Raw genomic sequence first — 288358 nt, 5'->3', positions numbered from 1 at the left:
TGGAGACACACGTAGGCCGACCATGAAAACTACATTAAACTAATGCTGAAAATAACTTCCAATGGAAAATAAAATTATTTTGGTTCTGTTTTTACACCAGCTATGATGGAACTGGGATATTTGTTAAGCCATACAAGTTTAAGTGCCGAAAACATATCTGAATCCGGTGTATTCTCAAGTAAATTTAGGTTACACAAAATAATTTGATTTGGTGGGTTTGGCGCATGCAATGAAGGTAGGTCAGTCTTATTGGGGTGTGCTTGCCTTTCGGCGAGCACAAACCATTGTTATCTCACATATATATTATTATTTATTATTATTGTTTATTTTCGCGCCCCTAAGGCTCAGTCAATATTTGGACTACATAGACAACGTCGATGTCAAAAGGTTCGTCTTGGTTGCAATTCGGAGGTTCTATTGGGATTTATGTTCCGTTGCACGGTTTAGGTTTTAATTAAGTTTTTGTGGCAAAAGTGAAGCTAACGGTGGCTAACTTGCTAGCCACAGTCACTGACGCTACTGACGTCACTCACGAAATATCGCGTGACTACCTCTAGCAGAACATTAGTTAACTTCTGGGAGATAGCTAGGCTAACTGCTTTACTGCAAGGGAGCTGCAGAAACGCCTCAAGCAAATAGGCCAGGGTGATAACTATTTACTCATTTTACTTTGAGATACTGTTGGAGGCTCAAAAGTGGTTCTTAGTGGTGTAAGAATTAACAGGCTTAGGAGTCGAGAAGTAGATTACAAAGGCTTTCGTCTTTATTGCATAGGCTCTTGGGAACACACGTGGAACTTCTCTAGCCAGAGAAGTCGTGCCATGTAATCACTAGACAAGTACTTTTATACAGTCCTACCTACGTCACACAAATATCTTGGCACCATTCAGAAAACACATGCTTGTTCAAGATAAACAGATGTATCCGCTCTATTTGTTGGGTTCCTATGATACCAGTGGTTCTAACTAAAGGGAACACGCTATTAGGTCATCCTGACCTGACTTCCTGCTGGAAAGAACATTCTAACGGGAGGGGAGAGTGACTCACACAGAGGTTCTTGCCCCATAAGTGAATATGGGACAACAACACTGTCTCCACTTTAACCTATTTCCTTACTAGGGGCTGTTTCTCCTCCTCAGCTGACCTCTGTCCTGGGCTACTCCCTGCACATACCACCTCACCCTACATAGGCCCAAAAAATACCCCAACATACCTCCCTTTGTGAACTAAACGTTCACATACTACGTAAACAATCTATTTTTTGGGTGACCATTAAAACATTTAAACATTGAAAAAAACAAACCTTACAGAAGAAACAATTTCTTTTTATTTTTGACTTATAGGTGAGTATATGGTTAAATAATAAGCTAGTGTTTGTCTGTAATGGAGCTGTCTAGATTGATGTTGTGTAAACAAGGTGCCCAGTCTTAAGGAAACCTTGGTTCAGTCTACTCATATGGTTGTAAGCCTGCAATATGTGTACCTTCCATTTGGCGTGATAAGTACCCCTGATCCTTAAACACAGTTTCACAAAAACACGATGGTATACGAACAAACGTTAAGTCCACATATAAAGTTTACAACAACATATGCAGTGCCCAAATATCTGTTCAGAATTGCCTTTGTTCCTCTGTATTATTAGATCCTGGAGTAAAACTCCCCCTGGCTTGCTAGGCCATGTTCTTTTTGGGGAGAAACCATGGATGATTCAACATAAATGGGTTTGGGAGGGCAGTCCTCCTCAAACCTACACTGATTAATACACAGATCACTGAGTCACATATACATCACTCAATTATACACAATAAAACAGAAATTTAACTCATAAAACAAACAAAATTATGTGCTTGGTATACTCATTGAGTGATGTTCCACAACCTCGAAGCGGCTCGATTGATTTGGCAACGCCTGGTGTGGCCTGGTTTGGAACATCATTCAGCCACTTTGACCCTCCGCTCCCTGACCTCCCTTGCTCCACGCTGGGACAGAGTACAAGTCCGGGGCGGAAAGCCTGTTTATAAGAGGAAAAAGAGTATGTGAGTCATCCGACTCCTGCTTCTTAGCTACAATGGGGAAGGCATAGTGGGTTTTGACACGAGACCGGAAAATGGGTATTCAACAGCAGAGAATCAATACAATGGCCAACAAGGTTAGCAGCACAGCTATCCCTATCCTTACCCAGCTAAACCCCCAATCTCCCAAGTTCTGTCTCATCATCTCAAACCATTCAGTTTTGTGTCCAGCATTATCCTTCACCTCCTGTCTCAGTGCCTTTAAATCAGTCATGGCTTGTGCAAATCTTCCTGTAGGTGCAGTGTTGTTCGGTATGAATGTGCAACATACCTGTCCAATCAGAGTGCAAACCCCCCCACGCTCTGCCAGCAGCCAGTCCAATACCTGTCGATTCTGCCAGGTCATTGCTGATGTTGCTGACAGCTGCTGGTCCAGGGCGGTGAGAGCCTCGTCTGTATAGTTAATGAAGCGCTGCTGGTTATAGTAAAGGTAATTGATCCATTCAGTGTTCTTATTTACCGTTATCCAGGGTAAGATGGACTCAAACCCTGACGCCACCTCATTTCTAGCTTTAAAATCATTGGGCACCCCCCTTGGCTGACCTATGGCATCGATTGTTACATCAGACTTGAAAGCCCGCCTCTTGCGAGGAGTCTCCTCGAGGTTCTCTGTGGTTTGGTTTAGTTTGAAGTGGATCACATGGGTGACTGCTTGTGCTATACATATTGCAATGAACTCTGCTTTGCTCCCCCCTTCTCCTAAAACATCTTGTGTCAGCCCACTTACCTCTCCCTCACCGAGCGGCTTGCTCGGGAAGGGGACTCTGCGGTGTGGGTGTGGGGTCTATGGGGTCTGCCAGGATCGTCCCCTGCTCGCTCAGCTGCACGTCTTTTAGCGGCTGCACGAGTAGGGCTGTTGGAGGTCGATGGCCTCTGGTGCCGGCCCTCTTTGGTGAACCTTCCCTGGCTCGACCCCTGGATCTGGTTTTACCTTCTCCTGGAATTAGATACAGTCCAGGAACAGGATACTTCTGTGGTCAGGGGAGAGTCTTATTGACTCTGTTATCATACTGGAGGTGAGTTTTATAGAAACCGGGACAGAGAGATGGATATATAGCCATAACAGCTTAAAACTTAGTGTGTTTAGTTTAGTCATAGCTTTTGTGAAACTCCATCAGAAACAATGTGGATGTAGGCATACATCACCAATCCCTATTTTCCTCTGCTACTCACCAGTTGTTCTCCATGCACGGGCAGTGGACTCTGGTAGGTGTTAACTCAGAGCCAACAAACATCGTTAATGTTATCAATAAACCCTGGTTCTATCAACCTAAACCACCTAGGCATTTGTTAACAATTACTTTAGTTTCACATTTCAAATGACAATATTGCTGTTGCATCCACCTCATGTGTCCCCGTTTCACTCACCCCCCTTCTTCCCAGTTGGAACGCAACCAGGAAGGGTTTGTTGTTATTCGGCGGTTGAGTTTCATTGTCTGATCCCTCAACAGGGAGCAGGGGTTGAGTGACTGTTCGCCGTTGTCCAGGGTGGCTTTCTAACTTCGAGCCCTGGATTTGGTCCTTGGTCTTAAGTACAACCTTGACTTCTGAGGCACGAGCAGGAAGCTCTCAATCCTCAGTCTCAGGCCCAGTTGGAGGGCTGAGAGTTAACCAACGTCATTCGTGTGCTTTGCCTTTAGGACAGCACTGTCCTGTACTGTATCAGGGAAATCAGAGTCAATAGTTGTTATAGGTGTGACCAAGTTTGATGTGGGATTTATAACGGTGCTTCCAGATGGACCACATGGTTGACCCTTCAAACTGTGTTGTGGTCATCGTTGCTCGTGACCCTGTGTTCAGGCAGTGTCTCTACACGGGGGTGTTGACTTTTCCCCCGGTCGCCTTTACTGGAGACTCGACCACCAGGCTGGATACTGGTTGGTTTCTCCAAGGCTCGTTCTCTCCTCCTTCTCCTCCCCTACTTCCTACAAAACATCTTCAACAAAAAAGCTTCACCATAGTCTAAAGGTTAGACTATCAAAATTATAGATGTTACTACTTAGGGTGTGCTTTGCTTGTCTATCAAATAAGTTATCAACTTAAAATTGCCTCTGTCTCTAAGACCATAGTCCAAATTTTTCCTATCCCCCCTTCCCCCCATCGCATAGTTCATATCTATGCGATTCCTAAGGGATAGAAAAAATATGTTAGTCAGTGACAACCCAAATTCTTCATATTCCTTCACATATTTATAGTATTTTTACCTCTTCTTTAAATCTCCTAAAACCGTGCCTCCGTCAACCGAAATTTACCCTGTTCAACAAGATTCGCAATTTTGTGGTGTGTGTAAATTGTGATTGGATAACCCATGGTGAGTGATGATGCCTTCTCATACATGTGGTGTATTACGGCTTAATCCTTGATACCATGGCGGCAAGGCTGCCTCAACTGGTGTTAGTTCACATGAATAGTACGCAAGGGGTTGCTTCTGCCCTCCGCTAGAGGACTGTGTCAACATTGCATGGGCGTGGTGTGTGCGGTTGGATACATACAGGAAGATGGGTTTCTTGTAGTTCGGGAGGGCCAGAGCTGGTGCCTGTTGTAGACTCAGTTTGATATCCGTGAATGCCTTCTCCCTGCCCTCAGTCCATTTCAGTTTGGCCTGTAGAGAGGTGACTCCTGCTTCTTACGTGCTTCTTACATCTCTCGAAGGGCAACGGCTACTGGAAAACTAGGCCCAGCGCCAGCCCTTCTGGCTCGCTCCCCCACTGTCTATTTTGACTGTAGGCAGCAGGGGGAGCGACGAGTACTGCTTGTAGGCCGGACCTGAGTTGGAGTTTGTTCAGCTTCCGCGCATCCTCTCGGTCACTCTGCAGCCTTTTGTTTTCATTGTTCCTTTCTCTTAACACGGCATGGGTGATGTGTTCGCAAAACTGGGCAAAAGGCATGGAATAGAGACCCACTACATCTGCCAACCGCCCCTGAACAGTCTCTGTCAGGCCTCGGACGACCCCTTGTCGAAACATGGCTTGTTGCAGGACCTCGTCTTCTGGATTTTTTCCCAGTTCAGCTCTCCATTTTCCCAAGGTTTTGTGGATGAACGCCATTGGTGGCTCAGATAACTCAATTGTCTCCCCAGTGAGCATGTCCAGCCTCACCCGATCCGGAAAGAAGGTTCTCAGACTTTCCCAGACATCTGTGTGGATTGCATTAAAGAGATCTCCGTCTCCTGCATGTGAATCTAGGATGTCGGCCAGATGCTGTGAATGCATGACGTCACTCAAGCCTTCAGCTCCTAAGGTGCGCCCTAGTATCATTTTGATGTCTCCGATAGCTATATTGTGGCCCAGTGTTTCTTGCTCGAATGCCTTAATCCACCTACTCGCTCCCTCATATGGATTGGGGAGACGAGCAATTAAACCAGTCATGTCCATTGTTGTCCAGGGCACATAATACATCTAAGTTCCTCTGACCAGGATGGGTGCTTGATAGTATGAAGGAGGCCTTCTGTCGTGGACTGGCCTTCCCTGGCCCGCTTCTCTGCTTGGGAGGGGTTGGACGGGGCTCTGGGCAAGGGGAGGGTCTGGGGTCGTGGACTGGGCCATGAAGATGGATGAAGACCTTGGGTTCTCTGCCTCACCCGCAAACAAGATCTTACTGGGTGGGGTAGTGCTGCTCTTCTCTTTATTGTATGGGGGAGGGGAGGCTCTATCTAGAGTCCCGTGATCAGTTTTGGCTGCTAGCAGGCAAGCCTTAACTGTGTCACAATAGTTCTGTCCTTGATCTTTGTACAGCTTCAGAACTCCAGCTTCCTCTTTGCGTTTCCTGAGTTTTTTCTTGACCGAACCAGAATGGCTGTGGTTGGCGATCAGGACCCTCATGTCGTTGCAGAGGCTTAGATCGAAAGTCCCGTGCTCTGGCCATGCCGGTGTCATCTTGGCAGTGCGCTTGGCCCATTTCCTGTTCATCTCGAAGAGGCGTTCTCGGAGAAGAGGGAATTGGAGGCTGAGCACCTCCTTTGAATTTTTTTTCATGACAACAGTTTCCTATTTCTACTCCTCCCTGAGGAGTTTTTTCACACAACAGGGGTCCAAATGCCCGGATCAGCGTCTGTAATGTTCAGAGAACAGCATGTAAAACACTTTCACCACATTTGATCTTGCTTGTTGTATTTTTTAATTACTTTAATTATTTCTCAAATTGAACATTTTTACTAATTAATTTCATAAATTTACATTCGGTAATTTCATCAATTAGTTAAATTATTGTTCTCATACTCTCCTATATGTTCATTCTTCTCATCTATTGCTGATTTACGATATTCACACATTGTTCAGGGCGACGCCTTTATTTTGAAAAAACCCTTGCTCACCCCCTCCCTTACAACTCACTTTTCTGAAGTGAGCCTGGAACGATTGCGCAACAGCCGTAATCTCATGTTTCAGACTCAACTTTGCTGATTTTGTCAGGGTTTTACGTGTTAATATCAAAACAGTCAATAGATTTACTTCTTCGTTTTTACCTTCGTTTATACATTATATACGGATATCCATCTACTAAGTTTTTTTCAGCACGTCTTAAGTTGAATTATTCGGATAGCTATTCCTAACTCACTTTCGACTAAGATATAGTGGCCAGTACTCTCTTCGCTGTCACTTGTTGTTAATAGTGTAACTTTAGACAGGACGGATATTACAATAATTATTTGTTTGAGGTCTGTTGAAAACGTTAGTCACGCAGATGCTCGTCGAATTTTCAACATCTTTGGCTCACATGATTTTCCCAACAGCCTTGTTTTGAAGCGTAACGCAATTACAGTCAACACACACGTATTGATAACCATTTGTTGGTCAATTGACGATTTGTCCAGACTTTTTTGATTTTTACCCTTTTGTTAGATTCAAAAAAGTCCTAAAAAGTTATGTCCTCAGTTTACTCGAATTTTGTTTTAAAGAGGCCCATAGCATTTTTGTACCTAAACCACGAGTTATAATAGAGATCGCCGGAAAAATCCTTGCCCGAGTTTACAGGGTACGACAGTAGAAAAGCTTTTAGCAAGAAACATTTAACATTCAATCTTCCTTACATTCAGGGAAACATACATCCTAGCAATTAAAAGCATTTGTAACCACTCCTCTCCTCCAAAGCCTTTTCACTTTCTCTAGTTCAAAATTCGTATCTAGGCATTCATAAGGTTTCACTGGTTTTTTCATTGCCTACCTTATCCAAATGTAGATGTAGCGAATCACGTCGGCGTCATCAATTGTTGGAGGCTCAAAAGTGGTTCTTAGTGGTGTAAGAATTAACAGGCTTAGGAGTCGAGAAGTAGATTACAAAGCCTTTCGTCTTTATTGCATAGGCTCTTGGAAACACACGCGGAACTTCTCTAGCCAGAGAAGTCGTGCCATGTAATCACTAGACAAGTACTTTTATACAGTCCTACCTACGTCACACAAATATCTTGGCACCATTCAGACAACACATGCTTGTTCAAGATAAACAGATGTATCCGCTCTATTTGTTGGGTTCTTATGATACCAGTGGTTCTAACTAAAGGGAACACGCTATTAGGTCATCCTGACCTGACTTCCTGCTGGAAAGAACCTTCTAACAGGAGGGGAGAGTGACTCACACAGAGGTTCTTGCCCCATAAGTAGAGAGGACAGACCAAAAATTTTCTATCAGTTTTGCTCCGTTTTTCTTTCAATTCCGTATGTAACCTAACGTAACTTAAACTTATCCGAAGTCAGATTTCAGTTACCTCTATTAGTTTTCTCACAAATCCCGTTTTTAGGCGTGATTTTAGGTAATTTTTTTAAACGTTCCACCGCTTTAAGCCTTGAGTTTTGTGGCACCGAGAAGCTGTCAAGCTCCCTTTAAGAACGCCATTGTTGTACGTCACAGAGCTCTGCTTCTAGCCAGGGCGGGAAATGTGACTTACATTTGTCATTTAGCAGATGCTCTTATCAGATTCTCTGCTCTTATCCAGACTTACATTCTTTGTACATTGCGAGCTAATGCGGTGTCCAGTACTTCGCTATAAATAATTATGTTAAATCGAGACCACAAAAATGCAAATGTTTGTCCCGTTTAGCATTACTGCTGTAATGTAAATTTTTGGCCACTTGGGGGTGTATTTACATTTACATTTACATTTATTCATTTAGCAGACGCTTTTGTCCAAAGCGACTTCCAAGAGAGAGCTTCACAAAGTGCATAGGTCACTGATAATAACAACAAGATAGCCCCACAGCATTGCGGGTAGTCAAAGACAAGAAGTACATATTGTGAACAACCAAAAAATAGTGCTAAAGGGAAGAGACCATAAGAGCATGTAGTTAAACAAGTTAAAATTACACAACATTGATCTCTAAGTGCAGGTGTACCTGTAGGAAAGCAATAAAAATAGGATTAACTAAAAAAGAAGAATACAACAGTTTAAATCAGCTACCACTAACCAACAAGAGCAACAGTCTAAGCAAGAGTCATTGTGAACCTTGAGGAAACTAGCGTTGGATTCAGCAAAGCATTCCTAAGTACCATTGTACTCCTGGAACAAGTGCGTCTTGAGCCTTCTCTTGAAGGTGGAGAGACAGTCCGTGTCTCTGATGGAGGTGGGGAGTTGATTCCACCACTGGGGTGCCAGGCAGGAGAAGAGCTTGTGCTGGGACCGGGCGGTCTTGAGAGGTGGGACCACCAGGCGGTTGTCTGAAGAAGACCGTAGGTGGCGGGTGGGGGTGTAAGGCTGCAGGAGAGACTTGATGTAGTCGGGCGCAGTTCCATTCACTGCTCGGAAGGTCAGTAACAGGGTCTTGAATCTGATGCGGGCCGTTATGGGTAGCCAGTGGAGGGAGATGAGGAGCGGGGTAACGTGGGAGCGTCTGGGTAGATTGTAGACCAGACGGGCCGCTGCGTTCTGAATTCTCTGAAGAGGGCGGGTTGCGCATGATGGGAGACCGGCGAGCAGCGAGTTGCAGTAGTCCAACTTGGAGAGGACAAGTGCTTGGACAAGCAGCTGGGTGGAGTGCTCAGACAGGTATCTCCTGATCTTCCGGATGTTGTAGAGGGTGAATCTACACGACCGGGAGACCGCAGCAATGTGGGCCGTGAGGGAGAGCTCGTCGTCCATGGTCACCCCAAGGTTCCTGGCAGAGGATGAGGGGGTCACCGTCGCAGATCCCAGGGTGATTGAGAAGTCATGGGAGATGGAGGGTTTGGCCGGGATGATGAGAAGTTCTGTTTTGGCAAGGTTCAGCTGGAGATGGTGCTCAGTCATCCAGGCGGAGATGTCTGCGAGGCAGGCCTCAATCCTAGCTGAGATCCCCGGATCGGTCGGAGGGAATGACAGGTACAGCTGCGTGTCGTCAGCGTAGCAGTGGTAGGAGAAGCCATGGGAGGTGATGATTGGTCCAAGTGAGGTGGTGTACAGAGAGAAGAGGAGGGGACCAAGGACGGAGCCCTGTGGGACACCAGTGGAGAGCTGGCGTGGGCCTGACAGTTTGCCTCCCCAGGAGACCTGGTAGGATCTTCCCGACAGGTAGGATGAGATCCACTGGAGTGCAGTGCCAGTGATGCCCATCTCAGAAAGTGTGGAGAGCAGGATCTGGTGGTTAACCGTATCAAACGCCGCAGAAAGGTCCAGCAGAATGATGACGGATGACCTGGAAGCCGCTCTGGCAGACTGGAGGGCAGTGGTGACTGAAAGGAGGGCAGTCTCTGTGGAGTGGCCGGTCTTGAAGCCCGATTGGTTGGGGTCGAGCAGTTTGTTCTGAGAAAGGAAGTTAGACAGTTGGTTAGATACAGCACGTTCAATTGTTTTAGAAAAGAAGGGCAACAATGATACCGGTCTGTAGTTCTGGAGGACGGCAGGGTTAAGGGAGGGTTTTTTGAGTAAAGGGGTAACTCTGGCCTGTTTGAAGGCAGAGGGGAAGGTGCCAGAGGTAAGAGAGGAGTTTAGAACATGGAGCAGAAAAGTTATGATAGAGGGGGAGATGGTTTGAAAGAGAGGGGAGGGGACAGGATCAAGGGGACAGGAGGTGGGGCGATGAGAGAGAATGAGGTCAGAGAGCTCTGCCTCGGACAGGGGAGAGAAGGAGTTTAGACATTTAGTTGGGTCAGAAATGGAGGGTGAGGGGGTAGGAAGGGTGGGTTTAGGGAACCGACTGCTAATGTCGGCGACTTTTTTCTCAAAGAAAGAGGAGAAGTCGTCTGCTGTCAGGGTGGAGGGAGGGGGTGGGGGAGGTGGGTTAAGAAGGGTGGAGAAGGTAGAGAAAAGTTTGTGGGGGTTTGAAGCGGAGTTAATTTTGTTAAGAAAGTAGAGGGTTTTGGCACCAGTTATGTGAGAAGAGAAGGATTTGAGGAGGGAGTGATACTTATCAAGGTCCAGACCGTCTTTGGACTTGCGCCATCTCCTCTCAGCTGCTCGAAGGGTGGACCGTTCTTCACGAATAACATCCGTAAGCCACGGGCAGGGGGGAGAAGATCGTGCAGGCCTGGTAGACAGGGGACAGAGAGAGTCAAGTGATGCAGTTAAAGTGGTTAGCAAGGTGTCGGTGGCAGAGTTAGTGGGGTGGGACGAGAACACGTCAATGGGAGGGAGGGAGGATGTTACAATAGAGGAGAAGTGGGAGGGGGATAGCGAGCGGAGGTTGCGCCGGAAAGTTACAAGGGGAGGGGAGGTAGGACGGGTTGGAGGGAGAGAGACAGTGAATTGGATAAAGTAGTGATCAGAGATGTTCAGTGGGGTTACAGAGGTTAAGTCAGTGATACAGTTGCGTGTCAGGACGAGGTCTAGCTGTTTGCCTGCCTTGTGGGTCGCCGGTGTGCTCAGCAGCGTCAGGTCGAAGGAGGTCAGGAGAGACAAGAAGTCGACAGCCTGCGTTCCTTGGAGGTGGATGTTGAAGTCCCCAAGGACTATCAGGGGGGTTCCATCATCCGGAAGGACGCTGAGGAGCATGTTTAACGTTGAACAGGGTGTTTGTGTCCTTGTGACATTGCCCATTATTTTCAAATACCTTGATTTGAACACGTCTGTTTGTTTATGATGGATAAAAAGTATACACTAATCGTATTATAAATAATATACTTTATTTATAGGGATATGAAACTTATGGTCCAAAATTTAGTCATTGCCTGTGAAAAAAACTACAGGTTGATAGCTCTCAGTTCAGTAGGCGCCCATATATGGGAAAACTTTCTGGGGCCGTGGTGGGGCCCAGCCGCGATGCCAGCAATAATCATGTTTCTTCCTAAATATTTTAAGAAATGATAACTAATTTTTATTTTGAACTGATATACTCACAATTAGGGCCTACTTAAAAAAAGCAAACATAAACATTGTATTGTTGGCTTAACCGGTGAAGACCTCATCCTTTGTAACGAGTGGTGCGAACGCAGGGTTGGACCAAGTGTTGATTATTAAACAGAGTCAGGGTACAGGACAGACTACACAACATAACGCTAGACCAAGTTAGCCGGTGACAATGCTAGATAATGGTTGTTGTTGCTTGCTTTCCAGTCAACTTCGAAAGATGCTCCCAGCCAGGCTGCAGAGACCATCGATACATCTATGGCAGAGACGAGCAGCAGTAGCCACGATGCTAGCCAAGAGGAAGCTAGTTTGAGGAAAGCTGACACTGAGAAAGCGCATGTTCTGCATTGCTCATTGCTCTGAGGATATTCTGCACTTTACCTTAACCACTTAACTGTGGCAGGAGGAGAAAGGTCCTTAAGTAAACTCAAAATCATAAAAATGACTTGCGCTCCACAATGAGCCAGGAGAGGCTCAATCACAATACTTGCCATTGCGTGTGAAATGGCTAAACAAATTGACTTCAAATACATTATAAAAGACTTTGCATCCTGAAAGACAAGGAAGATAGCTGTATAACAGGCAAAGATGAAGGCAGGTAAATTGCATTTTATACTAGAAAATGTGGTGTGAGTGTAGCAGATCTCAGTGTGTCAAATTGTTATTTTTATGTGTGTGTGTGTCTGGCGCGGTGCCACACAAGTTGTTAAGGCCTCAGTTATATTTATTAAACTTTATGTTTAACCTTTGTGCTACCTTCGGGTCATTGTGACCCACCGTCGTGTAGGTAAATAATTTGACCTAACCCTTGTGCTACCTTCGGGTCATTGTGACCCACCGTCGTGTAGGTAAATAATTTTACCTAACCCTTGTGCTACCTTCGGGTCATTGTGACCCACCGTCGTGTAGGTTAATAATTTTACCTAACCCTTGTGCTACCTTCGGGTCATTGTGACCCCCAAAGTGAATATACCACGTTATATCACTAGTTAACACTAGGTGGCTAGAGAGAGAGAGAGAGAGAGAGAGAGAGAGAGAGAGAGAGAGAGAGAGAGAGAGAGAGAGAGAGAGAGAGAGAGAGAGAGAGAGAGATACCACGCGGAGTGTAAAGAAAATGTTTCAATTTATTTATTTATTTTATCATGAAAAGTTGAGTCAAATGAATTGCTTTCTTGGATTCGAATGAAACACTTTGCATCGTTACTCTCGGCCGGAGAATATATATATAAATATATATAAACATCCCTCTCTCCCACTCCATTTAGTCCAACCACGGCCTTCACGATCGTCGATCCCTCTAGGCGGGAGAATTGGCTGGGCGTCCCTCCGGCCGGCCCGGAGGCGCGTTAGGCCTGTGAGGTCAGGTCGAGCGTCAGGGGAAACCGCGACGGGACATGCCTGCCCGCCCGTCCGCCGGCCGGCCCGGAAGCGCGTTAGGTCTGTGACGTCAGGTCGAGCGTCAGGGGAAACCGCGGCGGGACATGCATGCCCGCCCGGACGCCGGCCCAGAGGCGCCTTAGGCCTGTGACCTCAGGTCGAGGTCAGGGGTCACCGCGGCGGGACATGCCTGCCCGCCCGGACGCCGGCCGGCCCGGAGGCGCGTCAGGCCCGTGAGGTCAGGTCGAGCGTCAGGGGAAACCGCGACGGGACATGCCTGCCCGCCGGTCCGCCGGCCGGCCGGCCGGCCCGGAGGCGCTTTAGGCCTGTGACGTCAGGTCGAGCGTCAGGGGAAACCGCGACGGGACATGCCTGCCCGCACGCGAGCCTGGCGTGGCCTGACCTGGCCTGGCCTGGCCTGGCCTGGCATGGCAGGCCTCGCGGAGTGGAATAATATCACGCTATTGTGATTATGAAGAACGATCGTGGGTCACGTGATAGACGAACTTACCTGTTGGTCACTTTTATAATTTCATACTCTTACGCCTGCCTTTATATACATTTATATAAATACATAAACATCCCACTCTCCCACTCCATTTAGTCCAACCACGGCCTTCACGATCGTCGATCCCTCTGGGCGGGAGAATTGGCCGGGCGTCCGTCCCGCCCGCACGCTCGCTCGCTCGCCCAGAGGCGTGTCACCCCTCGGAATTCGAGGCCTGTGAGACGTCAGGTCGAGCGTCAGGGGAAACCGCGACGGGACATGCCTGCCCGCCCGTCCGCCGGCCGGCCCGGAGGCGCGTCAGGCCCGTGAGGTCAGGTCGAGCCTCAGGGGAAACCGCGACGGGACATGCCTGCCCGCACGCGCGCCTGACATGGCCTGGCCTGGCAGGCCTCGCCGAGTGGAATAATATCACGCTATTGTGATTATGAAGAACGATCGTGGGTCACGTGATAGACGAACTTACCTGTTGGTCACTTTTATAATTTCATACTCTTACGCCTGCCTTTATATACATTTATATAAATACATAAACATCCAACTCTCCCACTCCATTTAGTCCAACCACGGCCTTCACGATCGTCGATCCCTGTAGGCGGGACATGCCTGCCCGCACGCGCGCCTGGCATGGCCTGACCAAGTCCAACCACGGCCTTCACGATCGTCGATCCCTCTAGGTGGGAGAATTGGCCGGGCGTCCCTCCCGCCCGCTCGCTCGCTCATCCGCCGGCCGGCCCGGAGGCGCTTTAGGCCTGTGACGTCAGGTCGAGCGTCAGGGGAAACCGCGACGGGACATGCCTGCCCGCCCGCCCGCGCGCTGGTCCGCCGGCCTTCCGGTCCGGAGGCGCTTTAGGCCTGTGAGGTCAGGTCGAGCGTCAGGGGAAACCGCGACGGGACATGCCTGCCCGCCCGCCCGCGCGCTGGCATGGCATGGCATGGCCTGACCTGGCCTGGCCTGGCCTGGCAGTTCTCGTGGAGTGGAATAATATCACGCTATTGTGATTATGAAGAACGATCGTTGGTCACGTGATAGACGAACTTACCTGTTGGTCACTTTTATAATTTCATACTTTTACGTAAATACATAAACATCCCACTCTCCCACTCCATTTAGTCCAACCACGGCCTTCACGATCGTCGACCCCTCTAGGTGGGAGAATTGGCCGGGCGTCCGTCCCGCCCGCACGCTCGCTCGCCCAGAGGCGTGTCACCCCTCGGAATTCGAGGCCTGTGAGACGTCAGGTCGAGCGTCAGGGGAAACCGCGGCGGGACATGCCTGCCCGCCCGGACGCCGGCCGGCCCTGAGGCGCGTCAGGCCCGTGAGGTCAGGTCGAGCGTCAGGGGAAACCGCGACGGGACATGCCTGCCCGCACGCGCGCCTGGCATGGCATGGCCTGGCCTGGCAGGCCTCGCCGAGTGGAATAATATCACACTATTGTGATTATGAAGAACGATCGTGGGTCACGTGATAGACGAACTTACCTGTTGGTCACTTTTATAATTTCATACTCTTACGCCTGCCTTTATATACATTTATATAAATACATAAACATCCAACTCTCCCACTCCATTTAGTCCAACCACGGCCTTCACGATCGTCGATCCCTGTAGGCGGGACATGCCTGCCCGCACGCGCGCCTGGCATGGCCTGACCAAGTCCAACCACGGCCTTCACGATCGTCGATCCCTCTAGGTGGGAGAATTGGCCGGGCGTCCCTCCCGCCCGCTCGCTCGCTCATCCGCCGGCCGGCCCGGAGGCGCTTTAGGCCTGTGACGTCAGGTCGAGCGTCAGGGGAAACCGCGACGGGACATGCCTGCCCGCCCGCCCGCGCGCTGGTCCGCCGGCCTTCCGGTCCGGAGGCGCTTTAGGCCTGTGAGGTCAGGTCGAGCGTCAGGGGAAACCGCGACGGGACATGCCTGCCCGCCCGCCCGCGCGCTGGCATGGCATGGCATGGCATGGCATGGCCTGACCTGGCCTGGCCTGGCAGTTCTCGTGGAGTGGAATAATATCACGCTATTGTGATTATGAAGAACGATCGTTGGTCACGTGATAGACGAACTTACCTGTTGGTCACTTTTATAATTTCATACTTTTACGTAAATACATAAACATCCCACTCTCCCACTCCATTTAGTCCAACCACGGCCTTCACGATCGTCGATCCCTCTAGGTGGGAGAATTGGCCGGGCGTCCCTCCCGCCCGCTCGCTCGCTCGCCCAGAGGCGTGTCACCCCTCGGAATTCGAGGCCGGGGCGGGACATGCCTGCCCGCCCATCCGCCGGCCCGTGCGCCCGGAGGGGTTTTAGGCCTGTGACGTCAGGTCGAGCGTCAGGGGAAACCGCGACGGGACATGCCTGCCGGGCCGGCGGGCCGGAGGCGCTTTAGGCCTGTGAGGTCAGGTCGAGCGTCAGGGGAAACCGCGGTGGGACATGCCTGCCCGCATGCGCGCCTGGCATGGCCTGGCCTGGCAGGCCTCGCCGAGTGGAATAATATCACGCTATTGTGATTATGAAGAACGATCGTGGGTCACTTGATAGACAAACTTACCTATTGGTTACTTTTATAATTTCATACTTTTAAGCCTGCCTTTATATACCTTTATATAAATATATAAACATCCCACCCTCCAACTCCATTTAGTCCAACCACGGCCTTCACGATCGTCGATCCCTCTAGGCGGGGAGGCGGGACATGCTTGCCCGCACGCGCACCTGGCATGGCCTGACCTGGCCTGGCCTGGCATGGCAGTCCTCGCGGAGTGGGAATAATATCACGCTATTGTGATTATGAAGAACGATCGTGGGTCACGTGATAGACGAACTTACCTGTTGGTCACTTTTATAATTTCATACTTTTAAGCCTGCCTTTATATACCTTTATATAAATATATAAACATCCCACCCTCCAACTCCATTTAGTCCAACCACGGCCTTCACGATCGTCGATCCCTCTAGGCGGGGAGGCGGGACATGCTTGCCCGCACGCGCGCCTGGCATGGCCTGACCTGGCCTGGCAGGCCTCGTGGAGTGGAATAATATCACGCTATTGTGATCATGAAGAACGATCGTGGGTCACGTGATAGACGAACTTACCTGTTGGTCGCTTTTATAATTTCATACTTTTACGTAAATACATAAACATCCCACTCTCCCACTCCATTTAGTCCAACCATGGCCTTCACGATCGTCGATCCCTCTAGGCGGGAGAATTGGCCGGGTGTCCGTCCCTCCCGCCCGCACGCTCGCTCGCCCAGAGGCGTGTCACCCCCCGGAATTCGAGGCCGCGGCGGGACATGCCTGCCCGCCCGGACGCCGGCCGGCCCGCCCGGAGGCGCGTTAGGCCTGTGAGGTCAGGTCGAGCGTCAGGGGAAACCGCGACGGGACATGCCTGCCCGCCCGCCCGCTGGTCCGCCGGCCGGCCGGCCCGGAGGCGCGTTAGGCCTGTGAGGTCAGGTCGAGCGACCAAAAGTTGGTCACTTTTATAATTTCATACTTTTATGCCTGCCTTTATATACCTTTATATAAATATATAAACATCCCACCCTCCCACTCCATTTAGTCCAACCACGGCCTTTACGATCGTCGATCATATCATCAATCATCTGTCCATGTAATCACGTGAGCTGTAGGCAAGTGCTACTAACACACATTCGTTGGGGGTCAGGACAGCCGTTGTCTAGGGTCACGCAGCTATGGCTCGGGATTTCAGTGCCCTGCAAGTTCTACAACAGATGTTTGCAAACATCGAGCAAAGTGAGTCCGAAGAGGAGACAGAGGATGTGTCAGAAATAGAAGACGGCGAAGAGTGCGTGGAGCATGTGGCAGAAGAGCAGGAAGAAGAAGAAGAAGAAGAAGAAGAAGAAGAAAAAGACGACGGGCAAGAGTACGCGGAGCATGTGTCGGAACAAGCAGACGGGCAAGAGTATAATGCGGTCGACGACAACTCAGCAGCGGCCGCCGCCGCCCGAGCCCCTGAAATCGACAGAGATACTTTCTTGTCGAAAGATGGCAAAATTGAATGGCGTTCGGTTGCGTATCTGAGGAATCCGAGGCTGCTGTCGCAACGTGACAGCCGTGAGAGGACCCCCAGAGGACCCACAGCGTACGCCGTTTCCCACGCTCTCGACATCGTCTCTGCGTTTTTACTCTTTGTCACGCCACAAATCGAAACAGTGATCTTGGACGAGACAAATCGGGAAGGCTATCTGAAACGCGGAGAGGAGTGGAAAGCAATGGACGCCTCTGACCTACGTGCCTACATAGGGCTGCTAATCCTGGCAGGGGTGTACAAGTCCCGAGGCGAAGCGGCCGCCAGTCTGTGGGACGCGCAGAGCGGCAGAGCGATTTTCCGCGCTACCATGCAGCTGAAAGTCTTCTACACCTATTCGACGTCGATACGATTTGACGACCGTGGGACGCGAGCGGCGAGACGCGCCACGGACAAGTTGGCGGCGATACGAGAGGTCTGGGATATGTGGGTAGAGAGATTACCCCGCCTCTACGACCCAGGGCCCGAAGTGACCGTGGATGAACAACTGATCGCGTTCAGAGGACGGTGTCCTTTCAGGCAGTACATGCCGAGCAAACCGGCAAAGTATGGGATCAAGTCGTGGGTCACGTGCGACGCAAAATCCAGCTACGCTTGGAAGATGCAAGTTTACACCGGGAAGTCGAGCGACGGAGCCCCGGAGAGGAGCCAGGGGATGCGCGTCGTGCTCGATATGACAGACGGCCTGAAGGATCGCAATGTCACGTGTGACAATTTCTTCACATCCTACGACCTCGGACGAGAGCTCATGGCGACGAGAAACATGACCATGGTTGGCACCGTGCGAAAGAACAGGTCCGAGCTCCCGTCCGAGCTGCTGACGACGACGAACAGGCGACGGGTGCTGTCGTCGCTGTTCGCCTTCACTCCCACCACCACTCTGGTTTCCTTCCTCGCAAAGAAAAATAAGAACGTTTTACTCATGAGCACACGCCACACAAACGACGAAATCAGCGACAGAAACGACGGCAAACCGACCGTCGTCTTAGACTACAACCGCAACAAAGGAGGTGTAGACAATCTGGACAAGGTCATCGCGGCCTACAGCTGTAAAAGGAAGACGGCCCGGTGGCCCCTCGTCATCTTCAGCAACATCGTTGACGTTTCCTCCTACAACGCCTTTGTGATATGGAGAGAGGTCAACCCCAACTGGATGCCGCGTAAGCGCAACAAGAGGAGGTTTTTCCTCGAGCAGCTCGGAAGGGCCCTCGTGACTCCGCTGATCGAGAGGAGACGATGTCTGCCCCGCGCGGAAGCTGCTGCCGCGGTTGTGAAAGATCTACGGATGGCCAGCTGTCGCGATCCACCTCCTCGACGACAACCCGAAGAGGATGGCGCAGCAGCAGCCGCCGCCTCCTCATCGGCAGGACCGACCTCGCCGGTCCCTGCCAGTAAGAGGAAGAGATGTCAAGTCTGCCCGGTGAAGAAGGACCGTAAAACGTTCACTGTTTGTCGCGGTTGTAAGAGGCATGTCTGCAAATCCTGTTCGCGTGTATACTGCCCCACATGCCCCACCGAGCTGGGCTTCGGCCAAGGAGAGGTTCCCGTTGACCCCGGACGACCTGCGGGAGTGTGTGCAGGAGACTGAACAACTCAGTCGAGTGCAGAAGATGGGCTTTGCTCAAGTCAAAGCACAGTGCTGCTGCTGCTGCTGCTGCTGCCGCTGCCGCTGCCGCCGCCACCACCACCACAACCACCAGCGGCACCACCACCACCACCACTACATGCATGGGATGAATAGATGATGTATCAGGACGGCAGGCTGGAGGTCTATCCATAGTGCTGTCTGAGGGTCATTGTGATGCACGGTGTCATGCACGGTGTGACAACTTTTCATGGTACAAAAATAAATAAAGTGAAACATTTGATTTTATTCCTCGCGTTGTCTGCCTAGTCTATGACGCCACTCTCGTGCCGTTTCGGGGTCGTGGTGAGTCAAACTGACATTGTGACAACTTTTTCACAGCCAAAAATAAATAAATAAAGTGAAACTTTTTATTTCTAGCCTTGTCTACATGCCTATTATTACACTCTCGCGCTGTATCCTAGTCTGCGCTGTGACTCACCATACCTAGTCTGTTACGCCACACTCGTGTTGACGACCTTTCGTAATACAAAAATAAAAGTGAAACGTTATCTGTCTACATAAAAAAATTATTCATACTTTCCATGGCCGGGGAGCAATCCAGGGCTGTGGAGTTGACAGCCTCGCAGCCTTGCCACTAGACCACAAGGGGAGTTGCTTGTTCTTTGTGCTGTCTCTGCCTCTTTATATATATATATTTTTCTTTTACACTGCAACGTCTGTGTCGTCTATTACGCGACCCCGCACTGTCTCCGGTTCCTTGTGACCCACAGCGGTCTTCTGACAACTTCTCATAATACAAAAAAAAATAAAAATAAAGTGAAACCTTTATATTCCCCCAGTGTGGGTCACAATGACCCCGAGACAGCGCGAAGGTGGCGTAATAGACGGAGCTGTGGGTCACAACGACCCGGAGACAGCGCGAGGGATAAATGGAAGCTGCATAGACAATGAGGAGAGCGTGAGGGTTAAGTTTTATGTATAAAGAGTTTATATTTGTTTTTGAATTTGTTTTTCTATAATGTAGCTCCCATTACTGAGTAAGTCTCAGTAATGGGAGTTTACATAGTCTTATGTAGAGAGAGAGAGCACACGTACATGCGTTAATATAAGTAGCCTAAAGACCTATTAGGGGGGGGCCCATTCACTGGACTTTTTCAGGGGCCCAGCCATTTCTATGGGCGGCCCTGCCAGTAGGCCTACAGTATTTGGTCATTTAAATTGGTCATTTTGTCCGGTAAAGTTACATCGTTCCTCTTGTGGGTTTTGCTTTTATCTTTTACCCTAAAACAAACATTTGGAATTGCAAGCTGTCAATATTCTGCTCTAATCTCTCTCTGTTTTGAGCTCTGCATTTACCTGCTCAAACAATTGCAAATTCCCTTTACATCGAACTTCAAGGTGATCTGTGATTGTCTTTCCTCTTAATTTTTCTATGTATGTTACGTAGGCTACGTTGACCAGACTTTTCTTTCTTTCTCAGCCTGGTATATTTAAAGCCACATATATTTACGTTCCTTAGTTGATTTATCTACTTCTACTATTTGGTACTCTATATTAGTGGCGTTAAAAATGCTAACGGGTTCCTGTAAACCAATTACTAAATCATTAGCTTCTCTAACATAAAAAATGTCATTTTGACTTGTCTCATTGGCATCATGAGACGCTTGGGCGGAGTTTCTACAACTTCACGCTGATATTATGGAGGCAGTAGCTCAAACACCACACACTAACTCTGACTAAATTATCAAATCGTTTCATCAGTTTACTTACAACAGTATGTACTCTGTTCCATATTTTATCATTAAAGTCATGTTCGTGGAGTTTAAAGTTATTTTTAATTATATTAAACGTTACAAGGTGCGCTGGCATTTGAAATACTAATTTGTGACTACGCGTGATAATGTCGATCATGATCCCATTTGTTAAGGTTTCTAATGGTAATTTACCACAAACCTTAAGACTATTTGGATCTAAAATGATACCTAAACTTTTGCAAGTGGCTATGTGTTGCTCCCCCTCACCTATGAATGCAATTTCAGTAGTTCTTGTTTTTTTTATCTGCCATAGAATTTCTTTTCTTGCAAAATTGATTGCCAGAAAGAAAGAATATTCACGCTTTTTTTTTTAAGTTTTGCATTTCCTGACAGACAAAAAATGTTATGATTGGTTCCGATTTGTGCTACGTGACAAGAACATTTGCATATCACTACCATGAATCATTTCAGTAGAAACATTTATTTAAAAGTCACCAAGAGAGTGGGTTTTATATTACCAACCTTTGTTTTTTGTTCTGCACACTGTAAATATACATGTCAAATATTTATCTTTCAAACCAGTAACCATGACCGATACTTGCATACACATACGCGTATATATAATAAGGCTAGTAGCATCCACATGATATCAATCAGTTGATGTGAGCATCGGAAGCAGCCTAGCATGAGTCAAGCGCGGGAGTTACAGAAGCTCAAAACGTCTGACGTCACAGGCTTCTGAAGGACTTATTCAGGGAGCCAAAACACAGAATGTCTTACGATTTTCTTTAAAATTTGACTGATGACGTCTTTCTACGTAACCTTGCTTTCCAGGAAGTATCAGGGTGGTGCCGACATGTGGGAAAAAGTTACAAGGGAAAACCCAACCTTTTTCTCAATAGAACGTTCAGATTTCAATGCATTCCTATGGGATTTTCAGCAACATGTCTTCAACTTGATTTTTCTCAAAATGTATAAGTTTTAAAATTGACTAAATATACCTTATTTTGAAGAAAACAACCTACTCTTTCATTTAAGATATGTCTCCCGGTGGTGCCGACCCTCTATGAAAGGTAGCCAAAGCAGCAAAAACTATAAACATTATTTTCACACACTTCCTCAATATGTATTGCAACCAACATTTGATAGCATTAAGGGGTAAGTGTCTACATGTTAACTGGCATGTTAGTTTTTAATATCTCGATAGTAGTCGATAGTTATAAAGCTAAGAAAAGGACGTGGACCTTAAAATTCCGGTGCCAGATTTCTCAGTGGCGTTCTTAGCTACATTCAGGCTAACTTAGCATTCGATTTAATGCGTTTGCTACCGGCGTTCCACAGTATTTGACAGTTGGTTAGCCTAGGCCAAAAACGACGCGTTCTATTGTCCTCCCTACCATAAGTGAATATGGGACAACAACACTGTCTCCACTTTAACCTATTTCCTTACTAGGGGCTGGTTCTCCTCCTCAGCTGACCTCTGTCCTGGGCTACTCCCTGCACGTACCACCTCACCCTACATAGGCCCAAAAAAGACCCCAACAATACTTTTACTTTGTGATATGAAACACAATTGTGAAGTGTAATGTATAATATAAGCTGATATAAGGAAGTAGTTACGTCTACTTTCGGAAACAGTAGTCTACTATTTCACTGAAACATTAGCATCATGATATTAGCCTCTGTTGCCCGGGCAACACATACTACAGCGGTCTATGATGCATCTGTTTTCAATCGTTAAAATAAACATTCTTCTAAAATACATTTTCGTTGTAGGATTTATTATGACATTATATTACAAGTAAACAATTTTTGGGTGAAATTATCATTACCTGTGGTTTCAAACCAGTGTAGCTCACTGCAACACTGTACAGTAGGCTACTGTAGCTAACAAAAACATCTCCACAGCTGTTTACAGTACTTTAAACTATCTGACTAGTGACTACTAACCTGAACTCCATTGCCACAGCCTAAACTTTGTCAATCTGTTCATGAATCTGTTCAATAATTCATTTCAGCCTAGACCGTACAATGGAAGTAACGTTAAATTGAATTCAACCAACGCAATCGCTACCAAGACAGTCTAGTAGTAGTTGTAGCCTACAATCTACCGGGGCACCTTCTCCACACAGCAGGGCTATATCGCATTTGGCCTTGTTACTGACAAATGATCGCTACCACTGACATTCTTACGAATGAGTGATTTTCCCCTAAATAAATGTCAAGCTTATTTACGTTTTTTGGGGCATATTTTCAGTTAGCAGATGATACTATTTGAATCGCGATTCCATCTGAGATAGCTAGCTACTGCTGGTAACGTTGTTGTTAAAATACATTTCATGTCACGACGTGAGGTGGGGTTGGACCCAAATGCAGGGGAGTACCGAGGCATAGCGAGGAACACAGGTTTAATTCTCAAAACGGGAAACAGACAGGGTACACGCAGTGACAAAGGGTAATGCTAAGACCAAGACTGGACACAAAGCAGGAACCTAAATACACAGAAACAAACAAGACACAGGTGAACACAATGAAACTAACGACAACTGAACGAGACAGGTGACGACAATGACAGGGAAACACTAGGGCAGGGCAAAACCAAAAACAATAGGGGGGCACGGCTGTGGCCGTGACAGTACCCCCCTCTCAAGGGACGTCACCCGACGACCCACAAGGCAGGGCAGGGGGTCAGGGCAGGTCCGGGGGACGACCTGGAGGCAGGGCAGAGGGTCGGGGCAGGTCCGGGGGGCGGCCCGGAGGCAGGGCAGAGGGTCGGGGCAGGTCCGGGGGGCGGCCCGGAGGCAGGGCAGAGGGTCGGGGAAGGTCCGGGGGGCGACCCGGAGGCAGGGCAGAGGGTAGAGGCAGGTCCGGGGGGCGGCCCGGACGCCGGAGCACGGGCACGGGGGCGCCTGGGAGCGCGGACGAGGAGGCGCCTGGGAGCGCGGACGAGGAGGCGCCTGGGAGCGCGGACGAGGAGGCGCCTGGGAGCGCGGACGAGGGGGCGCCTGGGAGCGCGGACGAGGGCGGACGAGGAGGCGCCTGGGAGCGCGGACGAGGGCGGACGAGGAGGCGCCTGGGAGCGCGGACGAGGGCGGACGAGGGGGCGCCTGGGAGCGCGGACGAGGGGGCGCCTGGGAGCGCGGACGAGGGCGGACGAGGAGGCGCCTGGGAGCGCGGACGAGGAGGCGCCTGGGAGCGCGGACGAGGAGGCGCCTGGGAGCGCGGACGAGAAGGCGCATGGGAGCGCGGGCACCGGGGCGCATGGGAGCGCGGGCACCGGGGCGCATGGGAGCGCGGGCACCGGGGCGCATGGGAGCGCGGGCACCGCGGCAGGCAGAGGCCAGAAGTCATCGGGCGGAGGAGGCGGCGACCAGGAGTCCTCGGGCGGAGGAGGAGGCGGCCAGGAGTCCTCGGGCGGAGGAGGAGGCGGCCAGGAGTCCTCGGGCGGAGGAGGAGAAGGCCAGGAGTCCTCGGGCGGGGAGGAGAAGGCCAGGAGTCCTCGGGCGGAGGAGGAGGCGACCAGGAGTCCTCGGGCGGAGGAGGAGGCGGCCAGGAGTCCTCGGATGGCCTGGCACTGGGCGGCACAACCTCGGGGCGAGGCAGGGGCTCAGGGCAGGAACGAGGCTGGGGCACAGGGCAGGAACGAGGCTGGGGCACAGGGCAGGAACGAGGCTGGGGCACGGGCAGGAACGAGGCTGGGGTACAGGGTAGGAACGAGGCTGGGGCACCGGGCAGGAACGAGGCTGGGGTACAGGGCAGGAACGAGGCTGGGGTACTGGGCAGGAACGAGGCTGGGGTACTGGGCAGGAACGAGGCTGGGCTACAGGACAGGAATGAGGCTGGGCTACAGGACAGGAACGAGGCTGGGGCACAGGGCAGGAACGGGGCAGGGGTACAGGGCAGGAACGGGGCTGGGTTCTGGCGGCAGGCGGCCGACTCTCCCTGGCAGGAACAGCCTTGGTGGTCTGGGTGCTGGGCGGCGCAACCTTCTTCGTCCGGGCGCAGGGCGGCACAACTTCAGGATGAGGCAGGGGCACAGGGCAGGATCGAGGCAGGGGCCCAGGGCAGGACCGAGGCTGGAGTCGGGGTTCCGGCTGGGGCTGGAACCAGGACTTGGGGTGGGCCTTGAGCTGCAGGCTTCGGGGTCCACCAAAGGCCAGGCGGGTCCCTAGGAAAGGGTTGGGTGAACTCCCTGCTGGGTCCCATCTTGGTCTTAGCATTCTGTCACGACGTGTGGAGGGGTAGGACCCAAACGCAGGAGAGTCAGCAGGCATGGTCCAAAAACAAAAGGGTTTAATGCTCAAAACGGGAAACAGACAGGGTACACGCAGGGACAAAGGGTAATGCTAAGACAAAGACTGGACACAAAGCAGGAACCTAAATACACAGAAACAAACAAGACACAGGTGAACACAATGAAACTAACGACAACTGAACGAGACAGGTGACGACAATGACAGGGAAACACTAGGGCAGGGCAAAACCAAAAACAATAGGGGGGCACGGCTGTGGCCGTGACAGTACCCCCCTCTCAAGGGACGTCACCCGACGACCCACAAGGCAGGGCAGGGGGTCGGGGCAGGTCCGGGGGACGACCCGGAGGCAGGGCAGAGGGTCGAGGCAGGTCCGGGGGGCGGCCCGGAGGCAGGGCAGAGGTACGGGGCAGGTCCGGGGGGCGGCCCGGAGGCAGGGCAGAGGGTCGGGGCAGGTCCGGGGGGCGACCCGGACGCCGGAGCACGGGCACGGGGGCGCCTGGGAGCACGGGCACGGGGGCGCCTGGGAGCGCGGACGAGGAGGCGCCTGGGAGCGCGGACGAGGGGGCGCATGGGAGCGCGGACGAGGGGGCGCATGGGAGCGCGGACGAGGTGGCGCATGGAAGTGCGGACGAGGGGGCGCGGGCACATGGGAGCGCGGGCACCGCGGCAGGCAGCAGCCAGAAGTCCTCGGGCGGAGGAGGAGGCCAGAAGTCCTCGGGCGGAGGAGGCGGCGACCAGGAGTCCTCGGGCGGAGGAGGCGGCGACCAGGAGTCCTCGGGCGGAGGAGGAGGCGGCCAGGAGTCCTCGGGCGGAGGAGGAGGCGGCCAGGAGTCCTCGGATGGCCTGGCACTGGGCGGCACAACCTCGGGGCGAGGCAGGGGCTCAGGGCAGGAACGAGGCTGGGGCACAGGGCAGGAACGAGGCTGGGGCACAGGGCAGGATCGAGGCAGGGGCCCAGGGCAGGACCAAGGCTGGGGTCGGGGTTCGGGCTGGGGCTGGAGCCAAGGCAGGAACCAGGGCCTAGGGTGGGCCCTCCGCTGTAGGCTTCGTGGACCACCCAAGGCAAGCCTGGTCCCAAGGAAAGGGTTTGGGTGACTCTCCGCTGGGTCCTTATGTGGTCTTAGCATTCTGTCACGACGTGAGGTGGGGTTGGACCCAAATGCAGGGGAGTACCGACGCATAGCGAGGAACACAGGTTTAATTCTCAAAACGGGAAACAGACAGGGTACACGCAATGACAAAGGGTAATGCTAAGACCAAGACTGGACACAAAGCAGGAACCTAAATACACAGAAACAAACAAGACACAGGTGAACACAATGAAACTAACGACAACTGAACGAGACAGGTGACGACAATGACAGGGAAACACTAGGGCAGGGCAAAACCAAAAACAATAGGGGGGCACGGCTGTGGCCGTGACATTTCAAAGGGGGTTCTTTATTCATGAATGAATGCAATATGAGTAGGCTAAATGCCTGAAAATATCACGAGAATGGAAAAACTTACAATGACGTTTAAGTCATAGAGATTAGGTCCATTTTTACACCGGTCTGTCAAATGTATTTTTTTTTATTCAACTATGAGGTTGCTGATCACCATTCCCTCTTGCAGGGGAAATGAGAAGACAACTATTTCATTCTACTCTTCACTCTTAGTATTTTGAGTTGTAAATGAGCAGAAAAAAATACGCTTTTAAATCTGTGTAATCTTTATAAATAATAAGTAGGCTATGCATTTTAATATAAAATATACAGAAATGTCATTTAAATACGGACCCCTGCAACCAACACAAGTAAGCAAGCACACCCTACAATATCCCCAGAAATTGTACCATCTCTAGTTCAAAATACTATAAAATTGATATATAGCTGTTGTAATGTGGAATAGTAACTAGAAATACATTAACGTAACGCTTTTACCAGTACAATAACACAACAACAATTGAACATTGAAGATGTTTATTAGAATTATAGGGCTGGTAGCACGCCAAGCCCGGTGGATGAAGAGGCTGGTGGCAGAGCCGAGCCTGATGTCGGGAGATGGTGGCGCCCAGGAAATGGAAAGACTCCACAGGGTTGACTGGGAAGTCACACAGGGTGAAGGGGCCAGGAGGGAGTGAAAACTACAACTAATACAAAAATCATAAAAGCCATTGAAGGTAGCATAAGTCCTCTCTGGTTGTGGGGTATTGGATGTGGTCTGGGATGTGGCAAAGTAATGCAGTTGTGACAGCCTGCACAGATCTTGAAACTGAGGCCTTGAGAGCCCATGTCCATCTCCAATAACCTCCAGAAAACTGCCAGTGGCATAGAACCTTAACACTTCCAGTAGTTGGGTTGCAGGAGTCACTGCAAAGGACCTCCTTGTTAGCCTCTGCAGGTCTGCTTTTATGTGGTTCAGGAGCATCATGATATCATGATGTCATCTGACATGTCTTACACTCATAATGAGTATAATTGATCAACCATCAATTGAAGTAGAGTTGATTATTCATGTCAGAAACAATGATTCCATGTTGAAGACATGGGGTATTCATTACTTATGTGTTTGTCATTTGTCACAATGTCATTTGTGGCCAATATGTGAGAATTATGAGATTGCAAACATGGTCTTGGAAAGCTGTTGGCCGATGCACGATTGTAGATATAGTCAGCACTAGAAAATAAGACAGTAAATATGTTGGATTGAGAGGCTTGTATTTGTACATTGAATTATTTAGGCCACTAGCTGGGACATGCCATGTGTAATACCATTTATATGCATGGTTTTTAACCTTGTGGTTCAATCAAGTAGTAAATATAGGACTCTTATATATGTATTTGCCTATGGAAAGTGTAGTACCAAGAAGAGTTAAAAACCAAGGCACAAGTAATTTGAGAAATAGTTGTTTTATGGGAGTTTGTTCTCCCTGCTCCTGCCCCTCACATGGATCAAAAGGTAAACATGTAAGGATTGGACAGGCAACACTTAATATATGATACAATACACAATTCAGCCTTTACTTCATTTAAATAAACATTGTATGCTTAGGCTATAAGGTAACCTAAATTTAACACTATCTTTTTGATTGGGCAGAAGAATAGGCACAGAAATGGAGGGCCTTATGAACTTCTTTTTTTCAAACAAGAGCTTCCTCACCTCAATTTGGAGACAAGCCCACTTAATTTCCAAGACCTCCTATTGGTATTTAGCATCCTGTGTCGCTGATTGCAGGGTCTTAACACCGGTGTAAAACTCAGATGCATAGTTTGCATGTTCACCTTATTGTCTTTGCCTTCATGTAGCATCATACAATGTACATTGAAAAGTACTCAAACAAGTAGCCTATAATAAATGTTAAGTTTTCTGTAGCAACAGAAAATATTTTTTGTGTACCGTAATTCGTCAAATATTTTGGTTTAACATTTTAATTTTAAAGTCCTAAAGTTGCGTCAGAAGAATAACATTTCAGTACAATGGACAGCGTCTTGTTAAGTGCAACTTAAGAGACACGTACGATGGTTTTCCTTACGAGCATGTTCGGGAAACGCACGTAAGAAACGATGCATCGTTATTTTGATTGTAGAGAACCCTCGTAACAGCTACGATCCATCGTTATCGGGAAACGCAGCCCTGGGGTAGCTGTTACGAGGGTTCTCTACGATGAAAATAACGATCCATCGTTATTTCTTACGTGCGTTTCCCGAACATGCTCGTAAGGAGAACCATCGTACGAATCTCTTAAGTTGCACTTAACAAGACGCTGTCCATTGTACTGAAATGTGATTCTTCTGACGCAACTTGAAGACTTCAAAATTAAAACGTTAACCAAAATGAATGACGAATACGGAATATTGACGGCACACAAAACAAATTTTCTGTCGCTACAGAAAACTTTACATTTATTATAGGCTACTTATTTTAGCACTTTTCGATGTAGCTACATTGTATGATGCTACATGAAGGCAAAGACATGAAGGTGATCGTGCAAACTGTGCTGCATCTGAGTTTTACACCGGTGTCAGTTCCCTGCAATCACCGCGACGAGTATAAAAATGCTCAGGCAACGCCCAAACCATTTGATGAAAGACCAATGGCGTCCGAAAAGAAAAGGAAGGCTGGCTTCAAGGCTGATGAAATGGCGATTTTAATAGAGGAAGTCGACAAGCAAAAGGTTGTACTGTTTTCAAGGTTTAAAGGTGCCCACACCAATAAACAGAAGACCAAGGTGTGGGAGGACATCGGCCAAAAACTGACGGCAGTCAGTGGGGTCAGGAGAGGGGGAAGCGACACACGCAAGAAGTGGCAAGACTTCTCCAGCCTCTCCAAACGAAAGGCAGCTGCAGTGAGGGCTTCCCTGAGCCAAACTGGCGGTGGGCCAAGCTCTGCTTCATCCCTGACACCCGAGGAGGAGAGGGCAATTCATATCATGGGTGTCACGTCCACGGACGGAATCACTGGGGGGGTGGATATCCGCGGGGGTGTTTTGCCCACAGCCAGCACCTCACAAACACATGACCCTGGTCCCCCGGTCTCCCCTGGTCCCCCGGTCTCCCCGGTCTCCCCTGGTCTCCCCTGGTCCCCCGGTCTCCCCTGGTCCCCCGGTCTCCCCTGGTCCCCCGGTCTCCCCTGGTCCCCTGGTCTCCGGTGTGCTGCAGGCGGCTTCGATCACACCTAGGTTTGAGAACACCTGTGCCGGCAGCCAGGATCTGGTCGAGCTGGAAAGGGAAAAGGTCACCATCCTCGAATCCATTCATAAAACTCTTCAGGACTCAGCGGCCAGGGATGCACGTCACCAGGAGGAGGTCTTGGCCATCAAAAGGGCTCGCCTCCAAATTGAGGAAAAGAAGCTTTTGCTGAAGCAAATGATATTTGAGAGGCCCTCCATTTCTGTGCCAATTATTATGCCCAACCAACAAGGTATTGTATAAGTTAACTTACAGCCTAAGCATACAATGTTCATTTTAATGACGTAAAAGCTAAATTGTGTATTGTAGTCTATCATATATTCAGTGTTGCCTGTCCCATCCTTACATGCTTTTGTTTTTTCATCTTATAGATCCAGGTGAGGAGCAGGAGCAGGGAGAACCAACTCTCCAATAAAACAAATATTTCTTTGATATCTTGTGCCTTGGTTTCTAACTCTTCTTGATACTCCACTTTCCATGGGCAAATCTATAGGATTCCTATATTTACTACTTGATTGAGCAATAAAGTAAACAACCATGCATATAAATGGTATCACACATGCCATGCAGTTAGAAGCCTAAATAATACAATGTACAAATACAAGCATCTCAATCTACAACTTATTTACTGTCTTATTTTCTAGTGTTGACTATATCTACAATGTTGCTATAATAGGCCAACAGCTTTCCAAGACCATGTTTGCAATCTCATGATTCCCACATTGGCCACAAATGACAATGTGACAAACACATACGTATTGAATACCCCATGTCTCCAACATGGAACCATTGTTTCCAACATGAATAATCAACTCTACTTTAATTGATGGTTGATCAATTATACTCATTATGAGTGTTAGATGTGTCAGATGACTAATCAGTTTAATTGACATACAGACCCATCCATTACATTCTCATGGTATATAAAGGAGAGGTATAGCCTACTTCTCAAGCGGAACATGGCTGCAATACAGCGAATAATCCAATTGAGAGAGAGAGAGCGGCGGCGGCGGCGGCCCAGAAGTAGGCTAGTGACACTCAACGCCTTTGTGAGGACAACGATGAGTCCACTGGACATCCTTGAGGATTCAGCCATCCAACACAAATACCGTCTCAGAAGGGCTGACATCATGATGCTCCTGAACCTGGTTGAGGCAGACCTGCAGAGGCCAACACAGAGGTCCTATGCACTGACCCCTGCAACCCAGCTACTGGCAGCGCTACGGTTCTATGCCACTGGCAGTTTCTTAGAGGTGCTTGGCGATGGATATGGGCTCTCCAAGGCCTCAGTATCGAGATCCGTGCAGGCAGTAACATCAGCCTTGCTTCGCCACATCCCGGACCACATCCAATTCCCCACAACTAGAGGGGACAAGTCTGCGGTGCAGGATTTTCTTTGGGGGAAACATAACATCCCCCAAGTCATTGGGGTAATTGATGGCACCCTCATTCCCATCCTCACCCCTTCCAATGATGGCCATGTTTTCTTTTGTAGGAAAGGCTTTGCTGCCATCAACTGCCAGGTTATCTGTGACCATCGGGGTCTCATCACCGATCTTGTGGCAAGATGGCCTGGCAGCAGCCACGACTCCTATGTCTTTTCAAACTCCTCTGTTGGCCAGGAGGCACAAGCTTCCAGGGATGGATGGCTGCTTCTCGGGGACAGTGGGTATCCCCTGAGGCCATACCTTTTGACTCCTGTCGCCAACCCCCACAACGAGGCTGAGGAGAGGTACAACGAAGCTCACCGTGTGGCCAGGAGTATCGTTGAGAGGACTCTTGGCACATGGAAGATGAGATTCCGATGTCTCCGCAAGTCGGCTGGAGGTCTTCTTTTCCATCCAACGAAATGCTGTGCAGTTATTGCAGTAACTGCAATGCTGCACAACTTAGCTGTGAGAGCTGGAACACCCTTGGGTCCTCAAGAAGACCAGCTGGAGGAAGATGGTGAGGAAGAAGATGGCCCTCCCCTGCAGGCCCACGATCCCCGGCATGTCCAGTACCTGGCTGACTTTGAAGCACGGCAACGTGTCATCAATGAGTTTTTCGTGTAGGCCCTGAATGGCTTATGATTTTTGTATGAGTTTTCACACCCTCCCAGCCCCTTCACCCTGTGACTTCCCAGTCAACACTGTGGAATCCTTCCATTTCCTGGGCACTACCATCTCCCAGCACTTTTTGTAAATCTCTCTCTTAGAGGCGCTTTGGATAAAAGCGTCTGCTAAATGAATACATGTAAACGTAGCATCAGCTCCCTCACCAAGAAGGCACAACAGGATGTACTTCCTGTGTCAACTGAAGAAGTTGATCTGTCAAAGACAATGATGGTGCAGTATTGGGTGCTGACAATGATGGGTACCATATTTGAGTGCATCCTCACCTCCTTCATCACCATCTGGTACCCTGCCTTGGACACACTGTTCCAGCCACTCACCTCTGGCAGGAGGCTACGGTCAACCCGGACAAGAACCTCTCGCCCAAGGAACAGTTTCTTCCAACTGCTGACTGACTCATGTCTAAATGGAATTAGGCACTTGAAATTAACTTAAATCCAGGAGAAGAATACCACATCAGAACAAATGAAGTATGGGAGAATTAGACTGCACCTCCCTCTTCCCAGGTAGGCCATTGTTTCCGCATATACACTCTATTCCTCCTGTCTGCATGCTCGCATGTTTTGTTGCCCTCCCACCATCTGCTTCTCTCAGGCACACCAGGGGGATCTGCTTGTGCTTCTGCTCAGTCGTGACCCTTAAGGACTCTTCCACCACACCCGAGATCCAGCCCGGTGACTACTATCCCATCCTTACCCACTTTATTCAGTCTTGATCATATTCTAGAGAATGACACTCTTGTCTTTACAGGATGCTAGGCTCGGCCTCGCTACCAGCCTCCCCAACATCAGGCTCGGCTCTGCCACCAGCCTCTCCATCCACCGGGCTTGGCGTGCTACCAGCCCTATAATTCTAATAAACATATTCAATGTTCAATTGTTGTTGTGTTATTGCACTCCTAAAAGCGTTACGTTTATGCATTTCTAGTTACTATTGCACATTACAACAGCCATATTTCAATATTATAGTATTTTGAATAAGACTGACATTTGTTTTTTAAATACCTTCATTGCATGCGCCAAACCCACTAAATCAAATTATTTTGTGTAACCTAAATTTACTTGAGAATAAACCGGATTCTGATATTTTTTCGGCAGTTAAACTTGTATGGTTCACTAAGAAATATCCCAGTTCCAGCGTAACTGGTGTAAAAAGAGGACCAAAATAATCTTATTTTCCATCGGAAGTAACTTTCAGCATGAGTTTAATGTAGTTTTCATGGTCGGCCTACGCGTGTCTCCACTGAGTCTCTGTGCTACGATGCACTTAGCGATCTACGACTGGTCTGGAGCTCTCGTTAATCTACGACGATTTTCAAGTGCCTCTTTAGCTACGATGGTTTCGGGAAACAGCCCGTACAACTAAGATCCATCGTACGATGGACTCTACGATCAACTTAGGTTTACGATGCTTTCGGGAAACGCACCCCTGGTCTGTTCACACGGACAAAGTGGTCAAAGCGGCCCGTAAACGCCTCTTCTTCCTGAGGAGACTGAAGAAGTTCAGCATGGACTCAGTCATCCTCACTAACTTTTATAGATGCACTATAGAGAGCATACTGACGGGTTGATCACAGTGTGGTATGGGAGCTGCACAGACAGGGACTGCAAGGCCTTAAGTAGTGTTGTCCGTTCTCCTGAGTTCATCATCGGCAACACAATTCATGATGAATTTTCTTAGCCTTCATATATAGCATCATCAAGAAATAGCTATTAAATCGAAACGTACTCAAAACAGAAAATGTCATTGATAATCATCCAGCTTGTTGTAGTGCTGATTCTTCTGACTAGTACATTTTGCCATTGAACCACAACTTCCACCAGTTATTCTTGGACAAAATACATATGAGATATATTAATTATACAGGGATGATACCACACTGGTCCCATGGGAAAATACAAATGACCGTTAAGATTTATTGTCTTCTTTCTCTGGTGTCTCCTCCGCACCGACAGATCACACGTCAGACGTCATGCAGCCCGTTTATGAGATGATTTAATGTCTTAGTGTAAAATACAGAAGGCATCTAACAAATGATCGTCAGATATAAAACTACTCATGAACTATAATAACTGGTGAGCAAAGGGTATCGATAGTGTTCCCCCCAATGTAAGGGTGGATGAACTACTGTACAGCCCTTAAACCATCAATGCTTAATACAAGGTATTATCATGTCGAAGCTAACTCGAGCTCAGGCCTTTTTCATTTATCAAAAACGTAAAAAGAATATAGCACGCAGCGTGTGAAGAACGCGTTCAGCATCCCGCGAACATTGTTTAATTTTGAGGCTTGTCGCCTGCAGGCTATATAATTCTGACCGCGATGAGAAAAAAACAGCTTCCATTGCGAGTGGGCCGGACAAGGAAAGCATGTGGTTTTCTGCCTCATGTTTATTCATTAGTGCATTTGAATGAAGCTATCTCCAAATTTAGGATATCTCCAAACAGATTCTTACTAGTAACTACTGGATTAGTTACTGGTATATATTCCAGTTTTACAAGTAACGGCTGGTGAAAATTATTCTAGGTGGGGCTGTGAAATATTCAGTCAGTTCGGTAACCATCCTAATACAATTGAACACAAACTGCATGAGATGAGTTCTCTGTGAAATAGTAATTATGTAATTAATGCACATAGCGATAGGCAAATGTCCACATTTGTGGACTAAAAATATCATTACACTCAGTTCAGAAATATTGAAAACCACGGACATCGGGGCACTTGAGCCACTCTCCCTGGTATTATTAGGAAACACAACACAACTATTACTGTAAAACTAAATGAAAAATAGTAAACTATCTGGTGAATGGGTTAGTTTAAAACACTGTGGGGAGTCCGGTCAGAACTCCGTAATATCATGCAGGGTACCAGTGATCAGACGTTGTATCCAGAAAAGTATTCTTTATTTCTCAACTGACAGGATTGGAGCTGGGATAGTAGTTTCTCTCATATCATTTAGTATGTAGGTGTGTGTGTGTGTGGTTTCTGAAGATACAAACATAGACATATATATTTAAGTAACGCAGAATAAAATATAGCTGCAAGCAGCGATGCAGGTTCCTCCGCAAAATGGCAAAATATTATAAAAATGTACATTGTAGAAGGTCAAGAGTTGGACAACAAGAGAGCAAAACGACTTTATGTTGGGCCAACTACAATAGGCTGAATGGGGATTTGAACTCATGAGCATGAGGTTACAAGGCAGCTTCTCTATCCTCTCTGCTAAACACCAACTGTTGAGAATAGATTAGTAAAAAGGGGATAGTATTAGCTTTGGTCAGCTTTGGGACAAAGGTTAAGAAACGGTTGACATTTCAAAGTGGAATTGCATGAAATTAAGCATGGTATTTCATAATTATGTCATCCTGTTTAACTAAACAGATATTCAAATTTAAGACAGGCTTAAAGACTGCGGCTGGATTCAAACCTACAACCTTATACTTTGCAGGTCACTGTCCCAGTCCATTGAGCTATTCTCAGTGTGGAATATTGTCATGTTCAGTTACTGTATAAAAAAGTAAGCTGTTTCTTATGTGGTAAGAGTTGTTAGATTCAGTCAAACTACTCAAATTCAATCATATTTTGACATACCAAGGTGAAATTGTTGATGGTACTTCAGAGTGATGTAATCTCGAACCCAATAAGATTTGAAAACCATCAGTCAAAATTATATTGTATTTATTGACACAAAGATATTGAGGCAATGAGGACATTTACATAAATACAACCCTTTCAGCCATTTTGTATTGCATTTCATATTCCATTTCATCCTATACAAAGATACATCCGCCCACACACAACTTCCATCCATGCTGTTTCACTCTTTCCCAGCATAGGTCATGCCAAAGGAGAAATGCTGCGGAGGCCACATGAGGTTTAGGGGTAGTCCAAAAACATACCTCCCACAATTGACACATTTTTCCCATGATGGCTGAAAACCAGCAGATTTTGTAACTCTTTTTGAGTGTTTCTCTTTCCAGAATCTCAGTCAATGCACAATTAACAACAGTCATGTGAGCAATCGGGCTATGTCAAAGCGCATGCTCAACTCCTTGTGAGAATAGCCTACAATAGTATAGTGGCCGACTCTCTGGTCCGATTAAAATACACAACATGCACAATCAGGGTGATAAACAAGATTATATTAACTGATAAACAATAATATTACAAACATCTAACTGAACAAACACAACAACTGAAATCCCTCGTACGGCTGTTGTAACCGCACTATTTTCCACAAGTCTTTGCCTATTTGACATACCGCACTGCATGCTGGGTACCCAAGGGGCGCTGACGCTGTTTATCTAGCTGTGCTCCAACTGTGATTTGAGTATTAGCTTTGGTCAGCTTTGGGACAAAGGTTAAGAAACAGTTGACATTTCAAGGTGAAATTGAACATAGTATATCAGAATGATGTCATCCTGTTTAACTAAACAGATAATCAAAATTATGACTGGCCAAAAGACTGCGGCTGGGTTTGAACCCGTGACCTTGCAGGTCACTGTCTTAGCTTACTGAGCTATTCTCAATGTTGAGAATCATTGTGGTCAGTTACTGTATAGAAAAGTAAGCTATTTGTTCTGTGGCAAGCTTAATAAGAATATGTGGCTGAAGTTTAAACAGCTGTAATTCTGTGATCTTCTGAGACATAAAGGCAGGGGCAGGCAGGCAGGGCAGGCCAGCTGGATGAAGCTGTCTTGGGGGCTTGCTGAAGAGAAGCTGTCCAGGTAGAGAGGGGTAAGTCCAGCAAGAGGTCTGTGTTGCCCTCAGCATTCTCTATTGCATCCTCTGTTACACTCAGCATCCTCTCTTGTTGCTCATTATGTTCTGTTGCACTCTGTTGAGCAGGCCTCTGCATGACCTGTAAAGTGAAAAAAGGGTCCATGTCAGTGGTGAAAAATAAAGCTTTTCCCATCTACACTTGACACAGACTTCAGTTTTGACTGTGAAATGCAGTGGCAATACTTGAACTTGAATCCAAATGTGTTGGAAACCCATGCAAAGTCACTCAAAACACAGGCTCTAGCAAGAGTATTTAGCTCTAAACTGGTCAATATATACACATCTGACAAAAGACCAGCTCGACCTTTGCCTGTAAACAGTGATTCTGACTGTCAGAGACCTTTAAATAGGCTGACCGAGTGAAACTAGCCTGGCTAACGTAGGTCGCTTTCTCAGGCAAATGACGAATGAAAAAGGCTTGTTTTGAAATATCCTATATACTGGCTATCTTCAGCAGGCTCTTGTCTACAAAAAGCAGCCCTTCCTGACATTTTAGGAGTTGAACTGAGTGAAAGACAATATTGTTTACACACTGCCAGTGAGCGAGCCGAGTCTGTCTCTGAGTAAGTCAAAACAATGTACCGCCGGGACGCAGTCTCACTCCACTTGCAAGTTTTCCACAAATCACAAAAATAATCGGAGCATCTGGCTAGAAGCACAATTCCTACATCTCCTAAAGGCTTCCCTCCTCGAGGTTTGGTAACAAACACATTTTTGGTGTCGACCGAACTGTGAAATGGTGAACTTATGAACATGACGCGACCAAAACATGGCTGCCACCTAAGCCTATGCCGTCTCCCTGGCGAATAGGCTTATTACAAAGACTTTCTCGACCAAAATCAAAATTCTGAGCCGACAGGTCTGTGGGGATATGCTTGTTCTCCTAAAAGCTGCCCTCCTCTACCTTTTTGATGAATTCGCCGAGATGCTACATGAGTCAGTAATTACACAGAGGGAAAAAGCTAGCTACTTTTCGAGTTCGGTTTTCCGAACTCGAAAAGTACGATCTAAAGGTCTCAGAGTGCTTAAACCTTCACCATAATTCAAGAGTAGTGTACTTTCACGAACCTATTCATTGATTCTAGCTTAAAATGTGTAAAAATAGGACTTACCGAACGTGGCTGCCTCCAACACGGCTTTCAGGTGATTCCAGTTGAAAACAACAATGGCCGCCAAAAAAGAATTTATATTCATAATGGCGATCTGCGATTGGAAGCGAAATGAGGGTGAGGGTGGGGCTTGGTCAGCACACCATTTCCAGAAAGGATATGTGTGCGTCTCGCCAAGCTTGCGCGTGTGTCAGTAGGTTGACCACCTGTTCCTCTTTGCGCTGTATAGCACAGCATTTTCAATATGCGACGTGCGGAACAAGGGGTGAAAATGCTGTGCGACACAACAATTCGAACACCTAAAAGAGAGAAAAGGCATTGATCACACCTCTTCAGGAAAAGCAGGGAGACTGATAAGTCTCGCAACTGGCCGGGTGTATGTCCGATCCTTGACCAGTACTTCAGCTGACCGGACTCGACCATCAGTCCCGGGGAAGACTTGAACCACTTTCCCAACAGGCCAGATGGCCCGAGACAACTGCTGGTCTACAATCATGACAACATCATCCACCTGCAGGTCCGCTGCTTCAGTCTGCCATTTTTGCCGGGCCTGGAGTCCTGGAAGGTAGTACCTAAGGAAATGTTTCCAGAAGTGATCAGCTAGTATCTGACTATGTCGCCATCTTTTCTGACCCAACATCTCAGAGCTGTCGTAAACGACCTGTGTATGGAGGCGTCCCGCCGCCCCATGAGGAGACAATTGGGGGTGATCGGGTCAAGGTCCGCCACATCTGACGAGGTGTACCCAAGAGGCTTGGAATTGAGGATCCCCTCAATCTTGATAAGGACAGTGTGTAGCACCTCGGTGACTGTTCGGGCCCCTATGGTAACTTTCAGTTTTGAGAGAGCGGATCTCTCTTTCCCAACATCCTCCGAAGTGTGGCGATCCTGGCGGGTTGAAGCTGAACCTAATCTGTTGACCGGCCAGTTGATTTTGAAGCTTGGGATGTAGGGCCTCAAAGGATTGCTGGAGCTCTCTCTCTCCTCCTCTGAAGTTTGTGCTTTGGTCGCACAGGATCTCGTGAGGCCTTCCGCGTCGGGCTATAAAGCGTCTCAGAGCCAATAAGAACGCATCTGTGTCTATACGGGTTAAAAGGTCAAAATGCACTGCTCGGGTGGTCATAAAATTGAACAGTATTCCCCATCTTTTCTCATTCCAACGGCCGATCTTGATGACATATGGCCCAAAACAATCAACACCCGTAGAGTAGAATGCAGGCTTGAAGATACGAGGTCTCGCTGGGGGAAGGTCAGCCATCTTGGGTGGATCTGGGCGGCCTCTCCACTTCTTGCAACCTACACATTTCCTCTGATGGCGTTGTACCTCTTCACGCCCGCGTAGAACCCAATATCGTCTCCTGATGTCCGCAAACACCCTCTCTAGCCCAGGATGATGTAGCTTGATATCGTAATCCTGTATGGTCAACCGGGTAAGTGGATGCTGAGGGTCAAGGACAATAGGGTGCATCGTGGCCGATGTGAGGTCACTGCTGCGACGGAGACGCCCACCAACTCTGATAAGTCCCGTTGCCTTGTCGATCTCTGGAGCAAGTGACATAAGACGGATAGATTTTGTCACCGGTTTACTAGCCATCAACTGGGCTACTTCATTAGGAAAGGAGTCTCTTTGTGCCTGTAGCAGGGCTTCCCTTTCAGCAACAATATAGTCATCAGCTGTCAGGGGGGCTGCAGGATCCGTTGCCCCCTTAAGTTGGCGTGCAGTGGCTTCTAAGTAGTCTTGCAGAGTCAGGTGTTGCTGTATGTCGGACAGGGACGGACTTGAGATTGTCAGAACAGTAACAGCAGGTTGCTTCGCCTCACTTTCAGACTCGTTACATGATAAGCTTGATTGTTTAGGCCACCCCGTTAACGGCAACTTCATGAACGCTGGGCCCTGGGTCCAACGGCTATCACCACCCAGTTCCTGTACAGCAAGCCCTCGAGTTAGGTCATCGGCCGGGTTGTCTCTGGATGGGACATAGCGCCATGTCGCAGAACCTGTCAGCTCCTGGATTTCCGCTATTCGAGTGCCAACAAAAACTTGTAGCGGCATGAGTCCGACAGCAACCATGTAAGAACAGTCGTGGAGTCCGACCACAAGATGCAGCTACGGATGGGGAGGGTCAACTCAGTAGCGATAACCTTAAACCGTTAATTTGTTGCGTCACATGTATGTGATCGTTCGAAAGCGGGCCCCACAGTGTACCGTCACTCGTGTGATTCGTGATTTGAGATGTTTCCCTCAGGGAGAAGGTATCGTTCTGCCAAATGTTCTACTGATCGCCATTTACACATTTTCTTTCTACAAGCTGTGATTTGAACAAAGCATCTTAAACTAGGCACTTTAAATATATTTATGTATGGATTCATTGTACAGAATTTTTTATATTGAGCATTTTTAATATTGAGGCTTCATGTGGCTTTGTTTGTCTGTTTTTATGTTGTGTCCTCTGATGTGTTGACTTTGAACGTTGAGCTACTTGCACATTTTTCCAATGCAGGTTACACTGCAAATGGCTAATAAAGTGAATCTGAATCTGATTCTGAACATTCCAACCGACTATTTTTGCGATAGACAAAAACTATATGACAAACGCTATAGTAATGCTTCAAAATGTACAATTAGGAGGCTAAGGCCGAATCCCAATACTCCCCCTTACCCCTTCCCCTTACCCCTTCCCCTTAGTTTTCCGCGTTCCCGTGAGAACTAGTGGTGTCCCGATACTCTTTTGGAGCTAGGGGAAGGGCTAAGACTAAGGGGTATACACCCCTTAAAACCAAGTAAGATCGGGAGCTTACTTGAAACCTAGGGCTATGTGAAAAGTGCGCGACCGGCAACAATGGCGACCAAATCCTCCAGAGAGTCCGATAAATGTTATATTATCGGCTTAATTAATTGATAAAAAAATTATGACAGTCTTGTTTTGTGTTATATACAGTCATGAACGTATATATTTGCAACCATTTTCCTAATTGAAACGTTTCTAAAAATCGCTAGTTTGGTACGTTAATGTTACAGTTCTGAATTGCACAACAGTCCCGCATTTCTTTGAGTAGCATGTCTACAGTTCTAAAGTAAACTCCATTAGCAGCAAATTTCATTTAATATCAGTGCATTACACTGCTTGTTTTGGAGATATCGATACGTGCTAGATGACGTCCCTGTAACCAAGTGGTGTCCCATTTCCTAGGGCTATGTAGCCCTTACCCCTTACTTTCGAGGGCCAAGGGGAAGGGGTAAGTTAAGGGGAAAGGGGAAGGGGTAAGGGGGGGTATTGGGATTCGGCCTAACAAGTAACACTAGCAGGTAGTAGCATTGCTACGAGTATTATGCTAGGTTGCTAGGTAACGGAAGCTAACTAACGCTAGCAAGCTTTCGTTTTGAAAAAATAACTCACTCTGGTGGAAGCGTCGGTAATATTTAGAAGTCACTCATCTAAAGGTTAAAGAGCTGAGCACCGGTGAAGGCTCCACACAGCTCAAGACGAAGGATGGATTGTTGTTTCTTGGGAGCTACTCGGGCAGCAAGGAAAGAGACCTCCACCTTACCCCTTATATTCTCAGTCCTGAGATAGGCCACAGATCCATATGCTTGCTCTGAAGCATCACAAAACACATGGATATCTCGTACACTGCTGAAGTGGTCCATCTCTGGGCTGGTGTAACACCTGGGTAGCTTTATCTTTGGCAGGTGTTCCAGCTCTGATTCCCATGAGCGCCAAGAACTTAGTAACTCTTGTGGTAGCTGTGGGTCATCCCACTCTTGTTGCTTGTCCCATAAGCGTTGCACAAGGACCTTTGCTCAGGTTGTGTATGGCACAATGTAACCGAGAGGATCATATTGGCTGGCTAGGACTTTATATATGTTCCTCATTGTGGCTACAGAATACTCGACTGTACGATGCTTGTAGGCAAGGGTGTCGGACTGAAAGTGCCAGTGCAAGCCAAGGGCAGGCTCCTGGACATCTGGTTGACCGTGACTGAGCCATAGCTCAGAGCTGTCCGATCTAACTTCGGAGGGAAGGTGAGCAATGATGGATGGGTCATTACTCACCCACTGTTTCAACTTGTAGATTCACCCTCTACAACATCTGGAAGATCAGGAGATACCTGTCTAAGCACTCCACCCAGCTGCTAGTCCAAGCACTGGTCCTCTCCAAGTTGGACTACTGCAACTCGCTGCTCGCTGGTCTCCCAGCATGTGCAACCCGCCCTCTTCAGAGGATTCAGAACGCAGCGGCCCGCCTGGTCTACAATCTACCCAGACGCTCCCATGTTACCCCGCTCCTCATCTCTCTCCACTGGCTACCCTTCAACCCCCGTATCAGATTCAAGACCCTGGTACTGACCTTCCGAGCAGTGAACGGGACTGCACCCGTCTACATCAAGTCTCTCCTGCAGCCTTACACCCCCACCCGTCTCCTACGGTCTTCTTCAGACAACCGCCTGGTGGTCCCACCGCTCAAGACTGCCCGGTCCCAACACAAGCTCTTCTCCTGCCTGGCCCCCAAATGGTGGAACCAGCTCCCCACCTCCATCAGGGACACTGACTGTCTCCCCACCTTCAAGAAAAGGCTCAAGACGCACTTGTTCCGGGAGTACAACGGCACTTAAGAATGCTTGGCTGGACTTGTTAGTTAGTTTCCTCCAGGATCACAATGACTCTTATTGAGTGACTTGTTGCTCTTTTAGGTTAGATATAACGAAGTTAAGTCTTGTACTCGCTGTGAAATATTTTACTGTTGATTGTTCTTCTACAGGTACAGTCCTGCACTTTTGTGGTTCATGTTGTTTAATTTGTAACTTGTATAACTGCATGCTCTTATGAGGTCTTCCCTTTGGCACTTGTTTAGCTTTTCACAATGTATGCTTCATGTTTTGGCTACTTGCAATGTTTGGGACTATCACGTTGTTATGATCAGTGACCCATGCTCTTTTGTAAGCTCTCTCTTGGAAGTCGCTTTGGATAAAAGCGTCTGCTAAATGAATAAATGTAAATGTAACTCAAATCCCCCTTCGGCCAGGAGATAGCGCATTTTGTCTACCAAACCCCTGGCAGCTTCTTGTGAGCTGAGGCTGTGCAGACAATTATCCACGTAGAATGACTTCTCGATGGCAGCTCAAACATCCGTCATCTGGCTGGGTATGGTCAAACACGTGCTTCTGTAATGCGAACGTTGCACAACAGGGACTGCAGATTGTTCCGAAGGGAAGGACTTGCCACTCATACACCCTTGGCGGACTGTCTCGCTGTAGGTCTCTCCACAGGAACCGCAGCAAGGGTCTATCCTTCTGGAGCAGGCGCACCTGGTGAAACATCCCACGTATGCCACTGCTGAAGGCGATGGAGTGCTCTCGGAAGCGTAGCAGCACAGACAGTAACGAGGAACCTAAGGCAGGCCCTGGAAGTAGGAGCTCATTCAGATTGTGTCCTTGGTACTGAAATGAGCAGTTATACACAACCCGGTTCTTTCCGTTGTGCTGGACTATATGATGCGGTATATACCCTGCCTCCTCAGTTTCGTTCACTTGATGTGCCTCCAACTTCACCATGTAACCTGCATCTTCTAACTTGTGAATCTCTGCTTCGTAGGCGGCAGCTTGTTCTGGGGCCTTCGCCTTGATGCCTCTTAGTTGCGGCAGCACAGACTACGTGAGGCGTGTAGCTGAGGCATGTGTTTGACTCGAAGGAGAGGTGTGGCATAGCGCTGTATGCCGTCAACTTTCACTCTCACTGTCTGCTCTTGAAGCAGGTGTATGGCTTCCTGGTCTTGACGTGACCTTACGACCACCTTCTCACTATGATACGGAAGCACATCCATCTGCCATAGCTTCTCCACATGGGAACACAACTCTGTCGGGGATGATATAGATGTGAAGAGACACTGAGGTGCCTCGAGGTTGAGCTTGATGTCTTGAGCTGGACCCTGCAGAGTCCATCCCAGACGTGTCCTCACCGTGGCTGGCCCACCGGGTGGACCCAATCGAACAGGCTCTATGGGAGTGATGAGGTGTATGCAGTCAGAGCCAATCATTAGCACCGGGTGCACTCTATTCAGCTGCTGGAGGGGCTACCCGGTTAAGTGTCTGTACTTCCGCTGCAGTGCGCTGACAGGATGAGTGTGCTCTGCCAGCCTTAGCTGCTCCGCGGAAAATGCACTCTGAAACTTATACCTCTTCTTTGGCTCAGCAACAGGGGATATAGAGAACGACACGGCCGCCCCGTGCAGCGTCAGCAGCTCTTGTCTGACGGTGCGAAGAGCCAGCTCCTCTGGCTTGCCCTTTAGACCTAGCTTCTTTGATGCTGCATGGAGAAGGATGGTTCGCTCTGAACCATCATCTAGAATCGCATATGCATCCAGGGACTTGTCACCATTTCTTAGGAAGACTTTACTTATTTTCAAGAGCACTTTACAGTTGTATGCTGGACGATTGACGTACAGAATTTTACCGGCCGTGTTTACGAGACAGTTCTCCGTTGCTGGCTCTTTCCCTTCTACTCTCTCGTTCACCTCGTGCAGCACAAGCAGATGTCTTCTGTTACATGTCTTGCAAGGGGCCTTTAGTGTGCACTTAGATGTTTGATGACGGCGACCACAACACCAGCATCTGTTGTTACCCTTGATCCATGCTACCTTTTGTTCCTTGTTCAGCTGCTTGAAGCTAGCACAGCTGTTCAGATAGTGGTCATTGTCTCAGTAAGGACAGTAGGCTCTCCCCTTCTCTGGTTTACTGGGAAGGCTGGCTGCATGTTCCGACATGGGTAAGGCTGCCGGAGTACTTGTTTCTGTAGCTTTATTTGTTCCCAAGAAAATAGTGGTGACCTTGCTGGGTTGCTTTGGATCTCTCCTGTTCTCTTTCTTCCTGGTGGAGGAGTCTTCTTTCTTGTTGCTGAAGCACAACATGCTATCTTCTTGCACGTCCAGCTCATATTCCAGCCACTCAGCGAAGTCGATGAGCGTGGGGATAGCTATTCTCATTGGGTGGATGAACCTCTTGAAGCTGGCAGTGAGGTCATAGGGTAGCTTAACCAGCAATCTAGCTACATGAGAACCACATTGTAGCTCCACACGGCCCCTCACCCCTAGCTGTTCTAGCATACCCACTAGTGAACATACGTTGAGGGCAAACATGCGAAAGGTCTTCACATCTCCACCGCGGACATCTGGGCCGTCCATCAAATCTGCCATACGTTGGACAGCCAGCTTGTGAGGTTGCCCATACATTTTTGTGAGAGACGTAATCTTGTCGGTGTAAGGCTGCTTGGAGTTGCTATATGAATCTGCCATGAGCGAGGCTTCCTCACATTTCAGGTGATCTGTGAGGATCTGAAACTTGTATCGCTCCGTGGCATCAACTAGGAGGAGATTCTCCAGTGCAATCTTCATCCTTGAGAACTGTCTTGTATCTGGTGAGATCAGATGTGGGATTGATGGCTTAGGCCCTCTGTAGATACGCTCTTGGGTGATTGGCGGGTCTGCGTAGTTGAGATGATGCGGCGTGTATCCTCTATCTGGTCCGTCTGTTCTATACCAACGCGTGCACTAAAGGTTTGATGCGGCTGGGTTTTCTGACCATACTGTACTGCACAAGGGTAACTTACTTGGGGAGGGGCAGAATAATATGGTGTTCCAGAGGGGTCTTCTTTCTTCTGGTGTGTGACTCTAAGGCGGAGGAGATCCTTAGCTAGCTCATCACCGGAGCCAGGAGGGGGGGGGGATAGGCCTCTCTACGATCAGCTGGATGCACTATGTCTTACATCCAAGCCGGTGCTGGTTGATGTCTCTCTTGCCCTCCATCATTCAGGCCTGGTGACAAGCAGGAACGTGGAGGTGGTTGTGGTGTAGCAGCTACAGGTGGGGCTCTCATCTCTGTTACCAGTCTCTGGAATTGTTGCCGAAGCTCAATGTTCTGTTGCTTCATTTCCTGCAGGGCAGCCACAAGTTCTGGTACCTGGCTAGACTGCTGCCTCAGGACCGCATTCTCTTGCCGCCACCTGGTAGTCAAATCTGGTACCGGACTCATTTGCTGGCGCAGATCTTCCTGATCATCTCTCATGTTCTCCAGCATCTGTCTCCATTCTTCTGTCAGCATGCATTGGTACACCGCTTTGACTGTTAGGTGATATATCCCTGGAGGGAGCCCCTGACTCCTGTAGCAGCTGGTCATCTTGTGTGATCTGGAGATCCTGGGTACGGAACCGTCTCTGGGACCCTGGTCCACTTAGGTCGTAGTCTGACAGGTAGGAGGGTACTGGTCCCTGTCTTTTGTTTCTAACGTCCGTCTCGTTTGGCTCCGGATGTTGCATCTTTCCACAGCAATTTGCTTATCCGGCTCGAAGGACCATTGACAAATAGTAAACTATCTGGTGGATGGGTTAGTTCAAAACACTGTGCGGAGTCTGGTCAGAACTCCGTTATGTCATGCAGGATTCCAGTGATCAGACGTTGTATCCAGAAAAAACATTCTTTATTTCTCAACTGACAGGATTGGAGCTGGGATAGTAGTTTCTCTCATATTATTTAGTATGTAGGTGTGTGTGTGTGGTTTCTGAAAATACAAACATATATATATATATATTAGAGCTGTCAAACGATTAAAATATTTAATCGCGATTGATCGCATTAATGTCATAGTTAACTCGCGATTAATCGCAATTAATCGCACATTTTTATCTATTGTAAATGTCCCTTGATTTCTTTTTCATCCATTCTTTTTTCAAATGTTAATGCTCTTCTCGACATGGAAAAGTGGTTAGGATTTCGTGCAAATGTTTTTTTTAATTTGAAAACAACATTGCAATCGCCTGGCTTTGACGACCGGGCGGAGAATTCGCATCGGCTGTGTGCTGCGATGATAGCTCACCACGACGTGCTGCGATGATAGCTCAGTTCACAACGACAGAACACACTGATCACTTTGGTCTTGTCAATGGAACCATTTGGAAACCTTTTAAAAGTAAACTTTCCATTCAGAATCTTATTGGCATCCATTTTGGTGTCTGGCGCTGGCAATCAACTCAAAACGTAACGTTAGCCTACTACCAGAGAATGTCTAATCCGTATAGGGGCTTTGCTACTACTCTTTAGCCGGCTCGCAAGCCCAAACAAGTGTGTGGCGTGCCTGTTGTTTTGATTCCGGTCTAGCTAGATCCGGTGTGGTATTGTCGTTTTTCTAACGTCAGTAGTTGTTGCAACAGAATGTGAAAAAAACGACAAAGTTTGCTCGGTCAAAAAGAGCGTTAATCGCGCGATAAAAAAATTTACGCCGTTAATTTGGGTTTGCGTTAACGCTGTTAATAACGCGTTTAACTGACAGCACTAATATATATATATATATATAAGTAATGCAGAATAAACTAGAGATGGTACAATTTCTGGGGAAATTGTAGGGTGTGCTTGCTTACTTGTGTTGGTTGCAGGGGTCTGTATTTAAATTACATTTCTGTATATTTTATATTAAAATGCATAGCCTACTTATTATTTATAAAGATTACATAGATTTAAAAGCATATTTTTTTCTGCTCATTTACAACTCAAAATACTAAGAGTGAAGAGTAGAATGAAATAGTTGTCTTCTCATTTCCCCTGCAAGAGGGAATGGTGATCAGCAACCTCATAGTTGAATCCAAACGAGTACATTTGGCAGACCGGTGTAAAAATTGACCTAATCTCTATGACTTAAACGTCATTGTAAGTTTTTCCATTCTCGTGATATTTTCAGGCATTTAGCCTACTCATATTGCATTCATTCATTAATAAAGAACCCCCTTTGAAATGTATTTTAACAACAACGTTACCAGCAGTAGCTAGCTATCTCAGATGGAATCGCGATTCAAATAGTATCATCTGCTAACTGAAAGTATGCCCCAAAAACGTAAATAAGCTTGACATTTATTTAGGGGAAAATCACTCATTCATAAGAATGTCAGTGGTAGCGATCTTTGTCAGTAACAAGGCAAAATGCGATATAGCCCTGCTGTGTGGAGAAGCTGCCCCGGTAGATTGTAGGCTACAACTACTACTAGACTGTCTTGGTAGCGATTGCGTTGGTTGAATTCGATTTAACGTTACTTCCATTGTACGGTCTAGGCTGAAATGAATTATTTTCATGAACAGATTGACAAAGTTTAGGCTGTGGCAATGGAGTTCAGGTTAGTAGTCACTAGTCAGATAGTTTTACCAAAAACATGTGCCGCCGTTTGACTTCCTACAGTACTGTAAACAGCTGTGGAGATGTTTTTGTTGGCTACAGTAGCCTACTAGGCTACCTAGCCGCTAGCACTGTTCTGTTAGTAGTCTTTACCTAGCCGCTAGCGCTGTTCTGTTAGTACTAGTCTTTATCTAGCCGCTAACGCTGTTTTGTAAGTAGCCTATGTATTGGAGAAGAATGTTTATTTTAACGATTGAAAACAGATGCATCATAGACCGCTGTAGTATGTGTTTTCCCGGGCAACAGAGGCTAATGTCATGATGCTAATGCTTCAGTGAAATAGTAGACTACTGTTTCCGAAAGTAGACGTAACTGCTTCCTTATATCATCTTATATTGTACATTACACTCCACAATGTGTTTCATATCACAAAGTAAAAGTATCTCAAAGTAAAATGAGTAAATAGTTATCACCCTGGCCTCTTTGCTTGTGGCGTTTCTGCTCCTCCCTTGCAGTAAAGCAGTTAGCCTAGCTATCTCCCAGAAGTTAACGAGCTGCTAAACTAATGTTCTGCTAGAGGTAGTCACGCGATATTTCTTGACGTTAGTGACGTCAGTAGCGTCAGTGACTGTGGCTAGCAAGTTAGCCACCGTTAGCTTCACTTTTGCCACAAAAACTTAGTTAAAACCTAAACCGTGCAACGGAACATAAATCCCAATAGAACCAACGCAATCGCGACCAAGACGAACCTTTTGACATCGACGTTGTCTATGTAGTACAAATATTGACTGAGCCTTAGGGGCGCGAAAATAAACAATAATAATAATAATAATAATATATATGTGAGATAACAATGGTTTGTGCTTGCCAAAAGGCAAGCACACCCCAAATTTGCACGTTCTCCTAAACCAAAACTAAACGGCGCTAAGCTCCGTTAGAAGGCTAGCATTGAACTGTAAACCATACATTACATACAATTTACTTTACTTAGGCTAACACGTTTTGATAAATGGACAACACAAAGTCAACTTACATTTAGGTGGACGCACACAATTCAACGTATCCTACTAAATCACTTAAACTCGAACTCTTTCTGACTTACTGCGGGCTCTAGTATAATAACCGTCACTAATCTAGTTGAATGCTCGCGCAGTCCTTCTTCTTAAAGGGGCAGGCACCCTTTTCAACACTAAATATTAAGGATTTATAAATGAATTCAACACAATCAATTATCTTTGATAGAACGTGCCTGTTCTTATCCACTTTGTTGTTTCTCCTCACCTCAATCCGGTGACCTTCGTCCAGTTGCATAGCGATTGTCTCTGCCTAGCATGGCTAGCTTGATTGTATTCTCCATGTGTGCCTTTGTGCACTTGTTTTGTTTTCTCAGATAAATGTTTAATGTCCTTAACTCCTGTAACAGTCCATGCTGTATCTGTTCCGAATGTTATAAAAAGCAAGCACGGGAAGCAAAATAAGGCATTGACATGACTGTATCCAGCTAGCCAGGCCTTTCTGTTGTAGTTTACATTTACATTACATTTACATTTATGCATTTAGCAGACGCTTTTATCCAAAGCGACTTCCAAGAGAGAGCTCTACAAAAGAGCATAGGTCACTGATCATAACAACGAGGTAGTCCCAAACATTGCAAGCAGCCAAAACATGAAGCATACATTGTGGAAAACTAAACAAGTGCCAAAAGGGAAGACCCATAAGAGCATGCAGTTATACAAGTTTACAAATAAAAAAAACATGAACCACAAAAAGTGCAGGACTGTACCTGTGGAAGAACAATCAATAGTAAAATATCTCACAGTGAGTACAAGACTTAACTTCGTTATAACTAACCTACAAGAGCAACAAGTCACTCAATAAGAGTCATTGTGATCCTGGAGGAAACTAGCAACAGGTCTAGCCAAGCATTTCTAAGTGCCGTTGTACTCCCGGAACAAGTGTGTCTTGAGCCTTTTCTTGAAGGTGGGGAGACAGTCGGTGTCCCTGATGGAGGTGGGGAGCTGGTTCCACCATTGGGGGGCCAGGCAGGAGAAGAGCTTGTGTTGGGACCTGGCAGTCTTGAGCGGTGGGACCACCAGGTGGTTGTCTGAGGAAGACCGTAGGTGACGGGTGGGGGTGTAAGGTTGCAGGTGAGACTTGATGTAGTCGGGTGCAGTCCCGTTCACTGCTCGGAAGGTCAGTACCACTACTATAGTCACTCCAACAAATTTGTTAGTGTTAAAATCAAAATGTTAATGTTAACATCTGAAAAATTGCAAGCTGAGCTATCAACGAACGCCAGCAAGTTGCCAGGAGCTTAAAATACTGTATCAATGTTAAACAAAACGTCCCAACAAGCCATTATAAATGTATTTTAATCTTTGTAGAATTTTGTGAGTGGGCGACCTATTCCTGAGTATCCCAACCCTGTGTGCTTGCTGTTCAAGTGCCTGGCCAGACAAGGCTACTTCCCAGCTAGCAGAGCTGAGTTGTCTCAAGGCCATATTAACCACGATATCACAGACTCTTAGGCTAATGACACCACATATTGCGAAGTAATACTTAAATCGTCGCTGCATGATATAGAAACGTGGGCACAGACATGATCATACTTCTGATAATCATGGCAAAGTAACCCTAACAGGTAACCAGCTGTTTTGGGTGAACTCCAGTAGCCTAACCCCAAAAGATAGGTGGTTAATATGGCTACTGCCTTGAGACAACTCCAAGTACGTGATGAGTAGCCTACATTCGGGTGGTGTCTACGGTAACTAGTTGATTCAGAAAAACCAAAACAACATGTTGCCTGAAGGCCAACGTTCTTAATAATTTCGTGACCACTGCATGCATGTGCTTCAGTGGCTCACAGTATAATGCAGTGGTTTGTAATAATGCAGGTGTTTTTGCTCGTGGTATCGAATCCAACTCGAATCTTTTTTATTTTCTTAGCTTCCATTTATTATGGTGTGCCTGGCTGTAATGTAGCGCTCAGTACATTTGTTCAGAATATTCAATTATGAAATGAATTGATTTCAAATGATATGCAAAGAAACACTGAGCCATAGGCTACACAAATCGCATAGGAAACGAATGTTTCCATGTTGTGTTACGCGTATTTTGATCGTATTGTCTGGGTTAGCAGCGACGTTCTTCATATGAATTTTTAATATGTGGTGTCAGAAGGAGCTTTTATGTCGTGGTAAATACGGCTATTGCCTCTGAACAACCCCAAATACGTGATTAGTAGCCTACATTCGGGTAGTGTGTATGGGAACCAGTTGATTCAGAAGAAGCCAATTCAAAATGTTACCTGAAGGCCAACGTAGTTAACAAGTACGTAATCATATTAACTACTTTTCAGAGCTGGTATGGCACCGCTTTTTTAAGTCAACGGACTTGCGTGTGAACGTATTTTTGCTAGTGGGATCGAATCCCACTTCATGCGAGCCTGCAAATGTTTTATTTTGTGTCCATTTATTTTGGCGCAAATGGTAGCCTAATGTAGTGCGCACGTAGGCTATTGGCCTACTTTCATATTTGCCGCAGCAAATATGAGATCCGACTTGAAAATCGCCAGTAATATGTTTGCGAATTTGTGACAAATCTGGTGATTGAGGCGGACTGATAGGTGCACGCACAGCAGGGGAACCAGTTGAATTGGGAACCAATTGGGACGTAACACCGGTACCTAATGAATCGGCCCAGAATCGGCTGTCGGACTCGGGCCGGAATCAAAATGAATGACTGCCCAGAATCGGCCCGTGTAATTAACTACATTTAAATTACCCAAATGTGGATTTTTTAAATAAAATATTACGCTATTATTCATTTTACACACAGGCCTACAAATTCATCCCAATCCACAATGTATTTAACGCTGATCAATTGCCTTTCACAAAGTATCGATAATACTAGGCTACTTAAAAAGGAAAAACTCTTAGGCGTAGCCTAAGTGAATAATATTTTTATTTTTGGATTTACAATCTATTTTGTAAAGCTGTGCCAGGTATTCTGGGATATGCATCACTCTTCGGTCTGGTCACTTCTCCCTTGCTCTCTCCTTTTTCTTCCTCCATCTCTGTCTGGGGCTAGCTGCATCCATCGCTTGATGTACTTTTCTATTTCCGCATCAGGAACTCCAGAATGGTTACGACGCACAGAACCTTATTAAAAAGAGAGAAAATTTAACATGTATTCAAATAGTTTATATGAATAAATGTAGTCCTTTAAATATTACTCATGGTTAATGGATTTTAATTTTAATCAAGGGCTTTTTGTAAAATATATCCCATTCATTATATTCTTTCTTTCACAAAACGGTGTTGTCATATAAACTGTGTTGTTATGAATTTCCTTTTCTGAAAATCAAAACAACAGCCTGTTCGATTCAAATAATGATTTCTGTGACGTTGTGCCTCTGCTCTGTACCAGCCAGTGGTCATGAAACTTCAAAAGCCTGTTCCCCATTGGCCCCTCTCCAATTAATTTTAATGGCCAGGGCATTTGTAAGGAGCTTTGAGAATATTCTCCACACATTCTCCTTGGTGGTCATCCCTCCAGATGGTCCCAAATATGCGGTCAGAAAAACAAAAAATGTATATGACGATTATATAACCAATTTGAATACAGCTTATGAATTGTAGCCTACGCGGTCAGATTGTGGCTTGGTTGATTACTTTTCATCAATAGTGACAGTTTAGAATGTTTTGCTCCATACCAAGTTCTTTTTTATGCCTTGGTCTGAAAGTTGTCCCTCAACTCTCTTCAAATCTTCCAGCGAAGACATTGGAAGTCGAAGGTCGGTCATATCTGGAACTTAATCCAATGATGAATTTGATGTATTTGCCTGCAACTTTTGCAGCTGCAGCAAAATCTGCCTTTGCTGCTGTTGAAGGATCTTCATTGAGGTTAATATCTCACGAAGAATAGCTGCAAAAATAGTAAAACAGAATGTAACAATGTTGATGTAAAAGTTGAGCTGTATGTAGCCGGGTGGTGAATTTGTTGTAACACCCCCATCACTTTTATTTCTGGGTAAATACAGTGTATGTGGATATATATTTTGTTATAAACCTGAAAGCTACATTTTGAGTTCTTTTTTTCGGCCACTAGGTGGCGGTGTCACAAGACAAGTGTTAACGCGGTGCATCTTGGTCATTCACTCTTTTCTTTTCTGGCCGAGCATGGAATCAATCAGAAAACATCACCAGCGGTAATCTAAAGACCACCCAGTGGTAATCTAAAGCCAAACTTTTTATAAAATGTAAGACCCCTGAATTATGTTCCAGTGGGTCAGTGGAATACAATTTTCGCACTACCAGTTTCAGACCTTTTCAAATGGAAAAGCAGAGATAGTGTCCAAACAACCATGCACATCTGCATCTGCAGACAGGTGGACCAACGAATGGACATTATACACTAAGGCATCTCTGCCGTACAGCTCCCCAAAATGACTAACAAATGTGGTGAGCAGCGTGTTTGCATATGTACTATACATAGAACAGAGCTGTGGACTGACAAGGATGGAAATACCTGTAGATAACAACATAAAGTTGTTATATAAATGACTGTCTAAATATGGTTCCAGAACAACAGGGCCTGTATACAAGAGAAATTGTCTGAACTCTGTAGCTTTCCAACGATCTAATTCTCGAAGGGATTGTAGTTTCCTTGCAAACTCTGCTGGTATATACCTACGCATCTGAGTTAGACTTTCTGAAATCCTGTAAACAAGACTAGAGGACAAACGAAACATCAGAGGGCCCCTCAGCCAAATGTTTAGCAATCGTCGCATTACACCTAAACATGCAAGGTGCATGTAATCAAGGGGAAACCGAGTTACCATACCAACTAGAAAATCCATGAGGTCCTTCATGGTGATGATCCTCATCAGCTCTCTCTGAAAATGATGAGTCAGTCCGTAACATGTAATTATTTAAAGGGTAAGTAGTTCGTCTGTTAATGTAAACACCTGGCTGGGAACATTTATCACATCCGTGATATCCATTGTGAGCCTTTGTGTTTTATACAAATGCCCTAGCAGGTGTATCACACACAACAGAAACCAGTTCAAGGAACACTTTTTTCCCACTGAAATCAAAACCTCTCTGTAGCTGTTGTAACTCACATGTGAAGTCTCGCAAAAATTCTTCAGCTGGATAAGGTTTTTTACTGCCACAAAAAATGCCTATGACAACAGGTTCCTTCATTGGAACACTTAACAGAAGTCCTAAAATATATGGAGCTAGAAAGCTGACAAAAGTATCTGAATTTGAATGTGAAAGATCAGAATTATTTGTATGTTGAATTTCATAAAACTGAAATATTTTACTGTTGAATATATAATATCAGAATTATTTGTATGCCGAATTAAACAAAACTGATTTATTTTGATCCAGAAATACACATTTCTAAAATTCAGATTGCAGGAATTCAGATTGCTGAAATTCAGATTGCTGAAATTCAGATTGCGGAAATTCAGATTCAGATTTTGTCTGAACTAGTCCAAAACTGAAACAGCTTGCCTTCACAGGGAAAAGTAGACGATTTCAGAACGACCAAACTTTACCTCAGAACAAACTGAGTTGCTAGTTGGAGGAAGACCCAGATCAGACATAGCACTACGTATCTGGGATAGCACACATACGTCCCGATGTGTAGAAGATACGTCGGCAAGATCTAGTATGGCATTTGATCGAAACTGACTTCTAGACGATGTGTGGACGATAAATCAAATCATACCCAGCCGCACTACAGATATATCCTGTTAACCATAGATAACTCCTTATATCTATGCTGTTAAATACTATGTCCGATCTCTCAGACAGCAAATATTTCACTATCCATAACCGATCTGAAATGTCACTCAGGAAATGAACAGTTTCATAAGCACTTGTTCCATACTCTTCCTCCAACGAGCAACTCAAATTCGGTCAGAGAACGTCTAGATTCGGTCGTTCTGAAATTGTCTTCTTTTCCCTGTGAAGGCAAACTGTTTCACCTTTGGCCTAGTTCAGACAAAATCTGAATCTGAATTTCCGCAATCTGAATTTCCGCAATCTGAATTTCAGCAATCTGAATTTCAAGATTCTGAATTTCAGCAATCTGAATTTCAAGAATCTGAATTCACGCAATCTGAATTTCAAGAATCTGAATTCCTGCAATCTGAATTTTAGAAATGTGTATTTCTGGATCAAAATAATTCAGTTTTGTTAAATTCGGCATACAAATAATTCAGATATTATATATTCAACAGTAAAATATTTCAGTTTTATGAAATTCGACATACAAATAATTCAGATCTTTCACATTCAAATGCAGATACTTTTGTCAGCTTTCTAGCTCCATACAAATAGGCCAAAACTGAATATTTGTGCTTTTAAACAGTGGTAACTACGGTGGTCCTGAAGTGCAAACCACACCCCCTAATATGAGTACATCCCCCAAATGAAAATACTCCCCCCCAATACGAGTCAACTCCCCCCAAAACGGATGACTTGTTCACCTCCCCCCAATACAAAAACCTGCTCTCCCCCCCAATACGAGTCAACTCCCCCCAAAACGGATGACTTGTTCACCTCCCCCCAATACAAAAACCTGCTCCCCCCCAATACGAGTCAACTCCCCCCAAATCAAATGACTTGTTCACCTCCCCCCAATACAAAAATGCGCTCCCCCAAATGGAAAACGACATTACATTAACTCAAAAACACATTACATTAACTCTGAACGAAAAGGGTAGGTACTACACTTTAGCGCTGATTGGATGCAGTAGGCTAACGAACAAGAAATAAGAAATTGATCGACAGAAGTACAAAATGCAATAGCCTGGCAGAGTTACGTGCACCAGAACATTTGTTTGGCTATCGAAGAATGTAGCAAATAGTAGGCTACTTAGGCAAAAGTATTTCGAGTTAAATGTAAAAATCGATAGCCAAACAACTATCCTGGTCCACGTTACTCTGTCATTGTGGCATTTCATTCTTCTGTAGTGGACTATTAGTTTTTTCTTCTGAAAAGTCCTGCTTCCTTCAACTGCGTTTTTAGCGTGCGCATAAGCTACATATTGTGAAACGTTGACAGCAGATATGAAGCATAGCGCAAGTTCAGTCAGGCAAGACCGATCCCTGCACTCGGGCGCATTCATAGTATGCACTACTCACTCCCCCCGCTAAGAACGCCCTACCTTCCCCCGTTCCCGGGTCGGGCGGTCACTGGGGTTCAGGTTGATTAGCGCTCCCGCCTACAATACATGGCGTCATATGATCTGTGCCTTCAAATACGATTCTCTCCCTGTGTAGTTCGTTCATGCCATCAAGTGCGCGACGGCTATTCGGTGTCGTGTTGGCTCGACCTGTTCCTTGTTTTGTTTTTGGAGGCAATGTCGGTATACGAGTTGGATTTGTTCGAGGAGGTCGTCCCGGTTCCGGGTTCCGCCTCCCCTGCAGCTAGACGGAGCTCCCGGATCGCTGCTCGTCAGGGCTCTGATGGGTTTGCGGTGGAGGCAAGGCTGCGCGCTGCGGGCGTCCTTCCTGCGTGTGGGTTGGAGCTGTCCCAACTCCACGCCCTGGCCGACGGGGTTGACCGTTCGTCTCCTGTCCGAGACCCGTCTCCCGTGGCTCTCCCCTCCGCTGCCGCCCAAGGTCGGAAGCGCACTAAGAAGTCACGCCATCAGGAGGTCCTGGATTCTGAAGCCGGCCCTTCTGCCGGCCCCTCCTTCGCTCCTCCGCATGTCCCCGTTTCAGATGTTCGTGGGGATGCCCTCACTTCGACCCTCAGCGTCCTGGCATCATCCCTCCAATCCATCGACGCTCGCCTGCGGTCTCTTGAGAACGCCGGGGCTTCCGCTCCCGTGGCTGCTCCTCTCCCCGCTTCTGCGCCCCTCTGTCTGCCTATGGAGGAGCCGCTGCACACCCTGGCTTCCGCAGTGGCTGTGCCTGCAGCAGGTAGGCCGTACATCCCTTCGGGGGCTGACATTTCCCCTCGCTTGAGGTCCCACATCCTTCAGGGCAGGAACATCAATTTGATTAGGTTGATCCTTCCTTCGCCCGAGTGTGACGCTAGCGTCTCCACCGGCGACCAATACAGTACGGTGCTCCGTTCTGCGGACCCCAGGTTGGCCAGGGATTTGTCAATCGGGGAGTTCCTTGTAGCGTTTGGGATTTTCCGCGACGTGGTGTGCTCAGTGTTTCCCCATAGACGGCAGGAACTGGACGGGTACATGGCCATTATCGGAGACTTAAATTTACGATATGGAAAGAACCTGTTCTATCACTATCATAAGGAGTTTTCTAGCAAGGCTGCTCGTTACATCTCCCGCTCTAATGCGTTACTGGATTGGTCAGTTCTCGACACCGAGCTGCTGATCTTGTTGGTTGGGGGCTCCCAGGCGGTGTCGTGCGGCACGTGCGGCGGGTTAGGGCATCCTGCACCCCTCTGTCCATTGGTACCGTTTCTCCCGGGAGTTCCCGGGCTCCAGCCTCGCGCTCACGGAAATAGCGCTCCCAGCGGCAAAGCTAACATGGACGTTCGTGGCCGGAAGGTGCTTGTCGCTTCCAGGAGGGCTATTTGCAATAATTTTAATGAGAGTGTGTGCACCTTCGGCAATTGCAATTTCCTCCATGTCTGCAGCGGCTGTCAGGAAGCCCATCCATGGTCTGTGTGCCCACGTCGGGCCCGCCCTCAGCGAGGGCGTCGTGGTGGCCCGAACTAACGGCTGAGCACCCTTCTACTCCAATAAATGTTTCTGCACTGGCTTTCGAACTCTCCTCTCATCCTGATTCAGTGTTCGTTGATCACCTGCTCACTGGGCTGACTCAAGGGTTCAGGGTGGGGGTTTCTTGTCCTTTGTCCTCTTCTCTCGTTTTAGGCAACCTCCAGTCAGCACTGCGGGAGCCAGACATCGTTACTCAGCTGCTGGCCAGGGAGTGCAGTAAGCGCTATGTGATAGGCCCGTTCGACTCGTCCCCTTTCCACCTGTTTCGTAGCAGTCCCCTCGGTGTCGCTACGCGGAAGTATTCTGGAAAAAAACGTCTGATCCTGGACCTTTCTGCTCTGCGCTCCGGTCCGGTTCCCGGCGTAAACGGGCTCATTCCCCTCGAGCCTTTCTCGCTTCACTATGCCACCGTCGATCATGCCATCAAGCTCGTAAAGCTGGCGGGGCCCGGTGCCTGGCTTTCCAAAGCCGATATCACGGACGCGTTCAAGATCGTCCCCGTTCATCCGTCTCAGTGGCACTTGCTCGGGATGAAATGGGAGAATCTGTTTTATTTCGCCGTACGCCTCCCGTTCGGAAGCAGGAGCAGCCCTTCCATCTTTAATCGGGTGTCCGAGGCCCTTTGTTGGATCCTGTTAAACCGGGTCCGGGTCCCTGCGTTGCTCCACCTCTTGGACGACTTTCTGTTGGTAGATCCTCCGTCTGATGCGTCCGGCTCTTCCCTGCGGTCGTTAAAAATCCTGTTCCGCGGACTGGACGTCCCCCTTTCCGACGAGAAAACTCTCGGGCCGGCCACTCGCCTTGAGTTCCTGGGCGTCATGCTGGACACGGTTAAGATGAAGGCTTCCCTGCCGGTCGAGAAGCTCGAGCGCGCTTGCAGCATGGCCCGGTCGCTCGTGGCGTCTTCCGTCATGACAAAGCGGCAGGTGCTGTCTCTCCTCGGGCATTTGAATTTCGCTATGCGCGTAATTCCACAGGGCCGCTCGTTCATCTCCCGGTTGCTCGTCTTGGCTTCTTCGGTGTCTGGTTTGCTTGATCATGTTCGCTTGGACGATGGTTGCCGGTCCGACCTATCATTCTGGTTGCAGTTGCTCGAGGGTTGGAACGGCGTTTCGTTCTTTTATGACGACGTAGTTCGGTCTTCGGACTCTCTGCGTTTTTTTACCGACGCCGCTCCGTCCGTTGGTTTTGGGGGGTTCTATCAGGAGCAGTGTTTCGCCAGCTCCTGGCCCCACGACTTCGCTGCGCCCGGTGCTTCCTCAGCCCTGTACGAGATCTATCCTGTCGCTGTTGCTTGTTACCTATGGGGCCAGTCGTGGCGTCGTAAGCGGATAGCTGTCTTATGCGACAATCAGGCCGTGGTGAGCATTATAAACAAGGGCCGCTCTCACTGCCCGCTCATCATGTCATTCATGAGACGCATCACTTGGCTCTCCGTCACTCACAATTTCATCCTCACCGCACGTCACGTACCGGGCCACGATAACGTGATAGCTGATTCCCTGTCCCGTTTCAAGTTTCAGGTGTTCCGGGATCTGTGCCCTTACGCCAGCAAAAGGCCCTTGGCCGTCCCCCCCCTCGCGTCTCTGGTCCTAGATTAGACGATCACTCCCTGCAGGCATACTTAGAGGCAGCTAAGGGTTACATGAGGAGGGGATTGGCTGCTTCCACCCTTAGATCTTATGATTTTGCCTGGAGAACGTACGCCATGTTCTGTCTGTCCTTGTCTGTCCCCCTGGTACCTGTTTGTGTTAATGTGGTATGTGCTTTCGTGTGTCACTGCACTGATGTTCGCCACTTCCAGCCACGTTATATTAAAGGTTTGGTCTCGGGTATTCAATTCAATGCCAGATGCCTTGATCCTTCGTTCCCCAGCCTTTTCTCCAACCCATCAGTCAAACTACTGTTCAAGGGCATAGTGAAAGTTTTCCCCGCTAAAGCGGACGATAGACTTCCTTTTACTCTGTCGATTTTGCACGCTATGGTCTCCGTGCTCAGACGCGGCTGTTTTTCCCCCTATATCGATTCCCTCTTGGAATGTACGTTTTTAACGGCTTTCTATGGGTTTTTACGGTGCGGTGAATTCACGACTCGGTCTAACGTGTTCAATCCTGCCACTGATGTGTGTTTTTCTGACTTAACATTTCACCCTGACTTCTTCAATCTTCTTCTCAAACATTCCAAAACCGGAGGCACCTGCACTATTATCATTGCTAAAACGGGTGGTTCTTTCTGTCCTTTCCTATCCATGCTGAGATACGTAAAGAAGAGGTCCCATTTCTGTCCACTCTCCCCCCTCTTCATTACCCCTACCAATAATTCCATGTCACAATCCTGGTTCGGATACCATCTAGCTCAGGTCGTAGCCAAATGCAACCTTCCCCCTGGACGGTATTCTGGCCATTCATTCCGAATAGGCGCGGCGACGTCCGCTGCCGTGCAAGGTGTGTCCACTGCGTCTTTGCAGCAGCTGGGGCGCTGGTCTTCATCAGTGTACTCTTCCTATGTCCGTCCTGACTCAGCTGCCATCCTCGAGGCCCAAAGATCTCTACAGCCCTAAACGGCTCTCGGTGAGTAACTTGCAAATAACTGGTGGTCGGTGTTGTTACCGTATCTCGTGTTATACTGTCTCTTAGTTACGGGCTCGATGCAATCGTTGCCTGCGAATACAGCGACTTGGTTCTGTATGTAAACAGATGGTCCCTGGTCCCTGCTCTCTGGTTATCACAAGTCACGAGGACGTCGGTCCTCCAGCCAACAACGGCTCATATGCACCTCAGCCGGCAAAGGCTACTCACACACTCATGGGCGTCTCCCGTTAGCCTACATAGGTCATTTGTACACGGGGACGTCGGTCCTCCAGCCGGCTCAGCTGTGCACATAGACTCAAGGGCGTCAGCCCTATAGCACACCTAGACATACGTACGCGCCCGGTCCCCCAGTGTACAGGCTGTCACATAGACACAGGGGCATCGGCCCCCTAGCCTACCTAGGTCACGTACGCGGGGACGTCGGTCCTCCAACCGGCACAGGCTGTTCACATAGACTCAAGGGCGTCGGCCCTCTAGCCTACATAGGTCATGTACACGGGGACGCCGGTCCTCCAGCCGGCACAGGCTGTTCACATAGTCACAAGGGCGTGCGCCCTCTAGCCGACCAAAGCCGGCAAAGGCTTTCACCTACAAATCTGAGGGCGTCGGGCCTCAGCCAGCCAAGGCAAACTCCGATAGCATGAGGGGGTCGGCCCTTTAGCACATTCTCATAATGCACTAGGGTCCTGGCTTTGGCCGGAGGATACAGCGATATCATCGCTTCTCTTTCCTTCGGCGTCTCTGTATAGGTACAGGTCTACGGATCTGTCAGTTCTTTGCCATCTCCTGAAGGATCCGCCCGGGTATGTATGCTCTAGCCTAGGTCATTCTGTATAGATACCTTCTTATTGATCGCGGACGCTCCGATCGGTGCTACGCACCCAGGTCGGCAGCTCTCCGTGTCGTGTTTGTGTGCTTATTCCCCAGCGGTTTCACGATTCCTCCTGTTGGTGAGTATGTTTTCGTTTGGTCTCTACCTTCCTACCCTTTTACTTTTGGGGGATTCTCTTCGGGCGTTGGGCAGGCGCCCGTTGATTTATATAATTCCCCGCGGGGTCCAAGCTCCAAACATTGTAGTACATTTATTATGCTGTAATAAATATCTTTCACTATCCAGGTCTCTCCTGATTGAAATGAAGCATAGCGCAAGTTCAGTCAGGCAAGACCGATCCCTGCACTCGGGCGCATTCATAGTATGCACTACTCACTCCCCCCGCTAAGAACGCCCTACCTTCCCCCGTTCCCGGGTCGGGCGGTCACTGGGGTTCAGGTTGATTAGCGCTCCCGCCTACAATACATGGCGTCATATGATCCGTGCCTTTAAATACGATTCTCTCCCTGTGTAGTTCGTTCATGCCATCAAGTGCGCGACCCTCCACCACCCCGTCGCCACCCGGTTCCTGTCTCCTTCTTCGACTCGATTGGTCGTCGGATGTGCCACCGCCACCAGTGTCTGGTCTCCGCGGGGGATTGTCTTCGGGCGTTGGGCAGGCGCCCGTTGATTTATATAATTCCCCGCGAGGTCCAAGCTCCAAACATTGTAGTACATTTATTATGCTGTAATAAATATCTTTCACTATCCAGGTCTCTCCTGATTGAACTAAGATTATTTCATAGGAATGACCCTGATTAAAATAAAGAGTAGTGTAATGACTCTGAATTGTAAACATTAATGTTTCCTCTTTCCTTCCAATCAAAACGATTAATTTCATGATAATGACAGAGTTACGTGGACTAGTTGTTTGGCTATCGATGTTTACGTTTAACACTGCAGTTTATGCTTTTGCATACATAGCCTATGCTACATGCTTCGATACCCAAATAAATGTTCTGGTGCACGTAACTCTGTCAGGCTATTGCATTTTGTACTTCTGTCAATCAATTTCTTATTTCTTGTCAGTTGGCCTACTGCATCCAATCAGCGCTAAAGTGTAGTACCTACCCTTTCCGTTCAGAGTTAATGTAATGTGTTTTTGAGTTAATGTAATGTTGTTTTCCATTTGGGGGAGCGCGTTTTTGTATTGGGGGGAGGTGAACAAGTCATCCGATTTGGGGGGAGTTGACTCGTATTGGGGGGGGAGCGCGTTTTTGTATTGGGGGAGGTGAACAAGTCATCCGATTTGGGGGGAGTTGACTTTTATTGGGGGGGAGTATTTTCATTTGGGGGATGTACTCATATTAGGGGGTGTCATTTGCACTTCAGGGCCACCGTAGGTAACCCATCAATATTAATCTGCAGCTTGAATTTAAAGCCATCAGCAACATTGCGTATATGTTGAGATAAGGTGTTCCGAAGCGCTGCCAAGATACCTGTATATTGATACAACCCACCACATTTTTCTTGTATTTTGTAATTAATTTCAGTTGAGGACAGTCCTAGCATCTTTTGGCAGTTCTGGGTGGTACACCCTCAACAGGGTAAGGAGTGCTGTGAGCGCGACCAAAGAAATACTGAACTGTACAGCCCAATTGGCTAAGCTGTCCAAAAGGCTCACATGCTCTTCATCAGTGTTAGCATCTGACTCTGAAACCATTTCTTCTCCCCCCCATTCTATGTCTGTGTGATGGTCATCTGAATTGTCATCCTCCACTTGAGGAGTAACCCTAGAGTTACAATCATGGTTGCCATCGCTGTCATTGGTGTTGTCACATGGGTCTGCCCTGTTTTCTACCGCCTGTTCTGTTAACTGAGAGTCGTCTGCTATGTCATGGAGTCGTTTTTCTAATGCAAAGCGTGCCCTCCGCCTGACTCCGGAGTCTGTTAATGGAGGTTGCCTCCTTTTCATTTTCTCTCTAAAATAGATTCTGACAGAAATACATGTTTTAGGGTCCATCTGGGGTTTAACCCCAGCCCTCTACTGATCTTTATTTATTTGTTTCCACTGTATGTGTGTGTATCAGACATTTATCTGAATAACAACAAAGTTAATACAAAAAAACTAAACAAGTCAACACTTTTTACTCATTGTTTCCAAGGGGTGCCGTAAATATTGTAACACATTGTATGTTTGTGTGTTTGACTCACCTTCCTGTTGTGCTGAAGACGTGATGTGTGACTCCTTTCTGTAACAGTATTCCAGGTAAACCTCAAACTGAAAGAATTATTTTTACAAGATCATGTTTTAACAAATGAATACAATCACATATTTTTTCTCAGAACAGAATCAACTAATTAAGTGCCGTTTCAAATTATATGATGAAATAATAAAATACAATGGAAAGTGCATGATTTTTGATTGGCCGATTGACTCTCGAACTAGCTATTCACAAACGACAACTTGCTTCTGAATGGTCATTTCAAGTAATTGACATTTGCCGTTGCCAATGCTCATCCATATTCTGTCTGGTTAAAGATACTAGCTAGTACCAGAGAATGCTCTGCCATTACTGTACTGTAGAACTACACATGAGCAACCGACAGCGACGTTGAAGAGAACTGTTCAACATCGAGGTAAGCGTGATAATATAATAATATAAATAACATTACTATGTGCAACAAGTCATATTTAATTACAATTATGGAACACAGTGTGTTTGTTACGTTAGTGTCGTAGCTCGAAAACGATGGCAAATCTGGCTAATGTTCCGTTAGTAGTACTGAGCTACAGTAGACAAAGCTAGAGCTAACTTGTACAGTACGTACAGTAGTAGCTCGAGCTAGTACTATAGCTACTCGTTTATTTTATAGCAGTTCTCCCAGTCGTGGTTTTACAATAGCTTTTAAAATTGTAGAATGGACCGACCAATCGGTTACTATAAATATAACAAGTTAGTAGCTACAGGTCTATCCATAAAGAGGCATGCCCGGCCAGTAGAAGTTAGCCTGGTCCTAACCAGACCCTCGTACATTTCATTTGTACAGAGGGTCTGGGATCTCTCGATCAAAATAACGGCTTTTGTCCAAATGTTTAGCCACAAATTCACGAGACAGCCATCTTGTGCGATCAGCTTGCCGCTTGTTGATTATAACTGGACAAAAAGATTTACAGTACTTGTTTGTACCGAGTTAGTTCAAAGGTTATTCCAACTGTCACATTAGCATAGGGAACCTGACCTTACCAAATGGTTATAATAAGAAAAATGTAATTCCTAACTTAAGTTAATTCCTACATTAACCGTAAATACTTCACGTAATAACATTGCATACACCCGTGTAGGCTAGCTGTACTCACCTGGCAATTGTTGTTGATTGGTGTGTCAGTTGGTCACTGTACTGGTAGCTACTGTACAGAAATTGCTAGGTAGGCCGTAGCAACTAACTTGGACTAGCTAAAACATTGAGTATACGCAACTAACGCTAAACCTAAATACAAAACCTACAATGAAACTACACAACACTGATACTATAAAACAATTGATTAGTCTACGCTAAATATACAAAACCCTACTGTAAACTTCACTATTATAAGCTACGCTAAAGATTACACAACAAACCTACAGTAGAGCTACACTGAAAAAAAAAACTTGTAAGATATACTTGATAAAATCCTCGTAACAATTTGCACTAGTACTTTTCAAGTAAATTGTACTGCTCTTATATCAAGTAGAACTCATTAGCCTGAACCTAGTAAAACGTACTTACCACTAAACTTCACATTCGTAGGGATACAGTAAAGCTTACTTAATTATATGTATTGTATGAGTTATATTTATTTAAAACAATTAAGTAAAGTCAATAAAAAAATTCTGACAGGAAATCTGCTGTGCTCAACGTAATAAGTAAATCTTATGACAGTAATATTTACTGTTATGAAATAATTAAGAGGATATTATTATATTTTTGTTTGTAAATAAGTCAGTAATAAAGTTATATTATTGACAATATGGACATTTTCATCAAATTATCTTTTGATAAATATTACCAAATTAATGTTATCATTACCTATGCATTCAATATACTTGCATCACAAATCACACACAAAATACAATTATTCAGTTTTTCTTTTGTCCAAATTTATTTTTTTATAAATGTTATCAAATCACTGCTCTATCAATTCACAAGGTACAAGCCAAAAACTCTTAAATCAGAAGTCTGTGAAACACTCAGGTGTCTAGCATGACCATTTTAACAACTGCAAGGCTTACATGACTAAAGAAAATGCATGTATTTGGGTTAGGAATGCAAGTAATAAATTCTGCCAACAGGCTTTGTGAATGCATTCAAACAGTAAGGAGTGGTTCAACAGATTGTTACTTCATCAAAAAGCCAACACATGTCCTGATGAACTCTAAAGCTGCATGTGTTTATAAAAAATAAAGTGTTTCATGACAGTGCGTGGTAAAATAAAAAAAGAAACGTAGATTTCCTTTTTAAATCATGTCTGTGTGTAACTGACATATTGGATTTCAAACTAATAAATTCTTAACTTTGTGGTAGAGTATAATATGTTAACTAAACTGTCATAAGCTCTAACAAGATTGACTGCACCTGCCATGGTGGTAGCATTTAAGACAGCAACTTACATTTGAAAGCTTGTATTTTTGGGGACAGCTTAATCCCATCCAGTTCTAGGAAAAGTTTTTGAAAAACTTCAAAAGTGTAGCGCAGTGTTGGGGGGTATGCCAGGTTGAGGGCATAAATCAGCCCCATGACCAGCGCGCAAGCTTTAGCAGAACTCCCGCATCCTGGCAACATCTCCTTGCCTTCAAGAAGGATGGACACATCCACTGGATCCTCTCCATCAGCACCATGAACAACAAGGATCTTCAGGATGTGTTGAGTGGCATCACTGCGGCTGTCCTCCTGCATACGTTCACACAAAAAATTCAGACAATTCTGTTAAGAGTATTTTACATTGAGCAGAGCGGAATATCTTGATCCCTAAATTGGCTTACATCTTTTACTTTAGGGTTACCTTGGACTTGAAATGACAACACATTCAATTTCAAACCATGTCATAAAATATGTATTTAGAAAATCAGGCTTTACTTGGCAATCTTCAAAAAGGTCCTCTTCTTTCTCTGCAAGGTACAGTATAAGGCTGCGGATAACAGCTTCACGTTTCGTTTCAATGCTTTGGTGCTGTGAATAGATTAATGTTGTGTTAGTCTGAATCACAGGATGTAGGTTTTTGGAGTTAGAACACAAGCAGAGATTTAAGCTCAAGCTATGTGTGGATAGAGCATATAGGGGCATCTAAAAATCTATAGTGTGAGGATTTGTGCTATGTGTACGCATTCGGCAAAGTGCTTGTGTATGTGTGAGTCTCCCCTGCCAAAAAGTGAACAAGCACACCTGACTCAGTTTGTCCAGGAGCGGCCTCAGCTTGGTCCCCACGACACCTCCCTTGGCCTTCATCAGGGAAATAAGTCTTGGTGTGTAGTGATCCAGTTTGTGCATGAATCTCTGCTCCAGGGAAATTGTAGTAATTCTCCTGAATTCCTCTTTGATCTGAATGGACAAAAGATTCACAAGTACAACATCAGGAATCAGGCCAACCAGTCTCATGCAAGAGGACGAGGAAATTCTGCACTTTAAGAGGAACACTAATTTGGCTTCCAATCTTAACATTGAGAAGTATTTAAAGTTACATTTTAAAAGGGGTAAATAAAGGGGTTTGTATGTTCACCTACCTCTGCTTCACAAAACAAAGCTGGCCATCTCTCTTGGAAGTCATCGGCAGCTGGACTACCACTCACAACCTCAAGCCTTCGATAGGAGAATGTTTTGGCCATTTTTTCTGCTATCACCTTAGTGTTGTTCTTCTTCTTTACCTCATTAAGAAGCTGCAGTCTCTCCATCTCCAGAGTGTTGCTAGTTTCTCCACTTGGATGTGGAGGAAGGTAGTTTACCTCTGCTCTCTTTGGTCTCTTACAGTTTTTGGCTGGATTTTTCTCCCCAGGAGATTTCCTTTTCAATGAGTTGATGTCAAGTTCAGGACAATGTACTTCACGCCTTCGCAGTTTAGAACGGAAATTTGCCATCTTGTATTTAAGACGCTGCTGCCACCCGTACATGCCTGAATATGAAGTTCCAGGCTCCCTTAGGCAAGGATGCTTTGCCAACAGGGCTTCTACAACTGCCTGTATTTGACGTCCAGTGGGATAGGCAGTGTACTGAAATATAGCTTCAGCAAGTTTCTCAAGTACGTCAGAGTTCATGCTTGGATTTTGAAGGAGTGAGCCATCACTTTCATAAGCCTTATTTCCTGCTTGAAGGGGGATTTCGACATTATATGAAAAAGTGGGTATCACAAAAGTAGTTGGCCACGGTTCTGATCTGTAGTCTGGGGACAGTGGTAACATCAAGGTATCGGATGAACTAACTGAGGAACTGTCATCCTGGAAAGAAAGTGGCACTGGAGAAGAAGAAGCAGCAGGCTCATTGATGGGACTCAATGTGAGAATAATAGAAGGATCTGTTTTCACTAGTTTTATAGTGTCTTTGTCGTTGACCACATCTGTAGATGTTAACGTAAAGAATTGGTTATCAAAATCTTTGTCCATATGCATTACTGCATAACTCCCTTCAAGATCAAAATTATGCTTCGCAGCTGCCAAAAGTTCGTCTAAGGTACTAGGAATTCCATCTGGTAGGATTAATTTGTGAATTTCAGTCTCTTCAATAATGACACGTAGTTGACTGGGGTTAGACATCACAGCCTTGGGAAAGCAGAACTGCAAGAGGAAAAAAAGACATGGCTAGAGCATATGATTGCAGTATTCATGAAAACTTTTGTTTATAGTGAAACTTTACCTAGTTTGACAAGCAGATGTAGTGTTTCAAAGAAACCATTCGACAGCCTTTGATTGTATATGTAGCAAGTGGGTACATGTCAGTGAGTTGTGATTGATGAATTACTTTCACAATGCTCGTGGACTCCACCTTGAAACATCTAAAATGCTCAGTGTACCATGTACTTTGCATTTTCACTACAAACACGACACTGTTACAAACTATCATGATTTGTAGTATTTCAGCAAAGTCTGGTAACCCACCAGTGTTGCCATAGACCAACATCATGCCAATACTGTAACTGATGCCCTGAGATTCTACCTTGTTTGTCAAATGAACAACTGTCTCTTCAGGAAATTTCTGTGATAGAAATTCTTGTATGTTCTCATTTACAATCTCTAATGGAACCCTTGACATCTTTGATACAGAGACAGCAGGTTTATTGACATTTGAACCATGGAGATGGTATGCAATCATGGACTGGTGTTTTTTTGCCATAGACTTTAAAATGTTACGGAAACAGCTTGTCTGTCTCACTATCTTCTTAAAGAAGCGGTGTTTGGCTTCGAACCTCATCGTCCATAAGGACACTATTGGGCCGAATGCTTTAATGAGCTGCGGGTAATGCTCTACAAAATGGTGTTTTGGAATCAATTTTCTTTGTGGAAAAACACTGCTAAATCTACGCCGATGCTCAGCAATAAGGCTATCTAGGTGACCAATGCTTTCATCTGTGTGGGTAGGTGACATAACCAACTCAACAACATCTTTGAGTGTCATCAACAACTGCCATGTCTGTTCCTCTTCCTGTACTTTAGAGCCAATCATAAGTGGAAGCAACCTCAGTAAGCACCAATTTTCATGTGCGTTACCACCAATGGTGTTACGAGAGGAAAAGGTTGGTGGTATACGTATCGGACAATTTGTTCTGTCTTTCCACTTATATGGGAACTTCTTGATGATACTATTGAGCTCTTCAAGAGAGAAATATTTTTTTTTGATCAAGATATCTAAACACAATGCCAATTCTACAGGTACAATACCCTCAAGTAAATCATGTAATACATCCGGTGGGTAACCTGTTGTCACATGAAAATGCTTTAACCTTTGAGTAATTGCACAATGCCTTTTAACTCCATGGCTATGGGTGTTACTAGCCAATGCTGCTTCAACATCCAACTGGTGTTGCTGTTTTGTTCTACCAAGGAATGCTCCTGTCCTGACTTCAAGTTCCTGAAACTGGGACCGCTGTCCGACACAAAATCTGCAATTGTATGACCCACTGAAACTTTCAACAAACCCCCCGACTGAGTGGGCACCAAGGTTATCGGCAATCACAGAAAATACAGTGCCCTTTATGATTTTTCCCAAACAGGGTACAAAAAGACCATCCTCTTCTAAGCTTTTCAAATCACTTAATAATGGCTCTAGCACTTGAGGATAGCCAAATTTCTTTACGTCGTCTGCCTTGCACAAAACAGCTAAGTAAATGGAAGATAATGTTGACCTTAATACAGATGGAATATCAGCCAACACCCAGTAGACACCTGTTACCTTGTGCTTCTTACGAGAGGTTCCTAATGGATTACATATTTCAAAATCATCACAGTAGAGTAAAATTGAAAGTCTTAACTCCTCTCCAGATAGAAAGCTGTTTTCTTTGAAGTGGGAACCATCATGAAAACTTGTATACTGACATGAAGAACCACAACGTCTTGCAGTCTTTAACAGCTTCTCCTGAATGTCAACATTTTTCAGAACTTGTGACAAGGATTGCAAAATTGGTACATATTGAAAAGTCCTTCCCTCTTTTGCATCTAATATATACTCTTAACGGTTCAACAATAGAGAAACGTTCCTTCAAGTACTTGTTTCTCTGGTATGCTGTGCCAAGAGGACCTTCTTCACTAAAGGCTGCACTTACAGGATTCAATTGGCAAATGCTATTCACCAATTCTGTGATCACCAATTCTTCAACAGCGCAGTTATGGTTTTCAAATGTAGTATGGACAATGTTTTTGATAATGGGTGAGGATGCTGAACAAGTAATAAATTGAAGCTCCTCTGCAATGTCATCTATACATCTACTAGGCACATTGAAGATGCATTCTAATTTAAGCAACAAGGAACCAAGCTTATCAACAATGACTTTAACTAAATCGTCATGCTCTCTGACAAGCGTTTCATTTGAAGTAACTTCACGCTCTTCTACCAACACACTACTATCCTCTGTAGCCTGACTTGAATATGTCGAAAGTACAGTATGTTTAAAATCATCAAGGCAGTGAGGATTGTGCTTTCTACTTTTATGTGAAGCAAAAGTTGAATATATATTAGTACTGTAGTCACAATCTTTAAAGACACAATGAAGAGTTTCGTGCTTTTTCAGGTGAGCTCCGAGATGTTCAAAATATTGCCTCTCTGTGTGAAAACTAGATAAATGGCATACAAGACATGAAAATGAAACTATCTGCTCAAACTGTTCAGTTGGTGTATGATCTCTAGACAAATGTGTGCGAAGTGCACCCCATCCTTTAAATGAACAAGGACAATCAGAGTACAAGCAGGGTAGTGACCGGCCCTGACCGGTGTGTAGATGTTTCAATCTATAATGCTTTAAAAGCTCTAAACGTTTTGATGCCCTAAATTCGCAATTTTTGCATGACCATCTCATAGTATGCCTACGGTTTCTCACTGATGACATCCATCTAATGGACTTCCTCCCTGGACCCGTCCTAACCGTAAGGTCACCCTGTAAAAGAACACACAATTTGTGATATTAAAAAAATTATCATTTCATTGAAGATAAACAGTAATATTGTTTCATAAATACAGATTTCTACTTGCCTACTAATGTTACAGCCAATCACTCCTCTGACCTATCCCTTCCAACTCACTGATTACTGTTGATAGAAACATGTTAAATTACTGTCAGTCTCCTTATCAAGTGCTCTTAAAGAATAGCCAATGTACGAAAAAAGAGAGAATAGCAGAAAATAAGGAAAATATTAATCCACCAGTTATTTTTACATTATAATTTTTGGGGATAAATGTTTAACTTGTACACTTGTACACCCAAAAATTAATGGGCTAGTTTTCAGGCATTTTGGGCTGGTTTTGAGCACTCTTTGGGCTGGAAATGTTTGCTGGAACTGGCAATCCTGCTGCTGACTGGTAGCACAAGGAACTGGCAATCATGCTGCTGACACGTGCTACCGAGTGCAGAAAGGTTAGATGAACTAGTTAGCTATATTCCAGTATATACCCTGGTTTGGTCAGCATGTTGTAAATTCATTCAAGTGACATTTACATAACTCATCCACTAAAGTAGGCATCTTGAAATACTAAATTAGAGATACATTGATGGCTAAATTTAAGTTAACCTGACATGATTATTTTTTCCAGAACGTTGATAGCGATGGTTTGCCATGTGCAGCTAGCTAGTTAAAGCTAGCAACAATTGCTTTTTTCTGCTTGTGAATAATCTCCCTCTACACTTTTGTGCCTTACGTTTTTATAGAAGTTAAATATATAGCGGAGCTTTCCTGCATTGTTAGCTACGTATGTTAGCTAGCTAACTACTGTAGCTACTGTAGCTATCTAGAACTAACAATTACAGCTAGCACAGATAAATCACTTATGTCTAGCCTAATTTCGCTGTGAATAGTATACAAGCAAACAAGAAGCTAACAAAATGACCCATATATTATTACACATTTTAAAAAGAAAGGTAAAACTCACCAGAGATAACATATGGATGCTGTTCAACCCAACCAGAGCACTTCTACATTCTCTGAACCAACCGTCTCTGACCGAAGTAAAATCGCGCGTATCTTCTCAAGTCCAAGGGCGCAAGCGCAGATGAAAGGGCTAGTTTTTGATTAAAATTTACTTAGTATTTTTTGGTGTATTTATAGTGACTCTAAATCATTTAAATTGTATTAATAAATATGTGCTAAAACGTAATCTTCCCACACATTTAGTTTATTACATGAATTAAATGCGTATATATTGAAATACTTACTCAAAACATTGTAGTACACACTGAAACTTAATATAATAATGTACAATTTATGACAATTGAGTTAATATATTTTACTCTACCATAAAGTTCATTTTATCAGTGTATGTCGGAACACTAGCTAAACAAGAACTATCAAAAACTTAAGAGCTATTTAAATTATTAAACGACTATACTACAGTAAAACTACAATTCTAACAATGCATTAATCTTTCTGTCTTATATCGATGAAAACCACCAACAACTGCAAAGAAAGACGTTAGCATTTGAATTTGTTGGTAAACCATATACCATAACCAACATTATCAGATAAGATAAAACAGCACTGAGTAGGATGAATCAGTCAATTAAGATTGTAAGAGTAGCCTACAACTGTTCAGGATTTACAAAATATGTTCAGGATTTACAAGATGTATAACACTTGTTTTGTAACTAAGAGGGATTATGATGTGCCCATTGCTGTTATGATGATTTTATTTACATGATGGCACTGCAGTGTATTTTACTTTGGGAAAATCTATATTTTAGGCCTGTATTTTAATGCCATACGTGTTATATAATCCAGTACTGTGTCACAAGTAGCACAGGGGATATTTTACAAATACATTTACAAATGCACAAGTATTGGTTTTCCACTCATGGACTCTGTCACTAATAGCCTATAACGTTTACATGTATTCTCAAGTACTTTGGACCACAATAATTCTTAATGTAGAGATATTGATCTACTGTAAAACTAGCATTAGCCTAATAAAATGTACATTTATGTTACCAGTTTCAAGTTTCTGGGTGTCCACATCTCTGAGGAGCTCTCCTGGTCTTCCTGAGGAGAGCCTGCAGAGGACCTTAACCACTGACTGGTTGCCACCGAATCTTGGGAGGCAGTACAGGACTCTTTGCTCCTTCACGAACAGTCACAGACCACAGACCACACAAAATTACACCCAAACCACATCCTTAGTCACTTTTTATTTACATGTAAATTATATTCATATTCTGCACTGCACATGGTTGTGTACTTACAGTATATGTATATTGGTATGCAAACTAGGGGTGGAACGGTACACTGAAGTCACGGTTCGGTTCATACCGAAGGCCGACGGGTCCTCTATCTCTCGTGGGTCGCCACCACTCGCCATACTCGTCCTTAGTGCTGCTAGCTAGAGTATCTCTGACTCGCAGCGGCGCCAATTGGAGCTTCAGAGCTACAGATTAGATGTCCCTAAAGAACACGAGTATCTTACAGTAGTTTTGCATTACATTAATTACTTTGCACGCAAGTTTTATTTATTTTTATACCATGTACCGTACTCTCTGTGTAATTTCATGCACCAAACCGTGACGCCCGTACCGTACGGTTCGGTACGTATACATGTACCGTTCCACCCCTAATGCAAACCATATGTATAATACTGCACATACCGTAGCATCTATGCAATTCTGGTCTGATTTACTTAATTAGTTATTTAATGTTTTGGTACTTTATTAATGGAGCAAGCTATCATAATTACTCACTTGTTCATATACTCTCTCCTTCAGTCAAGTTGTAGAAACCTGATGCCATGGTTGTAGAAAGCAAGCCTATGACAAATGATCTTGTATTAGAATTCACAAAATTCACATATGTAAAATTGGCTGCAAATGATCATTTGTGTGGTTCATGCTTTTACCTGGTCTCTGAGCAGTAAGGGGAGAGCACCAAGCTCCTTGAAAGAGATGGTATGGACAGGAAAGAACCCACTGGTCCAGAATGTAAAACTGGATGATGTAAGCTAGCAGGGAATGTTCATGGCCAGGAGTCTGAAGTCCTAGATGTGTCCACTGCCAGCTGTGACGCTTCAGTGGGGGGCTATCATAGATCATGTTGAAACCATATCTGCACATACTTTCTTACGTGTTTGTTTATGGACAGAACTTTGAGCTGCAAACTCTGCATGAAAATGTACTCAGCAATTTCTATAGTTGCTTTATATGAGGATTCTGATGTATTCTTTGTCAAAATGACAATTGGCTTCATTAAGAAAGAACTGAGATTATTTGATGAATTGTCTTAGTAAATGCAACACATTTGGATCATATTAACACTTAACAAAATAATTAAAACACACATTTGCATTGTGTGTGATTACACAGCGTTGGTCTGCTATACAAAGAATGCCTGCTAAAAATTACACATCACCTATGATTGTTTCTGTTCTTGTTGATAGTAAATAAAGAAATATATTTCCAGTTCAGTGTCTCATTTATTAAATCTACACATTTTTCTGCAGATGAGAACATTGATGGCTATGACATGCTGGGGCAGAGTTGGAAATAGCAATGGCATTCAACCACAATTCCAAAAAAGTTGGAACGTTGTGTAAAATAAAGTAAACAGAATACAATGATTAGCAAATGTAATAAACCTATATGTTATTTACAGAACATAGAATGTTTAAACTGATTACATGTATCATTTTAAGTAAATAAGGTAGTTTTGAATGTGATGGCAGCAACACGTACGCCTCAAAAAGTTTTGACAAATTTACCACTGCAGCACATGTGCATCATGACGCATCCCCTCTTATTTGAACAGTCGGGCCAGTTAACTCTCACCGAAATTGGCCCGAGCTCAATACCCGCATCTTCGCCAGAACTCATACCACCGAAATCGGGCCAGACTCGGGCCAATGCCGTCGGCCAAGTCCGATTCTCAGCCGTTTGTCCCGACATTCTGCCGGAATCGGCCCGATTCCACCCTGCTAGCTGGGTTGAGACCTGTATGCCTTGGCTTCGTTGTTGTTGTTTCCTCTTCGTTGCTAATTTTAATATTTTTAATATATCCTTCCACTGCATATTGCCGTCCCTTCTGCCTGGATCTGGAAGATACCGCAGTGGTATTACTCCAAAAATACTCACTCCCACTGACAGCTATCGCTTATCCCCGTACTTGCCATGGCTTTTTGGGTTGACAATTTCGGGAATTGTGTCAGACGTAGCAACAGTAACTAAGGGGGCGTGGCCCTGGGGAACGGTCAATTATTAGGTGAGTTCGACATGACCCGACTTCATGCGGCGCCGCAGCCGGCTGCAGGCGGCTGACTTGAAAAAGTGCATTCTGGTTAGACTATTTGTCCGACTTGAGACGGCGCCGAGGACACGTCACTGTGACGTCGCCATCAAAGTACCGTGAGATCGATTCGAGAACTGCCGGCTGTGTAGCCGAGCGCATTTTCTCAAGAGCAACTGCACGGTTCAAGCATAGAGTTAATATAACTAGAGTAAGCTACTTTTGTCTTCCAAAATGGCGTCCCCATTCATTTCTATGAAAAGTGCTCAGTGGCGCAGTGAGGCAAGCGAGAGCGCGAGACTGGGCGCGGCCATATTTCCACTTCCGTGTCTTTCGGTCTAGCTTTAAACAGTGGCTCTTTTTTCCCCTAGCTCCGAGACCTCGGGCACGCTTGCAACTAGCTGTACACGTCATACTTTGCGACAACCAGTCGCGAGCACAGATTTATATGGTTCCGAGCGTGTGAGCTAAGGCAGAATCTATGGGCAGAAAGTCCGATAAGAATCAAAGACATGATGCAAACTTAACGGAAATGTATTCTGTCACTGTATAGTATTCCTTCTACTTGTTTTTTAGAAATAGGCTATAGGGCTAAATATAGGGCTATTCTAGATGGAACACATCTCATACATATTTTGCTTTTTTTCTTCGTGATATGAGTATGATTTCCAATGCATTGTATCGGATGAAATAAACTGTTAACATGAACAGCTCCGTCGTTGTTCTCTCCAGGCAAAGAAAGCTTAATAGTTATTTAAGTAACCGAAATCTTCCATAATGCAGACTTACCATAGCTTACTGTCAACTTTATATTCAAACGAAATGCCACGAAATTCACACTGCCTTCAATTTATCATCGGTGTGGAAATGTGGCCTGTGTTTTATATGTTCAACCTAGAAAACCAAACGTCTATTAATGGATATAACGTGTTCTAACAAGACATGTTAATAATGTAATAAATAAAAGCTCGAGAAGTGTGTCTAAAATATACTTTATTGAACATTTGCCTTTGAAAGGGGCATATTCATAGAACCATATAGGCTACAAGACGTTACCATCAGATGTAAGTGGGGGTGGAACATAGTCACTGAGGACCTTCATTGTCCCACAAAAGCAGTCTGGCACGATCAAAAAAAGAATAATGGGTGTGTTTAACAAAAGCTTCTGAAGGCAAGACTAATATTATTTAAATATATATCATTTCCTATTGTGGTTAACAGTTACAGTATTAATCTTCGTCTTTGCTCCAGATAGACATGTCAACAATCTATGCTCGCGCTTAACATAATATCTTTGCCATCATGTCATGAACGTTTTTATGAAAAATCCAATCCGTTTTAAAATAACGGGAATAAACTATATTAACAACATTTCATGTATGTGTGACAACGATGTGCTAAACTTGCCACAACAAGGCAGGCAATTCAAGCCATTTCTCCCTATGCTCATTCAATATAAGTCTATGGCTCATTCAGCTCAATGTAAATCGGCTATCGGCCAATGTGAACTTTTGTGCTCGTGCCCTGTTAGTATCCGCCAGCACATTTGCAGGCAACTTTTAATGACGTAAGCAAATAAATGGGCTGCTTGTTTACCCATTTCGGATTGGTCTCAAATTTAGCAAAAATCGGGAAAAATTATTCTATGAAAAAGCTAGTAGTATGAGCCAGGTTCGAGAATCGAACAAAAATTATTGGGGGAGATAGTTTGTAAATGTTGACTGGAGTTAATAGAATAAAAACGACCGGAAGAGTCGGAAACCTAACCGTAATGCAATACCACCTACATCCACCGGGGCCGTTGCTTCAAGCCGAGCAGGCGCGCCCCCAGACATTTTTCATAGGGGTGGCCAGATGGGGCAAGGGAAAATCTTGGGGTGGCACACCAAAACCAAAACACATTTCAGGAATTACAGTGCCCTCCAAAAGTATTGGAACAGTGAGGCCAATTCCTTTATTTTTGCTGTAGACTGAAAACATTTGGGCTTGACATCAAACGATGAATGTGAAACCAGAGATCAACGTTTCAGCTTTTATTTCCAGGTATTTACATCAGGATCTGATGCACAAATTAGAAAATATCACCTTTTTGTTCGAACCCACCCATTTGTCACGTGAGCAAAAGTATTGGAACATGTGACTGACAGGTGTGTTTTGTTGCCCAGGTGTGTCCTATTACATACATTATTCAATCAATAAATACCACTGAATGTCTACACTCAGGTTCAGATTGGGTAAGATAGGTTTTGTCTATGCAGACTGTATTCAGAGGTGAAAACAACATGAAAACCAGAGCGCTGTCTTTGGGTGAAAAACAAGCAATTGTGAGTCTTAGAGAAGATGGAAAATCAATCAGAGCCATTGCAGAAACATTGGCCATAGCCAGTACAACCAATTGGAATGTCCTGAAGAAGAAGAAAACTACTGGTGTACTAAGTAACAGACGTCGAACAGGTAGACCAAGGAAAACATCAGCAGTTGATGACAGAAACATTGTGAGAGCTGTAAAGAAAGACCCTAAAACAACTGTTAGTGAGATCAGCAACAACCTCCAGATGGCAGGAGTGAAGGTATCACTATCTACTGTTCGCAGAAGACTTCATGAACAAAAGTACAAGGGCTACACCAGAAGATGCAAACCACTCATTAGCAAGAAGAATAGGAAGGCCAGGCTGGAATTTGCCAAAAAGTACAGAGATGAACCTCAAAAATTCTGGGACAAAGTTTTATGGACTGATGAGACAAAGATTAACTTTTACCAAAGTGATGGAAAGGCTAAAGTTTGGAGAAAGAAAGGAACTGCTCATGATCCCAAACACACAAGCTCATCTGTGAAACACGGTGGAGGTAATGTCATGGCTTGGGCTTGCATGGCTTCTTCTGGGACGGGCTCATTAATCTTCATTGAGGATGTAACACATGATGGCAGCAGCAAAATGAACTCGGAAGTCTACAGAAACATTTTGTCTGCCAATTTAAGGAAAGATGCAACCAAACTGATTGGCAGAGCCTTCATCATGCAGCAAGATAACGACCCAAAACACACTGCCAAAACAACAAAGGAGTTCATCAGGGGCAAGAAATGGAAGGTATTAGACTGGCCAAGTCAATCTCCAGACTTAAACCCTATAGAGCATGCATTTTACCTGCTTAAGAGGAGACTGAAGGGAGGAACCCCACAAAACAAACAACAACTGAAAGAGGCTGCAGTGAAAGCCTGGGAAAGCATCAAAAAGGAAGAATGCAAAAGTTTGGTGAAGTCAATGGGTCACAGACTTGCTGCAGTTATTGAAAGCAAAGGATTTGCAACTAAATATTAAGTCTTATTCACTTAAATATGTTTTAAGTATATCTGTTCCAATACGTTTGATCACATGACAAATGGGTGGATTCAAACAAAATGTGATATTTTCTTAGTTGTGCATCAGATCCTGATGTAAATACCTGGAAATAAAAGCTGAAACGTTGACCTCTGGTCTCACGTTCATTATTTGATGTCAAGCCCAAATGTTTTCAGTCTACAGCAAAAATAAAGGAATTCGCCTCACTGTTCCAATACTTTTGGAGGGCACTGTATATTTTGCTCTTGTACTTAATAGGTTAGATGTCAATGTGAGCATTAATAATAACATACTGATATACTATGGTCTTTTACTGGTAGGCTACCGTATTTTTCAGAAAACATGCCACATGTTCTTTAACCCCATCCCACCAGCTTTGTGTTTGTAAATCGGATAGCCTACCGAACTTGAATTATCCATTAGCGATGTTAGCTAACGTTGGTTTGGTAGCTGTATTTAACTGTGACTGGGTCTTGCATTTGTTTGATTTACTGAAATATTTATGAAATGTTATGTTTCTATTAACCATTTGCCTACTTTAGCAAGTCACTGTAACTGAGACAATGTCTCAAACTATCTAGTTTAGTTTTCACAACAATCCTCTTTGTTGTATGTATCTGTATCCAGGCAATTCAGTTCTTCAAATAGGCTAGTTGTCATTTTCTTTAAAAAGTATATAAACAGCTTTAACTTGAAGGAGTACATTGATTGTAATAAACAGCAAATGTTTACTCCTCAACAGGTCTGCAAACGCCTTTGTAAACCGAGATTTGTTAAAACGTTTGTTAACCGAGACCGTAGGTCAAACCAATCGTTTTAACAAATCGAGGCGACAAAGCGTTTGCTGACCGGTCGAAGAGTAAACATTTGGTTTCTTATATACTACAACAATACGTAGAAAGATCCCAATCAAACATGTCGAATCTGGAGCAGCTGCACTTGCACTCACTGGTGACGTCACTACATCTCCAAGGCAACATATCAACAACTGTGGAGTTTCAATAACAAATACTTTCTTTCGTGAACAGAACAACTATGGCTGAGATATCACAGAAATTAACTTTTGTTGTTAGTCGCTGTGTTCGTATTTGAGCTATTTCTTTCAACCAGAATTGTTGAAAGACGTCCAAAAGAGACGTTCTCAAAAGTCAATAAACTGATTTATTTATTGACTTTTGAGAACGTCTCTGGACCAATAGGAATTAGTATTAGTCAAATTATTACACTAGTATATAAGAAACACATTAACTGGAAACAAACAAGCCTTCTACAGTTAAAATATTACCCGATGGCCTTTAATTTCAATACAGTTCAAAAACAAACAATTTTTCAATGCAGCTTTATTTGGCCCTTGCTGTGCCTTTTTATAAACATAAACAATATATAAGTAAAAAGATATGTTCAAAAGACCCCAAATGAAAAAAATAAAACCTTTATTATCATGGACTACTGACGCGTTTACATTCTTTTCAAAACAGCTTTATTCGCCTGTTTTTGTGTCTTTGGGCAAACACATTTACAAAATCCTCTAGATTTATGGCCTTAGCCCTTCTTGACTCTACACTTAACACCCCCAAATTACTCAACCGCTCGTCACTCATTGTATTCCTTAAGGCTGTCTTAATTAACTTAAGCACTGAAAAACTGCGCTCACAGGCTGCAGTACTCACAGGTAACACAAGTGCTATTTTGCATAGTTTAAACATTTCATTGAACATCTCCCTATATGGCTCAAGAAATACAGTAAGCTCTAATAAACTGGTTGGTGTTTTCAAACCACTAGATTTCTTCCCATTTAGAGTCCGTTTTAGCTGAGGAATCTCATACTCTAGATCCTCAGTGCTGCATTTATATTGTAAGGCAAATGGTAACACTACATTCTTCTCACAAAATGTGGAACTGCAGGGATTCAAAGCTTGTATCCCTTCCAGTATTACAATATTTTCTTTTGAAAATCTTCTCTTCACCTCAGAGAGAAGCACATCAATAATGGGAATAAAAGAATCTGCCCGAAATGATTCCTTATCAGTGTTGACCTGTCTTTGAGCTATTGGAGTGGAAATGTAGTAACCTTCAAGCCTAGAGCTTGGTGTGACCTGACGCCCTGGAGGTCCAATACCGATGTTGCATTGCTCGGTAAGGGTCACAGTACTGTCCCAAATATCATTAAAGTGAGAGCCCTCTATAACTATTCAAAGTTTCAGCAAGAGAGTCGATAAGGGTAACAGCTGTGCCCAAATTGAGTTGTGGGGACTGTAAAACATCTGATAGATGATTTATTTCACCAAAGACATTGGTTAATGTAACAAGGAGTCCAACAAACTTCAGATCTATTTGGGCCAATAAACCTCTTGCCTCTACAGCTCTGTCACCATTTCTTTCTTCAGAAATTTTTTTTAGTAGACGCATGATAGCTGGCAGTCTGTCCTTCACTGTCTAGCAAGCTTTATACCTATATGCCCACCGTATCTCTATCAGCCTTTGCAACCTTTCGGGGGCCCCTGAAACATCTCCCTCTGTACCTCTAACCACCTTTGGTGCACATATGACCCAGACACAAAAACATACAGTTTCTGCAAAAGAGAAAAGAAACAATAGGCTTCAGGGATGCATTTCACACTGTCAACTAATACTACATTCAAGCAGTGTGCATTGCAGTGAACATAAAAAGCTAAGGGGGCATCTGACTTGATGCGTGCTTGCACACCTCTGTTCTTCCCACTCATAACAGAGGCACCGTCATATGCTTGCCCAACTAGATGGTTTCTGTAGTCAAGGCCATACTTCTGTAGTATTTCTATAATTTGCTGTGAAAGTGCTGCAGCATTGAGGCGTTCTGCTGCCTCAAAGGTGAGAAAACTTTCACATATTGACCCATTGTAATAATAACGCACTAAAAAAGACATCTGTTCCTTTTTGCTAATGTCTTTGGTCTCATCAACCATAATACTGAAAACCTGACTTTGTTTAACTTCAGTAATTATTGCGGAACGGACCATTTCAGCTAGGCAATCAATAATTTTGCTTTGTGTATTATGACCAAGGCATGTAGCATTTCTTTGACATGTCATTTTTCTTTTGACTGTTTGATCATGCTTTGCTAGCAGTTCCATGATAGAAAGAAAGTTTCCTTTGTTCTGACCTTCTGTTTCATTATGTGCTCTCTGTCCAATGTTTTGCGTGGCTGTGAGGAGCAAGGTTTCTCCAACAGTTTTTATGTATTCTCTATTTTCCCTCACTCATTTATTATACTCTGCATTTAATGAGGCTGAGAGAGAGCATTCGCCTGCAGTCACCTTGTTATATTCTGCCCATGCTAACATAGCATTACAGTGTGATTCAGATTTTGCATGGCCAACAAAACCCCCATCTTTGTAAGTTGCTTTTTTCCGATTTCTGAACCCCTCTTCAGATGTGAACACTGAATTACCTGAAGAAGGGAGACTAAAGTGCCGACAAGCATAGCAGTACGCAGAGTCTTTACTTTGCGAGTATTCTATCCATTTCTGCTTACTGTACCACTCTTTCATGAAGCTCCGTCTTCTATTTCCCTGGAGGGTCAGAGGGAAAAGCTTCAGTTGTGGCTGTTTAGGCCCTTCATCTCTTGACTGGGATATATCTACGATGAAACAAGACGGAAAGTCAGTCACTTTAATTTTAAAATAACAACATTAATAAGAGTTGCTACTCCCTCTTTAAAGTAATTACCGATTACATTTGTAATATCAACAAGTAAACAATTATACTAAGACTATTCAAACTCAACTACCAATAAACATGAATCAGAAGGCTTTATGTAATAATGTTATGCTCCCAAGCAATTCATATGTTGAGGGGCTCTGTCACGTTCATAGCTTTACCTGTTGGTCCAGGAACGGATAGAACAGCGTTAGCTAAGTCCTGCCTCGCTTGGTTGTCAACCTCTTTTTCTGTTACCTGTTCCACACTATCCTGCAAAACTGCTGACTCTGATGCTGCCAGTGTCTGGGCGTCGCTGTCATGTTCTGCCTCTGTTTTGTCGTGCTCCCTCTCTGACTCTACCTGTGATGCTTGCTCACTGACGCCAATGGTATCCTCACTTTCGACAACAACATTGGGTTCGGAGCTAACGCTCTGCTGCGTCTCCCCAGAACCACTTTTCTTTATAAAAAAATAAGCAATATCCGACGTGGACTTTCTTTTCATTGTCTGCAAATTGACATACAGTTACTGATTGTAGCTACCTTAGCTAACGTTATACAGTACCATCCCACAACGCCAGCTATCCAGATACTCTAACAGTCCCAAGTTCAACTTCAGTTACAGGCCGAAACCACTAGCATAAGGGGTCCCATTATCGTCCACTTAGCTCTCGACGCTCGTTAGAAATGTTACCAAAATGTCGTTATATTACTAATTTAAAAAGTTATGTCACAGCTTTGTACTTTAATATGTAGACACACACCTAACATTCCGGTTTTGAAATCCAATCAGGATATACCTAGAAATGTTACTTTCCTGATTTTAGCAGTTAGCCAGGGGGTCCCATTATTGTCCACCCAACCACTTTCAATGGAGAAATGTCAGTTTGACGCTGCGGAAGACAGATGCTACACATACGGTTTGAGAACGTATTTACATACTCAAATCTCAAAGTAAGAAGCTGTAATTGGTGTGCAGCAATATAAGATGTGTACATATCGATGAGTTACTTTCTTTCGTTGCTGCTGCATATCTTATTTAAGAAATTAACGGAAGAAACGGTTGTGGACGATAATGGGGCCCCGAACGTTGGAGATTTAGAGTGGACGATAGGGCCCTTTACACTAACACTCAAGAGTGTATTTAGAAAAGCGTCTGCCTCAAAAACGACAAAAAGCGCATATGTAATTTAACAGAGCTGTACTGACGTACCATAGCAAACAATGGGGTTTTAAGTGCAATGTCTTAAAATACACTCTCGGTGTGATCGGCCCAAAATTGCTCAAGTTGGTACAGGCTACTCTCTAGACTGAAGTAACCTTGTCTGAACTAACTAGCACTAGCTAGCAAGGTAAGACAGCCCTCCTAAAATACCGATTTATATAACTACTGTAGCTTACCAACGTGAGGTTGCCTACTGTAAATAGGTCATTTAAAATTAAAAAACAGTTTATTCAATATTTGTACTCACTTGTTCCTTGAACTTGGTCGACGATCAACGATAAACTCCCGCTTCTAGGCTGCACTCTAACCTGGCCCAGTGCAACCTCTTGTGGGGGGAGGGATGACAGGCTCTGAGTGTGAAGATACGTGAAAGGATCTGAGTGGGGAGACACTTGGATTTCTATGACGAAGTGTTTCAATCGTAGATTGTGGTTAAAATATGTTTAAAATGTGTTACGTTGATTTGTCCTACAGTGAAGTTGAAATCCCATTTTCCATTAAAAAAAAAATCTTGATGACAGACAATATGCGACTCGCGATGGGGGGGCCAGTGGGGGGCCAGCAAATTTGTCGTGGCCCCCCCGGCCCCCCCGCTGATGGCGCCACTGAAGCCGAGGGGCGAGGGGTGGGGGCTTGGGTTCAAGTGACGACACAGCTATTTCATGATTGGCCAGATTCACACACGACAACTTTGACGCGTGTTTTGGAATATTTGGACACCTTCAGTTTCGCCAACGCTCAAAAAAGTTAAATTGAATAAAAAATGTGTTGAAGAAAGGGTTTTAGTCAGCCTCTTCACTAATGGAAAGACTAAGTTAAATTATAAATAAAGTAAAGTAAGCAAACAGCGCTTGATCGGCCATGACTGACATCAACGCAGCAAACCACGAGAAGCTGGAATGTCCGACTTCACACAGCCGTTTTCAACTCCTCCCCGACTGCAATCGGCTACTCTCGCCGGTCGTTTCATGCAGCCGCAGTCCATGTCGAACGCACCTATTCTTACTAACAATTGCGTTTTTACTCGTCATTGCTTATGACGAATAAAAATGGTTACTTGATTGTAGAATTTAAAATGTTACTAGTAAAACGGGAATAGATACTAGTAAGATTTGGATTAGTTAATAGTAGCCTACCCAAAAAATAGGTAGCCTACTATCTAATGAAAAGTTACTAGTAAAACGGGAATAGATACTAGTAACTATTGGATTAGTTACTAGTAACTAAAGAATAAGAACTAGTAACTTTAAAAGTGACTAGTAGGCCTTGTTTATAAAAAGAAATGTTAAAACGGCTTGCCCTATTGTTTCACTGCGGAGCATATTTCTGTTGCAACATCCTGCTTACACAGACAACAAACATACGGCTCTATGCGGGACCAAGCCGTTGATCCTACTGTATAAACTTTCCTTTTTGTCTTATGGTTTTTGAAAAGTTATATGATGGAAAAGGAAACTACGCTTGTAGCTTCTTTTTTTTTGTTGACAAAGCCTACATCCGTTTGTAGGAAGTTCCCTTCTATGGAAGCTTGAGAATTCTATGGCACGCACATCGACTTCCGTTTGGGTGTGTAGTGGTAGCTCTATCTACAAAATAATTAGCTAAAGTCGTACCTTTTTAGAGCAATTTTTACCCATTATCCATTGCAGACTAAAAGGTAGGATTTTCTGTTAAAAGATACAATACGATTGCTTCTCTGAAAAGACTTTGAAGTGTGTTGCTTTCCTTAACTTTCACATCTCACTGCACTTAAACTCGTCCTAGCCGATCCGTGGAGTCGATTTTCACTACTCACATTCTTTGTATATGTTACATTTACATGTAATTTAGCAGACGCTTTTATCCAGACCGACTTACAGTAAGTACAGGGACATTCCCCCGTGGCAAATAGGGTGAAGTGCCTTGCCCAAGGACACGACGTAATTTGTCTGGCCTGGAATCGAATCGGCAACCTTATGATTACTAGCCCGATTCTCTAACCTCTCAGCCATCTGACTCCCTATGTGTGATGTTTAATTGTAGAAGATGTCAAAGTCTTTGAAGAAAATTGTGGAGGAGAGTCGGGATAAGAATATACCTGAGGTGGACATGTGTGACAGAGGGATATCCAACATGCTGGACATCCCAGGACTATGTAAGGACATTAAGGCTAGTCTGTTCCAGCCCGCTGGAATACTGTTAAAAAATAAATCTATATTTTAATTATTTTCTTTACTATGGCAAATATTGCGCATTAATGATATAAATCAGCAATAGAACACACCTGGATAGCTACAAGTGTCAGTCTTTTACAAACAGTTCACAAATAGGCCTAACATTTAGAATTTGAGATGAATGGTAGAATATAAATGCAGAAAATATTGAAGTATGACTTGTTGATAGTGGGCTGATTGTATATGTCTTTTATGTTTCAGTCACCTTGTCCAACATCACGCAGCTGGTTCTTAGTCACAACAAGCTCACAAGTAAGTCCTGATTATTCTCTGTCTTTCTCTCTTTTCATCCTCTGTGGTTACTCTCAAGTATTTTACTATGTATTTGTATGATGATTTGACACAACCCGACAGTATGTGGCCTTCGGTACTACTAACCAAGACCACTAGAGAGCACACTTATTCTATCTTGTCCGTTTCAATCAGAATCATAATTGTGTTTAATCGCCAAGTAAGTGGTCACAAACAAGGAATTTACTTTGGTGGGCAGGTGCATACAGTGAACATTTAAACATAATGAACAAAAGGCAAATGTAGAAAATGTACAACAAAATAAACTACTGGCAGAGCTATACAATATAATATAAAATACAAATACAGTATAATATAAAATAATATAGAATACAAATAATACTGAATATGTTAAATTGACAGAGTTTATGAGTTAAAGTGACAGTGTCATTGTCAGTTTGGGGCCATTTTAAGAAGGCTAGAAGCGGAAGGAAATAAACTGTTCTTGTGGCGTGAGGTTTTGGTCCTGATGGACTGCAGCCTTCTGCTGGGGGGGAGTGGTTGAAACAGAGTGTGTCCAGGGTGGGAGGAATCGTCCACAATCTTCCTCACTCGCCTCAGGGTCCTCGAGGTGTGCAGGTCCTCGAGGGTAGGCAGATTGCAGCCAATCACCTTCTCAGCAGTGCAGATGATACGCTGCAGTCTGCTCTTGTCCTTGGCAGTGGCAGCAGCGTACCAGATGGTGATGGAGGAGGTGAGGATGGACTCAATGATGGCTGTGTAGAAGTGCACCATCATTGTCCTTGGCAGGTTGAATTTCTTCAGACACATTTGTGTCTGGTGTAAAAGATTTAGGTTTCGTTTTGCAACACTGAGATTTGCAACACATAGATTTTGTTCAAATACCTAGATTAGAAGATTTCCAGGGATGGAAATGTGTCTTTGGGGCGGTTGCCTTGCTCCATACCAAAGTCTAGCCTACCTTTTTCACTGTGTATTCACTCAATGCGTTTACATGGATTTGAATTACTGGCTTATTTCGACTGAAATAGAATAATCCGTTTCTTGTAAACACCTTTGTTCGAATAATTGCGTCCCGACTACGATCAGATCGACACCCCGAGATTACTCGATCCGCGTCGGTTGATAATTTGGACATTGCATGCTTGTGAACGGTGAATTGGACTATAAACTGGACTCTGCGTCTTTGCGCATGCTTGAGATCCAGCCGCCCTCCCTCCCAGACGATAAGTTGTCGCTGCCGGGAGCCGGCCCGCCAGAAACAAACAAACAACGCGAGCCAATAGCGCCAATAGCGCCGTTTGGATTCGCAGTACTCCTATTTTCATCATGCACAAAATGTAGAGGGACGTAGCTTCACCTTGCTCTCCGTTCGCCGTCTTTCTCGAAATGTTGATGTTGTTGTTGGTAGTGGTGAAAAGGTCAAACGGAAAGGGCTGTATCACCACTAGTTGTAATGAAAACAGCGCCACGTATCGTACTGGGATATGACATGCTTTCGGCAAATTATTCGGTTTATTCACTGCCATATATATTCGGATAATAGCAGTTGCCCCAAAAATTCGCATTATCCGAATGAAGCTAGATTCGAATTGATACTATCATGTAAACGCAGCGACTGTCTCCAAAATGCAAATTAAGTTGCTGTGTCTAAATTCAACGATAGTCAACTTCAACTACAGCCAAGAGCCAACTGAGGTGCTTTACTAAGTATTTCTAGTCAAGTGAGGCAAATGTTTTTTCCTGAAAGGACCATTTCCAATCACACAAATCTGACCCAGATCGTCATGATGCACATGGCCCAAATACACATATATCTACTTACTAAACTACTGAAGTAGACTTTCACTACGGGATCTGACTATACCTTATGTTTCTTGAGGGTTCTTAAAGAAGCTGTCCTCTTATTTTCAGTGAAGGACTAGGCTTCTAATCTGTGTCCAGAAAACTAATTATTTGGCTCCTTGTTTACCTGTGTGCATCTCCCTGTCCCTGTCTCTACTAATTGTCTGTGACCATCACAGCCAAGGAGATTACACATTTATCCCCTCTATTTATAGAAAAGATCAAAGACATTTTAGGTGAGCTAATTAGGATCATTATCATCCATTCCCGCATACCTACGGGTGGAAAAGGTGTGTTGCGATATGTATGTGGGTAAAACAGAATTTTAGTCATTGATGGTATTAATTTGTCCTATGAAGGTGGATGCATTGTGTTGTGAGTCTTATTCTTTAGTCCATGACTATTCTTTTTCATAACACTGCATTTGTTTTTGTGCTCTGAAATTCTCTGATCTTGCCCTACTTGCTATAAAAAGCCCCATTTATAAAAGATAGTGTCGTCTTTTTGAACTTTTAAAGGCAGTCAGGAATTATGGTGACATTTGGACAGTCTTTCATTAGTGAGGTAAAAGTACAGGGGGATTGTACTTGCAAAAAGAGAGAGTAGGTGGATGGAAAGTGAGGAATGAAGAGAGATGGGATACAAGTCAGAGGGAGAAAGTGATATGCTAATCAGAGCTTGGGTGTGGACCCTTTCCCTGCTAATTGATAACATGGCTCTTCGTTATTACTATCAATCTCTCTCACCATTATCTACAGTGGAGTGTCAGATCAGTTCCACCAACCTACGCACACACAGCAAAATGTAACTGATCCCAATTAATTTTAAGATACACACACTTAGGAAAAATGCACTTTAAACTCATGCTATTCTGCAAACATGCAACCTTAATAAACCCCACTCCTACCATCGGTTGCGCATGAACTACTGTGATCTTTGGAAATCAATAGAATGAACCTTATTGTGGACTGATTTGGTCTGTTAGTTCTTCATCTTTGGAAGAAGTGATGTGTACTATGGTCATCTGACTCTGGACTATATTTGCATCGATTCACCACAGTCACATGACCCATGGAGACCGTCACAGAAGAAATGCAATAGATTTTTTAATTCCAAGGTCAACCTTTGTGAAAGACATACAAGTGTGGTCTTAAAGCGATAGACTACAAAGACATCCTTTTAATAACATTCCGGTTGGTTGCACCGTTAAAATTAAGAACACTTTTTAAAACTTACTTTCGAGTGCCGTGTTCTCAGACTATAATTACAAAATGTTCTTGGCCCCAATGTTTTACTTTACTTTTGTCATATCCTATAGCCTACCAACCATTTTGGTAAACCCAATTGCACACTGAAACATGAGTAAACCCCTGTGGCCTATATATATAGGTTGCATACGCACAAAAAAATGTGTAAACCAGTTCCTACGCCAACTTTGGGATGATGAAAAAACAAACTTTAAGCGAGAATGTGTGGTCCTCCGTACACACTTCGACTCATGCATGCGCACAAAAAATGGGAAACTGCTACTCCGATGGCAGAAAGATGAAAATCCTTCAAATTTATAACATTGTGGAAAATATTTTTTTATATAACCTCTCACGTATTACATATGAAGAGTTCCCTGGAGTGTACACTCAAAAAACAGGATTTCCAATAAAAACAGAGAAATCTGTTCATGCAAAAGAACCCCCCTAATATTTGTCCAGTATAATGGGGAATATTTGATTGGATCGTAAATGTACTACAAGTGTTTGGAGCTTAGACCCCATGGGGAATACAATTATCAAAGGGCGTCTGCCCTGTATCCCAAGAGGAATCCCCCACGGAGTCCAGACACTGGTGGTGGCGGCAGCCGACAACGGGGAGGGTCACGCACTTTGGTAGCATGGACACACTAAACGGGGAGAAACGGGAAAGAAATTGATTGCCCATTGAAACCCAGATGACAGCCCGACATGAGAAAGAGGGAAAGGAGAGAGCATTCTAAGCGGAGGGAGTGAATAGTGGAACATTATCGAGTGCGGGGTTCGGTCTTGCCTGACTGAACTTGCGCTAAGCTTCATATGTTATCACATGTTCGTTGCACATGACTGTCAATGTAATCATGCCCACACTGTGTCCACCAAACCCAGTGGGATGGGCGTGCACGCTGTTTTATAAATCGAAATATTTTTGTGCGTCTTTCTGTGTTTCAATTGTACACAACATTTTCACATGAATTCTACACACAGTTTTATAACTGAGCCTCCTGGTCAGATGTGGTCCAACTATGTTAAAATAATCCTAAAATAAATGAATAAAGGTAATTGGAGAGTTTACAAAGTTAAAGGCTCTGTCATAAATTCCCTCTGAAGTCAGGTCAGAAATGTAAACCTTTGTTTGAAGGGCAAATGGGTTCAAAAGAGGTTGTTGAAAGCACACCTAATAGTCTGAAAATAAAACACAACAGTTAATTTCCATTAACCAGTTTGAAAATGACAATTTTCTGTACTTCCTTGGGTTGTGCGGGAATTGAAAAGTGTTTTTGAAGTTTCACTTCACACACCCACACCCTTTCTGATACATTATCAGTATGCCAGAACAACGCTCGGCCATCCTGATCTCCCCAGGTCCATTCGTGTCATGTTCACCTGGTCTGTTTGTGTACGCCTCCCACTCCATCCCTCCTTCCATCCCCCCCTCCTGTCTCTTACGCATAAATCTTTGTCCTCTCTAGATTGACCTGATCAGGGAGGAGGAGTAAGGGTGGTGGGGGAGGTGTGGGTTGCAGGGTAGGTGATGTGTGACTTATCAGTTATGCTAAATGACTCATCATTAAGATGGCAAACCCTTGGCCTCGGTCATATAGGCAACTAAGTCAACCATTAAAGACATCCAGTCAGTGAACCTAACGATTATTAGATTGTTTAGTCAAGCCATGTCGCACTGATGTTTTTAACAGGGTGGTGTATCACTGTTTAGCCGCTGTGTTCATTTGTGTTTGATGTTTGAAGTGATGGAGTTTGCAACATTGATGTGCTCAGATGAATGGGAGGCTTGAAATTGAGACTTGTAGTTTGATCTATTTCACTCTCATTTTCACTCTTTTGTTTCTTGAATTCTCATTCTTTCACAAATGTCACATTTTCCATTTCACATTTTCCTCAGTCGTTCCTCCCAACATTGCAGACCTGAAGAACCTGGAGGTTTTGAATGTTTTCAACAACCAGATTGAAGAGCTGCCCACCCAGATCAGCAGCCTACAGAAGCTGAAGCACCTCAACCTGGGGTGAGTGTGTGTTTATATTGTCGCATCTGTGAAAATAGCCAGTGAGTTTCTTATGCTTTGTCAAACTCTTAAAGCTTGACGGAGAATATCTTCTTTTTATTTTTCTGTCTGGTTTATTTGCACGTCTTCACCATCCCTCGGGTGAACTATGTCTTTTATTAACTGGAGAGAAGTCAATCCTCCTGATTTTTCTCAATTTGTACCTCAATTCTAACCTGTTTTACTATATTTAAGTCCCAGAGCCCTCAAACCATTTAAGAGGACAGGGGAGGACTATAAACCAGAACATACATTTTGTAGATTAAAGATTAGGTCAGTTTCTTGGATTTTAACAACGTTCTCTCCTAAATGGTAAACACAACGGCCTGAGCCGGAGTATATCACACTTTAGGTATGTGGAGTCTGTGCTATTGGCCAAGTGCAACCACATTGTCCCAAACCCTTATGCTTTTGCTCAGAACGAGGTTCTGAAAGGAGGAGCAATCATTAGTCTACAGTGTCTTTGATCCCAGGTTGAAGAAGTAGTATATTAGCTTGTGTTGCTCCAAGACCCTCATTTTTTCAGACCCATTGTTCTGACCACTTTGTGTTGTGGTCTGACTATGCTGTGTTGACAATATCTATGAAAGTGAAATTTAGGGAGAAGGGGACACTGGGATTTACAGTGGGATTTCTGGCGGTGTTGTCTGCAGTAGACATTAGACAAATGTAAATGTTAATGAACAGAATAAGGCCTTGCCTTATTTTTATGATAATCTATCAGTCCATATTGGTGTATTTTTATAAATATAATCAGCACAACTTCATTACTGAAAATATTCACATTGACAAGCTGTGACAACTTGCAGCATCGCAGGAGTCACACAGTGAGCTAACTTGGTAAAGTAATTAAAACTATGGGTAGGGTAACATTTCTGGGGAAATTGTGGGGTGTGCTTACGTCTGTTGCAGATGGGTCCGTTTTTTTACTGACATTTACAAATGATATTTCTGTATATTTTCCATAAAAATGCATACTCATTGTTTATGAAGATTTAAAACCCTACATTTGTTGCTGCTCATTCATTCAAAATACTAACAGTGAAGTGTAAAAGGAAACAGTTGTTATCTCATTTCCCCTGCAAGAGGGAATGGTGATAGGCTATAATAATATAGCAGCCTCAGTTGAATATTGCATTCATTCATTAATAAAGAACCCCCTTTGAAACATGCTTATTTCAACAACGTTGTCACCGGTAGTAGCTCTATCTCATATGGAATCGCGAATCAAATAGTACCATCTGTTACCTGAAAATATGCCTCCAAAAACATGAATAAGCTTGAATTTTTTTTAGGGGGAAATGGCTAATTCAAAAGAAGTTAGCTGGAAGCGATCATTGTCCAGTGTTTCCCACAGATTAGAAATCTAGTTGTGGCGGGTGGGTGGTCCGACCGGGGGGGGGGGGGTCGTAATAATTCCTTTGTTAATAATTCGTTACACAGTTAATTTGTTAATAATTTGTTACATTAAATATTAATCCAAAATGATTCACACCTTCACAAAATTAACAACAACTAGCTAACATATCATTTCTGCATTATGCATGTAGCAACGCTAGTGCTAAACAGCTATTTAACTGGTCGGCTCCATGACGCCGGGTAAGTAGCTAGCTCCTGACCTTCTCACCAAAAGAACGAAGGGGAACCTTCGAGTAAGGTACCTAGCGAAAAGTAGCCTCAACTTTCCTCGACTTTTAGCTACGGCACTAATGCTGAAGGCTCGCTGATATAGCTGTCGGTCTTACTAGAACGGCGTATGTATGCATTGTTGCTAACGTGTGTTGACTTTGTGACTGTGTGCATATGTGAGAGTGAGAGAAACGGAGGGAGAGCAGGGGAAAGGAGATGCATCTGAACGAATACGCTGCGTGTTTTAACCTAAATAGCGATAAAAAAAAAAGTTTTACGAAGCGCAATATTTGGCGGCCGGTGTTGATTGTGTGGCGCACCGCCACACATTAGTCTATGTGTGGGAAACACTGTTGTCAGTAACAAAGCCAAATGCGACCATTTGGTCTCAGTCTAGAGCCCTGCGTGGAGAAGCTGACCCCAGTAAATTGTGCTACGAGCAAGCTAGCCTAGCTGCCGTTGCTAGCCAAACTTCACTGAGGGGATTGTTTGAATGCGCCAGAAATGAAAAATGTTTCTTTTGACAAAATTTAGGCTGTGGCATTGAAAGCTTGAGTTTAAATACATTCTTTTATGTGACATTACTTACTCTACATGCAAGTCTTGATTTGCATAAATGTATGATGCTGCTAGTACACCACGGCAGGATACGATACTTGCGGTGCCAAAGTCTTTCTAGCGCATCTATGCACGTCGTATCTATGCATCGTTGCTAACGTGAGCTGACGTTGTGACGTTAGGCTAGCACTGAGGTCCCTTGGTGCACAAAAGGCATTTTTTGCCACAAAAACGTTGTAACCTCCTAAACCGTGAAACGGAACGAAAATAAAAATACAAGCAACACAATTGGGACCAAGACAAACCTTTTGACACCGGCGTTGTCTGACACCGGCGTTGTCTTGTACCTGTTGCTTCAGCTGGCATCTATGCACGTCATATCTATGCATCCTTGCTAACGTGAACTGACGTTGTGACGTTAGGCTAGCACTGAGGTCCCTTGGTGCACAAAATGCATTTTTTGCCACAAAAACGTTGTAACCTCCTAAACCGTGAAACGGAACGAAAATAAAAATACAAGCAACACAATCGGGACCAAGCCAAACCTTTTGACACCGGCGTTGTCTATGTAGTCCAAATATTGATGGATCCTTAGGGGTGGGAAAATAATAATGATAACTACAGAGGGTGTGCTTTGGGTGTCATTTGCAGAAGTCATATTTGGGTAATTTACATAAGTATGCAAACTTATAATTTATGAAGATTACATAGATTCAAAAGTTTACGTTTGTTGCTGCTCATTTACAGTAAAAAAAAATAATGAAAGTGTGTAATATAACAGTGTTCTCTATAGGGATGGGTATCGAGAACCGGTTCTTGTTTAGAACCGGATCCCAGTGAACCGATTCCTTGGAATCGTCAAATTCTTTAACGATTCTGCTAACGGTTCTCTGTGCCGTTGCATCGCCCCGTGTCTGCCCGGGGGGGGGGGGGGGGTTGTTCCATGTCAGACTGGGGGGGGGGGGTGCTTCAAAATAATTCCTTTGTTAATAATTAGTTACACAGAAGTTTATTATGTTAAATAATATGAATCAAAAATGAATCACACGCCCAACCCAAAATACACACATTTAACAGCCTATACAAAATTCACACCCCGTTCAAGTCCTATCTGCCAGAAACGGAAGAATAGAAATGAGTTCCCTTATCCTGAGACCTGCTTTCTTACCTGCCTGTTTCTACATCTGTTTGTCCACCTGTTGCTTCAGCTGGCTCTCTATGCACGTCATATCTATGCATCAGCTGGCATCTATGCACGTTGCTTCAACGTGCATATGCTGAGGGCTTGCTGATATCGCTGACTGTCGAGACTCGTGAGTGACCGAGAGACGGAGGGAGAGCAGGGAAAGGAAATGCAGCTGAACGAATACGCTGCGTGTTTTAAATAGCGTAAACAACATTTTTAAAATAATAACGAAACGCAATATGTAGCACACAAGCTTGAGTTTAAATACGTTATTTAATGTGACATTACTTACTGTACATGCAAGTCTTGAACTGCTTAAATGTATGACGCTGCTAGTACACCACGGCACGATAGTCCTACTAGCACGTCGTTTCTATGCATCGTTGCTCACCTGTGCTGACCTTGTGACGTTTTAAGGCTAGCACTGAGTTCCCTTGTGCGACAAAAACGTAATTCAAGCTTAAACCGTGCAACGGAACGTAAATCCCAATACTAGCAACGCAATCGCTAACAAGATGAACCAAATGACACCAGTGTTGTCTATGTAGTCAAAATATTGAGGGATCCTTAGGGGTGGGAAAATAAATAATAAATAATAACTAGAAAAGGCTGTTCCTGCGAAACAGCAGTGAGAATGCTGAAAACCTGAATGGGGATAGCTGACCATGCTAAAAAATCTGAACATTTTGTAGAAAGTTATAAGCTGAAGCTTCAAAGCGCCCGAAAGGTATTTTAAATAGGGGCTGGAGCTGGACGAAGGCTTAAAACTACATAAAAGAGAAGAAAAATGCAAAACAAAAAGTGAAAAAAATCAGAAAGAAGAGGAACAATGCATAAAAATTTGAAAATTTTGCAGAAGATTATCTGCTTGAGTTTCAAAAGGCCTGAAATGTATGTTATAAAGGACCTGCAGCAAGATGAAGGCAGAAAAGTACAGAAAAGATAAGAAAAATGCAAAAGTACTGGCAGTTGGAAGGTACTGCTGTGAAAGGTATTTTTGAAAAGACCTGGAACAAGATGAAGGCAGAAAATAGAAGAAAAGAAGAAGAACAATGCAAAACAAAAAGGGGAACATTTCTGAAAGATGAGCTGCAGGAAAATGTGAAAATTGAGCATAAAACCAGTTGCTGAAGTCTGGGTTGAACGAATTTCAAGGTAAAAGAAAACACTGGAATGACTTGAACTTGCTGGAAAAAGGTAGCAACCGTTGGTCATTGGCAACAGACTGGCAACATTTCTAACCTAGAAACTAGGTTTCAGGTTCAAGACGGAGGAGAAACTAATCATGCGTAACTGCACACCCAGTCCTGTTCAGACACTTTAAGATGACATCAAAATAATAATTCATAGTGCAGGTTTGCCGATGTTGTCGTTGTCCCTGGTGAGTTTTTTATACGTAAATAACAAGATCATGATACATCTAAGCAGCGGATCATTTCTTGCAAGTGTGTCAAAGTGGTATGTATTAACACCGTAGGCTTGAATAAAAACCGGAGGCGTGAAGCTAAAGAGGATGCAATAGAAGATTTCCTACATAAGCTAGATGTACAACTTCTAATTGAAAACGGAGAAGATATTTAGAGTAAAGACAAGTTACTTTACATATGTGTTCAATATCATCAAATAACAGTAAAAATCTTCCAGTTACTTAGTGTTTGTTCGTAGGATTAACGCCAGCTGCAGCAAACGCTTACCCAAGGCCTGGTTTGGCTGTTCATGACAGTGAGCCTCGATTTTTGCAGATTTCTGTAAAACTTGCTAAAATAAAAACGATCTAGCTAGATTATGTACACTTTAAGCTCAATGTACATATCTTGTTTGGTCGTTTGTGGAAAAAAAGTCGAACCGTTTTTAGTTATGGAGAGCCAACGCGCTAGCTCGATTATGAGAAATGTAGCTAGAATCCACACCTCAAACAAGTTAACGCAAAACTGTACATCCAATCCCAAAAATAAGGATATTTTCCGAGACCAAAGACTCTGCTGAAACCATTGATATCCTTTATGTGTCTGTGCGGTCAGAAATACAACTCTTTTGGCAGTTCATGGTGCGTGTCTGTTTGGTTGCTACGGTGATGGCGCAGCTGTGATCGCTAACGAGCTGGGCAGAGAGAATCACAAATTTAGCTGGAACCCACACCTCAAACAAGTTAACCTAGACGCAAAACTATACGTCCAATCCAAAAAATTAAAATTACACAGTTCTCAAATACACATGTATGGTTTTAATGAATGAACACGAAAATTAGACCATCACGTAGCCTTACAAAAATGAACGACATTGAAAAATTATCGAGGCTAAGTACCGCCAGAAACTACTGGTACATCGCATTCAGTTGGTTTAAACGGCTGCTATAATTTTAGCTGACCACTAGATGTCACTGTTCTCCAATTTCAATGAGTAGAACAAAACAGTAGCCTACCATTAGCATAGTAGTTAGTAAAAGAGATATTAGCAGCATCTGCAGAATTAATAGTTGTAGTAGTGGCATAAGATATAGCAGTATCAATAGTGGTAGTAGTTGTGTTGTGGTGCTCTTATTCTTTGAATGAGACGAGTTGACTGAATAGCTTGTCTAGGAATAGCTAGGAATTTGTTTAACAATTTAGTTGAATATCAGAAAAAGAGCAGCCAGCAGAGTGTGCTGCTCAATCATAAAAATAAAGAAGGAGCTAAATTTTTCATGTATTTCGAACTGTCACAATTCAAAATTGGTTGAATATATTTGAAAGAGCTGAATCATTTGGGAATAGCTGAATGTCTTGTGAACATTTTAAAGGCTGAATGGTGTCTCTAGCTGAAAGTATGCTGAAGTAGTTAAGTTTAAAAGAGGAGGAAGCTTTTTTACGATTTGAAAGGATTTACCATTACTTTCAATGGGAGAATAATTTGCACAAAAGCCTTAATTCTTTAAAAAGTATAAAAGTGAGAAATACCAGAAGTCATAGCCACCATCTCCTGAAGGAGCTGGACGTTTTGATACCAAAATTGTAGGAATCGGTGAAAATATGCAGGACTAGTTAAAGGCCAAAAAACGGCGGAAGAACTAAGAAGTTGGAATAATAATAATAAAGAGAAACAGAAAAACAATAGTGAGAATGCTTAACAGCATTCTCACAATAATATATGTGTGAGATAACAATGGTTTGTGCTCGCTGAAGGCAAGCACACCCCAATAAAGAGAAACAGAAAAACAATAAATATATATGAGAGAGAACAATGGTTTGTGCTCGTCGAAGGCAAGCACACCCCAATAATATATATGAGAGAGAGAACAATGGCTATGCTCTCCGAAGGCTTGAGCTCACCCAATTTTTGCAAATGCGTTTATATTTTGATTCAGTGTGTTAAATCAGTCCAAACACTGTGATGTTAATTATGAATACAATTCATTATTTAAATTCAGAATCTTCCCATAAGAGAGTGTTGCACAGTTGTGTGGTGTATAATGAGTATAAGTAAATTAGTGTCTGCTGGTGCAGTTGATAACGACAGTAACTCATTATATTAGGGTTGTGGGTTAAAGAATCGCATGCATTTTCAATGGAATGTGACAGCTCAACCCCAAATAAGTGTAAGAATGCCTCTACCCTGAGCACAAATCCAAAAACCAAAAAAACCCCACCTTATTGGGATAAATTGTGGAATTGCTGTGGTTCATTGTTGACCAAACATATTTTATAATCAACGTCTCACAGTGATTTGCCTTAAGACTGTTGCTGTAGTGGCCCATGGCCATAAAAACTAGTGTGGTGGACACTGGCTCCAGCTCCTGAATTGCTAGTCATGCCCAGTTTTGAAAATGACGGTGGTGATATTGGGTGGGTCAAAAAGGCATTATTCTGTACTAGGGATGGGCATAATTAATCGATGATCGATTATCGATCATTAAGAATTTAGTCGATGACATTATTTGTTCATCGATAAAACTAATGCGTGTTCTGTTGCGTAGTGTGAGTCTTGAAGGAATGCAATGGATTTCGCTATGTGGCAGCAATTAAACATTTTACCAAATGAAGCCAATGTTTGGAAAAAAACGCCACAGGCCTACTCAGTTACCGGCGAGTTTCCATTTATTTCAAAAGTAAACATGAAGAGGTCACGGCGAAGTGTAGCGTGACACCATATTGACTAAAAAATTACTTTGTTCACTGCCAACACTGCAAAGCTGAGTATAAATACAACTCCTCCACGACTCAAATGATGTACCACTTGAAGAACGTAGGCTACATCCGACACTGGTTAGTGGCGGTGCATCCTGCTCTCGGTGCTAGCACGGAGGAGCTGCGATGCACAACGAGCAGAGAAAATTACCCAACGAATCTGCAAGTCCATCGAGATGGATATGCTACCCTAAAGTATTGTTGAGGGCGAAAGTTTTTATGAAGCTGTTAATTAGCCGGAAAAAAACGAGGGTCAGTTGTGTTTGAGCACAGGCTTCTAGCTGTCGTCTCCGCTTCTAGGAGTTACAGAAATAGTTGTTTTTCTTGTAATAGCTACAGATCTCAATGTGGAAGCACGCTGTGTTTCTTCTATTTTCACTGCATTTTAATATAGCCTATAAATAGCTAATTTTAATATAAAAATGTTAATGATTAATCGAAAATCGATCCGTTAATTCTCCCAACGATCGATTAAGACAATTTAGTCGAATGCCCATCCCTATTCTGTACATTAATCAATAGTTAACAACTTGTTGTCTCTTTATAGTGATGCAACGGCCCTTCTGATGTTGACAGGCAAGGTTACCTTTACCTTAATAGCTTTACGCTATTTCCAATATGACTTGTGTTGCATTTTTCCTTGTTGGGTCCAAGCCATGTCTTCTCCAAAAAGCAACCATGGGAAACACAAAATTGTATTCTTAGCTAAACTTGCTGTCAGGCAGTCTATATCAATATCAATCAATATTATTCGCCAAATATCTATCATAAATATGATTTGGCTTTATATCAACTATGAAACGAACATTATATAGCATGCTGCCATGAAAGAAAGTTTAACTGAAACTTGAGAGAAAAAGGCTAACACAATTACCATACATAGGTTGGAAAACACATTTGGACCCTGACTAACCTCAAGCTGACGTAGTTAGCTAGATAGAAAACATGAGCACCACTTAATAGATGGATGGGTTGCTGTAGCTTATTTGATGATGGCAAATAAATGCATTTCAACATTGTTTTCTAGAATCAACTGAAGTAAAATAGTACATTAAACTAGAGAGGGTACAATTTCTGTGGAAATTGTGCTTGCTTGCGTCGGTTGCACAGGGGTCCGTTTTCTTTACAACTGATATTTCTGTAGGCTATATTTTATATAAAAAATGCATAGCCTACTTATTATTTATAAATATTACATAGATTTAAAAGCATAATTTTTTCTGCTCATTTACAACTCAAAATACTAAGAGTGAAGAGTAGAAAGAATTTAGCCTACTCATATTGCATTCATTCATTAATAAAGAACCCCCTTTGAAGCTTATTCTAACAACGACGTTACCGGGCATATAGCTATCTCAGATGGGATCGCAATTCAAATAGAACCATCTGCTAACTGAAAAATATGCCATAAACGTAAATAAGCTTGACATTTATTTAGGGGAAAATCCCTCATTCATAAAAATGTCAGTGGTAGCAATCATTGTCAGTAACAACGCAAAATAGCCCTGTGTGGAGAAACTGCCCCGGTAAATTGTACTTCTACAGTACACAGGGTTTTTCCTGGGTCAAAATGGGTCTTCGATGCTCCAAAAAATAAATAAATAAATATATATATATATCTATATATATATATATATATATATTATTTTTTCTAATCAATGTATTTATTCCCAAGTGTTTTGCACCCCCCCCCCCCCACCACACACACACACATATTTTCGTCCTATTTCCCCTAAAGCAATAAAGTTATAAAGTAGGTTTTAAATGGCATAAATGCTGCCAATTAATAATTGACGTAACAACTTATTGTAAATGGTCAGTAGCCTAGCCTATCGATTAAGGTAGGCCACTCTGAAGCATGTACACTGCCTGCTTCATTTGATCTTGATAGGCTAAGCATTCTGTAGCAAATATTAACAATATACCCACTTTTTATTAATTAAAACTACTTCAGCATAATAATGCACCTAAAATACAAACCTGAGAAAGGGCAGCAATCGCTATCAAATCAACAGACATGTGCAATTTAGCTAGCAGGGGAAGAATACAAACAACGAAAATCACCAGTTAACTTGATTTAAATTTGCAAGAACTATAGACTTATACAATAACGATCTTAAGAACTGACAACATTATACGTTCTCAAGGACGCACACGCGCAATCTCAACTGCGGTGTGAAGCGCGTGTCCGTGCTATTCTCCGACATGCACTCACTGCTGATATACGGACTAAACTTTTGTACAGCCTGATTTCTAATACCGTGACGGCAGAAATGTAGCCATAGAGGAAACACTGCACTATATGTTATCATTCCAGGTTAAGAATACCAATGGAGGCTGCGTTTGAAATCGTAAATCAAACTTTTGTCATCATTTTGAGTGGAAATGTAATTAGCATTTGTAGGCTATAGGTGTACTATTCGTGCACGTCGGGCTGGTCCTCGCAGCGGAACGACAGTTTAGTGGCCGCTCTGTCCATTCGCGCACCTCACAGTTACGTATTGATCAGACAAGAACACACGCTTATCAACTTGATTATTATTGATCAAAACAGAACGAGGGTTCGGCTGTAGCCTACTTGAAACATACTATTGAGAACATATTCGCTGACATGCATTGCACGCGTGATGAACACAGGTTTTTTTTCCTTTGGCGCTGGGAATTTGTCATTGGCGCTTGGGAAAACGGCGTTGGCGCGCGCCAAAATGTTCTCTATGTAGGAAAAACTCTGGTACAGTACTAGACTGTGTTTGTCTCGGTAGCGATTGCGTTGGTTGAATTTGATTTAACGTTCCGTTGTACGGAAGGCTGAAATGAATTATTTTCATGAACAGATTGACAAATTTAGACTGTGGCAATGGAGTTTAGGTTAGAAGTCATTAGTCAGATAGTTTCACCTATTGAAAGACTTTTGATTTAAGTAAGGGTAGTGCCGATTATGTGCCGCCGTTTGACTTCCTCTAAACAGCTCTGCCTGTACTGTAGAGATGTTTTTGTTAGCTACTAGACTAGGCTACAGCGTTGCAGTGAGCTACACTGGTTTGAAACCACAGGTAATGATAATTTCACCCACAAATCGTTTACTTGTAATCATGTCATGTCATTATAAATCCTACAATGAAAATGTATTTGTGAGTAATGTTTATTTTAACGATTGAAAACAGATGCATCATAGACCGCTGTAGTATGTGTTGCCCGGGCAACAGAGGCTAATGTCATGATGCTAATTCTTCAGTGGAATAGTAGACTACTGTTTCCGAAAGTAGATGTACTTCCTTAACCTCTTTTGAAACCTGTTAAATGTGCCTGAAAACGCCTAAACAGCATACCCAAAGTAAATTGACTGCTGTTCTTTAACCATTTGGAGTAGATGCATGTAAATTGACTCTTTTGAAAGCTGACACTCTGAAGTTATGTTCCTTGTTGTCAGGACCCCTGTCAGTCCTACTGGTGTTGAGAAATAGAAGCTTGAACACAAGGAAAGTGAAAGTTTCTATTTCCGCCTAGATTTTGTTTTGAAAACACAGGCCTTAAGAGGCCAAGAGGTGGTAGGTATTAGTTGGAAGACAGAATTGGACCACAGGTTGAAGCCTTACCCAATTCAGATCAAAAGTCAAACATAATACCACAATATATTCATATTTGACACATGTTTTTATGCTTTTTGGAGACTCCAGAATGACCCTTCTCACCAAGGTCAAATTCTTAGGATAAAAAGGTATAATTGTTATCTCTAATGAAAGGTGGTACTTAGAACTATCATATATAACAGCTAAATCCCTCATTAGTATTACTGAAACACAAAAACTGAAGCATGAACACATTGGAGTGCTTTATCTGATTCCCAGGATTGGCACACAAAGAACACTGACATATTGCGCAATCAACTTTTATTTTGAAGGCTCCACAAAACCTGGCATATGGGGTATCGCCATTTACAGCTAGCGCTAAGCTACAAGGATAACTAGCTCATTTCAGAGCCAGTCGAAGCCAGTTAGAAAAAATCGTGTAGAGGGGCGGGGGGTGGGGGCAGGGGGGCGGCGGGACGCACAGACCTGGTTGGCTTTAGAGGGCTGTCACCGTGGAATGGAAGCTCCTATTGGTCAAAGACTTGGTGTCAATCGAAACCTCTGAGTGTAGCGGCCATTTTAAGACTATCCCCGCCTTTGAACTCGACCCAGATCTCTTCCTATAAGCGATAGTAAGTTTGACAGAGACTGTAGAAAAAAAAAATTGACGAAGGAAGAATGAAGCAACAAGATCGTGGCTATGTGTGGATATAATTCATTGTTTGGACAACTACTCGACATGGTTTGATACTTTGGACCCTTGGGAATGTAAGCAGATGAGGTTTTGATGAGTTGTGTGCATACCTGGAACATTCCTAAGTAATCGTAGGTAAGTAAAACTTTTTTCTCTGGCATTGTTGAAGGAACGGTCACCGGACAAAGACGTTCACGGTACTTTCTGTTGCGAGTTGAGCTTGAACTGGTTTATTTCAATGGAAGCACAAGAATCGTAGCTTTCCAACGAGGTATCATATGTGTAGCAGTCTAAAAAATATATTTTTTCAATTGAGTACATTCTCACTGAGGGAGGGGGGCGCAGCATTTCTGGCTCGCCGGCGAGCCAAGGTTCAGAAGAGGTTTTAATAATATCAGCTTATATTGTACATGACACATCACAAAGTAAAATGAGCAAATAGTTATCACCCAGGCCTCTTTGCTTGTGGCGTTTCTGCAGCTGCCTTGCAGTAAAGCAGTTAGCCTAGCTATCTCCCAAAAGTTAAGAAACTGCTAAACTAATGTTCTGCTAGAGACACACGCAAGTTTTCGTGACGTTAGTGACGTTAGTAGCGTCAGTGACTGTGGCTAGCAAATTAGCCACCGTCAGCTTCACTTTTGCCTCAAAAACTTAATTAAAGGAGACATGACATGAAAACTTCATTTTATGAGGTTATTTAACATTAATATGAGTTCCCTTAGCCTGCCTTTGGTCCCCCAGTGGCTAGAATTTTCGATAAGTGTAAACCAAGCCCTGCGTGTTCTTCTCCGCCTTTGACAAAATGAAGGCTCAATTGCTCTGTTTGAAAATCTCCTCCTAGTGACGTAGATAGGAGCAAGGTTACCTCCCCTCTCTCTGCTTTGCCCGCCCAGATCATCTGGCCCGCCCATGAGAAACTGAGCTACCACCGTGCAAGGGCGAGTGCGATATCGGTTTTTCCTGGAGAGACATCATGGCGAGCAAACAAACGAAGCATAACAGTTGCTCAGTGCTTGGATGTACAAATCAAAACAAGTATTTTTTTAGTTCCTTCATCCAAGCTTCTGCACAACCAGTATCTTAATTTGATTCCAGCTGGAATTGCGCTGACACAACGTCACAAAGTTTTGTATGTCTGCGCCAAACATTTCAGCCTCTACTGTTTCCTAACCGTTATGCTGTTGGTGTTATGGCACGGGCGATATCCGCCTTTCTCCTCATCAAAATTATTTATGAGTGTGCGCCTCTGCAAACCAGGGTGATCAGATGAGAATGGGCAAATTTGAGGCATCTTACAGCAACGGGGCTACGAGCTAGCTGAGTTACTGTAGCTAATGTAAAGGTAGATGGCACCAAGTGTGTGTGTGAATACAAACGCTGCAACGCGAGTGTTGTACACTTCTTTGTTATTTGGATAACCGTTCTGCTGTTGGTGTTATGGCGCGCGATATCCGCCTCTCTCTTCATTGAAATGACTATGTGTGCACCTCTGCAAACCAGGGTGATCAGATAGGAATGGCTAAATTCGAGGCATCTTACAGCAACGGGGGCTACGAGCCATTGCGATACATCCGTTGTAAACAACCTTATTTTGCCGCCCCTCTCCTCCTCATTAGCATTTAAAGCTACAGACACCAAAACAGCACGTTCTGAGGAAAGCCCATTGTGGGACTTCTCGTAGTGGCTATAATTCTGCACCATGGCAGAATTTCGGGAAAGAGACTTCAGATACAGTATTAGGGGACCACTAAGGCCTATATAAAAGCATCCAAAAACAGCATTTCATGTTTCATTTCATAATAATAATATATATGCCGAAGGCAAGCACACCCAATAATATGTATGTGATAGAACAATGGTTGTGCTCCTGCCAAAGGCAAGTACACCCAATTAGTAGCTAAAAGTTGGACTTGAGAAATCTCTGTTACAAGTTACAAATGTTTCTCATGCTAAAATACAAATTCTAAAGCAACAAAAGTTTATAATGCTAAAAATAAAAGTTTTGCACACCACTACAAAATATTTGGTGCAAAATCTTTTCTTTGCTTTGAAGCCTCGATTTTGGTTGCAGAACATGTATTTTTGATTGCAAAGAAAAATGTATTGCTCTCAACATAAAGACAGAAATGTACCTCCATAAGGGCTTAGCCCTGTCATTTAAATCATTAATACATTATTTAAGTTGAATAATACTATATTGAAGAATTGGCAGTACATACTAGCTAGCAGCCTACATAATGCCACTGAAGAGAATCTTTTTTAATTTCTTATAGAAAGTTCACAAAAATAGCCTTTTGCCTTTGCCCTTTCTTAAAGATGCTGTTAAGCAAATTCCATGATTTGCTTCTCAGTACATTATATACTTGTGAAATTAGTTGTTGAAAGCATGTGCAAAGCTTTAAAATGTTGTCGCGCTGAAATGTGGAGTTGGACTGTTGAACAGTTTCTCACTCTTTTTCAGCTCAGGTTTTTTATAGGCGGGGTAAAACCCAACCTATCTACGTCACAGCCACCTATCAATAGGTGTGTTCTACATGGACTGCGGCTGCATGAATCAACCGGCGAGAGTAGCCGCTTGCAGTCGGGTAGGAGTTAAAAACAGCTCTGTGAAGTCGAACATTCCAGCTTCTCGTGGTTTGCTGCGTTGACTTCAGTCATGGCCGATCAAGCGCTGTTTGCTTACTTTATTTATAATTAAATTGAGTCTTTCCGTTTGTGAAGAGGCGGACTAAAACCCTTTCCTCTACACATTTTTTATTCAATTAAACAGTTTGGTCCGTATTTGAGCATTGGCGAAACTGAAGGTGTACAAAACACGCGTCAAAGTTGTCATGACTGGCCAATCATGAAATAGCTTGTGCTGTTGCTCTTGAGAAAATGCGCTCGGCTACACAGCCGACAGTCCTCAAATCGATCTCACGGTACTTTGATGGCTACGTCACAGTGACCTAGCCTCGGCGCCGTCTCGGGTGGAACCAGAATTCACTGTTTCAAGTCAGCCGCTTGCAGCCGGTAGCGGCTCTGCATGAAGTCAGTCCATGTCGAACGCACTTTATGTCAGATCACAGACGGCTGCATTCTGTTACTCAGCTGGTACGATGCAAAGACAAAGTAATTAACACATAAAACCCTCAGAGACTGCGGGTAGGTCTGTTCTCAGTGTTTCCCACAAATCCAACCTCAATGTGTGGGGGCCGACCGGGGGGGGGGGGGGGGTGCGGGCGAAGGAATCATTCGTTCAGTATTAATTAGCACAGAACTTTATTGGCGTTCATTTAAAACAAGGCCTCGTAAAGTCATATAAAAAAACACATCACTAGATGGAACTATATTATTCACACTATATACAACTTCCCTAAACTGTAGTACAGTACACATGTCACACCCTATACTACTTCTTGTTACATGAGCAAAGTCTGCAACTTTTGTTAGACCAACGTATTTTGCGGGGCTTGCTAAAAACAAGTTTCTAATGCCCTATTATACGGGAAGGCTTCAGGAGATGGTCCATTGATGGAGATCCTCAGGCAAGCTGCCAGGTGTTCTCTCTGTAGTTGGTTCCTGAGGTCTGTTTTCACCTGAAGATAAAGCAAAATGCTAATTATTATCAATACAAACTGCAACAATATAAAGAAGTTGGGAATTTCAATGTATTGCTATTACTCTGTTCATTGTGGAGAAATCCCGTTCGCAGTTGACTGAGGAAACAGGGATAACCAGAGCAATGCTCGCAAGAAGGTTCAGGCAAGGGTAGAGGTTGGCCCACTCATCAAATTCACTTGCCAGTAAACTCAAGAGCTCCTCCTGGTTCTTGTTCTTGAAAGATAAGGGTTTGTCATGGCATTAGTGTGTGTGTGTGTTGTGAGTGAAGAGTCAGGTCAATTCATTCACTCACCTTGAATATCCCAGTAAGGACATGGTTCTTGAACGAGAGCTACTCCTGAATTACTTCCTTCTCATGTTGAGGGCAACATTTCCTTGAAAGAGTTTGCAGATGAGCGATATTCACTGTGTCATATTTTAGAGCAGCTGACTGTGGCCCCAAGACATGGAAGGCTCCAAGGATGTCCAGATTATGGAATCCCTTCTCCAGATTTTTTTCCAGGCCAGTTATGTACGGGTGAATGATCTACAATTACACGATTGGCATCTTTTTAGGAAGAGCCTACACTCAGTTTTGATAATAGGCATCAATGGCCAAACCAGACAGTATGTTCAGTTCAGGACTAATAATTATCTTTTAACCTGTTCTGGAGACTGTTAAATGTGCCTAAAAATGCCTAAACAGCATGCCCAAAGTAAATTGAAAGCTGTTCTTGAACCATTTGGAGTACATGCATGTAAATGGTCTCTTTTGAAAGCTGACACTCTGAAGTTATTTCCCCTGTTGTCAGGACCCCTGTCAGTCCTACTGGTGTTGAGTAATAGAGGCTTGAACACAAGGAAATTGAAAGTTTCTAATTCCGCCTAGATTTTGTTTTGTAAACAGAGGCCTGTAGAGGCCTAGAGGTGGTAGGTATTAGCTGGAAGACAACTTTGGACCACAGCTTGAAGCCTTACCCAATTCAACTCAAAAGTTGAATATAATACCATGTAAAAATGAATGTTATACACATGTTTTTCTAAGGGTACATCCAGGCGTTTTCTATAAGTGCCCTTTGGAGACTCCAAGGACCCTGGGTAACCATGGCCACATACCTAGCATAAAAAAGCTACAACTTTTGAACTATTTCACCTACAGTCATAGGTTTGGGCTCTAATGAAAGGTGACACTTAGGGCTATCATATCACATATTCAGATTCACCATTAGTGTTGCTGAAACAGAGTAACTGAAGCATTAGAGTGCTTTTTACCTTCTTGAAACAAAACTTTGTGCATATAAAAGACTCAAAACAAGTGCTATTGTGGAAAAGCAGTTTATATAAGACACACCAAACTATTTACATACAGTGAATTGTGACACTAATTATTTACAAACAATTTTACAGAATGTTTTGGGCAACATGCCAGTCATTGTAGCAGTCACGTTTGGGGACAAAGCACAAGGCCACATCACAGGTTGAGCACTTCACTGGTGTCTTTACACCACAGTGCCTGCACTTCAGCCGACCAGCGGTGCTGTCTCCACTGATATGCACTGGCCTGTGACTAGCTGTGGGTTGAGGCACGATGGAAGATGAGGGACCGGGTGAGAGGTCAGACCCCAACTTTGCCAGCTCAACAACAAGGGTCTCTCTGAAGGCCTTCTGGGTCAGAGGTACCTGTCCTTTTCCTTTTGCAATGTCTTTGTGAAGGAGGGATGTCTTTCAGTACCCAGTGCTGATCTGCATCTTTGACCCTCCTCTGCACTGTGTCCTGTGCATGTGCTGTGTGGAGTGTTGAACACAGGAAGACGTCCCTTGTGTCTCGCCACTGGAGGAGGGAGTCTTTCCTTATCCAGCGAATGCTGCCGCGGGGAGATTTAGAGTCCAGACTGTTTTCTTTTGTTTTCGGGAATCCAATTCTGTTTGTCCGGATGGTTCTGCATGCCCAGATCCTCTTCTGAAGGAGGTCTCGGAAAAGGGTGGGACTAAAAATTGTCAACAAAGAGCTTGTACCCGGTGCCCAGTAACTGTGTGTCCATTAGCTCCATCACTGACTCATAGCTGAGTCCCTTGCCAGTGTTTCCCTGGAGCTTTCCTTCATACACAAAAAAGTCCCATGTGTATCCGTTTTTCGAGTCTGCCAGAACAAACAGTTTGTATCCCCAGCGAACAGGCTTATTTTTCATGTATTGTTTTAGGCCGGTGCGTGCTTTGGAGGCAACCATCCTCTCGTCAATGGCAATATCCTGGCCTGGGTGATAGTTCCTTTTGCAGGCTTCTCTTATCTCCTGGTAAAGTGGATTGATCTTGCAAAGGCGGTTGAAGGCTGCTGTGCCTCTCCTCTGCTCATTAGCAGCATCGTCCGCCATGCTACTGAGATGAAGGGATCGGATGATTCGGAGGAACTTCATCCCGGTCATCACCTTTTTTGGGAAAGGGAAGCTGTGCAGATTGTCCTTTCGCCAGTAATCAGCAAGTGCAGAGCATTTCACTAGACCCATGTAGATGACCATGGACATGAAGGTAAACATGTCCTGCAATGTCAGGTCAATCCAGAGGTGAGTGGGTGTGGAGTGGTGAATCGAGCCAAACTCATTGGTGTTTTGAAGGATTGTCTGTAAAACGGAGTTTGTCCAAAAAAGTTGGAAAAGCTGCAGGGCTGTGTAAGTTGCTGTCCGAATTAGCTGGGGTCCAGGTGGGTTTGTTGGCCTGAAAGTAGGTTGAGCTGGAGTTATGTCAGGAATGTCAACATCATTCCATCTCTCTCCAGATGGGCTCGTTGACGCTCCAGCCTTGGTTCTGCTGCTGCCTCTCCCCCTTCCTCTTCCTCTTCCCCTTCCTCTTCCCCTTCCTCTTGGCCTTCTCCTGCTGGCAGACCCTCTCTGGACAGTTTGAGGCTCATCGCTGGATGAGCTGCTGCTGTCCTCCTGTCCTGCTGCTGTACGAGACCGCTTGCTGACTTAAGCAGGAATGTCCGGCTCGTAGTCCTCATCAGATGTTTTCCTATAATGACAAAATAAACAAACCAAATCAGTTACAAACCATTCCCATATTTGCTGTATTCTACTTCTCACAGGTTACTGCCTCAAACATCAGCAGTTCACACAAAGACACCCCCACCCCCACAGACTCAGTTCACACCTTGAAAACAAAGGGACACACACACCTCCCCAAGATTCAGTTCACACTTTGAAACAGAGAGACACACATACATTTAGTCATTTAGCCACTAAATGTAACACATACTATACTATATATACACACAGTTTTTCTGGTGCTAGAAAAAATAATGTGGGCTTTGGCTATGTAAAACAATGTTATACCATGACACATTGAGCTATCTGATCTGATTCAGTGAAACAACAGCACGCATGCATACAAAGTTACAAAAAAAATGTTGCCGTGTGTTTGTTGTTTCTTAGTTCCATGTTTCACTAAACAAGATATACCAATGGAGTCACCGATTATTATGGTATAAAACGTTGTTTTTACAACTCCAAAGTAGCTCTATTAGTATCTCACTCAGCGACAAAGAAACAACAACAAATGATTACAAACACACGGCAACATTTTATCTTTGGATTTCAAACTAAAGCTTATTTGTGAGGAATATACAGTAAAATATGTTTTATAATATAAAACGAAACTTACTTATCAAGTATAATATCTCCTCCTTCCAGAAAAAAATCTTCGGCCTCTGAATCATAGTCCGATTGATCAGTATTGACCTCGGATAAATTATCTGATAAATCACTTTCAAGTTCTTCCAGAACTTCTGTGAGAGAATACTTGGATTTCTGCTCTTCTTTGCCATTATATCCAACTGCGTCAATTCGCTCTATGACCTACTTGCTTCAGGACGCACAGACCATATGAACTTCTTTACGCAAGAAACTTTAGCTTATACCTGTTTTCACTTCCCTGGAAACCCCCATATCATTGTTTTCAGAATTCGATTGGCTAAAAGACGTGTCAGTCATTTCCACAATTGGTTTTGATTGGGCTGAGCTTCAAAAAAAGAAAGAGAAGGTGGGTTGTGATTGGCCAACAATTCAGATGAGGCACTGGTTGGCTGTTGAAGGCCTTGGCCAGACAATGGAAGCTCTGAATTGGTCAATCGTGGTGTCAATCGAAAGGGGAGGGTTCAGCGGACATTTTGGTGCCTTCATATCGTAAATACTCCGTTGCTAACCGGAGAAAATAACACTTTTATGTGAACAAGTTGTTTCTTCCGTCGGCAGCTTGCATAATGAAACAAAAGATAATGGCTATTCATGAATGTAAAACATTGTATTTGGACGAATTAGTTTACATGGTTAGATACTTTGGACCCTTGGGAATGTAAGCAGATCGAGTTTTGACGATGTGTTTGCATACCTGGACGACACTGAACCTTTGAGGGTAAGTAGAGACGTTTGGCTTTGGTGTTATTTACAAAGTGATGACTGGACTAAGACGTTGACTGAACTTGTTGTTGTGACTCGATCTTGAAATGGTTTACATATCTAAAAGCACAAGAATCGTAACTTTCCAACGATGTATAACATGTGTACTAGTCGAAAAAAAATGTTTATGAATTTTTAATGCGTAGTAACTGGGGAAGGAGGGGTCAGTGTTTCGGGCCCGCGGGCGGGCCCGCACGGAAAACAGGTTAAAAAGTTTTAAAATGTGGCATTTAGGCCTGCACTAATCAATTTTTAATCTTGTCATGTGAAGACAGTGAAGCTCACCTAACAAGAGTGCTGTACTCATGCACTAAGCAAATGATCATTTACCTCTCGCTGGAATCTGGCCCATTTCCCCACCCGTGACTCATCTTGGACCTCTCGCCCTCTCCTATCCCTCTCCTCCTCGTGCTGAATGTTAAAGGCTCCAAGTCCTTGCGGATAATCAAGGTCCTCATGGAGGCGAGACAAGAAGGATCCAGGGAGTGGAGTTTGTCCAGCCTCATTTCCTGCCATTTAGTGCATGCAAACAATAATTTCAATGCATCACATCAAGCAGATTTGAATTAGATTGTGCACATTTATCATACCTGCTCTTTGATATGTAAGAAATGTACATGTGCTTTCTGAAAGATTTTAGAGAGGCAGGCGAGGTGGGGCAAAACATCGGCCTGGAGGTACAAATCTGTACGTAGCACAGAATGTGTAGAGTCCCTTTGCCCCAGGACATTTGCGCACCTCTGCCTCCTCTGCCAAGGCTCCAAGGACGGCACTCAGGTTCCTCTGTAGGGTCTCCAGTGTTTCCCACAGATTAGAAATGTAATTGTGGCGGGGAGGGGTGGGAGTTGTCAGACCGGGGGGGGGGGGGGGGGGGGGGGGGGGGGGGGGCGTAATAATTCCTTCGTTAATAATTCGTTACACAGTTAATTTGTTAATAATTTGTTACATTACATATTAATCCAAAATGATTCACACCTTCACAAAATTAACAACAACTAACATATCATTTCTGCATTATGCATGTAGCAACGCTAGTGCTAAACAACTATCTAACTGGTCGGCTCCATGACGCCGGCTAGCTAGCTCTTGAGACTTCTCACCAAAAGAACGAAGGGCAAACTTCGAGTACTGTAAGTCGCTCTGGATAAGAGCGTCTGCTAAATGACTAAATGTAAATGTGAGTAAGGTACCTAGCGAAAAGTAGCCTCAACTTTCCTCGACTTTTAGCTAAGGCACTAATGCTGAAGGCTCGCTGATATAGCTGTCGGTCTTCCTAGAACAGCATATGTATGCATTGTTGCTAACGTGTGCTGACGTTGTGACTGTGCATATGTGGGAAAGACGCATGAGTGACAGAGAGACGGAGGGAGAGCAGGGGAAAGGAAATGCAGCTGATACGCTGCGTGTTTTAACCTAAATAGCGATAAATAAAATGTTTTACGAAACGCAATGTGTGGCGGCCGGTGTTGATTCTGTGGCGCACCGCCACAAATTAGTCTATGTGTGGGAAACACTGGTCTCAATGGCCTTGTGCTGTGAGAGCCAGTGTGTGTCCTTCACTTCCTGTAGATGTCATATGCAATAATGATTAGTTATGAATAGACAGAAGATAACTATTAGTATCAGAATCAGAATAATATTACCTTTAGCTTCAAGTCACTGACACCCAGGGTTATGGATGCAGCCTTGAGAGTGGCAGTACGATTTGCACTGTTACAAAAAAAATCTAAAATACAGGTGAAGGTCCTGCAAGTGGTTTCTGAAAGTGGCCATGTATTTCACATCATTTGATGCATCTTTGCAGGCAAGGGCCAGTCTGTGGGCAGCACAGGCCATGGTCACAAGTTTGGGGAAGCTGTCAGTTAGCTGCTTTGCAACCCCATTCAAACGCCCTAGATTTAAAAAACAACATTTAGTCACAATATTTAGGGATTCAACCGCCAAGATACTCTCACATGGTTTAAAATAATTACCTGTCATTACGGCTGCCCCATCAGTCCCGAGCCCATACAGCCTCTCTGTTGGGATACCTTTCTCTAGTAGCACTTTTTTAACAGCTGACACAATGGTGTCAGCTTTTCCATCCGGAACAGTGACAAGATCCAGAAATTGGTTCACTACTTCTCCCTGTGTATCCATGTATCTGTGAGAAAAGCATTTAGTATCCACAGTTCTTCAACAGGGACCAACATGTAAATCTGACAAAGAAAATAAATGCATACCTGACATGCAGATCGAGCTGCTTGGACGCAGACACATCTGTGCTTTCATCTATTTCCAGGCTAATTGCCTGTGATGCTCTTATGGCCATCAGAATAGGCTCCTCAATTTCCTGAGATAAAATCTCAAGCATCTCATAAATTATTCGATGAGACCTGTAATTGTTCCTATGGTCAATCTAGACATTGGGAAAGGGAAAACATGTATAGTCATTAAAGTAAAGATTAAATGTATGTTTAAATAATAGGTGACATTTCTCTTACGGTTTAGCTGTGTTACCTTTAACTTCTTAAAGTAATCACACCCCAAAAGCTCTGCAAGGCTCAGAGGCTTTGAGTAGTGGTGGGCCTTTTCATTTTTTACCAGCCAGTAGAGACACTTGAAGCCACCAATGATGGCCTTGTGCTCTACCACAATAGTATGCTCGAAAGAGTCCATTACAGAGACACCTGCTAATGCCAAAATTGTTAGAAAATAATTTGGGCGTATACTAAATGAAGTTATATTATTATTATTATTATATATGATCTGCTATTGGACTCAGAAATTACCGGATGCAAGTGATGCCTGGCATCTGATGCTCTCCTGGTGGTGCTCTTTGGTGATGTGCCGCTCCAAATAGTCTTTCCTGTAGGTATTGGCCCCGACCTCAACAAAAACCCTCTTTGTGGCACCTTTCTTGGGTGCAGGCTTGTGCTGCCTGCACAGTCTACAAAACCTCCCTTAAAAGTACATGGTACATGGTAAAAGAGGGTACAATTTCTGGGGAAATTGTAGGGTGTGCTTGCTTGCAGGTGGATCCGTTTTCCCATCTAGTGATATTTTCAAGCATTTAGCCTACTCTTATTGCATAATTCATTAAGAACACCTATAATGACAATTTATCCTGAGTGTCCCTTTGTTTGTCACGGTGGCGGCGTTGACTGGGGGTTCTTTGACGCTTGTGTTGTGAAAATAAATTAAATCCAAAGCGGTCCAAGTAAAGTTCCAAGTGGTTGGTTTATTAACAAAATGGATGGTACAACTTGTGGGTAGTAAATAAAGTTTCAGAGCACAAAAAAAACAGCGAGGCCTATCCTCCAGCAAACTAATCAATCAGCAAGGTCAAAAGCTGTGTGCTCCTAGTCAGCCGCACCTCCCACAGGTCACTCTCCTATTTATTTGCCTTTTGACCTGTAGAGGGCACAAATTCTCAGACAATAGAAATAAATGCAAGCATTAAAATAACGTATACAATAAATACAGAAATGGCTCCTACATAACCGGCCCCTAATTGTATTTGGTAAGCAAAACAATTACGAAATTAAATAAAAATGGGAGCCTTGAAATCATTACTTTTCTATGTGTCCGAATGTATTAAAGACAAAATAGAGTGTACTAGACCATCGTCATCTGGAGTCGTCAAGCTTTATCTTCATCACCCTCTAGTATCAAACAGAGCTTTGTGATGGGTCTTTTCATGATGCTGCTTTGGGTCTTGATGCTCACAGTTCGCACAAGTCCTTTCTGGTCAGGGAAAACTTCAATTATTCTTCCTACAACCCAGAAGCCTCTTGGTGCAGTTGGATCCACCACTAAAGCAACTAAAGCAATCTCCGCACTGGAAGTTCCTTCTTTTAGTGTTCCACTTTTGGCGCTCTTGGAGTAGTGGTAAATATTCTAGTGTCCAACGTCTCCAGAAGAGGTTGGCCAAGTATTGAATCTGCCTCCAGCGTCGTCTGGTGTAAAGGTCAGTCTTATCAAATGTTCCTGGTGGGAGAGTTGGCTCTGCCTTGAGCAGTAAGAGATCGTTTGGTGAGAGGGGATGCAAGTCTTGAGGGTCAGTGGTGACTGTTGTGAGGGGCCGACTGTTCAAGATTGCTTCCACTTCACACAATACGGTCTGGAGTCCCTCCTCATCGATGTTCTGCTATTTAAGAACAGAACAGAGGACTTGTCTGATTGATCTTATCAGCCTTTCCCATATGCCTCCATGATGGGATGCGCCTGGTGGGTTAAATGTCCACTCTATGCCTTGTTCTCTGAGTGTTTTTTGTATCTTGTCCTGGTTTGCTGTGGTCAATGCTCTCTGCAGCTCTTTCTTTGCACCAACAAAGTTGGTTCCATTGTCTGAGCGTATGTGTTTCACTTGGCCCCTCCTACAAATGAAACGTCTCAGAGCATTGATACAGGCATTTGTGTCTAAGGAGCTGGCCACTTCAATGTGAACTGCCCTGCTGGTCATGCAAGTGAATAACACCCCATATCTCTTCACCAGTGTTCTCCCTCTCTTTACTTCGAAAGGACCAAAATAGTCCACTCCGGTGTTCGTAAACGGAGGTAAATCAGGCTGAAGTCTTTCCTTCAAGTTTTTTTTCCTGCAAGTCAGACATTTGTTGTTCTCCAACTCGAGCTCTGTGTCGTCTGCACACCACGCACCTAGTCAGAATCTTTCTGGCTGCTGAATTTGCATTGACAATCCAATATTTTCTCCGCAGTTCAGACAGCATATGATTTCTTCCACCATGTCCTGTTATCTTATGCATGTACTGTAAAATCAGTGTGGATACGTGTGAGTTTTTTGGGATTATGGCAGGACATTTTCTTTCTTCTCCTGTGGTTATTTTGTTCAACCTGCCTCCCACTCTTAGTATTCCATCCTTCACATATGGGTCAAGTTTGTACAGTACACTTTTCCTCTTTAATTCAGGAGTCTTTGTGGTAAGCATTTCTATTTCATTTGGAAAGAACTGAGATTGGGTAAATTGAACAATGGCGATTTCAGCTTTCTTTAAATCTTCAAGACTCATCTGCTGGCCACTCAGTGGGTAATTAGGCATGTCCTTTGTCTTACTCCTGGTAATCACTTTGTTCTCACCCAGTTTTCTTTTTTGCACCAGTCCTTTTAAGGTTTCCTTTAGCTTCAGATACCATGCAACTGCAAGCTGAAGTTTTGTCCAGTCAGAAAAGTGTGACATCAGTCTTTGTGTTGCATTTTCTTCCTTTGCCCAGATTGCATTCACTGTGTGTGTTCTTTTAAGCTCTAGGTCATCCAGTGCAAGTGAACTGGTTTCTTTGAAGCTGACAGGCCCTTGCTGTTGCTCCTGTTTCTCTTTCCATAACATTTCTGGACCATGAAGCCATCTTTTGTTGTTCGTAAGTTTGTCTGCATTTTGGCTTCTTGTTGCATCATCAGCGGGGTTGGATTTTGACTCAATGTATTTCCACTGTGATAACTCTGTTGCATCTCTTATTGCTGCAACTCGATTGGCCACAAATGTTTTGTATCTGGAGTGTTCGTTTGCTATGTACTTTAGTACAGATTGGCTGTCTGTCCAGAACATGGAATGGTCTAAATGCAGCTGCAAACTAGATCTCAGCAGCTTGTCCACTTTTACGGCTAAAACTGCTGCAGCAAGCTCCAACCTGGGGATTGTCATTCCTTTGAGAGGAGTAACACGTCCTTTTCCCATGACAAAGGCGACGTGGACAATGTTGTGGTCATTCACAAGCCTTACATAACTTACAGTTCCATAGCCTTGGTCACTTGCATCTGCAAAGTGATGTAACTGTGCATTTTTGACTGATCCAAATCCTTCAGGTTTAAAGCAGCGTGGCACCTTGAAGTCTGAGATTCTAGTCAACTCAGCTGCCCATTTCGACCACTGCTGACGGATGCCAAGGGGTACTTCTGCATCCCAACCTAGATTCATCTTACAGAGCTCCTGTAGCAGGAATTTGGCTGTTAGTGTAAAGGGTGTCAGGAAGCCAAGGGGGTCGTAGATTGAACAGACCATTGACAACATTCCTCTTTTGGTGAGTGGCTGTTGTTTTGGCTGAACATTGAAAGTAAAGTTGTCACTCTCGATACACCATTGCAGACCTAAGGCCCTTTCAGTTGGAAGTTTGTCTTTGTCAAGGTCGAGATCCATCATCTCTTTGGCTCTGTCCTCCACGTGAATGAAAGACAACACCTCCCTGCTGTTTGTAGCCCACTTCGAAAGGTGAAAGCCTCCTCTTTGGCAGACGGCTGTGATGTCGGTGATGAGTTGCATTGCCTCCTGGGCTGTGGGCACTGATTTCAACAGATCATCAACATAAAAGTTTTGCAGAACTGTATCTGTTACCTCGGGCCTGAAGTGCTCTCTATTGTCCTTAGCTGTTCTCCTCAGTGCATAGCTTGCACAGCTGGGGGAAGATGTTGCCCCAAAGAGGTGGACAGTCATTCTGTGTTCCAAAGGAGGTTGTGATATGTCTCCGTCTGGCCACCACAGAAACCTGAGGAAGTCAGCATCACTGTCTGCTACTTTCACTTGATGGAACATGGCAGTGATATCCGCCATCAGTCCTATTGGCTCCTGACGGAATCTGTTGAGCACATCTATAAGACTGTTGGTTAAGCCAGGCCCTTTGAGTAATTCTGCATTCAATGCTTTTCCACAGAAGGATGCTCCACAATCAAACACAACTCTTAATTTTCCTTTCTTTGGGTGGTAAACTCCATGGTGGGGCAGGTACCACACCTTTCTATCCATTCTAGTCAGCTGCCCCTCTGGCACAATTTCTGCATATCCTTTGCTGATCGTGTCAGTCATGAATGAGGTGTATTCTGCTTTGAATGACTGGTTCCTATTGAATTTCCTTTTCAGGCTTTGGAGCCGTTGCGCCGCAAGGCTACGGTTATTAGGCAATGTGGCGTGATCCTTTCTAAATGGTAGCTTGAGACTGTAATGTCCATCCACAATTTTGGCAGATTCATCTGCGATTTTCAGAAACTGTTTGTCTTCAATGGACATTTCCTTCACCTCTTCGCACAAATTCTCACTGAAATCAGTATTGTACTGAGCAATCAGCATCTCCTGCAGGTTATGTACTGAAATGCGGTTGACTGTATGAGACTGAATTTCATTGTTAGATCCTGTTCCTACTGGGCCACTCACTACCCATCCAAGAAGTGTTTTCATTGCGTATGGGCCGTCTCCTTCACTGTTTATGATTTGCCAGGGCTCTATTGCTTTGGGTGCATTTGTGCCTATCAGCAATTCAATGCCTGCATCAATAGTGGAAATTTTGACATCTTTAAGATAAGGCCACTTTGATAGAGACTTCTGGTTGGGTATGTTACTCTTTGTTACAGGAATCTTTGTTTGCGTGTATGTCTCTGGCAGAGTTATGAACCCGTTGTCATCATGAAGTCCACTTACTTCCAGTCCAGTGATGATATTAGTAGACATAGTTTTCTCCTGGCCCATTGTGCGCAGCATGATGCTTGTTCTTTTCCCTTGTACATTTAGTTGGCGCATTAATCTATCAGTACAAAAGGTGGCAGAGCTGCCGGGGTCAAGAAACGCATAAGCTTGTATAACTGTGCTGCCCTTGTTTGATTTTACCTTTACAGGTACGATGGACATCAGACACTGTTCTTCACCGGCCCCAGTTTGACTGCATGTTTCGAGGGACACAAGGCCTGTGTTCTTCACCCTGTTGGGTTCCTTGGCTGCCTCCTTATTTGTTTCCTGTTTTTCTGCTCCTTTGTTCTGCTCCACTTGTCCTATGTGCAGTACAGTAGGATGCGGCCTCTGGCAAATGGTGCATGACTGACGCTGGTTGCAGTCCTTGCTCATATGACCTGTTAAGAGACATGCAAAACAGATACCTCTTTCTTTCAAGAATGTAATCTTGTCAGTGTGACGTTTCTTTTTAAACCAAGAACAGCTTGCCAGTAGATGTCCTCCTGAGCAAAACAGACAGAATGGCCTATGTTGGACTGGTGACGCGCTATTCCTCTGTTTGGGATAAGTGGAGATAACATCAATGGTTGCTGCATTGGTTGTGAAGCCCTTGTCACTGAATTTGGATTTCACAGAACTTGAGTGTATGGGCCTTAGACCTTGTGCTTTTGGTGAAGGATCTTGTATATCACCAAAGACAGGATCTGTCAAGATTTTGACTTGTCTTTCGATAAACTCCACTAAGGTTCCGAATGTGGCTCTGCTGTTTGTAGTTTCTTGAAACTTGCATACTTCAACTCTCCATCCCCCTCTCAACTTGTAGGGCAATTTGCTGACTAACAATTTCAAATTAGAAGCCAGATTTAATTCATCCATGTAGGCAATTTCATTCATCCCATTCAAGCAACCTCTGAGGTACAGAGCATATGATTTCAGGGTTTGTGAATCCTCAGATCGAATGGAGGGCCATGTCAATGCCTTTTTAATGTAAGCATTGGAGACTTGGTACTCATTTCCAAAGTGCTCTTGGAGCAATTCTTTGGCCCTTGCAAAGCCTATATCTGCATCTAAGAAGAGACATGTCTTAACCAGCTCTCTGGCCTGACCAGATGTATATTGCTCCAGATAGTACAATTTGTCCTTTGCATGCTCAATTTTGCTCTCTATCATGTGTTCGAATGAACTGATAAATGATCTGTAGTCAATTGGATCATTAGTAAATACCTTCATCTCCTTTCGTGGCAAAAATGATTTGTCCTGTTGCCTTATCAAAGATGCTGTGATGTCGTTTTGCCTCTGCAGAATGTCATAGAGAACAGTGTCTTGTTCTCCAGGAGAGGCCCTAGGTGCATCACCTTGGGACTGTTGCCCTGAGTGGGGCTGTGATGGACCCTGGGGTTGCAGAGTGGTTTGAGAGGGCTGTGATTGATGAGAGGATCTACTGTCTCTGTTTGGGCCCTTCAGGGCAAAACAAAACCCCTCGGCTTCGCGTCGGGGTACTGTTCGCCCTGTCGGGGCTTAATTTCCCGATAATGACCGGCGTTCTATACATTATCTCTCACAAAATAAACATTCTCTCCTGCTTATTACACGGCTACTTGCCAACAAAAGTAACTTAACACATACTTAACTTAACACTTGTCTTTTTACAATGTATTTGTTACCATTCGTATTGTTGATCAGTAGAAAAATTGCTCGCCAAAGACGCTGAACTTCATAGACTTTGAACATTCTTTAGGCTTCAAATCAGCTGACGTCGCTAAGCAACAGAGTACACTGCGGTTGAAAAGTTAGATTAGATGCAATTTCCCGCATTCTGGTGCATTTACCACAACTATTTACCGTAGTTGTTATACACATACTCAGGGGCTGGACATAAAAATATTTTGAAAACTGAACTTCCCAATAAGCAATGGGACATCTTCAACTACCTGTCACCTTTCAACACTCACCTCAGCAACAGAGCTGTCTCCACTGCCCCTGCATGCTGCCCCTGCCTCTGACTCACTCTCTACCACCTATATCAGGAGACATGGAGATGCATTGAGCATTCTTTCATAATTGATAATAATAAGCTTAATGTAGATTTTTCATATGAAGACTTCTGAGATGTAAATCATGTTATCAGCATATGAAATTCACAATTGGTATAGGTTTAGTAGCCTAATAATTATGTAGGCTACATAAAAAAATTGCATCTCCCTAAAGCATGACTGGACAGTTCAGAAATGATCAAATTTGTGTCCAAACCTGTAGTCTTTTCCACAGATCACATCCTTAGGATGTAAGCTTTCAGAAAAAACATATAGCCTACTCCATTTACCAATACCGAATTTAATATGCATGGGCAGCATACTAATATGGAGAGATGGACGTGTCTCTTGTCTCATTAGATAACATCCTGAGGGTATAAACTTTCAGATGATATATGGTTTTAATGGTTGAAACAGTTTTGCCTTCATGTTACAGACTAACATGTAGCAATAACATTTTGCAAATTGCCAAAATTACAAGTGGAGCAACCTTATTTAAATTGGAAGACAATTCTGAAATAAAGGTTTTTTTCTTCTTTTTTTCAGTCGTTAGAAAAACTAGCATGTTAGCTAAGGTTAACTCCAGATTAGCTCACAGTTGTTATGGCACACCATAATACCATAGAACACCAGCAATTTCTTTTGTAGCTACTTGGAAAAAATATCCTTGTCATCTCTTTCTGCCTGAAACAGACGCCTAGGTCTGAACACGGCCAAAAGCACAACATATTCAGACCCAGATTAAGAAATCAACAAATGCTGTTCCACTTGTAATGGGTAAATAAAGTATGGTATTGCCTAGTGCTAGATGTTGGTAAAAAGCTTGCTTATCTAGCTAGCAATAATCATAATGTTTGCAGAAGGATCTTTGTGACTTAACTAATGCTATTATAGTCAGAGAATGTCTTATAAGGGTGCTTTGGCCCCTAAAGGGAAAACTGGCAACTTTGACTTACTTTCCTTTTCCTCGAAAAAACCCTCCTCATGTCCATCTCGTCTGTGGAACAGTCATGTCTGAAGTGCTACTAGCTACAAGCGCGATGCGTCGATCAGAGTATGGGAGTTGAATCTGCGTGCTTGATGCTGTTTTTCTAGAAAACAGTGGAATTCTATTGCTATGGGTATTCTCCCTACTTATAAAGTGGAACGGATTTGATTGTGAAGCAATGGAAAGATCGCTGGACTAGTAGACCAGTCATGCACTAATATTTTTATCGCAAATGTGGGGGGGTCCAAACGACTTTTATTGGGGGACCCCCCCAAGTCACATTGCGGCGACGCCTATGACTGTAGCCTACTAGTAGTAGTAGGCTATGCCAGTGGGCGAGCAGAGTCTGTGACTCTTAGGCTAACGTCTAAACAAGACGCGGTCTCACTCAAATTCCAAGTTTTACACAAATCACAAAAATATGCTGACCCGCTGGCTGTCTTAACAATCGCCATATCTTTAAAACAATGCTCTCCATTTGGATGTAGAATTGACACTGGTACAAAATTAAGGAAAGACTCATCAGACGCAGATCGACAACACTGTTGTCGACGAGTGTCAACACTCATTGACAACACTCACTGTTGTTGCTGCCGCAATCGTCAATGGAGGCTGACGGGGCTCTCACGTAGCAAACAAATCAAAGTTTTTACAGCAACCTACATTAAAATCTCACCACCTGGATGTCTTCACAATAGTCATATCGTCATACCATTTCCCTCTTTCTGTTTTTTCGTGTAAAATTGAACTACAAAATTAGCTACGAAAATACTACTTTGACTCTTTCTAGCATGGCTGCCGCCTAAAAGACTAGGCGGTTTCACGGGCGACCCGCACTCGCTCAATTTACAAAAACTTTGGCGAATTAAATCAAAAATCTGTGATTGCAGTTCCACTCTAAATCGCTTTCTCAACAAAGCCAAATGGTTGGGATTTTTTTGGGGTGGGATTTTTCACTCGTAATCCAAGCTCCAATTTGCGTGCTAGAACGTCTCTATCACGTTGTATCCATGCGATGTTGCTAACGTGTGTTGACGTGGTGATGTAGCTAGCAGAGATTACCCTTCGTCGACTTAAGGCACTTTGGCGCCACAAAAACGTTGTAACCTCCTAAACTGTGCAACGGAACGTAAATCCCAATACAAGCAACTCAATCGCTAGCAAGACGAAACTTTTGACACCTATGTTGTCTATGTAGTCCAAATATTGCCGGATCCTTAGGGGGGCAATAATAAATAAAAATAATAAATATATATGTGAGATAACAATGGTTTGTGCTCGCCGGAGGCAAGCACACCCCAATTAATGAAATTAGTTAAATAGACATTCCACAGTCACACGTTGTGTTTTTTTATTATCATAATACATTTATTACATAAATAATAATCATATAAAAAGAATAATCAATACAAATATATTTCAGAATATTTGTAAAGGATAGAATAGTATCCAGCCATTAAGTTTACCATGCTGTGTGTGGTACAACCATGGCTTAAACTGAAGCATGTTCAACCACTCGGTTGAATCCAGTGCCCCTATGTTTGGTGCCTTTGGATGTTGCCAAAGTCCTGTCTGCTAGAAACAGAAGAATATAAATGATTTCCCTTGTCCTGGAACCTGCTTTCTTACTTGCCTGTTTCCACATCTGTTTGTACACCTTACCTGTTGTTTCAGCTGTCTCTCTCACAGCAGCATGGATGCTGTCATCCTCTCCTTCTCTTTCTTCAAGGCCTAAAGAAACGATTTCTTTCTCTCCCTGACCCTGTCTTTTTGCCTGAGCAGCACTGGTTGAAGCCTGAAAATATTGTAAACAAATTAATAACAAAACTAATTACTATACTGGTCGGACTGTTCAGCGCTGTTTCAGACTGATACCTCCGGTTCTGGCTGGTCCTCATCCTCAATACATGCCTTTTTCAGAAAGTACTTTTCTATACTCATCTGGATTGATACAGCAAACATTGTGTTAAAGTGAAAACATTACATAATATTATTTATAATACGTTCATTGGATTCACAGCTGCTACATATAACCTAGCATAATGTTTTTACCTCGACAACCCAACTGCATTTTACCGGCAACTGAACGAGTACGCTGCGTGTTCGTAATAGCGTTAAAAAAAAAGAAACTCAATGTGTGGCGGCCGGTGTTTAACCTGTGGCGCACCACCACGAAATAGTCTATGTGTGGGAAACACTGCTGTTCTGATATCTGCAATTGATTTAGCTAGTGTTGCTGTTGTTGCTAAATTCACTAAATTCAAGGGGGCGGAGCTTCAGCTCCTTCAGGCGACAAACCCCCCCATTCTCAAGCAGAGAAGAAAAATTTTCTCACAATGTCAAAGCCTAATTTAACATACTTGTCAGTGTTTTTTTTTCATTCGAATTTGGATGGGTAATTAACAACACAATCTTATGTGGTGTGATGAACTTATTTTTAATTTCACTTTCCAGTATCTTTAACTGTAACATTAAAGGGGTCATTGACTGATTTTATAGGGTATTTTACACTGTTCCTTAAGGTCTCCGAATAGGGTAGGTGACATTGGTTGGGCTGAAAATGGCCGGGGTGTTGTTCTTTGCGCCCTAATGCAACTCTATGAAGTAGCCCTAGAATGAAACGAGAGGTTTTCTCCCTTTTATGGTATTTTCATGAATATTTAGATGAGCTGCGCGCTGATTGGTTGGTTTACAACGAGCGAAGCTGCGGACCAAAGATGCAACATAGCCAAACATGCATCGTCAATTGTAGTTTTACATGACAACCCAGGTTATATATTCAAATGAAACAGTCATGAAATTGAAAAAAAACATTCACCCCATTGCCAGTAAACTAAATCACACATTCTACCTATCTACCGGTCATCATCACAAACAGAAAATGGCATGGTAAAATGCATGGTTACAAACCTGAAACTAGTGTTATAAGTCACAGAACTATCCATATTCTTCAAACTGATTCATCAACCCCTGTTTTATCTGTTAATACCCCACAGATGAAACTGGCCCTTCTAAATGTTAGATCACTAAATAACAAAACATTTCTAGTTAATAATCTGGTCAAAGAAAACAAATTAGACTGCATCTGTTTAACAGAAACCTGGCTAAACAACGACACGGCAACAACAACCTTGATAGAAGCGTGTCCGCCAGATTACAGCTTCCACCAAGTTTCTAGGAAATCCAAAAAAGGTGGAGGAGTCGCAGCTATTTTCTCCTCTGAACTATTGTTCAAAATCACTGAGCTAGGTGAATTCACCTCATATGAATATCTTGCTATAGAGCTTAAAACCGAATCAATACTTTTTGTCATTATATATCGGCCACCCAAGCACTCGCCAATATTCATACAAGAATTCTCTGAGCTATTATCACTATGTGTCACTAGATATGACAAAGTAGTTTTAAACGGAGACTTAAATATCCAAGTAAATAAAAAAGCCGACCCAAGAACTATTGAGCTCTTAAATCTCCTAGACAGTCTCAATCTAACTCAACACATAACAGACCCAACACACCGGCACGGAAACACACTAGATCTAGTGATAACAACTGAACTAAATATAAAAAATATCTCAATAACTGATCTACCCCTCTCAGACCATCATTGTATACTTTTTAATGTGGAAATTATCCTAACAAAAACCACAAAATAATTCTTAGTCCAAAGAAGATATTTAGACGATACAGCTATGATGACATTTTCTGAACAATTTGCTCTATATGAACCAACTAATCATGATTGCTCTCTGAATGAAATGGTAGAGAACCTCAATGATGCACTATTATCTGTGTTAGGTTCTGTTGCACGACTGAAAACCAAAAAGAAGTCCACAAGCAGAACCTCCCCATGGCTGAGAAATAAAAATGTTGTGAAACTAAAAGAAAATGCCGTGCAGCAGAGAGAAAATGGAGGAAAACAAAGATCACTATTCACTACAATATCTATAAAGATACACTAACCACCTACAACAAAACCATCCGTCTAGCGAGGAGAGAATATTTCTCCAACATTATTACAGAAAATGCCAGAAGCTCCAGAGTTCTTTTCTCCACCATTGACCAGCTGCTAAACACTGTCCCTGCCCCCCGCCATCCTCAGCAGTTAAATGTGAAGAGCTTGCTTTGTTCTTCAAGAACAAAATAACTTTGATCAGAGCTAGCACTAGTAATAGTGGGGTTGAAACTGACATCAGTAGATTCTGCAACATAAACATGAGCACATTTACCTGTATCACACTTAGTGAACTTTCAAAAATTGTCAGTTAATCTAACTCCACAACCTCAGATATTGATCCTATACCCACAACATTCTTTAAGCGATTGTTTGATAGTGTCTCATGTCCGGTGCTAGAGATTATAAACACATCCCTTAGAACTGACGTCTTCCCAGATGCCTTCAAAACAGCTGTTGTAAAGCCCCTATTAAAGAAACCCAAATTGGATAACAGTCGACTTGCAAATTACAGACCAATATCAAACCTTCCATTTATTAGTAAAGTACTGGAAAAGATAGTTTCAGTGCAACTAAATTCTTTTCTTGAAGAAAATAACATTCTGGAAGTCTCGCAGTCAGGTTTCAGGAAATATCACAGTACTGAAACTGCTCTCACCAAAATAATTAGCGACCTCAGACTAAACTCTGATGCAAATAAAGTCTCTATCCTTATCCTTTTAGATCTCAGTGCAGCATTTGATACCATTGATCACAACATCCTAATCAATAGACTGGAAAAGCTTATTGGGTTCACGGATAGTGTATTGAACTAGATGAAATCATATATCACAGGAAGGAAGTTTTATGGTTTTATGGTATAGTTTATTAGTTTAGGAGACCATAGGTCTAAGAAACATGAGAACTGCTACGGGGTTGCTCAAGGAAGCTGCCTAGGTCCATAACTTTTTTCTCTTTATATGTTACCACTCGGTGACATAATCAGAGACCATAACATGAATTTCCATAGCTATGCGGACGACACACAACTATATATATCCACTGAACCCAACGATACAACGGCCATCAATTCCATTACCAGCTGCCTGTTGGCAATAAACAAATGGATGAATGATAACTTTCTTAAATTAAATGAAGACAAAACTGAAGTCCTACTATGTGGCCCCAAATCCAAAAGAGAGATGCTTACTAAGAATCTAGGAAGTTTAACCCCCTGGCTTAAACCAGAGGTGACAAGTCTCGGTGTAATCCTGGTTTCAGATTTGAATTTCAACTCTCACATTAATAAAGTGACCAAAACTGCTTTCTTTCACCTGAGGAATATAGCAAAGGTACGGCCATTCATAAACCAAAATGATGCAGAGAATTTAATTCATGCTTTTATATCCAGCCGGCTGGACTACTGTAACGCACTTTTCGCTGGTCTTCCCAAAAAAAACACTGAAAGACTACAGCTCAGCTCGGATCCAAGACGGATTCGAGAGACCGCAGATAGAGTGCGGCTTGTCTGGGTTGTTATATGTTTGGAAACTGCACGAGGCAGCTCGGATCCAAGACGGATTCGAGAGACCGCAGAAAGAGTGCGGCTTGTCTGGGTTGTTATATGTGTGGAAACTGCACGAGGCAGCTCGGATCCAAGACGGATTCGAGAGACCGCAGATAGAGTGCGGCTAGTCTGGTTTGTTATATGTTTTAGATCTATTACTTTTATCACTTGTATTATTGATTTTGTTTATTTTATGTAAAGCACCTTGAGCTGCAATTCCTGTATGAAATGTGCTATATAAATAAAGTCTTACTTACTTACTTACCTATGCTAGATACAGGATATGTTAGCATTGCTAATAACTGTTAGCGAAAAAATCATACTTACAGCTTGCGGTTGTGATGAGCATACGGTCGGATGTGTATGTACATTTTGGGGCGTGACAAAGGTACAGACCAGAGCCAAAAAAGGTGGAGCCACCGATCTGACATCAATTTGGTGGCTTCTTGGAAATCGCCCGTTTTACAGCGGCTGTTTTAAATTGTGAGATTTACATAGGAAAGAGGTGTCAATGGACTTTGAGGTTCAATTTTACCCACCAAACTGTCGTTATTGAACTATGACAAGGTAAACTCGGTTTTGCAGTCAATGACCCCCTTTAGGTCCAAGCTGCTTAATTAGTAGTAGTTGGTACTTCATTTATCCCTAAGGGGAGATTGGAGCAGACAAGTGGAGGAAAGAGGAAATGGGGAAAAATGCAAGGTTCAAATTTACAAAATACCCAGTACCAAAAAAACAACGGGCGGGGTGGAATTTCTGGGCCATACACATATGTCCAAAACGCTGTTGCACGCAGGAGTAATGCACATACACACAAAACAATTTAATTCAGGTGAGTCAGGGGTAAAACACATTTGTACAAAACAATTGACAAAAACATTTGTCTCAGGTGACAGACTTGTCAGTGACGCAGGTAAAACTGACAACTGTGAATAGCATGAGCCGTTGAACAACCTGTAACTGAATGCCGAATCCCAATACTCTGGCTTAGCCCTAGCCCTTACCCCTACCCCTTAGTTTTGCGCGTTTGCGTGAGAGTAAGTGGTGTCCCAATACTCTTTTTGGGGTAGGGCTAAGACAAAGGGGTACACACCCCTTAAAACCAAGTGTTTTTTGGGAGCTTACTTGAAACCAAGGGGTATGTGAATACTGCGCAACCTGCAACAATGCCGGACAGATCAGTCAGAGAGTCCCATAAATGTAATATTTTCAGCTTAAATTTAAATTCATTCAATAATTACGACAGTCTTGTTTTGTGCTTGACACAGTCCTGTACATATGTATTTGCAACCATGTTCTTAATTGACACGTTTTTAAAAAATCGCTAGTGTGCTACGCTAACGTTACATTGCTGATTTTCTCAACAGTCCCGCATTTCTCTGATTAGCCTTGAATCGACTCCTTGCTTGTCTACAGTTTTAACTGTAGCAGCGAATTTTGTTTGATATCAGTGCATAACACTACTTGCTTTGGAGACATCGATATACGTAACCGTAACACTACCTGACCCTTTCAAGTGCTAGTGGTGGGATGGTACACATCCTCCCTGTGAGAGAGAGAGAAGGGCAGATCAGGGGCCGGTATCAATGTCACAGGGGATTACAGAACTTTGTACAATCTCCCCAACGTTCTGACATTCTCTGTGTTATTGATTGGATGTCAGATGCACCATTTGCCAACCATAATCTTGTAAACATAAGCCACAGAGTTGTATTCAGGACTGGGTTTTCTCGCATGTGTGTGTATGTGCTTGTTTTCAGTGTGTAAGGGGGACGAACCTAAACTCATTTGTCAAAAACAATCTGTCCCTTCAACCCGTAAATTGCTCCTTGCAAACAAAACCTCATCTCACACACACACACTCACTGTCTCGGATTCTCCCCTCAAAAATTATCCTCTGACCACGACATTACCTTTGAGCTGCTCTGTGGCATTTAACAAACAATCAGTATTGAAATTGATAATTATGTTGTCCTGGATGACGAAGAGGATAGGGGTGAAACAGATATGGACTCACCAGGCAGAGAGGAGCTTAAATAGGTAATGACAAGGTCATGATTCCCAAAGCATTGTCTTTGTACATCTGTTGGCATTGTTCTATCACAGAGCAGTCCTGTCTTTGTACTAACATTTATTATTGGCCTCTGCCTGTCTGACTAATTGCTTCGCTGTAGGCAGTAGTTAAATATTTTGGTCAGTACACATAGTGTATCAAGTGCTGTGTTGGTAGGTATTTGAGGTATGTTTGGTAAAATAATTACTTTTTGTGTCCTATAAACATGTTATTCAAGCTAATAACACCATCTGAGAGTTGCAACACACACAACAATGCCAGTGGAGAGTCAATTCCACATTTTTGAGTGGTCCTCTACCTTCCATCCACCCGCCTTTGGCAAGGCGGGCCCTTTTCCGTGGCTCAATATGGAAGAAAGCTTGGAAGTTTTGGGTGCATTGTTTCTCATATTATATATATTTTTCTTATGTTACCTATTGCAGTTTTAAGACACAGCATACTGTATGCTGTTCAGTTGGTGCTGTGTAATCACTCTGTATGTTTCTGCTCTCCACAGAAAGTAATGACAAAAAGTATATTCAGCCTTTCTGGTGGTATTTAAAAAATAAAATAAACTGTTGCAATGCAGTGTGGGAATGAAGCCTTAGTGCAGTCAACAAGCCATTCCTATTTTTCATATTTCAGACATGTAGCATACAATAAAACATTTGCCATCACGTTACGTTAAGGTTACATTAACGTACCAACTACCATGGAACTACTTAGCAATACCTATAATAAAACATTTTAGGTATTCAGGAATGTTCTTAAATGGGATGTTGTATTATAGGTTATTACAAATTCTAAGAAGGCACAGTATGGAATAGGGGGTAGGGGCTAAGTGGATTTTGGAAAGGGTCAGTTGAAAGTTGTACCAAAAGGTTAACATTGTTACCAAAATTGTAACATCCGCTTTCACCTGAAACTGGAACACCTCAGTTGGGTAACAACTTACACCGCTAATCCATAGTGAAATGTAGCTGCATAGCAGTTCCTTACTAATATCCTATCTAACCACAATGTTGCTACTTGTAGTTACATGGTAGCAAATGTAATCTTAAAATAAAGTGTTGCCAAACATTCTATTCTTGCCTACAGACAATGCCTAGTACATTAGATATTTTATGAAGAATTCAAATATACTCACACACACCGATCAGTGGATGGGGTATATTAGACATGAAAGTGAAATGTTGTCCTCAAAGTTGATGTGTTATAAACAGGAAATAGGGCATGAGGATGTGAGCGACTTTAAGAAGGACCAAATTGTGATGGCTAAATGACTGGATCAGAGCATATCCAAAACTGCAGCTCTTATTAGGCAGTGTTTCCCCTATGTTGATTTTACCGTGGCGGGCCGCCACGGTTAAATTTCTGCCGCCACGGTATCAGAATTAGAGCTGTACAAAATTTTACGCCGTCTATCAGCCGTGATTGTTAGAGCGCATGTCGGAGAATAGCACAGACGCGCTTCACAGCGCAGGTGAGATTGCGCGTGTGCGTCCTTGAGAAGTCGTATAACTTATGTTGTCAGTTCATTTAAGCCTGTTATTGTATTAGTCTATAGTTCTTGCTAATTTAAATTAAGTTAACTGGTGATTTTCGTTGTTAATATTCTTCCCCTGCTTGCGAAATTGCACGTCTGTTGATTCGATAGCGATTGCTGCCCTTGCTCACGTTTGTATTTTAGGTGCATTATTATGCTTAAGTAGCCTAGTTTTAATGAATAAATAGTGTGTATATTTATTATTTGCTACAGAATGCTTATCCTATCAAGATCAAATGAAGCAGACAGTGTACATGCTTCCGAGTGGCCTACCTTAATGTGTAGGCTAGGCCACTGCATTTACAATAAGTTGTACGTCAATTATTAACTGGCAGCATTTATGCCATTTAGAACATACTGTAAGGTATCTTTAAGTATGCTAATATTATTTCTTTAGGGGAAATAGGACGAAAATATGTGCAATATTACATTAGCTATTAGACTAGTACATTAAGCTGCTCCGAAATATAGGGTTAGCACTTTGTTTTGGCCGGGGGGGGGGGGGGGTAGACCTGACCTGCCCCCACTGCTAAAAAAAATCCTAGGGGAAACACTGTTAGGTGTTCCTGGTCTGCAGTGGTCAGTACCTATCCAAAGTTGTCCAAGGAAAGAAAAGCGGTGAATCGATGACAGGGTCATGCACGTGGGAAGCAAAGGGTGGCCCGTGTGGTCTGATCCAACAGACGAGCTACTGTAGCTCAAATAGCTGAAAACGCTAACCCTAACCCTAGTAAAGTGTCAGAACACAGTGCATCGCAGTTTATTGTGTTTGGTGTTGCGTAGCCGCAGACCAGTCAGGGTGCCCATGCAGACCCCTGTCCACTGCCAAAAGTGCCTATAATAGGCAAATGAACATCAAAACTGGACCAGCAGGGCTCCAGACTAACTTTTTCCCTTGGTTGCACTGGTGCGCCTAACTTTTTTATTTAGGTGCACCCAAATTTTTCTTTGCATCGGCACAATTTCAAGGTCACCTTTTTATCACGCTCCATATCGTTCATATACATTATGTAAATGACCTTAAACAAGAATAAGGTGTAGGTAAATATTGGTTTTATTTGAAACACAATTAAACAGTATATAAAAATCTAAATCTTTTAAGTGTTTCACTGAGCTGCCAAACTAAAACATTGCAAGCAAAACAAACAATTAAAAATAGGAAGTGCTACTGTTTAAAAGTGCTTCCCTGAACTGAGACCTAACATTTCATGGCTAAAAGTCTTATAGCGGGTCCCCCCTTGCTGTCGCATGCCCTTCAGATGGCCAATACCTGTAATTTGGCTTTCTTGCCCTTTGATCTTGGCTAAACCAGCTTGCCACACTCCCTAGCATCAAAATCCTAGCTCCATGGGTTAGCTCCATGGCCCAGCTCCGTAACTCAGGGGTGGGCAATTAATTTTGCCACATGAGAAACCTGAAATGTGTTGGAGGGCCGCATCAACAATAACTTGAACTTAATTCTGCTTACTATTCATTTTCCCCCATTGTAAAAAGCAGTAAAGTATATATTTTGATTAGCTGCTACTGGCTATCAGAAGAATAAGGATATTCTGTAAATATTTATATAAATCTTTTACATGTTGGTCAACTAGGAAAAGACTATCGAAGTAACAGTAAAAACTGAAATAATCATTACATCAGTGTTTCATTTTATTTGTAATTATTTGATCTTCACAAACACTAAAAAGTTGTTTTGCAGTATGTTAAAGATATGCAATTGATCAACTTTATACAAAAAGCAATACTTTTTTTCCAATTAATTTTGTTCTGTGAGAGGAATCCAGTGGGCTTGAACAAGTGCATCGAAATCTGGCTGAATGTCTGAGGTGGATATGCCAAGGACAGCTGACAGGTGATGATCCGGGTCTGTAATTTAACTAGCAAACCATTAACCATCAGCCGGCGCCCACTGAATCAGTCAAGTTCTTATGATGTCCGCGTTAGTTTTTTTCTTTAGTCCCTTAGTACGATTCAAATTATAATCCTTCAACACAGCGACCTGTTCTCCAAAACTAAGAACACAGCTTTGACTTTGACCTCAGTAAACAGATACTTGGAAGTCCATGTCTTGTTAAAAACTCTACATTCTGTATCAACATTTCGTTTTTCATTTTCCAGGGCTAACTCTCCTGTCGGTGACGCTCCGCAAGCGCACATTTGTAAATCGCCTGATCACTAGTCTTTCAGGACTACATATTTACTACAGCTTTTACAACATTTTTTTTTTTTTTTTTTTACTTCACACGGGCCGGATTGGGACAGCCTGTGGGCCTGTTGTGGCCCGTGGGCCATACAATGCCCAGGTCTGCCATAACTGATTCTCTGGTGCTCAGGTCGTAATTTCAATTACGTAGCACGGAGCAGTGTAGGTCTACAGGAATATCTGAGAGTCAGATGGCTGAGCGGTGAGGGAGTCGGGCTAGTAATCAGAAGGTTGCCGGATTGATTCCCTGCTGTGCCAAATGATGTTGTGTCTTTGGGCAAGGTACTTCACCCTACTTGCCTCAGGGGGAATGTCCCTGTACTTACTGTAAGTCGCTCTGGATAAGAGCGTCTGCTAAATGACTAAATGTTAATGTAAATCTGGACCACAGCCAATCAGAGGCAAAGACCCGCCCCATCTCTGTCTTTGATTTGTTTAGAGTCTAGACCACGATATGATCCAACCATGAGTGTGAGTTCCGTTAAAGAAGAAACAAATGCTTCATTCCTGGAGAGGCAGCGGAGGTTAGATGCACCGGTGCGACCTAGGATTTTTACCTAGGCACTCTAGAGTCCTGGGAGGTGATGATTGGTCCAAGTGAGGTGGTGTACAGACAGAAGAGGAGGGATCCAAGGACGGAGCCCTGTGGGACACCAGTGGAGAGCTGGCGAGGGCTGACAGTTCGCCTCCCCAGGAGACCGGGTAGGATCTTTCCGATAGGTAGGATGAGATCCACTGGAATGCAGTGCCAGTGATACCCATCTCAGAAAGTCTGGAGCAGTGGCGGTTCTAAACAAATTTTACTGGTGGGGCCATGAGGGTGCCAGTGTTTAATCAGAGGGGCACATACAAAACGGAAACAAATGATATTTAAACATTAATTAATGTAAAGCATTTTGCTTTACACTAAAATCTTACAAACTGCTCTGGCTCTCCCTATTCCAGCTCCTCAGGTTTCTCAATAACTTGATGTTTTCTCACTTTTTTATTTACTGGGGCAAAAAAGGTTGCAATGTCCATTCCTCGTTTCATGATGACTACTAGAAGAATAAAAATAATGTGTAAAAAAACCAAAAAAAACATTGTCAGCTCAGGCGGGCCACAGGGGGGGGGCAGGGACATTTTTACTGGGGCACTGGCCCCTGTCGGCCCCCGTGTAGTACCACCCCTGGTCTGGAGAGCACTGTGTTGGACATTTGCAGAATCCCCACTGAACTCCGTGAATGGCTACCCACTCTAAGACAGAACATATCCGGTAGACGAATGCGGAAGGCAGACAAACTTGAAACTCCATTTTGCCGGACTGCAAGATACAAAAATTCACCTATACCGTACCTCACCGAACTGTTGAATACCAGTTAATCATTACATTACCATTTCCCAGCTTCATTTATCAGTTATTTCTATCCTATATTGTACGTGATGTGCTTGTTAATGTTTATGAATGTTTCTTAATCGTGTTAAGGATGGATTTTTTAATATTTGTAAACTTTTAATGATTCACACGAGTATTAAGTGCTTAGGACTTTTAATAATGGAGATGAGTATTAAGCACTTCAGAGAAATGTCAGAACTACGCAATTCAGACATCAGTCTGCGATGTTGGTTTAATAAAGATTGAATTGAATTGTCACTGATCATAACACCGAGCCCCAAACATTGCGGGTAGCCAAACATGAAGCATACATTGTGAAAAACCTAAATAAGTGCCAAAGGGAACAACCATAAGAAGTCTCTAAGTAAGAGTCATTGTGATCCTGGAGGAAACTAACATCAGGTCCAGCAAATCATTCCTAGGTACCGTTGTATTACCGGAACAAGTGTGTCTTGAGACTTTTCTTGAAGGTGGGGAGACAGTCAGTGGGCCCTATTTTGAAGATCTGAAACGCAAGTATCAAAACGCAAAGCGCAAGTAACTTTGTGGGCGTGACTCCAGCTTGGTTGTTTATTTGCCGGCGGGATAAATGACTTTGCGCCTGGCGTAAATATAAAAAGGGTTGGTCTGAAGTAGCTACATTACTAATGGTTATGGTTTGGGCGTAACATGCAATAAACCAATCAGAGCGTCATTTCACATTCCCTTTAAGAGCAGCGCTTGTTCCATGGCGGATTGCTAATACAACGGCGGATTTGCCAGGCGCACGCCAGGAGCGGTTCACAGCCGAGGAGACCGACGTTATAGCCAGGGCCGTAAAAGATAGAGAAATGACAATGTATGGGAAAGGCAGAGCAGTTTTCTCTCTCCACTAAATTTCCCTTTCTTCCCAAATTCTTATTTGTATATATATTTTATTTTTTAAATTGTTAAATGTTTTAATTGTTTTGTTCTTAGAATTTGTTGAACTATTGTACTTTTTTACTTAACTTAAGAAACGAATTGCGCCTTCCTGCCACAGTAAATTCCGTGTTTGTGTAACATAGGCTACATGGCGAATAAACCGAATTCTGATCCTGATGGAGATGGGAGAAGAAACCTACCCAAATTAGCTTTGGTTAAACAGGTGTAGGAGGAAATTTCCACAATTGTTACAAATCAAGTTCACATACAAAGAGATTTCTCATGAAAAACGTTTTATAATCATTAAAGAAATGTAACACGCCATAAATCAAAACAATGTAAAGTAGCTTTGCAGAAAGAAGACCCTGGCTTCGCCAGCAGTGCGCACGGACCAAGCTTGCGCCCTAAAAATAGCATCTGAATAATACGCCATTGACTTGACATTGGCGGAATTGTTTTTCGGAAACTGCAAAATAGCACCAGGGGACGTTTGTGCCGGAACACGCCTCCTTTTTCGCTGAACCGCCCACGGGAGCTCAAAGTCATTTCGATGTGCGTCTGTGGAGGGAAAAGTCGGCTTTGCGTCGAGTGCAAACTAGGAATGACTGCGTCGGGTGCAAGATCGGGCCCAGTGTCTCTGATGGAGGTGGGGAGTTGGTTCCACCACTGGGGGGCCAGACAGGAGAAGAGCTTGTGTTGGGACCGGCTGGTCTTGAGCGGTGGGAACACCAAACAGTTGTATTTGTTTGTAAACATTCGGGATGCGCGCGCAGCATGGTGGCAGAAAACCGGGAAAATATAGCCTTTATAACGGCTCGAGAATTACACGGATTATACAAATAGTTTGCTTTAAAAAGACCAAAAATGTTGAGGAGGACAGCCTGTAGGAAAGAAAGCGATTCCCCGAAGCGATTAATTTAAATTAGCAAGAACTATAGACTAATACAACAACAGGCTTAAATGAACTGACAACGTAAGTTATACGATTTACGCTACAGTTCTCAAGGACACACACACGCAATCTCAACTGCGGTGTGAAGCGCATGTCTGTGCTATTCTCCGACATGCACTCTAACAATCACTGCTGATAGACGGCCAAAAATGTTGTACAGCCCTATTTCGTGGCGGGCCGCCACGGCTAAATCAACATAGAGGAAACACTGATCTGGATATATGTACCCCATAAATCAGTCCCCCCAGGATTTTGCGGGCCTTTTTTGTGATAGTTGCGGGCAAAAAATTCTGATTTTGAGGGAGCTTTCCAAAAAGTTGCGATGAAAGTTGCAGTGTATTTTAGGTGTTTGTTGCGATGAAATTGTGGGAGCAAGTGAAAGTTGCGATAAAAAGTAGCAAATTTCCCTCTTTGTAATTATAATTGAGTTATTTGTTGAAAAAAAAGATGCTTTACTTATCCACAACATGAAACAGATACCTATGGATCAACAAAATTCAAAGTCCATATAGAACCGCAGACAGTAATTTTTGTATTAGTTTAACGCTGAAAGTATGTGTCAGATTTCATGTTCATATCACATATTTTTATCCTTATCCAACCAGGATTTACATTCGCATTGAAGGGAGGAATCTCCCTTTTTTTTACCAAAAACATTGAAATCTCTGTCTGCCATACCGCTCTCTGCCTCTACGCAACTTTAGCGCTCTCACGCTTGCCAGGCATAGACAGTAGAAGAATGCACACCCAGGGATTGACTGGTTGGGTAACCCTGGATACAGGACTGTTAACGGTGTGTTTTTCACCTGGAAGTCTTTAGAAATCTGGCACCTTATTGAACGAAATTAAAAAGAGTTAACGTGCCGTGCACAGACACCAGAATGAACGCGTTCACAGTATCGGTCTTCAGGCAGTAATACAGTATGTTCAGTTCACGTTCACCAAAATTATGAACAAGTTCATGAACTTTCAATGATTCAATGAAGTTGCGGGAAAATTGCGGTGATTGGTTAAAATTGCAACGTCGCGCTGAATTAGCGGGGAATTGTTGAATTGGAATAAGTTGGTGCGATCGCAACATTGCGAATTCCTGGAGGGTCTGATAAATATATTTGTATGTATACACACTCACATATATCATAAATAGGGCTGTGAAAAATAACAGGATAAAATTACAGGATGAAATCATTATTTTTGTTTAACGCACTTAACATAATATACCCACAATTCCACCATCCAATAAAACCAAAGTGAAATGCACACTCAGTGGGAAGACGTTATCGCTCTGAATAAGAGCGTCTGCTAAATGACTGAATGCCTAATGACTGAATGTTATCGTTTCACCAAAGCAATACCAGTCTAAAGTAACCTATACCACCTCAACGCGAAGCATGCGTTGGTCAGCGTGTGGAGTTCAAGTAGAATGCGCTAAACCACCCTCACTGAACAGCATAGGGCCCTCATTAAGTCTGCCTGTGACAAGGTGACTAGCACAGTTGCCAAATGTATTGCAAAAAGCTCGACCCGAGCATCAAGGTACGGCGAAATCAAAGACGCACAATAATGACAAAAATTCTGAAAATCCGGTAATAAGTAATTAATCATGGTTAATCCACAGAAACCTGTGATTAATTTGATTTAAACATTTGATCATTTCACAGCCCTAATCATAAAGGATGTAAAGAACATTTGGACATGTCAATGTAAATAACATTTAAATCTAATATATACTGGCCACCAAAAGTCAGTGTATGATGACACGTTTATTTAGTTATTTAGTTTCTATACTAACAACAAATTGCACTTTAAGGGAATTTGTATGCAAATCATTATACATTTTTTGCCATATCACAAAAAAAAAAAAAATCTGATTGAATAATAAAAAATATTTAACCGGTGTAGAGTGGCTAAACTCACTCCTCAGGTATGTATACAGGCCACCGGGGTAAGAATCTCTAACTTCGGTGGCGTGTTCAATCCCCGGTGCGGGCAAACATTGGCCATGTGTTGCTCCGACAGGGTCGTGGCCACATTTGTTACAACTACCTAGGCTACAGAATTATATGTTTTTATTTACAGTGCCCAATCGGCGCCCCCCTGCAGATTAGCCCCCTTGTCAACTGCCTAGGTTGCCTATGTCTAAAAATGCCCCTGCAAACAGCGCTCCAGTTTTGACTGACACTTTGACATTTGTGTATGCAGGCGACACAGTGTAAGCCTACGAACCTTTCAAAATGAAAAGCACAGCATCGGATGTTTGGTAACTTATATATAACTAGAGAGGGTAACATTTCTGGAGAAATTGTAGGGTGTGCTTGCTTGCGTTGGTTGCAGGGGTCCGTATTTAAATTACATTTTACAGCTGATATTTGTGTATATTTGATCAAAAAATGCATAGTCTGCTTATTATTTGTAAAGATTACATAGATTTAAAAGCATATTTTTTTCTGCACATTTACAACTCAACATGGGCGTATCTAGCCCTATTTGGCTTGAGCCCCCCCAAAATTTTCATTAGCCCTCCCAAATGTTTTATATATATTTTTTAAATCCTTCATATTTTAAATCTAAGTGTGTTCATTTCTTCTCATTTCCTAAAACCCACTAGAGGACACTATTTAAAAGGATATTTTCAAAAATGTCTTCTGGGGGCCCTAGTTCTGCTGGGTCACAGGAAAAATAATTGGTTTTATCTAGGGCCTTAGCCCCCCCCAAAAGTGGGAACGTAGATTCGCCCTTGCAACTCAAAATACTAAGAGTAAAGAATGGAATGAAATAGTTATCTTCTCATTTCCACTGCAAGAGGGAAAGGTGATCAGCAACCTCATAGTTGAATCAAAACGATAACATTTGGCAGACCGTTGTAAAAATTGACCTAATCTCTATGACTTAAATGTCATTGTAAGTTTTTCCCTTCTCGTGATATTTTCAGGCATATAGCCTACTCATATTGCATTCATTCATTAATAAAGAACCCCCTTTGAAGCTTATTTTAACAACAACGTTACCAGCAGTAGCTATCTCGGATGGAATCGTGATTCAAATAGTACCACCTGCTAACTGAAAATATGCCCCCAAAAACGTAAATAAGCTTGACATTTATTTAGGGGAAAATCACTCATTCATAAAAATGTCAGTGGTAGCGATAATTGTCAGTAACAAGGCTAAATGCGATATAGCCCTGCTGTGTGGAGAAGCTCAAATCAAATTTATTTGTATAGCCCTTTTTACACGCAAGCATGTCACAGAGGGCTTCACATGCGCCCATAGAACTGCCCCTCAACCAACCTAAACCCTCAAGGAAGACAAGGAAAAGCTGCCTCGGTAAATTGTAGGCTACTACTACTACTAGACTGTCTTGGTAGCGATTGCGTTGGTTGAATTCGATTTAACGTTACTTCCGTTGTACGCATGGGCGTCAGCAGCATTTTAAAAGTGGGGGGGACATATTTTGCCGGAGAGTTTAAAGATGTAGATGCAATTTCCCACATTCTGGTGCATTTGCCAAAACTGTTACTACCATAGTTGTTATACATATACTGAGGGGCTGGACATTTAAATATTTTGAAAACTAAACTTCCCAATAAGCAATGGGACATTTTCAACTACCTGTCACCTTTCAGCACTCAACTCAGCAACAGAGCTGTCTCCACTGCCCCTGCATACTGCCCCTGCCTCTGACTCATTCTCAATATCAACCACCTAGGCTATATCAGGAGACATGGAGATGCATTGAGCATTCTTTCATATTGATAATTGACATGAGCTTAATGTAGATTGTTCATGTGAAGATTTCTGAGATGTAAATCATATTATCAGCGTATCAAATTCACAATTGGTGTAGGTTTAGAAGCCTAATAATTATGTAGGCTACATAAAAAATGTGCATCTCCCAAAAGCATGACTGGACAGTTTAGAAATTGTCAAATGTGTGTTCAAACCTGTACTAGTCTTTTTCACAGATCACATCCTTAACATTTAGTCATTTTTTTCCAGAGCGACTTACAGTAAGTACAGGGACATTCCCCCCGAGGCAAGTAGGGTGAAGTGCCTTGCCCAAGGACACAACGTCATTTTGGCACAGCGGGGAATCGATCCGGCAACCTTCTGATTACTAGCCCGACTCCCTCACCGCTCAGCCATCTGACTCCCCTCCCTCTTTCCCCCCCCTCTTTCCCACTCCCCTCCTTAGGATGTAAGCTTTCAGAAAATACATGGGTTAGGTGGTTGACTACGTTTCCGTAAATGGCACAGCCCAAAAAAGTATCAGCCATATACTCCATTTACCAATAACAAATGTATTATGTATGGGTAGCATACTAATATGTAGATAAGGACGAGTCTCCTGTCTCATTAGATAACATCCTGAGGGTATAACCTTTCAGAGGATAAATGCTTTTAATGGTTGAATCAGATTTGCCTTCATTTTACAGACTAACATGTAGTAATGAAATGCTACGAATTGCCAAAATTACAAGTCGAGCAACCTTGTTAAATTTGGAAGACAATTCTGAAATAAAGGGTTTTTTGTTCTTCTTTTTTCCCAGTTGTTAGAAAAACTAGCATGTTAGCTAAGGTTAACTCTAGATTAGCTCACGGTTGTTATGTATGGAGCTAGAAAGCTGACAAAAGTATCTGAATTTGAATATGAAAAATCTAAAATATTTGTGTGTCGAATTTCATAAAATTGAAATATTGTGCTGTTGAATATATAATATCTGAATTATTTGTATGCCGAATTTAATAAAACTGAATTATTTTGATCCAAAAAACAAATTTCTAAAATTCAGATTGCAGGAATTCAGATTCTTGAAATTCAGATTGCTGAAATTCAGATTCTTGAAATTCAGATTGCTGAAATTCAGATTGCGGAAATTCAGATTCAGATTTTGTCTGAACTAGGCCAAAGGTGAAACAGCTTGCTTTCACAGGAAAAAGTAGACAATTTCAGAACGACCGAACTTTACCTCAGAACAAACTGAGTTGCTAGTTGGAGGAATACCCAGATCACACATACGTAGGCTATCTGGGATAGCACACATACGTCCCGATGTGTAGAAGATACGTCGGCAAGATCTAGTATGGAGATCGTTGGCATTTGATCGAAACTGACTTCCAGACGACGTGTGGACGATGAATCCAATCACACCCGGCCGCACTACAGATATATCCTGTTAACCATAGATAACTTATATCTATGCTGTTAAATACTATGTCCGATCTCTCAGACAGCAAATATTTCACTGTCCATAACCGATCTGAAATGTCACTTAGGAAATGAACATATCCTATAGGCTGAACATTGACTTTGATAGGAATAAGGAGACAATGAAAAATATGCTTGACCATCCAAAATTGGCTATTAGTAATACAGTAGCTAGCTAGCGTGACTTGATTCAACCTGGATTTTCTGTGTGGGTAATATAGTTAAGAGACGCAATTGAAGTTCATGATTTTATATCAGGCTGGATGTTGATGCCATCAAGCTCTTAAAAGAACTCCAACACAGAAAAGAGAACAACGGAACATAAATATATAGGCTATAGCTTTGCCAGTTGTTCCGCGTCTTCCATCGGTCTCCGCCGCCCTCTGACTCTATCTCGACTCACTTGGTAACAGTAACTGCCGATTTTGGCAGAGAAGAAGTTTTTACAAGTTTCATAAGCACTTGCTCCATACTCTTCCTCCAACGAGCAACTCTTAGCTTTTGTTCTGGGGTAAAATTCGGTCAGAGAATGTCTAGATTTGTTCTGAAATCGTCTACTTTTCCCTGTGAAGGCAAGCTGTTTCACCTTTGGCCTAGTTCTGACAAAATCTGAATCTGAATTTCCGCAATCTGAATTTCAGCAATCTGAATTTCAAGAATCTGAATTCCTGCAATCTGAATTTTAGAAATTTGTATTTTTGGATCAAAATAATTCAGTTTTATTAAATTCGGCATACAAATAATTCAGATATTATATATTAAACAGCACAATATTTCAGTTTTATGAAATTCGACACACAAATATTTCAGATTTTTCATATTCAAATTCAGATACTTTTGTCAGCTTTCTAGCTCCATAGTTATGGCAATAAAAAAAACACCAGCAATTTCTTTTGTAGCTACTTGGAAAAAACATCCTTGTCATCTCTTTCTGCCTGAAACAGATGCCTAGGTCTGAACACGGCCAAAAGCACAACATATTCAGACCCAGATTAAGAAATCAACAAATGCTGTTCCACTGTAATGGGTAAATAAAGTATGCTATTGCCTAGTGCTAGATGTTGGTAAAAAACTTGCTTATCTAGCTAGCTATAATCCTAATGTTTGCAGAAGGATCTTTTCGACTTAACGCTAACTTATGCTATTATAGTCAAGTTCAAGTCTTTTATTTGTCAGATGCACAGAACAACACAAGGTTAGACTGGGCACTGAAATTCTTAAGACAAGACAACGCAAGCACCTGACATAACATAACATATAAGTACACAGAACAAATTTACATCTATGCTGAGCTTAGATAAGTGAACTTCCTAAATATACAGATAGCAATAAATAGTACGCTATACTAACCCTAATGCACAAAAAAAACCTGTTTCAACCCTATAACCTATCTAACCTAAGTGGAGTACAGTGCAATAGTGCAAATTTGCAGATCAGTGACTATGTCAATGACCAAACAGGAGCCTGGTGGCGAGGTACAGTGAGGTACAGTAGTGCAATGTTACTGAAAGAGCAACCAGTAGCTGAAAGTGACAGTGTATAAGTGACTAGTGTGCAGAAAAACAATGTCCATATCAGTGTCCATTCAGAAGCCTGATGGCCCTTGGGTAGAAACTGTTGTCCAGTCTGCGTGTGCGCGACCGGATGCTGCGGTAACGCCTGCCAGAAGGCAACGGGGTAAAGAGACTGAAGGATGGGTGGGAACAGTCTCTTAGAATCCTGCTGGCTTTCCTTAGGCAACGTGTGTGGTAGGTGTCCTGTAGGGCTGGGAGCTTCCTGCCGATGATGAACTCAGCAGAACGGACCACACTTCGTAGGGCCTTGCGGTCCCGGTCTGTGCAGCTCCCATACCACACTGTGATACAACCAGTCAGAATGCTCTCTATAGTGCATCTGTAAAAGTTAGTGAGGATGACTGAGTCCATACCAAACTTCTTCAGTCTCCTCAGGAAGAAGAGGCGCTTACGGACCGCTTTGACCACCTTGTCCGTGTGAACAGACCAGGTGAGGTCATTGCTGATGTTCACCCCGAGGAACCTGAAGCAGCTGACCTTCTCCACTTCCGATCCATTGATGAATAGGGGTGCATGCTCCTCCTCCTGCCGCCTCCTATAGTCCACAATCATCTCCTTGGTCTTGCTGATGTTAATAGAGAGGTTGTTGTCCTGACACCATGATGTCAGGGTGTCAACCTCCTCTCTGTAGGCTGACTCGTCACTGTCAGAGATGAGGCCCACGATTGTTGTGTCGTCAGCAAACTTAACGAGGATGTTGGAGCTGTGCGTTGCCGCACAGTCGTGGGTGAACAAGGAGAACAGGAATGGCTTTAAGTCCACTCCACATGCGCCTGGGGTCAGAGCCATGGTAGCTGGACTCCACCTTGGTCCTGTAAGCCCTTTTCGCTGCTTTGATGGCCTTCAGAAGGTCGTATCTGGCCTTCCTGTACTCATCAGGGTCCCCAGAATTAAAGGCGACAGTACAGGAGAATAGTCAGAGAATGTCTCATAAGGGTGCTTTGGCCACTGAAGGGAAAACTTGGGCAACTCTGACTTTCCTCTTCTCGAAAAAAACCTCCTTATGTCCATCTCGTCTGTGGAACAGTCATGTCTGAAGTGCTAGCTGCAAGCGCGATTCGTCGATCAAAGAGTATGGGAGTTGAATCTGCGTGCGTGATGCTGTTTGTCTAGAAAACGCGGAATGGAGTTCTATTGCTATGGGCATTCTCCCTACTGATAAAGTGGAACGGATTTGATTGTGAAGCAATGGAAAGACTGCTGGACTAGTAGACCAAGGGGGTATTCCAAGGAGCAGGTTTAATGAAAACTTTGAGTTGTTTAACCCTGAAAAGAGGCATACTCCAAGTTCCACGTTCCAGAAAGAAAGGTAACGAAACCTTTTGTTAAGTTTCCATGGTAACTTACTCCTTGAAACGAACCTGCTCGCAAGCAGGTTTTCCATGCCAAACTCAGCGTTTCTACCGATCCCCTCCCACTTTCTTAGCCTGATAGCGTTGGCAGACAAGGCATATCATTTCCTGGTTCAGCCGAGCGATCTCTAACAAAAATGTATTTGCTTAGTTATACGTCGGGAGACGATTTTAAAACTGCGGTTTGATGTACTTTAATTCCCTGATGAATACCTAAGTTAACGTTACCGTTTCCTGTCACAATCTGTAATTTATTTTAGCAACATTCTCAGCCCTTGGGTCTTCATCGATGGTGTAACTCGCCGTGGATTTGCACTCAGAATTGACCAAATGCCTTTTGGCACTGAAATAAAGACAAATAATTGAAATTATATTTGGTCTTCTTTATTGCCTACAAATAGAAATCCAACAATGAGTAGCCTATTTCTATTGGCTATTGTTCCTACAATTTACATGATTCATATGATTCCTACAATTTACATGATGTAGGCTACCGTCCTGTAACTGTTATTTCAGCAAATCTATTTCAACATTGTTGGGGGTCAATATATTGGCCAAACAACCGAAACTAATTCCCCTATGGTTTGAAGGAAGATGGGAAACTGAACAGTGTATTAACATCAACCAAATAATGCCAATACCAATGGAATTACAGTTATTTGACTCTTCGGGTTAAATCAGAGCAAGAATGGTCAAATTTAGGTTAAATAGTATAATCATTTTATCATATTGCAAATTAATGCAATTAATTAAGTTAACTCTTATGCCTATACTCTACCATGATTATTGTAAACCAGAGATAGAAAGCATGAGGTGAGGAAGAAGGAGTAGGCCTAGGCCAAGCCAGAGCTGAAGAGAAGGTCTCAGGAGATCAAGAATCCACAGAACAATGCTTCACAATTCCTTTTATACCCAAGAACAACTACAATCACACCAGAATCTTGACCCTTACTTATCAACATGTCTAGCAATGCTATAGTAAGTTACAAAGATGTGAGAGCCATCAAGTTGAGACTCCATCCACTCAGTAACTCCATATTTTACCATATGAGAGGTGGGGGCAGGTGGATAGCCTTACAAGATCAGCCTTTATTCTTCTGCCCTATGTACAACATCTCTTGGTCAAAATAAAATTTCAGCAAATTCAACAATTAATATTAATGTAGGTTATTGTTCCTACAATTAACATCACCTGTGACCATGCATCCTCCCGTAATCTTTTTGGAGATTAGTCTTTATTCTTCTACCTTAAGTAGGCCTACACCATCTCTTGGTCAGTTTTTGGCACTTTCTTCACGAGGTGCAATTTGTACAACTCATTTACTTGTAACTGGGTATACATGAGATTACATTAGCTCCATTTCACAGTTCCACATGTAAAATTCACTTGCCATTAAATGAACATCTCACTGTATACAGCATCCATGCTCTGTTCAACAGGATCAGAATGTGCAAATCTTTTTTTAATATTAATTATTCTCACAATGTCAGTGTAACTGACAATTCCGTACAAGCCTGTAAATAAAAGTAGATGTTGAGAGAACTACCAGTAGCTACATACATAATTCTCTGCATCCATTTCTGCGGCAGCAGTCAATGTCTCTTCGTCATCTTAATCATCATCATCATCATCTTTTGATGAAAAACATTCTGTTGGGGGAAACTGCTACTACAAATTGAAATAGGCACCAATTGATATTTACCTAGTATCATGTTGAATATGATTAAAACTAAGGTGACGTCGAGGCTACAATCACAAGCGTATAGCCTAAGCAAAATATGCGTTATCGGTTCGTAGTATGTTTTTACATTTAATAAAACATTGAACACTTTTTCTCCTGTAATATTGACAAACAGTGGGGTTAAATGTTAAATTTATGGACTGGCTATTGCCTTCAAATGTATGCATTGACTCGTCAGCAATTGTCTCCCACGCCACTTGTATACGCTGCTACAGCCGTGTTGCTTTTTTCCTGGAAAATGTGCTCGACCATAAACATGAAATAAAACTTGTATCTGAAGTATGGTGGAGTATGCAACGTTTTTTTTCGCCGGGTGCCATGGTGGATCCTAGAATCGGAGCTCCATTGATGTTGGCTTTTAATAGTTCTCATGCCCGCGCTTAACTCTGAGTTGACGTACTCCGAGTTGAGTTAACAAATTCATATCAGCTTTTCTGGAACCGAATTTTCAGAGTTTCCCATGTTAGAGTAACTCAACTCAGAGTTCAGGGTTAATCTCTACCTGGAATACCCCCCAGTCATGCACGGTCTAGGCTGAAATGAATTATTTTCATGAACAGATTGACAAAGTTTAGGCTGTGGCAATGGAGGTTCAGGTTAGTAGTCACTAGTCAGATAGTTTCACCTATTGAAAGACTTTTGATTGAAGTAAGGGTAGTGCCGAACATGTGCCGCCGTTTGACATCCTACGAACTGTAAACAGCTATGGAGATGTTTTTTTTAGCTACTAGACTAGTCTACAGTACAGCGTTGCAGTGAGCTACACTGGTTTGAAACCACAGGTAATGATAATTTCACCAACAAATCGTTTACTTGTAATCTAATGTCATAATAAATCCTACAACGAAAATGTATTTGTGAGGAATGTTTATTTTAACGATTGAAAACAGATGCATCATAGACCGCTGTAGTATGTGTTGCCCGGGCAACAGAGGCTAATGTCATGATGCTAATGCTTCAGTGAAATAGTAGACTACTGTTTCTGAAAGTAGATGTACTTCCTTAATAATATTACCTTATATTGTACATTACACATCACAATTGTGTATCATATCACAAAGTAAAATGAGCAAATAGTTATCACCCAGACCAAAGAAGTTAGCCTAGCCATCTCCCAGAAGTTAACGAGCTGCTAAACTAATGTTCTGCTAGAGATAGTCACGCGAGTTTTCGTGACGTTAGTGACGTTAGTGGCGTCAGTGACTGTGGCTAGCAAGTTAGCCACCGTTAGCTTAACTTTTCGCTACAAAAACTTGATTTCTACTAAACCGTGCAATCGAACGTAAATCCCAATACAAGCAACTCAATTGCTACCAAGACTAAAGTTTTGACACCTAGGTTGTCTATGTAGTCCAAATATTGATAAAGTTTTAGGGGTGGGAAAATAAATAAATAATAATATATATGTGAGATAAAAATGGTTGTGCCCTTGCCGAAGGCAAAGCACAGCCAACTAGAGAGAGTACAATTTCTCGGGAAATTGTAGGGTGTGCTTGCGTTGGTTGCAGGGTTCCGTATTTAAATTACATTTTACAAATGATATTTCTGTATATTATATATAAAAATGCATAGCCTACTTATTTATAAAGATTACATGTATTTAAAAGCATATTTTTTTCTGCTCATTTACAACTCAAAATACTAAGAGTGAAGAGTAGAATGAAATAGTTGTCTTCTCATTTCCCCTGCAAGAGGGAATGGTGATCAGCAACCTCACCCTTACAAAAAAGAATATACTATTATCATGTTACTTAAAGTATACTAGCAGTGTATTTAAAACTAAAAAGCTTATATAAACACTTTTTTTGTACTAAGTAAACTGAATATGCCCATTTTTTAGGTCATTTATTAGACTTTAAATTACTTATAGTGTATTTCAAGGTTTACTTTTGAATACTGCAAAGTAGCCTGTGTAGTGCACTTTCAGTTCATCAAGTATACTTCCTAAAAAGCCTCCAAGTATACTTTGCAATACTTGCAAGTGCACTTTCAATTAATGTAAGTACCTCAAGAAGTAAACTTAATAAATTAAATGTTACTATGACTTACTAATAAATTAAAATGTTTAGGGGCCCCTGTGGAAGTTTTTGAGAGAATCTATGTTTCAAGCTGAAGTCGGGTGAAGTATAGAGTTAATGTTTATTTGACGTAGATGTAAACATAATAACGTTACGAACATAACATCATCAGCACACAAACATAAGACAATAACACAAAGACAATTCCATACAGCTCCATCTAGCATTCTAGAATGGAACCGGGAAAATCCAGCCCACCAGCACTACTCAGCTGATGGCCCTGAACCCCCCAGAACATTCTTCAACAGACCATTTTATAGATACGACAGTTCTCAAAAGTCATTGGTCCATCCTACAGACCTGAAACTATACCAAATCTCTTCTGTCATTGGTTAAATCCTTAGAACAATACAGTTGAATCCACATTTTCTTCAGAAAAACATTCTCTTCTCCCCAGGTGACAAGAACTCTTTCAGGTCACCCAAACTTCCCGTCTCCTAGACTTCATGTCTCCTAGTTAGGTGTTATAAAACTACAGGTGGCGTCTCTACCAAATGAGTTGAATCAACATACATTGTATCAAGCTTCTTATCCAACTGTAAACTTCTCATAAAACACATTAATTGTACATAGGCCCAACATTTCTTTCACACCCCTCAGACGCCTCAGATCTAGCGTCACATGGCGAGAACGGGGGCCCTCACAATGTCACACCGCAGATTCTGAAAGAAGCTACTTACTGCATAGAAATCAACATTTCCGAATCCAGCTCTTCTTCTGAAATGTAACAGTCATTTAACACATGGTTACAATGGTAAACCAGCACAACAATGACAATTATCATGCAACAAAACACTACATTCTAAGCAGACACATTTAAAAACGAAATTCATGAAGTTACATTTGTATTTCGTCAAACTTATCAGCATATTTTTACACTATTTACCGCCTTACATCATGGGAATTGACTAGCCAATGAGCCACACTATCTTAATTATTTCACGTCGTTATTTCGTTCATCAGTCAGTTTGATAGTATAACCTTCAAATTCTCAAGCAGCTTTTTTCCATTAATACTCCAATTGATAATATGTATAAGAGTATAGGGCTTCAGAATGTTTTGGCAGTAATTAAGGTTACAGCTTCAGTAACAAAAAAAGATTAAATGTGCAATGCATAGTAGATTTTCATAGACATGAATAATTAGAATGAGGTGGATTTAAAAAATGTAACCTGTAATGAACTCTAAACTTATTTTGACTGCTTTTGCTGTATAATAATAGAAAACGTACATCTTACTCCAGAAGACAGTGTATACCATTTTCTGTTTATAAGCATACTTCTTAAAAGTATATCAAAAGTGAACTATTTTCAAAGTATACTTCTTAAAAGTATATCAAAAGTGAACAAAAAGTGTACTATCCATATTTTAGTGTACTTATAGTATACTTGAATATACTTCTTTTTTGTAAGGGCATAGTTGAATCAAATGAATATATTTGGCAGACCGGTGTAAAGATTGACCTAATCTCTATGACTTAAACGTCATTGTAAGTTTTGCCCTTCTCGTGATATTTTCAGGCATTTAGCTTACTCATATTGCATTCATTCATTAATAAAGATCCCCCTTTGAAGCTTATTTTAACAACAACGTTACCAGCAGTAGCTATCTCAGATGGAATCGCGATTCAAATAGTACCATAGGCTAACTGAAAATATGCCCCCAAAAACGTAAATAAGATTGACATTTATTTAGGGGAAAATCACTCATTCATAAAAATGTCAGTGGTAGCGATAATGATCGCTACCATTGTCAGTTACAAGGCAAAATGCGATATAGCCCTGCTGTGTGGAGAAGCTGCCCCGGTAAACTGTAGGCTACTACTACTACTAGACTGTCTTGGTAGCGATTGCGTTGGTTGAATTCGATTTAACATTAATTCCGTTGTACGGTCTAGGCTGAAATTAATTATTTTCATTAACAGATTGACAAAGTTTAGGCTGTGGCAATGGAGTTCAAGTTAGTAGTCACTAGTCAGATAGTTTCACCTATTGAAATACTTTTTATTTAAGTAAGGGTCCAGTAGTGCCGAACATGTGCCGCCGTTTGACTTCCTAGTACTGTAAACAGCAGTGGAGATGTTTTTGTTAGCTAGACTAGGCTACAGCAATGCAGTGAGCTACACTGGTTTGAAACCACAGGTAATGATAATTTCACCCACAAATCGTTTACTTGTAATGTAATGTCATAATAAATCCTACAACAAAAATGTATTTGTGAGGAATGTTTATTTTAACGATTGAAAACAGATGCATCATAGACCGCTGTAGTATGTGTTGCCCGGGCAACAGAGGCTAATGTCATGATGCTAATGATTCAGTGAAATAGTAGACTACTGTTTCCAAATGTAGATGTACTTCCTTAATGATATTAGCTTGTATTGTACAATACACAATACAATTGTGTGTCATATCACAAAGTAAAATGAGCAAATAGTTATCACGCAGGCCTCTTTGCTTGTGGCGTTTCTGCAGCTGCCTTGCAGTAAAGCAGTTAGCCTAGCCATCTCCCAGAAGTTAACGAGCTGCTAAACTAATGTTCTGCTAGAGATAGTCACGCGAGTTTTCGTGACGTTGGTGACGTTAGTGGCGTCAGTGACTGTGGCTAGCAAGTTAGCCACCGTTAGCTTCACTTTTCGCCACAAAAACGTAATTTCTACTTAAACCGTGCAACGGAACGTAAATCCCAATACAAGCAACTCAATTCCTACCAAAACGAAACGTTTGACACTGAGGTTGTCTATGTAGTCCAAATATTAACAAAGTTTTAGGGGGGCAAAAAGAAATAATAATAATAATATTAATATATATGTGAGATAACAATGGTTTGTGCCCTTGCCGAAGGCAAAGCACACCCAATAAAGGTTTGACATTTTGATGGAGCCGAAGCACACGTCCGCAACCATTTACCCACCAGTTGAGAAACACGGGTATAAATGATTGATCTGAAAAACATGAAACCAACAATGAAAAATTTGTTTTGTGTGTGCTTTTAATCTATGCTTTTTCTGTTTTAGTTTATCTTGTGTGGACAATATATTGTTTTTGACTTATGTTAATGTGAATAAGTCACAGATTTACAAATAGTGCCATAAAACAGATTTCTGTCTTGACATTCTTCAATTGTTTGTTTTATATGTGTGATTGTGTTTGTGTGTCCAGTATGAACAGGATGAGTAGTCTGCCACGTGGTTTTGGGTCACTGCCTGCTCTTGAGGTACTGGACCTCACCTATAACAACCTGAATGAGAGCTCCCTGCCTGGGAACTTTTTCTACCTTAGTGAGTCGTTCTATGTCTGTCACACACACCAACACACCATACACAGCATTATCATCTTTGTTGATTTTGGAGATTAAGACAATAACTCCATTCATGCATTTAACACTGTTCTTTCTCTCTTTCACACTCTTGCATGGGGGGGGGGGAGTTTGTGTGATAGACTAATGTGTTCTGCAGAGAAGGGAGACTGGCTTAGGTCACGGTTTGGAATGGAAGGAAGAAAACACGTCAGAGTAACACGGCGGATATCGCCATGTAAAAAAACATTGTAGTTAAGGCGGCAAGCGTGTGTTGCTTAGGCGGCCGCCTTAAGTGAAAAGTGCTGTTGGAAACCCTGGGTCCTTTCTTCACAACAGCAGAGTCACTGGCTTTTTGGCTAAATAAAAAATTTGATTCATAAATGATTTCAATATGTAATCAGTGGTAGTAGATGGTGTGTCAGATGGCTGAGCAGTTAGGGAATCGGGCTAGTAATCAGAAGGTCGCTGCTAAGAGCGTCTGCTAAATGACTAAATGTAATGTAAATGTGTCTGTGTTACATTTAGTAATTTAGCAGACGTTCTTATCCAGAGCAACTTACAGTAGTACAGGGACATTCCCCCGATGCAAGTAGGGTGAAGTGCCTTGTCCAAGGGCACAACGTAATTTGTCACGGCTGGGAATCAAACTGGCAACCTTCTGATTACAAGCCCTATTCCCTAACAGCTCAGCCACCTGATTCCCTTGTGTTACTGTGAACGTGGATTTGATTAAGACATCTTTTTGTCCTTCCTTGACCAGACGAGCTGACGTAAATCTTTTCTTGACTTGTGTGTGTGTGTACATCAGCTGCTCCTCCATACAGAGATTGCAAGGCGTGATGAATCAGCCGTGACTGGTCTTATTGATTAGTCTTTGGCTTGGTTTGGATAGGATCTCCAGCACGCACGTGCATGCACATACAACCATAAGAAAACATAGGCCAACCAGACACACATCCACACAGACACGCACAACTCACAACACTAACCCACTCCTGTGTGAATTACAGCCACCCTGCGTGCACTCTATCTCAGTGACAACGACTTTGAGATGCTGCCCCCAGACATCAGCAAGCTGACCAAGCTGCAGATAGTGAGTAATTTATCTAAATATCCCTCAAAATCAATGCCTTCTCTCCCATTTTTGGTGTATGTTTCGATTGGGGTTATCTTTGGGGTTTCTCTCAGTCTACCATCTCGGGTCTTATGAACTGAATCTTAGGCTCGTTTTAAAAGGCGTTTTTTTGGGCTGATGTTAAATTATGGTCTTTCAATGTAATGGTTTTATCTGAAAAACTGTGTGTGCAAAACGTAAATCAAGTCTGTATAATTGTATATCCCCCCTACTGCTTGTCTGCCCCAACCCCCCTCCCATCTGCCCTTCATATCTCGCATCTGCTCCATGTTTCCCCCCTTCTCTATTTGCCCCCTGTTTCCCCTCCCTCCCTCTCTTAGTATCTGTCCCTCACTCTCTCCATCTCTTTCTCTATCCCGCCTCTCTCCATTTCTCATCCCCCTTGCCCTCTCTATGTCCCTGTCACTGCTCTTTTTCTACCCCTTTCCCTCTCTCCCCCTATCCATCCTTCCATCCTCCTCTCAATGTATTTTAATTCTTCCTCCCTTCCTCCATTCTGTAGCTTAGTCTGAGAGATAATGACCTGATATCGCTGCCCAAGGAGATTGGAGATCTGGCCCAGCTCAAAGAGTTGCATATTCAGGGCAACAGGCTCACCGTGTTGCCCCCAGAATTAGGTAAGACTGACACTCAAATCTGACATTTTTTATGCTTACCACATGCATTCTCACTATGCGTTGTATATGTGCACAAACACACTGACACTAGGGCTGGGCGATAAATCGATAAAAATAACTATTGAAGTAATGACTTTCCTCGATAAAGATATCGTAACATTAATTAATTTTCAATAATATCGATAATGTCGATAGAGAATAATTAGGAACAGCAGTCCATTTAATTTCTGTGATGCAGCAGGAAGTGGCAGAGAAATGGTAGCCTACGCTCACTAAAATATACTGAGCACCTCGAGTGGAGTAGGTAATGTTAAGTACGGAAAATTAGTCTTATTGCCTAAAACAGTGGCAGCGATAGCCATGGCGAGGGAGCAACTTCCAATGAAGAAATTATTGATAAAAAGGGTTCCGCTTCTTCAGTTATTTGGAAGTTGTTTGGCTTTTTCAAATCCGACAAAGAGCAGAGCAATGTTCGGTGCAAATTGGTGTAGTAAACACGACAAACTGCAAATGTGGACTTCTTGTTGACCTCGACCTACGGTCTCGGTTAACAAACGTTTTAACAAATCTTTGCTTACAAAGGTGTTGGTAGATCTGTCAAAGTCCATATTTGTTTTTTTATATAATATAACAACACGTAGGAAATTCCCAAATCAAACACGACTAATCTGGAGCCGACGCCATGTTGTCAACATCTCCAAGGCAACCGCTTGCTAGGTCCGTAAAACGGTTTTGCGGATTTCTTAGAGCGTCTCTGGACCAATAAGAACAGCGTATTGGTCCAATCATAATACTAATATATAAGAAACCTTTTTTACCACCTGAAGCAAAATCACTCGTTGAAACATGCAGAAAGTGTGAGTTTGCGCCAAGGTATTGATAGGTAGGTTATTGATAAAAAGCAAGTTACTTGACCTGCAGGTACGTGCTCCCTGGCCCCAAACATTTCTCTCTTTGCCTAAACTTTATGCCGAGTGTAGGGAAAAAGTTGAGACTTATTTAGCTACTACTACAGACCTGTGGTCTATCGTTTAATTATCGTTATCGAATGTAAATATAATTTTATATTTTAAATATAAAATTTTTACCCATATCGCCCAGCCCTAACTGACACACAGAAAAATTATTTGTCTTTTCTACGAAGTAAAACTAATAAAACTAACTGCACACAAACACTTACTATTTTGGATTCACACACACACCTACTCGGAGCAGAAAGTGTTTGTGATGGAGAAAGAGTCTGCGGGAGAGTAGGGGGGGACCATCTCATGCCCCAGACTGAATGCTTGGCTGAACCAGAGGCATCCCCACAGGGGTCACACCTTCCCTGACAGGATGTCCCCCTCTTTCTCACACACATGCACATACACTCCTGTCGCCCTCATACGGCCACATACATGCATTTGCTGTTCCATTTCTGTCTTTCTCCCACTGTGTTTTACTCTTTTTTCCCTGCCAGAGCCTCCTGTAATATAGCTTAGATGGTCCTAAAGCAGAGAGAACACAATGAGGAGAGGCAGAGAGATGGTTGTGACTTAAATTTCCCCATTAAGTTTTCCCCTTCTACTGAAATGTTTAAGGGCCCGCTTTCTGTGCCTATTGTCACCTCGTATTTATGGGGTAGTCAATCCAGTGTAAGAAATCGTTTGGATACTTTCCATCCCAAGTTCCGTAACAGATACTTGTTAACTGTTGGATGTCATTGATTGCTCTCCGGGGCTTATGATCATCACTTATGACTTATGATCATAGCTAACAAAAGCTCAGAAACAGCTGCAGAACCAACAGGGCGAAGTCATGGATATAGCCTATGTTTACTGCGATAACACCGGTCTGTCGTAGCTGTAAGCTATGCAGCTAGTAAAATGACTGAAGACTTATTGTTCACTGTGTTGGTCTCCTCTGATCCTGACTTGTACTGTACAAGCATTGTGTTCAAGTTCAAGTCTTTTATTTGTCAGGTGCACAGAACAACACAAGGTTAGACTGGGCACTGAAATTCTTCAGACAAGACAACGCAAGCACCTGGCATAACATAACATATAAGTACACAGAACAAATTTACATCTATGCTGAGCTTAGATAAGTGAACTTCCTAAATATACAGATAGCAATAAATAAACGACTATACTAACCCTAACACTAAAACTTCCTAAACTTCCTTTGTGGGGTGACATTGTGATGTTTGTGACTGTGTTTAGCTACCTAGCATAAGGGTCACCTTTCACCCAAAAAACTATAATATTTCCTTACCTAAATCTAACCTTCCAGAAATTAACAGCACTGCTTTTGGGAATGAGACGCACATTTTTACAGTGCAAAAACTGAGTGAAAGTATGATATAATGATAAATTATAAATAACATTTATACATGAGATAATAATAGTGTGCCTTGCTGAAAGCAAGCACACCTAATTAAAGGGGAAAAGATGCATAGAGGGGGGAAAGGGGTGAAAGAGGGACATGTAGAAGCAGAGATAGGGGAAATGGGTAGAAAGGGAAATAGAGAGGACGATAGGATTGCTGTGTTTGAGCTTATTCCCTTATGAGAATTCCCCTGTCACGGCTCCCTAATCCCTGTCTCTGCCCTGGGCTCGTTAGGCCTGACGCTACACTCTGATAGCTGTGGGAAAGGGAGTAGAGTGTACTGAGAGGGGTAAGGGGGAAGCAGAAAGAGAGATAGGAAAAGGAAAAGTGGTACAGGGGGGGATCGTGGAAATTGTTTTGAGGTTGAGAGAGATGAGGAACGGTAGAGAGCGGGTTAGAGAGTTAAAGGGAAGGAGACAGGAATTTAGAGGACCGAGACCAAGCGATAACAGGAAGGTGACGAAGATGCTAAATCCAGTTTTGACACTCAAATAAAAAAATAAAAAAACATCTGAAAACATAAAGACGGTCGGCAAGTATGTTTGGCCTCAAGTAAAAATAAAAAATTGAAGCCATTAGATGATTCAACTGCTGAACTGTTTGTGTGCTGGAGGTACGCTTTTACATTGTGTGCAGAGTGAATTTAGCTACATTCTACACACTGTACCTTTTAAGATAGCTAGCAAGAGTGTACATCGCTATCAAAAAGTCTCAAGAGGACAGTTAACAGCAAAAATAGAGCGTTCAAAGAAAAACCTGCTTTCCTCCTACATGTTTTTATTAATGCACTGCCGGGATGTAAGGTGTAGGTTTGTTTTCAGCTTTGGTAGGGACATGAATAGATAATGCAAGCACGCCAGAGTTTGTATCAAATAATATATATTTGCATTCATTTTGTACAGTTTTACAAGCTTTTTGTAATTTGAATAGCCATGTTTCACTCAGCAATTTTTTATAGGGAAATCATGTTTCCGTGGCTTTGGTAGTGGCTTTTCCCCCTAGCATCCCTGCTAAATTCTACGCCCTTGCTGGTGTGTATTATCTGCAATGATGTTATCGCTGTTTGCAAGGAATATACTACGGCACAAGAGACAAAGCATGGCACCTTCAAATGCCCTGTCTGCTCCAATTCGGTCAGGGGCTGGTCGCACAAAACACCTTACAATGTTCCTTAAAGGGGCGATTGATTGCAAAACCGATTTTACCTTGTCATAGTTGAATAACGACAGTTCGGTGGGTAAAATGAACATACAGTGAACCTCAAAGTCCATTGACACCTCTTTCCTTTGCAAATCTCAAAATGATTTTTTTTTGCTGTAAAACGCTAGCTTTTCAACAAAGCCAGGGAACCGTCTTTTTTGGCTCTGGAGCGGGTTGCACCAACTAGTCTTTGCTAAGACTGTCTTAAGTCCTAAGTCAGTCTTAGTTAAGAACGGTCTTAGGCCCATAATTAACGCCTGTTGCACCAACTGAATTTACGACCAGTCTTAACTAAGACTGGTGGTAACATGCGCGTTCATGAAACTGCCCGTGGAATTCGAGAATGGAACGTGCGTTGCCATGATACCCATACATTTTTACCATGATGATACCAGGGATGCCAGACGCCTGGCGGAAACGCTGCTTGACAGCGATTGCCTCGGCCTCGTTTGGCAAGTTGACATAATGCGGTAGGCGGCGACTCAGTGCCAGCGAGACCCTACAAATAACTCTACGAGCTGTAGATTTATGCACGCCAATCATGTCCCCCACGGTGTTTTGAAATGCACCGTTTGCATAAAACCTCAGTGCAATTAAAAGCTGTAACGTTGGCGTCAGGGCAGCATTTCGGTCTGCCTGAAAGCGCAAATCGTCGGACAGTTTGTCCACTAGAGAAAAAATCTCAACCCTACTGAAATGAAACCTCTGAAATAACTCCTCATCATTGTACATATCCAGCGGGTTAGTTCTGTCTCGCACTACTCTCTCACGTCTTAGAGAGCGTTCATTATTCAATCTATAAATTAGACGCGCCATTGTTATAGTCTACTTGTTGTTTTAGCTGCACTCAACGGTTTTGTGAAAATTAGCCTACTATAGAAACCAACACAGAAAACGTTCTGTTTTAACATAAGACTCCTCTCCACAGGGCGTAACATAAGGACTAGACTTAGGGAAAAAGCAACTTAAGTCAGCGGGGTGGTGCAACAGGCGCAACATCATTTTAGACATAGAACGTTGAGTTACGCCAGTCTTAGCTTAAGACTGGTCCTAAATCCTGTTGGTGCAACCCGCTCCAGGTCTGTATCTTTGTCACGCCCCAAAATGTACATCCAGACCAGCCTAAGGTACCGTGTATCTCCGATACTAATTTAGCTGCGCACTGCTATGTGTAGGCTACTTCTAAGGAATTACAAAGAAGAACGTTTTGAATTATAACAAGGATATTGAAAATGGACCACAGTCGTAAATACTGTGTTCCACGCTGTACAGGGAAAGTTAACACTCATAGTCTTCCCAAGGAGCCAAACATTCGACAGGCATGGCTGCTGTTTGTCTATGAGAACATCCCGGCGAAGTTCGACACTCAATTATTCATTTGCTCTGAAGATTTCACCCAAGACAGTTTTGACGACAATTTCGAGCAGGATTTGTTAAGAAGCTGAACCTGAAAAGAGGTGCCGTTCCGACCGTATGCTCATAGCAACCGCAAGCTGTAAGTACAGTATGATTTTGTCGCTACCGGTTATTAGCAATGCTAACATCTCCTGTATCTAGCACAAGTACAATGCTAAATACGTTTCTAAACACATCAAATGACTAGCTAGACTAGCTGTAGTCGGCATTAGAAGGGAAGCTTCCGAAAAAATAGCCAGAAAACGAATAACAGTCTGGTCTAATGCTAACGCCTGTCTAGATTATCTATTTGAAAGAACTGGAAAAAGGCAGGTGCTAGATACAGGATACGTTAGCATTGCTAATAATTGTTAGCAACAAAATCAGGTGGAGTCAGGTGGCTGAGCGGTTAGGGAATCGGTGTAGTAATCAGAAGGTTACCGGGTCAATTCTGGCTGTGCCAAATGACGTTGTGTCCTTGGGCAAGGCACTTCACCCTACTTGCCTCGGGGGAATGTCCCTGTACTCACTGTAAGTCGCTCTGGATAAGAGCGTCTGCTAAATGACTTAATGTAATTGTAATGTTACCGACAAACTCATACTACAGTTTGCGGTTGTGATGGACATAAGGTCGGAACGCACCTCTTTTCAGCAACAGCTTCATAGCAAATCCTGCTTTACATTGTCCCAGGTTTTCAAAACCGTCCTTGGTGAAATGGTTCGCACAAATGTGTTGAGGGTCGAACTGCACAGGGATCTTCTACGCTACGGTATAGACAAACATCAGCCATGCCCTTCTAGTCAATGTTAGCTAGACTGTTGCTCATCTGCTTTTTATTAACGCTGATTTGCAAGGAATGCAAGAACAGCTAGGTAGCGAAAACACCTTGACTGTAGGCATGTAAACTAGTTTAGCTTGCAAACGCAAGGGCATAGGTAGAATGTGTGATGATTTAGCCTCGTTTATTGGCAATGAGGCTAACGTTGTTTCATGTTCCTGACTGTGTTTCATTCAAATAAATAACCTGTGTTATGTAAATCTATAATTCACGATGCATGTTTGTCCAGATCTTTGTCAGGTTATTTTTCAGCAAGATATCTAGAGGTAGCTAACTGAAGCTGAGTTGAATAACAATACTGTATAGTTTGGTTGCTAAGCTGTTACCCAACGTTCTACCCACCTAAGTCAATCCAGTTTGCTTTGACAACAGAAGTGGAAACAACTAATGTTATCATTTCAAATGATTTGTAGTCAATCTGTTGAAAACAGTGTTGTCTAGACACAATAGATTTATTTGCGTTTTTATTTTAAGTTTCCACCTTCGGTGTTTCAGTGATTGCTGCTGTTAGCCATGTTGCGTTTTTGCTCCCCAGCCTCACTCCCCAGCGTCACAACCAATCAGCGCGCAGCTCATCTTAATATTAATGAGCATACCATAAAAGGAGAAAAGCTAGTGTTTTTTTTCCCGGGAACATTTCAGAGGATCTATCAGGGGGCATAGAACAGCACCCGGGTCATTTTCAACCCAACCAATGTTACATACCCTATTCGGAGACCTTAAGGAACAGTGTGAAAGTGTGAAATACCCCAAAAACCCAATCAATCGCCCCTTTAAAGTCAGAGTTAAGGTTTCCTTAAAAAATAATCGGTTGCACAAAGCACCCTTAAGGGTTCTCTTTAAGGTTTCCTTTAAATGTTCCCTGAAGTATTTAAGGTTTTCTCCTTATCTTGGTCGTATACTTAGGATTCCCTTTAAGTTTGTTAAAGCGTTGCAAGAAAGACCTTAGCAAACAAAATAAGGAAGAAAACTTGAGGTGCCTCTGACGTATTCTTTACCGCAACGTGGCCGAGTTTATGGAGATAAATGAACCCATCCCACACCTACAGCACTCTGCTAGGTTACTGTGCTGCAGTCTAAACATGAAGGCTATTTATGCGTCGGCTACCGCTGTAAATAAAGAAACTAGCCTACACTCACGGCGGTAAATGCATTATAACTGTTCATCTCATTTTGATCTAGAGCTACCTAAGAAGCAGGCTAGCTCTCACTTAAAAGTTACTGTGTAGCAACAAAACCTACAAGTCAAGTTGATATCACCAGTTTTATTGTACTCTCCTGAAATTGGTTATCTCTTTTTTGGACATAAGTCAAGTTATCATATAGCTAGCTTAGCTATAATTTGTATTTCTTGAATTGACCGCTTCACCACACTTCTTGAGTTTATTTTTGATGCGATTTCATCCTACATTTGTTGTTTTTTGTTTGCAGTTATTTGTGGATCAAATTTACGTTTTAGTATGTACTTTCTTTTTTTGTATTCCTGTAGAAGCACAATATTTTCCTCCTCTGACCAATTCTTGCCTTCTTTTCATAGGTCTATAAGCTAGCTAGAGCTAACTAGCTCTAGCTACTAGTGATGCACTAGCAATAAAACTGAACAAACGTGGTCTCCGTGGAAACTGTCGAATTTTACTGCTGTGAAATCATGTTCAATGTAAAGGGCGTAGAAAATCCCTTAACGTTTCACCTTAGCTAAGGAAACCATTTAAGGGATTCTGTGCAACCCCCTTAGGTAAATCCCTTAGCTAAGGAGAAATTTATGCTTAAGTGTCATAATTAAGGAAAAAACTTAAGGTGTTTTGTGCAACCGGCCCCAAGACTTTATTAGAATAAAACCGCTCAATACAACTCTTTTTTCAAAAACATTGAAAAAAAAATCAAATTTCTTGCACTTGAATATTGTAAGCAAAAGAAATGATTTTCTAAATAATCTGGCGGACCGAATATTAAGGCCGGACAGTTTTGTCCTGCTGGCCGCCTGTGGCCGACCGCTGGCATACACAGATAAATTGTTAAGGATTTTAAGAATAAAAGGTGTAGTATAAGGTTGGTTAGGAGTTTGGGGCAAGGTCTATGGTTTAATGTTAGGGCCTCATGTGCGGTGATTGGAAAGACTGCAAGTCAGGGCAATCTGTGAAACTAGGGCTTTAGCTTGTCTTTAGTGCTAGGGTCTGGCTTCACTAGCTGTGAGGTGTTAGCTATCGGCAGTACTGTTATCACTATATGCTTAATTTAGCCTCTCACTCTGACAGTATGTCTCAACACTGGCTAATAAGGAGCTAGCTAATTAGCCCCTAAGGTGCTAGCATAAACCACATTAGCACGCTGACCCGTGCCAACCCTGCCTTGGCAGAATGCTAGTTCAAGAGGCCTTCTCTCTTTCCCTCACTCTTCTGTTCTTTTCATCCCTTCATCACTATACCCCCATGACCATTTCATTGAAATCCACAGATTTCTCTTACTCTTTGTTTTGCAAGCTGTCTCTCGTCACCTGCTTCCTGCCTTATTTCCTTGTTCACACCCCCTCTTTATATTTTCATTAATTTCCCCCCTGAACTTTATTCTCCCCCTGGCCTTCTCTACTAGGTAACCTGGACCTGACTGGCCCTAAGCAGGTGTTCAAGGCGGAGAACAATCCCTGGGTGACACCTATTGCAGATCAATTCCAGCTGGGAGTCTCACATGTTTTTGAGTATGTCCGTTCGGAGACATACAAATAGTAAGTAGATATTTCTAAGACACTCCACACAGGGCTCACAATTTACTCCCAACTTTAAAAAGTAAGGAGCACCAGCAAAGAATTTGGAGCACCCACCCAAAAATGTCACATCTTTTAAGCTCTTCAAATTCTGCATGCTAGTTTTTTTTTTTTTTTTTTATTTAACCTTTATTTACCCAGGCAAAGATCATTAAGAACAAGTTATTATTTACAGTGATGGCCTGACAAAAAGCACAAGCTTTTTGAGGGAGAGGGGAAGGGGGCTAAGGAAAAAATAATCTAATTAAAAAGCACAACGACACACAACCACAGCAATACAGTCATACAGAAAAAAGCACAAAAGCAACAACACAAAACAAGCAGGTTAAACAAAGCAGGACATTAATAACATAGGTCAGGGGGATACATTTTTTTAAAGCACACAGCAAGACAGAGATTATTTACAACAACCGCAATCAAGACATAGACTGACACTGGCTGGTATGAACAAAGTTCTCCCTGTCACATGACACAACGGAGCGCAGTGACAAGGAATGATTGACAGCTAATATTAACCAATCGGAAATCTGCAGATTCGTTTTTATTGGTAATGTAACATTGGATAGAATGGTGGACTATCAGCTCACAGCAGGCACACACTGTGCAGTAGGTTAATTAGCGAGCGTTGCACTCACACAAATGCTCCCAAATATATTTTGAGGTTGCACATATCATTTTGGGAGCATATGCAACCAAGATGTTCGCAATTTCAAGCCCTGTTCTGTAAAGCAAGTGCATCGGTGCATCAGTGCAATTAAACCCATATTCATCTAAAGCAAACTTCACCGCATCAAAGGGACGATGGACGGGGCCATGTACCGTCAAATCTTGGGTGAGAACCTCCTTCCCTCAGCCAGGGCATTGAAAATGGGTCATGGATAGGATACCAGCATGACAGTGACCCAAAACATACGGTCAGTACTCGCGGCAGCTCTTGAGACCAAGAGGAGTGCAACCCATTAATTATCTTCAAAAACAAGCAATCCTGTTAAAACAACAACATTCATCCGGGAGGGACAGAAAAGGCACAAGCATCCTCCTACGAAGCCAGAAACTGGACACCTAGCCATGGCCCGAGACTGGAAGATGCTTGTCGATATTGGCCAGCAACTCAATTTTCCACCTGAGATTACTTCTACCAACCTTAGGCCAGACATGGTACTCTGGTCCCCTTCACGAAAGGCTGTGTACATCATAGAGCTCACAGTCCCGTGGGAAAACTCTGTTGAAGAGGCCTACGAGCGTAAGAAACTGCGGTACACAGAGTTGGCAGCAGATGCAACTCAGCGTGGCTGGAATGCAAAAGTCTGGCCAGTTGAAGTGGGATGCATAGGATTCGTGGCTTCTTCCACCATCAGGTTGCTGAAAGAACTTGGAATCCATGGACAGGTTCTGCGGCAGACCGTCAGAGCAATTTCCCAAGCAGCTGAAAGATGCAGCCAGTGGATCTGGATCAAACGGAAGGACCCTTGCTGGGCTATAACTTCATGACCCCCCACCCCCACCTAAGAACCCAGGTCAGATCCCTCCAACTTGAGGAGGGCATATGAGGTATGCGGTCAGCTGTAAGGCTGGCTCAGGGAAGAGGACGCCCCTGCCTTGCATAGTCCTGTGGGAAATCTAGTCCTGTGTGTGTGATCTGGCTTGATCACACACATGACCTTTCAGGTCACCGGATTGAGGTGAGGAGAAACAACAAAGTGGATAAGAACAGGCACGTTCTATCAAAGATAATTGATTGTGTTAAATTCATTTATAAATCCTTAATTTTTTGTTTTACAGTAATAGTTGTGTTGTGTTTCCTAATAATACCAGGGAGAGTGGCTCAAGTGCCCAGATGTCCGTGGTTTTCAATAATTCTGAACTGAGTGTAATGATATTTATAATCCACAAATGTGGACATTTACCTATAACTGTGTGCATTAATTACATAATTACTATTTCACAGAGAACTCGTATCATGCAGTTTGTGTTCAATTGTATTAGGATGGTTACCGTATTGACTGAATATTTCACAGCCCCACCTAGAATAATTTTCACCAGCCGCCACTGATGAGCCCGGATCTCCTTTTTAACATCTGTGGAAGGAGCTGAAACATGCAGTCTGGAGAAGGCACCCTTCAAACAGCTGGAGACAGCTGGAGCAGTTTGCTCACGAGGACTGGGCCAAAATACCTGTCGACAAGTGCAGAAGTCTCATTAAGAGTTACAGAAATCACTTGATTGCAGTGATTGCCTCAAAAGGTTGTGACACAAATATTAAGTTATGTTGTAGAAGTAGATTCTGTTGTAGTAGTAGTAGTTTATTTGAACATGTAAAATAAAATAAAAAATATATATATATATATACAGACATGCATACATGCATGCATACATACAGACATCGAACCACACTTCAAAAGCAATGTCTGATTTTCATTTGTTAATTTTCAGTACATTTTTTTTTATTATTACTTTTGTCGGTTTCAAGTTATCTTAGTGACCATTGTGGGTTTTTCATTCTTTAAAGGTCCCATGGCATGAACATTTAACTTTATGAGGTTGTTTAACATTAATGATTTCCCCTAGCCTGCCTTTGGTCCCCCAGTGGCTAGAAATGTTGATAGGTGTAAACCAAGCCCTGGGTATTCTTCTCCGCCTTTAAGAAAATTAAAGCTCAAATGCTCCGATCTGAAAATGTTCCTCTTATGTTGTCATAAGAGGAAAGGTTACCTCCGCTTTCTCTGCTTTGCCCAAACAGAGAATTTGAGAAAATGAGCTACGACCTGGGAGCACGATATTGGTTGATCCTCGAGACTCATTGCTTGCAAACGACCAAAGCATGGTAGTTAGCCCCGCCTCTCTTGAAGACATTAGATAATACCCAATTGCTTTGAAAGTGCCAAGCTAATGAAAGGAATATTTAAGATAAGTTCAAGGCAAAATCAATGTATTTATTATTGTATTTTTAATGCGTGGTGCAGGTGTCTGTTACACTCAAGTTGAGTATCTCAGAAGACTGGACAATGAATACAGGAAATGAAGACAGTATATGATATCACAAAATGGGAGGATTCAAGGCAATTAACATAGCCTTTGCAGGCACTGAAAAAGGAAACAGAATGCCAGATAGATTTTATTTAGGTCTTCAGACAGGGCTCCTAGAAATGGCCTTGTCACTCCTTCTATTTTCCTCATTCAAAGTTGTCATGGCATTATACACTTTGGTAAAATTGTGACCTCTGATCTACCCTAGTGTCACAGGAATTTCCGAGTCGCTTCTTACAAGGACCCAACTTATGGCTATACAGGCATAACAAAACAGTATGATGAAAGTTTATCAATGATACAAGAAACATAATTAATGGATAGGCTTCTTTCTCTCCCGGACATAACCAAGGGTTATGTGCTCATGAGCTTAGGGTACAAGGTATAGATCAAACATTGTTTATTATATTCAGAACATTTCAAACAGTATGAAAGTAATAAAATAATAATTATCTTTAATTGTTGTTAACTGATCAATGATTTAAGGACAGACCTTTTCACTCTCCTCCTTATAGCATTTAAAGCTACACACACAGAAACAGCACATCCTAAGGAAAGCTCATTGTGGTACTGCTCGTAGTGGCTGTAATTCTCCACCAAGGCGGAATTTCGGGAAAGAGACTTAAGATACAGTTTTAGGGGACCACGAAGACCTATATAAAAGCATCCAAAAACAGCATACCATGGGACCTTTAACGGAAGGGTACCAACAATTTTGTTCACGTGTGTATATGGCTACTCTATACTGCTCTGGAGAAAAATTGACCACTGCACATTTTTCTTTCCTTTCCAAAAAAATAGATGAGGAAAGTTTCGAGTGACAAACGGAAGGTTTCAACTTGCAGTGGCCTCCTGAACTCTTCTCTTCCTCAAAAAAAAATCCTTTACATTGTTTGAAAGGAAATAAAAAGGTGCAGTGGTCTCTTGTTTTTTTTTCAGAGCTGTACATACGAGTATGAGAAGGCTATACGATAGACATCAATAGAATAGAATAATAGGTTCAGAGATGTTTTCCAGGCGGTTCTCCCCTAGGGAGAGTGCAGAATCCTTCTTAGAATGCTTTTTACTAGGTGTAGTCCCAAAAGACTTGACCAGACTGAAAAATAGTATGAGTGATTTCTTCCTCAGGTTTCTGTTGCAAGAGACACACCCTCTGAGTTTGACGGTCATTCGCTGGGACGGCTCCTTTTCTATTTGGCCAATGCAAGGTTTTATCACTAGTCTTTGCTAGCAATGGCGCTAATTGCATCCTGTCAATAGGAAACAACCCTGCATGATGCATTACCCTTCAGTCAAGCCAGGCCCCTGGTTCCCTCTGCTCACCCTTTCCATTCTTCTCATAAGTCATCTGCCCCTATTGATTGGTCGATTCATCAAAATCAACACACCATTGAATATTCTGTCTCAACCATTAGTATTTCGGATTGATATAAAGTAATTTTATTTTGGGATCAGAGTAGTGCAAACTGTGGTGGCAGTTTTGAGCATTGGGTCGTTTTGTAAAAGTACCACTTCATTGTCACGCAGTCAGTATTGCCTCATACAACTTTCTACTGTTCATACACTAGTGCAACATTTTCAAATGCAAGACTTGAGAGTGTGCACTGGAATTAGTTTACCCTCCAAAAAGAGCCTCAGTTGAACCTTGAATCTATTCTAGAAGTCTATAAGATGTATATTAGTAGTTTTTTCTCTCTCACCAAAGTGTTTTTGTATTATCTGACATTTGCCAGTTATTGGGACTACTTGAAATTCTTAGGAATAAAATGTGACTGTAAAGTATTTGGGTCAATGACAAATTAGGTCCTCAAAGTATTTTCTAAATGAATATTTTTACATCTGGAAAAATGTGTTTAAACAAGTCTCGTTATTTAAGTGTTTACATATAAATATATTTATATATTTTTTCACAATATTTTTTTTACTTAATTTATTTATAATAATTTGACATTGCATTTCAGTGTAGAGGTGTTTTTACCATCCGATTTAACATGTAAAGAATCATTTTACCGTTACATTCATAGCCATGGTTACATTGTTTACGTTTTGTAGCCTTGGTGATCGATCGGAGAAAATGGCTGTAGCTAATTTTGAGCGGCATTATAAAGGTGTGGATATGTTCTAACTTGCTCTGCCAATCTCTCCTTTATTCCTTCCATCTTAAACAGCTGTTGAGCGTTCACTGAAAATTCAAAACAATGCAGTCAACGACGCGTGGCCGTCTATCTTGCCAATCACACTTGCGCGACACTATGTGACGACATCAGTGCCAGTATAGATTTCTCCTGGTAGGCGACAGTTTCAAGCAACGGTTAAAAGTGTCGACCGTGACGCCATTTCTGTCGGCTACCTTTTCAAAAGTGTCTGCGACCGAAGTATAAATTGGGCTTTTGGGGTAGATTTCTCCTTAGCTAAGGGAGGCTTAGCTAAGGCTATTTACTTACGGGGTTTGCACAGAATCCCTTAAATGGTTTCCTTAGCTAAGGTGAAATGTTTAGGGATTTACTACATTGAACGTGATTACACAGCAGTAAAATTCGACTATTTCCATAGAGACCGCGTCTGTTCAGTTGTATCGCTAGTGCATCACTAATAGCTATAGCTAGTTTGCTCTAGCTAGCTTATAGACCTATGCAAACAAAGCAAGAAAACCAAATTGCTCAGAGGAGGAAAATATTGTGCTTCTACAGGAATTCCAAAAAAATAAAGCGCATACTAAAACGTACATTTGATCCACAAATAACTGCAAACAAAAAACAACAAATGTAGGACGAAATTGCATCAAAAATACACTCAAGAAGTTTGGTGACGCGGTCAATTCAAGAAATAAAAAATATAGCTAAGTTAGCTTTATGATAACTTGACTGTTATGTCCAAAAAAGAGATAACCAACGTATTCCAGGTAGCGGATTTAACAAACTCTGAGATTAACCCTGAACTCTGAGTTGAGTTACTCTAACATGGGAAACTCCGAAAATGTGGTTCCAGAAAAGCTGATATGAATTTTGTTAACTCAACTCGGAGTACGTCAACTCAGAGTTAAGCGCGGGCATGAGAACTATTAAAAGCCAACATCAATGGAACTCCGATACTAGGATCCACCATGGCACCCGGCGACAAAAAACGTTGTCCTACTCCACTAAACTTCATATACAAGTTTTATTTAGTGTTTATGGTCGAGCAAATATTCCGGGAAAAAAGCAACACGGCTGTAGCAGCGTATACAAGTGGCGTGGGAGACAATTGCTGCCGAGTCAATGCATACATTTGAAGGCAATAGCCAGTCCATATATTGAAATATTTAACCCCACTGTCTGTTAATATTACAGGAGGAAAAGTGTTCAATGTTTTATTAAATGTAAAAACATACTACGAACAGGTAACGCATATTTTGCTTAGGCTATACTCTTGTGATTGTAGCCTCGACGTCACCGACACGATACTAGGTAAATATCAATTGGTGCCTATTTCAATTTGTAGTAGCAGTTTCTCCAAACAGAATGCTTTTCATCAAAAGATGATGATGATGATTAAGATGACGAAGAGACATTGACTACTGCCGCAGAAATGGATTAAGAGAATTATGTATGGTAGCTACTTGTAGTTCTCTTCCCATTTACTTTTATTTACAGGCTTGTGCGGAATTGTCAGTTACACTGACATTGTGAGAATAATTAATATTAAAAAAACGATTTGCACATTCTGATCCTGTTGAACAAAGCATGGATGCTGTATACAGTGAGATGTTCATTTAATGGCAGGTGAATTTTGCATGTGGAACTGTAAAATGTAGCTAATGTAATCTCATGTATACCCAGTTACAAGTAGATGAGTTGTACAAATTGCACCTCATAAAGAAAGTGCCAAAAACTGACCAAGAGATGGTGTAGGCCTACTTAAGGTAGAAGAGTAAAGGTTAATCTCGAAAAAAAGATTTACCGGAACACCAGTTACGGAAGGATGCATGGTCACAGGTGATGTTAATTGTAGAAACAATAACCCACATTAATAATAATTGTTGAATTTGCTGAATTTCTATTTTGACCAAGAGTTGTTGTACTTAGGGCAGAATAATAAAGGCTGATCTTGTAAGGCTAACAACCTGCCCCCACCTCTCTTATGGTAAAATATGGAGTTTAATGGATGGAGTCTCAACTTGATGGCTCTCACATCTGTGTAAGTTACTGTAGCATTGCTAGACATGTTGATAAGTAAGGGTCAAGATTCTGGTGTGATTGTAGTTGTTCTTAGGTATAAAATGAGTTGTGAAGCATTGTTCTGTGGATTCTTGATCTCCTGAGACCTTCCCCTCAGCTCTGGCTTGTCCTACTTCTTCTTCCTCACCTCATGCTTTCTATCTCTGGTTTACAATAATCATGGTAGAGTAGGCATAAGAGTTAACTTCATTGATTGCATTCATTTGCCGTATGATAAAATGATAATATTATTTAACCTTAATTTGACCATTCTTGCTTTGATTTAACCCAATGAATTAAATAACTGTAATTGCATTGGTATTGGCATTATTTGGTTAATTTTAATACACTGTTCAGTTTCCCATCTTCCTTCAAATCGAAGGGGAATTAGTTTCGGTTGTTTGGCCAATATATTGACCCACAACAATGGGAAATAGATTTGCTGAAACAACAGTTACAGGACGGTACATCAATTGTAGGAATCGTATGAATCTTGTAAATTGTAGGAACAATAGCCGATAGAAATAGGCTACTCATTGTTAGATTTTATTTGTAGGCAATAAAGAAGACCAAATACAATTTCAATTATTTGTCTTTATTTCAGTGCCAAAAGGCATTTGGTCAAATCTGAGTGCAAGTCCACGGCTAGTAACACTAGCGATGAAGACCCAAGGGCTGAGAATGTTGCTCAAATAAATTACGGATTGTGACAGGAAACGGTAACGTTAACTTAGGTATTTATCAGGGAATTAAAGTAACGTCACTGTGGTTTTTAGCTAACATTCTGATAAAATGCCACTTCAAATATTGATAAAAATGATTGTATCACGTAGTCAGCTGATTTACTGATTTCACGTTAAGCTTTAACTTCTTACCTTTCGAGCTAAATATTGTAAAACAATTAGAGTTAGCTTATCCTTTACTAGAGCCGGTAAAAAGACGCTGGCGCCGGTAAATCAGCCGTGCGCTACCCTTGTCCAAACCCGTCCGCACTTATCCTCGTAGTAAACACTCGCCGTTGGTGTTTTTCCGGGGATATTAACTTGATCCAAGGTCACCAAACTGACCATAATGCTGTCAATATATCCAGGGACAATAAGATATCACGCTTCAACATCTCCAAACTATGCGATAAAATCTCAATTTGACTGTTTACCACCACCTGCTGGATGTTTTGTTGAACTCTTCTCATGTCAGAGTAGAGATCGTCGCCCGAGTGAAATCAGCTGAAAACGTGATACAATCATTTTTATCAATATTTGAAGTGGCATTTTATCAGAATGTTAGCTAAAAACCGGTCGGGATTGGACACAGTGACGTTAGTTTACAGCGGTCGGGATTGGACACAGTGACGCTACATCAAACCGCAGCCTAAAATCTTCTCCCGGCGTATAACTAAGCGGCTTACATTTTTTTTAGATCGCTCGGCTGAATCAGGAAATGATATGCCATGTCTGCCAACGCTATCAGGCTAAGAAAGTGGGAGGGGATCGGTAGAAACGCAGAGTTTGGCATGGAAAACCTGCTAGGTTAGTTTCACAAAAGGCCTTGGAGTAAGCCTCTTTTCAGGGTTAAACAACTCAAAGTTTTCACTAAACCCGCTACCCGGAATACCCCCTAGGAGCGTCCAATAAAACTGGTGATATCAACTTTGATTGTAGGTTTTGTTGCTACACAGTAACGTTTAAGTGAGAGCTAGCCTACTTCTTAGGTAGCTCTAGATCAAAATAAGATCAACAGTTACACTGCATTTACCGCCTTGAGTGTAGGCTAGCTACTTTATTTACAGCGGTACCCGACGCATAAATGGCCTACATGTTTAGACAGCAGCACAGTACATTTAGTCATTTTGTAGACGCTCTTATCCAGTAACCTAGCACAGTGCTATAGGTGTGGGATGGGTTCATTTATCTCCATAAACTCGGCCATGTTGCGGTAACGAATAAGTTTCCTATCAGTGACCTGGCTGTAGCCTTGCTCTATGGTTAGTTGGTTATGAATTTTGGAGTTAAAACAAACCCTGTGCTCATAGGTAATACAGTAGACATGATTTTACCTTTTGTGTTCACAACCTTAAAATGTAGCTACACAATGGAAGCACTTGCAATTCACATGGCATATAGCTGTATTAATACATTTACTTGATTGACTGATTGATGGCCTATTTTCAAATTGTCGCTTTGGAAAGAAATTACAAAAGCTGATGAAGAGGCATGTATGAAGGAAGAGCAGGTCTACTGTAATGCGCTATTCTTCCTCCAGACATGTCCTCCCAACTTCAAACTTTCATTGACTACTTTGTGGTACATTTAGCTAAATCTATGTAAATTACCCTTCGGCGCATGACTAATTTGACAACTGCAATAGATTAAAGTGGCGAAAAAAAAAAGGTTGCCCTCCGTGCTGTTTTATTAAAGGGATGTTGTACAAATTATTAAATGCAGTGGTGGCAATAATTGTGGCAAATGTGGTTTTGTAATAAAAAACATTAGTTTAACTGATTGTTTATATAGATTTTTATAGACTGACTTAAACTTACATTTTCATGTAGCAGACACTTATCCAGAGCGACTTACAGTAAGTACAGGACATTCTTGCTCAAGGACACTACGTCATTTGGCACGAACGGGAATCGAACCAACAACCTTCTGATTAAAAGCCCGACTCCCTAACTGCTCAGCCATCTGACCCTTATAGCTGAACCTTTTTTACAAATATTTACCATGAGTGCCAATTATTCCAGAGTTGACTGCACATACTTTTCAGTTAAAGGATGGTGAAGTTTTTTGACAGATTTTGTTATTTTAATTTGAAGGTGCTTGTGTGTGTGATGAGTGAGATTGGAACAGCATGAGGTTGATGTTTCGATCACACAGTGTGATCCTTTTTCTCTCCCTGTGTGAACTAGCCAGAACCGGGTGCTGCTGAACTTTCAGTTGGTCCACAACTCTTTAATTCTGTCTTTGTCTCAGTGTCATTTCCTTCCAGTGAATATGGACTATGGAATTGTCTGTGACCTTGCCAACATACAGCTCAGGAATAAAATAAGAGACTATTGCACCTTTTTCTTTCATATGAAAAGAAAAGTTGAGAAGGACAATTTTTGTGTGAGCAACAGAAGGGTAAAATGTAAGAGGCCACTGCAAATATTACCCTTCTGCTCACTCAAAATTGTTCTTCTCATCTTTTTTTCAAGGAAAGAAAAAGGTGCTGTCTTTTTTGGGGGGTTTCCAGTGCTGTATGTGTGTGCTTGTTTGTGTGTGTACTGTCGACAGTTATGTCACTAGAGACAGGTGATAACAGGCCCCAGGGATTTGCCACACAGAAGAATACCTCTAAGGCCCAACAATTTAATTCACACCTGCAGTAATGTCCTTCAGCTTCCAGAAACGAAACTCTCCATCTCTCCAAATGCCCTCTCTCTTTCCTATTCTGTCACACATTTCCGCAGACTCACACATTTTCTCTTTCCTTATCCCAATTCCTCTTTTTCCTTATACAAAGACCAACATAATGTATATTGGTAAAGTGTACTTTTATTCTGTACTCAGTATGTATCAGATCATATTAACAAGGTATACAATGCATTGGAAATACAGAACTGTGTGTAGTGTCCATATCACTTTCACAATTATTGCAATCAGCTACTGTCAGTTTATCTGACAATTGAGCAGTCTGAGGTGAACTTGATGATGGTGATATCCCTTGTTAAGTCTAGAGTATGTAACTGCATTGATAGGGCTTTCAAAACAAAGCAAGTGTACATGCACAGATAAAATGTGCAATTTTTGTGTCTTGCATCTACTTCTGCATGTACATACACACAAGTTTGGATTCTGGGGAGTATACTGTATATAACTGTCATGCATATTTCATAGGGCAGCTCGTTAACCTGACAGAGAAAATTGGCGGACTGACAGCATCGAAGAGCTCGCAACAGCGTGCTCATAGTTCATTAACATACCGTAAACTCTGTTTCTCCTCTGCCCCTCAGATCTTTTATTCATGCCTCTCTATTCCTTATTCTCTCTCTCTTTCTTTTTTATCAAATCCTGCGTTTATATTCCACCCTTTTACCCTCTCATAGACAGGCATGGAATTTATTTTCATATCCACTCTGGAGAGTAGGTGCTTAGGGGATTGTTTATGGACATGGCCTTAGATAGTGGAATAAGCTCTGAGGGATTTCCTTTTAAGTAATAGGGTATGGAGATGGTGTACATTTAGAAAGCTATTTAAGGTCCCCTTATTACTAAGAGAGCAGATGTGTCATTAGTAACCTATTAGAATCCCATTAGCGAGGCGGTGTAGCTGCTCAGCATTTTCTTAACATGCTGAGTCGTGTAGCACCACTCCTAGAGCTTACTATGATCACCTGTTGCACCTCGAGAGTGTATGCTGTTAGAACATACTGGAATGCATGGGCTCTGTAGTTTAGTCCTTTTGCCTCAATGTTTTGTTCATGTACTTGAGTGCTTATTATTGTACTGAACTCTCAGTTGACCTCTTTGTCTAGCAATATACAACTCTGATGTAATTGAGAAATGTGTTACATACATAAATTATATTATATTGGTTTGTTAACAGTGGAGGGCATGAAAGCAGTTTCCTTCATTTGAATGCGTGGTTTTGCCAAATGCAGTGTTTGTTGTTCTAACCCTAATCTTAACCCCAACCAATAGGAGTTACATGCTGCACTTCTTAAGTCAGTAACAACAGAGTCAGGTGACTGTAAGGCTGGGTGTCAACCTGCCCCCACCTCTCATATGCTAAAGTATGGAGTTCCTGGACAGTCTCAACTTGATAGCTCTCACACCCCATTCAAGATTTGGTCTGATTGGTTGGTCTTGTGTATAAAGGGAATTGTAATTCATTGTTCTGTGGATTCTTCATCTCCTGAGACCTTCTCCTCAGTTCTCCGTTGTCCTACTGTCCTACTCCTTGCTCACCTCTTGCTTTCTCTCTGATTTACAATGATCATGGTAGAGTAGGTAAGATTTAAAGCTTTTATGTTGTAACATGTTTTCCTTATAATTGATTTCATTCATTTGCAAAGTTATTAAATGCATATTTCATTTAGACTTTGAACATTCTTGCTCTGATTTAACCCGTAGAGTCAAATACCTGGAATTCTATTGGTATTGGCATTATTTGGTTCATACTAATACACTGTTCAGTTTCCCATCTTCCTTTAAACCATAGGGGAATTCGTTTTGGTTGTTTGGACAATATTTAACCCCCTACATGACCAAGTGGAGATCTTTGTGTCGGAAGCTGTCTGGTCTGCAATTCATCACCCTTAACGAACACATTTTGCTATAGCATATTTTATCAGTGTCTCTCTTTCTCTGCATTTCTGCATGGCTGGCCCTCATTCGCTAATTCTGCTGAATATGCTCCTGAGTTCTCAAGAGTTTCTGCCCTAATTATATTCATGCATTGATGCGCCCCTGAGATGACTCTATGGGGTCTCCCACTGGCAATTGGATGGGTCTGAACAGAAGGTATCTTTCTTGGGCTACTCTGTCGAGACAACTTCATGCAAACCGTGGCACATGGAGCTATAAATAGTATTTGAAATGACCCGAAGTTGCTGGGAATATGAGTGAAACATTTTAAGTCAAGTTGTTCCAACTTTATTAGTCTAAATTAGCCACCCTCTATACATTGGCAGAATAGGAATTAATCCATGAATAGGTCAGAGCTTGTTGTTGATTATCTTTTGTAATTAATATGGAAAATTAAAAATTATGGCACTGCAAAAACCATACTGTTGAAGGCCTGTAGATGATGTTAAGGTGTAGTTAAATGGGAGCCCTCGTGAATATTTTAGCACTCGGGATAGTATACATATATATGTGTGTATAGTTTGGGTGGTAAAGCAATATAGAGAAGTGTCATGGGAGGTGGTAGGGTCAGATGAGTTCCATCATTCTTCATTAGCCAAGACAAGACATCTCTTAACATTGGTCCCCAGCACAGCCAGGGGCCTCCTATTGGTTATCAGTCTGACACCTCATTAGGGACCTCCTACACATGCCAGGCCAGGACCTTCCTGTATTCACTTTAAACTTCATCAATCCTTCTCTCTCCTTTTAACATCCTCTCTTACTGCATCCCTTTTGCCCTCCTCCAACTTCATGGTCTTGTTTCTTCTGCGTCTCTCTCTCTCTTCCTCATTTACTCTGTCATCCTCTTTTCTCACTCCCCATGACTTGATTCCAACATTTGCTGAACAATACTGTGTAAACAAACGAAAAACAGCATACAACAAAAGATTTTGACTAATAGACATTTATTATATTTTTTACTTCGGCATGGCCCTTATTATGAACATATAGATCTTTATGGCATAAAAAAAATTATGTATGGACAAAACCTGATTTTAGATTGTTTCACATGACCCTCACATTTATCAAGAAAATGATGCACACACTAAACTGTAGTGCCTGTGTGTGTGTGCATGCATGACACTGTGGCTTGATTAATTAAGCCGTGTGGAATAGTAGTGTCTCACAAAGTCCATAAGACCATTTCAGGATTCAGATTCCATTACCTTGCTACCCCCCTCCCCACTCCCGTTTTAATTGGCCTTAACAGTCCACCAGGGCCTTCTTCAAGTCACCCCCACACTCAAGCATGGGAAATCTTTGTGAGGCTCCACAGATATAACTGCTGCTCCGGCAGCCTATGGACAAGAGTAATAAGCCTGGACGGTTTTCATTGATTTGTGTGTGGTATGGTTGTGTCTTTGTGTCTGTGGCTTTGAGGAAAGTGAGTGTGCATCATAGAGTGGGAGAGAATCAGAGACGGAGGCGGAATGGTCACAATCAGGGACTGGAACAAAGGAAAGACAAGACCTACTCAACATAGTCTTACTCATGAGGGGAAAAGTAGATTTTTTAAAAATTTGTTTAGCACGGAGCACAGCAGGATCAGGGATTTAAGGGATTTTTCAGAAGCTTATTAGAGCAGCTGCAATTTCTTTGATATACCATTTTTTGCATAAGATTTGTTTTGTTTTTATTAACTGGTTAATTTGTAGGGAAAGTCCATAGTCCTCTTAACATGCTTAACATGCTTTAATAAAGATAAAACATTTCTTGAAACATTTTTCTCAGCTGAAGTATTATTCAGCTAAAATCTGTGTTGATGCTGAATCCTATTCACCAATAATATTTCCCTTTTTTTATTCACCTAGGTGTTTTGTGTCTCTCTTTCTTTCTCTCTCTCACTCAGTATTCCAAACGTTTCTTTGGCATGTCAGTCCAAACAAGCTGTCAGAGAGAGGGAGGGGTTGTGAAAAGAGGAGATGGAGAATGGGAGAGGGATGTGTGGGTAGAAAAGGGGAAAGATGGAGAGACAGGGTGGGATAGTGATCCCCATCCCGCCTCATCAGATGGTTGTAAAACAAGGCCAATTTAGCCATTGACACCAGCAGGTGTCTATGTGATGCTGTGAGCCCTGATCCTTCCTGACAAGCCCTAGTCACATCAGCTTAGCCTCTCAGACTGAACCAACTTCACTATGCAAACCTGACAAATACACTCCAGTCCACTGGCTATCAGAAACACCCCCAGCCTCCCCAAGTTTATCAAATACTATGCTTTGAGGTGCTGGTGGTTAGTTTGGTTGGCACACTGACCTTTATTGCGTGGTGAACATGTTTTTTCTTTTTTATACCCACCACGCATGGACTGATGTCACCCTTGCACTTGTTTTCAACTACATGGTTGACCTTGAAATTTAATCTAATTGACTACATCCCACCTGCTACATTGTGTATAATTGTATACCTGTACCAGAATTCCCCTTGAATATGTCCTATACAAGCAATATCCTATATTCCACCATAATTAATTAGCATTATACTCCCTTGTCTGAGCATGGATTTTGTGTCACATTGGATTTGTCTTCAAACTCTCCCTCTTCCTCCTCCTCCCCCGGCCCTTTTCAGTTTTTGAGGCATCTATCAGGAAGACGAGGCAACAATGTAAACATTGCACCTTGTTATGACACCACTGAGCACACCAACTCAGCCACTTATTTACATTTAGTCATTTAGCAGATGCTCTTATCCATAGCGTAGCATCTTATCCACAGCATAACTTATTGTCTCTGAGTAATCGTGTTTCATTTTAAAGGAGATAGCGCTATCAATCACATGTCTAATCCACTTGTATTTCTCCTTTTCTTTCAGGGTATGTGTACTGATTTTTTTATATTTTAGGCTGACGTTGAACTTGCCCCTCATCAGACGCGTAATTTACAACACAAACTGACAAAACAGACAAACTTTTTATAATCTAAATAAAAACAAAGGCAAAATACCAGTCAAGCCAAATGGTCGAATCCACACAATGCAATGTGAGTTAAATAAAATTTAATGTGAGAAAATATATTTGACTGGGCTGGTCTTTCTCTTTGTTTATATTTATTATTCTTTCTTAGACATTAAAATAAGAGATGGAGAAGGGCAATGAGCAAAAGAGTAGGGATGAATGGCAAAGAGGGAGGCTATATTCTAGGGAGGCTACACGTCCATCCAGTACAAAAAATTCACTTTTCATCAAGCAGTGAAGGGTTTTAGTATCAGAGTGAGAAGACTTGGATCACATCTCTTAGGACTTCTGTTCTTCCATCTCAGACACTTAAGGTCCCGGGGGTGGGCGGGATGTTTGGAGTGCTTCCCCCCCCCCCCCCCCCACCCCCCCCCCCCCCCTCAGACAACTCTCTCCTCCTGGGATACATTGGAACGGCTGGCTAGGAATCTCTGAAGGAACCAGCGCTATGGTGGTAGTTTTGAAGGTGGGGAGAAAGGGAAGGATAGTCTCCCACCCCTCACCCTACACTTGTAGGCAGTGTTGTTCAATCCCACAGACAGACAGACCCTGGCAGGGTTCTTTCATGTTTGATTTTCACTCTAGCTGCTGTAAGGAATTAGTATGAATTCAAGAAATTACGTATCATTGTCGGGAAATGTTTGTAAGAGAATGATCAGTCTTCGTATGTCAGTTTGTCTAGGCAGGGTGTGTATTTTTCCACCATCGAGATCAGTGGCGGTTCTGGCACATTGTGCGCCCAGGGCGAGTTTAGCATTTGCATCCCCCCCCCCCCCCCGGGAGGAAGAAATCGTGTGCCGCCCCCTACCATGTCAGCCGTTACGGCCCTGACAGCGCCCCCAGAACGAGCACCGCTACTACCTGGCTGCGACAAACGAAAACGAATCTGCTGCACGGCAAGCAGGGGTGCCTGCAGCTGCCTGTAGGGGGCGCCAATATGCCAATTCCCCACACACTGAAATGATCGATAAGAGAAAACCGCGCAGAGATTTCTTTTTTATGCTCGTGCGCCCCCCACGTGACATGAAAAAAGCCCGGTCTGCCCGTGCCTAAAACCGCCCCTGATCGAGATGGCCCAGGCTTTGGCCTTCTCAGAAGGGTTGGGAGAGCTAAAGGTTATGTTGATAAAATGTAACAATATTGCTCTGTCGAATGCAATATTAGCTGACCAATAATGAAAAATACTTGATGTCACCTGTGTGTGTTCAAATAATTTACTGACTTTGCACATATGTCTCAATGGTAAATATTGGAAATTACTTATTCCCTTCAAGTCAAGCAGGCTTGTGACATTTTACTTCTGCAATTAGACCCACTTCTCAAATTGCACTCTTAAATGATCACTAGTGGCCTGGTCAGATGCTGCCACACACAACACACACATACAGAGACAAATCATTAGGCATTTTGTCAACATTCAGTCTTGCCTGCTCATTACTGTCAGTTACTACAGACCACCATGGACAGTGTGTTACTGTGTCTCTTCATCGCTGTCCTTATTTCCCTCCTTTCTCCTCTTATTCCCCCCCACCATATCTCTCTCTCTGTCACTTTGTTCGGCCCCATGGGTGGCTCTCTACCACACAGAGAGAGCTCAGTGGACTGGAAAGAACTCTTTCTCAGTCTTTGTCTCCCCTTTTCCTTGCTCTCCCTCTCTCCAAGCCAGAGAGCGGCCCTGTTCAGAGATAATTGTGTCTTTGTGTATTTCCTTTTCCTCTCCTGGATAATCCCCAGCTGCGGCTCTTTAGACCTCTGTGGAGGAGAGTGGGGAAAAAGAGGAGAGGATGTATGTGTGGTTGTGAGAGAAAGAAACTCTTGATTCCAGCCTATTTATTCCAGCCTGTTTATAGTTCTTAATCAAAAGTTGTAAATTAGGTACAGTGATGCTTACTTGCTTGAGTAACCTTGCTGATAATCAGGCCAAAGAGATTTAATGAGAGGATGCAGGAATGATACTGTTTCATAATTGACATTGGAGGACAATAGGTTGAATCATTGGAATGTCTAAGGGGATCTGGTAACAGATTTGAAGTTAATGATCGATCATTGATAGCAAACAAAACCTCCTAAACGTTTTAAGATAAAGACAATGTTCTGGACAAGTTGTTTGATCATCTGGATGATCAACGAAACATACTTAAAAATATTTTTTCTTTATTTACACTTCTCCACAGTCTCTACGGGCGCCACATGCAAGCAAATCCTGAGCCGCCAAAGAAGAGCAATGACAAAACCAAAAAGATCAGCCGCAAGCCTCTGGCTGCCAAGAACAAGTGAGGAAAAACATGTGGAAGAGAAGAGTTGACCGCTTGTCTGGCAGGCTGGACCTCACTGCATGTGCCTTCATCCCTTTTTTTTATTTTATTTTATCAACAAGGAATTATAATTTTTTATACAGCATGTATGTTTGTATGCTAACAATGTCACACATGAATCTCAACCAAGGTTGGGGTTCATTGAGTTTAAATACAGGAAGTAAGCAGGAAGTTGATCAAAATTATAATGTATTCTATTAATTCAACCAATCCTTTAATTAACTTTGGTTAACATATTTTTTTTTATATTTCTGAACTGTTGAAACTGAATCATTACTGACCCCAATCCAAGTTTGCAACTTGGGGCTAACTATGTAGCTTTATTCACCTCGAGTCTCATTTATAAAACCTGACATTACATACATTTCATACTATACAGTGGCATACGTAGTACATACATAAACTCTACAAAAAGTTGTGATTTACAAACATGACGTACATTGTTTTTATTTTTTTAAACTATGCACACGTGGACAAGATTTGTTACCGCTTTCACACTTAAAATCTACCAACAATGGATGTAATTTACACCAAAGCCACATGACTCATTTGTGAAACATAGCTGTATTCACAAGCAGAAAAAAACAATGCAATTTCACAGAATGTGAAATCAAAGTGTAAGCGGTATATTGAAGTTTATAAAAGGAAAACTGCAGTATGTTTAGAATACAAAAAAAAATAATTGCCATGTGATAATGTATGCTCAAAAGCTTGCATGGAAATGTAGAGTGTAGTCTCACGCCAAGTTCTATCTTCATAAATGCCACTGTATCCGTAAAGTTGCGTACATTTGGTCTATAAGGCCCTTTGTGCTTGTATTCTCTTCCATTAGACAAAGAATTAAAAAAATTCAATCTCTGTGGGATGTGGTCAGAAACTTTGTGTCACAAAATGAAGGTTCAGTCAACCTGTTGAATGTACCCTTCCCTCAAACATTTCAACTTAAGTCATGGTTTTAGTTAAGTTTTTTGAGAAACCGAATTCTGATTCTGATAATATCTGTTTAATATTTTACTTGACTGTGTTTGTGTCACACCTGCTATTGTGGTAATTGTACAACAGTGCCTTGTTGAGACCCCACAAGTGAGATTATATTAGCCAACCCCTATGTTAGACATGATAAGAGCACAGAAAATGGAGGAGAGAACTGTTGTATCCAACCCCCTCAAGGGTTCTGTCAGTGCCCCCTTTTGTAAGACCAGGCTGAGTAACCAGCATTTGGCCAGGATGAGTTCAGTGTGGGATTTGGGAGGGTTTAAGGGGTCTTAACTCTGGACTGAGGAATCGTGCCCTTGAGGGGAGGGTTCTAAAGTCGATGTCTGTTACCTCAACACTTGTTTGCTCTTTTTTTTTCCTTGTTTTTCAATAGAAAGGGATGAATCTGAAATGTCTCTTGTGGTCAATTGTACAGGCTACTCTGTCTCTTGGCTGCATCAAGCAGCAGTGCCCAAACCCCTGGATAAGGGCCAACATTTGATGAGGGACAACAAGTGGCCTAGAACAATAGTAGGGTCATGTTTTTAAGTAAATCTTTCACAGAGGAGACCATTTTGAGACAATGTAGCATCCTGATATGCAATCCATTGTTTGTAAGTTCTGTCCTCAACTAAATTGTGATTCGAATTTCTTTCCCTCTCTCAATGATACTGGTAAATTGGTGTGTCAGAATGATTTTTATTGTTTCAATTTTCCAGTGACTGCACTATTGCTAATATCTGAATGAACCCCAGTAAGGTACAATGGTAGCATCAATTCTTCTTGAAAGTGTTTTTTTTTTTACTTACCAAGGAAAACATTCAGCTATCATTTAAAATAAAATGTAATGTTTTTTTCTTGCTTTTTATCAATCCACATGCAACAATATCTATACTCTGTTACAATTGTTCTGCTATTGAGCTTTTTAAATAAATATATTATATTCTGTTTAAGTTTTGACGAGTTGAGACCAACACAGACTCTGCCCTGAACGGTGACACCAAACCATGCCTGAAAAGGATGAGTGCTGGACTCAGTGGCGCAGTGAAACTCCTTCACACACACACACAACATGCAACATCTAGAGTAGATTCACAAACTATCCCTCACTCTGCAAGAGTGAGAAAGAGGTGTGTGTTAGCTGCCATGGGGCTACCTGTCCTGCTCATTCACACACTACGCTCACGGGCACAGCATGTACATCTGTTTTAGAGCAGGAGCAGGTACACTCTACAGGAGGCCTGACATGTATCCAAACACACTCCACACTAACCTAATCTACGCCTCATCCTCCTATCCACCCTTTCTCAGTACTTACTTTGATCCCAACCTTTCCTAAACCCCTTATATATTCACTGTCTTCCTACATAATCCTTCTGTAAACCTCTCCCTACAGTATGTCTCACTTCTCTTCTTCCCCTCTGCCTTGTGTTCAATGTGTTCAAACTCCTTTCTCTCATTGCTCAATCAATCTCCCTCTTCCTCCACAAACCCCTACTCACCCGTGTCACCTTTTAATTAGTGTTATTCACACCATGTTACATTTACAACATATACAGAAAGCATGCCATTTTCCAAGCAAAGTCCTCCAATTTGACCTGCTGCTGTTCATCTGTAGGAGGTGTGTTATAACTCATGTGTATTAACTCATAAAACAACCAAATTAACCAAATATAAACATGTAAAGCTGCAATAGGCAATGTTATAAAATAAGAACAGTGCCCCCAATTTTTGTCTGAACTTCTACGCTTTCCTCCAGCTCCAGTTTCAATGACAGTGGTTTCACAAGGAGGAAGGGCTGCCTCGTCGATGGAGATTGGCTGGAACAGGATTTCTGGGGAGTAGAGGGCCGTTCCAAAGTTGACATTCAACCGGCACCAAGCTGTCTGTGTTGCTAACCAACTCCCTCCAAAACTTGTATATTTTTACTGAAAATGTTTTACCTATTTGTACCTTTAAGAAACGCTGCATTTCAAAACCCTAAATATTACATGTACAAGACCGCAGAACTAATTCACAACACAACTACGATAATAAATAGTACAACATAAACAAAATTTAAACAATTGCTTTTGAGAACTTAGAGATAGGTACCCCAAATGGCACATTCTCTTTGTATACAAACTATATTAGTTCATTAATTCAGTCATCATAGCCTAAAGAAAAAAAAACTTATCTGTCCTTGTAGGCCTGTAGAATAAGGACAATTTTAACTATTCTATATCTGTTCAGTTGTGTTGGATTCAGCTTGGAGGAGAAAGTTGCAGTGACATGTTTTATCCTGTCTCGAAAATGCATAATTACCGCAAAGCTTCATCTGTCAGAAAACCTTAATGGATTTCTGACCTTTTCATACTTAATTCTATTCAGCAGTTGACTTTTGTCAATAATCATGATCCCAGTGCTTTCTTGTTTAACATTTTTTGTTGATATTGTGTTGTTGTTCCGTCCCTACCCCTCCCCTTAGCAGATGTTGTTGCTCCTTGCTGCTTCTCGATTCATCTCTTGGCACCAAGGACACAATGAGTCCCTAGCTAACCAACGCCATTGATTTTTTACTGTGTGATTTATAGGAGAGAGTGTGTTAGGGCAGTTCTGATCAACCCAGGTGCTGGCTCCATGCCACTTTAATGAGGGGGAAGGTAGGGGGGCAATCGGTATACATGAGTTATGCCAACCAGTTGATGACATTTAGGTTTACATTAAAATAAGAGTGACCACAGTAATCTGTGCTGTGTTATGATTGTCTTTTTATTGAATGTATTGTCCCATGTAATAGTGAACAAAACAGTGCTGCATTTACAGAGGTTTGAGATTGGGTTGAAGATAACATTACAATTAAAATATACAGAAGGCATACCCTTGAAGGTTTAGGTTGGTTGAGGGCAGTTCTATGGACATAAGTGAAGCCCTCTGTGACATTGCTTGTAAAAAGGGCTATACAAATACATTTTTATTTTATTTGATAGATTTTATCATTTTATGACTTGCCCATTGCACATTTCCAAGCACTTTACTTGACCCAGTCTTAGTGGGGAGGCCTAACCTGTTGATTAAGGTGTGTGTAATATAATGGTATGTGTTCTAGGAAAATGGCCAGACTAAATGTATACTCATTTGTGCTTACCATATTGCTCTTCAGGGCAATTCATCATCTGCATGGAAGGCTATTGATTGAAGTGTCTCAATGATCGCTTGTTACCTTCTGAGCTCATTTCAGGGACATGTACGATACATCAACAAAGTCCTCTCAATAGTTGCATTTACTGCCTTGGATTGATACGGAAACCTTTGATGGATCAATCCATAAGTAGTTAATATGCTATAGGCAGTTGATTCTACGCCCTGAGGTTTTTTCTCTGTGTGACAAATTTGGGGAAATGTTGAAAAACAACATTTAAAATATGAATTTGTCACATTGGGATATAAATGTTGTGTGTAAGTATACGTGTGATATGACTGCTATAAATGGATTTCAGCCCTATGCTAACTAGCTAATAATTGCAAATGTTTCTGCAAGTGCACACGCTAACTGCTCTCCCACTGTGTGTCGGACTGGGAGAAATATCAAGATAACGGAATGGGTGGTGTCACATCACGCTACATTCTCATCTTTCATAAGACTGTGCGCTTTTCTGCCCTCCCTCTTATCTATTCTCTCGTCCCTAGACTGTTCGTGAGCTGAGGCTGCGCCCTAACCATAGGGCTTGATATCTTTCAACAGTTGACATCAGACTGCCTTTTCTTTGGTATTCCCTGGACTGCGTACACAGTGGCAGGTTTTAAATGCAAAGGCAACTGTTCACTTTTGGACATAAACCTCTGCACTTTTGTGGATAAAGGTTGTTCTTTCATCGAAGTGTTTTTGTGCCGGGTGCCCACACGTGATAGCGAGCTTAAAGTGTACCAACTAAGAGAGATGCTGAACGCAGTGGTTTTGAAATCACTGACGACTAAAGCGCCATCCTGAAAAACGCTTAACTTTCTTTTTTGGTGAGACTTAAATAAGCAAACATCAGCAAACGTGAACGGAAAAGAAAAAACGCGTTGAGGGCTTGGCCCCAGAAAGTTAATTATCAGTGAGGGCGAGCCACAAAAGTTGGCTCTATATTTTTTTCATTCTGTAAGTGTGCCCACCAACCACCAAGATTTCACCCAAAAGCAGACAAGAGGATCGCCCTGCGCTGACTAGACTGGTCGGCAGGAAGCGGCTAATAGCGGCCGGGGTCCTTGGTGTCGTCATGGTGTTAGTGTTGGTGATTCTGATCCCGGTTCTGGTCAACTCCGCTGGTACCTCCGCACATTATGAGATGCTCGGAACCTGCCGAATGGTGTGCGATCCATACGGTACCAAATCTCCGACCAGTACCGCAACAGCAGACACTGTGCGAGACAACAACCTTATGCAGTCTTTACCAACTTTTATACAAGGACAGAAAGGAGAACCTGGCCGCCCGGGAAAGGCTGGCCCCAGGGGCCCGCCAGGTGAACCAGGTCCACCCGGTCCATCAGGGCCACCAGGGGAAAAAGGGGAACCTGGTCGGCCTGGACTTCCCGGACCCCCGGGATCAAATGCCGCCGCCGGGGCCATCAGCGCAGCCACATACAGCACCGTCCCCAAAATTGCGTTTTACGCAGGCCTTAAGAAGCAGCACGAGGGGTACGAGGTGCTGAAATTTGACGACGTTGTGACAAATCTAGGTAATCATTACGATCCAGCCACGGGGAAGTTCACTTGCTCTATACCTGGAATTTACTTCTTCACCTACCACGTCCTAATGCGCGGCGGAGACGGCACCAGCATGTGGGCTGATCTGTGCAAAAACAACCAGGTAAGCTAAAAAGCGGACACACGGCGGCATCATTTACATTTACATTTATTCATTTAGCAGACGCTTTTATCCAAAGCAACTTCCAAGAGAGAGCTTTACAAAGTGCATAGGTTACTGATAATAACAACAATATAGCCCTAAAACATTGCGGGTAGCCAAAACATGAAGCACATATTGTGAACAACCAAAAATAAGTGCCAAAGGGAAGAACCTTAAGAGCATGTAGTTAAGCAAGTTACAATCAAACAACATGATTCGCTATAAGTGCAAGTGCACCTGTAGAAAAGCAAGCAACAGTAAAAAATAAGATAAAATAAAATATTTCATCAAGGGGAGATGGGCTGAGAATCACGTATGTACAAGTACAAGTATTTTCAACCTGCTCCAATCAATTTATTGTGACAAGAAGCAGCTATAATAGGACAATATTTTGATGATTGTCTAATTCTGTGACCCTCGAAGGACGCAATCACTGTGCGTAAATACGCGCGTACATTTTCATGGTGTAGCAACGAGTGTGGATCTCTGATGCTTATGGAAAATAAAGGCTTGTGTGCTCAGTTACAATATTTATAATTTAAGATACGCCTCGAAGAGTATGTTTATGCAATATTATAGTAGTAGGAGTAGGTATAGTGTTATTTTCAATTATTACTACAATAGTAACAATGCAATAATGATTTGGTAACACATTATACTTAAACGTTTTTTTACTGGAACTACAGACATTCAAAATGATTTAAACCCATATTTCCACGTGTTTTATTTATAAAAATGTTCAGCCGCTTAGAGACCCTGCCAGTAAGCAAATGTAATCCCTATCCCCGGGGCATCCCAGTGTCACTGTGGCACTGTTAGTCTCCACGATTCACAGAGCCTGTGCATGCTTCGCCAAGCATATCGCCCTGTCAACGGCGACCGCAATATATGCACGGCGACCAGTGATCAGCACGCCTTGAGTCAAATGCCTCCCATAGAATAACTCCCAACACAGTCCCTGATCCATTGGTTTTCATCTCACTGAGTTGAAAAGCAAAACGGAGGCAAACCTGACGTTTTGGTGCAAAACAAAAGAGAAATTATCTAAATAGGGCAAATAGAAAGAGTGCTCAGGCATTCGTTTTTATTGATTCCATACCTGAAAGTACAACTTCTTAAGTGATCCTTATTCTTGTGATGTCCTTATCTGAATATAGACCCAAGTTAAAGAAAGGCACCAGGGGACATTTGGGATGGAAATGGTTCAGATCCACTTCTTTAAATTCTGTAAGGAACAAACTATTCCCCCTGCAGCTTTGAACAGAGAAGATTCACAGTTCCAAGGCGGGTCTTACAGAAAGTCCATCTCGAGCAGATAGTCAAATATTATGATTCTTTGAAGTTAAAGTGGATTTATCTAGCATCAACCCAGTGACAAAATAGCTTGTTACATAAACTTGCCAACAATATATTTAAAGCTAAATAGATGCAGATTTCTGTCCTTAACACTCTTTCTACTGTTTCTATTTTGTTCTCCACTTTCTCCACTGGTTTTTGCCAATTCATCTGAATTTCAAAGAGTAAGGTGCTGAGACCATACCAGGTTTCAGCACACAATCAGTAGAATCACTAGAACCGTCCACGGTGCTAAAATGTTATCACATCTCATTTAAAAAGCAAGAGGGTCACAACAATGACAATGGCATGATTACATCATCACACAATAGCCAGAATTGTATTTCTGTTTCTGAGCATTTTTGCTCGTAAGTTTAGCCCAAAAGGTATTGTTACAGTACCCTAACCCTAACCCTGTTGTTTATTTGTTTTAGAATGTTCACCATGAAATAGGTCACCTGAATAAAGGCTTTTATCGTTTTGGGAAGATAAGCTTTTGACCTTTTACTTTTGTGAACTTTTGTGTTCCTTACCAGAGAAGGATTGTGTTCCCTTCTTTTGTGTTCCGTACTTTGTTCTCTAGTGTTTGCCTACTTGTTATAAACTTCTGAGAACTCCAGGGGCCTCATGCATAAACCTTGCGTACGCACAAAAAGCTTGCGTCCGCTGGATTTAACGCACACTTTGTGATGTATAAAGATTTACTTGACGTGAGAATGTGCGCACCGTCCGCAAAGTCTTATCTGGCTCTGTAACATGGCGAATTCTAACTGAAAAGTGCAGAAACTTACCAAACATTACAAAATAAAGTTTCCACTACTATGTTTATGACGTTGACTATTCAAAAAACATAAAAATAAAAGTTTGATCATTAATGTGGATGATCACATACAAATGCCAAAACCCAAAACTGGAAATGCTATATAGCCTTCTGTTTAATCCGCCACCACTTAATAACTTCTGTTAAACTTGAGGGTGTCAAATGAACTCACTCAGGAAATGCATGTCACACTAACCCTATAGCTGCCATGCTGTAACGATACGCCCCCACCACTCGTTTCTTCATTTAAAGTTTTACATCGGACCATTTCTTCTTAATATCTGCCATGGTCCGGTTCTCTGAACCCACAGCATTTATTGCCCTTTAATAATAATAATGATTTTATTTGTAATGCACTTTACATTTAGCAAAATCTCAAAGTACTACAGGTTAAAAACAAGAAAGGGTGCAAAAAGTGACAGTTTTCCACTCCCCGTCGCTTATACCTGATGACAGTCTGCCAACCAGGACACATTTTCTCGCCTCCACCTCTGTTGTCAGAATCTCGATCTCACAGTTACCGTATTTCTTCGAATAAACGCTGCAGCGTTTATTAAATAACGTTCATTTTTGGTGCGGCGTTTGTTCGAGGGCAGTATTTATTCAAAGAAATATGGTAATTCAGACAAAGAAATGACCTCAGGAGCGCATTTATAGTCCATCTGCATATTCATTTATGGGAGGAGGCAAAGCGGGGTCAGTGGCTCGTTCACGTGCGGTCAATCTCACGTTGATTGTGATTTATAAAAGAAAGGTGTGCAGGACCTGGCGTACAACCGTTTTTATACATGTAAATATTTATGTGCGTAGGTACTTTTCGAGTTTTGACCGTACGCCATCTTCTGGTATGAAAGCTGCGCAATCCTTTATACATGAGGCCCCAGACCTTTTCTTTATGTCTTCTTACTGTTTTTTTTAAGTTGTACATTTTCGATAGTCTTAGTACAAAGATCCAAACTGATCACACTTGTAACGCAGCTAGTCGTTCTTTCAAAACCTGATGGAATGCTTTCAGTCCACATAATCGTTGTTTCAAACACAAGATTATTGTAATATGTCATGGGAACATTTGGTTTACATTACATTTGGTCACCGAAACACAACAGTATGATCTTCTTTCAGTTTAGTACTTTTGACAATCAGTTCATCCAACAGCAAACAATGCAAGATACATGTTTCAAATCGGCCTTAGAAGTGCTGAAATGAATATGCTACAGTACTATGTAAAAGACAGATTACACAGTTTCACACTAGGTAATACACTTACATTACTCACATTACTGTAACATAATCTATAATTTCCAAAATATCCATCCTACTGTATGTGTAATCAAGTGAAGGATCAATGATGACATCGTCTACAATCATTTGGGCAAATTCGTTTGTACTATTTTTCAGATATAATTGTAACATAGGTATACTTTCTATTATGTAACTAAATGAGAACAAAACATAACATTTAGAGGCCCCATGCCCACCTCTCTGACCCCTCTGTTGGGGTCCAAGCCCACCTCTCTGACCTCTCTGTTGGTGCCCATGCCCACCTCTCTGACCTCTCTGTTGGTAACCATGCCCACCTCTCTGACCTCTCTGTTGGTGCCCATGCCCACCTCTTTGACCTCTCTGTTGGTGCCCATGCCCACCTCTCTGACCTCTCTGTTGGTGCCCATGCCCACCTCTCTGTTGGAGCCCATGCCCACCTCTCTGACGTCTCTGTTTGAGCCCATGCCCACCCCTCTGACGGATCCCTTGTCCACAAGCTCTTCCTATTCCTTGCTGTCTATCCTGCATGTTGAAATAAATTGCCAGTGTTTACACCCCCACTTTTACGTATATCTAATGACCAATTGTGGTTACCCCAATCTGAAATCAAGTGTCAACAACGAGTATTCATCATGTGTGGTTCATTTATCTGTTCGTACAAAAACATTTTATTTCTGTAGTTCTCAAAATCGATATACTGTTTATTGCTGAAATTAAAATAAATAGGTTTACCAAACGGTTCAGTGATTAACCATTAAGATCAGTTTGATTAAGTGTTGGTCAAATGTATTTACGCAAATTAGATGAGAAGCATATCAAAAGTATTGTGAGCATTGCATTGTGAAAGACAATTACTTCATATGAAAAGTTTTTCTTTGATGACACACTGATTAGGTGTGCTGAAAAAGTGTATTTTGTGCATTGTACTTTGTCAATTGAACATGTGATTACATGTTTGACTTTTTGATGATCTGATTTGAGTTTTGTACTAACAGTTATGAGGTTTTACCACATACTTGTGAAAATAGTACCAAAGCGAATAAAAAAAACTGTAAGGTACTTTTTTATTTCTGGGGGGTTTTAAGGTCCACTACATGGTGGATCACCTAAACAATAAAATATGAAACAATATAGCAGTGGAACATTTAAATCCCTCCACAGACAAAATTCTACCAGCAGAAATGGTAGTTAAGATGTACCAATTCTACCTGCATCAGGAATAAAAAAAGCTAATTAAACATTACAATTTCACATACACAGGTTAAATCTGAGGTTTAGATATAAGCAACACAAAACCCATTTGAGGTTTAGATGCATTCCAATAATTTGTTTATATGTGATAATGATGCCATTCAGACAAGGTGTTTGTTACAATACCAGGTGTGCATCTTGTTCATATCCACGATATAAATATGTGCCTTTCACCTCAGGTTCGTGCCAGTGCCATTGCCCAGGATGCTGACCAGAATTATGACTACGCCAGCAACAGTGCTGTCTTGCACCTAGAGCCGGGCGATGAGGTCTACATCAAGCTGGATGGGGGCAAGGCCCACGGTGGCAACAACAACAAGTACAGCACTTTTTCTGGATTCATCATCTATGCCGACTAGGAACTATGGCACCTCTAAATCCTCTCCCCACCACCTACCCCAAATGTACAAACCCAACTCCTACCGATCCTTCACATCCGCCTTGCCACCACCCCCAACCCATGGTTTGAAGCCATGGTATGAAGCTTCCCCTCGCTCTAATTCTGATTGTTAGAAGGTTGACATGCTGGCCAGAGAGATTAATTGTACTTATTAGCTGCGGGATGTGAGTGTCACCTGATCCTGTATTGGATCGCTTTTTGGATCTGCTAGTGAACAAATAAACAACATGAATGAGTAAGAGGAGAAGAAAAAAATATAGCCAAAACTATTGAATTGTAAATCAAACACAATGTGTTGACATTCTGTGCCACCAAAGCAGTATGTGGTGTATATCTTTCCTTGTGTAGCAATGAAACAAAGCTTAAACATATGTAACGTTTACAAAACCTGACAAATATATGTGCAATAATGTCTATAACAAAAACAACTATGGTTTAAACATCCTTGCTGTGCATTATGTTACACCTCTGACCTCTGAGACAGCCATTCAAGTCAATGCTGCCTGAGGGTAACCTGGAAACTCTTATGAATAATTGTTAAACAAAGTAGTATGAGGTGGATTCATCATAGATTTTGCAGGGCGCATCTTGATTCTAAGAGGGTTCCTCTCCTTTCTTGCATGCTCTGCTGTGACAGCAGGAAGGAGCACTCAACTGGCAGCTGACATCTTGCAATCCTCTTACTCATCCTTTGTGATTATTACATACTTTTTTTCCTAACCACATAGGGCTTAGAGAACATAAAACGTGGTGTTGCTAATGGTCAGAGGTAGACACAAACACATTTTGATATTAACCTGTCTGTTGAGATTGTTTTTATTCTCCATCTTTCACTTGCATTGTCCAGATGTGACAAGTCAGACTGCTTTGTGGGATTATCTACTCCCCATATTCCCCAGTTAAAGTGTATAGTATTGGAATGCTACCAAGAGCACTATGCATAAATAGATAATTGCAATGTAAATGTAATCTATGTACCTTCAAGAATGTTTAAAGAGTGTTGATTGCACTCATCAATTCCTTTGTAAATATTGCAGTGAATATATTATTTTATTTTTTCCTCCCTCAATGTCCTAAGTTGAGCAAGTACAGCTCAACCATTTCATATTAGAACAATATTCAAGTAATTAATGGAAATGTATTCATTGATTGTCAGAGTTATATCTTTAACAGTGTGTTTATGTGTGTGTGTGTGTGTGTGTACACTGACAAAAATATGACTCGGACACGTGTGTGTGTGTGTTTGCAAACGTGTGTTTATGTGTATATATGTATTGAGTGTGTATGTGTTTACGTGTGTGTGTGAGTGCGCGAGAGTGCGTGCATGTACTTACTTGAAACTTGCTTCTTTTGTCTTCCCAGAATACATGTCACCTGTATACTGTTTACTCAAAGAATGTTTCCATTAAACAGACAAATCTGACCTGATACTGGGTGATTGTTGGAGATCAAGTTTTAGTGTTACCAGGAGAAGTTGTGAGTGTAATTATTAGTGGTAATAAGGGATTCTTTTTCATCCTCTCTCTAAAAAAGATTTTTTTTATTTGAGCCACACTCTTTCTCTCTCTTAATCGCTTTCTGACTGCTCAGGAGGTAATATGGTTATGTACCGAGTCATTTGTGTGAATTATGAAACTGGACAGTCTCAGAAAATAAAAAGATAAGGAAGGTGAAATGGGCAAAAGGATGTGCGGGAGGTGACATGATGATGAGGATAAAGAGGATGAAGAATGACAGAAGGGGAGATTGGGTGGAAAGAAGGAATACATGAATTGGAGAGACGTTAGAAAGGGAGCAGTGTCTGTGATGACAAAGACAATTGGATGGGTTCACACCTCTGTTGGCATTCCAGATGGAGTGCCAGTCTGGCTAGCAGCACAGGGGGCTACCAAGGATGGTGCAGGACACAAGCACGTGGATAGGGACAGACCTCGTACCTCATAAATACACAGACTTGCTTGCTCACACAAAGTTTTCTGCCTCCCAACTACTTGAATTCTCCTCAATATTATATATATATATATATAGATTATTATTAGTAATTATAACAAATCTCTCCAAGGTCAATAGGTCCATAGGTCCAATAATAATAATAATAATAAATAAACGAATCTTTAAATGAAAACATCTTTCAATAATTATATCTTCAAAGCCACATTGGCAAGGAAAATCTATGACACAACTCTACACCATCCACACTAATCACTTTGCACTTCTGCCTCCAAATTCTGAGCTCCTCCAATCACAATACAATTATTTTCTCTCTCATCCAATAAGAACCAAGGGCATATCTGCTCTGGTCAAAAAACTCCACCCAATTTCCCCTCTTTGTGTCTTCCCTTGACGGAAGACTTTAATAATAATCATGTCATCTTCCAGGTTGTGATTGCTCTTGCGTCGACATCATTCATCACCCAGAATCCTCTGTGCTGGGCCACCTGTTCAGGAGGTTGACTCCCAGCACCCTTTGTGACAATCTGTCCCAACAGGTATTAATCACCTAGCCATGATTGTGGGAACTGAGACCTGATACGAAACTTCTTAGTTTGCCCTCTGAGACAATGGATCAAGTTTGACTTAGAAACAAATCACTATTTGAGTCTAAAATAAGAATTCAAATCAGCCATATAAGAATCAGTTGCCATTAAAGTTGTAGTCTTTAAAGGGGTCATAGAATGCAAAACCGAGTTTACCTTGTCATAGTTGAATAACGAGAGTTCGGTGGGTAAAATGGACATACAGAGAACCTCAAGTCCCATTGACACCTCTTTCCTATGCAAATCTCACAATTTTAAACTGCCTCTGTAAAACGAGCGATTCCTAAATAAGCACCGAGTTGATGTCAACTCGGTGGCTGTACCTTATTTGGCTCTGGTCTGTACCTTTGTCACACCCCAAAATGTACATACAGCGTAATGTACATATATTAATAACTTATGTTGCTTACAATGCTAAAAACAAACCTAATACAAAGTTATGCTTAGGCTACGACACTGAAGTGCGAGTATTAAACTAGTATTACAGCTAATGGGTGCTGTTGGCCATGTTTCGTCTTTGCTCTGCAGCTTTGCTCATTGTAAACCAACCAATCAGTGCACAGCTCATCTAAATATTCATGAGCATACCATAAAAGGGAGAAAACCTCTCGTATGTAGGGCTATTTCACAGGGTTGCATTAGGGCACATAGAACAGCACCCGGGCCATTTTCAGCCCAACCAATGTTTACATACCCTATTCGGAGACCTTAAGGAACAGTGTGAAATACCCTATAAAATCATTCTATGACCGCTTTAAAGCTTTTAATTCATTCATTTTTAATTCACCAATGTAATTGAGATCACAGATCTACACTAAAAGCACAAACCCACCATGTTCATGCTACTCCACCTTGTCTGGTTGTCCCAGAAAATACCTGCCTCTTTTTTAATATTCCCTTTTTTAGTTTCTATAGTTGGCCAATATGTGTCAAATATAAAAATAACCCTATCTGCAAAGTTTGGGGGAAGACAATGTTGATAGTCTTTCTTCATGGTTGGCATCTGTTTACAGTCAGTATTAAGTGGGAATAGCTGGATTTTTGCCTCTGGGATAAACAATTTGTATGGCGGATTGTGTAATTTACTTAAACAAAACATGCCCTAACACGGGTGGTACTTTGATGGGAATGTTGAATCTCTAATGACATGACAATCTATCTTGCTATTCACACTACACACTCATACACACACTCAAAGGACAATTCAATGACCAGAAGGACAACTCATACTGTACACAGATAATGACATCTCTCAAACAAACACACACACAGATATAAGGAGATAGACAGATTGAGAAACAGACAGGAAGAGAGAGAGAACGAGAATGAGAACAAGAGAGATCACTGAAAAGAGACCCTTAGGTGCCATTACTGAAGAGAGAAGAGGTACAGTACAAAAACCAATATAAATTGATATAAATGCCAAGAGAATATGTTGTGTGTCCTATCTATAGAGGGGTGAGGCACTCAAAGATTGTATGACTAAAGTCTGGGAGGCGAGGAGCAAAATCAATTTGTATGGTTATTTCTGAGCGCCATTATACCAGAAGGGCATCTATAACATTGACACATCACCTCACTTTCATTATGTGTGGATGAACAATCGTTGCTACAAATAGCAAAAGACCACTGCGCTGCTAAGATCCTAAGACACTGTCTTGGAGATACTGATACCGAGGGGCATACTGTGTGTGGATAAACAATTGTTGTCAAAGCCAAAAGCGGTGGGATTTAGACTAGCCAGACAACCTTCGGCCAACTCCCTTAGGCAGAAGATTTCGGAACCCCATTTATGGAAGCGCACATATGGAACAGTCTAATGTACCGGGGTACCGTCTAACGCACCAGGGTATTGTCTAACACTTTTGTCTAACGCACGCATAATAGAATCGTATTTTGCTTATGCAATTTATCCAGACGTTGTGAGACCGGCTCCACCATGTGGCGGTAATAATTACATACCATAATTTTCGGACTATCAGGTGCACCCTTATATAAGCCGCAGCAGCTAAATTGAATGATGTGTACATATATAAGCCGCACTGGACTATAAACCGCAGGTGCTTTAATGTTTAATTACCATATGTAAGGGTTTGTGCGCACAGGGGATTGTCGGGAAAGAGATGGCTGCTTGAGGAAGCTCCCATTTATTAACCGTTAGCCGTTAGATGTAAAAATCCATAGATTAGCCGCACCGTTATATAAGCCGCAGGGTCGAAAAATGGGACAAAAGGCGCGGCTTATAGTCCGAAAATTACGGTAATTGAGTACTTTGACTGGTCCCTACAAGTAATTAGGTACCCAACGCTACATATGATGGTTGTGTGAAAAGAAGTGAGTATGCAGAGATTAAGATAACCTAAATTCTCGAGACTGATATTAGCTCACCATCAAAGAAAAAAACGATAATACATTTTTTTTCGATGCTCAATGTTCTCTTTTTTGTTGTTTGTTGTGACATGAGCGAGTCAGAGAAATTAGCAGTGAGCAATGCAAAGCTAGGATGAATGACCTTAGATGGAGTTTGGATGTATAGAGGTAAGGATGTGTATTACCTCAGAAATGTAGGCTACTGTACACACGTTTCCTATATTGAAAAACTTATTTTGTTGGGAAACCTATAGTCGATCATACAAAGCCACCAATAATTGTTTACAAAGTGTTTAACTGATTATATTTACGTAATTCATGTGCCTGAATCAATAATACTTCAAATCTAACCATTTTTTAAATAATTTTAATAACCGTCCCATAGGCGGAGTCCATCTCCTCTCTTACATCCTTAGGATAATACACCAACGTTAATTTTAAGACTGTCTTATAATTGATTTATGTTATAAATAGGGCTGTCAAGCTTTTCAAAATGTATCTAATTAACAATATGCTTTGTAAACAATTAATCTAGATAAATTGCATACAGTGCCCTCCAAAAGTATTGGAAGAGTGAGGCCAATTCCTTTATTTTTGCTGTAGACTGAAAACATTTGGGCTTGACATCAAACGATGAATGTGAAACCAGAGATCAACATTTCAGCTTTTATTTCCAGGTATTTACATCAGGATCTGATGCACAAATTAGAAAATATCACCTTTTTGTTCGAACCCACCCATTTGTCACGTGAGCAAAAGTATTGGAACATGTGACTGACAGGTGTGTTTTGTTGCCCAGGTGTGTCCTATTACATACATTATTCAATCAATAAATACCACTGAATGTCTACACTCAGGTTCAGATTGGGTAAGATAGGTTTTGTCTATGCAGACTGTATTCAGAGGTGAAAACAACATCAAAACCAGAGCGCTGTCTTTGGGTGAAAAACAAGCAATTGTGAGTCTTAGAGAAGATGGAAAATCAATCAGAGCCATTGCAGAAACATTGGCCATAGCCAGTACAACCATTTGGAATGTCCTGAAGAAGAAGAAAACTACTGGAGTACTAAGTAACAGACGTCGAACAGGTAGACCAAGGAAAACATCAGCAGTTGATGACAGAAACATTGTAAGAGCTGTAAAGAAAGACCCTAAAACAACTGTTAGTGAGATCAGCAACAACCTCCAGATGGCAGGAGTGAAGGTATCACTATCTACTGTTCGCAGAAGACTTCATGAACAAAAGTACAAGGGCTACACCAGAAGATGCAAACCACTCATTAGCAAGAAGAATAGGAAGGCCAGGCTGGAATTTGCCAAAAAGTACAGAGATGAACCTCAAAAATTCTGGGACAAAGTTTTATGGACTGATGAGACAAAGATTAACTTTTACCAAAGTGATGGAAAGGCTAAAGTTTGGAGAAAGAAAGGAACTGCTCATGATCCCAAACACACAAGCTCATCTGTGAAACACGGTGGAGGTAATGTCATGGCTTGGGCTTGCATGGCTTCTTCTGGGACGGGCGCATTAATCTTCATTGAGGATGTAACACATGATGGCAGCAGCAAAATGAACTCGGAAGTCTACAGAAACATTTTGTCTGCCAATTTAAGGAAAGATGCAACCAAACTGATTGGCAGAGCCTTCATCATGCAGCAAGATAACGACCCAAAACACACTGCCAAAACAACAAAGGAGTTCATCAGGGGCAAGAAATGGAAGGTATTAGACTGGCCAAGTCAATCTCCAGACTTAAACCCTATAGAGCATGCATTTTACCTGCTTAAGATGAGACTGAAGGGAGGAACCCCACAAAACAAACAACAACTGAAAGAGGCTGCAGTGAAAGCCTGGGAAAGCATCAAAAAGGAAGAATGCAAAAGTTTGGTGACGTCAATGGGTCACAGACTTGCTGCAGTTATTGAAAGCAAAGGATTTGCAACTAAATATTAAGTCTTATTCACTTAAATATGTTTTAAGTATATCTGTTCCAATACTTTTGATCACATAACAAATGGGTGGATTCAAACAAAATGTGATATTTTCTTAGTTGTGCATCAGATCCTGATGTAAATACCTGGAAATAAAAGCTGAAACGTTGATCTCTGGTCTCACGTTCATTATTTGATGTCAAGCCCAAATGTTTTCAGTCTACAGCAAAAATAAAGGAATTCGCCTCACTGTTCCAATACTTTTGGAGGGCACTGTATATCCGTATATTTGCTTTGAGAAGTAGGCTATTTAAAAGTATTTAAAATCCAATACTTAGACATGATAAACTTTAAAGGTCAACATCTCTTTTATTTCCTATTCAGAATATTTTTAATTCACTGTCATTTGCAGACTTGCCACAACAATCAAAAATATGACCGAATCCATTTTAGCAATTTGATCAAGTTGTTTAATCTGTCACAGGTAGACATGACTCAAGTCTACGTTTCCTGTTCTGGGTGGGGCTTGACGAGACTTGGGGCTATGCTTGCACGTTTTCTGCTTTCACGTTTACAAAACTACTGTGGACGGTTGTGGTGTCGAGGGGTATAGATATCAATAAATCTGTGTCATTGTTTCTACAATTAATTTATTGAAATGTACACATTAATTAGCCCTGAAAATTATGTTTTTACACATAGCTCCCCATAATGTTGCCTACAGCCCTTTTGTGGCATTCACTATGGCAATATTGTGCAAAACAAAACATTCCACTGTTTCTTTTGTAGACTGCATTGTAATGCAAAGCATTTTTGTGCGCCCAAATATTCTTTCTAATTATTCATCATCTTTATTTGACTTGTGGGTTTTGAAAATATATTGCGTTGCGTAAGAAGTTGTTGAAGATGCCATTTGGAAAGGTTTAACACTTAATCACTTTATTGCAACACTCCTCTTATGAGCCCCTCCTCTCCCAACACTTCCTCCTGTGTGGCATGATGGTTAATACTGTTGCCGCACAGCAAGAAGGTCCTTGGTTTGATTCCCACTTGAGGCCTTTTGGTGCTCAGGTAAATTAACTCCTGGGTCTTTCTGTGTGGAGATTGCATGTACTCCCTGTGCTCACCTGGGGTTCCTCTGCAAATAACCCCAAAACAGAAAAAACATGCACAACAGATGCTCTCCTGGCCAAGACATGGGTGAGGGCTTGGGCCTGGCCCCTGGGTGCTGCTGATGAGGCTGCCTGCTGCCCTTGGAGAAAGGACCAAAAGGATGGGAAAAAGCAGAAGATATCATTTCAACCGTGGACATGACTAATAAAGATTCCATGCGATGGAATCTGTTCTTCTTCCGTGGAAGACTACTGTGTGTCACCCATTAGTCAACTGCGTTACACAAGAGTGAGAGCATGGTCTGGCCCCTAATGTCTACATACAAATTGTGCATACAAAGACAAAAACGTATGGGCAATGCGTTTTGTGAATAGCTAAAGAAGACTCTAAACCACTGTACTCCAAAGATATTGTCCTGTCACACATAAACATTCACCAATCGAAGAATGCGAGAGATGGAGAGAGAGAAAGAGGAAAGATGACAAATGAGGCCAGGATAGCTTAATCAGAGGCGCGAATGAGGAAGAGTCGCATTCACAACGAACAGATGCACACACTTATACACACAGGCACACACACCCACACCTCTGCAATGTTTTAATCAGTAAAGGTCAGAGAAAGTGGATGGGCGGGGTGGGAGGGGGGGTTGGGTGTGGACGTGTTTCAATAAGAGGGAAATTTAACAATGAGGTTTGGAGAACATATTAACAGCAGCCCAAGGGAAGGAAATTAATGTTGAGACTTTGAACGGCGTAAAATGTCACCATCCAAGTGGACCTTTTTATTTTGGGCAAATGCAGCACTTTCATTAAGAAAATAAATTTGTATCCTAGGCCCCACTGTAAACAGCCTTGCAAACCATGACAATAATTCTGAAGGCTACAATAAAAAACGGTATCCTGTTAAAATATTATTTCTAGTCGAAGACAACACTAGTTCAATACGACATTCCCATTTAATTTCTTCATTCAACAAACCTCTCAATCACCCTGGGATCTGCGACGGTGACCCCCTCATCCTCTGCCAGGAACCTTGGGGTTACCATGGATGACGAGCTCTCCCTCACGGCCCACATTGCTGCGGTCTCCCGGTCGTGTAGATTCACCCTCTACAACATCCGGAAGATCAGGAGATACCTGTCTGAGCACTCCACCCAGCTGCTTGTCCAAGCAATGGTCCTCTCCAAGTTGGACTACTGCAACTCGCTGCTCGCCGGTCTCCCAGCATGCGCAACCCGCCCTCTTCAGAGGATTCAGAACGCAGCGGCCCGCCTGGTCTACAATCTACCCAGACGCTCCCACGTTACCCCGCTCCTCATCTCCCTCCACTGGCTACCCATAACGGCCCGCATCAGATTCAAGACCCTGGTACTGACCTTCCGAGCAATGAACGGGACTGCGCCCGACTACATCAAGTCTCTCCTGCAGCCTTACACCCCCACCCGCCACCTACGGTCTTCTTCAGACAACCGCCTGGTGGTCCCACCTCTCAAGACCGCCCGATCCCAGCACAAGCTCTTCTCCTGCCTGGCACCCCAGTGGTGGAATCAACTCCCCACCTTTATCAGAGACACGGACTGTCTCTCCACCTTCAAGAGAAGGCTCAAGACGCACTTGTTCCGGGAGTACAATGGTACTTAGGAATGGTTTGCTGAACCCAACGCTAGTTTCCTCAAGGATCACAATGACTCTTGCTTAGACTGTTGCTCTTGTTGGTTAGTGGTAGCTGATTTAAACTGTTGTATTCTATTTTAGTTAATCCTATTTTTATTGCTTTCCTACAGGTACACCTGCACTTAGAGATTAATGTTGTGTAATTTTAACTTGTTTAACTACATGGTCTTATGGTTTCTTCCCTTTAGCACTATTTTTTGGTTGTTCACAATATGTACTTCTTGTTTTTGACTACCCGCAATGCTGTGGGGCTATCTTGTTGTTATTATCAGTGACCTATGCACTTTGTAAAGTTCTCTCTTGGAAGTCGCTTTGGATAAAAGCGTCTGCTAAATGAATAAATGTAAATGTAATGTAAATTTAAACCCTACGATCACACCTACAGTATGCTAATATGAAACTATAGAAGTAAAAATAAATTGACGATAAAAATTTGAATAAAAATATGCTAAACTAGACAGAATTAAACTTCAGCAACTAGCAAGTGACAGCAGCAGTGACTGACCTTCAGTGACAGGTGGGGGGAGGTGCACAAAGGGCACCCTTATTAGTGGTACCTTGCTTCCAGCTTTTGACAACCCAGTCATTAGAGCAGATAAACATAAAAACATTCAGGGCTACAGTAGGCGCAAGGACCAGGATTGAGAGAGGCTGATACAGATGGAGTATAAGAGAAGCTGACAAAGTTGAATGCGGCTTACAATGCAGATAGCCGGTCACATGACCCCCCAAGTCTTCATACAGGGACGTTGTTACTGACACATAATGATCACTTCTAATAAACTTGTTATGTAAATATACATAACATATAAATTAGGCAGTTTTCCAGAAATACATTTCAAGCTTATTTACGTTTTTGAGGACATATTTTCAGTTTGCAGATGGTACTGTTTGATTCACAATTCCAGCTATGATACTGCCAATGACAACGTTGTTAGAAACAGCTCATTTCAAAGGATATTGCATATTGCATTTTAATCAAAGCAATATGGGTAAATGTTAAAAAATGTCGCAGCTGTTTTAACTATGTCAGGCTGCCACAAAGCCTATCACCATTCCCTCTTGCACTAAGGGAAATTTGACTAGAACCCTGCTTAATTCTACACACTTCACTCTTAGTATTTTGAAGTGTAAATGAGCAGCATGCTTTTTAATCTATGCAATTTTCATAAATAATAAGTATTTATACTTATTTAAAATATACAAAAATATAATACACAATTTAAGTACACGTGTACATTTTCTGAGTGTTTGGATGTTTTGGATATTAGTTTAAAAAATAGGTTTGGAGGTGAAATAGAATGCCCCAGCTGCAACGGGCACAAGCACACCTCACAATTTGTACCCTCTCTAGTATTAAATGTTGTTTTACGTAGATAAAGGTCCTCATCCAGTCTGTTTCACTCTCTACCCCCATGGCCTGTTCATTTCCCTCTTGCCCCTTAACATGGCTGGAGGTGAGTGATTTGTACAGGGTTTAATTTAATCAGATAGAGTGAGAATCAGTCTAGCTTGCGCACACTTATGCCAACCTTCTGAGGGTGGCAATTGACTTAAGCTGGAGCAACAGAAGTACTTTTAGTTTGTAGTATCTTGGATATTAATGTGCAAACCATGACAGGTCAATTAATATCTATTTTTTATATTTTATTTTGACAGGTCCCTTCTAGTCCCTTCTAGTCTGTATAGGCTCAAAAAACGACTGTATATTAAATCAATTATCCACTTCTAACCATTTTATTCTATATGACAAATTGCAGAATGTGTAGTTGTTTCATGCTAGGGAAATATGCATGTGAATGCACGTTTACACCACCCACACATACACACAATCTTCCCTCATCACCCCCACTGTATCCCTTTCCATGTCTCTACCCCTCCATTTGTAAATTAGCTTGGTAGCAAGAGTGTTGATGTGATCAGAAGAGACAACTCCTGTGGAACAATTTGGACAGGCATGTGATTCACTTCGCTCCATGCTGATCCAATCTCCGGGAGAAAAGACTATTAACTTGAAACAAATTGTGCCAAGTAGCTTAAAGGACCCCTTGTCTGTTTTAATATCATTGATATCTTCATTTGTTGTCAAGGTGTAAAATACTCTGTTCTGCTTGGTTAGGAAGATTTGATAGCAAAAGTACTTTTGTCATGACCTCTCCTACAGACATACAGGTATACACAGACACAGATTTGTACACAGAGGCTCAAACATACGTCTGCCATCTCACAAACTCTCATTTGCTGAAACTGGAATCCTTTGCCCATTTTAAGGACACATTTGGTCTGCAGCATCCTTGCTGAAAGTGTGTGAACAGACTATGCTCTTGTGCATAGTATATTACAACAATATCAATGGTCCTGAAATAAGATTGATCCTAAAATGCACATCACTTTTTGTTTAACTAAAAATGTCAAAAGAACATGTATTTTCTCATAGATTGCCTGAAGAGAATGTATTTCAAGTCTCAAGTGGTTCAATTATATTTCTCAACTGTCACATGCTGGTAAATTGTCTCTATGTCCAAACTAACTAAATGAATGTACTATATCATTCTTCTTCTGCCAAAGACTGTCAGTGTGTGTGTGTTAACATCTGTATATGTACGTGTTTTTGTATGCGTGTGTGTGTGCAACACTTGCCAACAAAGCCTTGTCTTTTTCCTTTGCTTGTCAGTAGGCCCTTTGGGACAAACTTGTGTCCTCGCTGTCACACACAAACGCCAAGCACGTCCATCACCACGGAAACAGTACAAGCCAGACAAGAAATGAAACAACAGAGAACTCTGACTCCTCAAGCTCAACTAACCCTGACAGCAACAACATGGATTTGAGAGGTGAAAATGTATAGGGGTTTTGTACCTTTCACCTGGTAAACCAAAGACCGTTTGACTAATCCTAGACCAGGGGCCTCATGCATAAACGTTGCGTACGCACAAAAAGCTTGCGTACGCTGGATTTAACGCACACTTTGTGATGTATAAAGATTTACTTGACGTGAGAATGTGCGGGCCGTCACGGAAAGTTTTGAGCAGACGTGAGAATGTGTGGACCGTCCGCAAAGTCTTGTCTGGCTCTGTAACATGGCGAATTCTAACTGAAAAGTGCCGAAACTCACCAAACATTACAAAATAAAGTTTTCACTACTACGTTTATGACGTTGACTATTCAAAAAACATAAAAATAAAAGTTTGATCATTAATGTGGACGATCACATCGAAATGCCAAAACCCAAAACTGGAAATGCTATATACCCTTCTGTTTAATCCGCCACCACTTAATAACTTCTGTTAAACTTGAGGGTGTCAAACAAACTCACTCAGGAAATGCATGTCACACTAACCCTATAGCTGCCATGCTGTAACGATACGCCCCCACCACTCGTTTCTTCAATTAAAGTTTTACATCGGACCATTTCTTCTTAATTTCTGCCATGGTCCGGTTCTCTGAACCCACAGCATTTATGGCCCTTTAATAATTATTATTTTATTTGTAATGCACTTTACATTTCGCTAAATCTCAAAGTGCTACAGGTTAAAAACAAGAAAGGGCGCAAATAGTAACAGTTGTTCACTACCCCGTTGCTTATACCTGATGACAGGCTGCCAAACAGGACACATTTTCTCGCCTCCACCTCTGTTGTCAGAATCTCGATCTCACAGTCACCGTATTTCTTTGAATAAACGCTGCAGCGTTTATTAAATAACGTTCATTTTTGGTGCAGCGTTTGTTCGAGGGCAGCGTTTATTCAAAGAAATAAGGTAATTCAGACAAAGAAATGACCTAAGGAGCGCATTTATAGTCCATCTGCATATTCATTTATGGGAGGAGGCAAGGCGGGGTCAGTGGCTCGTTCGCGTGCGGTCAATCTCACGTTGATTGTGATTTATAAAGGAAAGGTGCGCAGGACCTGGGGCCTCATGTATAAAGGATTGCGCAGCTTTCATACCACAAGATGGCGTACGGCCAAAACTCGAAAAGTACCTACGCACAGAAATATTCACATGTATAAAACCGGTCTTACGCCAGGTCCTGCGCACCTTTCCTTTATAAATCACAATCAACGTGAGATTAACCGCACATGAATGAGCCACTGACCCCGCCTTGCCTCCTCCCATAAATGAATATGCAGATGGAGTGTAAATGCGCTCCTGAGGTAATTTCTTTGTCGGAATTACCGTATTTCTTCGAATAAACGCCGCCCTCGAATAAACGCTGCACCAAAATTGAACGTTAAACTCCTTTGCGTTTAATCAAAGAAATACGGTGACTGTGACATCGAGGTTCTGACAACCGAGTGGAGGCGAGAAAATGTGTAGTGTTTGGCGGCCTGTCATCAGGTATTATCAACAAAAGAAAGTCGGCGGAGTGAGTGGAAAACTGTCACTATTTGTGCCCTTTCTTGCACTTTTTAACCTGTATCACCTTGAGATTTAGCTAAATGTAAAGTGCATTACAAATACAATTATTATTATTATTATTATAGGGCCATAAATGCTGTGGGTTCAGTGAACCGGACCATGGCAGAAATCAAGAAGAAATGGTCCGATGTAAAACTTTACTGTAAATGAAGAAACCAGTGGTGGCGCATCGTAACAGCATGGCAACTATAGGGTTAGCATGACATGCATTTCCTGAGTGATTTTGTTGTTTGTTTGACACCTTCAAGTTTAACAGAAGTTATCACTGTAAGTGGTGGCGGATTAAACAGAAGGCTATATAGCATTTCCCGTTTTTGGCATTTTGATGTGATCATCCACATTAATGATCAAACTTTTATTTTTATGTTTTTTGAATAGTCAACGTCATAAACGTAGCAGTGGGAACTTTATTCTGAAATTTTTTGTGAGTTTCAGCACTTTTCAGTTCGAATTTGCCACGTTACAGAGCCAGACAACACTTTCCGGACGGTCCGCACATTCTCACGTCTGCTCAAAAGTTTCCATGACGGCCCGCACATTCTCAGGTTAAGTACATTTTTATACATCACAAAGTGTGCGTGAAAACCAGCGTACGCAAGCTTTTTGTGCGTACGCAACGTTTATACATGAGGTCCCTGGCGGATGACCGGTTTTATACATGTGAATATTTCTGTGCGTAGGTACTTTTCGAGTTTTGGCCGTACGCCATCTTCTGGTATGAAAGCTGCACAATCCTTTATACCTGAGGCCCCAGGTTTAGATTGCATCTGATTAGAACTACGTACTCCAGTGGGCTAACCCCCCTTCATCTTGTAACCATGACAACTTTCTAACAAGGTTAAAATAATAAAAATGGCAGTAACGTGTTTTTTCCTCTCCATCAGACCTTTTATTGTCAAAGATAAGTGGGAAGGGGGGTAAAAACCAAAAGAGAGAGATAAGAGTCTGGCTTGGACAAACTAAACAAGTGTCTTCAATGGTCTTGTTATTGGGTGTGTTTGCCTTTGGCAAGGGTCAAACTATTTCTCTGTCATACATATTATTATTTAACCACCCTTAAAAAATGATGATCATAAGTCCTGTAGAGCAATCAATGCCATTCCGAACGATTGGAGTGGATAAACGTGAGGCAGTTTTACCTACTTATACCGCGGATAGCTAGTAACATCACATCAACCCCTAGTCTTCGGACAGGGACGTTGATACTGACACATAATGATCACTTCTAGTAAACTTGTTATATTACCCAGTTTTCCAGAAATACATTTCAAGCTTATTTACGTTTTGGGGGGCATTTTGTAAGTTTGCAGAGGGTATTCTTTGAATCATGATTCCAGCTAAGATACTGCCGTTGTTAGAGGATTGCCCAATATTTATATTTGTATGCATCTGTTTCAACTACGTGAGGCTGCAACATAGCCTATCACCATTCCTTCTTGCACTAAGGGAAATGACAAGAGAACCCTCTTTCATTCTACACTTCACTAATTTACACTTGAACATACTAATCTATGCCATCTTCATAAATAATAAGTATGCATACTTATTTAAAATATACAGAAATATCAGTTGTAACATTTCATTAACATAAAGGGCCCATGCACACCTCACAATTTCTCCAGAAATGTTACCCTCTAGTTCTAAATGTTTTAATTTTTTTATACTCAAGCTACCAGGCTGTCTTGGAGTTAGGCCTGTTAGCATATTGTTTGCATTGACAAGGTGTTACAGGATAATGTAGTGAACCATAACCATTGCAGTTGTTAGTTTGTTCAATCCTTAAATTCTCCACTGTGTAAAGTAGACTGGCAGAGTAGATGGATCACCTCAATTGCTTAGTACAACATAGGCCTATTACACAGAAAGGAAACAAATAAACTGATGCAAACACACAACTACTTCCAAATATCAGGTTGGTCATATCAAAATGTATGTTGCAAAAACAACATGGTGAGTTCAATAAAAATATATGTCTGTCAGTGTTCACTTGTTCCCTACTTTTCAAGGTCTGAAATAAAAATCGTTGCTTGCTGGTGGAAGACAAATCAATTGTGACATTTCTGGACGGAGCACGAAACATTTAATTAGCACAAGACACACTGGCAAAAGCTGAATTAGCCAATAAATCAGCAGCAGACGATACTTCCTCAGACTGGGCTAGAACGGGATATCTATTGAGATGAGGTCAGTGTGCGATAGGCCTGCACTATTCATTTATGTGGCACTTTCCAGTAATTTCTCACAGCTGCCAGTGATACTTGACAACAGTTAGCAGCTAATTGCAGATAGCACCGTGAAGTAGTAGTCGTCTCAATCCCTGCACCTCTAAAAAGCTACTAATTTCATCAAGTGAATTGCCCTTCTTTATCCCCTATTGTTGCAGTTTCTCATTAAACTGACATACACTTTTTATGTAAGTTTATCAAGAAACTGACCATTGAGAATGTCAATTGGACTAAATAAATGGAATGTCAATGTCTAATTTTGGGTCGGCCCCCTACTGATGGCTGAGCGGTTAGGGAATCGGGCTATTAATCAGAAGGTTGCCAGTTTGATTCCAGCAGTGCAAATGACGTGTCCTTGGGCAAGGCACTTCAACCTACTTGCCTTGGGGGAATGTCCCTGTACTTACTGTAAGTCGCTCTGGATAAGAGCGTCTGCTAAATGTAAATTATAAATGTATTTACAACATGAAAGAGGGTAGGAAGATAGTGGGCATGAGTGCCTACTGTTGTTTTGTTATATTCACTGATGATTTATAGATGTTTTATCTTAGGTAGGCCTACCTGTAAGATTTTTTAACTTCCCTATAAACATGTTGTTTAAGCGAATTAGCCCCTCTGACAGATCAGTTCCATGGAATGTCAATTTCATATTTTGGAGTGGCCCACAATTTTTCCAGCCAATTATGTTTACATTTACATTTATTCATTTACATTTAGTAGACGCTCTTATCCAGAGCGACTTACAGTAAGTACAGGGACATTCCCCCCGAAGCAAGTAGGGTGAAGTGCATTGCCCAAGAGACAACGTCATTTGGCACAGCGGGGAATCGATCCGGCAACCTTTTGATTACTAGCCCGACTCCCTCACCGCTCATTCATCTGACTCCCTTTTAGCAGACACTTGTATCCGAAGCAACTAACAAGAAAGAGCTTTACAAAAAGTGCATAGGTCAATGATCATAAAAAATGAGATAGCCCCAAAAACATTGCAGGTAGCCAAAACATGAAGCATACATTGTGAAAAGCAAATAAGTGCCAATGGGTAGAACCAGAAGAGCATGTAGTTAAACAAATTACAATTCAACAACATGATCCTTGAAAGTGCCAGTGTACCTGGAGGAAAGCAAGCAACAATAATATAATTCACAGCGAGTACAAGTAGTTAAATCAGTTACAACTAACCAACAAGTGCAACAAGTCCCTCAATAAGTGTCGTTGTGTTCCTGGAGGAAATAAACTAACATCTGATCCAACAAATCTTTCTTAGGTACCTTTGTACTCCCGGAAAAACAAGTGCGTCTTTAGCCTTCTGTTGAAGTTGGAGAGACAGTCAGTATCTCTGATGGAGGTGGGGAGATGATTCCACCATTGGGGGGCCAGACAGGAGAACAGCTCGGGTTGGGGGCGGGCGCTCTTGAGAGGTGGGACCACCAGACGGTTGTCAGAAGAAGACAGTAGGTGGTGGGTGGGGTTGTAAGGCTGGACGAGAGACTGGATGTAGTCGGGTGCAGGCCCGCTCACCGCTCGGAAGGTCACTACCAGGGTTTTGAATCTGATGCGGGCCGTAATGGGTAGCAATCCTGTTCCAGCCAATAACCTTCGGCAAGGCCAGGCATACCTTTCCCCTTGGCTCATTTTGTGAAACCACTGTCAATCAAACTCGAGCTTGAGGACAGCACAAAAGTTCAGACAAGAATTGGGGGGCCGTTTCTCATATTTTATTTTATTTTACAACATTGATCTATAAAAAACTGGAATTTCATCAAGGAATGCTTGATCTGTCCGTTACTCATATTTTGTTCCTCCACTATTCACACTCATCCAGAAAAAAAGTAATTCAAACACAAAAGAGTTATGAAAATATCAAGACAGGAGAGAGATGGTTGTTCAATGCCTGAGATTTATTCTGCTCACTCTCACTTACTCTCTCTCTCTCTCTTAGTTGCGAACAGCCCTGTCCCAATCTCTGTATCGCAACTGCTCTATATCTCGTGTGCCAGTGTCTTGTCCCAATAGGTAGGTGACCACTGTCAGAAAAATAAATTACTCTTGGACAATTTGTTAGCTGTGCATGTCTGACCACAATGACTATACAACAGTGCAAACAAGAGACTTCCTAACTTGTGTATTTTGCCCACACACAAAAAATACCAATAGTGTACATTTGTGTGAATGTACTCTCATAGCTTGAATCAACAGATGGTAATCAGTTGGGTGTATCCTGATTTGAGAGGACATCTAGACTACCATGTCAAACTAAACATGACATGACCCTGGGTCTCTTACTATTTGTCCTTCCTGTCTGCAGTCATAAGAACATTTTGAGAAATATAGTATATTTGAAAAGTATAGGACAGAGAAAGAAAATGAACAAATGAATCACAGAAAAAGCAAGTAATACCTAGCATTATGGCAGGATACTTTGGGTGTTGTGTATAAGTCCGGGGGTTCCAGCTAAAGTTTCCAGAGCTGAGCAGATCGCAGACGTGCCTGAATAGCAGAAACATGCACTTCTTCCACTGACCTTAAGGGTTCCGTATCGGAATAGATAGAAAAGTATGCTGGTTAGCATACTGCAAGACGCAACCAAATGTAGAATGAAATCTTCCTATTTATGGTGTATTGTACTACATGTACTGTGAAACTGGACCTCCAAAATCTTTGTTTTATTATACTATGTAGAATGGTAACAAACCATTTGAGACGCAGGGGTTATGTGGTCTTCCACCTGAACCTTATTTATATGGTATAACTCCAATAAGAGTGGACAGTTTGGTGGCAGATGCTAATGATTCACAACCACAGAATTGTTTTCAATTGTAAGACACAGTATTGAGCAGTAATAAAACATGATGTTAGTTACCCTTACATGTACCTAACAAGCCTAAGTGCAATCATTCAGATCCAAAAATAGTATAGCCTACCAATAATCCCATTATCAAGCATTGATTTAAACAATGATTTCCCCCATCACTCCTTACATTTCATTATGCCACTCCACACTTCTGATTACAGAACCAGCACTGTCCAAACTGCTCAGTCCAGCTCAAATGCCGCCAGATTGATCCAGCGCTTGGGGAGCACTTACCAATGTCTGTATCTACCATTATTCACCAGCAATTTTCCCTCTAAACTGCGCGACCGCGCAGACCAGTTGAAAGAAAATCAGAAACGTTATTTTTACAGGCTAAGGGCGTAGGTTTGCATAGGGTCCATAGGGACAAGTCACGACCAAAGTTTGGGAAAGATAGAATCGTCCCCACCAATGTTTTGTTAATTTTCGAAAAAAATATTTTGCACAATATATTTGCAAAACTCATTTGTATTATTATCTTTACTATATTTGTCGCCCAGAAATTTGAAAAATACATTTCCAAGTTTCGCTCTCGAGCCTGAGAGACAAGATAATGTCATTTAATTGGCTGAAATGGTGGGAAGAGTCAGAAACCCTTAGTGAATTGTGACTTGCAGAAATAGAGCTGGCAGTACGCCAGGAAATAATAAAGCCTCATGTTAGTATTTCGTTTGGTCTCAGCATTGATATTTTTGACCCTTGTGTGCTTTTTTCACCACCCAGAGAGTAAGTAGTTATCAAGAAGGTCGTTGTTAGTTAACGCTGGCTAGTAGGAAAACTACACATACAGTGCAAATCTGCTAGCCTTACATCGACACCCATTCTATAATGGAAACATGTTTTGAAAGTTGTTAGTGTAGTAGAGCATGTAACTTTTGCTTGAATAAAATCTATCCCTAGCATCTGCAATCTTTCGACCAGTGTGTTAGCAGCAGCTTGTCTTGTTGAAGCCAGAAGGATAAAGCTAACCCACATAATGGGACCATGCTAGTTTAGCCTAGTACCAGCAGGCTAGCAACTCAAAAGTGATACTTACTGGTAATATGTAGGCCTATATGATCCCTTGGATAGTAATATGCCTATCCCTGTAATCTCGACCAATGTCAGCAGTCAACTAAGCATGGTTAGCGTCTGTATTAAATTGATGAATTACTGTGCAGGAAAAACAGCACTCTGAAGCTACAGATGTAGAGCAGGTTGGAGATGAATCAGCATCAGGGGTTCAAGTGAGAAGTTGAATTGTCCATTTTGGTAAGGGATGTTTAGACAATGTTACCCATGAATGTTATCATTTACACTTATACTTGTAGATAGTAAAAAGGTGCTAAAAATTCGGATGCCCAAATGTATGCATCATATATGATTTCATTGCTCAGGAGTCCAGTACAGATGATGTAGGCCTAGTACAGCTCCATAAAACCTGAACCAATTACCTACTTATAAAAAAAAATAACTTCTGAACAAACAAGTGTCCCTACCAAAGCTGAGACCAAACCTACGCCCTTGTTACAGGTGCCCAAAAAAGGGGCAATTTTACATTTAAACACAAATGGCTTGATTAAATTGTTCAACTGGTCCACAGCGATGGTCCAGGTAGGCTGGTGAAGCTTTCTTATATATTTAGCTACAAAGAAGTACTCTTCAAACTTCTCAGCAAACTTTGCTCAGATTACTGAGGTTTGCGATCAGACAGATTTCTATTTGCTCAGTGCGGAAGAAAAAAATTGAGGGAACATTGGTATACACCCTAGGGATGGGAAGATTCACCGATTCACATCGGTGCATCGGCATAAAACCTTCACGATGCGATGGCCCGGATCAAAAAGGTGTGCACCGGATACAATGTGGGATGAAATCGTTTCTAACATCTTTGCATCGGTATAATCCGATGTATTTATATAGAATTATGTGTATGCGAACACCTTAAGTATTTACAAATTTGACCAATGATTTGTGACCAATAATTTTATATTTAGATTTTGACGCTCTTATCTCCACTGCTGTCAGTGGCCGATTCTCGTGAAGTCTCTCGGCAAAGTTTCGCGCGAGTTGGAGGCGTGTTCGGGCGAGTGTTATCATGGCGGAGAAAGAGTTCATACAAATTGCAATAAATCCAAGGTTTGGCAACACTTCGGATTTTACAAGTAAGATAGGCAATTTGACAAGACCCATGCAATTGGCAAGATATATCGTACTTCTATAAAGTACACAGGCAGCACGGCTAATTTAGGTAGTCACCTGAAGAGGCTACATGGTGTTTGTGTGGAGACGTCTGCCTCCCCCTCGGATTCAGCTATGGCTACAGTCAGTGGCTAGCTCCACCGGTGCCCCTAGCAAGAATAGGAAGCTATTCTCCGACAAATCAAATCCCTGTTGTGTACGACAAAGTAAGACGAGAGATAGCTGAGTCATTGAGAAAAATCTTAAGTAGGACGTATGAGTAGGAAAAGTAGGACGTATGAGTTCAATTGTGTGTGGTGTTAAATGACAGTGTTTACAGCAGCTTGTGACTGCCAGTAATAGTTTACCCATTTTCACATCCAGAGAACACATACAACAGGAAAGAAGAACTGGTTTAAGGCAAGGTCCAGGCCTGATGTTATTTTATCTTCTTTTGTCAGAGACTATGTTTAATATGTGAAATAAAACTTTCACTCGTTTAGTTAATTGATGATTTGCAGTCTGACAAAGAAATAAATCATAGCATAATATTCAATCATTATGTACCATATTAAATTGCATAGCATAATATTCCCTTTGCATTGCATCTCATTGAATCGCATCGTGTCGAATTGCACTGCATCGCAATAGTACGGTGTTCATTTTAGGAAATCCTCAGATCTCAGACTCAATTGTCAGACTCAAACGAAAACGCGTCAGGTCTCAGACCAAAAGTCGTCAGACTCAGGCGAAACGGCTTCCTTCTCAGAAAAACCTCTGTCATTCTCAGACAAAACGCTCTCAAACCAAATGCCATCATTCTCAGACAAAACGCCAGAATATTTAGACAAAACGCTCTCAAACCAAACGCCATCATTCTCAGACAAAACGCTCTCAAAACAAACGCTGTCATTCTCAAACAAAACGCTCTCAAACCAAACGCTGTCATTCTCAAACAAAACGCTCTCAAACCAAACGCCATCATTCTCAGACAAAACGCCCTCAAACTAAACGCCATCATTTTTAGGCAAAACGCCCTCAAACTAAACTTTGTCAGACTTTTTTTGTCAAAGTTAGCTAGATGGGGGAGCTGCTGACTAGCTTTCTGAATTAGCTTTTAAAGTGAATACCATGGTGTTGTTTCTGTTAACTGGTACAGCCAGAAAACTTAGTTTCGATATAGAGTAGTGATGTCGTTCGTGAATGATTCGTTCATTTTGAACGAATCCTTACAAGGACTCGGGAGTAACGAGTCCTCTCAAAGAGTGATTTGTTCAATTTCTCGTTGCCGCGGATCGGGACTATTGCATAGGCTCGTCCAAGTAAACAGAAATGATTCGTTCATTTCCCAAATCGGTCTTCGGGCACGAGTCTTTGGATCGTTTTTCACGTGACCTGTATAGGCTCTGTACTGGTAGCTAGAGGAAATGAATGATTCGTTCATTTCCCAACTCGGTCTTTCTACGAGTCTTTGGATCATTTTTCACGTGACCTGCTCTGTAGCTGGAGGAAACGAACGATTCGTTCATTTCCCTACTCGGTCTTTCTACGAGTCTTTGGATCATTTTTCACGTGACCTGCATAGGCTCTGTAGATTCAGATCAAAGAACCGAATCAGTAAAATGATCTGAACTTCCCATAACTAGTTTGAGGGCGTTTTGTCTGAGAATGATGGCGTTTAGTTTGAGGGTGTTTTGTTTGAGAATAATGGCGTTTAGTTTGAGGGCGTTTTGTCTAAGAATGAAGGCGTTTGGTTTGAGAGCGTTTTGTTTGAGAATGACGGCGTTTGGTTTGAGAGCGTTTTGTTTGAGGATGAGAGCGTTTGGTTTGAGAGCGTTTTGTCTGAGAATTATGGCGTTTAGTTTGAGGGCGTTTTGTCTGAGAATGACAGAGGTTTTTCTGAGACTGAAGCCGTTTCGCCTGAGTCTGACGACTTTTGGTCTGACACTTGACGCCTTTTCATTTGAGTCTGACAATTGAGTCTGAGATCTGAGGATGTCCTAAAATGAACACCGTACAATAGGGGTGAATCGTATCGCATTAGTAGTTGCTTTTATGTATCTTTAATGTATCGGATCGTTGGCAGTGCATCGAGATGTGTATCGCATCGTCCTCAGTGATGGAGATGCACATCCCTAATACACCCCTTAAAACCAAGTGTTTTCGGGAGCTTACTTGAAACCTAGGGGTATGTGAATCCTGCTCAACCTGCAACAATGGCAGACAGATCATCAGTCCCATAAATGTAATATTTTCGGCTTAAATAAATGTAATTGATAAAATTATGACAATCTTTGTCAATCCTGTACATATGTATTTGCAACCATATTTGGGGTGTGCTTGCCTTCGGCGAGCACAAACCATTGTTATCTCACATATATATATTATTATTATTATTGTTTCTCTTCACACCCCTAAAACTCAGTCAATATTTGGACTACATAGACAACCTAGGTGTCAAAAGTTTCGTTTTGGTAGCGATTGAGTTGCTTGTATTGGGATTTACGTTCCGTTGCACGGTTTAAGTAGACATTAAGAATTTGTGGCGAAAGGTGAAGCTAATGGTGGCTAACTTGCTAGCCACAGTCACTGACGTCACTAACGTCACTAACGTCGCGAAAGCTCGCGTGACTATCTCTAGCAGAACATTAGTTTTAGCAGCTTGTTAACTTATGGGAATTGGCTAGGCTAACTGCTTTACTGCAAAGCAGCTGCAGAAACGCCACAAGCAAAGAGGCTTGGGTGATAACTATTTGCTAATTTTACTTTGTGATATGACACACAGTTGTAATGTGTAATGTACAATATAATCTAATATTATTAAGGAAGTACATCTACTTTCGGAAACAGTGTATTTCACTGAAGCATTAGCATCATGACATTAGCCTCTGTTGCCCGGGAAACACATACTACAGCTGTCTATGATGCATCTGTTTTCAATCGTTAAAATAAACATTCCTCACACGGATATATTATGACATTAGATTACAAGTAAACGATTTGTGGGTGAAATTATCATTACCAGTGGTTTCAAACCAGTATTGCTCACGACACTGCAACGCTGTAGCCTAGTCTACTAACGCTAGCTAACAAAAACATCTCCACAGCTGTTTACAGTAGGAATTCAAACAGCGGCACATCCATTGCCACAACCTAAACTTTGTCAATCGGTTCATGAAAATAATTCATTTCAGCCTAGACCGTACAACGGATGTAACGTTAAATCGAATTCAACCAACGCAATCGCTACAGTACCAAGACGAACAGTCTAGTATGTAGTACAATCTACCGGGGCAGCTTCTCCACACAGGGCTTATCGCATTCTGCCTTGTTACTGACAATGATCGCTACCACTGACATTTTTATGAATGAGGGATTTCCCCCTAAATAAATGTCAAGCTTATTTACGTTTTGGGGGGCATATTTTCAGTTAACAGATGGTACTATTTGAATCGCGATTCCATCTGAGATAGCTACTGCTGGTACAGTACAGTAACGTTTTTTAAAAGAAGCTTATGAATCAATGCAATGCGTAGGCTACTAATGCCTGAAAATATCACGAGAAGGGAAAAACTTACAATGATGTTAAAATCATAGAGATTAGGTCATTTTTTACACCGGTATATTTAGCCAATTTAAAACCTGCATGTAAGTAGCCTAATGTGTCACATTAAAGAGTTGTCTTAATAACAAATAGCCAGCTAGACCATATACTAGACGCCCAGCAGAAGTTTGTAGCCATATAAGGCCTATCTATATATATAGGCTACTCGATTTGGCTGCAAGATTCGCTGATTTTGCGTGTCCAAGATATGAAGGATTCTGATCTGTAGCAACAGTCTAGCCATGTAGCTAAGTCTTCTCCGGGAAGAGTGGATTTTCGAAGTCTGGAATAGAAATTTAGGCTAGTGCTACTTGCCCCACTGCACTGGACAAGTTATTAAAACTCAAATAAAATGAAATGCAATGTTAGGCCTACTTCACGTTATGTGCCACCCATTAGGCTACGTCTATCGATTTTCTTTGACCGAATTCTGCATCAGTAAAACACCAAAAAAGTGGCTGCTAGACCCAGTGAAATGTATTGCCTAGCTAGGGATTTAGGCTGAAATTAAGTATTTTCAAGAACAGACAAAGTTTTGACATTGACAAAGTTGAGGCTGTGGCAATGAAGTTAAGTAACAACTTTGTTGCAGGAGCATTCTTTGTCTACGTTGCGAGCTAACAGTGTCCGGTAGGCTTCTTCGCTATAAATAATGATGTCGCTATAAATAATGATGTTAAACCGAGACCATAAGCCCTCAAAGAAAATGTAAGGTCAAAGAAACAAAAGAAAGGTTTGAGGTTACTCTGAAAATTATCAATACAATAGGCTAATGTAATAATACAATTTCTAAATCCTTTTCTTACTAGACTCCTCTATCTTGCATAATGAAACATAACGTTTTTTAAGTAGTCTAATCAATAAGCCTGCGGTTGCCATCATTATTCAAATGATGCCATTCAGGGCGGTAAAATTACAAAATAGGACGCAAGTGTCTCAGAAATAATAGAGAGCTATTTGTCTTCAAGGCCAACCAATGGGAATATTGTGAATAAAAACAACACAGACACAGGGAGCAAATAAACAGGCAGATGTTAGCCTTGCATTGTTTGAAAAAGAAGAAGCAGGAAGCCAGCTAGTATATAATAGGCAGATGTTGGATGTTGGATCATATCACACCATGGAAAACCAAAATCGTCCCCACGTCTGGATCGTTGGCAGCTCGTTGATCTACTGGCTTGCGCGGCACTCGGAGGAGGTCGGACTGTACCCCGACCTTGCACTGGAGTGCCATATTGAATGGGTAGGGGTGAGGGGCATGAGGTGGGCAGACCTTGTGCCTAAGCTCCGTGAGAAGCGTGGCATGCTTCCCAGCCCGAACATAATGGTGCTCCACGTCGGGGGAAACGATCTCAGCCAAGTGACCGGGCTGGACCTGACGAGGTGGATGAAGCGAGACCTGGGGACCATCATGGAGATGTTCCCTAACACTCTGCTGGTGTTTTCGGATATCCTGGAACGCTGCATCTGGAGGTATCAGAGGAGCACCAGCGCTTCTGGTATCGACAGGGCAAGACGTCGAGTCAACGCAGCTGTGTCTAGCTTCCTGGCCGACCGTGGGATGGGGAGCATTCAACACCCCCAAATACGATACAGTTTCGTGGGGATGTACCGACCCGACGGTGTCCACCTTGATCACGTTGGAAACAATGTGTTCTTGGGAAACATCCAAGACTGTCTCCGACGACTCCTGTGCTAGCCACAACACACACAACAACGGCTCTTTTAAGAGCCACCCATAATGTAAAAAAAAAAAGAGCAATTAGACCGTTCAAAGTGCCGTTGTAATTTCACAACCATGGGGTCTTACAGGGTTAAATGGTACCATCTTTACATCTTTGAAGTGTGTCATAAAAAGCGGCGTCACGTAGGCTAGGCATTGCGAGCTCAGCTCACGGTGTAGGCTATACGGTAGGCTACTCCATATAGCGACCAACTCTACATTCATACGTCTCTGAACTTGCTTTAAAATAACAGAAAACATTAATATATTGACGTTGATAGGCTACATTTAGATGCTCTTATGAATCAAAACGTCCTACCACTTGAAAAATACGGTCCTACACATAATTAGACACCAATATTAGATGTCCCATAGCCTACAACCTCATAAACAGGTGCAACAGTTGCCTCGAGAGGATTAAGGAGTTGAAGAAGCAGATGCTGTGTCTTCCTCTTGTTGGGCAACCAACAAGTTGTTCATATCTGATTACAATTTAATAAGTTACCTAGCGCTGCATCTTCATGAGCTACATTTGGCCTCCTCCTTACCAGTATCACCTCTCCTCCATCTGAGTGATACATGTAATTTTAACAAAATTATCATCAAGGGAACACAATGGTCAGAACTGCAGTCATACATTTAAATGCTTTTTTAAATATTTACATTTACATTTATTCATTTACATTTATTCATTTAGCAGACGCTTTTGTCCAAAGCGACTTCCAAGAGAGAGCTTCACAAAGTGCATAGGTCACTGATAATAACAACAAGATAGCCCCACAGCATTGCGGGTAGTCAAAGACAAGAAGTACATATTGTGAACAACCAAAAAATAGTGCTAAAGGGAAGAGACCATAAGAGCATGTAGTTAAACAAGTTAAAATTACACAACATTGATCTCTAAGTGCAGGTGTACCTGTAGGAAAGCAATAAAAATAGGATTAACTAAAAAATAAGAATACAACAGTTTAAATCAGCTACCACTAACCAACAAGAGCAACAGTCTAAGCAAGAGTCATTGTGAACCTTGAGGAAACTAGCGTTGGATTCAGCAAACCATTCCTAAGTACCATTGTACTCCCGGAACAAGTGCGTCTTGAGCCTTCTCTTGAAGGTGGAGAGACAGTCCGTGTCTCTGATGGAGGTGGGGAGTTGATTCCACCACTGGGGTGCCAGGCAGGAGAAGAGCTTGTGCTGGGACCGGGCGGTCTTGAGAGGTGGGACCACCAGGCGGTTGTCTGAAGAAGACCGTAGGTGGCGGGTGGGGGTGTAAGGCTGCAGGAGAGACTTGATGTAGTCGGGCGCAGTTCCATTCACTGCTCGGAAGGTCAGTACCAGGGTCTTGAATCTGATGCGGGCCGTTATGGGTAGCCAGTGGAGGGAGATGAGGAGCGGGGTAACGTGGGAGCGTCTGGGTAGATTGTAGACCAGACGGGCCGCTGCGTTCTGAATTCTCTGAAGAGGGCGGGTTGCGCATGATGGGAGACCGGCGAGCAGCGAGTTGCAGTAGTCCAACTTGGAGAGGACAAGTGCTTGGACAAGCAGCTGGGTGGAGTGCTCAGACAGGTATCTCCTGATCTTCCGGATGTTGTAGAGGGTGAATCTACACGACCGGGAGACCGCAGCAATGTGGGCCGTGAGGGAGAGCTCGTCGTCCATGGTCACCCCAAGGTTCCTGGCAGAGGATGAGGGGGTCACCGTCGCAGATCCCAGGGTGATTGAGAAGTCATGGGAGATGGAGGGTTTGGCCGGGATGATGAGAAGTTCTGTTTTGGCAAGGTTCAGCTGGAGATGGTGCTCAGTCATCCAGGCGGAGATGTCTGCGAGGCAGGCCTCAATCCTAGCTGAGATCCCCGGATCGGTCGGAGGGAATGACAGGTACAGCTGCGTGTCGTCAGCGTAGCAGTGGTAGGAGAAGCCATGGGAGGTGATGATTGGTCCAAGTGAGGTGGTGTACAGAGAGAAGAGGAGGGGACCAAGGACGGAGCCCTGTGGGACACCAGTGGAGAGCTGGCGTGGGCCTGACAGTTTGCCTCCCCAGGAGACCTGGTAGGATCTTCCCGACAGGTAGGATGAGATCCACTGGAGTGCAGTGCCAGTGACGCCCATCTCAGAAAGTGTGGAGAGCAGGATCTGGTGGTTAACCGTATCAAACGCCGCAGAAAGGTCCAGCAGAATGATGACGGATGACCTGGAAGCCGCTCTGGCAGACTGGAGGGCAGTGGTGACTGAAAGGAGGGCAGTCTCTGTGGAGTGGCCGGTCTTGAAGCCCGATTGGTTGGGGTCGAGCAGTTTGTTCTGAGAAAGGAAGTTAGACAGTTCGTTAGATACAGCACGTTCAATTGTTTTAGAAAAGAAGGGCAACAATGATACCGGTCTGTAGTTCTGGAGGACGGCAGGGTTAAGGGAGGGTTTTTTGAGTAAAGGGGTAACTCTGGCCTGTTTGAAGGCAGAGGGGAAGGTGCCAGAGGTAAGAGAGGAGTTTAGAACATGGAGCAGAAAAGTTATGATAGAGGGGGAGATGGTTTGAAAGAGAGGGGAGGGGACAGGATCAAGGGGACAGGAGGTGGGGCGATGAGAGAGAATGAGGTCAGAGAGCTCTGCCTCGGACAGGGGAGAGAAGGAGTTTAGACATTTAGTTGGGTCAGAAATGGAGGGTGAGGGGGTAGGAAGGGTGGGTTTAGGGAACCGACTACTAATGTCGGCGACTTTTTTCTCAAAGAAAGAGGAGAAGTCGTCTGCTGTCAGGGTGGAGGGAGGGGGTGGGGGAGGTGGGTTAAGAAGGGTGGAGAAGGTAGAGAAAAGTTTGTGGGGGTTTGAAGCGGAGTTAATTTTGTTAAGAAAGTAGAGGGTTTTGGCACCAGTTATGTGAGAAGAGAAGGATTTGAGGAGGGAGTGATACTTATCAAGGTCCAGACCGTCTTTATATTATATATTATATATATTATATTATATATTATATTTAAACACCAGGAGACTATGGGCAGCTGGGGCAGCCGCAAGCACACCCTCACAATTTACCCAGAAATTGTACGCTCTCTAGTCTTAATTGAAATCGCTAGTTTGCTACGCTAACGTTACATTGCTGATTTGTCCCGCATTTCTCTGATTAGCGTTGAATGGACTCCATGCATGTCTACATTTCTAACTAAACTCCATTAGCAGAGAATTTCGTTTGATATCAGTGCATAACACTACTTGCATTGGAGACATCGATATACGTAACCGTAACCAAGTGGTGTCTCATTTCATAGGGCTATGTAGCCCTTATCCCTCGGTTTTGAGGGCTAGGGGTAAACTAAGAGCTAGGGGTAGGGGTAAGACAGAGTATTGGGATTTGGCCTTAGGCTCTTGGGTTTGCGAGAGAAGGCAAAAGTTTTGCGAGGGAACACAAAATATTTGAAAATTATACTAATTATTTGTACATTAAAGTACTTTTTATTCAATATTATTATTATTATTATTGACATCATTCAAATTACATTGTTATAATAATTTATGGTGGCATCTGGTCACACACTCTCTCCACGCTGCCACCACCACAACTACCTATTGCCACCCCCTTGCCATCCCAGGTAAAAATGTCTAGATCCACCCCTGCAACCAAAATAACATTACTACTGTTTTTCTTCTGATACGGTGTTATATTGAAAAAACATCAAGACTGTCATGTTACATGTCGTTTTATCAATGTTGATAAAATTCGGAAATGTCTAACTCAAGACGTATGTCACATCTATTATAATTATTCAAATAATCAAAACATTTTTCTATGTGATGGGAGGACTACACAAAACATTCTAATCAATTAATCACCGACTACAACACAAAAGTGAAAGACAGATTGACACATTTTCATTTTACTTTTAGCCACCAAAATAATCAACATAACTAACAAAAACGTAAACTTTTTTACATAAATATTTTATTGTTGTTGTGAACCCACTCATCTGCCAGTCGAAACTGCAGCAGCCTCAGTATCCCTACTAACCTACTATGAAGGACCATATTCACTCTGGGCCTATTTTCCATCATGGCATCATTCTATATCCAGTACATCAATGCTAAGTAGACATTCAGTGGGGACTATTGGCGACTGACCTACCCTAAATCTAATACCCCTCCTGCTGCTGCCTAAATGGCACATGCATTCGTCCCTGGATGAAAACGACCTCCATACACATTCTTATCATTAGATTCATCTTTATTCATTTTTTTTTATCAATTGCACAGAAATAAACATTTTATATATGTGCTCAATTGCATGCCTTGTGTGTTTTATGTGTTGGGTGGGTATATTCATGACTGTAACCACTTTAGCATGGAATACTCTGCCTTTGCATCATTTGCACCTTTAATAATATTTGCTAACAAGGGTTCCTCCCTTCCCCATTGGAAAGATCAACCTTTTCATATCAGTAAGATGACTATTTGACTAGATTATAAATAACTTATTTTCCTATTTATATGGCTTGCATTTAAAGTAACTGATTCTCCTCTTACATATATTCATCACACTCAGGTAAAATTACACTGAGATAGTCTGTTACCGAAGGCTATTAACTGTGTCAGGGTGAGTGGAGGGGTAGGACCAAAATGCAAGGGAGTACGCAGCCATGTCGCAAACAAAGGGTTTATTACCGAAAAAGCCAGGGACGTAGAAAAGGTACTCACACGACACAGGTAGTAGGACAAGACAAGGACTGGACACAAAACAGAAACCTAAATACACAGAACCAAACGAGACACAATGACGCTAAAGAGAACGAAACAGGTGAAGACAATGACAGGGAAAAACCAGTGCAGGGCAAAACCAAAATCAACACGGGGGCATGGCTGTGGCTGTGACAAACTGAACATACACATGTCCTTTGAACTAGGAAATAAACTGTAGCCTCTAATTCAGTGGTTCTCAAACCTGTCCTCAGGGACCACCTGAGGACCACGCATGTTTTAGATGTTTCCCTGCTCCAACACACCTGATTCAAATGAATGGTCATTACCAGGCTTCTACAGAGCTAGATAACAACCCATTCATTTGAATCAGGTGTGTTGGAGCAGAGAAACATCTAAAACATGCAGGACAGGTGGTCCCTGAGGACAGGTTTGAGAACCACTGCTCTAATTCATTATTGTGAGAATGCTGTTAAACATGTTTCTCTTTATTGTTGGAATACTGCTTCAGCAGTCCAAGTATTGTTCTTTGAATCTTTATTCAGCATCTTCTTCTTCTTCTATTTCTTCCATGACACTGACTAGCTAGCCTACTTCTTCTGTTTAACAGTTCAGCTTTCAGCTTCTCCCGCATTGTAGGCTATTTAATCTCTTAGCTTTGTTGATGCAGTTCAGCTTCCATACTGCCTCTTCAAATTGAACTATTTCTTCGATTGCATCACAACGTTCAAACGTATTCTCCCGCATTGTATTTAAGCACTTAGCTTTGTTAGATGATGCAGTTCAGCTTCCACACTCCCTCTTTTGTGTGAATCATACATTTATAAAATCAATTACAGCTTTCAGCTTGCGGGTATTTTCTCATTTCTGTATTTTCAGCCATTTAAAAATGTTCAGATTTCAACATTCCAACGCATTTTCAGCAGGAAATGCATATTCTAGTTATCAGACCTGCAAACTTGACGCTTTTCGGCGACAATCGCCGTTTTCTTGGTCAATTGGGTCATTTACGTGAATCGTGTAGAACCGGAGAGTTTTTTTTTTGGGGGGGGGGGGGGGGGGGGGAGGCTGCCATGCTGGCTTAGAATTGCGAAACATTATTGGATAATTCTTAATTCTTATAATTGACATTTCTCTGGGCCAATTGGAATCTTAGCACTTGCGTCAGAATCTTTGAGCACACAGCGTCAACTGTTACTTGCACTGGCCAGCTTGCACTGAGGATAGCCTACCGAAGTTGAGTCAGCCAATGTCGTTAGCGATGCTAGCTAACGTTAGTTTGCTAGCTGTATATAACATTTCACTGGGTATTGCAGCTGTGTGTTTAGCAAGTCGCAGCATTTCCAAGCCCTGACAGTTTAACTGAGACGACGCAGTACATACGACATGCATATATGTGCTAGGCTGAATAGAACTAGAACTATATGGGATAGACTGTTGCACAGTACTAGCGTTAGTAGCTGTGATAATGTGGTTTAGGCAAATTATTATCTACAGGAGCCACTAGGTGGCGCGAATAGGAATGATGTTAGGTTATCGAGCTTGCTTTGGCAGGTGTTTTTTTGGGTACAAAAACGACACATGGAAACTGGAATGAGCAGTCAACAAATCACCCGTGTTCTAGACCTTCCCTGATAATCATTGCATCTCACAAGTGTTCTTTGGAATTATTACATTGGCGACGAGGTGAACAGCTGACGGGAGACGTCAACGTTTTTGCGTTTGTGAGTGCACACGTCGAAGGAGCTCGTTTCTGGAAGGCTAACGCTGGCTAGCTGCTAGCAGAGTCATGGCTGCCACGGTAGGATCACTATTGACCTTTGATCATCAGACACAGTCTTGGGAAGAATACTGCGAAGTGCTGAGCCATTTTTTCGAGGCGAACGCCATTGATGATGAGGGCAAGAAAAATGCAATTTTGTTGAGTTCAGTTGGAAGTCAAACCTACAGTCTGATGAGGAATCTGCTTAGTCCTGTGAGGTCGGTAGTGAAGCCATTCGCTGAGCTAGTGGACTTGCTAAAGGCGCATTTCAACCCGAAGCCGAGCGAAATCGTGCAACGGTTTAAGTTCAATTTCAAGGAACAGAAGCGGGGATGAAAGTGTGAGCGTCTATGTAGCGGCACTGCGTAGATTGGCACAGGATTGCAATTATGGGGACAACTTAAAGGAGATGCTGAGAGATAGGTTGGTCTGCGGTATAAATAATGACCGTATGCAACTGAAGTTGTTATCCGAGACTGGACTTACATTTGAAAGGGCATTGGTCCTTGCTCAAGCAATGGAGACTGCTACCAAGGATGTGAGAGAAATACAAGGTAAAAGTGAAGACAGTGCCAATATGACGGGGAAGGCAGAGACGGGTCAAGGAAGTGTGTTCCAGTTTGGCACGCGCCAGAGTGATACACCAGCACAACAGGGGTCCATAAGGCGGTGTTACTGATGTGCAGGAATTCACATGGCAAATGAGTGTCGTTTTCGGGAGGAAAGGTGCCATCAATGTGGTAAACAAGGTCACATAAAAAGGGTGTGTAGGGCAAGATAATCTACAGGAGTATCTAAACCAAGAGAGGAAGGACGGCAAAACCAAGGAAAAGTGCCCCATACTTGGTTTTCACATCACATCAGCAGGGAAGCTGAACAGAGCGATGTGGAAGAAGTAGAAATGTTTACAATGTATAGCATGTCAGAGGACATCCCGAAAGTAGCACCCATCAAAATAACCTTGAATGGGTCGGATGTGAAGTTTGAGGTAGATACAGGATGCAGTGTTACTAGGGCTGGGCGGTGTGACGGTATATACCGTGCGACGGTAGAAATGTGTCTACCGGGAGAGATTTGGCTATACCGTTTCAACCGCGGTGTACTTTATACTATATTTTTGTATTACACGTGTCAATTAAACGTCTGGTTGTTGTATTGTATATAAGCCATCATATAAATCGCATTCTTGCGATATTTAGAATTGCAGTTTAACTTCTATTTGATTTGCTATTTTGTTTGACCTGAAGCAAATTTGCGTCGGACTGACGGAATTTTCGATGTGGAGTGTATTTTGACCACATTCATGCCGATGCTAGTTTTATTATTATTATTAATATTATTATTATACTTAGGACTAGGAGTCTATGGCAGCCCATAGAACCGATTGGTGCGAAGTTTTAAAATTTGGCACACTGATTTGGAACGGTCTCCTGATTATCGTCACCAAGTTTCATGTTGATCCCTGAAGCTCTATAGCGCCACCTAGGCGTCAAAGTTGGAGGTGCGTTTACGCCCACAACTTTTGAACTGTGTGACCGTTTTTCTTAATTGAGGTATCATTGGATTCCTTGGATGCAGACGATTCGATTGAACCCTGTGACGTCATTGTCGTCATGATGGTTTTTACGTCATTTGTATTTTAAGAAATTGCTACCTTTCCGAACTCCACCTAGGCCGTTCTCCGATTTTCATGGAAATTGCAACAGATCATCTTCAGACCATGCCGACAAAAAGTTATCAAAATGTTATCGATGAGTCAAACCGTTCACGAATAACGCACAAACAATTTTGACAAAGAGGACCCCAAAGCGGACATGAGGCCTTGACTCTGCGACGGTTTACCGTATGGAGTCGAAACTTTGGAAATGTCATCACGAGCATGCAATCTAATCATCTTCTTACCACAATAACCTTGATATGTCAAAATATGACTGAATTACAGCTGTTTATACTTGGGTCAAATCTGACAAAGCTCGCCACAGGAGAAACGGCTTCCTTTTTTTTATAAATTAACCGAACACAGCATTTTCCAGCAGCGAGAATAGCTTACTGGGATAAGACGGGCTGCTTTGGAACACAAGGTCGTAGGATCGAATCCAGCCACAGTCATCACTGTCATGATACTTGTTTATCTGTTTAGTAAAGCCTGGGGGGTATTCCAAGTAGCGGGTTTAATGAAAACTTTGAGTTGTTTAACCCTGAAAAGACGCATACTCCGAGTTCCAGAAAGAGAGGTAACGAAACCTTTTGGTAAGTTTCCATGGTAACTTACTCCTTGAAACTAACCTGCTCGATAGCAGGTTTTCCATGCCGAACTCTGCTTTCAACCGATCCGCCCCCACTTTCTTAGCCTGATAGCAGACACGGCTTATCATTTCCTGGTTCAGCCGAGCGATCTCGAACACAATTTAATTCGCTTAGTTATACGCCGGGAGACGATTTTAAGACTGCGGTTTGATGTACTTTAATTCCACCATCTCTTGGTCAGTTTTTGGCACTTTCTTCACGAGGTGCAATTTGTACAACTAATTTACTTGTAACTGGGTATACATGTGATTACATTAGCTACATTTCACAGTTCCACATGCAAAATTCACTTGCCATTAAATGAACATCTCACTGTATACAGCATCCATGCTCTGTTCAACAGGATCAGAATGTGCAAATCGTTTTTTTAATATTAATTATTCTCGCAATGTCAGTGTAACTGACAATTCCGTACAAGCCTTTAAATAAAAGTAGATGTTGAGAGAACTACCAGTAGCTACATACATAATTCTCTGCATCCATTTCTGCGGCAGCAGTTAATGTCTCTTCGTCATCTTAATTATCATCATCATCATCTTTTGATGAAAAACATTCTGTTGGGGGAAACTGCTACTACAAATTGAAATAGGCACCAATTGATATTTACTTAGTATCATGTCGAATATGATTAAAACTAAGGTGACGTCGAGGCTACAATCACAAGCGTATAGCCTAAGCAAAATATGCGTTACCGGTTCGTAGTATGTTTTTACATTTAATAAAACATTGAACACTTTTTCTCCTGTAATATTAACAAACAGTGGGGTTAAATGTTCAATTTATGGACTGGTAATTGCCTTCAAATGTATGCATTGACTCGTCAGAAATTGTCTCCCACGCCACTTGTATACGCTGCTACAGCCGTGTTGCTTTTTTCCTGGAATATGTGCTCGACCATAAACACGAAATAAAACTTGTATCTGAAGTATGGTGGAGTATGCAACGTTTTTTTTCGCCGTGTGCCATGGTGGATCCTAGAATCGGAGCTCCATTGATGTTGGCTTTTAATAGTTTTCATGCCCGCGCTTAACTCTGAGTTGACGTACTCCGAGTTGAGTTAACAAATTCATATCAGCTTTTCTGGAACCGAATTTTCAGAGTTTCCCATGTTAGAGTAACTCAACTCAGAGTTCAGGGTTAATCTCAGAGTTTGTTAAACCCGCTACCTGGAATACCCCCCAGGTATGCCACAGTAGCTGTCTAACAGTATAATGGTAATGATAATGTTTCAATCTCGGGATCTATACTCAAGAAGAGTCAGATTTATTGTGCTTTACAGATATGTGTCCTCTAACCTCTAGGGGGGGCGATCCCATGGCTGTTTATCAATCCGAAAAACGCTGAGAACGCAAGTACATTCTTTTGAAGAACGTTCTGGCAAGCCTCCTTGCGAGAATGGTCTTGCAAGGACGCAAGTACGGAGAATGAATTGAGATGGTTAGGGTTTTCCTGGACTCGCAGCATTATGATAACACTGACTAACTACAAAAACTAGATAACAAAGCTAAAAAATGGTCCGTCTACCTGTAATTTTACATTTTCTGTAGCCCTTGCTAACTTACAGTACCTGTTAACTAGTGTCTGCACTGCACTGAGATGCTACTAGCTAGGTTATCGACAAGTCGGAGCAAATTTAAAAATTAGCCGTTTCATCAATAAAATAAGAACATTTTCAGCGACTGAACTGCCCATTTCTCGTCACATTTTAATTCAGATGATGATTTACACGTACCGTTTAGCTGAAATATGAAAAGTAAAAATTACAGTTGTGAGGTTTGTCCGCCTCGCTTGACATCTTGCAATGACCTCTGGGAAATCAGAAGGGTTCTCGCTGGTCAAGTCACCATCCGATGCATCCTCGATAAAAGGGGCGGATCAGGAACATTTCCGGGTATTTTTGGCGTTCTTGGTGACTTGTGTTCTTTGGATTGGAACCGTACTTGGGCAATAAAAGATGACGTCAAACGAGTTTGCAAGAACACCAGAACGGAAAAAAACGTGGATTGATAAACAGCCCATGTCTGACACATGTTAACCTGTGATACCAGCCAAATTGATGCTGCCATTTTGAATTAATTAAACAATTTAATAATTAATAAAACGTTTATTCCTACTCCTGCTACAAAATGTATCAACTATTCACCAACTTTAACACAGATTATCTTCAGACCACTATCACATTGACATATCAAAATAGGACTGAATTACAGCTGTTCAAACTTGGGACAAATCTGACAACCGCTTGCCACGGGAAACATTTCTTATATTTTTACGCAGTCACTGAAATCTGATTTCCAGCACTGAGAATAGCTCACTAGGATAAATTGGTGTCCTGGCAACGTCAACATCAGAGGTTCAAATCCAGCCAAAGCTGACAAGCTTGTCATGTCTCTGATTCTCTGTTTAGCGAGACGTTAAGCCACTGCAAAGAAAGCCAGGTAAACCGCAGTCACTAGATGTCGACAGTTTCTTCTGGGTCATCTGAACTGCTTGGCCACCACATTGCTGCTTCAGCATTCCAAGTATTGTTCTTTGAATCTTTATTCAACTTCTTCATATATCTTTATTCAACTTCTTTATTCAACTTCTTCATTCTTCTTCTATTTCTTCCACGACACCTTACAGCGCTTTCAAATCTTCAGCTATCAAATAAAACGTTCAGCTATCAAAAAATTCAGCAGTTTCAGGCCATTTCTGCTTTGACTTTTCAGCTTTGTACCTCTTATGCTTGAATTAATATGAATCAATAATCATAATATTTTTAACATGGGTTTCCAATGGAGTTTTCTTTCAAATCCTTTCAAACTTCTTCAACTTCCAAATCCTTTTTCTTCCTCAATCTTTCAGCTAGAGCCACCATTTAAGCTTTAAAATGTTGAAACCCTAAACAATTTTTTCAATAATTCCGCTTTTTGATATCTATTCAACTTTTTTCAATATCACTGATTGTTTCATGACTTTTTCAAACCTTTTCTGAGATTTACATGGGTGTGTACGTGAAAGCCTAGAGTGCAGACTGAAACGCTTACGGTGCGTGTCCACTACCGCGTAGCGGGCGGCGTGTTGGCGTCGGCTTCCAATTAATTTTCAATGAAACCGGGCGTTGCCGCTTGCGTACGCTCCCACAATCCCCTACACGAGCGTCAACGCCCGGTTTCATTGAAAATGGATTGGAAGCCGACGCTCCACGCCGCTCCGCTCCGCTGTAGTGGACACGCACGGTTACGGTGCGTTCACACAGCAGCGTTTTTTACCGCTCTGCACTGCTGGCCTTCCCACAGTGCACCACCCTCGGGGGCGTGTCAGACAGATTTATTCAGAGCTTCTCTTAAATCACTGTTGTAGTTTGTGTAATGTCATGGCAAATGTGCAGACAAATACAACTTCTACACACATTAAGCAAAAACCCAATAAGCTTTCTAGATCTGACATGATCTACATCACACAATAGGTTATCTTTTTCCACACTTTTTTTAGGCCGAGTGAAAGATTAAATGCCACCGGCACTCTATGTAAAGGGTATTATGCCGGCTGGAAAAAAAGATGCATCAGACGTAAACGTTGACATGTGTAACCTTTTATTATATTACTCAAAATCTCTGCAAATCAATTGCTAGATTATGACTTGCCACTACACATTCACTGTATGGATAGCGAGTGGCTGCCAGCCAGCATTTCAGCGTTAAATGTCAATCGTGTGCAGGGTGAGCTAGCTAGACTATGCAGCTAGCACAGAAGAAAGTTACGTAATGTGAAGAAACTGAATTAAAGTACAAAATACAACACACCAGGGACGCCGACAACCTCAGCAACCCTGCACCAGGCATAATTGTTTTTGTTTACGTCTCTGTAATCGAACAAAGACGTATCATACAATACTGTGTATGAAGACACACATACGATGAGTTGCTCTTCCATCTTGAAATTGTCAAACCTAGAAATGTTTACCATGACCAACAGTTGCTACGTTACAAGAAACACGAAACCAACCCGATTGGCCATCGCTGGCGTTTTCACGCTCCTCATTTACATAAAGTTTAGAAAATCCAACTTTCGCCGCCCCGATCGCCTTCCCACAATGCCCTACGCGAGCGTCGACGCCCCGCGCGCCTTCCCACAATGCCCTACGCGGGCATCAACGACTGGTTTCATTGAAAATGAATTGGAAGCCGACGCCCCGCTCTGCCCGCCCTGCTGCAGTGTGAACCCACCGTAAGAGCACCACAACACAACTACTAACACTATTGATACTGCTATATCTGACTGGAATCAGATGGCTACTTGCCTCGGGGGGAATGTCCCTGTACTTACTGCAAGTCGCTCTGGATAAGAGCGTCTGCTAAATGACTAAATGTAATGTAAATGTACTAGACTAGTGGGAGCTTGGCTTGATTAGTGGAGACACAAGACAAGCTATTCAGTCAACCCGTCTCATTAAAAGACTAAGAGTAACACAACTACTACCACTACTGATACTGCTATATCTTATGCCACACTACAACTACTAATTCTGCAGATGCTGCTAATATCTCTTTTACCTACTACTATGCTAATGGGACTGTTTTGTTCTACTACGCCACTGAGTGCGTTCACCTGACCATTAGAAACCTGATAGCTATGTTGGTTTATGCCAATAATAATACGATTACTCTGTTTACATATGTAAATAGTTATGTGATTACTCAAACACGTCTACATGATTCTTTTTATTAATCGTTGTATGCTCCACGGACAAAACTTGCACCATCATCCTTCTGCAACAAAGTGTCGCCGTGTCTTCCTGTATCGGCCCTACTGCTGTATGTTTCATTCAATCAACACATTGAATCCTACTAAGAAAGCAGAGTAAATGCACTAAATGATAGGCTACTGCTACTATTTACTATCCCAACCATATTTTCAGCTGTTAAAACTATAATATTCTTGTTACGACTAGCTAGCCTACTTCTTTTTCTGTTTAACAGTTATTTAAGCTCTTAGCTTTGTTGATGCAGTTCAGCTTCCACACTTCCTCTTGAAATTCAACTATTTCTTCGATTGCTTCACAACGTTCAAACTTATTCTCCCCCATTGTGTTTAAGCACTTAGCTTTGTTAGATGATGCAGTTCAGCTACCACACTGCCTCTTTAGAGTGCGTCACACATTTAAAAAAATAATTTCTGTATTTTCAGCCATTTCAAAAAATAATTTCAGATTTCAGCATTCCAACGCATTTTCAGCAGAAAATGCCTTTTCTAGTTGTTGGAATGCTGCTTCAGCATTCCAAGTATTGTTCTTTGAATCTTTATTCAACTTCTTCATATTTTGTTTTCCTGTTTCTCTTTATTGTGAGAATGCCGAACAGCATCAGCTTCACAAGACATTCAGCTATTCCCAAATGATTCAGCTTTTTTCAAATATTCAGCCAATTTTGAATCGTGACAGTTTTAAATACATGAAAAATGTATCTCCATCTTGATTTATATGATTGAGCAGCCAGCAGAGTGGCACACTGCTGGCTGCTCTTTTTCTGATATTCAACTAAATTGTCAAACAAATTCCTCTGACGTTCATATAGTTTAATTTACAGAAACAAGTTATACCTTAAAATGTAGGAAAACCTGTCATCTTTCAGCCAATGTAACTACTAAAGAGCTCACATTTACAGATTTTCAGCTATGAGCCTTGACGCGATAGCAGCCTTTGAAATTCTCTCACTAACTTCAATGGAGAGGTAGGTAAAATTCGTCAGAGAAGGCCGAAAGGAAGACGATTTTAAAACTGCCGGTAGAGTCTTATTTCTGACCGCACAGACATATAAAGGACATGTCTGGTTTCGGGAGAGTCTTGGGTCTCGGAAAATATCCTCCTTTGGATATTCGATTGGACCTACAGTTTTGCATCTAGGTTTACTTGTTTGAGGTGTGGATTCCAGCTAAAACCTCATCTTGAACCTGAAACCTAGATTCTAGGTTAGAAATGTTGCCAATGACCAACGGTTGCTACGTTTTTCCAGCAAGTTCAAGTCATTCCAGTGTTGTCCTTTACCTTGAAATTCGTTCAACCCAGACTTCAGCAACTGGTTTTCTGCTAAATGTTCTTATTTTCCTGCAGCTCATCTTTCAGAAATGTTCCCCTTTTTGTTTAGCATTTTTCTTCTTCTTTTCTTCTGTTTTCTGCCTTCATCTTGCTCCAGGTCCTTTCAAAAAATACCTTTCACAGCAGTATCTTCCAACTGCCAGTACTTTTGCATTTTCTTTCTCTTTTCTGTACTTTTCTGCCTTCATCTTGCTGCAGGTCCTTTCTAACATACATTTCAGGCTTTTTAAAACTCCAGCAAATAATTTTCTGCAAAATCTTCACATTTTATGCATTGTTCCTCTTCTTTCTGATTTTTTTTTCACTTTTTGTTTTGCATTTTTCTTCTCTTTTCTGTAGTTTTATGCCTTCATCCAGCTCCAGCCCCTATTTAAAATTCCTTTCGGGTGCTCTGAACCTTCAGCTTATAACTTTTAAAAACGTTCACAATTTTCAGCTTTTTTTGTATGGTCAGCTATCTTCATTCAGGTTTTCAGCATTCTCACTGCTGTTTCGCAGGAACAGCCTTTTCTAGTTTCAGTTTGGCTTTCCTTGTTGCATTAACATCATCACCAGTAAAGTTGTTGCATATACTACACATACTAACACACAGCTTCCAGCACTGCCTATGTTGTATGGACAGAAAGACAAGTTGCAGAATTTTGTGAGCAGGCAACGAAAAAACAAGTACATAACACGTCTTAAAAACACACCAAACCCATAATCCATCAAATCAGCAGCACATAATCTGTAGCCCTCAGTGTCTGACTCAGAGACTGCTGAGGACAGGGAATTTCAAATCTTCTTTCATCCATGCTCTATATCCTGTCATCATGCTCTGAAACCAATCTTATTTACAGACTATGGATCTCAACTTGAGTTGTTTGTTTTTTCACAAACAGTTTGAAAAGTCAGTAGCCCAACCTTTTTCATTACCAGAGAGGTCTGTTGGAGGGAATCCTTCTCAGAAATGTTGGCCCCAATACAAATATTTTGTTGTTTGTTATAGTCACCTATTGTCAATTGGGCCAACATTTTCAATTTGATGAAATAACAGTACTAGTACACTTACTGGGGTTTCACCTCTCTGAAGTGGTCAGATTGCCACAGCTTTTCTTTTTTTTTATTGCCATAATTTCTTTCTTTCAGTACTTACTTTGAAAAAGAAACTGAGAACTTTCAGTGTAATGTCTATTGTAATGCAAATCGATGGAGGAGGAAACCAAAGGAGGTTGTGAGCCTTGTTGCAAAGCCATGCCTAGTTGGAATAAGGAAATACCTCACACTCTTGCATAACGTGTGTACACTCATACACACCTCAGCCACATTCACTGTCAACTCACCACACCTACCCTTCTCTCTGTTCCAGTCTAAGCTGTTCAGTCATGTCACCTGTCAAGATGAGCAGAACAAACACAGTCTGAGCTACACAAGGCAGACTCCTGGCAAAGAAACAACGCAAGGATAGATCAGAAATCAGCAGTGATATTGAGCAGGTGAGTCTCTTTGGTGTTATTGGCCTCCTTTTATTGCATTAAAAACAAATGAAATAGTTATGTTAGTAATGATTCATGGTCTCAGGTGCACTGACATAGCTAAGGTTAGGGGTTGGACTCCAATGAGGCCCTATATACTCAAGGACAAGGGCTGAAAGTGTCTGTTAATTGTTCCATGAGATCATCTCACTCTTTTACTCTTAAATTCCCCAGCCTAGTCAACATGGGGTCTATGCAGAGCAAGGATAAGTGGCACTGTACCAGATACATTAATGGACAGGGACCACCATCCCTTAAAGACCAAGGTATATATTACAAGCTATTATCTCAAACTCACTGTAACTTTCTTTTGTGCCTGTCTCTTTTTTTCTATTTGTCTTAATCTCTCTATCTCTATCTGGCTCCCTTTTTTTCTTATGAGTCTACCCTGTGAGCCAACAGGCCACCCCATTGTGATCTTTAACTTTAACTGTGTCTCCATACGTGCCTGACCCAGCTGAACAAGGCCTGAATAAGAGTTCTGAGAGGACTCAGCCAGCTGGACAAATGACATGGGTCATCTTACACAGGGACCTCCCCGGTTACCCTGAGGATAACACCATACAAATCAACTATGTGATCAGAGATGGAATCCAGTCGGTAAGACTACAACCAGCCATGACCATAAGGCTGGGATGTAAACAAACCTGATTACTGGTATTTGTACAGCACATATTGTTCACTTTAACAATTTTCTAAGTTACATGGAATACATGGAAAGACATTGGATGTTGTACATACTATTGTAATGTTTGTCAAAGATTTTCATTACTATTTGTATTTTAGTAGTATATTTTTAAGGTGATCGCTTTAAATTGCAGAGAATGGAAATCTATAAATAAGTCAGCATGTTTATTAAAATATGCTGAATTCACAAACTCGTAACTCGTAACTTAAAAAATAAATAAATCAATACTAGGTATCCTTCTTTCGCTTTAAAACATATCAGAACTGACATTCCTAGGGTGCGGCAGTATAGCAGGTTAGGCTAGTTAGTTAACCACAGTATGTGTGTAACCGAGTGAACTGGTGAAACTCACTCCTCAGGTATGTAATGGGCCACCCGTGTCAACAAATAGCTAGCTTTTCTTTGGCGTAGCTGGTAGTGGTCACGCTTGGCAAGTCGGAGGTTGTGCGTTCGAGCCCAGTGAGTGGCGAACGAGCCTTGTCGTGACGGAGCGTGGCTACAGCTGTTACATACCCGTTACATTGGTGTCGTGACCTGGATTCATGAGGTTAGCACAGCTAACCGCCGGAGTGAGTTTCAGAGGGGTGAATGGAACTGGTGAAACTCACTTCTCAGGTATGTAATGGGCCACCCGCATCAAAGAATAGCTAGCTTTTCTTAGGCGTGATTGGTAGTGGTTGCGCTTGGAAGTCGAGAGGTGGCAGGTTCAACTCCCCGTGGGGGTGAACATTGGACAGATACCTCTGACGGAGCTTGCAAGCACATGTAATGGGTACGTAACGGACATGGGCTTGCAAGCTCCGTCAGAGGAGACTGAAAGACAATAGTTTGCTTTGTTGATCGCCAGGGGGAAATTGCAGTTGCATTCACAGGCACAACAAAAAATGTTTAATACAGATTATTTACAAAAAAAACACAATGTAAATGAGTGTAAATAGAACCCCCCATCTACATGAATTGAAGCTTGTACAATTTGACCCTATTTTTGTAGGATAAGGATCCCAACCCAGGTCAGACATTTACAGGTGTCAGGATATTGGCCTATCTACCTGACAACAAAGAGGGGAGAAAGGTGCTTAGATTGCTGGACAAAGCCTTTAACCAGAAACTGGTCTTCAAAGTGGTGACTAATGAAATTGGAGAAGATAAGGCCACTTTGGCAGATATCCCCCATAAAACTCAACCGGATGGAGGAAGCAAGAGGTGAATCCGTGATAAATGTGTGCCTATTTGTGTGTGTGTGTTAGATGCATGTGTGTAGTTACTTTCTAAACTATGTAGTTACCTTGTTTGTGTATGTATGTTTGTGCCTGTCGGTCTGTTTATCTATCAACCTCAGCCCTCTTGCCTTTTTACATGATAGCTTCAACTAGAATAATTCAGAATAATAATGGAATTTTTTATTTTTTTATTATCATGTGCAAATCATGTTAATGCAATCAATATGGTCATCCCATGTTGTTTAATCATTTAGTGACAGCTATCCAGATCCTGACTACCTAAAAACAACCAGGAGGATACTGAAAGAAAAAGGCATAGAGTGAGAAGAGAAGAAAAAGAAGAGAAGACACAAATACAGTTAGGCACAGCCAGGCAAGAAAGAAATACAACCAAAAACAAAACATGCAGACAGAAACCAAACACAGACATACATTGTCTTAGGTGCTAAATTGTTAGTTTCCGGTAAAGCTATAGAAGCTAGTGAACACTTCAGTAGACTTATTAATCAATATGTTATATAAGTATTTTTGGGGAATTAATGTTTGTATTTTCAAAGTGTGGTGTGTGCTTGAACATTATGTTTAACAAGTATTAACCACATGTTGCACGTATAGTACTGTGTTTTCTGCTGTGCCAATCTACTCATACTTTACTGCAATGTATAAATAATGTAAATTAGATGAAATAGCTGGACACACGAGTCTTCAAATAATATAAATCAGCAATATCCCGATAAGCAACATTATCAATGTCAGAGAATCTAATTGATGTGAGAATTCTCTTTCACTAAAACGTACAAAAACGGTTGATTTTTTTTCGTAGTTTGTCCACTCCCTCTTGTGGTCCATAGAGGAAATATGGAATATATTTTCTTGGGGAGGATTTTTTGAGTTGTGAAATGTAAGTGTAAGAAGATAGGAGGGGTGTTGATGACCCAGACCACATCAATCTTCAGCCTCTCCAGACCTCTTTTAATGAAGCAGGCCTGTATCAGCCTTTCCTCTAAAAAGGGGTTCAGGTCTAATTGTCCCCTGAATTAATAAGCTTAATGAAATGGCCTCCTTAGCTCATTTATCAGCTGCTAATGAAGGAAATGCACACCGTTTAGTGGAAAGAGAGAAATTAAGTGTAAGAATTGTAGAGAGATTAGAGAGAAATGGGAAGAAAGGAGGGTGAGGAAATGATCGAGAAATTGAAGGAGAGATTGAAGTCTCCTAAAGAGAAAGGAATCAAGAATGCTGCTGAGAAAATGTTCCTTGTGCCCAATAGCGCTTGAAGGCTTAGCCCCAACTGGTGCTTATTATATGTCAATGATTCATGGTCATACTTTTTAGCCTTTACTGATTGATTGGGGACAAAAATAGTGTCAGATCAATATAACATTGCTAATTCAGGGTCAGGACACCAAAAGCAAGCTTGTGTAGATGAAAACAAATAGTTTTTGTCCTCAGAAATATCACATAATAAAGACAAAGTTGAGTCTATCTCCAGAAATGGGCCACTAAATGTGCAATTATGAATCTGAGTTTTTTAAAGAATGCTGAGTTTATCTATGAAAGGGATTTCCACAGTCAGTGGGTTCTTATACCTAAGTGTGTGGTAACAAATGCCAATATCATATATGTGTTATTTGTATGTTTGTGTTGAAGTGTTTGGTTTTAAAAGTACATTTGTCATGTGTATGTCTGTGAGACAGATTTGATAGTCGTCTTTCTGGCTGTGGCATTGTGCCTTGACAGTTGGAACAAATGAGTGTTCGCCGACCGTCCAGGAGAAAGTGGTTTTAGAGCACCCCTGGATAACAGAGGCCTCCCTAATGGGAGCCACCAATGCGATTAAACGTTATTGTGTGTATCAAGCCCCAGCTGTAATTCAGTTTGAAGAGAACAGAAGGACTGTCATCACCCTGGGAAAGTTCACACTCGGCAATCTGGACCCATATCAGGGCAGCAGGAAGGTAAAGGCACAAAAACAAATAAGAACAATAACTGTCTCATTATCTCAGGGAGAAAAGGGACATGGTCCAGGCAAGTGTTGTGCAGGTTGGGAAACTGAGTATCATTTGTGTTGCTCTGGTACTCATAGTACTAAAATAGCTAAATATATTTTTATATTTTATATTTTTTTTATTATTATTTATTCGACTCTTGCAAAGTAGTACCCTGCATAAACTTGGCAGATGAACTCTTTCCAGAAACGCATGCTATGTTAAACACTTTAATCATCCCACTTATCATTATGAACATTGGCTAACGTCAATGTTAGATAATATCCAGCGATGTTGAAGTTGTTTGGGATGTAAAGTCGAAATTACCTCATCATTACCTAGACACAGTAGACTACATACCTTCACCGACACTCGTGAAGCATCACGAGACTGAACTGTGAGCATGAAATTTTATCACTTAGTACTATTTTCATAATCAAGCCTGGGGTGTTTTCCAGAAAGCAAATTTAACATTTATCAACTTGGAATATGTCCAAGCCAGGGGCGGTTACACACGGGGGCCTACAGGGGCCAGTGCCCCAGTAAACATTTCCCTGGCCCCCCCTGTGGCTCCCCTGAGCTGACTTTTTTTGTACACGTTTTTCTTCTTCTAGTAGTCATCATGAAACGAGGAAGGGACATTGCAGCCTTTTTAGCCCCAGTAAAAATAAAAGTTTGAAAAACATATCAAGGTATTGATAGAGCTGAGGAACTGGAAGAGGGAGTGCCAGAGCCATTTGTATGATTTTAATGTAAAGCAAAATTAAAGTATTTAATGTTTAAATATAATTTGTTTCCGTTTTTATGTGCCCCTCTGATTAAACATTGGCCCCCCCAAGTAAAATGTGTCTAGAACCGCCACTGGTCCAAGCGCATGCATGAGGACTATAAAAAGCCAACATCAATCGAGCTCCGATACAAGGATACACCTTGGCACCCGGTAGCAAAAAAAGGTCCTCCTACTTTAACCCACTTGAGTTAGAAGTGTTAAAACGTGCTTATGTTGAGTCTGAGCACATATTCCCTAAAAAATCTACACGGCTGTAGCAGTGAAGGAGAGACAATTGGCGTAGGAGATAATTGCTGACCGAGTCGATGCGCACGTTTGAATGCAGAAGTCCATACATTTGAACATTTAACCACTGTCCGTTATTATTACAGGTCAAAATGTGGTGGAATGTCATATGTTTACATAGGGGCACTCCCTCGGGCGCAAAGTGGACATTGCAGCAGCTTAAAATGAAACATAAAACATATTACAAACAGGTAAGGCATATTTTTCTTACGCCTATAGACTTACGATTGAAGCCTACGTCCATTTGGTTTTCAATTATATTTGACATGACACTAAGTAAATATCAGTTAGTGCCTATTTCAACTTGTAGTAGCAGCAACCCCCAACAGAATGCTCTTCATCACAGGAGGATTATGATGATGAAGATACGTTGACTGCAGCCACAGAGAAGGATGCAGAGAGGCCAACATGGTATGGTAGGTACTCATAGTACATGGGGAGATAACTTTTATTTACAGTATTCAGACATGAAAATCCCTCACCTTTCGGCGAAAATCGCAGTTTTGAAACCAAAATAGGTGACCTACGTGAATCATATAGATTCGATGAGAAATTGTTTTAGGAGGGGGGGGGGGTGGTATTCATATTCAGTGAACTGCGAACAGGTGCACGTGTCAGAAGGGAGCGCGAGTGCATGGAAATATTAACGCAAAGGTCCTTGCATCACTAGTGCAGACCACCATCAGAAGCTGAAAGCACTCCTGGCCTCGGCGATTTACTTGACTGAATTTGGTGAATGATGGTTTCAATAATTTTTATATTTTCTGGTATATTTAAGTTTAGTTACCCAGGAGCTCTGTTGACATAGACTTAGCTAACGTTAGCTACAGCTTGATGAATTGAGTCATTGAACACAGCAGAAGAGAATGCAACGTTAGCCAGCTAGCTAAAGCTCCGGTGGAAAATTCCAAATGAACGTATGCAGTCCTTAGTGTCGCTTACACACAAAGTGACACTGACAAATTGAAAAGCTAATTTGAGACAATACAAAGATGGAAAACCAGACTAAGAAACGTAATTACCTTCACTAGACAACGTTTTACCAATTGGACAAAAGGCTATGTTTGTTTCAAGCTCCAAAAACTATTTTTCGCTTAAATCAGGCAAAGAAATTCGCTTGCGCGCTATGCGTGCTCGCATTAACCATGGATGTCCCTAACTACCATCACATCAGACAGAATTTGCATGTATTAGCAAGGCGCTCGGTGTGGTGGCATATACGGGACCGGTTCTGGTGGGCCGGACTGGATCGAAGTCCAGCGCCTATTTTTACTTTCAGTCCGTCCCTGCCGTTCTATCAATAAGCAGACCTGCCAACCTGTACGCAATTTGTGTAGCGGATACGCATTTTGACTTCAAAATACGCTGGTACTTGTATTGGCTGTCAATCATGATGGAAGAGTAGACAAGTTATGTTACAGCATGTTCACCATCTTTTGGGGGGTTATGCATTAAGCCATTTGTGGTGCCCTTACCACATTGTGCCTCATATACTGTAAATGTTAGTCCCAGTGACAGGCTGGCATGAAATGGCTTGCATAATACTTAGTAAGGAGGCCATAATACATTTTGACTCATGGCTTAAGTTACATTTCTCCAGTTTTGCCCAGGTTGACAAAAAAGTATCTCAAAATGCATCAGATTGATGCTTTAAAATATGGAATATTCAAATGTTCCTTTTGGGGTAGCATGCACCCGGACCCCCTTAGAGGGGTAATATCCTTCTCACCTTTTTCAGCCCTGACCCGTTTTCATGCCTGAGTATTGTGTGGATTGCACCAGCAGCCAAGCATACGCAGTTTTTTTCAGACCGTAAGTAACTTGATACCGAGCTAAATGTGTAAGCAAACAAAATGAGTAGCCTCATAAAAGTATGAGTCGCTGTTTTTCTGATAAGATTACATGTGGTCACAATGCAGGCAGTCACTGTTTTAGAGAAATTACACTATTCCTTTAGATGCGAATTCAAATGGTCAATGTAGTCCTCGAAACTATGTTCTAAATGTGCACATTGTCATATATAAATATAAAATTGTAGGCAATGCAATTAACAACAACAACAAATTATGGGGAAGGGTATTCATTTGGACCACCCCAATGTCTAAACCATGGTTACACCCTTGGCGAGATGGATTCGAGAACTGCCGGCTGTAGCGCATTTTCTCAAGAGCAACTGCACAGGTTCTAATGACGACACAGCTATTTCATGATTGAACAGATTCACACACGACAACTTTGATGTGTGTTTTGTATTTATTCTGACACCTTCAGTTTCACCAATGCTCAAATCTGGACCAAACAGTACAATTTAGTAAAATATTTGCCTTTATTGACAGACTGCGATAGCCTACTTTTGTTGAAGAAAGGATTTTAGTCCGCCTCTTCACTAACGGAAAGACTAAGTTTAATTGAGTTCTGGTTGTATTAACATCTGTAGATTGGAGAGTTTAACATAACCCAATACATAAAATTACAAATTTCAGTGCACTGGTGGGGCAGGTTCTAATGTGAAAAAATTCAATTTGCGACCATGCAGTTTGTCAGCGATAAAGTAAGCAAACAGCGCTTGATCGGCCATGACTGACGTCAACGCAGCAAACAACGAGAAGCAGGAATGTCCGACGGAGCCGTTTTTAACTCCTCCCCGCCTGCCAGTCGTTTCCTTCAGCCGCAGCCGATGTCGAACACATAGATTCAGTGGAGGCACCAGTAGGCCGACCATAAAAACAAGACTACATGGATCTGTAAAGATAATTCGAGATGAAAAAAAGATTATTTTTTATATTTTTTTGTATTACTTTCTATTATATTTTTACAGAAGTTAAACTGAAACTGGGATATTTTTCAATTAACTAAACTACACATGGCTTTAATCAAATGGTGTGCGAATTACGTAGCAATTCATAAATGCATCAGGTTATGTGCACATTATGTGAACTATTTTTAACCACCTACAATATGAATGAAAAACAATCATAATAATTATGATATAGTATATGTAAGCTACGTTTTCTGTACCGACAGTAAATAATAATTCTTGCGTGCCGTGATTACTCAATTATTTTGCTTAAAGTTTATTGAACAAAAGTCTTGAAGTTGCGACAGAACAATCACATTTCTGCATCCGGGAAGCTTCTTAAGTAGTTCTTAAGAGACACGTATGACCATTCTCAGTAGGGGTGTGCGATACTGCAATATTTGAATTTTCATGATCATTGAATGATTTTGGTGTTTCTCCCTTAATTAGTTGATCATGATTATGATCATAATAAAACACAGGACAAAGAGTTTTGTCAAAAAAACAAGGTATAGTGTGCTGCCGAGTTGTTACTGCACACCGGCAACAACTCACAGTATAGCAGGGGAGGTGTGGGAGGGGCAAAGTGAGAGGAGCGGTGTTTGCACAACCAATAGGATGTAAAGGGAGTTGTGTACTGAATGTAGAGAGGGGAATTGAAACTTAAGTATCGATCTCATCACTCATGACAACATTGGTATCGATACTTGAGATTGATCTGCCCACCCTTAGTGAAAGGGGCGATTGACTGGGTTTTTGGGGTATTTCACACTGTTCCTTAAGGTCTCCAAAATAGGGTATGTAACATTGGTTGGGTTGAAAATTGCCCGGGTGCTGTTCTAAGCCTCCTGATAGATCGTCTGAAATGTTCCCGGGAAACTAGCTTTTCTACTTGCTCATTAATATTTAGATGAGCTGCGCGCTGATTAATTGTGAAGCTGGGGAGTGAAGCTAGGGAGCCAAAACGCAACACGGCCAACAGCAGCACTCACTGAAACACCGAAGGTGGAGAAAAAAAACGTGCAAATACATTTGTGTCTACACAACACTGTTTTCAACAGATTGACTACACATCATTTGAAATGATAACGTTAGTTGTTTCCATTTCTGTTGTCGAAGTAAACTGGATTGACTTACGTTGGTAGAACGTTAGGCTACAGTTTAGCAACCAAACTACGGTATCATGATTCAACTCAGCTTCAGTTCAGTCTAGATATCTTGCAAAAAAATAACCTGACAAAGATCTGGACAAACATGCATCGTGAATTTACATAACACGGGTTATTTATTTAAATGAAACAGTCAGGAACATAAAACAACGTTAGCCCCATTGCCAATAAACGAGGCTAAATCATCACACATTCTACCTATGCTTTTGCGTTAGTAAGCTAAACTAGTTTACATGCCTACAGTCTAGGTGTTTTCGCTACCTGGCTGTTCTTGCATTCCTTGCAAATCAGCGTTGATAAAAAGCAGATGAGCTAGAGTCTAGCTAACATTGACTAGACGGGCATGGCTGATGTTTGTCTATAGCGTAGAAGATCCCTGTGCAGTTCGACCCTTGACACATTTGCGCGAACCATTTCACCAAGGACGGTTTTGAAAACCTGGGACAATGTAAAGCAGGATTTGCTATGAAGCTGTTGCTGAAAAGAGGTGCGTTCCGATCTTAGGTTCATCATAACCGCAAACTGTAGTATGATTTTCTCGGTAACATTACATTTACATTTAGTCATTTAGCAGACGCTCTTATCCAGAGCAACTTACAGTGAGTACAGGGACATTCCCCCGAGGCAAGCAGGGTGAAGCACCTTGCCTAAGGACACAACGTCATTTGGCACAGCTGGGAATCAATCCGGCAACCTTCTGATTACTAAACCGATTCCCTAACCGCTCAGCCACCTGACTCCACCTGATTTTGTCATTAACAGTTATTAGCAATGCTAACGTATGCTGTATCTGGCAATTTTTTCCGGAAGCTTCCCTTCTAATGCCGACTACAGCTAGTCTAGCTAGAGTCATTTGATGTTTAGAAACGTATTTAGCATTCTACCTGTGCTAGATACAGGAGACGTTAGCATTGCTAATAACTGTTAGCGACAAAATCATACTGTACTTACAGCTTGCGGTTGCAATGAGCATAAGGTCAGAACAGCACCTCTTTTCAGTTTCAGCTTCTTAGCAAATCCTGCTCGAAATTGTCCAAGGTTGTCAAAACTGTCTTGGGTGAAATGTTCAGAGCAAATGAATAATTGCGTGTCGAACTTCGCCGGGATCTTCTCATAGACAAACAGCAGCCAAGCCTGTCGAATGTTTGGCTCCTTGGGAAGACTATGAGTGTTAACCTTCCCTGTACAGCGTGGAACACAGCATTTACGACCGTGGTCCATTTTCAATATCCTTGTTATAATTCAAAACGTTCTTCTTTGTAATTCCTTAGAAGTAGCCTACACAAAGCAGCGCGCAGCTAAACTAGTATTGGAGATAGACGCTACCTCGGGCTGGTCTGGATGTAAATTTCAAGGCGTGACAACGATACAGACCAGAGCCAAATAAAGCGGTCCCCGGACTGACGTCAGTCCAGTGGCTTTGTTGAAAAGCTAGCGTTTTACAGCAAAAAGAAATCATTTTGAGATTTGCATAGGAAAGAGGTGTCAATGGACTTTGAGGTTCACTGTATGTTCATTTTACCTCCTTACGGAGGAATCCTACAGTAATAATAAATTAGCTGCATGCGGGTTTCTCCACAAAATGGCAAAATATTATAAACAAGTACACTGCAGAAGATCGAGACTTGGACAACAAGAGAGCAAAACGACTTAATGTTTGGCCAACAACAATAGGCTGAATGGGGATTTGAAATCAAGAGCATAAGGTAACAAATCAGTCTCTCTAGCCTCTCTGGTTCACACCAACTGCTGAGATTTTATATTTAGTAAGGGTTGAGTATTAACTTTTCATAGGATATTGAAACTCTTCTTGAGTTAATCTCTTTCCAGACTCTCAGTCAATGCACTATTAATAAAAACAAACAATAGTCATGTGGGCAACTGGGCTAGGGCAGAGCTCATATTCAGCTCCTTGCGATAATAGGCTGTGACAGTATGGCAGCCAACTCTCTGGTCCGATTAAACTACACAACATACACAATCAGGGTGACCAACAAGATTATGTTAATTAACCAACAATGACATTACAGAACATTTAACTGAAGGAACACAACAACTGAAATCCCTCGCACGGCTTTTGTAACTAAAGTATTTTCCACAAGTCTTTGCGTTTTTTAACATCCGCACTGCATGCTGGGTACCAATGGGTGCTGATGCTGATTATTTAGCTGTGCTCCGACTGCATGATATGAGTATTAGTTTTTGCTCAGCTTTGGGACAAAGGTTAAGAAACGGTTGACATTTCAAGGTGAAATAGCATGAAATTGCGCATGGTATTTCAGAAGGATGTCTGCCTGTTTAACTAAACAAGTAATAAAAATGATGACAGGCCAAAAGACTCTGACTGGATATGAACCTGTGACCTTCCACTTTGTGTGATATCGTTTCAACCCATTGAAATACCCTCAAGGATGAGAATATGTGGTCAGTTACTGTACAAAAAAAGGAAGCCGTTTCTCCTGTAGCACGGATTGTTTGATTCAGCCAACGTTGAAACTGCTCTAATTCAATCATATTTTGACATACCAAGGTGAAATTGTTTGTGTTACTTCAGAATGATATCATCCTATTGAACTAAACAGATAATCAAAATTATGACAGGCCAAAAGATTATGGCTGGATTCCAACCTACAACCTTATACTTTACAAGTCACCATCCCAGCCCATTGAGCTCAGTGTTGAATATTGTCATGTTCAGTTACTGTATTAAAAAGTAAGCTGTTTCTCCTGTGGTAAGCGTTGTTAGATTCAGCCAAAGTTGAAACTGCTTGTACATTTCCTATAAAAATGGGACAACGGGATGACTGGGTTGCTGCTGTAAAGAATAACTTACTTATAGTTTTTTTAAAAGGTTGTTTGGAGTGCCATAACTTGTCATGGAAGGAAATTTCAAATCATGCCTAGCATCAGTGGGGATGTTGTCCTGGCTTAGGTTACTGAAATGAATTTGTGCAACAGACAAGGGATCCACCTGAACAATCAATTTACTTCATTAGAGATAACCATTAGCTTTATCTCAACCATGTGTAGACTACAAGTGGCTGGCTACTGTGGTTAACCTGACTTGTTTTGCAGTGGTTTACACGGTCTCGCTAAACAGATGATCGGAGTGTTGTGATGGGCTCAAATAAACACGCATTGCTATGTTTTACAACCCGAGGATTTATCGGAAGACTAGAAACCGTTTTGTCAGAATAAAAAATAAGAAACTATGCCTCTGACTGGTTTTGAACCTACAACCCTTTGCATACCAGCAAAACATCTCAGCCAATTGAGCCATTCCCAGGCATGGAATACACAAAGTTCAATAACTGGATAGTGAAAAAAAAGCTGTTTCTCCAATGGCGAGCATTGTCAGATTTGGTCCAAGTTCAAACAGCTGTAATTCAGTCATATTTTGACATATCAAGGCAGGGTTGGAAATTGACATATTTTTTAGGGGACAATTTGTTAGCCTGACGTTGTCATACTCATAATTCTAGTCAGAATATGAGTCTGAGAACTCTCCATTGGGCTTTGACTACAGGGCGTGTTTCAAACGAGCCTGGAAAACAAATGCCTCTTCGCTCAATTGGATAGATCTACAACCAATCAGAGCAACAGGGTATGTGACGTATGTTAAGCACCGCATAGTTGTTGTCAACAGAACTAAACTACAAGCAGACTTGAAGTATGCTTGAAGAATGAATACAAACGATTTTTGCCGGTGTTGTAAAATTAATTTAAGGGTAGGGAGAGTACTTGTTCACACGGTCAACCTTTTTGAGCGAAACAATAAAGGGCAATGCATATACGAAGTTCTCCGTTTAGGATTACAACTCCATCAGGGCCAGCTGATAAATTAAACTTTTACCGAATCCCGTAGGAAGGACGGCAAAAACATATTTTCCATCGACAAATGCCTTGATTGCGTCTCTCTGTTCCTCTTTCAACTTTCAAAATTAATGCGCTGTCGATGCCTTCTAAAACAGACTCGATGGCAGTATCATAACATCCCGGATCTCCAGCGGTAGCCATGTTTGTTCAAAACGAATTCAACTTAAGCGCTCTTTTGTGACGTGGGTGATTACGTTACTGTTGATAATCTGTCCATCATCGTATAAAGCCCGCCCTGGCAATTTCATTGGTTCGCCCAGATTCTGGTTTTCTGTAGTTGGTCCCCAATACGAGACCCTCCAGACCCAATTTCCCGAACAAATTTATTTTGGGCGGGGAGAAGTTGGGCTGGCAGCCAGGCTAACAATTTGTGCCCGCATTGACTGAAATCCAGGGGCATAAAAAAAAATTGAGGGCACTTTTTGAACAACATTTAGTCATTTAGCAGACGCTCTTATCCAGAGTCAGGTGGCTGAGTGGTTACCATGCGTGTCCACTACAGCGGAGCGGAGCGTTGGCTTCCAATTGATTTTCAATGAAACCAGGCGTTGACGCTCGTGTAGGGCATTGTGGGAGCGTACGCAAGCGTCAACCCCCGGTTTCATTGAAAATCAATTGGAAGCCAACGCGCCGCGCCGCTCGGCTGTAGTGGACACGCACCGTTAGGGAATCGGTTTAGTAATCAGAAGGTTGCCAGTTCAATTCCCGGCCGTGCAAAATGATGTTGTGTCCTTGGGCAAGGCGTTTCACCCTACTTGCCTCAGGGGAATGTCCCTGTACTTACTGTAAGTCGCTCTGGATAAAAGCGTCTACTAAATGTAAGACATTTAACCTTTGTTCAAGATTATAAATGTGCTTATTTAGGCTTACAGTATGAGCAATTTTCATCAAATGGCAATACATTTACATTACATTTACATTTATTCATTTAGCAGACGCTTTTATCCAAAGCGACTTCCAAGAGAGAGCTTTACAAAGTGCATAGGTCACTGATAATAACAACAAGATAGCCCCACAGCATTGCGGGTAGTCAAAAACAAGAAGTACATATTGTGAACAACCAAAAAAATAGTGCTAAAGGGAAGAAACCATAAGAGCATGTAGTTAAACAAGTTAAATTACACAACATTAATCTCTAAGTGCAGGTGTACCTGTAGGAAAGCAATAAAAATAGGATTAACTAAAATAGAATACAACAGTTTAAACCAGCTACCACTAACCAACAAGAGCAACAGTCTAAGCAAGAGTCATTGTGATCCTTGAGGAAACTAGCGTTGGGTTCAGCAAACCATTCCTAAGTACCATTGTACTCCCGGAACAATAATATGACTTAAGCAGTAGTCTACAGATTCAAATTGTTTTCTCAGATTTCTTTTAACAGAAAACATAAATCAGATCATCATATTCAATTTTATCTTATTTCTCTGTGGTTATTAATTGTTATTATTACATTCATTTTAAAACTTTTTTTCAACTGCACACTCAACTTTCCCCAAATAGAGGATTGGTTGTCAAACACAAGATGAAAGTTACTTATGAGGATGGGGGGAAAATCATTCACTGACTGCACTCTGTGTAACATTAGCCAAGTTAGCGAGAGCAAGAGCAAGCTAACGTTAGCTTACTAACGTTAAACTAGCTAAAGCGAACTAAATAATTAACAAAAAATTATTACTAGTTATGCCTAGTTATGCCCCCAAAATGTAGGCGATAGTGTGGTGGGCTAGAAATCATCCTATAGTGAGATATATGTATGTTGGGGTCACATCAGGGCAAGGCCCAGAGTAGGGCATAGAGCAGGGTAGAAAACACTAGGCTGTGCGAAAGATAATATAGATGAGTCACAATGTTGTTGTGCTCAGGCCCCGTAGTCAGTTATGGGACAAGCACTTGGCTGTTCCAGCTCAAACTTCCTGTGTTAAGAATGTGTTTTCCCAATAGGGCAGTTAGGGAGCTGTATGCTTCACACAGATAAGCAAGGTCGGGGTGACATGGAGTCTGTTCCCCTAGATAGAGATGACCCTGGACTCATGACAACCGGGAAACAAACAGACCAGGGTCTGTTTAAGATTGACCAACACCTATTGATGAGATGATGCCAAGAGTTATTTGTGTGACGTGTATGAACTGTATAAAAGACCTGGAGGAAATGAAGGAGGTTAGAACTTATCGGCTGAGAAGCTCTAAGCGAATGTGAATCCAAGAGAACCTTGTAATAAAAGCAGACCTTTGTAATCTGAACTCCTCGACTCAAAGCCTATTATTTTTGATCGATAAGAACCACTTCAGAAGCCTTCCACAATGGCGTGTTTCCTGGTCGCTGGTGACGAAAGGCCACGTATTTCTTAATGTTTTCGCTCAACTTGATTCAGCAGAAGAATTCGCCTGTGCGCAGACCTTATGGGTCCTAGGCTTTTTTGTTCCCCATGAAAACTAAGGCATGCACACCAAGTTTCAGAAGAATCTGAGTAATGGGGTGGAAATGCCATCACTTTGAAAATTGGACTTTTGGGCGTGGCCTGTGGCGCCCCCTATGGCGCCCCCTATGGCGCCCCCTATGGCGCCCCCTATGGCGCCCCCTATGGCGCCCCCTATGGCGCCCCCTATGGCGCCCCCTATGGCGCCCCCTATGGCGCCCCCTATGGTCCATATTTGGTGTTGGGGTACCCACTTGGATGTAGTATCAATGTGCCAAATTATAAAATGTATGACCAGGGACTTTTTGAGATATTGGGGCATAAGGAGAAAACAATAGGTTCCCTCCTACCGGAGGAACCCTAAATATACCTCCAAGCAGCCATAAGGGTTCCTCCGCAAAATGGCAAAATATTATGTCTGTGTTGCTCCAGCATCCTCTGTTGCATCCTCTGTTACACTCAGCATCCTCTGTTGTTGCTCTCAGTATGCTCTGTTGCACTCTGTTGAGCAGGCCTCTGCATGACCTGTAAAAGTGAAGAAAGGGTCAATGTCAGTGGTGGAAAATTGAGCTTTTTCCATTTACACTTGATACAGACTTCAGTTTTGACCGAAATGCAGTGGCAATACTTGAACTTGAATCCAAATGTGTTGGAAACCCATGCAAAGTCACTCAAAACACAGGCTCTAGCAAGAATATTTAGCTCTAAACTGGTCAATTTATACACATCTGACAAAAGACCAGCTCAACTTTTGCCCGTAAACAGTGATTCTGACTGTCAGAGACCTTTAAATAGGCTGACCGAGTGAAATTAGCCTGGCTAACGTAGGTCGCTTTCTCAGGCAAATGACGTATGAAATAGGCTTGTTTTGAAATATCCTTTATCCTGGCTATCTTCAGCAGGCTCTTGTCTACAAACACCAGCCCTCTCTGATGTTTTAGGAGTAGAATTCAGTGAAATACAATATTGTTTACACACTGCCAGTGAGTGAGCCGAGTCTGTCTCTGAGGCTAAGTCAAAACAATGTACCCCCGGGAAGCAGTCTCACTCCACTTGCAAGTTTTCCACAAATCACAAAAATAATTGGAGCATCTGGCTAAAAATACAATTCCCACATCTCCTAAAGGCTGCCCTCCTCTGCATTTTTGGTGTCGACCGAACTGTAAAATGGCGAACTTATTAACATGACGCGACCAAAACATGGCTGCCGCCTAAGCCCTGATGCGGTCTCCCTGGCACATAGGCTTATTACAAAGACTTTCACGAGCCAAATCAAAATTCTGAGCCGACAGATCTGTGGGGAATCGCTTGTTCTCCTAAAAGCTGCCCTCCTCTACCTTTTTGATGAATTTGCCGAGATGCTAAATGATTCACTAATTACACAGAGGGAAAAAGATAGCTACTTTTCGAGTTTCCGTCACTTCAAACTCAAGATCTAAAGGTCTCAAAGTCCTCAAACCTTCACCATAATTCAAGAGTGGGTACTTTCACAAACCCAATCATTGATTCTAGCTTAAGATGTATTATTGTGGCCATTATGATTATACTGCTCGACAGCTACTGTCGCATACCTGGCTTCACTAAACAGATAAACCAGTATCATGACATGCCTGAGACCTTGGTTGGATTCGAACCTACGACCTTGCACTTCAACGGAGTCCATCTTATCCCAGTGAGCCATTGTCAGCGCTGGGAATTGCTGTGTACAGTTACTGAATACAAAAAGGAAGCCGTTTCTCCCGTGGCACGCATGGTCAGATTTGACCCAAGTTTAAACAGCTGTAATTCAGTCATATTTTTACACGGCAAGGTGATTGTGGTCTGAAGATAATCTGTGCCAAATCAGGTGAATATTGGATACATTGTGTAGGAGTAAGGAAAAAAGTTGCTGAATTTGATTGGCTGTAACTACCAAACAGTTGTGAAAATCTAAGCTCCAGGGGATAACTTTTGTGAGGCTTGGTCTGAAGATCATCTGTGGCAATTATGAAGAAGATTCGAAAAGAATTGTAGGAGGAGTAGCGAAAAAACATTTCTCCTTAACATTCAAAATGGCGGAGATTCTATGTGACTGGCTATGACGTCAAAGAGTGCGTTGAACTCGTCTTGATCCAGGGAATCCATTGATACCTCATTTTGGAAAATGCGGCATATGGTTCAAAAGAAACGTGTTTAAACACACCTTGAACTTTGACCCATTGGTGGCGCTAGATGGTTGCAATGCGAGGTATGAAACTTAGTGAAATTGATGAGGGGACTGGTCTCAAAGAGTGTGCCAAATTTCACAACTTCTGACAATATAGGGGTTGCCATTGACTCCCATGACAGATGTGTAATAATAATAAATATAGCTGCAAGCAGCAATGTGGTGGCCAAGCAGGTCAGATGACCCAGAAGAAACTTTCGACATCTAGTGACTGCGGTTTACCTGGCTTTCTTTGCAGTGGCTTATAGTCTCGCTAAACAGAGAATCAGAGACATGACAAGCTTGTCAGCTTTGGCTGGATTTGAACCTCTGACGTTGCCAGGACACCAATTTATCCTAGTGAGCTATTCTCAGTGCTGGAAATCAGATTTCAGTGACTGCGTAAAAATATAAAGAATTTTTCCTGTGGCAAGCGGTTGTCAGATTTGTCCCAAGTTTAAACACCTGTAATTCAGTCCTATTTTGATATGTCAATGTGATTGTGATCTGAAGATAATCTGTGTAAAAGTTGGTGAATATTTGTTACATTTTGAGTAGGACAAAAACGTTTTTTTAATTAATGAAAATGGTGGCATCAATTTGGCTGGTATAACAAGTTAACATGTGTCAGACATGGGATCGCCCCCCTAGAGGTTAGAGGACACATATCTGTAAAGCACAATAAATCTGACTCTTCTTGAGTATAGTTCCCCTGAGATTGAAACATTATCATTACCATTATGATTATACTGCTCGACAGCTACTGTCACATACCTGGCTTCACTAAACAGATAAACCAGTATCATGACATGCCTGAGACTTTGCCTGGATTCGAACCTACGACCTTGCACTTCAACGGAGCCAGTCTATCCCAGTGAGCCATTATCAGCGCTGGGAATTGCTGTGTACAGTTACTGAATACAAAAAGGAAGCCGTTTCTCCTGTGGCACGCATGGTCAGATTTGACCCGAGTTTAAACAGCTGTAATTCAGTCATATTTTTACATGGCAAGGTGATTGTGGTCTGAAGATAATCTGTGCCAAATCTGGTGAATATTGGATACATTGTGTAGGAGTAAGGAAAAAAGTTTTATTCATTCATTCAAAATGGCGGCCTCATCAATTCGTCTGGTATCACGCATTAACATGCATCAGACGCGGGATCTCCTAAGATATCACGAGACATAGGAATGACTTAAATACGCCAAACAAATCAACAGTTATTGGTCAAAACACAATTTTGCGTATTGTAGCGCCCCCTAGAGCTCAAATGACACTACCTTTTTTGGACCTCTTAACAACAGGGTCATGAATCCATACACCAAGTTTGGAGTCAATGCATCAAAGATTCGTTAAGATATGACCTCACTTCCCTTTAACCGTATCAGTTGCTGAATTTGATTGGCTGTAACTACCAAACAGTTGCGAAAATCTAAGCTCCAGGGGATAACTTTTGTGAGGCTTGGTCTGAAGATCATCTGTGGCAATTATGAAGAAGATTCGAAAAGAATTTTAGGAGGAGTAGCGAAAAAACATTTATATTGGTAGATGGTTGGAATGGGAGACATGAAACTTTGTGAAATTGATGAGGGGACTCGTCCCAATGAGTGTGCCAAATTTCACAACTTCTGACAATGTGGTTCTTGGGGCTACCATTGACTCCCATGACAGATGTGTAATAATAATAACTAGAGAGCATACAATTTCTGGGGAAATTGTGAGGGTGTGCTTGCGGCTGCCCCAGCTGCCCATAGTCTCCTGGTGTTTAAATATTTCAAAAAGCATTTAAATGTATGACTGCAGTTCTGACCATTGTGTTCCATTGATAATAATTTTGTAAAAATTACATGTATCACTCAGATGGAGGAGAGGTGATACTGGTAAGGAGGAGGCCAAATGTAGCTCATGAAGATGCAGCGCTAGGTAACTTATTAAATTGTAATCAGATATAAACAACTTGTTGGTTGCTCAACAAGAGGAAGACACAGCATCTGCTTCTTCAACTCCTTAATCCTCTCGAGGCAACTGTTGCACCTGGTTATGATGTTGTAGGCTATGGGACATCTAATATTGCATTTGTCTAATTATGTGTAGGACCGTATTTCTCAAGTGGTAGGACGTTTTGATTCATAAGAGCATCTAAATGTAGCCTATCAACGTCAATATATTAATGTTTTATGTTATTTTAAAGCAAGTTCAGAGACGTATGAATGTAGAGTTGGTCGCTATATGGAGTAGCCTACCGTATAGCCTACACCGTGAGCTGAGCTCGCAATGCCTAGCCTACGTGACGCCGCTTTTTATGACACACTTCAAAGATGTAAAGATGGTACCATTTAACCCTGTAAGACCCCATGGTTGTGAAATTACAACGGCACTTTGAACGGTCTAATTGCTCTTTTTTTTTTTACATTATGGGTGGCTCTTAAAAGAGCCGTTGTTGTGTGTGTTGTGGCTAGCACAGGAGTCGTCGGAGACAGTCTTGGATGTTTCCCAAGAACACATTGTTTCCAACGTGATCAAGGTGGACACCGTCGGGTCGGTACATCCCCACGAAACTGTATCGTATTTGGGGGTGTTGAATGCTCCCCATCCCACGGTCGGCCAGGAAGCTAGACACAGCTGCGTTGACTCGACGTCTTGCCCTGTCGATACCAGAAGCGCTGGTGCTCCTCTGATACCTCCAGATGCAGCGTTCCAGGATATCCGAAAACACCAGCAGAGTGTTAGGGAACATCTCCATGATGGTCCCCAGGTCTCGCTTCATCCACCTCGTCAGGTCCAGCCCGGTCACTTGGCTGAGATCGTTTCCCCCGACGTGGAGCACCATTATGTTCGGGCTGGGAAGCATGCCACGCTTCTCACGGAGCTTAGGCACAAGGTCTGCCCACCTCATGCCCCTCACCCCTACCCATTCAATATGGCACTCCAGTGCAAGGTCGGGGTACAGTCCGACCTCCTCCGAGTGCCGCGCAAGCCAGTAGATCAACGAGCTGCCAACGATCCAGACGTGGGGACGATTTTGGTTTTCCATGGTGTGATATGATCCAACATCCAACATCTGCCTATTATATACTAGCTGGCTTCCTGCTTCTTCTTTTTCAAACAATGCAAGGCTAACATCTGCCTGTTTATTTGCTCCCTGTGTCTGTGTTGTTTTTATTCACAATATTCCCATTGGTTGGCCTTGAAGACAAATAGCTCTCTATTATTTCTGAGACACTTGCGTCCTATTTTGTAATTTTACCGCCCTGAATGGCATCATTTGAATAATGATGGCAACCGCAGGCTTATTGATTAGACTACTTAAAAAACGTTATGTTTCATTATGCAAGATAGAGGAGTCTAGTAAGAAAAGGATTTAGAAATTGTATTATTACATTAGCCTATTGTATTGATAATTTTCAGAGTAACCTCAAACCTTTCTTTTGTTTCTTTGACCTTACATTTTCTTTGAGGGCTTATGGTCTCGGTTTAACATCATTATTTATAGCGACATCATTATTTATAGCGAAGAAGCCTACCGGACACTGTTAGCTCGCAACGTAGACAAAGAATGCTCCTGCAACAAAGTTGTTACTTAACTTCATTGCCACAGCCTCAACTTTGTCAATGTGAAAACTTTGTCTGTTCATGAAAATACTTCACTTCAGCCTAAACCGCTAGCTAGGATATACATTTCACTGGGTCTTGCAGCGCTGCTTGATTGAATTAGCCAGTCTGTAGAGATCTTGGGACGAAGCCACTTTTTTGGTGTTTTACTGATGCAGAATTCGGTCAAAGAAAATCGATAGACGTAGCCTAATGAGTGGCACATAACGTGAAGTAGGCCTAACATTGCATTTCATTTTATTTGAGTTTTAATAACTTGTCCAGTGCAGTGGGGCAAGTAGCATTAGACTAAATTTCTCTTCCAGACTTCGAAAATCCACTCTTCCCGGAGAAGGCTTAGCTAAATGGCTAGACTGTTGCTACAGATCAGAATCCTTCATATCTTGGACACCCAAAATCAGCGAATCTTGCAGCCAAATCAAGTAGCCTATATATAGATAGGCCTTATATGGCTACAAACTTCTGCTGGGTGTCTAGTATATGGTCTAGCTGGCTATTTGTTATTAAGACAACTCTTTAATGTGACACATTAGGCTACTTACATGCAGGTTTTAAATTGGCTAAATATACCGGTGTAAAAAATGACCTAATCTCTGATTTAAACATCATTGTAAGTTTTTCCCTTTTCGTGATATGTTCAGGCATTAGTAGCCTACTCATTGCATTGATTCATAAGCTTCTTTTAAAAAACGTTACTGTACTTTACCAGCAGTAGCTATCTCAGATGGAATCGCGATTCAAATAGTACCATCTGCTAACTGAAAATATGCCCCCCAAAACGTAAATAAGCTTGACATTTATTTAGGGGGAAATCCCTCATTCATAAAAATGTCAGTGGTAGCGATCATTGTCAGTAACAAGGCAGAATGCGATAAGCCCTGTGTGGAGAAGCTGCCCCGGTAGATTGTACTACATACTAGACTGTTCGTCTTGGTACTGTAGCGATTGCGTTGGTTGAATTCGATTTAACGTTACATCCGTTGTACGGTCTAGGCTGAAATTAATTATTTTCATGAACCGATTGACAAAGTTTAGGTTGTGGCAATGGATGTGCCGCTGTTTGAATTCCTACTGTAAACAGCTGTGGAGATGTTTTTGTTAGCTAGCGTTAGTAGACTAGGCTACAGCGTTGCAGTGTCGTGAGCTATACTGGTTTGAAACCACTGGTAATGATAATTTCACCCACAAATCGTTTACTTGTAATCTAATGTCATAATATATCCGTGTGAGGAATGTTTATTTTAACGATTGAAAACAGATGCATCATAGACAGCTGTAGTATGTGTTTCCCGGGCAACAGAGGCTAATGTCATGATGCTAATGCTTCAGTAAAATAGTAGACTGTTTCCGAAAGTAGATCAGTGTTTCCCACACATAGACTAATTTGTGGCGGTGCGCCACAGAATCAACACCGGCCGCCACACATTGCGTTTCGTAAAACATTTTTTTTATCGCTATTTAGGTAAAAACACGCAGCGTATTCGTTCAGCTGCATTTCCTTTCCCTGCTCTCCCTCCGTCTCTTTCACGCACGCGTCTTTCTCACATACACACACAGTCACTACGTCAGCACACGTTAGCAACAATGCATACGCCGTTCTAGTGAGACCGACAGCTACATCAGAGAGCCTTCAGCATTAGTGCCGTAGCTAAAGGTCTAGGAAAGTTGAGGCTACTTTTCGCTAGGTACCGACGGACACGTCTTAATCGAAGGTTCCCCTTCGTTCTTTTGGTGAGAAGTTTCAAGAGCTAGCTACTTACCCGGCGTCATGGAGCCGACCAGTTAAATAGTTATTTAGCACCCTGTATGCAGCGTCACTACCTGCATATGCAGAAATTATTTGTTTGTTGTTGTTGATTTAGTGAATTATTTCGACCCCCCCCCCCGCCACATATAGTTTTCTAATCTGTGGGAAACACTGTAGATGTACTTCCTTAATAATATTAGCTTATATTGTACGTTACACATTACAACTGTGTGTCATATCACAAAGTAAAATGAGCAAATAGTTATCACCCAAGCCTCTTTGCTTGTGGCGTTTCTGCAGCTGCCTTGCAGTAAAGCAGTTAGCCTAGCCATCCCCCATAAGTTAACAAGCTGCTAAACTAATGTTCTGCTAGAGATAGTCACGCGAGCTTTCGTGACGTTAGTGACGTTAGTGGCGTCAGTGACTGTGGCTAGCAAGTTAGCCACCATTAGCTTCACCTTTCGCCACAAATTCTTAATGTCTACTTAAACCGTGCAACGGAACGTAAATCCCAATACAAGCAACTCAATCGCTACCAAGACGAAACTTTTGACACCTAGGTTGTCTATGTAGTCCAAATATTGACTGAGTTTTAGGGGTGTGAAGAGAAACAATAATAATAATATATATGTGAGATTACAATGGTTTGTGCTCGCCGAAGGCAAACACCCCAACTAGAGAGGGTACAATTTCTGGGGAAATTGTAGGGTGTGCTTACTTGCGTTTGTTGCAGGGGACCGTATATAAATTACATTTTACAACTGATATTTCTGTATATTTTATATGAAAAAATGCATAGTGTACATATTTATAAAGATTATATATATTTAAAAACATATTTTGTTTCCGCCCATTTACAACTCAAAATACTAAGAGTGAAGAGTAGAAAGAAATTGTTGTCATCTCATTTCCCCTGCAAGAGGGAATGGTGATCAGCAACCTCATAGTTTAATCAAAACGAAAACATTCAGCTGACTGGTGTAAAAATTGACCTAATCTTAAACTTAAACTTGTGATATTTTCAGGCATTTAGCCTACTCATATTGCATTCATTCATTAATAAAGAACCCCCTTTGAAGCTTATTTTAACAACAACGTTACCAGCACTACAGTGGTGTAGTCTACGTGATACGCAGGTATATGCCGTATACCCACTAGGAAAAGCCAAGGATTTCCGTATACCCACTTACAAAGGCGCGATGATACGTAACAACATCGTTTTGTGACAGAACGTTCTCGCTTTTATTCATAAAGTCTCCCCGTCTGTATTGTGAATCAGTGAAAATTGGATATTTGGGGCTTTCGTTGCCGTGCCCTGGATCTGACATGACGTCACTTAAAGTTACTAAGCAAGGTTGTTTGGCTCCGGCTCCCTTAAAAAAAGACGTTGTTTGACTGTCATTCTTTGCGCGGTCTTTCATTTCTCCCAACTACGTACAGTTTGAACTACGTTTTAAAATAACGAGATATGAAACGTAAACAGACCCAAATAACACTACTTTAGTGTTTTCAAAAGTATGTCGGTCGGGTGATACTGCAGCTCCCACAGTCTGAGATCATGATGACCCGATCGTTAACGTTACCACAGAAAACCAGCCAGAAAATTATACCACAACGTTACTGTTACCTTGTAGGCTAAGTGTCAGTAACTTAATATGATATCGTATGTCTGTGCGTGTGCCTGAGTACAGCAGTAAACAGAATACAACGTTTATATTTACTTGTTTCAGATGATGAGAGAGATGGTGAGAACTCCTGGCCAGCATTGTGGACTAAAAGTCAGGCTAGAGTTTAAAAACAGGCATCCTTGGTTACATTTAGTCATTTAGCAGACGCTCTTATCCAGAGCGACTTACAGTAAGTACAGGGACATGGTTAGAGTGGAGGGACCGAGAGTTAGGAACAGTAGATATCAGCACACATGCTGACATACAAATGTAGTTTGTATATGGAAACGTCACAGTGCTTAGTGTATGGTGTCAGGGGTGATTCTACGATCAGACCTTTAGGGGTGCTCAGCACATGAATACAGTGTTTTGCAAAAGTGATAAACGCCCTTTCTAATATAAATCCCTAATTTCACTGGATAACAATTAATACACTTATGTATTATTATGCAAAATATTGAATTAATTAAAAAACCAAGGATGTCCCTTTCTTCATGACCTACCAGCATCAAATGATGAAACATTTATTATTATTTTTAGGGGGGCTGAGATTAAATTTAAGGGTCCTTGAGCACCCCTAAAAGGACCTAGAATCGCCACTGTATGTGGTGTCGCTCTGGGACAGGCGAGTATGAGGCTGGGAGGGGAAAATCACAGTATACTCACTACAAAAACATAGACTACACCACTGCAGCAGTAGCTATCTCAAATGGAATCGCGATTCAAATAGTACCATCTGCTAACTGAAAATATGCCCCCAATAACGCTTGACATTTATTTAGGGGAAAATCACTCATTCATAAAAATGTCAGTGGTAGCGATCATTGTCAGTAAGAAGGCAAAATGCGATATAGCCCTGCTGTGTGGAGAAGCTCCCCCGGTAAATTGTAGGCTACTACTACTATTAGACTGTCTTGGTAGCGATTGCGTTGGTTGATTAATTCGATTTAACGTTACTTCCGTTGTACAGTCTAGGCTGAAATTTTCATGAACAGATTGACAAAATTTAGGCTGTGGCAATGGAGTTCAGGTTAGTAGTCACTAGTGAGATAGTTTCACCTATTGAAAGACTTTTGATTGAAGTAAGGTTGTGCCGAACATGTGCCCCCGTTTGACATCCTACGAACTGTAAACAGCTGTGGAAATGTTTTTTTTAGCTACTAGACTAGGCTACAGACAGTACAGCGTTGCAGTGAGCTACACTGGTTTGAAACCACAGGTAATCTAATGTCATAATAAATCCTACAACGAAAATGTATTTGTGAGGAATGTTTATTTTAACGATTGAAAACAGATCATATACCGCTGTAGTATGTGTTGCCCGGGCAACAGAGGCTAATGTCATGATGCTAATGCTTCAGTGAACTATTAGACTACTGTTTCCAAAAGTAGATGTACTTCCTTAATAATATTACCTTATATTGTACATTACACATCACAATTGTGTGTCATATCACAATGTAAAATGAGCAAATAGTTATCACCCAGGCCTCTTTGCTTGTGACGTTTCTGCAGCTGCCTTGCAGAAAAGTTAGCCTACAGTAGCCATCTCCCAGAAGTTAATGAGCTGCTAAACTAATGTTCTGCTAGAGATAGTCTCGCGAGTTTTCATGACGTTAGTGACGTTAGTGGCGTCAGTGACTGTGGCTAGCAAGTTAGCCACCGTTAGCTTCACTTTTCGCCACAAAAACGTAATTTCTACTAAATCGTGCAACGGAACGTAAATCCCAATACAAGCAACTCAATCGCTAACAAGACGAAACTTTTGACACCTAGGTTGTCTATATAGTCCAAATATTTACAAAGTTTTAGGGGTGGGAAAATAAATAAATAAAAATAATAATATATATGTGAGATAACAATGGTTGACGGAGGAATCCTAATAATACTAACAATAACAATAGGTGCCTCGCAACTTCCCTGCCTGGCCCCTAATAAATATAGCTGCAAGCAGCAATGAAAGGGGCCAAGCATCATTCGATTTGGAAATTAAGTAGCTAAAGCAAATATATATTTTTTTTACTTTAAAAAATGGCATTATAATTTGATGACCACTTCTCTTAGCATTTAAAATACTTCCAAGGCCTTGTGATAATGCTGTTTTTTTAAGTATATACAAATGTGTTGGTTTTTGTAGCTTAAATTTGGTGTAGCTGAAAAGTCTAAATGGTGGAAAATTGTGATTAGTTCAAAAATATATTGAGCAACAGAAATGGTCTGTTTTACCAAATAACTCAAGAACATTGACTAGTTGCTGGTAGCTATGTCATTTAATATCCACAACTGTCACTCACCGACGACTGGTAAATAAAGTAGCACTAAGTAACAGATCCAATTGTTACTGTCTCCATTCACAGTACATTTTTATTTTAAAGAAATTATGCATCTCATAACAGCAGTTTTGCATGTCATCACAAAACAAATTTGCACCCTTTTTTGTATAACTCACACATTTAAGATTTCTCTTCACATTTAAAGAAAACATTTCTGTTTACACATTTTAAAGACTTCTCTCCACACATTTAAAGAAAATTTGTGACACTATTTAAAGTAGCAATAGCTTTTGAACCATTTGTTCCAAAACTCAAATTTGAGAGCATTTAAAAAAAAAAAAATTCTCTCCACACATTTAAACATTTTTGTCAAATTGTTTAAGATTTCTCTTCACTTTCAAAGAAATTATTTCTCATCACTAATATTTCTCTTCACACATTTAAAGAAAATATTTCTTGTCACATTTTTTAAAGATCACACATTATATTTAAAGATGCAACATCTTTTGAATATTTCTCTTCACAATTTAAAAAAAATATATTTCTTGAACCATTTGTTCCAATACACAAGCATTCTCAAGAGCATTTACAAAAAAATCAAAACCATCAATCATTTGCCATGTTCTCAGTAAATACCATAAGTAAGTCACTGTCTGTGCATTCTGTCTCAGATATAGCTTTGTCTGTGAGAATTGAACTTTCAATGTTGTTTTCGGAAGTTGAAAGGCTGTCAGAATTGTTGTCTTTACCACCAGCATGTGGGGAAGTGCAAGAAGAGAAGTGTATAATACTGGGTAGCTTTGAAGTGGTTTGCAAGGCAGATCCTACTGTTTGACAGATGTCAATAACGGCAAACTGATTTGTGTGTATGACTTGAAATGGTCCATTTTGTAAGAAATGGTCTTCCAAAATGTCAGCATCTAAACTGAAATGTATGAGATTTTGTTTCTTCAGATATGTGGAAATTGTAGCATTAGAAACAGAAACTTTTGTTGTGTGATCCAGACACATCGTTGCCCTCGAAATAGTTTTGTAAGAGGATGATTTTTGTCGTAGTCTGCAGTTTCCACATCGATGTGTAGGATATTTACTATGAAACTCGATTTGTGGTTTGCGACAGATTGGACATTCCCATGTCTGTGAGATTTCAATGGCTGTTATTTGAGCATTGGTGGTCTGGTAGGTTTCCTCCTCGTCAGACATTTCTTTCAAGTAATTAATGTCAACTTCTTCAATGTCAGCTATTTTTGTAATGACTGTGGTTTTGGTTGTATTCAGCCAAACCTTTCTGTTGGCATTTCTTGTGGTGAGATTTGTGAATTTATATGTGGCGTTCAAGTCGACAGCTGTGATGGTGTCATTCCACAAGTTGATCTTTACCGTTCCTGTTGCATCACTGCCATATGCTTTGCTCAACTCCATGTCCACTCCTCGTACATTGATAGTCTCTGTTGGCCTTACTGCAATGATTTTGACGTTGACCATTGGCACCTAAAATGAGAAAAGTACTACAAGGAAATACATCAGTATCAGCAAAGAACATGCATTACTTTAGCAAACAATGGACACTAAAAATCAGAAAGGTATCTGAATTGGGGATCATTTAGCAATAACTTTTGAGAGTTATTGCAGAATATGGTGACAAGGTGTATTCATTATCTTGCTTTAAAAACATCAGCTTGTCAAATAGTTTAATTTGGCTTTATCCTTCAAGTTACAAATGTTGCAAACACACACCTGAATAGAAATGCTGAAAAAGCAAGGCAGGCACATGCTTAGATAAGATTTCTAGCTTGTGGTACAATCCAATCCAATCCTTTTTGAGGCCAAGTCAATTTACAAGTATCATTCAAGAAATATTATACAATTTGAATTAAGTAATCAAAATGTAAAACACTGCATAATCGCCACTTAGACTGATTCTTGGAAAAATTATTCAGATAACGCGTTAAGGACAAACTATGCGACAAACGCTTTAGTACAGCTTCAAAATGTACTAATGAGAAATCTAACAAGTAACACTAGCATCTCAATTTCTGCACTTTAGGTGTTCAACTACAGAACGGCAGATTTTCAAATGCTAATTTAATTACTACATTTAACATGCCAATGATCTGAAAAAGCAGTTGCCATCTGCTTGAATCGTTTTGGTCTGACGGGCTAAAGTCAATGGTTTCATTTAATACTTCTGTTTTGGAAAGACAACTTTTAAGTAGCCCAATTCATTTAATTGTATTAAGGATTTGTATAGTATGTGTGCTTATGAAACAGGCTAGTGTGTATTTAAGATTACATTTAATAAGCACTGTAGTAAATTGGTTTCTCTGTATGTTGATGTAATTGCAAAGTAATCAAAATGTAAAACACTGCATAATCACCACTTAGACTGATTCTTGGAAAAATTACCTAAATAATTCATATAACCCTTTAAGGAGGAGCTTCACAAATATGTGATTGTTTGAATGTGGGTCCTACAGCGTAACATCACATGTGATTTTGAACATTCCAATTGAATATTTTACAATAGACAAACTGTGACAAACGCTTTAGTACAGCTTCAAAATGTACTAATGAGAAAGCTAACAAGTAACACTAGCATGGTAGTAGTAATGGTACGAGTATTATGTTAGGCATCTTAGCCCGGAAGCTAACTAAACCTAGCTAGCTACCGGTTCGGAAAAATAACTTGTGCTGTGGGGACCATCGGAAATATTTAGAACCCACACATCTAAAAGGTTAAATGGTACACGTGCATGTGTGCACATTAACAGGGTGTTATCAACTCTACCAAGTGTCAGCTACTTGACAATTTACTATTGTCCAGTTTGATGCTGGACACAATATGCAAATAGGCAACGCAAAATTAGAAAAGTTATATGCATCATGTAAACAATTTGTCAAGCATCACCTGTTGTGCTGTTCCAAGATTTCAGTTCAGCGACAGAGCTCACTTTGTTGTTTCGTTGTTTGCATTGAAAGGGTAGTTCAGTCACCTGTAGAGTTGATCCTCTTGTTACCTTGATGTCAAAGCCATCTTTGTCCACAAAACCTATGAAGGAAACAATTTACTGTTAAATGTTTAGGCCACAGCTGCTTTACATACCAAGTTTGCATTCATATAACTGCATAACACTTGTCACGGAATCAGAATAAGATAGGAACGTTAAATGAAATGAGTTTACAATGCAAACACAAAAGATGTTGTAAATAGTTAACAGTGCATTAGGCTAACTACTTACTTAAATCTTTCTAACATGAGTGAGCTGAATCGGTGTTGCTTTCTCCGCGGCTTGAACAAAGGACACGTGCTTCTCTGCAGAAAACACAATTGTTCAGCGGTACTCGTCTTTGTCAGTTTGAAATGTAGCGTCGAAGTATTTGCTGTTGTTTGTTGCTATTTTAATAGGTGAAACATTATGTACATATCCAGAAATGTTTGTTAGCGTTTCTTCCTCCTGCTGCTGTTTACTCTTTTTATACGGCGGTCGAGAGCTCATCTTTGCATTCTTTTTCGTCTTCTTGTTCGTCTGTTTTTGTTTCGTCTATTCTTTTTCGTCTAGTGTTGTTCGTCTAGTGTTGTTCATCAAGTGTTGCTTGTCAAGTGTTGTTCGTCAAGTGTTGTTCGTCAAGTGTTGCTCGTCTTCTTCTTCTTCTAGTTCCGTAGTGTGACCTGAGCCTTTATATAGGCTAGTCTACAGGTGCATGTCCGGTATCACCTGGGTGGGAGGGTGAAATGAAGTAGACCTATAGGCTAATTTCCATCATAAGAATGTTAGTTTTTTAATTGTGAATATTCTGTTCAATTTGTAGGCTACAACGTGCGATTTATATTAAATACATGTATCTACTAACGTGCTTGAAGGATACCAGATTACTCCTACTTACAAGAGGATCTGTGACGTATATGAAATTCCGTTGGCAAGAAGCCCTTTAGTCTTGTTTCGACAAAGAAGGTAAGAGTCGCTGACCATGCTTTGTCTCTAATCTTATTAATGATATATGACTTCTCACCCATAGTATTTCTAATATTGGTAGGCTAATTGTTGGTAGCCTAATTATTGGGAAACAAGTGTAGCCTATAAAAGCATTGTTTTTATAGATTAAATCCAAGACCGAGTTATGTGTGTGCTAGCTAGCTATTGTCTACTTATGTTTGTTTTATCTGGTGTCATTATAGTACTGCCGTAATAAAAGCTGCAAAGAGAAACTGTTCTGCAACTCTTTTGCCACGTAGTTCAATGTGTGTTCAATGATGCGCAGAGGCATACGATAGGGATTTGGTGAGGAACAGATTGATATGTAGCTAGCCTAATTATTGCGTGCAGAACTGTCAAAAAGATTGGCCAGATCGGATGTCACGACAATTTTGAAGGTAGCCTAGTTTCAGTGGGATTTTGATCAGATTTCTGTAGTCTTTGATTGTGATTTTTGATACTGACATTTGTTTTGACAATGCATTTATGTGCATCATGTTTATTGTGTATTTGTTGAGTGTCATTAGTATGAGTGTGCAGAGTTACTGCATATTATTTGTAATTATTTAGCTGATATTTGTCAGGATGATAAATGATATTTGACTTGACAGGATCCGTGCTAGACATGTTTTGTGTGAAATTATATTGTATAAGGGAATATGATATGCATTTGAAGGGTATGTTTTAAGTGGACTACCTATAGCATCTTGATTTATTTTTGTTTGGTTTGTATGTGAAAAATTGAGCAAATGGAGCAATGCTGGGGTTATTCCAGACAACATTCATTGAACTATCAAAAGGGTAGTCTACATTTTTTTTTATCTGAAAAGGTTGTTGTTGATAAACTGTGTTAAAATAATTATATTGTGTAGGCAACATTCTTGCTTTAGAGTATAGGCTATGACTTTTTTCATTGACATACTTTCTCCTATGCAGCTTATGACAACTTCTTAATGGTTTCCATTGCAGTGGTTCAATTAAATTGCATTTGAAGTAGGGAGATAACAACTTGGGTATGCATTTCATCTATCACGATTGAAAGTTTTGATGATTGTCTGTAAAAGGTCAGCTGCAGCAAAGATCTCCATTTCTGCACTTTAGGTGTTCAACTACAGAACGGCAGATTTTCAAATGCTAATTTAATTACTACATTTAACATGCCAATGATCTGAAAAAGCAGTTGCCATCTGCTTGAATCGTTTTGGTCTGACGGGCTAAAGTCAATGGTTTCATTTAATACCTCTGTGTTTTGGAAAGACAACTTTTAAGGAGCCTAATTCATTTAATTGTATTAACTATTTGTATAGTATGTGTGCTTGTGAAACTGGCTAGTGTGTATTTAAGATTACATTTAATAAGCACTGTAGTAAATTGGTTTCTCTGTATGTTAATGTTATTGTAGATGCCACGCAAAAAGAATTTCCGTCGGTCCCAGGCTGCTAAGAGGCGGATGGCTGAGTATTACTTGCTCAATTCCTCAATTGACTTGACTAATGAGGTTAAGCCTCCTCATGAAGAAACGGTTCAAACTGACGTGACTGACGTGACTGACGTGACTGACGTGACTGACGTGACTTTAAAAGGTGTTGGGGGCTTTTTTGGCGCCAAGGAAGGAGTAAACCAGGACAGGGGTCAGATGAGGAGAGGAAACAGCCCAAGTAGGGAATTAAGCTAGAGAGGAAGACTTGTTTATCCCCATGTAAGGAATTAGGCGAAAGAGGAGACTGGTTGTGTCCCATACTCAGTTATGGGGGAAGAGCGAGCTGGGAGAGGCACCCTCCCCTCCCGTTAGAATGTTCTTTCCAGAGAGGAAGTCAGGTCAGGATGACCTGATAGGGTGGTGCGTTGCTCTTTAGAACCACGGGTTGCACAAGAATGGCCAAGTGTGGGAGGACATCTGTTTATCTTGAACAAACTGTGTGTTGTCTGATAATTGCCAAAGATATTTGTATGACGTAGGAAGACTGTATAAAAGTTCTTGTCTATTGAATGCATGTCGGACTTCTCGGGCTAGAGAAGCTCTGCGTATGGGGGACTTCTCGGGCTAGAGAAGCTCTGCGTATGGGGGACTTCTCCGGCTAGAGAAGCTCTGCGTATGATTCCAAACTACCTGGCAATAAAAAAGACGAAAGCCTTTGTAATCAATCTCCTGACTCCAAGCCTGTTACTTCTTACAACTCTAAGAACCACTTTCGAGACTCCAACAATTGGTGACGCCAACGTAAATCGCTACATCTACGTTTAAGAAGGTAGGCAATGAAAAAAACCTGTGAAACCTAATGAATGCCTAGATGCGAATCTTGAACTAGAGAAAGTGAAAAGGCTTTGGAGAAGGGGAGTGGTTACAAATGTTTTAATTGCTAGGATGTATGTTTCCCTGAATGTAAGAAAGATTGAATGTTAAATGTTTCTTGCTAAAAAAGCTTTCTACTGTCGTACTATTAAGCTCGGGCAAGGGGTATCCGGCGACTCCTATTTAATAACTCGGTAGTTTAGGTACAAACATGCTATGGACCTCTTTAAAACGAAATTCGAGTAAACTGAGGACATAACTTTTTAGGGCTTTTTGAATCGAGCAAAAGGTAAAATTCAAAAAGTCCGGCACATCGTGACTTGACCAACAAATGGTCAAAGCGTGTGTAATCACAGAAATGCTGTTACGCTTCAAAACAAGGCTGTTGGAAAGATCAGGTTAGCCAAAGGTGTTAACAATTTGGGGAAGCATCTGCGTTACTAACGTTTTCAACAGACCTCAAACAAATTATTATTGTAATAGCCGTCCTGGCTAAAAAGTTATACTATTAACAACAAGTGACAGCAAAGTATAGTGGCCACTATTACTTCAGTCGAAAGTGAGTCAGGACTAGCTATCCGAAAAGAGTCATCTTAAGACGTGCTGAAAAAACTTGGTTTAGACGGATATCCGTAGATAATGTATATAATGTATGAAAAGATGTATGTTTTTGTGACATTCCGAGAGATGGGAGTCTTGGGAAGTTCTGAGAGTTCCTAAGACAGCTGTGTTCAAAAAAGGCTGTTGAAGGAGCAAGAGGAACGAAAAAGACAAAAATCTCCGTTAAAATGCTAAAAAACATATGTAAGATGGAGTCAGGTAAAAACGAAGTGATAAATCTATTGACTGTTTTGATATTAACACGTAGAACCCTGAAAAAATCAGCAAAGCGAGTCTGAAACATGAGAGATTACGGCTGTTGCGCAATCGTTCCAGGCTCGCTTCAGGAAGGCGAGTTGTAAGGGAGGGGGTGAGCAGGGCTGTTCAAAAAAAGGGCGTTGCCCTGAGCAATGTGTGAATATCGTAAATCAGCAATAGAAGGAGAAATAAGAACTGTTGACATGAATAAAGATGAAAGGAAGCCAGTGAACTGACTTCAGTTATTTGGAGATAACTAACAAGTACTGGACCTGGTAGAATTGTGGACTATGAATGTGCGTGTGCGTGTGCGGGCTGAGAATATGTGGGCACACTGATTTTCAGTCTGGTTAAGAAAAAACGGCCTAATTACCCGTGTAAAATTAACAGACAAGCCTAAACTAAGAACATGGCTGATCACGCACAAGAAATGGTAAAGAACGATAAATGTATGGAATTGAGAAGATAAATATGGAAAGGTTTAACATTGATGTTAACAAGGTCATAATCCTGAGAGTTTAATGTTTGCATATTAAGGATAGGGGTAAAGTTGTGACATAGGAAGAATTGTGTCTGTGTTGGTTTGTGGCCCGCTCGACACCCACCTTTTTCATTTGGGACGAGTGTCCTGAGGGGGAGAAGTGGGCGCCGGGCCCGGGGCAGAGCAGAGCAGAGCAGGGAGGCAGTGTGAACTGAACAGAATACAATCAAGTAATGATGGCATATCCTTAGACCAACAGAAGAGGGAACATTAAAAACCAAGTAAATGTATATGATTTCAAGAGAAGTCAACAATTTAAACTGCAATAGGAAAATATCTGTGTAAAGTTTGTAGAATCCGACCAGAAAGGTTTCAAGGGGTTGAAATGTTTAAAGTAACTGCAGGGAAAAATCTGAAAGTAAACTTGAAGGAATGCATATACAAGTTGTCTCACATTCTCTTCTCTCTGAACATTACAGACGGAGAGGCGAAAATCTGGCACAAGTACAACAAAAGGGTTTACACAAGCCCTTTCTCAAAGTGTTTATATAGGAAGTAATAAAAATAGACAAAAATCAACGAAGCCACTGCCACATAAATGCTATGCACAAACACATACATACGATACAGGGGTATAGTCTTGAGAGTTTCTCCAAACTGATTCATATCTCATTATAGCTGGTGTTAGAGAGGACAAGGGTTGTTTTGACTTGTTGAATGATATACCTGTATTTGAGCTTAGATCACCGAGCTGCTGTGCCTAACAACTACCACCCCATGGCAGAGAGAGCAGTGATGCAGGAGGGAAGAGCAACCCCTGACCAGACTCTCTCTACAGCGCCCCATGTGTTCCAGATGAGTACTAGCGCTGCCCCACCCAGAGGGACTTTGGTTGAGAGGGGGGCAGAGGCAATGCCAATTCCAACAGGGGCAGGTAATGAAATGCTGGACACTGTTTTGACCCACGAACAACTTTTAGCAACATACTTCTACGTAAGATGTCTGCTGGATGAAGCCGAGCAGCGTGCCAAGGCTGGCAGGATCCCAAGACCACATGATGACATCACTGAGGTCCAAGCTGAGTTCCAGTCTGCAGCAGTGAGCCTTCAGGTACAGGGAGTGGGAAGTACATCAATTGACTCTCTTAACAGGCGTCCTATGTCCACTGGAGAGACCCTTCAGGAGCAGCCCAACAAGCTCCCAGAGGGGGGTGTCGAGACAAGGGTGTATCTACTGACTGAAAAAGGACGGAAGGATCTTGTGAGAGAAGTTGGAAAAGGAGCTCGCAAAGAATGCAAGAAAGGAAAACAATCTTCGACCATCCCCCTTCCAACTGCCTCATGCGATCCACCTACTGTCCAGGAAGATTGGCCGCCCCCTTACGAATGGGGGAATGAAGGTCAAAGGGTGATGACAGAGGCCATGCTGTCCCGAGGAAACCCCACCCTGCAACAAGGTAAAAAAGTACGGCTTTGCTGGGGATGTGGAGAAAGTGGACATTTTAAGCAGTCCTGCCCCGGCCAAAGACAGAATGACACCCCAGTTAGAGTTCCAGTGACGGGAGGGCTGTGGGCAGCCACCTAGAGCAAGGTACGCATGGGTGCAACCACAAGCGGAGTTAATGCGGCCGCCATGCTGCCAAAGGGCTCTAACACATCTGAGACGGCACACCATACATGATTATGTAACACCAGGTAGAGACACATACAACACACACAGGTTTTGTTGAATGATGGGGAAATACTTGCATAAGCAATAAATAACATCGTTGATTGGTTATGCTCTAAATAAGTGAAATGCCTGCATCCACCACTGTAAATTCAGCTAAACACTATTTTTCCTGCTGCATGGGCCTAACCCTTGATTGTGAAGTTAAGAACCAATTTGAAACTTAGCCATTGGAAGGACTGAACTAACTTTGTCGGTAGACAATTTTTGTTTCGTGAACCCAGTGGTGTGAGTGATTTGCTGTGGTGGACAGGACTAAAACAGGTACAGTTATTAAAGTTTGATTAAATATCCCCAAACTCTGCTTGAAGTTAGGAGATTTAAAGAAGAGGTAAAAATATTATAAAATATGTGAAGGAATATGAAGATTTTGGGTTGTCACTGACTAACATATTTTTTCTATCCCTTAGGAATCGCATAGATATGAACTAATCGCATAGATATGAACTATGCGATGGGGGGAAGGGGGGATAGGAAAAATTTGGACTATGGTCTCAGAGACAGAGGCAATTTTAAATTGATAATTTAGTTGATAAACAAGTAAAGCACACCCTAAGTAGTAACATTTATAATTTTGATAGTCTAACCTTTAGACTATGGTGAAGTTTTTGTTAAAGATGTTTTGTAGGAACTAGGGGAGGAGGAGGAGGAAAGAACGAGCCTCGGAGAAACCAATCAGTATCCAGCCTGGTGGTCGAGTCTCCAGTAAAAGCGACCGGGGGAAAAGTCAACACCCCCGTGTAGAGACACTGCCTGAACACAGGGTCACGAGCAACGATGACCACAACACAGTTTGAAGGGTCAACCATGTGGTCCATCTGGAAGCACCGTTATAAATCCCACATCAAACTTGGTCACACCTATAACAACTATTGACTCTGATTTCCCTGATACGGTACAGGACAGTGCTGTCCTAAAGGCAAAGCACACGAATGACGTTGGTTAACTCTCAGCCTCCAACTGGGTCTGAGACTGAGGTTGAAAGCTTCCTGCTCGTGCCTCAGAAGTCAAGGTTGTGCTTAAGACCAAGGACCAAATCCAGGGCTCGAAGTTACCAAGCCATCCTGGACAACGGCGAACAGTCACTCAACCCCTGATCCCTGTTGAGGGATCAGAAAATGAAACTCAACCGCCGAATAACAACAATCCCTTCCTGGTTGCGTTCCAACTGGGAAGAAGGGGGGTGAGTGAAACGGGGACACATGAGGTGGATGCAACAGCAATATTGTCATTTGAAATGTGAAACTAAAGTAGTTGTTGACAAATGCCTAGGTGGTTTAGGTTGATAGAACCAGGGGTTATTGATGACATTAACAATGTTTGTTGGCTCTGAGTTAACACCTCCCAGAGTCCACTGCCCGTGCATGGAGAACAACTGGCGAGTAGCAGAGGAAAATAGGGTTTGGTGATGTATGCCTACATCCACATTGTTTCTGAGTTTCACAAAAGCTATGACTAAACTAAACATCCTAAGCTTGAAGCTGTTATGGCTATATATCCATCTCTCTGTCCCGGTTTCTATAAAACTCACCTCCATTATGATGACAGAGTCAATAAGACTCTCCCCTGAACACAGAAGTATCCTGTTCCTGGGCTGTATCTAATTCCAGGAGAAAGTAAAACCAGATCCAGATCCAGGGGTCGAGCCAGGGAAGGTTCACCAAAGAGGGCCAGCACCAGAGGCCATCGACCTCCAACAGCCCCACTCGTCCAGCCGCTAAAAAAACGTACAGCTGAGCGAGCAGGGGACGATCCTGGCAGACCCCATAGACCCCACACCCACACCGCAGAATCCCCTTCCCGAGCAAGCCGCTCGGTGAGGGAGAGGTAAGTGGGCTGACACGAGATGTTTTAGGAGAAGGGGGGAGCAAAAGCAGAGTTCATTGCAATATGAATAGCAGATGCCGTCACCCAGGTGATACACTTCAAACTAAACCAAACCACAGAAAACCTCGGGGAGGCTCCTCGAAAAAGGCGGGCTTTCAAGTCTGATGTAACAATCGATGCCATAGGTCAGCCAAGGGGGGTGCCCAATGATTTCAAAGCAAGAAATGAGGTGGCGTCAGGGTTTGAGTCCATCTTACCCTGGATAACGGTAAATAAGAACACTGAATGGATTAATTACCTGTACTATAACCAGCAGCACTTTATTAACTATACAGACGAGGCTCTCACCGCCCTGGGCCAGCAGCTGTCGGCAACATCAGCAATGACCTGGCAGAATCGACAGGTATTGGACTGGCTGCTGGCAGAGCATGGGGGGGTTTGCACTCTGATTGGTCAGGTATGTTGCACATTCATACCGAACAACACTGCCCCTACAGGAAGATTTGCACAAGCTATGACTGACTTAAAGGCACTGAGACAGGAGGTGAAGGATAATGCTGGACACAAAACTGAATGGTTTGAAATGATGAGAGAGAGCTTGGGGGATTGGGGGTTTAGCTGGGTGAGGATTGGGATAGCTGTGCTGCTGACTTTATTGGCCATCGTATTGATTCTCTGCTGTTGCATACCCATTTTCCGGTCTCATGTCAAAACCCACTATGCCTGCCCCATTGTAGCTAAGATGCAGGAGTCGGATGACTCACATGCCTTTTCTCTTTTTAAGAATAGGCATACTGCCCCGGACTTGTACCCTGTCCCGGCGGGGAGCGGGGGAGGTCAGGGAGCGGAGGGTCAAAGTGGCTGAATGATGTTCCGAACCAGGCCACACCGGGCGATACCAAATCAATCGAGCCGCTTCGAGGCTGTGGAACATCGCTCAATGAGTATACCAAGCACATAATTTTGTTTGTTTTATGAGTTTAATTTTTGTTTTATTATGTATAATTGAGTGATGTATATGTGACTCAGTGATTTGTGCATTAATCAGTGTAGGTTTGTGGAGGACTGCCCTCCCAAACCCATTTCTGTTGAATTATCCATGGTTTCTCCCCCTTAAAAGAACGTGGCCTAACAAGCCAGGGGGAGTTTTACTCCAGGATCTGATGATACAGAGGAACAAAGGCAATTCTGAACAGATATTTGAGTACTGCATATGTTGTTGTAAACTTTGTGTGGACTTGATGTTTGATCGTATACCATCGTGTTTTTGTGAAACTGTGTTTGAGGTTCAGGGGGTACTTATCTAGCCAAAGGAAGGTTATATACTCACACAAATTGCAGGCTTACAACCATATGAGTAGACTGAACCAAGGTTTCCTTCTGGGGGACTGGGGACTTTGTTTACACAACATGAATCTGGACAGCTTCATTACAGACAAACACTAGTTTACTATTCTACAATATACTCACCTATTAGTCAAAAATTAAAGGAAATTGGTTCTGAGAGGTTTGTTTTTTTCAATGTTTAAATGTTTTACAGGCTACACAAAAAAGATAGATTATTGGCGAAGTGTTGTGAACATGTAGTCCACAAAGGGGGGTATGTTGGGGGCTTTTTTGGCGCCAAGGAAGGAGTAAACCAGGACAGGGGTCAGATGAGGAGAGGAAACAGCCCAAGTAGGGAATTAAGCTAGAGAGGAAGACTTGTTTATCCCCATGTAAGGAATTAGGCGAAAGAGGAGACTGGTTGTGTCCCATACTCAGTTATGGGGGAAGAGCGAGCTGGGAGAGTCACCCTCCCCTCCCGTTAGAATGTTCTTTCCAGAGAGGAAGTCAGGTCAGGATGACCTGATAGGGTGGTGCGTTGCTCTTTAGAACCACGGGTTGCACAATAATGGCCAAGTGAGGGAGGACATCTGTTTATCTTGAACAAACTGTGTGTTGTCTGATAATTGCCAAAGATATTTGTATGACGTAGGAAGACTGTATAAAAGTTCTTGTCTATTGAATGCATGTCGGACTTCTCGGGCTAGAGAAGCTCTGCGTATGGGGGACTTCTCGGGCTAGAGAAGCTCTGCGTATGGGGGACTTCTCTGGCTAGAGAAGCTCTGCGTATGATTCCAAACTACCTGGCAATAAAAAACAAACGAAACGAAAGCCTTTGTAATAAATCTCCTGACTCCAAGCCTGTTACTTCTTACAACTCTAAGAACCACTTTCGAGACTCCAACAAAGGCCTGACGGGGTTCTGTCTCCTCTGGAAAAAAAGGCTATATCTGATGCAAAGGATTTTGACATACAAAACTCAACACAAAAAAACTACCACAAATCAAGCACAAAGAACCCTGTTGCAAAATACTCTACTAAGTCTACCACAAAGAACCCTGTTGCAAAATACTATAAGTCTACCACAAAGAACCCTGGTGCAAAACAATGTCCTATGTCTGGCATCAAGTCTGAGGAAATGTGGAAAGATGATATGCATGTAACTGACTCTATTGACTTTCCACAGAAAAATGTCATCAGAGGCTCCTTTCATCAGGGTGATAGGCACTTTGGTTACAACAGAAACAGGCAATGTGCACTGAATAGTTTAACTGCATTAATGATGAGTAAGTTAAAGCATGTATTGACATGGACAAGAGATGATCTGGATGCTGTTCTTTTGCATGGAGATCAATTGTATACTAGCATGAGACGACTGGGAAAGATTAACGATCCAACCCGCCGAGGTTACATTGCTGTTGCTGAATTGCCCACAATGCAAACGTTTTGTAACACACACTTTTCAATGACACATCTGAATCCTACAGTGGGTATGTTGGACTTGAAGTGTATGATCATGCATTGCAAGATGTTTTTATGCCTCTTGATGAAGCATTCCAGAGAGCGCTTCTCCAGTGTGATGCATGTTTGCTAAATATGAATGAAAACATCTGTGCAGTTATAAGACAAGGTTTTTGGTTTGCAGTTGTGGACCCTCATCAGCGCATTGGTCATGGTGTGTATGAATTTGGTACAGGAACAAGCATTGTGGCTTATTATGATGACATTCAAATGTTGTACACACATGTTGTTAACCTTGCTGGTTCTTTAAATACAGGAAGAACTCTATTTGAGGTCACTGGTGTTAATGTAATCTTGACAAGTACTTCATCTAGCCAACCAACATCCGGTGAAATACCTTGACTCTACAGCTCTGGGTTGAAAGGTAACTCGAAAGCAAGTACCCCTGACGTCACTAGTGCTTAATGTAGCCAATCAACATCCTGTGACACACCTCGACTCTACAGCTTGGTTCTGAAAGGTAAGCCTAAAGCAACTACCCTAAACTGTGTTTTGGCAGCCAACCAGGTCGGGCAACAATCTAAACGAAGGTTAAGTGACGAGTGTAATCCACAGTTTCGAGGTAAACGACAAGACTGTGGCGATAAAGTTCATGCAGTAATTAATGGGTCTAAGCTAGAGCAAGGAAATCATACTTCAATGTGTTTTGAAGAAGCCAGGATGTGCCACAATAAACACCAGAACAATTCATGGATTGGAACACAAGAATTAATAACAGATGATGTCATAATTAACACAAAACACATAACACATAACACAAAAAATACAGGTTTTTGTTTTAACCCTCTATTAACAACAGATAAGATAACATTGTGTACACGTTTGAAAGCATCTAATGAAAATACAGAGGTATTAAATGAAACCATTGACTTTGGCCCCATGGGATGTCCCTGTCAGACCAAAACTATTCAAGCAGATGGCAACTGCTTTTTCAGATCATTGGCATACGCTGTATGTGGTAATGAAAATAAGCATTTGAAAATCCGTCGTTCTGTAGTTGAACACCTAAAGCGCAACCCTACAAGATTTGCCAGTTATTTGAGAGATGGACACCTATCAGTACAGCAATATTTATCAACAGCACGTATGTATTACGCAGGAACTTGGGCTACAGAAATGGAGATCTTTGCTGCAGCTGACCTTTTACAGACAACCATCATGACTTTCAATGGTGATAGATGGAATGCATACCCAAGTTGTTATCTCCCGACTGACACCGAGTTATTTGTTCAAACTTCTAATGCAATTTACTTGAACCACTGCAATGGAAACCATTATGAAGTTGTCATATGTGTGAAGAGCAAAGAGGATTTAAGTGTTTGTGCAGAACGTTGTTGTAAAAATGTTGAGAAACAACAGAAAACCTCAATGGATTTATGGAAAAGATATAAGGTGACTGACACCACAAAGAACTTTAAAATGGCCAAAGCTGACAAACAAAAAGAACAGTACATGACAGCTAATACAATTAAAGTTGAGACTGAAAGGTTTGAATACAATAATGATGAAACCTACAGGAATTATAGATGCAAAGTAAGCAAAGACAAATATAAGACAAATCAATGTTTTCAGAAAACTGTGAAAGAATATTCCAAGGTAAAATATAAGACAAATCCTGAGTTTCAACAATCTGTGCGCCATGTCTGTGTTTTCCATCATCAAACCAATGTTGGCCCTGAGTATGTTTGTGCTGTGTGTCATCGGCTTCTGTTCAGAAAGCAAGTCATAGAATGTCAAAAAGATTGTTATCTGAAGAAAGTGATGGTCCTTTTAATTTGGCTGAACAGTGCATTACATTATCCTATTTGCACACTTGTGTCAACCAGTGTAGAACTAATTGTCCAAAATCAACACTGTGGGTTTGTTATACATGTCATCGGAAAATGCTTGCAGGCAAAATGCCAGGAGAAGCTGTCCTAAACAACCTACACTTAGATCCTATACCTCATGAGCTAAAATGTCTGAACTCTCTAGAGAGTCATCTTATTGCTCGACACATTCCTTTCATGAAACTGCTCTGCCTGCCTCGCGGGAAACAAAATGGTTGCCATGGACCTGTTGTATGTGTACCAGTACATACCATTAATGTTACAAACCTTCTTCCAAGAAATGAGTGTGATGACAAGATGATGAAAATCAAACTGAAAAGAGAACTCACATACAAGAGTCATTATGAGTACCAATATGTTAAAACAGACCATGTTAGAAATGCTCTTACGTACCTGCTAAGTTTAATAAGTGGTACAATGATGTGGAATTTAATGAAAAATGGGAAAACCCTCTGAATCAAACAGATGACACAGGAGATGATTCAGATGCCGTGCATGAGCATGATTCGACAAAGCAGAATGAAACAGATGAGGATGAAGTGCAAGAAACAGAGGGTGATTTGACGTAAATCAAAGACCAAGGTGGCCTCTTTTCAGACACATCATTACAGCCTGTTGACATTGCCTCTGAAGTGCTGGATCAGCATTTTGATAGCATAATGTATTTCTCTCCTGCTGAAGGTAACAGTCCTGTGAGATTGTTAATGGACAGAACAAATGAAGCAATGTGTTTCCCAGTTTTGTATCCAACCGGAGGTCCGACTTTTCATGATGATCGAAAGGAAAAAAGAACACTGTCTCAATATTTAAATGCTAGGATACTTAATGCCGATGGACGATTTGCCAAAAGTACAGATTTTATATTTTATTCTCAGTATTTATCAGAACTTGATCAAATTGTGTCTAATGTTTCAATAGCACTTAGAAAAGGATCAGATAACAAGAGTACCCGAAACATGACACATAATATGTTAACAGACCTAACATCTTTAAGAAACTTGCTGAACTTTGATGAGGGTTATAAGTTCTTAAAACCTATTCGTGGCACACCACCATTTTGGCAATGTGCTCAGAAAGATATTTTTGCCATGATACGACAGTTGTCTATACCAACATTTTTCTGTAGCTTTTCATCTGCTGACTTAAGATGGCCAGAAATGCTTAATTCAATTATCAGACATGAACAGAAGCAAATCAACGTTAAAGACCTTGACTGGTCAGACAAATGTAGACTTTTGCTGTTACAGCAGCAAGAAATTTCGACCACAGATGGCATTGCTTTCTGAAGGGTGTAATCATGTCTCCAGCAGAACCCATTGGTAAAATAAAAGATTACTTCTATCGTGTTGAATTTCAACAGCGAGGCTCTCCCCATGTTCATTGTCTCTTTTGGGTAGAGGATGCTCCTCAGATTGATAAAGACACAGATGAAGAAGTTACTGAATTCATTGATCGTTACATCACATGTGGAAAACCGTCTCAAGATGATGAAGAACTTAATGACAGTGTTGATGGTGTACAAAAGCACAGTACAAGACATTCAAAGACATGCAGAAAGAAGAAAACTGTATGCAGATTCAATTTCCCACGTCCGGTTTTGAAGGCGCCAATGAACTTGCAAAGCAAATTTTGGAAAAGGTCAAACAAACCATTTTAAATGGTGACATCAGTTTCAATTCAACGGATGAACTATTTTCTGCTATTGGAATAACTCAGAGTTTATTTGAATTTGCATACAAGGCATGTTGCAAAAAAACAACCATTGTTCTTAAAAGGAATCCAAATGACGTTTGGCTTAACCAATATAATCCACACTTGTTGCGCGCATGGAATGCAAACATGGATATTCAGTTTGTGACTGATGCCTTCAGCTGTGTTGTTTACATTCTAAGTTATGTTACAAAAGCAGAGAGAGAAATGGGACTGTTGCTTGAATGAGCTCAGAAGGAGAGCTATAATGGTAACATGGATGCTAAAGAGGCAATGAAACAGCTCGGTAGTGTTTATCTACACAACAGAGAAATCTGTGCACAAGAGGCTGTGTATCGGTTAACAAACATGCACTTGAAGGAATGTTCTCGAAAGGTACAGTTTATTCCTTTTGGACCAAATCCAATTAAAATAAGTTTGCCTTTGAATGTTCTCAAAAAGAAAGCTCAATATGAATCTGATGAAGACACACATTTGTGGATGATAAATCTTGTGGACAGATATAAGAACAGGCCATGTACAGATGCATTTGAAAACGTATGTCTAGCAAGCTTTTGTTCAGAATACAGAGTATTGTGCAAGTCAGAGTTCCCTGCAACAAAAGGAGCAAAAGAAAGTGGAATAATTCAACTGAGAAACAATTTTGGATTTGTAAAACGGAGGACACAAACAAAACCTGCTGTGGTCAGATATCCACGGTTTTCACCCCAAAAAGATCCTGAGAAATACTTTCACTCCCTCTTACAACTTTTCTTGCCATACTTTCAGGACTGTCAATTGAAACCACATCCCTTTCAGTCATTTGAGGATTTCTACAAGCACGGAGCTGTAACATGTGGTGGAGACTCACAAACTGTAGAATCAATTGTTAAGGCCAATAAAGCCATTTTTGAAAAGGAAAGTGAGAAAATAGATGAAGCTCAACAACTGATGACGAGAGCGTATAGCGTCATACTGAAGAGAACTTCGAGAGCGCTGCATTGACTGCGAGTGATCAAGACTAGTATATTATTGAGTTTAGCTAAAAGTTAGTCTCTTGGGCAGAGCAGAAGGGTCAGCAGTTAGATAACCAGTTGAAACTGGTCAAGGAGTAGCTAGCCAGTGAGTCATTTTCGGTTTCAGGGTACTCAGGATATTCTTTTGTTTGGCAGTAATTGGGGGCGTTGTATCTGCGCATTAGCATATTTAAGGCGGTTAGCATTACAGAGGCAGCCTCGTCTGCCAGCCTCGTCGCACGAAGACTCAGTCGAACAAAGACAAGGAGTCTACCTGCGGAGTCCACCGAGGAAGGCCAACGAGGCGGATCACCTCTTCTGATAAGCATCAACCTATTTATATTCATATTTAGATTATATTCTACCTAGAATTTATTCATAGCTAGCATGTGTTTCCTTAGCATTCCTGTTCATTACACTACCCGTAGACGTAGATATGTCACAAAGTATATTCGGTCAACTTCTAACCTTCACTACATATCCAGTTCTTCTCCACCTGCCCTGTCTCTTTCCTTAGGGCTCTGGAACTGCCAGTCTGCTGTGAACAAGGCAGACTTCATCCCGGCGTTTGCATCCCATGCTTCTCTTCATGCCCTTGCGCTGACTGAGACATGGATCGGCCCAGAGAACACTGCAACTCCAGCTGCTCTCTCCGTCAAGCACTCCTTCACTCACTCACCCCGCTCAACCGGGCGGGGTGGTGGGACAGGGTTGCTTCTTTCCCCACATATTAAATACACATCCACACCACTCTCTGTTACTGCCAAATCATTTGAACACCATTATGTGATGCTAACTAATCCTATCAAAGCATGCTTAATTGTTCTTTATCGCCCACCAGGACCGCTAGCCGACTTTGTGGAGGAGCTGGACATGCTCCTCAGCGTCCTTCCGGATGATGGAACCCCCCTGATAGTCCTTGGGGACTTCAACATCCACCTCCAAGGAATGCAGGCTGTCGACTTCTTGTCTCTCCTGACCTCCTTCGACCTGACGCTGCTGAGCACACCGGCGACCCACAAGGCAGGCAAACAGCTAGACCTCGTCCTGACACGTAACTGTATCACTGACTTAACCTCTGTAACCCCACTGCACATCTCTGATCACTACTTTATCCAATTCACTGTCTCTCTCCCTCCAACCCCTCCTACCTCCCCTCCCCTCGTAACTTTCCGGCGCAACCTCCGCTCGCTATCCCCCTCCCACTTCTCCTCTATTGTAACATCCTCCCTCCCTCCCATTGACAAGTTCTCGTCCCACCCCACTAACACTGCCACCGACACCTTGCTAACCACTTTAACTGCATCACTTGACTCTCTCTGTCCCCTGTCTACCAGGCCTGCACGATCTTCTCCCCCCTGCCCGTGGCTTACGGATGTTATTCGTGAAGAACGGTCCACCCTTCGAGCAGCTGAGAGGAGATGGCGCAAGTCCAAAGACGGTCTGGACCTTGATAAGTATCACTCCCTCCTCAAATCCTTCTCTTCTCACATAACTGGTGCCAAAACCCTCTACTTTCTTAACAAAATTAACTCCGCTTCAAACCCCCACAAACTTTTCTCTACCTTCTCCACCCTTCTTAACCCACCTCCCCCACCCCCTCCCTCCACCCTGACAGCAGACGACTTCTCCTCCTTCTTTGAGAAAAAAGTCGCCGAGGTTAGCAGTCGGTTCCCTAAACCCACTCTTCCTACCCCCTCACCCTCCATTTCTGACCCAACTAAATGTCTAAACTCCTTCTTTCCCCTGTCCGAGGCAGAGCTCTCTGACCTCATTCTCTCTCATCGCCCCACCTCCTGTCCCCTTGATCCTGTCCCCTCCCCTCTCTTTCAAACCATCTCCCCCTCTATCATAACCTTTCTGCTCCATGTTCTAAACTCCTCTCTTACCTCTGGCACCTTCCCCTCTGCCTTCAAACAGGCCAGAGTTACCCCTTTACTCAAAAAACCCTCCCTTAACCTTGCCGTCCTCCAGAACTACAGACCGGTATCATTGTTGCCCTTCTTTTCTAAAACAATTGAACGTGCTGTATCTAACCAACTGTCTAACTTCCTTTCTCAGAACAAACTGCTCGACCCCAACCAATCGGGCTTCAAGACCGGCCACTCCACAGAGACTGCCCTCCTTTCAGTCACCACTGCCCTCCAGTCTGCCAGAGCGGCTTCCAGGTCATCCGTCATCATTCTGCTGGACCTTTCTGCGGCGTTTGATACGGTTAACCACCAGATCCTGCTCTCCAGACTTTCTGAGATGGGCATCACTGGCACTGCACTCCAGTGGATCTCATCCTACCTGTCGGGAAGATCCTACCAGGTCTCCTGGGGAGGCAAACTGTCAGGCCCACCCCAGCTCTCCACTGGTGTCCCACAGGGCTCCGTCCTTGGTCCCCTCCTCTTCTCTCTGTACACCACCTCACTTGGACCAATCATCACCTCCCATGGCTTCTCCTACCACTGCTACGCTGACGACACGCAGCTGTACCTGTCATTCCCTCCGACCGATCCGGGGATCTCAGCCAGGATTGAGGCCTGCCTCGCAGACATCTCCGCCTGGATGACTGAGCACCATCTCCAGCTGAACCTTGCCAAAACAGAACTTCTCATCATCCTGGCCAAACCCTCCATCTCCCATGACTTCTCAATCACCCTGGGATCTGCGACGGTGACCCCCTCATCCTCTGCCAGGAACCTTGGGGTTACCATGGATGACGAGCTCTCCCTCACGGCCCACATTGCTGCGGTCTCCCGGTCGTGTAGATTCACCCTCTACAACATCCGGAAGATCAGGAGATACCTGTCTGAGCACTCCACCCAGCTGCTTGTCCAAGCACTTGTCCTCTCCAAGTTGGACTACTGCAACTCGCTGCTCGCCGGTCTCCCATCATGCGCAACCCGCCCTCTTCAAGGAATTCAGAATGCAGCGGCCCGTCTGGTCTACAATCTACCCAGACGCTCCCACGTTACCCCGCTCCTCATCTCCCTCCACTGGCTACTGTCGTAAATAATTATTCCAGTTCACGTGTATAGTGAAAATAAATCAGAGTGTCGAAGTGAGGAAAATCCTAAGTCCGTACAAGTCAAAAATAAACTAAGTCCAAACGATGAAAATTATTCTAAGTGTTGACCTGTCAAAAATCAGGCTAAGTCCCAACGTTGAAAATTATTCTAAGTCCAAACCAGTCAAAAATCAGGCTAAGTCCCAACAGATGCACTGAAACTCAGAGTATTGATGCAAAGGTTTATTCCAACACAGGGTAAAAAAGGTATCCAAGTGAGTAAGCTCCCAAGAGCAGACTGGCAAGTTCTCTCCAAACGTCCTCTTATATACTGTATTTTCTGCCTATTATTTGTGTCATTTTTTGCTATTGGTACAACACTGTTGGTCACAGATACATTATGCATCCTCACATTATTGGTACCTTTCTGTTGATGACCATTTCTACGCTTCGTCACCCAATTGGCCCCTATACTAGGGTTTCTGATTACAGAAGTTGTGTCACGTTGGCATCTCTGTCCTTACATAAATCTGACCATGTCCAGGCTCGTGTTGGGTGCACACATATCTTAGACTTTCTTCTAGTTGGTATGGGATGCTTGTGCTTTATAAACATAGAAAACCCCTTGACACAGACCTAGGCCTGACCTGGGTGACAGTTTCGGACTTGGTTTGGAGGAGTTTTCCTGCAGCTTGGCCCTATGTGTACGTTCTAATTTACGGCTAGGCCTCTGCATTCCTTAGAGTGGTACTCCCCTATCTTCCTTTGCTAAAACCAACGTTTCACACCTCTATTGTTTTTACTCAGTCAGAGCTTAGCATCACATTTCCCATAATACAACTTAGAGTATAATATAAGGAATAATTGAGACATTCACTTTTCAATTAGATAGTTCCATAAATGTAACCCATCTCCATCATTTTCAGCAGGGTGACGTAATTTTCTTCATCACTACCCATAACGGCCCGCATCAGATTCAAGACCCTGGTACTGACCTTCCGAGCAGTGAACGGGACTGCGCCCGACTACATCAAGTCTCTCCTGCAGCCTTACACCCCCACCCGCCACCTACGGTCTTCTTCAGACAACCGCCTGGTGGTCCCACCTCTCAAGACCGCCCGGTCCCAGCACAAGCTCTTCTCCTGCCTGGCACCCCAGTGGTGGAATCAACTCCCCACCTCCATCAGAGACACGGACTGTCTCTCCACCTTCAAGAGAAGGCTCAAGACGCACTTGTTCCGGGAGTACAATGGTACTTAGGAATGGTTTGCTGAATCCAACGCTAGTTTCCTCAAGGTTCACAATGACTCTTGCCTAGACGGTTGCTCTTGTTGGTTAGTGGTAGCTGATTTAAACTGTTGTATTCTTCTTTTTTAGTTAATCCTATTTTTATTGCTTTCCTACAGGTACACCTGCACTGAGAGATTAATGTTGTGTAATTTTAACTTTAACTACATGCTCTTATGGTTTCTTCCCTTTAGCACTATTTTTTGGTTGTTCACAATACGTACTTCTTGTTTTTTGACTACCCGCAATGCTGTGGGGCTATCTTGTTGTTATTATCAGTGACCTATGCACTTTGTGAAGCTCTCTCTTGGAAGTCGCTTTGGATAAAAGCGTCTGCTAAATGAATAAATGTAATGTAAATGTAATGATGACAGAAATTGGTGAACTGGATGATGCATGGGCTCTGATATGTCCTGAGACAGAAAAAAAACGTCTCGAGTGTCTTGAACTAAGAGATGAGATGATAATGGATGAACATGATGCTGATGAAAACATCCCTGATCTCACAGGAAAACCTCAAACTGCTTGCACTATTGAAAGTAATAATGCAACACTGTCAAGAGAAGATGCATTGCACTTACTGCAATCTTTAAATGAAGAGCAATCCAACATTTTCTATAAGATCCGTGAGTGGTGTCTGAAAAGAATTCGGAATGAAAATCCTCAACCATTTAGAGTGTTTGTCACTGGTGGAGCAGGTACAGGGAAAAGTCACTTAATTAAAGCAATACAATATGAATCAATCAGACTTTTGTCTCAAATGTCGGAAAACCCTGATGACATCACAGTGGCTTTAACAGCTCCAACTGGTGTGGCTGCATATAACATTGGTGCTGCAACCATTCACAACACTTTTTCAATCGGTGCAAATACAAGATTGCCATACCAACCTCTTAGTGATGATAAAATCAACTCTTCTAAATTCTAAATTCTCTAATTTACAGATCTTAATCATTGATGAAATGTCCATGGTGCACCATCACCTTTTAGCCTACATTCATGGGAGATTGCGTCAAATTAAACAGACTGGAGACTACTCCCTGTTTGGCAAAGTGAGCATTACTGCAGTCGGTGATTTTTATCAGTTGCCACCTGTGAAAGGAACTGCTCTGTATAGTGATGGAAAAACAGTTAACTTGAGGGGAAATCATTTTGAAATGGCCCTGTTAACTAAAATTGTCAGACAACAGAATGATGCAATCTTTGCAGAGATGCTGAATCGCCTTAGGGTACATAAAAAGAATGAGAAACTAAGTGCCTGCGATGTCCTAATGCTGAGACGGTGTGAAACTGGAGAGCCATCCACAGCACTTCACATATTTGCCACCAACAATGAGGTTGATCTATACAACATTGAGAGACTACATGAGTGTTGCCATGAGGTCATCACTATAGATGCTCAAGATTATAACAAAAATCCCAAAACTGGAAGGATGGAAAGGAAAGTTGGACATCATAAAAAGGTTTTCAATTCCTGTTTGTCAAAATCTCTTTCACTGGGTATTGGTGTTATGCTTAAGAAAAATGTTGATGTCTCTGATGGTCTTGTTAATGGAGCATTTGGAACAGTTACACAGATATCAACTAAATCAAATTGTGATGTTGGCTTCCCCTCTGCTATTCATGTGGTGTTTGATGATGCAGGGGTTGGAAAACTTCAACGGTCAAAAACACACCAAATGTCATCCCAAAATGCTACAGTAATAGAACTACAGGAAGATCAGGTGACAAATGATGGTGGCATTCAACGTCAATTTCCACTTAGATTAGCATGGGCTTGCACAGTTCACAAAGTACAAGGGCTGACAGTAGACAAAGCTGTTGTTTCACTTGCAAAAATCTTTGCTGCAGGCCAAGCATAATGTTGCATTGAGTAGGGTAAAAAGCCTCAGTGGACTAATAATTGAGGATTTCAAAGAGTCTGACATATTTTCCAATGAAAAAATTGAAGAGGCTATTAACACCATGCCTGCATTCATTTTGGAAGACACCATATTCACTAAGCCATCTAAATTCACTATCGTGCTTCACAATGTCCAGAGTCTAAATGCTCACTTTCTGGATCTTAAAGCACATAAGCGGTTGATAGGTGCAGATTGCATTTGTTCAACAGAAACATGGTTAAGTTCTGACAATGCAGACAATGCACCACAGTTGGCAGGTTTTTTGTTTAAGAACAACCCAAGACATCATTGTTATGATAACAGTCAACCCATATTTGCCAAATTACAAGAACAGACAAGAGGTGGAGTTGGAATATATTATTCTGAAAAAAGTAAGGCTAATGTTTTGGTTCCAGGGACTTTTAATGTTGAGTGTGCTGCTGCTGTTTTGTACCGACCTAATTCTTACACAATTAATATTTTTCGACAACAAGTACTGAATATGATTTCAGAACTAGAGAAATATCCTGGTACAAAGGTTATTATGGGAGACTTCAATGAGGATATCGTCACATCATCTACCATCGTTAATTTCATGGAACAAAATGGATACAGCCAGTGTGTACAGAAAGCCACAACAGAAAAAGGTACGTTAATTGATCATGTGTATTTGAAAGATGGAGATCATTTCACTGTTGAAGTGGTGCAGACATACTACAGCTTTCATGATGCAATCATTATTTCAATCAACTAAATTGACACTGTCCGTCCGCTAATGTGGGGGGTGGGGGGAAGCAGGGAGGTAGCATATAACTGGACGGCTCTCTGCAGGTTAGCCGGCAATCTCAACACAGGGTGAATTCGGGTAATCTGGGACATTTTTTGCATGCATTTTCTCATCGGAGCTTCCTGATTAATAAGACTTTATTTATTTATATAGCACATTTTATACAATAATTGCAGCTCAAAGTTGCTTTACATAAAATCAATAAAAATAATAATAAAAGTAATACAAGTAATAATTAAATAAATAAATGTAACTTGTAATAAAATACAAGCTGCAGTCTTTGCGGGAATCAAAAACACACAAGCCGCAGTCTTTGCGGTATCTCAAGCCACAGTCTTTGTGGTTTCCCAATATAAATCTAAAACAAATAACAAACCAGACTAGCCGCATTCCATTTGCGGTCTCTCGAATCCGTCTTAGACCCGAGCTGCCTCTGCAGTTTCCAAAACATATTAAGATTAACTAGTGCCCTGACCCTTTCTATGACACCACACCAATCAGGTTTTGTGATTTTTGTCACATAACATCCATGCTAAACCTAGAGTCAAAGTTCTGTGGACTAGACATTGTCATAGCAGAGAAGAAAACGCTCTGGAGTTTAGGTGTCCCACATTACCCAATGTCCCAGATTACCCGAATTCACCCTACAACAGTAACAATACACATTAATTAACTATGTATATTTAAAGAGCAATTATAATTGACCATGATTACTAATTAATCATTTAGAATACTGATATTATAATATTCATTTATGTATTTAATTATTTGTTTGAGTTTTTTGCCAAGTAGAATCTGTTTATTTGTTGAGGTTAACCACTTTGCCACCATGTTTGTTTTTTACTTATTTTAGAGCAGTTCACAAAATCTTGTAAATATCCACAATGCCTTTAAAACCAGCTGTCTGTCTCTTAATGCCACAATTTCAAATCTGTTGTGAAATCATTTTTACATTTGCTAGCAGCAGGAATTACTATGGTTGCTGGTACAAGGCTTTCTGTCTTTGTGTTTAATCTATTTATTAGGTAATCATTTAAATAAGCATTATTTTAATAGCTCACCCAAGATTGCTGACAAGAGGGGTATTTATGTTCATCTTCATGTATATGTATTTGTGTGTACTTGTCCAATTGTATGTATGTCTAGTGTATTTATTTATAAGTTTGAGTGTATAGCCAAGTAGAGTCCGTTTATCTGTTTATTTGTTGTCATTAACATGAGACCAAACTTTTCGGTATTTCTAAGCACAATCTGTAGAGAAGTGCACAAATCCTCAGAATGAAAACCACCTATGAAACCTTCACGCGTATATTATAGAGCAAATGTACAACAACATGTAAAATATAAAACAGCAGCTATGAAGCCTGCACCTACTTGTCAGGAGAAACAGAAGCTGAACTGCAGTCAGAAGAATATAATACATGGTTGGAATGCCACCAACCAAACTTGCTCTCAGCACAAAGTCAAATAAACCATTTACTGTAAGGATGGTTAAAGACACAGTAAGTAATTTCAAACTCAAACATGATATGTATCACCAAAAAATATACTAATTACACATTTGATGGATAAATGCTTTTTGCATTATTTCACAACTGGAGACCACATCATAGCTCCAGCTTTAGACAAGAGATTACTACAGAGTGGATTATGTTAACCAAATCCAGATTAACACCAGCAAGACCAAAGACTTGGTCTTGGACTTCAGAAGGAATAAGACTCTGCTGAACCCTGTTTCCATCCATGGTGAGGACAGAGGGGGTACAGTACTACCAGTACGAATTACAATTACATTTATGCATTTAGCAGACACTTTTATCCAAAGCAACTTCCAAGAGAGAGGTTTACAAAATTGCATAGATCACTGATCATAACAATGATGCGCTTATTTGCAATGATCCAAATAAGTGCAGTAAATTAATTAAGCTGGCTCTGTGTTACAGCTGAGTCTCGACCCCCTGGAGGTGATGACTGAGAGGAAAATGCTGACCATCCATTATGAACAACGCCTCTCATCCACTTCATGGGACTGTTACTGGGCAGTGGAGCACTGCTCCAGCTACAGTGTTCAAGTGAACATTTCCACAGGTCTTTTTTCCCGGCAACTGTCAGGGTGTGTAATGCTGCCCTACACTAGGACTGGTAGCCCTTCATTTGCTCGTCTATGGACAGCATGTTATTCCGTTGCTACATTTTGGATCAATCTGTATAAACCTAATCACATTTTACACACATTGGTTTTACAGTGATTATGATCATCATATTTTTCACACACCTATTTATTAATTTGTATCTATTAATTTTATATAACTTTTTGTCTATTCTGATGTGTGTTTTTGTCTGACTCCTTCATCCTCTGCCAGGAACCTCGGGGTTACCATGGATGACAAGCACACTCTCACGGCCCACATTACTGCAGTCTCCCGGTCATGTAGATTCACCCTTTACAACATCCAGAAGATCAGAAGATACCTGTCGTGAGACATGTGAGTATTCCACCCAGTTGCTACTCCAAGCACTTGTCCTCTCCAAGTTGGACTACTGCAACTCGCTTCTCGCCGGTCTCCCAGCATGTGCAACCCACCCTCTCCAGAGGATTCAGAACGCAGCAGCCCGCCTGATCTTCAACCTGATCTTCAACTACATCCAGTCTCTCGTCCGGCCTTACACCCCCCCACCCGGCACCTACTGTCTTCTTCTGATAACCGTCTGGAGGTGCCATCTCTCAAGAGCACCCGCTCCCAACCCAAGCTCTTCTCCTGTCTGGCCCCTCAATGTTGGAATCATCTCCCCACCTCCATCAGAGATACTGACTGTCTCTCCACCTTCAAAAAAAGGCTAAAGACACACTTGTTCTGGAAGTACAACAGTCTTTTGGAAAGACTTGTAGGTTTTTAGGGGTTTCAGGAGGGCTTGGATTGTTAACTAATTGGTCGTAATTTTTACTACGATTAGCTGGTTACTCATCATGGAGAAAGGCAGTGGTGAATACTGTAAATCTGTTGATATGGAAAATATCTGTGATGGGAATACTTTGTGTCTGTGAAATTCTGTCTTGTGTGATTTAAAGGGATGCAATAGGCAGAAGAAGCTGGTTGGTGTAATATATTTAGTTTTTTTTCTCCAGAAACACAAGGACCCTTTTTGAGGGACTTGTTGCACTTGTTGGTTAGTTGTAACTGATTTAACTACTTGTACCCGCAATTATATTATTGTTGCTTGCTTTCCTCCAGGTACACTCTGGGCACACAAACACACACAGTCACACACCCACAGTCATAACATAATACATAACATGACATTGTGCACAATATTATGTTATGACTGTGGGTGTATGACTGTGTTTGTTTATGGTACTGTTTTAGGTATATTTATTCTTATTTGTTTTAGTAATTTTATCCTTTTTATAGATTTTTAAGCCCTGACCGGAAGCACTTTAAT

General features: G+C 42.2%; 6 protein-coding genes and 2 long non-coding RNA genes across 10 annotated transcripts; 5 read left to right on the top strand and 3 right to left on the bottom strand.

The window, feature by feature from the left end:
* Nucleotides 1-30581: 30581 nt before the first annotated feature.
* LOC124465558 (putative nuclease HARBI1) lies at nucleotides 30582-31574 on the top strand. Its single transcript, XM_047017419.1, has one exon. The coding sequence runs from the start codon at nucleotides 30582-30584 to the stop codon at nucleotides 31572-31574; it is 993 nt and encodes a 330-aa protein (XP_046873375.1).
* Nucleotides 31575-63001: 31427 nt separating this feature from the next.
* On the top strand, nucleotides 63002-74231 carry LOC124465569. The gene is made up of 3 exons (XR_006955847.1): nucleotides 63002-63060; nucleotides 63334-63431; nucleotides 72452-74231. It is a non-coding gene; the product is annotated as an uncharacterized LOC124465569 (long non-coding RNA).
* LOC124465568 (sterile alpha motif domain-containing protein 3-like) lies at nucleotides 63442-72438 on the bottom strand. The gene is made up of 5 exons (XM_047017431.1): nucleotides 71397-72438; nucleotides 66554-67597; nucleotides 66216-66371; nucleotides 65910-66002; nucleotides 63442-65723 (listed from the first exon to the last, which is right to left on the bottom strand). The coding sequence occupies exons 1-5, from the start codon at nucleotides 71406-71408 to the stop codon at nucleotides 65427-65429; spliced, it is 1602 nt and encodes a 533-aa protein (XP_046873387.1). The 5' UTR covers nucleotides 71409-72438; the 3' UTR covers nucleotides 63442-65426.
* Nucleotides 74232-84281: 10050 nt separating the features above from the next.
* rsu1 (Ras suppressor protein 1) lies at nucleotides 84282-180773 on the top strand. 2 transcript variants are annotated; one of them, XM_047017402.1, is made up of 9 exons: nucleotides 84282-84628; nucleotides 84994-85105; nucleotides 85386-85436; nucleotides 90432-90552; nucleotides 150518-150636; nucleotides 151667-151749; nucleotides 152294-152408; nucleotides 160799-160931; nucleotides 178710-180773. In XM_047017402.1, the coding sequence occupies exons 2-9, from the start codon at nucleotides 84997-84999 to the stop codon at nucleotides 178810-178812; spliced, it is 834 nt and encodes a 277-aa protein (XP_046873358.1). In that variant the 5' UTR covers nucleotides 84282-84628; nucleotides 84994-84996; the 3' UTR covers nucleotides 178813-180773. The 2 variants fall into 2 exon arrangements, with proteins under 2 accessions (XP_046873358.1, XP_046873356.1); XM_047017400.1 differs by having other exon boundaries at nucleotides 84288-84537.
* LOC124465551 lies at nucleotides 105465-111220 on the bottom strand. 2 transcript variants are annotated; one of them, XR_006955843.1, is made up of 3 exons: nucleotides 110751-111220; nucleotides 106054-106519; nucleotides 105465-105968 (listed from the first exon to the last, which is right to left on the bottom strand). It is a non-coding gene; the product is annotated as an uncharacterized LOC124465551 (long non-coding RNA). The 2 variants fall into 2 exon arrangements; XR_006955844.1 differs by lacking the exon at nucleotides 110751-111220 and having other exon boundaries at nucleotides 106054-106206; nucleotides 106286-106705.
* Nucleotides 106885-108927, bottom strand: LOC124465550 (piggyBac transposable element-derived protein 4-like). The gene is made up of 2 exons (XM_047017403.1): nucleotides 108827-108927; nucleotides 106885-108796 (listed from the first exon to the last, which is right to left on the bottom strand). Exon 2 carries the CDS (start codon nucleotides 108504-108506, stop codon nucleotides 107961-107963), a length of 546 nt encoding a protein of 181 aa, XP_046873359.1. The 5' UTR covers nucleotides 108507-108796; nucleotides 108827-108927; the 3' UTR covers nucleotides 106885-107960.
* A 2927-nt stretch (nucleotides 180774-183700) lies between the features above and the next one.
* Nucleotides 183701-191149, top strand: c1ql3a (complement component 1, q subcomponent-like 3a). Its single transcript, XM_047017426.1, has 2 exons — nucleotides 183701-184657; nucleotides 189545-191149. Exons 1-2 carry the CDS (start codon nucleotides 184067-184069, stop codon nucleotides 189722-189724), a joined length of 771 nt encoding a protein of 256 aa, XP_046873382.1. The 5' UTR covers nucleotides 183701-184066; the 3' UTR covers nucleotides 189725-191149.
* A 41315-nt stretch (nucleotides 191150-232464) lies between these two features.
* Nucleotides 232465-237395, top strand: dtx3l1 (deltex E3 ubiquitin ligase 3L1). Its single transcript, XM_047017404.1, has 5 exons — nucleotides 232465-232671; nucleotides 232885-232976; nucleotides 233168-233310; nucleotides 234390-234601; nucleotides 234873-237395. Exons 2-5 carry the CDS (start codon nucleotides 232895-232897, stop codon nucleotides 234940-234942), a joined length of 507 nt encoding a protein of 168 aa, XP_046873360.1. The 5' UTR covers nucleotides 232465-232671; nucleotides 232885-232894; the 3' UTR covers nucleotides 234943-237395.
* Nucleotides 237396-288358: the final 50963 nt, after the last annotated feature.

The sequence above is a fragment of the Hypomesus transpacificus genome, unplaced genomic scaffold (assembly GCF_021917145.1).
Source record: "Hypomesus transpacificus isolate Combined female unplaced genomic scaffold, fHypTra1 scaffold_60, whole genome shotgun sequence".
NCBI classification, from domain to species: domain Eukaryota; kingdom Metazoa; phylum Chordata; class Actinopteri; order Osmeriformes; family Osmeridae; genus Hypomesus; species Hypomesus transpacificus.
The sequence above is the reverse complement of the archived record's forward strand: the minus strand, read 5'-3'. Positions and strand labels throughout refer to the sequence as shown.

What these genes read in the sequence shown, in the direction of transcription:
- LOC124465558 (XM_047017419.1), top strand. Translation starts at nt 30,582, where the DNA reads ATGAGTCCACTGGACATCCTTGAGGATTCAGCCATCCAACACAAATAC.
- LOC124465568 (XM_047017431.1), bottom strand. An exon ending in TCCTGGACAAACTGAGTCAG is followed by an intron (nt 66,003 to 66,215) that starts GTGTGCTTGTTC and finishes ATCTATTCACAG; the next exon opens with CACCAAAGCATTGAAACGAA. An exon ending in ACCTTTTTGAAGATTGCCAA is followed by an intron (nt 65,724 to 65,909) that starts GTAAAGCCTGAT and finishes GAACGTATGCAG; the next exon opens with GAGGACAGCCGCAGTGATGC.
- rsu1 (XM_047017400.1), top strand. Translation starts at nt 84,511, where the DNA reads ATGGCACGCACATCGACTTCCGTTTGG. An exon ending in TGGGAACTTTTTCTACCTTA is followed by an intron (nt 150,637 to 151,666) that starts GTGAGTCGTTCT and finishes TGTGAATTACAG; the next exon opens with CCACCCTGCGTGCACTCTAT. An exon ending in AGCTGACCAAGCTGCAGATA is followed by an intron (nt 151,750 to 152,293) that starts GTGAGTAATTTA and finishes TCCATTCTGTAG; the next exon opens with CTTAGTCTGAGAGATAATGA.
- LOC124465550 (XM_047017403.1), bottom strand. Translation starts at nt 108,506, where the DNA reads ATGTTTACCTTCATGTCCATGGTCATCTACATGGGTCTAGTGAAATGC.
- c1ql3a (XM_047017426.1), top strand. Translation starts at nt 184,067, where the DNA reads ATGGTGTTAGTGTTGGTGATTCTGATCCCGGTTCTGGTCAACTCCGCT. An exon ending in ATCTGTGCAAAAACAACCAG is followed by an intron (nt 184,658 to 189,544) that starts GTAAGCTAAAAA and finishes CTTTCACCTCAG; the next exon opens with GTTCGTGCCAGTGCCATTGC.
- dtx3l1 (XM_047017404.1), top strand. Translation starts at nt 232,895, where the DNA reads ATGGGGTCTATGCAGAGCAAGGATAAGTGGCACTGTACCAGATACATT. An exon ending in ACCATCCCTTAAAGACCAAG is followed by an intron (nt 232,977 to 233,167) that starts GTATATATTACA and finishes TGCCTGACCCAG; the next exon opens with CTGAACAAGGCCTGAATAAG. An exon ending in CCGGATGGAGGAAGCAAGAG is followed by an intron (nt 234,602 to 234,872) that starts GTGAATCCGTGA and finishes TTAATCATTTAG; the next exon opens with TGACAGCTATCCAGATCCTG.